This window comes from Danaus plexippus, chromosome Z (genome assembly GCF_018135715.1).
Source record: "Danaus plexippus chromosome Z, MEX_DaPlex, whole genome shotgun sequence".
NCBI classification, from domain to species: Eukaryota; Metazoa; Arthropoda; class Insecta; order Lepidoptera; family Nymphalidae; genus Danaus; species Danaus plexippus.
This window is the reverse complement of record NC_083559.1, coordinates 7,482,978-7,727,262: the sequence shown is the minus strand read 5'-3', so window position 1 is coordinate 7,727,262 and position 244,285 is coordinate 7,482,978. Positions and strand designations below refer to the sequence as shown.

The following is a 244,285-nucleotide window of genomic DNA, read 5'->3' as shown; positions in this document are numbered from 1 at the left end:
AGAGAAAAAAATAATTTAAACAAGTCGTAATTAGAAATGTTTACATTACTGTAAAACAAATATTTTCTCAATTTTTAATTTTTCTCAGAAGGTCGGGTTTAAGCATATTTATTTTTCTCTGAACTACAGGAAAATCTGAAATTACATCTTTGGAACGAGGTCGAGAGTTAACTTAAAAGTTAGAAACTTTCGGGGGGTGGTATAGAATTGTATCCTTTTAAAGACCTAATGAAATTTTAGTCAGATAGTCTCGAATGATTCCTCATCGACATGCATTGTGTTGTGATCTCGGATGTCTGAATTGAACGAAACCCTCGTGATAGGAGGCTACGGCTCGTTTGAATCGAACGCACGTCCGGGCCCGCCACCCCCGGGGTGTATAGTGGACTTTTCGCTCGGCTTAATATATATTTTTCATTCCCGATTTCGATGTAGGCTAGTGCGGCATCATAGCATCGTTGTGTCGTTCGTATTGACTGTAACGTTTGCTTGGTCTCTGGTTCTCTCAGAGCTCCAAAAGGATCTAAGTATGACCACTGCCATGACATTATCATATCAATCAAACTTGATTAATTCAACTCCCTATCTCAAATATCTGTTCGGCAATATTAATAGTAAACATTTATATATCAAGAAATATAGACATATTATTAGAAAAAAAGCTCAGGTTGGTTCTATATTACTCAATGCTTTACGTTATATTATTATTTATATTCGTTAACATCAGGAGACATACGTGACATGCAATTATTAAAAAATATTTTTGAAGGTCTAAATTTTTATCCTAACAAGTAACTCCATTAAAGCAAATGTCGCACTAAAGTAAGACTTATATGTATAGAAAAGTTTTAAAACAATACAGGCTGTACTGTAGTTACAGAGATTTGAGTGAACATAGATAAAGACAAACTTAGAAAAAATTGGTTCGATATCGATCGTAATTTTTTGATAAATATTTTCATTGTAGTAGTAGCAGTAGTAGTAGAAAAACGCTTTCTGATATGGCTAAACATTTTCTTAATACTACTGTAATGTGATGATGACAGCGTACGTATAAAATGATTATGACATGACATTATGACAGGTTCATTCACACATACGCTGGTTTAGCTAGGGTGACTCTTGCACATTAGGAAGATGTTGTCTAAGGTGAGTGTAAGTTAGTAACTGGAAGTTTATCTTATTCTGATATCTCTTATATTCTAAAATATAAAATTTCTCATATTAACAACCGAAATACAAGTTACAAACAAAATAAACTTTGCACTGTGACTTGAAAAAAATCAACTTAACTTTAATTTCGAGTTTTAAATTAAATCATATCTATAGACGGTTTTTATTCTATAACTGTGTCTTTATATAGAGGTAAAGAATTTAAATATTTTGTTGTCAAATATGTAACGTTTTATTCTCATAAAATTCCATATTAATATTCGCTAGTGACAATTTATAAGGTACCTATCTAATTGAAATTATGTGAATTAAATAAATAAATCTCATGGATATGTAAGTAGGAAGCTATTATACTTTTTCTGAACCCTACTAGAAACATACATGAAAGGCAAGAGTTACGTATGGAATACTTAAATCGATATCGCTAACTAGAACGTTTCAACGTCCAATACATAAGCAAATTTCCCAGAGTCCCTTTCCCAACCTGTTCCATTTCCTATGTCTGCATAATAGATAAGTTTATATACGCACATATGTAAATAAGCACTCCAAAGCGTGTAGTATAGGGACCAATATATAGTTTAAAGCTATACTTATACATTCGCTTGACAATACTAGCCTCCCCATACCAGGATATTTTACTTTCTCTGGACGAAGCCCCTTAGGCGCGAACACCACCCGCTAAGGAGGGCCCACCCGTCCCCACGCTAGCCTCCTCGGACCCACCTTACACATAGTATACACCATACAGAGAGAACTAATTCTGCCAACCTCTATAACCTCATATGTGTATATAGACTTATTTAAATACGCAATTTGGAACGTAGGTGCTCTTCTAAAACAAGGAGCACGTACAAGCTCAAATCAATTTAGCAAGGATTTTAGGTCGGATGATTTAACTAAACAGGCTTATAGTAGCTGTAAGAACTTCTACATTGTTTTAATTTATTTTATATGAATAAGCGTATGATGTTGCTTTATTTTTCAGTAAGCTCAACGTGTACGTAAGTAACATTACGTATACGTAACATTTATCTATAGGTATAAAAAATAAATTTTATAAAAGGTATGTAACGGTTTCTCGTGTTGAATTTTGAAGTTTTAAATTAAATTTGTAAAGATGTTCACACATATGAGAAAGCTGTTTGTTACACTACTAATAATATTCAACCACCACGCTGGAATCGATGGCTGAGATTTCCGTCGTTACCAAATTTTGACCAATCGCAATACTTTATTATTAATGAGTTATTCTTTAAGCACTTAAGTGCTACAGGTATTATAAGCCTTAATGTATATTGTGTCCACTAAGTAATTAGCACAAAATTTATAAGTTTTAAGAGTAATAATTTTGTTCCAAATAATATGTAACAAAATTGGAAGTAGGGATTAAATGACGTCACTATCTCTGTTAAAAATAAGCGAGTTTAGAAGTCCGTTAACAATTCTTTCCCTTGAATAAATCGAGTTAAATAATGAATTAAATGAAACACGAATGGGGAGAAGAAAGATTTAATAAATAGATATAACTTTAATCTAAAACATTATCAGAACTAGATCAAAGTAAATAATGTTAAAAGTTACAAATTGACTACACAGAACAATTTTCATAACATCATTATTTTGAAACGAACATATTAATAGGGTTACATCTCAATTTCACAACATTCTCACATTAAGATAACGCATTTTAATTTTTTAGAACTAGAGTGCTAATAATTAAGAAGATAGGTGTTTAGTATAATTTAAAATATCTGAAGAAGCAGAGCTTTTATAGCAAAATGACCTAAAATGGGAAATATTTAAGTTTTTAAGCAAGTTGATATGTATTACACAACATTCTAATACATAAGTAGGTGGTCGTTACTACTAACTTTATTAAGACAGATAAATTTAGTAGTGTAGCAAACTGTACCCGTTGTTCACCTTCGCGCGGTTGTTTTCTTATTTTGTAGATTTATAAGAGGATATCTCTGGTCACTGAAAAATTACAACTTCGTTCCATTAATGGAAGCATTGCATTCTGTTATCGGTCACATTTCGTAGCAACAATGTAACACATTCGTTTGTTTAAAATCAGGTACTTCAATTATTGTTAAATATTATATTATTTTATATTCATAGTAAAAGTGATGAGTACTGTTGTCGATATACAAAAAAAATACTGATCAAGCGCCGAAATGTTGCTACGGAGAAAGTTTAGAACAGTAAACAGTAGTCTGAATACATTACCAAAAATTACATATAGATATTTCTAAACTAATTACAATATATTGATAACTACAAAATTATTATAGTTTATCGAAATATTATTAGATGTGATAGAACATTTATGCACCATAGATAGATCTTCTTCTTCTTCGATAGATAGATAGATAAGGGAATTAATTAGATAAGTTTCGAGTAGTCACTGAAAATTGAGTAATGAACATAATAATAAAAATTAATTATGTAAACATGTCATATGTAAGATCCATATTTTTTTATTACAAAACGCATTTACGATTCCAAATAAAAAACGATATGACATAGGAAAAACATAAAATTAAGATGAACATAGTACCGATAAAATATAATATTAGCACCCAATTACAATTTCAGCTAAAATGAACTGCGGTGCACATGTTCGACATGCAAGCTGTTGACTTGCATTCTAAATATTTAAGACGATGTTAATAATATAAAGATTAAGCACAAAATTCGTTCAGTGGTTTCTTATTTTATTGGAAGACCGTAAATGAATTGGTATGTAATAAAAAAAAATCCCTAGTTTCATAGTCGTTCTCAAATGTATGTTTGCAATTTAAATATCATTAACATAAATACCAGTTCGAATAAAACCACGGTATATTATTTCTACGGATGCAACCAAAATTCTCTGACGGGGTTGTGCGACGTTGCCGCTTCGTGCGGCAACAGTGTATCGAATGCGCCGTGGTTGCCACCCCGAATGGCTAAACTGCACACAAACATTTGAAGTTCATAACAATAGAAGTTGGTAATTTTACGACAGAACTTTTAAACGGGTAAACAACAAAAGGAATTGTTTTAGAAGAGAATTATTTTATAGGTTTTTACAGTGAATACCAGTCAGTATTCAAAAGTACAATAGATTACGACTGTAAACGCGATTATATTTTGTTATTATAATTTAGCAAGAAATTTTAGAAAGCTTATTCAGAGAATTATCCCTTATATTCCACAATGTTTATTTAGCTTTGGAAAAATGAACAATTACGAAGATATAATTGCAACGTAGGTGTAAATATGTATCAAATATTAAAATACCAATGGCAAATGAAAAAAGGAGGATTTCAGAAGATTGAAATAACTAATATGCTAGCCTAACAATAACCATTACATTATCTGACTTTCAATATAACCGCCACGTTATTTATTTTACTTTTTAAATTCCATTACAGTTTCCTAGATGCGCATCAACAATACCTATCCTTTGAACTACAACAGTCTGTTCGTTTGTACTACTCGTATCGCCAGCTAATCTATTATAATTAAGCATAAAATCTAATATACAAACAACTCTCCTAAAACAACCTCCTAACGTAATCACAATCTACAAATACCAACCGATAAATGAAATTTATTATCGTCATTCTAAAAACCTTCTATATAAAATATATCGAATACTATATTTTCACAACTCTTAACGTCTTTATGTTTATTTGTTCACGTTATATGTCGGATCGCATTTCTGTCCGGATTCTTTAACATCTAGTTTGTGAAGATGCAAATGAATGATACATAATAAACTCTGAAACTACAAACCACATTTAAATTAATATCGAACAGTAGCAAAGACACTTAATAGACATTGTAATAAAGACAGTTACAACTATTATATGTTACTAGCAACGATAAAATAAATATATAATTGAATTTATCTATCTATATACCAATTTTATCCTTGCTTTTAAGTCAATCGACTACATCAAATGTCCTTGAAATGTTCATAAGGCTACAACTTTTATTGCTTTAAAGGGTAGACGGTATTGTATCAATAAATATAGTTAGAATATGGCAATCACACATTCCTTATAGGTGTATAAAATCAAAGAGGCTTTTTGTTTACATGTATGTATGTTTGTGAGATTGTTAATTATTTCTATGAAAATTCTATATCATTCGAAATATATTAATAAGGATATATATTATGTCAACTTGAAATACTAAACATTGTTCTCTGGACTCCATGGACAATTCATTGTATCTGTAACAATATGACTTAAACAAGTGCATTAGTTGTGATGTATCAATTAAAAAGTAAGATTTCGTATGGTTGCCTTATTGTACAGTTTTATGTGGAAGACCATAATATGCATAAATCACGAGCTAAAACCAAAAAGCTCAACTATAAATGAGACATCCTTTTTTTCACACAGTGACTTAACAATCATCGTTAATTGTATGTTATGATGAATCTCATTTATTGGTATTGTGATGAAAAATCAGTTTTGGGGATTACAAGCACTATGATTTTTAAGGCAAGAATCTAAATTACGTCTTCACAACAACGAACATTACAACACTATGTACAGGATCAAACATATGATATATTAGATAATTATAAGTTTGTAAACAAAAACATGGGTCCGAAAGACGTTCTTTATAGACGTTTTTAAAATATAATATATTAAATGACATTTGTCCGAAGAAAAGTTTAAAGCGTAGGTATGTGTAATGCGGCATTTAAAGGCAATTTTTGTATAATATGAAATAAAGCAAGGTTACTTTAATACTCGACTACAGATGATAATAAATAATACAGAAAACAAATTAATAATAGTCCACACACATCGCCCACATAAAAATTACAATTTAGGTAGTAGATATATCAATTCGACCTTATATATAAGCGTTAATTTAAAACACCAATAATTATTTCATAGATTCCATTAAATGTAATGCTTATATATCTTGGACTTCATATCGAATTAACAGTTATCCACGATAAAAAGATAAATTGCGAATAGTATTGCAGAGATTTTAATATAACCACCGACGATCAGAGACATTGAAAGTTGAAGCTTATAATAAAGTGATATATTATTAAAGAATATTATAAGATTGTTGTGCGGGGATATTGTGCCATTCACAATTCATAACAATTAATGATCACATATTAAATGACAAAATATACACAAAATCGCGCTAATCAAATGTTCGAGAGATACAGATAAATGTCAAATGAAAATATTATATTAAAGCGGCTCCTAAATGAGCGAAAAATAATAATACTGACGATTCAAAATGGTAAATTAAATTGTATGACTTAAATAAATGACTTCTCATTCTATAATAACGGAATAAGTTTTTGTTGTTATTATTATGTGAAGTTTTAAAAAGTAGGATAATGTATGTTTGCCCCGACGATAGATACGAATGTGATGCACCAAGAAGAAATATGATAAGCAATCGATTATAAACAAAGAGCGATAAGTCTCAATATGAATTGATTGACACTAAGTTTAAAAATAAAAAACAATCACGCAGTTGAAATAAATGGATAGATACAAATATATAGATTCAAGTAATTCAATGATCTGTGTACAAGAAGGTATCTTTATCATTTAAACGATAATCATAAAATTGAGACTGTATGGAAGCAGGTTATCTTGTATAATTAGATCCGGTTTTCAAAACTAGCGATTAAAACTAGTATTCGTAATATTGTCATGGAATTATCTAATCATCTAGCGTTTCGTTTTAGAATATGATTTATACGGATTTTTTTAATGTATATGTACTAAAATGTACTTTGTATAATAAAATTTCAATAAAACCTTACAATGGATATCATGTCAATAATATAAAAACTGGTGCAAACTCTTTATGTAACGTCTTTTAACGTGTCATCTAACTAATATAAAGCAATACAACAGACACACGATCGATGACAAGTATAACATAGCATCCGTTTATCATTAACGCAGAACTTTCATTATAAAGTTAAACCATGTTATCATAAGTCTATATAACGTGAAGATTAAAAGTAATTGCAACAAATAAACGGAGGTTACATTATTCTTTCGTTTCTTAAAATGTTGTTAATTTTATAATAATACCATTAATAATGTTCAAAAATAATACACATACAACATTATTTAATAGCAATACTAAAGCTGACTTAATAAATTTATATAAAAAAAAAAATTAAACTTAATTATAATACGTGATGAATTAATTGATATTAAATTACAATAAGCATACATTGTGATAAGTCATTATTGTTGCTGCCTTCGTAAAGATGTCAGTTGAAATAATTAAAATATGTTACTTATATTGTTTGTTTGCAAAATATAAACTTTGGTTGTCATTAATAAATCCATAACAGAGGTAATTCAAATCCAGTTTCGACTACAAAATTGTATTCGTATTGTTCCTCGAAGATCATATTTCTTTTTTTTTATTATATTTGATAGCGGAATTCACCGCAATCGTCTAATAAACTGAATCGAATTAAAACATTATTATGGTCCCCTTTAAAGAGTCCCCTTTGTTTGCAACAAATTTTCCGTGTCTTATAAATACTTCTAATAAAAATGGAAGGCATCGAACTTCGACAATTGTGATGTTATGAAAATCAATACGACACACGTGGTACATGACAAAATAAGCGATGACTCTAAAATTAAAACATTACATACATTCATGCATACACATTACATATTATAACAGATCATTGTAAACGAGTAATTTGTAGTGTATAATCGATATACCTTAAGGTTATATGGTACCTAACATTAAACATTATAATATACATAATAAAATTTAGAATTGTTTTGAAGACACAAAAATCATTGCGAACATTTGTCACATGATATTGAAGACAAGTCAGCTATACTCTAGCTATACGAGACATTTTTAATTATTATTATTATTATTTTTACTTACAGCCATTTCGTAAGATATTCTTATTTTATTGCCAATTATAATGTTCATTCACTACGGCTGTGATGTCATCTTGTGAGTTTCTGTTGTTATTATTCACATCATACTTATTATCTCGTAATATTTTTGGTTATTGCATACTTTATACGTAATTATTGTTGTCTTGGTGTTTGGGTACAAGGTTATAATTAATATACATATTTTTAAACACTTATGTGTTACAATAATACGAACAGCGATTTAGAGATAACGCAAAAGCCTCAAAGCCCCATGAAGTAAGCGATTTCTAAATTACACAACTATTCGGGTGGGTCGATATCCAAGTCCTTATTAAAATACAACACTATTTTATATTGAAAAGTAAAATGTTTACCAAGCTTAGTTTTAGGACCTATGCTTTTGCGCTAATTCCAAATCACAAAATTACAATTACATTAATAAACTAGGATATGAATAGGGAAGGCCGTATAGAACGCAATAAAAAGAAAACAGCCAAGCCCGGATGTGTGCTAACGGTAACAGCACTAGCTTGTACAAGCTTATAGGAGATAGTAAACGTTTTTGGCTGTTAATAACGGAGATATCACTGGGATTGTGGATCGCATTGCAATAGCCGTACAATCGAGGGGTCGCTTTTAGCGCCCTCTATGAACTCCTCCAGCGATAACTTCCCATCTTTATTTCTATCCATCTGGCGGAATATCTTGTCTGTTCTCTTTTCTGGAGTAGATTCATCTTCGGGCATTTTCATAACCGATCCAACCATTTTGTAAATAGCCTGGAAATGATCATATTACATATTAACATATTTTTCTGAAATATATAAGACAATAATTATTATTATCTGTAGTATACTTTAGTAATTGGTGCCTTGTAGGATTTCATAAATTTAAAAATTAATTATTTACACATTTGTCCTCTCACAGATTCAAAGTTCAATAATAGATTAGCCATGTTCGCCCAGAAGTGGAACAAGTAAAAAATGTTAATATTGCGTAGGAACATGTTTTCGAGTTAAATCTCATTTGCTCGATTCTGGTTGTTCAGACCAGGGTTATAAGAAACAGGTTTGACTGTCCTTACATAATACATGTTTTCCCAGTGTGAAAGCACAATTAGTATATAATAGTCATCTGAACTCACTGTCACGATTTCAAGCATCTCCTGTCTCGAGATATAACCGTTCCCATCCAGATCGTACATAGAGAAGGCCCACTTCAGCTTCTGTTCGAGTTTGCCACGAGAGGTGACGCTCAGAGCGCACAAAAACTCCCGGAAATCTATAGTCCCGTCACCATTAGCATCGAATGTGCGGAACACGTGCTCTGCAAACTAATTTCATACGATCTTTGTATAATCACAACGCTGGAAATATTTTTCCCTAATGTTATAGTAAAAACTGAACTGCTATACATTACAAACAGTGCTTAGACGGATACATTTTACTGAAACAACTGATTAGCAATTTCCCTGTGTCAGTTTGACACAAAATGATAAATTTTAAAGCGTTTGAAAAGTTTAAATTCAATAGCTTCTGACCTTTCTTTTCAGAAATATATATAAAAAGTACTTTCTAGAATTAGCAATTTAAATCTATATATAATAAACATAAAAATATAAATAATTTTTTAAGAGGATTACTTTTGAATATATATCATATATAAATGTTGTCATATAAAAGTGTTTAGGGATTTAATATAAAGAAATAAAAAAAGGAATTATTTTAAGTACATACCTTACTAGCGTCTCCATAGGGGAAGAAGTTTCCATATATTTTTTTGAACTCTTCAACTGACAGGTGACCGCTGGGACAATCCTTCAAGAAACCCTTATACCATTCTTGAATCTCTGCATCTGTAATGAGAATTAATATGAGATTTAAAGGCCTAGTAAATTAATTAATAAACATAAAATTAATGTAAAAGGATTAATAATTAAAATGGTATTAATAGATAAAAAAAAAAAAAACTCAAATGTTTATAGTAAAGTTACTATTCAAATTTATTATTGCATTGTTAATAATTTTATCTGACCTGAAAACTCAGTATTTTGCTTTAGATCTTCCAGAACCTCAGGTTTCAGTTTGCTGTTTTGTTTACCCATTTTTATAATTTTTGTGAGTTTTCTAATAGGGACGTCAAAACAATTAACACAGTTTTTTTATCCTCTAGTTAGACAATTCTTGGGCCCTAAAAAAAATACATAGATTTATTAATGTCAAGAAAATAAGTACTTGATTATACATATGTATGAATGCAGCTCCATAAATAATTTCAACTGCAAGTTGATATATAAAGACCAAATTGACTTACTTTTCCTTCACAATATACAAAGAAATATATATAAATATATAAATGAAAACTGGAAAACTGTTATTACTATCCTTTAAATATCATGTCAGCTAAGAAATAATATACTACAATAATATTCAAGAAATGAAAAATGTCAGTCAACAGGTGATTTAAAAAATAATAATAATGAGACAAATTAAGAACTATGTTATTTTTGTAATTTGTATATTATACATGAATAGGCAAAATGTGAATCATTAAAAATATGTATTCTTAGAAATACAACAGATCATGGGACATAGTGAGTGTCGTCTATTACAGGTGCCTATCTATTACTATGACGAAGATACTTTCACTTTCTAGAAACACCGCAAATCGATACCATTGTAAATTAGTGCTTCAGCACGGTAAATACATAAAAAACCTTACTCAGACTTGGAGATTCATCAGAAATAAGAATACTGAGCGAGTTAAGTTTTGTCAAGACATTTGTTTAAGCGAGTATCCTAAACTAAATAATAACAATACTCAAGTAACTGATAACTGAAAGACGATGAGCTGTGATGTTCCGCCAGCTGCTCTCTTTCAGTTTTTACAAATTTTTGTTACAATCGTAGCTGCCACCTAATAAATTCATATAAAATGTTGTAAAAAAGTGTAGAACGCACATAAAAATGCCAAAAATTCATTATAGAATTGACATTGACAACTTGTATGGTCGATTATACACAAATGATACAATAAAATATAATCCCATGTCAGTCATGATAAATGGTGGAAACGGACAAAGCCCAATTTTAATTATTAGGTGACAACGAGTCTTGTAAGATAATCTATTTATTACAACTAAAAATAATTCTACAACACATATGGTAACATTAATTTAAATAATTATATGCAATTAAATGCATCCATATTCTACGGCGTGTCGTAACAAGCACTGTAATATTGTAAGACGTGGTTATTATTTTAGAAAATATAAATGCACCTAAACTATAATATATAATAATTATCAATTATATTATGACACAACCTGCTACTTATATAACAGATCATAATAAATAAATGAAACAAGACAAAAATTTTACCCGAATATTATTAATATCAAATATAGTAAGTATCGTCGAATACATCATAGAAAGGAATGTCAAAATGTATGTAAATATTGTGCATTTAATTTTGTATTAATTTAAATTATACTTTATTCATAAAGCTTCTATATTAAATTATTGACACAGCTACGATCGCTACAATGATATAGTATATAGCAGTAATATAATGACATAATATACATAAGTAATAAGTACAAACCTTTTATAAATGAAATATAATTAAAAAAATAAGGTTCAAGTAAACAGAAAATAAAATTGTGCCATAAATTTACTTAGTCTAGAGATACGAAGACCACAGAGTTTTAAATTGACAGTAGGTTTATTATATGAAGTAATATATGGATTAAAAAAAAATATGTGAAATTACATCAACACTATACACATACTAGGAATATAGCTATTTCGTCAAATGTACCATTAAAAGTATCGATTGTCTAAATTTGAGAACAGTGCATTATAATAAATGGTTTTAAAGTGATCTAATTATAATTTAGAGAGGATGCCAAAGAGAATAGAAAAAAATATTCTGAACCGACTCAAGGCCCGGGTCGCGTTTCTCCCACCTTTTATGTTTCCATTTTAATATCTGAATCGTTTTTAATAACTGTTCATCAACGCGCCAAAGACTTATAAGCAATGCTTAGTTATGATACTGTTGTATTTATTTAAGATTGTTTAAGTTTTGTTCGAGATTACAAAATTGAAATCACATTTCATTTATCAATAATCTTTTATATCACCCCCTTAATACCCTTTGATTATTTAATAATTAAATGTCCGTCGAATGATTTGTTTATTATATTTTAATAAAAAGTGAATTGCGATATGTACATTACAACTAACAGGGTTTACAACTTATTATAATGAATGGAATGTTAATCGATAAGGGGTGGATTGATGTTTAGTTTTCAGTGCATTTTTACACCCCATACAACATATATTAAATATTTTTTTATTTATTATTGTTTTTTTTTATATAAAATTATGAAATATCTAATCAGATGAATTTTTAGCACCTAATTAAGTTTTGGTTTATTAATAAAATTGTATTCATACACAGGTTCAGATATTTATTATGTGTTATGCGACTTTATAAATTCAAATTACAATGTTATTTATGCTTATTTTTTTATTATTCACTATACACTGAAAACTAATAGTGTAGTTTTATTTTTATTTTCATTTAACCGCGACCCCCAGAACCGCATGGCCAACTTAATATATTATGTTGTATAACCAGCATAGTATAGTTAATTATTCTAACGTCTAGTAAATATACAATCTAAAAGATATGGGACTAGGAAACACTTGTGTATGGGTTCTCTTAGCTAAATTATGGAAGAAGATTTGTGCATAACTTTGGCAATAATCTTAATTAAATATGACCAAAAAAAAGAAAACAATTAATTTATGTGTATGCAGAAAAAGCTTACAGAAAGAAAGAAGTAGAAGTGGTTATCTACTTTACAGCGAACTAGAAGGCACAGAGTATTAGGGAAATACGAAGTAGAAAATACAAGGAGTACAGCATCATAAAGGATGTAAAATTGATTAAGCTCTAGTTTTTGGGGGTAAATGTTTGGAATGAAATAAAGGAAGCGTTATAACTAGTCGAGTTGAAGAGTAGAGTAGTAGAGCTCGATAGGAGGGTCCCAGTCTAAGTGATTGAGAAGAGTTAACACCGATTACATATAATATGTAAGATTTACAACACCGATATCGACATTAGAATGATAAATACTTATTTAAATTTAATAAAACTTACACGTATATCGACCTAACAAACAGAAACAATCAGATTGGAACGAGACGACGTTTCTGACTTGGAATGTACATCGTTTGCTCAATCGGAATATTCCATCAATCTGATTTATTCTGTTCGAACATAGCTATACTAAATTGTTGACTTAAATAAAGATTGACTTTTGTTATATTGTGCATACATTAAATAATCATAGGTTTTACATATAAATTGTCATGATATTACAACATATTTTGCCTATAAAGTGTATGGTACGGACAAAATTACGACATCGGACGACCGAACAGCGACATCGACAAAATAATACTGAAATAAACACGAATACAAGGTATAAAATAACTAATTATACGGATACAATGAACTTGTATAATTATAAACTCTGAATGGGCGTGACCGGCATATTGTAGATTATTCAGTTCGGACAATCTAATTTAGAAAAAGGAATGATTTTAAAAACGAAAATTGGGTTAAATGATAGCAAACCGACACATCACTTTATATCAGGCTCTTTCGAATGGAGACATAAGTATATTAGCAATATGTCAGTGCTAAAAATATTATTGTAGCACCGCTGTGTAAGTGATTGGTGAGGTACCAAATATATATGAGATATCGCAATAAATCGATATCGAAATTTAAATTCAAATCAATCCGTGAATTGGATTCACAGAATGTAATTTGGACGAGTATATCGAGGACGTAAGAGGAGTTAAAATAAACGGATGTGGCTTACATATGAAAAAACTGTAAGAGAGTTAAATAAAGAGATGTTATGGTAATGTCGCAGTTAGATCGCCGATATTGAAACGGAATTAGGTTTCAAATTAAATAAGGATAAAAAAATATGCGGCATTTAGTTAGCCAGAATCTATGACTCAAACAAATTATAATTTATTAAAAATGTCGCCGTAAGATCGTCAATAATTTCGTAGTAAGGGAAAGGAATGAAGGAGTGTGGCGTTTAGGGAGCCAACATCTTAGACAGCTCCTCATCCTGGAGGCAGCCTTTGAGGAACTCGTCCTGGGTCAATTGACCGTCGTTGTTCTCGTCCATCTTAGCGAAGATGTTTTTAGCGCGCTCCTCGGCCGAGTCCGCGGGCCTGTTGCTGGAGCAAGCGCCAAGCATGTCGTATATGGCCTAAAATTTTACATTTTGTAGATTTCCAGATTGAATTTAACAGTTTTTTTAAATAAAATATAAACAAAAAAGAAATTTAAAGTGTATGGTTGTAGTTTTGAAAAATTACTTAAAAAATTACTTGAAAAATTACTTTTTTCGTCTCACGGGGTCTTTTAGTAAATAACGACATGACTTGAACAGATAATTTGACTTGTTTATTAGTTCCTGAAGGGTTTGACATATGTAATCTAAGGTAAAAAAGGTATGTTTCGATTTGTAGGTCATGAAGATTAAATAATATTTAGATGATGTATAAATCCTGCTTTAGTATCCAGACTACAATAAATGCATTCATAAGGTAAGAACTGAAGTAGTGCCATCACAATAGAAACTGAAAGACCTTCACGTGTAAATAAAATATGACATTTGAATACTCACTTGGACTATTTTCGTCATCTCTTGAATATCTATCACCCCGTTCCCATCTACATCGTACATACGGAAGGCCCACTTCAGTTTTTCCTCCGGGGTCCCGCTAGAGGTGACATGGATGGCTTGCAGGAATTCCTACACAAAAACATCAAAATCCATACACGACCTCTTCCCTAGCACGCAAAACGAGGGAAGTTTTGTGTTGCACAAAATAATGTCTTAAAAATATACATACAAATTATACATTTCATCAATTAACCAAATCGCATTAAGCATAAAACTGTCATTTCTTAGGAATGAATAGAACAAAAAAGATTAATTTAAAAATTCGCCAGTACAAAATGGAACATAAACTATAGTTTGCTATGCTATGCTATGATTCGCCAGCATTCGCAGTGCTAAAATATTCACTAGGTTCATAAAATTACCTTAAAATCTATGTATCCATTCTTGTCCATATCGAATGTACGGAAAACGTGGTCGCAGAATTCAACCGCATTACCAGATGGGAAGAACATTTTGTACATGTCGACAAATTTAGCCGGCGTGAGCCTGCCGTTGGGACAATCTTGCTGCAAATAAAAAATATAACAATATGATCCAATATAAGAATGAAGCTCGAACTTTAAAAACTAATAACTTAACCTACACTTACCTTGAAACCCTTGTACCATTCTTTTATGGTGGTCTCATCGTACGATGTATGGGTTTTGAGGAAATCCATGTCCTCTTTGGTAAGTTTATCTTTGCTGACGAAACAACCCATGATGATCCCTGCAAAGATATATTTCTTGCATAAATAGTAATACAATTTTGTATAGTGCCTGTTGAGGCTGTAGTTTAACAAATCAAACATGTAAACTGCTACAACAAATAAATCCTGTCAAGATTTGTTTTCATCTTGTTCATAACAGACGTAACCGTTTCTATCATAAAAATAAATACGCAACTGTTTTTCTAAGCCTAGGAAACTTTTTCTTAATCTACATTTATAGAAAAATAAATAAATAAATGAATCAAAAAGATATGATAACAATATATTTTAGGATATATATAAATGTCTCGCTGGATTACTATGCATAAAGTGACAAAATATCTAAACGCAATCACGATTACTGAGGCCAGCCAAAACACGAAGGTAAGCTTAGGGCGTGGAAATGTCATGGCCACAACACCGATGAAGATAAAACAAGTACTGCCCTACGGCACTTTCATTCGGCGCTCGGGCTGCGGTACTGATACAAGTTCCAGATACAAGACTCAATAATGATCTATCTCAATATAGAAATAGAACATCTAAGAATGGTTTTCAGAACCTATTGATAGATATCAGAGACATGTTTTATAAAAATATATAGAATTAAAGCAATAGAAACCTATTAAAAGATATAAAACGTAACTTTACAAAGATAATATAAATATTGTATAATAAAAGAAAATCCTTATTTAACTTGACAACTTTCTATAAGAAGTTTGAATAAATACTTGTCCTTGATTTTTACTCTTTCAGCCTTAGTGCAAAATTTTTGATCATCCAATTATCCTTAAATTTATAAATTCTGGACATTATTCTATTAATATTATTCGATAGAATTATAAATTAAAATAGAGTTCTTTTAAGCTCGGTCTCTCTATCCAAAGATACGGTTCTTAATGAAATGCTTTTAGATTTTTTTTTATAGTTAACAACATGAAACAAAGTTCCCTTTATTGTTCTGACGTAAAATGTTTGCGAAATGCCCTAGAAAACAGAGAAAAAACTTCGAAACACGCCGGCGTCACAAATTGGATGGCGACAACACAAAAGACATACACTGGTCAACTAGTTTTAATAGTTACAGACACTAATAGAGCTAGAATCAGTTTCGCAATAAAAAAATAAGTTTTAATTTCTTATAAACTAAAATAATTGTCAAAAGTGAAATTACATACTAAAATCATTGATTTGAACCTTTTTGGGAATACCGTAATAAGAACAGTATGGCTAAGTCAACTAAACTAATTGGTTTTTCTAAACTGAAACCAATTCTTCCATGGGTACTGAAAGGAAGCAGTAACTTTTATACAGGTTGTAGAAACTGACGCAGTTATCTTTACAGTATATTATAAATGGTTTATGTAAAACTTTTAATGTATAATAATTATCTGTTCTCGTTGGAGGCTCATTTTCGTAACAAGTTTTTTCAATACCAAACTTTGAATACAAAATAGCACAACCCACATAAAAGCCACAATCATTATCGTGTTGAGATTTCTTTTATTATAAGGTGATGACAAAATTATATCTAAGACAAATTGGCTTCTTTTTATGGCGCATCTTTAAACATTATGCATTATAAATACAATCATTCATAATTATTGCACTAAAAACACGAGAAGTGTAATTAAAATTATTGTTTTAAAAATAATTTATAACTTGAAAACAAAAATTCTTCACTTTGCAAAATACTTGGCGCTTATCTTAATTTGATAAGTGCTCTGGGCCGTCAAAATAAAATTGGTTAAATCTACATCCGACAAGTCGTGATAAATGTAACGTTATATTATCAGTAAGTAAAATATAAAACGTTTTCATTATCTCGTGGTGAAGGTTGTTGTTTATGCTCCTATCTACATATGGATGTTTAACAAAAAACTTAAGATTTTTACTGCTGTTATGTTATGCCTACGAGGCAACAGATTTTCGTTGACAAGGCAACAAATTTTCGTCACAGATGTATCTCAGTACTAACGCTTCGACGTAAGTTAAACAGGGACGAAAGGCTGCTAACATACCTCCATTCAAACTTAGGATCACAGAAAACCATTATAAGTAACTACAAAGTTTCAAGGAAAGTCACGCATACACAATACTTTGCAGAAGCTTATATGTAAATAATAAGGCTTAATCTACTTTAAATTATATATTCAATATACTTACTTACATACTTTAAATTTTTACGGTTAAGAAATTACGAAGTTTAAAACAACAAATTCACAATTTATTTTCCAAATAAACATCGAATATTAATAAAAATGTATTTTCGGAAACTGGACATAACATTGAAGGCTATTGAATTGCAATCCGTGCAGTGCCGGTTGCGAATATCACTGCCCCCTCTGTTCCCGTGGGTGTCGTAGAAAGCGACTAAGGGATATATTACCAGGAAAATGAGCAGCAGCATCTTCCCGGAACAGGTCACCTATACTGCGCTCGCCAACCCGTCTGCCAAGCGTGGCGAATATTAGCAACTCCCCCTTCATGAGGACCAAATGCAACGAACGGCCCCGAGACCCGGCAGCCCCACTAGCCCGGACTACGGTAGCGGTCCCGGTAAGTGGTGTTCTCGCTAGCTAGGGGTGCGAAGAATCCCCGGCAGATGCCCGGCTACCAATTCAAACGACCACTGGCCCTGGCAACGCACGACATATGATCTTTGAGGAATAACGAGAAGATTGTGGAACTGGAGGTAGAATTGAGTAAATTACTGTGGGATATTTTGTGGTTGTCTAAAGTCCGTAGAGAGGGTCAGGATACGATAACCCTGAAATCTGGTAATCTGCTCTTCTACCGGGAGGGTGACCAACAATCAAAAGGTATCGAATTTCTCGTCCACAAGTAAGAGACTTGTTAACAACATCATAACCATCGACAGTGTCTCGAGCAGTGTTGCATACCTAACACTCAGAGTACCTAAGAGATACATTGAAGGTCGTTCAGGTATATGCGCCGACTACGTTCCACCCAGATGAGGAAGTGGAGCCTATGTATGAAGACATTAGTAGGGCCATACATACTAGCAAGACTCACTTCAATGTTGTTATGGGAGACTTCAATGCAAAGCTAGGCAAGAGAAGCGCTTACGAGTTGAAGGTGGGGGACTTCGGGCATGGGCAACGGAACCTTAGAGGACAGAGGCTGGCGGATTTTCTGGGTAAAGAAGGACTCTTTGTGATGAATTCTTTCTTCCAGAAGCTTTCTCATCGAAAATGGACTTGGATGAGCCCCGATGGATCCACGACAAATGAGATAGAATTCATTATGACCGATAAGAGACGAATATTCATTGATGCCTCAGTGATTCACAGGGTGAAAACCGGTAGTGATCACCGAATTGTGAGAGGCACGTTAAATATAAATGTTAAACTGGAACGGTCCCGTTTAATGAAGACCACGCTCCGACCTGCTCGCGCTCAGATCGAAAACCCCGAAAGCTTTCAACTCGAGCTTTCAAATCGCTTTGATTGCCTGGAAGATCAGGCATCGGTGAACCCAGCGCCATAACAGGTTCGTAGAAACCGCCCATACGGTTGGGTCTCAGTTCTTCAAGACTCACCGTACCACTAGAACACAGAGGCTCTCCGACTGCACCCTTAAACTTATGGCTGAACGACGCTTGCACAAATTGCAGTCTCCTGATGATGCTGAGTCACATGGCCAGCTTAATAGACGAATCTGGAAATACTTGCGACACGACATTCGTAACTTCCATACTGCTCGTATCAAAGCTACAATTGAGCGAAACAAAGGCTCCAAAGTGTTCGAAAGAGATATGTCTATTGGGCAAAATCAGGTGACAAAGTTGAAGCGGGATTATGGCAGCGTAGAGTCTACAAAAGCGGAAGTCTTGAGGGAAGTTGAGAACTTCTATGGACTCTACGATTCGGTCGCAAAGCCTGTTTCTAGTACGGCTACAGACCCGTGAGCCAAATTGACACTTTACCGAGGATATCCCGGACATCAGCCTGTTTGAAATTGAGATGGCCCTAAAACAGCTAAAGAACAACAAGAACAAGAACAGTAAGCCACAGGGTGAAGACGGAATTACTTCTGAACTTCTGAAAGCGGGTGGATCACCGGTACTTTAAGTCCTTCAGAAGCTCTTCAATTCTGTCTTGTTTGAAGGTACCACGCCTGAGGCATGGAACAAGAGTGTAGTTGTGTTGTTCTTCAAGAAAGGTGATAACACCCTATTGAAGAACTACAGACCCATCTCGCTCTTGAGCCACGTTTACAAGCTGTTTTCTAGAATCATTGTAAATCGTCTCGAACGCAGGTTTGATGACCTCCAGCCTCCCGAACAAGTACTAAGGCTATAGTACCGTAGACCATATACATACGCTGCGCCAGGTTATACAGAAGACCGAGGAGTATAACTTGCCGCTCTGTCTAGCGATTGTGGACTAGGAAAAAGCCTTTGATTCGGTCGAAACATAGGCGGTACTGGAGTCTCTCCAGCGATGCCATATTGACTATATAGAAACGCCACTATTTCGGTTCGACCTCGGAAACAGAGTTCGAGGGCGATTCCCTCAAAAAGAGGCGTAAGACAGGGAGAGGTCATATCTCTGAAACTGTTCACGGCCGCTTTGGAAGACGCCTTCAAGCTCCTGGAATAGGAAGGACTGGGCATTAATATTAATGGCGAATACATTACTCACCTTCGGTTTGCTGACGATATCGTAGTCATGGCAAAGTCAATGGAGGAACTCAGTACGATGCTCGAAGGCCTCAATCGAGTCTTCCAACGGATAGGTCTTAAAATGAGCATGGACAAGACGAATCTCATGTCTAATGTCCATGTTGCACCTACCCCTGTTATGGTTGAGAACTCGGTACTTGAAGTTGTTGACGCGTATGTATGTATACCTGGGACAGAGGGTCCAGTTAGGAAGGTCCAACTTCGAGACAGAGGTTAATCGCCGAATCCAGTTCGGATGGGCAGCGTTCAGGAAGCTCCGTAACGTCTCTTCGTCCAAAAGACCTCAGTGCCTTAAGACGAAGGTATTTAATCAGTGTGTGTTGCCAGTGATGTCGTACTGATCCGAAATGTGGTGCTTCACCAAAGGGCTTATGAAAAGACTCAGAGTCGCTCAAAGAGCTATGGAGAGAGCTATGATCGGAGTTTCTCTACGGGATCGAATCAGAAATGATGAGATACGTAGAAGAATGAAAGGAACCGACATAGCTAAACGGATTAGCTCTTTGAAGTGGCAGTGGGCAGGTCATATAGCCCGGAGAACAGATGGCCGTTGGGGGCGAAAAGTGCTCGAATGGAGACCACGGATCGGAAAGCGCAGCGTCGGACGTCCACCAACGAGATGGACGGACGACTTAGTCAAGGCCGCGGGTTCACGGTACATGCAGGCCGCTTCCGACCGAACTTGGAAGTCGATGAGGGAGGCCTATGTCCAGCAGTGGACCTCACATGGCTGAAGAGAGAGAGAGAGAGAGAGAATTTTATAATGAATAGGTGAAAGTTATTTAAATGTATTTTTTGTGGCGCCTTTGGTAGCAATAACAATTGACACAATAAAAATAGATACTGCAAATTTTTCACTTAAATTTTTCTTTTATATTAAATAAATGCAAGACGAATGCAAAAAAATGTTAAAAATAAGTACACGTTTAACCTTCATCTCGATAGATTTAAAAATAACTTTGTTAAAGCATGTAGTCGAAGATAGACCATAAGATGAAGCTTTTAAGGCTGTCATGCTTATATCTATCAAAGTATTAACAGATGTCAAGGGAAACGGCAACAGTTTCCAAGGCGAGATAATAACAAACAGGAAATTTTATTAGACCAGCATTTCTCGTTTTATGTCCTTACCCGCTTTACGGTAGAGTAGCTGATCGACTGCACTTTGGAATAATGTTAAAAAGAAATAAAATAGCGCCTTTTAAAATGTTCAGGTATTTTATCACTTTACATCATTTAATCAATTGAGAATTTTTAGTTTACATTTTCTCGATAAATATTTTTATGTACTATGTGATGTAATGATTGTTACAACAATCGAAGTTTCTTTTTCGAGGGAGGAATGCAAGAGAAACAATTCTATTTTATAATTCAACAAAACAATTGCGACATAATATTTAAAATTGAACCACGTACGAAACATTCATATGGCTGCCATTTTTTATTAGAGGTCGGTGATATTCATTCACTCCAGTCACGCGTGGCTCGGGTGGCTCTTGCTGGTGAATATCTTTTGTTATTTCATAAATTAGCAGCTTATTTGAGCTCCACCGCTTTTGAATAGACGTATACAACTATAAATATATATTGCTTATTGGATTTAAAATCATAAAAGTGAATTAGTATATATTCATTATGCCCTTATGTAGTATTTAATCTCAAAGATAATAAAATAATAAAGGCTTAAATTGAATCAATGAAATTGCTCATAATGATTTTCACTGTAACGTTTACAATATTTTTCACTGTAAAAGCAACTCAATATTTTGTTAAAAATGGAGCCGCTGCGGATTTAATTTTATATTCAACAACGTAGTGCTGTTGATATTTGCATTTTCTGAATAAGCACTAACGTATACTGTAAATGTTATTTGCAACTGTCTCATTTCATGTTTAATGTAATTTTAGCATCCAATTAATTAGGGAAGACAAACATCCTGTATAAAACGAAATTGTACATAAAGGTTGCCAACGTAAAATAGATGATATCCAATAAGGAGTTAAACGATTGTTCTAAATAGGATAGAATCAGCATTTCATTTGAAAAATTAGTTAATTTATGATTAGGCAATAAGTTTTGATAATCATGTAAGACTAAGAATTAGTAGACTTTACTAATTGTGAAAAAAAATCCCCAATAACCTAATATCTATATGGTCATGAAAGTATAGACGTATTTAAGAAAAAATAATATTTATTTCTATTTTTACATTTAAGTCACTATGAATTCAAAGGTAAAAAATATTTGTTTTTCTCGTTTCAATCAAAGTATTTCAAAATAGAGAATAAAACGAACATGGTTTTAAAACAACATCACTGAACTTATTATTATTACGTCAAACACGAAAAGTAATGAAATCAAAAATATTACAAGTAAAAAATTATTTAATTTTGAACAAAAATTACTGGCTAACAGAACTCAATAATGAAAACAACGATATCATTGTCGTAATTAAAAAAAGGCATTAAAAAATCTTCCCGTTAAACTATTGGATACAAGCAGCCTCTCGACATCATCATATAATGCGAGATCGTGCTTAATCTGTTTGATTGATTTTAAAACAACGATGTGGTAGACTTATACAAAATTGGACAAAGTCAATAATTTATTATATAACGAAAAACACCGTCAGATGAATATCGTTTACAATCAAACCACTTTTCGTATCTCGATGCGGTTATTTTCAGATGAACATATATTACACAGTTGATGATAAAATTCAGAATTACCGCCGCCTACGTAAGTAGAAATACACTTACACCTATAAAATCAGCACTTCAGAGCCTATTGGCAATTTGCCATTATTTGATGGTAGGTAATACCTATCGATAAAGTATCTGTAATAACAACGTCATGTTCTTAAGTATTGAGCAGACTACGGATATTTCTATTATAGATCAGATTGTAACACACGAACCTTATTAAATTTCGAAGTTTGACTCATACGATCATATATTAGAATAAAATAAATTCACGAAGTAGTTAACCGAATATTTACTTGTACTTGATGAATAATCAAGTACAAGTAAATATTCCGTCATAGAGTACCCACTGTTAAGTCTCACGTATAAACCTATATAATAGGTTGTCAAATATCTCCCTTCCGCCTTTTTGTCTATTGAATTTCGTGGCTATGTACAAAGCTCTACAGAGCTCGTATCTGGCAATACTATACATCGTCCCAAACAGTGACCAAGCCGGGATTGACGGCCAGGAAGGTTTTGCTGTGTGTTTGGGGAGATTGCAAGGGAATCATCCACTATAAGTTGCTCTCAAATGCACGCTTAATTCTATAATTTACTGCGAACTACTGGACCGCTTTAAGCAGGCTATCGACCAGAGGCGTCCAAAATTGGCCAATAGGAAGGATGTAGTATTCCACCAGGACAACGCCAGGCCACTCACTTCGTTAATGACTCGTCAGAAGATACGGGAGCTCGGATGGGAAGTTTTATTGCATTCACCGTATAGCCCGTACAGAGTGCCATGTGATTACCACCTGTTTCTGTCCATGGCGAACGCCCTTGGTGGCGTAATGTTGAACTCAAAAGAGGCTTGTGAAAAGTGCCTGTCCGAGTTCTCCGCAAATAAGGAGAGGGGCTTCTATGAGAGGGGTATTATGAAATTGCTGTCTAGATGGAAACAGATTATCGAACAAACCGGCGAATATTTGAATTAAATCCGAACACTGTAACACTTTTTATAAATCATTGAATAAAGAGCAAAAAAGCAGAAGGGAGATATTTGACAACCTAATATATATTGAAAATAAGTAATCTAAATTCACTTAATTTTATTGTAGCTCGGTTATGATAAAGACAAACTGCTGTTAGACATGGAGGTGGCAGTCGTATTAAAGGCATACATAGGCACATATAGTATATTCGACAAAATCTATTAAATGTGGAATATACAAAAACGCCAACTATGATTGGTACGTGATTTTTGATGTTAGACCACTATTTAAATACAAATAGTATAGATATTTTTCTTATCATACCTTAGCGATATTGGCCTCCGATACTAAAACTTTGAATACGACTCGAAAGGATTATCATATTTATTATTCTGGCTTATCAAAGTTTTCATTTTCTATACAATTTAAAACATAAAATAATAAAAATATTTCAATAAAAAGACCAATAAAGCACCCTTAAACGTGAAGGCGAACATCGAATAGCCGCTAAGATTACTCACGTTCCAAATATAAAATTCAATATTATATTGTAAATGCAAAATATTACGCAAGGTAATTACGATTCCTCACAAATCTAATAAATAGGTTATCTTATTAGATAGAACTAGAACTGAAATTAATTATGTATCCGGTGTACTATTTTATGCATAACAATTGTCTATGTATGCTTTTGTTTGAAATATTCATAATTAAACATTAGCGTTCCAACACGGAGTGCATTCAAGGAGACCTTCTAAGTGCTTATACACATACAGCAGCTTATTTATATTAATAATAGTTGATAAAATTGTCATAGATTATAAAATTATAAAATATTGCAAGTAAATTTTAAAAATGTTCAATTATAAATGTGTAATTTTTAGGATTGTAACGATGTATGTGTGGCAGTATTATGAATGGGTTTTCTTTATGAAATAAAAACTAAAATCTTGAGCGTCGTGACATTGCTTGTAATACACTTAAAAGTTAAATATAAGTGTAAAATCCTTAAAAAAAATAACTGTTTTGCATAAATTCATAAATTATAAGTCAAAAACATAACAGAAACTTTTGGAGAAGAAAGTTGACTTTTGGCATTCGAATATCCGTCGGATATGCAATCAAAAATGCTTCAATTAGAAAATCCAATACTAGGTTCTCGTATTCCGGAAACCTGTCCATTTTAGTTCTGAATCCACATTCGATTTATCTCTATTCTTAACATTTTGCTAACGTACATTTTAAGTTCGTGTTATTGGAAAATTCTCATTTTAATCATAGGATCTCATATTATATTTGCTAAGGAAATATCCGAAATCGAAATATATATTCATGATTTCAATTTTTTCTGGGAAATCAAAGGTCATATTACATGATCAGTCAGTAAGATTTTTTTGTTTACTAATTTCTATATCTTTTTTCCGTCCATAGACTTTTATTCGTTGCTTTTCAGTTTATTCAACAGCGCCGTTTAGTTTAAATTTGAAATTATTTTATTGAACAGAGCACGAATCTAACAAAGTTTTTTTTTTGATGGTAAATAATACTTTTATTGAATATTACTCGATACTAAAGAAATTTTTCTATATAAAAATTCAAGAATAGGCCAACTTTTATTAATGTATGTCACCCCAAAAAGAGCTTTTTCGAAAAGATTGTCATAGACTTGAAAAAAACCTACTAGACAGATTCATCATTTCTTTACATTTTATTTTGTAATTTACAGGTAAATAGTTTTCCACCAATGAATTGACAGAAATCATGAATCTTTTCCATGTAAGGCGTACACTAATGTTCAGTTGTGATCGTTTTAGTTGCGGTACAGCACAACCGAGGTTGTACATGTGTCCGACAAGTTGACGCCTTTGTCAAGTTAAATTCGTTAAAGCCTGCACACTCTGGCTACACGTCAAAGACAAATCGATTTATACGTTATCACACATCCATTGATGTGCATTGCTGATCACCTGACAGTTGAAAATTTTGTACGTCCAACGACGACGCAACTTCGACGATGACAAGTGAAATAATGAAAATAAAGATTTTTTTTCTCTTGCTCACCTCCCTACATTCCTAGATTATGAGATAAACATGGTTTTATTACACTGCCAAAAATTCAAATATTTTATAAACCATAACGGCAACAAATGTTCATACAATTATGTAAACCCAAAGTTAATTAGAAATGTAGATTGCTATACTGAGTAAAAATCTAAATGAATCTTACGATTCTAGTGCTCCACTTTTCTTTATTCCTACTACAGAACACGTTAGTAATTTACTTTGATAAATGATATATTATCATAAAATAACTATTACATACATTCAAATTAAGAATAAATTAATAGGAAATTCCGCCCCATCACGTTGCTCGCCATGGTAGAAGCAGTTTACCCCTAATTAAGTAATTTTGTTATAAGATAGTATAAAAATATCTTACCTATGTAGCGTAAAAAATAAATTGCCATAAAATGTCACTAAGGTCGTCTATTGTTATAAGAAAGGTTCTTAAGCATAGTACTCGTAATTAAAGCGTCTGCCATTTGTTTATGGGCGTGTTATAACATTGATAACTTTCAAACATAACAAAAGAAACACTACTTTACCCGTCACGTCATAGTCAATGAATATAAGACTGACATTAAATCACAAAATAAGATTGACAAAATAAGAAAATAAAGTGAAAAAAAGGTATTGTTTTACACTTTAACAATCACAAAAGATAAACAGACTCTTCAGAAAACCTTAAATCAGGGACCTAGAAAAATAAAAACTTATTTTAAGTGTTGTTAAGATTTCACGAATCATATTTGCCAGTTTCGTATTTATTATTTTGTATTTTAATAAAAATTAATTAATTAAATTTAAGGCTACTGGTTATGAAATAAAGCATAAAAATATGCTTAATAAATGGGGCTAAAATGAACAGGCGTCACAATTAATTACAGTCATCAAAATTCTGATTATTATAGTTCCATAATATATCCATATTTCTTAACACACATTTATGAATTTATGACGTATAAAGTAATTTATATTTGCCATATGTAAAAATATAATGAAAAGCTTTGGTGCAAATAAAACAAGCCAGTTAGATTAATGTTATTTAAATTTCGAATTATAAGTCCAAAATATCTTGATTCTTACTTAAGGTAATCTACGATAATCGCAATGTAAAAACAAATATATTAATATGTTGATTGGTTACAATGTTCATTCATGTAAAAATAAATTCAACTATATTAAAAATATTTTTATATACTCACATGTTATAAAATTCACATTTACTATTAAAGTGGAAACAGCATTTCATGAAAAACGTAAGTGGAGCGGTTCATATTTAGTTAACCGTGGGGTGATTACCGACGGTTGGCCAAGCTCAGCCTCAGGTAATGACACTTACTAAGTGAGACACTAATGCGACCGCGTTACATACTCTTCAGTTATCCAATTTAAGCCGTTCCTCTCACTAGATGTTAATTAAAAAATAGACATGGATAAATAAAAATCCGGTCAGTTCAAATTTATTTTAAGGTATTCATATTCAGCCAGAATATACTGAAACATATAACTATCCGATTTCAATGTGGTTAGAAGGAAGAGATTATGTAGTATGTAAATTTATATAATCCTGGCTTAAATTGAAACACACGCTTCAAGTCTTTGAGAGCTTACAATCTCTATATTTATTTATCGGCACACGAATGAAAGCTAGAAAACTCAATAAATAATAGAAATATGTGTCCGTGACAAAGGGAAATCACTTCATTCACAATTACCAATCGTGTCGTAGTTTCTCTGAATAGTATGAGATTTCAATATAGAGTTAAAAATATAAAAATGTTTTGTATTCATTTTAGTGAAACATCAAATAAAAGTTTATTTTCTAGTATCAAATAAAACGGAAAATGCTTTTAATACAATTGAAATATTGAGTCATGTTAATGTTATGGATTATTTATTAGGAATTAAGATCTTAAAAACAAATTTAATCGAATAATTATTCGATTGAATATTAAATCTTCTACTCTTATATTGAAATGCAGAGTTAAATATCAGCAGAAGCATTAAATCACTCGCAAGATCTAATGTAATTGAGATACATCGTAACAGCCTCCACCACCTCATGCGATACACGGTATACCGCAGGGTGACGTTTTCGTTATCTTATGAACAGCTACCTTATATCCTTATGTTATCCTACATATATACGAGAGGTAAATAAAGAAAAACTAGTGAACAAAAACAGAATAACTTTAAATGCGGGGAGATACTATTTAAACTTATAATAATTAATAACTTCTAACTACAACAGTTAACTAGGTCGTAGACACATAATATTATATAATATTTAATAACTCCTATGAATTTAAAGTTTTAGTCATTTAATATAAATACCAAAATGATATAGAGCAAAAATAAATCCCAGATAGAATGTTGGCACACTGATATCTATAGTTTTGCAATTCCATAGAATCAATCTGTCGTTTCGAAAATATTCTTAGTATGTCTGACCTACGACTAAAAAAAATGATAACTATAATGACGCAATTTAGTAAATATATTATTACAGAAGATAAAAGAAAAATTCTAATATATTATTCCCACAGAAAGTTTCGAAACCATTACAGTCATTCAAACGTGAATTGCACAAAATTCATTTTCGAAAAAAATATCACTTCTCTGACAAAACGAGGTATTGAAATCGCTGCATTGGGGCGGCTCTCAATCGATATTCATTCAAATACGAATCCAGTATAAGCTCTAAAGCCGCTCAGATTTTAGACTCATACGTAGCTACGATAAATATTTTTATCGCTAAACATTACTACTAAACCTATGTTATATTTGAAATAAAAAAGGAAATGTTTTTCCAATACAATATATGAGTCTATATATATTTATGTTATTTATGTCACACCCATTTTGCAATATAGTATTGACATTGACAAGACAATGTTAACAACAAACGGTTTAATATAATATGCTGCAACATGAAAATATAATTATTAGTTAATGTCACTAAATTAATTAATAACACAACAAACGTAATACAAATTATTTTTTCTTGGCCAATATTGCGGAAATTTTTTGATTATTCCGTTAACAAATTATTATATAATATATATACATAGTCTATTGCTATGTTAAGTAGGCTATAAGGATGTTAACAATAGGCTTTTATTATCTTGTTATTAACAAAAACTCGTGCCAAGTGAATAACAGTATTGTAACTTAGGAGTACCACGTCCAATAAAATTTTTTTTGAATCTTCCTTTGCACATACAAACCACAATTTAAAAAAAAAATATGTAGTTTAACCACTGATTATTTTTATAACAGTTTTGTTATTCTAGATAGGCAATTAAAATAAAAACCAGGCCGTTAAATGTCTAGCCACTGCCAAAGGAGCCACGTGTTTTATTACTTTGACGCACTAAATTGACGTCGACAGTCTCATAACAGAATAAGAAATGGTAATAATGTTATACATTTTGTCAATTGACTAAAAATTAAGATACAACAATCGTTAAAAAAACCATAATCAATATTAAGATTCAGGACTACATGTAAGACTTAAAAATACTAACGTCCTTAGTTTTATATGAAAGAGTTACGTTCATACGTTGTAACTACTCATATAAAATTTAGCTTATGCTTGATTGTCAATTAAAAAATTATTCAAATATGAACTTTTGGCAATGCACATAATATTAAGATCGAGAGAGGAAGAGACGATCAAATTCAAAGATATGCAATTAATTAACACAGGTCTGACAGCAGCTCTATGTACGGAATGAAGCAAGTATTGTGAATCTTCAGAATTTTTGTTATCTCAAGTATGAGGTACCAAAGACCACTACTTCTTATTAACATTTACAGGTCTTGAACTGGAAGAATGAAAAAGTCCAATCTAAACGTTTTATTTCACTTACATTTCCAAATTTCCAAATACAGAGTTCTTAACTTATTTTTAAAAACTTCAGTTAACTATTATTTAAAAATTAAAATTGGAAATTTTAATCCAGAAGAGAAAATAAGCAAATTTTTGTAAAATCAAGCTATAAGAATTATAACAATATGATTTAACAATAACGTAAACGGGTCTATCTCAAATTATATATAAATCACTGGTTTACCATAACGTACTAAATCAACTGGTAAAGTTTGGCAATTAAGTTAAAGACATTATTGTTTGACATGAGTTTGGTTTTTTAATAAGAAACTGCGATTATGTTAATGAACCTTTTAGACCAATTATTGCAATGTTTGGGACCCGGAGTTTCGTTTCTCACGAAAACTTATGCGTATTCTAAACAATTATTTCAAATAACTATTATTTCAAAATTAATATTCCCGAAAGTACCTTTCTAAAAAATAAAAAGAACCTCCTATCTAGTTTCAACCAATCTTGTTTAGATAAGTTTTTAGATTAGTTTTAACAAGACAGATTTTCTGTACGTGTAGAGGTAAATTAAAATATTTACCTCATATTTGACCCTACATCACAGCCTTTTCAATTAACCTTCTTTAAGTATCTACTTTTAATTGTGCAGATGGAATAACTAAATTTTTTGTTCTAATTCTTAAGGAAAACCCAGTCCGTATATAAGGAGGGCAAGTAAGAAATCAATAAGTATCAGGATTATTTTTGTAAGTTGATATTGCTTTTAAGGTACTAACACAATACTTGAAGGACATCCTACAAAATTTAACTTGACTTTTATTGATTTGTGCGAAAGCGCAAAAACATTCTAATTAAGAATTGAAATATTTAAAGTCATAAACGGCAATAATAAAATATTGTATCAGATATACTTATTCCGACTTTCCTTCTTAATATACGGTTTTTATGTTATATGTTCTACATAAGGATAAGTTATTAATGGAACAAGTTTTCAAGGGATAAAATTTAAAAATGGGACATGAAATGATTTTATAATCGAGTTTTTGTGCCATATTGTTGTAAGTCCTTAATGTTCTAAATAATTTATAAATCGCATGCTGTCTTTCAATTATATTTCGTATACATAATTCCCTAACTTATGAAATAATAAGATATCAAAAATAAATTGTATCTTTATCTTTATTTGGAGTTATTTTATTTATTTTGTAGATTCTTATAACGCATAATAACAACCTAAATTAAGTCAAATATATGTCATATTTTACTATAAGGTTTTAAAGCAACGAAATCCTATATTAAGAGAGTATTTAATAAACTAGTTGATGATTGTATTAAAAGCAGGAAAAGACTGATTTTGATTTCAGGGTTTTAAAACCTTTAAAGATTTTATGGAGCGTCATATAACAGACTACAACTAAATAATCAGTATAAAGGATCATGAATAACTAAATACAAGATAAAAAGACAGCATATAGGTACCAAGTACTGTTTTTAATATTCGTTTATTTAGTTAAGCATTAAACATGTTTAACTTTTTCACGTGATAATATAATGTAAGATGAGTAAGAAACATTCCTAGAGTTTTTTCTTTATATAACCAACAATAAGGCAGTGATAACTTTTCTTTATTTTTAAAGTCCGTATCCCTTTATTTCTCCATGAAAGACCTGTAGTTATATTTATTGATTTTATTCACGCCAGCAAAAGAAGCCTTATTGTGTAATGGAGCTAAATTTTATTTAGCCAACATTTTTGTTTTTATGGTAATAAATTTGTAATAAAGAAAGAGAACTTCGATGTGCTTTTGTATTCTCCACATCTTAAAAATACTACTACGTATTATTATGTACAACATCGATTTACATTTAATTTCCTTCCACTGTAGAAAAATTTTAATTCACCAGTCAAGTTGCGACAATAAATTAATTAGTATTTAGTCATGCGCAGTAACATAATATCTAAAACAACTGCAAATGCTTCCTAGTACCTTTGTAGTACAAATGTAAAAAAAACTAAATATAATAATATATATTTTTTTATTAAAACATCTCTCTATTTCCACAAATAACAATCTATTCAATTGCTTTTGGTTTATGACATCACAATCTAACTTTAGCTTTATAAACCAGATGGCTAGCGACCACTCGTTATTTAGGAAGAAACATATTAATGGAAAGCAACACCAAAACGGTAAAAGTATGACTCAAAAAATCTTTTCTATAACTCTGAATTCATTTCACATTTACTAAATTCGCAAATCGATTTTTTATATGTATCAATTAGCTTTTTTTTTTAACTTAAATCACTTACCTCCGTACAGTTGTTATGTATAAATTAGCTCGCTGCTTTCTTGTCTCACTCAGCTTAGCCTCCGGAACAACCGAAAAATTGCGTATGCTGCGTTATCAATTAGCTCAAACGAGCATGATCGCGTGAACAAATGGGGTATATATACGACGCGTAAACAGTGCAGCAAGGCCGGCGCCGACGGCGACCGCTAGGCGAATATCCCGAGACAACGTCGTGCTCGAGCGACCACACGAAACGCTCAGATCGATACTGGTGCTGCCGCGCTCTCTCTCGGTTGCTACAATAAACAGTCCCGGGCGCAGTTTTGTTTCATCCAAATTACGGCGTACAGTTTTACGAATACATATAATTAAAACGCATCGAATTGAATAGATCTATTATTAAATCTGATGTTACCTTAAATGTTTAAAAACCTTTTGTTACAAATTTGTAAGCAGTTGTACGGCGAAAGATAGGGCGATAGAGCATGCGCGAATCGTGATAGGTGCGCGGGGAGATGCGCGGTGGAGGCTTCGTGTGCTAGGAACAAAGCGAAGTTCCATCGCCACACCACCGGCGAACGTAGACTCCAGCCGTACCTTCCCCGCGATTTTACCAAAATCCAGAAAACACGCAGAACACGCAACATCATCGATCAACGACACGCATACAGACTGCTATGAAAGATTGTATATTTCCAAACAGTATTTCAAACGTAAATTCAATATCTCAGATATATTATAATGTTTTATATCGAAAACGGTAAAGAAAAGATTACTCGATTTACCTGATTTACCAAAGAAGTAAAAGTCGAATTGAAAGATTACATTTTTAAGCACTTTGAAGTTAATGAGCCCAAAGGTTTTTTTATTACATTTAACCAATATCACCAGATTCTATAAGTCTTAATATGCCCACATAGATATAATATATAGCTATATGATTTCAAAAAAAAAATTAATGTCCCCGGGGATTGTCCACTGCTTAAGCAGTATTGTGAGCTTTTTAAACAAGAATCAAATTGGAAATATCATAACGATAACGATTATAGGATATAACGAATCGTGTTATGGGTGACACAAGATTAAGTTAGTTATTCCAATATATAAAGCAGCGTCTTATCAAGTGGAGCATCCCATAACTAAAAATAATATGCATTTTTTTGGGAAGTATGTATAATATGAAAAACTAGATCGTGACCTCGACTTGCCACTCGGTCGAGAAAAGGTCGTAGAAAAGGGACAGCTTGACATTTTTAATGATTTTTATAATTATTTATATATTAGGTATCTGTCACCTTCGGTTTCAAGTGCGACCTGTTATATAATTTTTTTTATTACAGCACTTACAACAAATAATTGGTAAAGCAGATCTTTGACACCAAGTATATTATTAAAATTCTTCTTAACAAAATCTTTATATAAAACTACGTCATCTATTAAAGCTTGACTAAATTGGTACATTATCATTTCCTTTGAAACGCGTAATTTCATTCTTCTACAACACTTCATGAAAGGTATAGTTTAAAATTAATTCAAAAGCTATTAAATGAAGGTCCGTAGAAAAATCTTTGCTTTTATTACTTTCTTCTTTTTGTAATATAACTACATGCATGGAGCTTTATAAAATGGCATAAAAGAGTTTACTAAATGTTTACACAAAGTCTAGTTCCAAGTTGTTAAATTATAAATGGATGAATACATATATGTGAAGAATATATATTCAGAATTTGCAGTAGTCAGTAACAGCACAGAAACAAGTATGTATATAATTATACATATTTTTGACAGTATGGTTTATATTATAATACCATTAACATACAAGTAGGTAAATTTATTTGTTAGAACTAAATAAAAGCTGGGTTTTTCAATTTATTCGTCGCAAAAAAGATACCTTATGATTAAACAATTGCTTTTTGATTACGTAACATAAAAATTATAAAAGTCTAAAATTAAAAGTTTTTTATTAAATTAATCTAAAAGTTTATAAGCCAGATTTAGGTTAGAGGGAAGGGTAATATTTTAACTTCCGATATATGATAAATATTCCACTTTAACGCTTTTCCTAGTCTAGCGCTGTTAATGAGTGAGCAGCCACCAATTTCACAAGATATAGAAAAGAAATATATATAAGATTTAATTTGTATGGCGCGGAAGAAAACATCTAAGAGAAAATATTCTAACTCGTTTAACTTCTTAAATCATATCAGACAAATGGTTGTAGACATATCAAATTATCAAATCATATCAAATTATTAAAACATAGGAAATATTTTCTAATATTTATTTTTGCAATTGATTAATTACATATAATTTTATTTTAAAATTAACATCTGGTATAAATGTAGATGCGTTTATAACAGTCTTGATTATTATTATTATAAGAAGGAAATTAAACATTGGTACTAGGGAAGCCTTTTTGCTTTATAGTATTACATTGAATATGTATGCAAAATATACAATATTAAGGTGAAATTAATTAAGTTACGTAAATATATTCTTCTTTAACTTATCAAGTAAATGTATTTTATCTTTAAATTATCAAGTAAAAAGAAACGCAAATATATATAAATATAGGTGCCAGCAGAAAAGATTAATCTCTAAATAAAATCCTGTAAGGTTTGAAAACTTGATGAAAGACGTAAATATAACTTATTCAAGCTTCTTAAATACGCGCTTCGTTTGAAATTAAAGATCACTCTTTATTCTTTAAGTTAATTTCTATAATTTTATCTTGTCTTAAGAGAAACTATATATATAACAAAAAATATATCATAAATAACGTTGGCTTTCCTTATTCACTGTTTAATAATTTATAACTTTAATATGGTTTTAAACCAACGTTAATCGAGCTCTTTGAGTAGCCGATAAAACCATTCTTTGGATTTAGATTTCTCATATTTACCTTACTGATGCTTTATACTTTTGTTTCCAATATTGACATAACAAGACACGGATTTCATATTTATCGCACGCCATATTGTTTACAATAAAAATAAACTTGGTCGTATTTAGACAACATATGTAAAATAGAAAGATACTCTTATAAAATACACTACTATTATTATTGCACTAAAGATTTGGTTATATTTAAATACATATTTCCCATCGATTGTAGCCCGCTGTGGATTGGCGTGTAATAGCTATTTGTTATAATTGCATTTGGACCGATGAGTCAGAGAATCGGAAGTCATATTTGAAACGTTTATTTTCAAAAGCTGCTTCATAGACGCCAAGTAAATTATTAAAATTTACGGTTTTATACTTTGATTATAAAACAAATTTAATAAAGTAACAATTCGCGACTTTCAAAACACTAAACAACATACATATAAATCATAATTTATAACGAACACAGCTGTTTATTAATAAACTTTTAAATTAAACAAAAAAAAAATTGCAAGTTTAAAAAACTACATCTGGCTATGACTTGTACCTTTATACATACAAACTGTTTAACATTTATGTTTAGTATAAGTAGTCCGGTCAATCTAGACCTAAAAATGAGAGCGAAGGTACATAAATTGCCATCAAGCTGAAAATCAATAATATTGTTAAAAATATGACTAAAAATAAAATTTTAAAGTGTCCCGTCTTTTCCCTATATGGAAAAATTTTTATTCACAGTTAAAGGTTAAAAAATTTAGTATTCGCGATTTTCGACGAAATGGTAAGTTTTATCATAAAAATATCTCAAACAAAAATTGTTGATCATAAAATAATTTTATGATCAATCTTCGCAAATAATAGCTGCAGCTGCGTCTAGGACTCTGAATCGTTCTTCTATTTGATTCTTTTTTTTTTTGTTTCCAGGCTTGATTCAAAATATAATGATGATTATCTACTAAGCATATGAATGTTAATGCTCCCGATTTCTCAGTGATAATAAGTTTTTCACCATACTTTAGTTTCAGTCGTAGCTTAATCGTTCTATAATCTAATGTCGTAGTTTTGCAAACATTTGATAATTCATTCAAAGTTAACTGACAGTCATCGCTATTTTCAATGTAAATGAATATTTCTTCCATTGCCAGATTCGTAACTTCGTCTTTAGGACTACTAACTCTAGCTCCAGTGGAAGGTTTTCCGAAAGAAATATAGCAATCTCGATGATGATTTGCTTCAACAGCAACTAAATCATTTTTAAATTCGACTCAAGCAAGAACAGCTTTTGCTATAGCATCGTTACGAGTCTGAACTACTTCCAGAATTGAATCTTTAAACTGAAGTGTAGTTACTTAGCTAATCCATCGCCGAAAATGTGAGGATTTTCTTCTTTCGTACTCTTCTTTAAATTTCTGGCCACAAAATAAGCATAGTTATTTAAAACAAAAAGCTGATTAACTGACACGTGATCTAGTACGAAGAGGACTTACTGTGGATGTGCTGGCTTTTTGTTCTTCGCCTTGTCTTTTATTAGCTGCAGCAATAGAAGATTTCAAGTATAATATTTACGAATATTTTCATGTATCATCACCAATTTCAGATTTTTGAGAAAGTCCGAAAATTCATCTGGTTTTTCGATACTTACATTAATTTATGACTCCATACCACGTTCAACAGTCACAATTTTACTTTCACTTAAAAGTTTTGCACAAATAAAACAATAGTCAGACATTTTTGTTATACAAGTCAAAACAGCAAGAATATAGGTTAGTATAAACACTTGATTTTACTACAGTGTCGCTCCAGACTAACAGTATTTCATTTATTCTTATAGCAGGTATAAGACCCTAGCCACGCACACAATAGAACAAGAGACAGATGTCTGGAAATTACACTGGCGTATGAAGTAAGGGACTGGGTTTCAATTGAGCTGATATTCTAATAGTTATAACCTATATATATTTTAAGTAACGTAATTACAATCACCGAAAGAAAAATATTTCAACATATATAACAATTCTACATAAGAGATATATATACTTGGAGCACTCGTGCATATTATGACGATAACAACTTGAACAACTTTTTAATTACGTTACATCTCAAAAACGGTGGCTCGTAAAAAAAAAGTATTGATACATTTTTTGTAGGTTATTTTATGATCTCCAATTTTTGTCTCAGATATATATTATGATAAAACTTACCGTGTTGCTGAAAATCGTGAAAAATTCATGTTTTTTACCTTTAATCCTGAATAAAAAAAATCCACACAGGGGAAAGATGAGGAACTTTCAAATTTTATTTTTAATCATATTTTCTTACAACCTTACTGATTTTCGGCATGATGGGAATTTATGTAGCTTCGAATGTTTAAATTGACCGGACTATAGTCACATGGTCAGTCATAGCAAAATTCAAGGCAATATTAAGTACCTTCTGTTTTAAAGAACTGTCGGTCTCGTAACCCTTTTTAAATTCGTAATTTAATCTTAATTTTAAATAACTCCTGTAATAAACATTTTTTATAAAACAAAAGAGAATCATTTATTAAAATATCATTAGGAAATCATAAATCAAGAAGTACCATGATATAGTAATCTGCCTTTTATTTATACCCTATAAACCAATTTAGAAACAATATCTTTACAGTCTAGTAATATTTTAACAATTTCTTCATTACTTACGGGATGACAAAAGGTATTTTCATATACGGCACCTCACATACGTCAAGTTCTAGCATTACAAACCTCTGAAGACAAAGATTAATTAATTATTAACGATTATTACAAAACGGACCGCGTTGAATGTTTGCCATCAGTGCGGTGCTAAAACGATTTCCCGTAACTACTTCATTTAATAAAACTTTGCAATTAAAATAAAACAATGTTGGTTAATGGAAGCCTTTTTAAATGGTGCGTAAATATTGCACTATAACTAGTATCAATGCTTGTTTCTAGGAACAAATCAAAGCATTGTCATTATTACGTAATGATCATTATATTACTTTTTAGGAAGTATAATATATAAAATATTTAGAGCTATATATACTTTTCAAACTTTACTTATTTACTTTACTTTTTTTTTTAAATATTGTTATTTCGATTCTATAGTGTCTTAAGTCGTGGAAAACTGTGTTGAAGTTAGCTTACTTATCAAATACTTTTCACACAAAAACAACATTTTTTAAATAAACTTTTTAAATTCATTCGCCTTCCCTTATAAAAAAAATTAAAGATCTAACTTAAGAAATATTTACAAAGAAACTATAAGACCTTCATTGCAAAAAATTAAAAACATGGCTTGCAAAATAAAATGATGGACATTATAGATTATTAAACCATTCTTTTAAAATTGATACCTACTTTTTACATTGTTCTACTATTAGTATTAAGAAGCTAAAAGGAAACCGACTGCCATCTTGTCAATTTCATTAATGTTGGTAGGTAGAGCGTTCGAGATTCAGTTCTCTCTTGTAAAGTATTTATAGAGCTTGAAGAATAAAAGACCTTTACACGTGTGAATTGTAGTATTCATTTATAAGAGAAACATTGCACTTGTTATGAATAAAGATAAGTTGTTTATAACGAAAAAATATTTCACGTACAGTAAAATAATAATAAGAAAAATTCGTTAAATAACATAATAATCGTATATTGCGTCAACATTCGCTTGAATTACGCGATACTCTTTTGTGAGCACCATAAAATCCATATTACTACTTACTTCCAACAGAGATCCTAAATATATTAACATAAATTTATTTTCTTTTTAAATCATTTGTTAATTATTTTAAAGCGCGTTGTACAAATAGAGCTCATATATATTTTTTTAATATTTAATGAACGATAATTATTTTATGGGACTCATTTAACTGGCCAAGCAGTATAAATATACTGCCTGGCCAGTTGACGAATAAAAACATATGAATTACACAGGATATATAAGTTTCCTCACTAAGGAAATCTTAATATCACCACAGTACAATAACGTCCAAAAACGCAAACATAACACAAGCAATCCTTTCAATCCTTATGACAAAAGTTCAAAGTTGGAAACATTGAAATGTTCCACGTTTTAAAATAAACCAACGAGTCCAACATTATTTCCAGTCAAAAGGCACACAATCTATAACTCTATTGTGCATAACTACAAACCGAAACCTTAATTAAACTTCTGTTTGACTGAAGTAAACGTCAAACAGTACATAAAACGAATAAACGTTGTGAAACTATTCTGACTAAAGTCTAAACTGATTGAAATATTTCGTTAAAATGAATCACATACATTTACTAATATTTAGGTAAGTATTTTAATTTGATAAAAAATACATATAAAGCATCATCATTTTTTTATTTTGTGTGTAAATTTTAGTAGCAAATGTAAAAGTCAAAACAGTGTCACAAATTACAAAAACCTAGATCGTTTTAAGCATCCATATAGAAAAATCAAAACACGAACAAAGTTTCAAAACAAATATGTTTTTAGTGTAAAAATTAAATATAAAGTATTTTCCAATTCTATAAGAAAACTATCTCATGAGGATTGGAACTAACCTAACCTAACCTTTTATTTATTATTTATATAGGAAACCTTCATTGCAAAACGTAACAACAAATACATATCACATAAATGTCAATATGACAGTTATATCCCCAAAATTACCTACATTTCGAATATTACACAACTGAAATACCGCAACATCAAATACGCAGCACAAGAGGAATGTGCACCAATAAGATAATGAAATTATAGACATAATACTATGAGACGGTTTAGAGATTGACTAATAAAAATACTAATGTCATAAGGTCATGTCGCGTAAATAAACCATCATAAATACGGTAGGAAACCTCGACTCCTGGGAATTTTCATTTTTAAACTTATTTAATTACGCTTTTCCGAATTACACAGGTCAACTAGGTTCTTTTTTTTGTATATTATAATTTTGTAAAGTAACACAAGAGAATTTTTAAAAAAATAAAACATTAAAACTATTCTCAATCATAACCAAATAGTTCCACTAAAAATCGTAATTTGCCGAACTAGACTCCAGTTGTTATGATTTTTTAATTAGGCTAACTTTTAATGTCCTTGTACCAAGTTACTAAAGGTCTGTGGAATATGTCCTAATCTTCCAAATGTCTCTGTCAGTCATTATCTAATCATTCTCACCTCTTTAACTCATATCTTCTCTAAAACACTCCAAGCCTATTTTCTTTCGCCTCTCTCTACTTTTTCAGCCCCCAATCTCCATACTCATTACTAACACAAAATTGTATCTTCTCCTTTTATAACATGCCCGTAGAATAAATTTCGCTACCCTATTAGTTTTTATGATTATTGCCATTTTTGAGACACCGTCAAATTTACAGCACATACATACACGGCTTGTTTTTTATGTAACTGTAGAATTCTGAAACATGTTATCGTCTAAAAATTTATTTCTGTTTGGTTAAATTTCATGTAAAATAACAAAATAAAAAATAAAATGTTCTCCAAAAGTATCATCAGCAAAGAATCATGATCAACGTTTCACTTAGTTTTGCCTTATTTTCAAAAAAGTTAGCAGATTTGAGGTTTTGAAAAAACCTTTAAACAATTTTTTTAAAGACAATAATTTTAGTGTATAAATTTTTCTATTTTATTTGTTATATCCCAGACATCCGGGATTTTTCGATTTTTTTTTATGATTTATAAGTTCAGTACAGAAACTCAATTCTCCTGTCTATAATCTATAAATGAATACGGGTTCTATAAACAACTTAACTTTTATTACCTAGTAATGTATTTTAAGTGTGATTCCTCATCATGTTGTATGTAGTCCACAACCTGTGATATGAATCGTTAAAATGTTAGGGCTGAATAAATGATACAACTGATACCATCACGCAGATAACCCATTCAAAGTATTCATATTTTGTTAACATTAAACTACGACAAGTGTTCTACAAACATAACCGACTTATAAGAAAAATAGGGAATGGTATGATTTACTGATTTTATGCCTTTTTTAATGTCTAATGGAAAAAGAAGTTAATTTACAGAAGTCTGGACTATTAAAAAATTTATAAGCACTATTGACATATGTTACACATAAATAAATAATTTTATTCTGCCTCTTCCACACTTCATTTTTATGTGTATAAAAATATAGAATTTCAATAGAGCGCAATATGTGTGGAATTTTTTATAATGTAAATCATATATATATATATATATATAAGATTTATATAACGCATATTTTTTAATATTAAGTTTTTCGCGAATTACTATACTTTCTTTGAACATAGCTACGGCTTCATATTGCATTATTTTCAAAGCAATATTAATAAACTCAGCTAAGCTCAAAGACATTTTAATTAAAATGAAGAAGACGTGTCTGATTATTATTAAAGTTACTGTCATTCAAAAGAGCTGAGCACTTTTTGTCTTTTCATAGAATTTAATATAAATAAAATTGAACTTCATGTGTTAGAACTTTTCTTTTAGAAAGTCGACTGAAACATTGTGAAAAGGGATCTTTTCCAAATTCATAATATAAAAATAGCCATTACCGAACGAAGTGTAAGAAAAACTATATTGGTATATCCAGATAAATTTTATTGATTACGAAAGCCATTAAATTTATAAGACTCTGTCACAAACATTATTTTAGTCATAGGTTTCACAATTAAAATAGATTAAATATAAAGTAATTCAAGTATTTTTGTTTGGCGTCTAACTTTGCAATATAAAATTGGATATTCTTAGTGGCAAATAATAATAAAACGAGGCTGCAAGGAATCGAGTTTCGATAAAGGGTATAGAAAATCCAGCAAAAAAAACATTGAGAAAAAAGTTCTAAAATAAGTTATCTATCTAATGTTATTTTTACTAACATTATTTGCCATGCAACCTTTTAGTACACATATAATAATGTTTTTTTACATTTTTTTTTATTATTTGTTATAATAAGATAATTATTTAATTTTCTGTTATTATATTACAAATAATTATAAGGATAAACCTATCACCTACATTTAGTTACCAATTTTTGATAACGTTATAGGGAGACTATAAATTGCCACTTGCTACGATTCCGGCACCTATTTCGCCTCGACCACGTTTATACGTCATCTATTTAAGGTGGTTAAGGATAATACAATTTTGACCTGTCTAGTTAGTATAGTTAGGCTTAAACCGCTTTCGGACTTAATTTATAAAGCCGAGGTAAGAAGGAACAGTGTGAACTTCTTCGGACTTACTAAATTGACAGTGTAAGAAGCAGGCACGACATCTTTTCTTTTCTGTAAGATTTCCTGATCCTCTTTTCTATATAATTCTTAATTTTTAACAATCATATAAATAAAGGTTGTTTAAAATTCAGTCGAGATAATTCAAATCCAGATGTGTTATTGAATAGTTTCCCTGTTCATTAATTATTACTAATGCTTAAATTAAATACTAACAAAATAATGAACTTCGTTTAGAAAAAGACCCTGTTATACATTATTATAGACAATGTACTATTTAAAAATGGCTCAGCTAAATTAAAAAGCAGAGTATAAACTTTCAAAATATTGATTGGTTAAAAAGTTACAAATCGTAACGTACGAGTCAAATATCATACAAGTTAAGTTAATAGGTAAGTTTTCATACATTAAATAAATATCATATTTTATGTGGGCAAATTAAAAAAAAATTAAACTTAATTAAACCTTAGAGAAGTAAGTGAACAATTTGAATAAAGTAATTTTTTAATCAAATCATATTTGTAGTCGTTTGTAAACCATTAGATACACAAATTCACGCCTTGGTTATTTATATCAATTTGCACAAAGATACTAAATTGCAGACATTTAATAGAAACAGTTTCTATACAAACACGAACTCCATAATCAATAGTCCAGCAGACTTAAAGGCTTTGAAACCCGTAATACCCAACCCCTATACAAAGATGAAATGCAAAGGAAATTTCTATTTAATATTTGTACACATTAATAATTGAATCAGAACATTGCATAAATACATATATATATAATAGAACGTACAATAACGTTTCTTCTATTAACTAGTAGGCATTGACTTTTGACGGCTTTCTTAATCAGCTCATTAAAAAAGATAATTTAATCTTGGAAAGCATATAAATTTTAAACTCTAGTATGCTTTTTCAAATAATCATACTTTGTGGCGTAAAATGCTTTGTCTCCAAGAAGTTAGTCTGCCCTAGATCAAGCTAAATGTACATAGCCGTAATTTTTTAAATATATTATACAGCGGCCAGCTGTCAATTACTTGTCTTAATTTATACTAAATAAAATAGTAAAATACGACTTTGATCTCCAACATAAGTCTTTATTTTCTATAATCTTTTGTATTGACTTCGAAAAGTGTATAGTACCATAAATTAATTATTAAAACCAAAACTGGCCAATTTGTTTTTAATACTCGTATTTTTTTTTAAATACATCACACAATTTAAAGTTATTTCATAGGCTAAAATGGAAACATAATTTTTACTCACAATGCTGATAGTTGAAGCCGTCGAAAGAATTTCAACGTTTCATAAGTTTATATGATCATAGTCTAATGTAGACGTTTCAGTTTTTACCACAAATAACAATTTAGAATTTATCAAACATATTCAAAACATATTCTGGTAAATGCACAATAGCAAAATGTTTTAAACACAAATTCCATTGATATCATAAGCTCACTAATGGTTACTTTATTGTCAGTAATATTTTAACAGTGACGTGAATGGTAACTGTCATTCTATTGTATTATTTATAGAAAGAGATATGAAGACTATACAGTTAAGAAAATTAATATTACTCTGAAAGAGCGCGTGAATAGACGAAGATAAATAGATGATTGCACGTATTAACGACTTAACGGATGATGATTATATAATATTGTTACCTAAGTATAGGAAAACATATGAGTGTAATAATTTCTTTAGAAATAAATAGTTTGAATATCACAGCAAACAATTCAAATCAAAGAATATATTCTATCATTTTTTTAAAACGATTTAGTAAGAGTTAACTTTATAAAAAGTTTTTACAATTTTGATTTCAAAATCGAAAAACCACATTTAATGTGATTCTTACGTGTCGGAATATCTATCAATACCTTTTCCACAGAGTTCGTAATATATTCACGTTCCCGCGATGCGAGCCCTCACATTATCGTAGACATCCCTCGCCAATTATAGAAGCATATTGTCCCACCTCAGTCTCTAGACAATCATTAATATGAAGTAGGGGCCGTCAGTTATTGATTGTAAGGGAAAAATTGTGTTCGCTCCTCCCATATATATTATTATTTATATGTAAATAGAGTTGCGTTTTAAATATTATCTCACTTAAAGTCAAGTGCGGGTTGTGACGTAATAATCTTTCCACAATCTAAACATACACTCTCAAGCATTTGGTGTTCGTGTGTACCTGAAGATATCAACCTTTCTTTATAAGACAACTTCTCGAATACGCGGACTACGTACGTTAAGGAAAACGGTTTGTTCGTTCAATGGGCATATCTACTGTAACGGGACACCGGAATGCTATGAATGGTATAAGAATGGAAGTGGAGATGAAATATACAACAACTCCTGAATTTTATACGATAAGACAAACATACCAGAGACTACAAAACAAGATAACAGTTTCTAAATCGTTTTTTTTTTACTGCTTCTAAAATATTAAAATACGACAATATTGTCTGCAAAGATTTTTCAATGTTATTAAATATAGATGTCGGTTCAGTTACCGCATATGGCTGTCTCCATTTTAGAACTTTCTATTTTAATAGAATTGGTGTCCTAAAAATATTACTTTACAAAAATATATTGTTACTTATTTTCCTGCGCTAGAGATAATTACTATCCGCTAGAAAATAAGAGGAAACGAAAATAATCAAAACGTAAAACAGAAATGTTTACTGTATGAGTATCAATAAATGATATGAGAATTTAAAAAAACGAATTTAAAGCAATGCCCACTTAAGTTATAGTTTGTTTTTTAGAATGATCTTGAAATAAGGAAGTATTTTTGCTTACCATAATAAATGCAAACATTTATACAGAAACAAAAAAACAACGGAGAGAAAACATCAGGAGTTTCTAATATTATTACATTATGAAATCAATTTATCCTTATAATTAGAAGGGCGAGTAGCCAGCGACGTTACTTTATAACATTTTTATGGTAAAATTTTGTTAAAGTTTCTATTACAAAAATATTCAATACTATCTGCAAGGGACACTTCAACATAAATGACAGTACAAGCGTTTTATGTAAACCAAAGTTAAGATTATAGCAATTCTACCTACAAAAATAAATATCTATTTATTTATACTTTTATTTTGTTAGGTACCGTTTGTTTGATTAAACTTTTTTTTTTGGAAATGACGTCACCGGCGAATTTGCTTAAAATTAATAAGTATGGTTTTCATACATAATTGATATGTATTCAAATTATAAACAAATGTATAAGGCGAATTAACAGCTTAATTGTTTTTACATCGATTATAGGCTTTTTATTTTAGTTATAGATATAATTGTTGCATTAATTACATTGCTGCAGATGGAAAATTATACGGCGGGCACTATTTATATACGAATGCTTTAATAATATTGATAACTCTCATAAAACTTTAAATTTTCAAATCGTTTTGCAGATAGCGTCTTATTTTACACAGCTTTCTGTCATGTCTTAACAGTTGTAAAAGAAAAAATACGAACGATACTTTGTAAAACACTCAATGATTCAACAGCGCTTGAAATTTTTTCTACCAAAAGATTCACAATTCATTTTCATTACGTCACGGACACAGACAGTTAAGAAGTTAAATAAGGTAAAAACTAAAAGCATATACTATACTTTTTTTCTATTTTCTGGCAAAATTGTAAAAACGAAACGATAGAAGTGTATGTAAAGTCTGTGTGACTTTTTGTTACACTTCTTACAAATCGTGAATGATTTTGATATTTTGAGTTATTCACAAGCAAAAATAATCACATCTAGGTATAATTTGTCACCTATTTATATTGTTCAATAATAATTAATAAATAATAAGTCTTTTGTTAACGATATTTCGTCGTCGTTATTGATTGATAGGAAATATTGAAAAATTATAAGTTCGAATAGGATCACTATTTCAATTTCTTTTCCAACATTATAATAAATACGATTTTATGTTTCTATGCAAGTGCATAGAAACATAAAAGTTTATGTTAAGTTGAAGTAAAATTAATTTATATGCAAAGCCAAGCCAATACCAACTTAACATATTTGTTAAGACAAATGTAATTGTTTAATATAACACAGAAATCTATGAACAACTAACTTTGTGAATTCTTTTTATAATTTATAAAATAACAGTTAAAAGACACGCTTAGATTTCAAGAAGTAAAAATTATAAACTATTACACAAGTGTACATTTAATGAGATCTAAGACTTTCGGGACTATTCATTTAAATGAAACTAATTTTCTTTTAAATACGCGTAGTAATCCGAAAAATATTAGTTTCATTTAAGTGTACATTGACTAAAAAAAATGAACGATAAATAAAGTTCAGTTATGTCGTACAAATTAAGCTCCACTTGTATAAAGTTATAAGCTTATCAAGTCTGGAATTATCTGCATATATTTTATCTTTAAAAAATATAATGAATACATTTACTGTACAGTATCCCCATTCGAAATAAATAAGTTTTCTGTGAAAATATGATATGTGAAATAGTGAGACATTTTTATCAGAATTCCTTTTGGACAATATTAAAGATGACAAGTCGACAAACCTTGCAAAGCCGAGAATCAATATTCGAGGTAAAACATTGTGCAGAGGAGTCGTAAAAACCTTTTGTAATAACTTAAATATAAGTACTGAGTAGAATTGATGTGCTATTTTCACGTTTCCAAATTAAAACCAGGGACATAATTTAAAAAATATAAATATGCAATACAACTAAACATTTTATGATCTCTAAACTCTTAACTGTATTGTAGGAATAAATACGACGTATACCAGTTTCACTTCTTTTTTAGATAAATACTACCAATTTCAAGAAAAAAATTTAGAATAACAATATTTATAGAACGAAATCGCAGCCACAGTGGTGTAGTGGTTACAGCTTGTATTCATTTAATACTTTAAGCTCTGCATTTATATTATATTCACTGTACATTGAAAATTGTTCTTAAATTACTGATAATTTGCCACAAGGATGAACGATACTTAATAGTAATTTCTGTTTACAATTTCATTAACTTTAATCTATTAAAGAAGTTATAAACTACTACTAATGTTATAAGAGCAGGAATGTAAAGGGGTATAATATTTTAGCACTTTCACGGAAACAATATTTTATAGATTTTGATGAAAACTTACAGTCACTTAGCTTAGACATCAAAAAAAGACAAAGACAATAATTTCCCCCAAAATTTGTGCTTCATATTAGTTGTACTTTGCATAAAGTTGCGTAATAGAAACTGAAGATGTCGCTGCTTATTGGTTACTTGACATTTCTCTACTATTTCTCTAGCTAATTTTTCTCTACCTCAATTCCAAATCACACAGACGAGGTCGCGGGCAAAAGCTAGTAGCTATATGTATAAAGTCTCAGATAGTATGATAAATCGTCGACTCATATCATTGATCTTCACAAAAAAAATTGTGATGATTCATAAGTTGGAACTCTTTCAGACTATATAAAATGTTGAAATTGTCGTCACTCCGAAACATAGAAATAAATCCATATATACTGCTTGCCTATGAATATGCTATTTATAAATATGTATGTATGAATAAATGTACCTACATGCTGTTACTTATGTTAAAAGATGTGTCTTTTAGAAAATAGTATTTAAAAATTTACAGTTAACCTGCATATATTTATTAAATTGCTAGCCATGAAAAATGTCGTATTTCCATTGTATAGGAAAAATTTATGAAGAGACTAATAACATTTTTCACATAACTTTGTCATGTCTTACTAAATATTACGATAAAGTAAAATAAATATTTTCAAAAATATGCTGATCATATTATTTAAGTCATTTTAAACTGATTTGGAAACTTATATTTCAAATAAAATTAACTATTTTCCTGCCGAATATTTATACTTTTAATTTTTATGTTAAACAAAGAACAAGGACACATATTCTAACTTTTATCTAAAACGCAACATAGTGATATGTGACAATTACTGCAATAACGTAACATGTTGCCAAAATATTCCTATGCCAGACGTCACCATTCTAATCTGTTACCAAAAACTAATAAAATACATACATTCAGAATACTGCAAAAGCATTGTAGTCCAACTTGACATAATTATTTTGACGTTAATATATGAAATACTGGATATGAATATTTAGCAGGTATGCCAATGCAACAACAATAGACCTTTCTGTTGCTAGTACTGTATTGATTTTCACACGCTTAGAGCTTCAGTGATATTCTACACGACGAAAGTTTGTGAAACAGATGGTAAAATTTAGATTAAGGTTATTGGTTTAAGAACTATGAACAAGTAACCTATTGAATAAAGTGTTGAATAAAGCTGTCTTTATGGAAATATAACTGTGCATAACTCTTACAAAACCCTGTTATTTTCATATAATTTATAGCCTTGAAATAATGAAGAAAAATTAAGCATTATAACTTAATTTTTATAATACCAAATCTTCATTATAACGAGGTTCAGTAAAATAAGTCGATCTGGGGTCCTTTTTATCAGCTGTAATTTTATTTTTAAAAGTTTGTGTTTTTGATTAAGTTTTCAACTGAATCTTCAGCATTTTGCAGATACCAATTTGTATAATGCTTTTGTGCACTCTGATGATATGGTTATCAATTCAAAATGTTCCAGAATCGATTTAGATTTTATTGATTCAAAACAATATTGATCAAGTTTAATGAGATCTAAGACTTTTGCGAGTATTCATTTAAATAAAACTAATATTTTTCGGATCATACTACGCGTATTTTATCATTAACCGTCATTACGGTTGCTGCAAAGTAACCGAAACGTCGCGATTATGTAGTTTTTTTAAATAATAAAATACGCGTAGTATTATCCGAAACATATTAGTTTTATTTGAACAAGTTTGTTAATGTATATTCGCAATGGAATTTCGTGATAAGCTTTAATTTCTATTAAAGCTATGTAATTGTAAAATACGGTACTTGTGAGTTAGTTTTCATTTAGAGCTTGTAACACATTTTAATTATTGCTATGTATGTAGTATACATATACACTATAAATTTATTAATACATATTTCAATCCTTTAGTTTATTCGATAGTTTTAACGACAGTTTTCATATTTATGTCGGACATAAATGTGCAATATATCACAATTCTTTAACTTCGATTGTTATTATATGTTTACTAGCATCGATATTCAATAACCTACTTTCCCAAAGCTGATTTAGACATCAAAATATGAATTATTTGAATTGATAAAGTTGATATTGAATTTTTTTTTAAAGTTATTCGGAACGTTTACAAAGTGTTTTGTAAAGATTTGTCGAGAAAAAGAAACAATTCCAGAAACACTTTCGTTGTGTTCAATACAAAAATTAATTACAAGGGAGCTCTTCATGGATGTTTAGATTATATTTGTGTCAAAACTTACTATTCAAGTAAAGATACTTTTGTGTTAGTCTGATTGCCAACCACAAAAATTAATTCAGATAATTTTTCATACAGCAACTTTAATAACACTGACCAACGCGGTTTTAGTAAGTTAGGGCAGCAGGTCCAACCAAACCTCTCAGTCTATCGTATACGATATGTTTAAAAGAAAAATCATATTGAGAAGAGATAGTATTGAATAGATATTAAATCTCACATCATCTTACTTTTTAGTAATATACGTGCTGACTATTTTTTGCGATTTCTCAATTGAAAAACGATATCCGGGAAGAAATGGCCTCTATTAGCAGTGCAATGTGCAAGCGAGTCTCTTGGAATTGGAAGAACACGTTTGACTTCCGTTTACAGAACTATCATACACGCCTAAGATTTCATAAAAACCTAATTTCTTTACTTGTTCAATTACAATAATAACGTATTTGTTTAAATGGTTTACCAGTTTTTGGTGCATTTCTTTATAATCTTTTAAAACCCTTTAACTTTTTTACCCATCTATTACTATTCAGTATTCAACTGCCTTCAATTCATGACCGCTTAAGATAACTGAAACTGAAATTAACTAAAGATGAATTAAAATCTGTCTTAGTGATGTCTATCTAAAATCTATCTTTAGTAATGTCTAAATAAAAAGATAATCAACGGTGAATAGCATGCTTGCATGAATAAATATAGCGTCTAATTACATAACTAAAGAAAGGGTGACCTACGAACGCTTCTGTTTTGAGCCATTGCTTAAAAACATAAAAAAAATCTTATAATATATTTGTAATACTTTTAGTTTTGCAGATATGGTATCAAATCACACATATACTTACACAAATACACATTAACTTATTAATAAATTCGGTACAATTCATGCGAAACATAAATTTTTTGGTTTATACATATGAATAATGAAATTGGCATTTTGTCAAACTGTTTTCTTTGATCCTATGTTTCAGTTTCTGAATTCAATGAATTATTTGTTTTAAGACGACAAATTCTTTTTGACAATTCTCACTTAAAAAATTAAAAACTTTAAATAATATCATAATTTATTATTATAAAATTCGTAAGATTTTATTAGAATTATGTCTATTGAGAAGCTTCAATGGAGGGAAGAGCATTGTACGCTTTGGTTTCTAGGTTCTAGTGACGGTGAGGACGAACGGGTATTTTAATTAATTTACTGGTTATGGAAAAAAAATATTCGCCAGTCAGAACTGCTGGTCAAAATGTTGGAACACAAGACTTCTAACACAATCATGTCGCAAGCAAAAGTTAATTAAAAAAATTTACAATTACCTATATCATTAATCGACGTCGAACTAAAGTGCGCTGAAACGTATTCGATAAGCATTAAGTCCCTCCCGGCCTGGCTACAATAGAATAAAACCTTATCCATAAGGCAATCCAAACTATTTGCAAACATTTTATCAATTCTATTCACAATTTTTAAAATAATGGTTATATTACTACGTTTAAAATTACGAAAGTTAATATATAATAAAGTTTTATATTTTGTTTTGTTAAATAAATCAATTTAATAATAACATAATGCTTTAATTTCATAACAAAGGTCCATTTTTACATCAAACATTCTACTTATTACTTAAAGAAGTCCTTTTTAATTCAAAAGGGCAACAAAGAATTCTATGATATTTAAGAAATTTTTCTCTTATACCGTCACTTTACAAAAAAGTGTAGTTTATACAAAGTGAATGTTTGAAATGAGTCATGTTTTTAATAATATGGAATGGTTACATGATCATATTGTTCTGTTGAACATTATTAATTGTCTTTAATTAATTATGATTTTATTTTCAATGTATTTGTTGAATAATAACAATCTCATCTTTAAACCTTAACAGTTTTTAACAAGATAAATATAAAACCAACTATGCAGTACACCCAAAAGAGTAAATTTATGAATTATAATTTTACTGAAAACAAAGAATAAATTTGATATTTTTTTTTTTAAATACGTGTTCTTTAAATTTAAGAGAGATATATAAGATCTGATGAAAAAGGAGTTTTAAAAAGGTTAAAAAAAACGGTTACTTTAATTAACACAATTGTGTTCAGGAAAGTACAAAATATTAACAAATTAGAACGAAGCCTTTAAAATTGGGTAGGTAATATACAAACAATGCGGTTCAACTTTTTTATATAAAAAGAATAAATAAACGTGAGCAACTTTTTAATGTAAAGAATATTGTATTGTCAGTACAACCGAGCTATTTCATAATCATTTTCATAGTAGAGGTCATAAATATAATAAAATCTAGGTTTTTTTAAGTTAAAGGAAAAGAAACAAAATTGGTATTCGAAATGACGATAACAGTTTCAAATAAAGAATTGTTACAAACTGTTATGTTCATCAAAATCGTAAGAAAATTTTCAGACGCGTTATAAAAAAATAAATACTTTTGTTCGTATGTTTCGTAGCACAGAAGCGATGGCTTTCAGTCAATACTTCCTTAAGGTCAATTCGTGGTTTAAAAATCTGGAGAATCAATTAAATACAAAAAATTCTTGCATTCATGCCTTAATAAAGCGGCGCGAATAATTTAATTCAATCACACTTTGATGATCATAAAAAAATAAATGTATTATATAAAGTAGTGTACGTAAAAAAATATATTACCAGAGTTGTTTAATATACATATATATAAAATTTGTGTAACTGCATATACAAATTTTCAAATCATAAAAAATTTAAATGTATGCATTTATCGTCACATTATGTTTTATTCTTTGAATTTATTATTACACATTTACTGACAAAAAAAGCAAAGTATATTCAACGCTGTAGGGAATCACTAAACGTTGGAAAGATAAATATTATTTAACCAGTGTTGCGAAACGACAAAAAAGAACAGCAGTTACGTAAGAAAAAATTCTTGAATTTATAATTTCTCGGAAAGAGTTTCTAAATTATTTGTATCATTAACGTTTATTATACTTAGATTAATTAAATAAACTAAATAAGGAAAATAGCATTGGAAAAAGGACAGTACATAACAAAAACACAAGATACCTACGGCTAATAGCAACAAAAACAAAAAGTATTGAAACAAACAGGATAAAACGACAAAGTAGAAATGGGGACCCTCAAGTCTCAGATATTTTCTTAAACAAGAGAGATAATATATATACCGATATATAATGATCAAAATTCATTATTATTGTGAAATCGAAGCTTCCTAGACAACATAATAAAATATGTATTTAAAAAGAAACAACTCAAGAATAAAATAAGGTTAATGATAATTATTACGCATTATATATGTGATATACGGTGAACACAACAACAAAAGAATAGATTGTACATTTATAAGTTACAGTCATGATCAAACAAACAACACAAAACTTTCATATAGATAGTGTATGGTTTGTCAAGACTGGAGACTGTCGGAGCAAATAGAAATCACGCATCAATGCAGTACGTACACTCAACATTGACGTAAAAAGCATATTTTTTGGAAATTAATGGATCGTCGCAACATGTTTTGATGACTTACTTTTCTCTGAAACTGAGACTCTGAAAAACTATATAAATGAACTTAGCTCTTGATCCACAGAACAGGTTATGATTGGTATAGGTATAGGTTGTTACTAATAATCCCAAAAAAATATATATTGCAGCTTTAAAGAAGTATCTTTCTAAAGATTCAAGATCAAAGTTCTTCCAAATTCATTTTAAATTTTCCAACTACATACTTTATTTAACAATAGCTGCTAGAGCCCTCAAAAATTTTAATAGGTAGTGATTTACCATCGATTACGACATCTAGCGGAACGAAGATGTAGTTTAATGTCAAAAGTTGAAGTTCCAACATCAGAGATGGCGCTAGTGAACACTAATAGCCCGTCACCGACGCATGTGACATCACCGTAAAACAAAATGAACCGTCACTGTCTACATCTAGTGATCATTTACGTAATTAGACACTTGCAAACTAACAACCATACTTGTTACGACAGCGAATGGTATATTTAGCCGAAATATAACATTTTTTAACGTTGTTCGCTATTAAATTTAACAAGCACCAAAAGTTTCATTATTTATCATTGTGAACTCTTCTAAAGGTGATCTATCAAAAGTGATCGCGGATTAAAATCATATTTAATGTTTTGATAGTTAATTTTAATCCCCTCCTTCCTTTTGAATCTAAATTGATTTACAAAGCAGCAATGGCAAAATATTAAAAAATACATTGAGACATACTATCTTATGTAGAAAGAGTATTTAAATCATTACTATATTAACATAAAGGTTGATGATATGCCCAGGTTTAGTATTATTTATATAATAATAAAAAGGACACAGCTGCTGAATATCATCAATGTCACGACTTGTCCCACAGGTATTTTTATCGATTGTCGTATGTTTAAAATAGTTCCTTCGCCATGTGGTGACAATGTACAATTAAAAACATAAATAGAAACACTTGAAGCGGGATGAATTCAATCTGCCAAAAGTTGTCATTGTGAGAGTTTGAAAATGAATAGAAAAAACATAACATTTACCAATTAATATACTATTAAATATTTAACATTTGAAGTGGCTGTAACCGAGTGACTTAATAAAAGAAAACTTCAATGTATCTGATACTATAAAATAGGTCAACACAATTTAAGAGCACTGAAGTTTTCAATTTGAAAAAAATATTTCGTCTCGTTGACTCAAATACTACTTCATTAATTGCTTAGCTTTACAGTTCAAATTATAAATTAAAATAAGGTTTGATTTCTATCAATACATTCTAGAAACCCAACAACATTCAAAAGGTAAGCATAAAAAAAGAAACTATATCCGCGTCGTTTGTATATGCGAAAAGCACAAATATCGTAAACGTAGCATAAAAGACAAAAACAATAGGAAAACTTTTCACTAAGAAAATATAGCGAACAATTCAAAATGAAAACTAAAAATACAAAGTACTTCAACCCGGTATTTTCATTATTATATTGTTGAGCTTTTGAATTCATTACGATACTGAACCTGGATCTGAAGTTACACATAAAAATTGTTACAAATTTGACTATTCTAAGTAAATAACAAAGTTATATGAAAAATCTATTTTTTTTTAGGTTTTGTCGCGAACGATTAAAGTAAAAAGTTATTTGTGATTTAGAATTATTACGAAAAGAGAAAACACTTCATTTGTACGCAGCATGAGCATGTTTTAATTTATATTATAGTGGTGAGAAATTGGAAAGATACCATGACGTGGGTATTTTTGTTTGATAAGCATTACTACTTGTTGACACTACTATTATTAATTGGAAAAATATATTTTGGTTTGTTGCGTTGTTACGACTGAACCATTGCAACGATTTTAATAATATTTTCTTCGAATTTAGACGAGTACACGGGAGAACCACAATTTCAATTTTGGACACTAAGTCCTAGTAAATGTTTGTTATTATAATTTTAAAGTTCGATGTTAATTCCAGGTAACAATTTTATGGAAATCGATTTCAACTCCAGAATTATGACGGTGCGAAGATTATGTTATACATAATGACAAGAAAGTTTCGCTTACTTTACCACAGTATCGCCTAACCTCCATATTCGTTTAGTAAAAATGTTCTACCCTATCTTTGGCTAAACGAAACGATAATAAGTAGGTACCTCTGATAAATAATCGATTCACTCTGAACGTGGATATTGTTTTATATTACTATAAACACATGCCCATGTAGTTTAATAGCATTTGTAAATATAATTTTCAGTAGTCATTAAAATATTAAAGTAACTTTTTTGCAAATGTTTATAATTCTTTTTTTTTTAAGTTTTTCAATGTATTTTATAGTACATAACGAAACCTAGATTCCTATGATTTGAAAAGTAGGTATACATTTTAGACAAAAGCATTCTAAGAATTAGGTAAAAAATTGTTGAAAACATGAATAACTTTTTAACTAAGTGGTTAGCAAGCTCTGTATTCGAAATACTTTTGAAAAGATGTTTCTACCCTTCGTTATCAATTTTTTTTAATCACATCGGTAAATAACATATATTTGACACTTCGAAATAACATATACAAATCTATATATTCAACCTATAAACCAAGACCATAATCGTACGTACGACATACATTTTCGCTGAATTTAGTTTAAACTCTCGTGATTTCTAATAAGATGGTTTTTTTATTTAACTTTTGTAATAAAATATTATAAAAATAACCAACAAGATGAAGAAAAGTTATATTTATAAGTCATGTTTCTGCATATTATGTTTGGATAATTAGATGTATGAATTAGTTTTGATGATAATAAATGCTCTTAAATTATGATAATGGAAAACAATATCATCATTTGCACACTTTTATCGTACAGTATTTTATAGTAACTCCCACTGTTTTATCTTTGGATATAATCTTTCGATAGAGGTATAGCATTAACGGATCTAATTCCATCAGTATCATGTTTGTTTTAACAAAACAGTTAACTAAAAGGTAATAACGGAAGTTTACACAGGTATCGAATGCCAGTTAAACTTGGAAACATACATCTGTGTAGCTTTTTTTTTAAGTTGTTCGATGTATGTTTTTTCTTAACAACAACAACATTAACAGACATGACCTATGCCAGTAATATAAAACTTGAGTGTCATTAAAAAAATATAAACGTTCATATTGCGCTAAATTCAACCAATAATAAAACTTAGTATTTAAATAATGCAGAGACAATCAATTAATGCTTCTAAAATTGAGGCGATATTATTTGTATTTAGTATTTCAACGAAAAGTTTCCAAGCAAACACTCATATTTTTTAAGTTTGAACGACAGAACTGTAAAACAAACTCTGCGATACCGTTGGTAGTTGACTTTTAAATGCGATAAATACACTGGACTGCCTTTTATTTATTTCTTTTAAAGTGTCTTCTAAAGTTTTTTGAAATTCCTACCTTAGAAAAGTTGAATAAATTAACAAACGTCAAAGTACAATAGTTTGCACATTACTATAATACATTTTAGGCAACGCCGACATGACGAATGATAAATCAACGACGCAGACTTGAAACAATTTAGACTTGACATGATGATCGTTTATGATTAAATATTACTAAAATAAATTTTGACAATAATTAAAACAAAATGATTGCAGTTAAGAATGTTATGAAAATATTATACTAATCAGTAACCTTTCCTAGATAATAGGTATAAACACAAAGATATGGAGGAATAGAAAAATTAAGAAAGTCAGAAAAGAATTCATTCAAGTGTGCACGTCCTAATTACAATCAAACCGTAAATCTTCCTTTTGTATAACCTAACCAAATTTTACACAAACTATAATTATTTTACTTGTGTATGAAATACAAATATTATAACTCCTTTGGAAATCAAAACTTGAACAAAAAATATATAAATCATTGAAAAATTAAAGACTCTTAATTAAAAATGTTTTTATTATTCTACCCTACTATTACCGACTTTTAAAAGACGGTTCGACTACTTTGCAGTAACCGTGATGTAAGATGTGCCACGTGAAGAAAGTGTCTCACAGTGCGCCTTGTTATACTAACAACGATTTTTTATATACTTATAATTCAGGACTTTTTTTATAAAAGACTTAAGTCCATAAATTAAAACTATTAAATTGGAAGAACATATTTTATTAACTCTAATCTATTTAGAGGTAAATATAACATAAAGATAAATTAGTTCAAGCTAAGTCTACTTCTATATCGGAGGCAAAAAATATATAAAGCTTGGTAGACATACAATCATGACTCTAATAACAATATCTATGAAAACATCACTTATTTCTAACATGACACTCATATTTACCCATATACAATTGATTAGAATGTAATAAAAGTCTTTACTATGCACACCTCGTTCCTCATGCCAACTTGCGTAAGTGAACTTTACATTTGGCACATGAACGTGTCTGCGGCGTTACGTTTAAAAATATGCGTCGTCATAATCGAGTCACAGTAATTCAACGTCTCATTGAACTGGCTCTTATCCAGACAACACGCAACAGCATTATCTATCGTAAAATACAATTATAGGTAACGGACAACAGATAAGTTGGTCATAGTTATTATTACAACTGGTCCACTTTAGCATTCCGCACAAACGTCACACGACTACGAATAATCCACATGTTCGCAGTAAAGATATGATTCATTTTGCTGTCACAAAATTAATCTTAGGAACACTCGTAAAACTACTCGACGCGCAATGCGGCCTGCCTTAAAGATCCGTAGCTAAACGGTCCAAATTCAGATAGGTTATAAAATAACGAGCCTACCATTTATTATTGGCTTACATAAATGTGATTAAAATATCAGTTTTAATACCTTATTTCAACTACCACAATCTATAGCCAAACCCTTTTCTACTTCGCTTATACACACTGACATATGTAACAAAAGGTTTATTATTAATTTCTAAATGCCATAGGAATATAAAAACACCTATATTTAACCAAGAATAAAACATAATAACGTGATAATAATAACCTGCCACCTTTAGAAAAATATGTGTTGTATAATTAAAGCCTTGGAATAGCCAGAGTAGGTTAAGTTTCATTTACTCTTTTTCACTAAAGGAGACTTTTCTTCAGTAATCTGCATTTCACAAGCTAAATAAAAAAATTCCAAACAGGTCAGGATAAAAACTTATTATATAACATCTCATTTGCGTATGACTATTTTGGGTGAAATAAATTTCCAAGTTTTAAAAATGAAGTAATTTTTTTTCTTCTTCCTTTTAGAATGTTAAGTATATAGAAGCGATTAAAAATTTGTAAAAAGTTGTGCATTGAAATAGACGAAATTCTTCGAAACACTCGTTTTCAATTCAAATACTTTTTTTAATAAAAATCTATTCCACTGTCGTTCTTAGGATATGTAAACAAATATATAGTGAATAATTTGATAATTGTAATGGAGCTATAATTAATAGCTTCGGTTAAGTTGTTATTACGATCTTACGTGCGGATTCTAGTTTAACGGTTGCTTTGAGACTAGGATGTGGCTGTAATTACGACTCAATTAAAAATTATTATTAGAATTATAGACATGGCTAAACACAAAAATATATATGCAATTTATTAAACACCTACGGCAAACGATATATTACTCGTCTTTGACGTTTTCACGTGCTTAGTAATGTCCATAGTGAACATTTAATATCGTCTAATAATTATATTGTAGCTACGACAGTGAAACCAACGCTTTTAACAAACAAAAAAATCACCGCTTTTTGAGCTTAAAAAGATAATGGCTTTTTAATTTAATGGGAGTTCCGAGCATTTATGATGTTTCAAAAATAACAACGAATCACAATCTTAGGATTAAAAATAATTCAGAATTGAAACAGATGTTTAAAACAAAACTGATGTCATACACATTTATAAGCAACTATGTAAATAGAGAATAGATAAATAAAATAAAAGCTCTTTGTGACATGGTTCATTAATTTATTTTAGTAGAGTACATAACCGAACTTAGTAGTTGTGGATATCTTTAAAATGTTTTATGGAATAATTTATTATATGTACTAAGTAACCTACTTTTATACGATGGTAATTATAGAAAATATTTTTTTTATATATTGTGTTGTACTAAAGCACGAATGGGGTTACCTTTATCGCGGAAATTACAACAGAGGTTAAACGCGCTTTAATCACGCGAACAGCCACTGTTCGAGAAATAATTATCGCCAAACAATTACACACAGAAATAGTGTCACAATAGAAAAAATATAATTTTCTATAATTTAGAAGTAATTCTTAAGATATTTGCATTATAAAAAAAAAACTATATTGACATTTATTTGCATGTTTTTTGCAATATTTAGAAACAGTATATTCTTGGTTATGTAATATTTTCATGTATGTATGTATCTTCTGAAATAAAAAAATTAGTTTGGAAGCTTTTTTTATTACTTAATTTAAAGCATAGTTTATATATAAAAATTTGACTTTCGAAAAAAAAAAAAAAGTAATTTTTCTTACTTTTAATCATAAATATTGTCAATAATAAGATGATATTTTTTAAGTATCCTTATAATTTCTTGTAAAACCAAACCCTAATCTTTTTTTAAATATCCCTGCTTTGTTATATAATATGTGCAATCAAAGTTATAAAAACCTTTTTTGTTTTTTAAAAATACATTTTTCATACAATTGAAAATTATAAAATACTTTTCAAAATAGTTGCAAAAATATGAAATATTTGCCAAATTTAAATTGATGTTTTCATTGAGAAGTAAAGAATTTGATCTTTAAATACAAATACAAAATTTGTTAAGAGATAAAGGCATTCGTCTATATCATCATAGTACAAAAATTATTCCTCTATTGAATGTATATCTCTATCACAAAAATCTATAATGTGTCTAAAAAAATCTAGAATTTTAATTCATATCCATTATACAAATATTATATGTGTAATATATATTCAAAGGAAAATACATTAAATATGAGACAACTTTGCTAGCAAATAACAAGCTTAGCTTGTTGTGATTGTTGTAGATATGATCAATATAGCGAATAAAGTAAAATATTACAAAAATGGGACGAATTTTCAGTGAATATGCCTTTGAATATCAAAAAAACAGTGTTTCATTATTTTGTACAAGTTTGATTTTAGTCTTAGTAATAAGTTAGAAACTCACAATTCTTTATTCCTATGACTGTTTATATTCCTCAGGTAGAAAAAAATTATGCTATTTACACACCAATTGAACATGGTTTTGAGTTAATACAAATCTCTAATACGAATAAATGGGGTTATGTTTTCAAAATTCTTACTCATACTATGTATATTTCAACATACAAAGATGAAAACAAACACTTGCCATTCCTGTCATTTTAAATATGAATGTTATAATTCCAGACATTTGATTAAATTTAAAAATATATATTTAGTAATTTCATGTAAAACATGCAGTGGGAAATGAGGTATATAAAAAAAAATGTGATAAGTAGTGAGTTTATTTTCATTTTCTCTGCCTATCAAAAGGAGACAAAATAGGAGACATTAAGAATTATCTTTAGCAATATTCAATTTGATAAAGATTTTACTCACCTGGATCACGAACATCTTCATATGGCGATTATTAACTTCCGAGCCGGGTGACATGATGTAGGAAAAACAGTCTTTACACAGTACAATATACATAATAAATTAGGAAACTTACATTTAACAATAATTTAAATTTAACAACCTTCCAATAGAACAATATTTAGATACAAAAATAATACATAAATTACGATATAATAATTACAAACGTCTTGACAAAACGAGAGGAAACTTTAATAAAAACTGTTTATGTACCATCAAAAACATGTGAATATGCGAAATAAGAAAATAATACCGTTATTAGCAGTCGAACAAGATTATTTTGATTTGTGTAAAAATATTTTGTACTAGTTAACACCTACATTGCGCAAAAATCACATTTCCTATTTAAATTCCAATGTCACTGTAATACTTGAAAAAACCCTATACTAAGTCCATGTCTTTTATTTGAATTTCAGAGTTGTAAAATACAAAATTATCTAGCACTGCATTTTGTAGAAACCTACGCCATATTTGCAAAACACGGTACAATGTTGCTATTAGCAAATAATATTATTTATTAATTTTAAGTTTAAAAAACCTTATTTTAACATAACTATACTTAAAAATAATAACAAATTTAATTACGTGAATTAAACAAATTACAAAAAATGTTGTAATATAGCTATAATTTTGACAGTTTATGACGCTCTCAGATGTATAGAGTAGGCGTCACTTTTTTTTTAATATTTTATTGAATAAGATACTTTTGTACCTTTTTGTATTGTATTTCATTGTACGGACGAAGGCCATATTTAAAACGACCAACCAACCAAGATTTTAAGAAAATATAGATAGATACCTGCAATGACAATATATTTTAGAATTTTAAACAGCCAAATGTAGAAAAAAATTTTTTTTTGGAAAATCTCATGTAAATATAGTAATCTCATGTAAGTTATTGGGTTTTAAAATTTGTTTTATGTTTTATTTTGTAATGAATGACTATTGTTACCTGATTATTTTCGTATTCATAAAATAACTTTTGTCATCTTATCTGTAATAAAGAATAATATTAAAATATTTTAAAATATATTAAGACTATTTTCATTCTGAGAAAACATAATTTTAAGATAATATAAAAATAAATTTGAAATAAGAATGGGTTTCGTAATGAATATCTCGAAAAAAACATTTTCTTTAAATTTTAACCTTAATTAGAAATTGTGAATAAAATTTGAATGCGATACTTACATCTTTTTAGAAAGACATTATATTTTTCGAGAGCAACATAAGTTCCTCTATAGATCAATAGTTCGAGCCCTTAGTTATATCCTAATAACCTGAAGTTTATTTTAAATCTTTATATATTTTTTTATGTTTTAAAATGGCCATGTACTCGAAGAACAAGTAACTAGTTGTTGATTAAGGATACCTGGTCATATTAAAATTAAACTAATTATGCAATAAAGTCATGTTGAAATGTTTTAAATATAAAAAAACTCAAGATACTTCAATTACTAACTAAAAGCAAGAGTTTTTAAATTAAGAATAACTCGAAGCTCGATGAACGAATCCCACTTTCATGACTTCTATTAAATTCTTCAAACATTAAAAACTTTTTTTAAGAGAAATTTGTTGTACTCTATGTGGTTATCCCCTTAATCATCTTTGCCCTAAATCAATAACTGTCAATTAGATGTAAAATGAAAGAAACAATATGCTTATAAATATAAAGAAATTACGACTCCTAAAAATATTACGACTTTTGTCAATGTTGATAGCGGTCCAGTATATTGTTATCTTAGTAAGATTGGAAAGAACAGTAATTGTGTGTTTTTCGCAATTTCGAAATTTTAGAACATTATTTCTTACAATTTGCTTCTCTAAAAGCCGATATTTAACCACTCAAAGTCAAAAAAATAATAATATTTGTGACTTTGGGTAATACTTGCCGACTTTATTTGCTGAATTTTTAGTTTAGAGTGTTTTAATATATATTTTTTATTTTATTGACAATAAATTACTTGCTTTCCCCTTTTATAAAAATAATTAAAACCATAAACAAACAGCATTTTTTTAGCAGGTAAACGTAACATATTTTGATGTTGGCAGCACTGCATTACCTATCGATCAATACTTCAAGAAACCAGTTCAATGTAGCTCTACCTGTATTAAACTCTACTGTAAAGTTTTAAGTAAAGTTTTAAGTTTTCTTGTCATTATTAAAATTATTTATCGTCCCCTAGTTTTTGTTTTATTTTGCTTTGATTATCGCAATGGGTAAGTATAATAATGGCAGATTTACTGATATATAGCTACATTTCGTGAGGATAATATTGTTGTGATTTTTTTAGATAACTCAGCTAATGATCAAGAGGATTTGATTGCATTTCTTGAAGAAGCTGATCTTGAGCAGTATTATGGGTGTTTTAGGTAATTTTTTTATCACCGCGAAAATGGCATACAATTTTGATATATAGCGGTTTTGCGCATGCTCTTTAATATTGATTTTACTTAATACTTTGCGAATGTAATATGGAATGTTGTATTTTATATGGCTTTTTGTCTGTTATAAGTTAAAGAAAATACGATCTTGTTGATATTTATTTGCGTTCGCGAGATTCTCTATTCTTCACTTGGCAAATGTTTGTAACACCTTTTTTTTTTGGTTTCATTTATTTTTTTTCTACTTAAGAACAAAATCCTTAATTATGATGATATTTTTAAAAATAATACATTAAAAATTTTACATTTTATTTTGTACTAAAACTTTAAAGATAGAGTATGTATATTATGCAAAAAATATTCCATCATTTGTTTTCTTTTTATTGACATACATTTATATTAATATTGTGTTACAAAATAAAAAAAATGTTTGTTATAAATTGCACATCACACAAATTTTATTATTATGCTCTTAATAAGTTTTATTATTTTACTTACTCAATAAAAACTTACTCAAATTATTTTTCTTGATATCAATATTTTTTGTTATAAGTTTTATGAACAATACAAAACATTAATATTAAAAATAATATTATAATTATCTACTCCTATGATGTAACTTATGTATGATTTTTTCTAGGGATATTTTGAAAGTCACAAAATTATCACAGCTGAAGTTTGTGGCTGTTGAAGATTTAATTCAAATTGGACTTTCAAAGCCAGAACAACGAAGATACAAGAAATTGTATTCAAGATACTTCCCGAACACATATATAACTAAACTGAAGAGACTTATAAGCGGCCACAGAAAGGCAGATTTAGTAATATTAATAAAATTATACAGCAGTTTCATTAGCTTTAGCAAAATGTTGTCTGAGTAACAATTTTCTCTTCTTTTATAGATGAAACAGGAGCAAATAAATGTAACACTTGATGTACAAACATCAGACATGAATGTAAAAGTGCCTACAAAACACATTATTTCAATTGAGGACATTACAATTAATAAGGAACTTGGTATGGGACAGTTTGGAGTTGTGCAGCAAGGCACATGGAATACTGGAAATCAAAGAGTAAGGAATTTAAAATATATATAAAGGCTTATTTTATTATTATTATATTATTTTTACTTGTATATCAGCATTATTAGTATCTTTTTACATGAGGATCTACATTCTTCAGAAGTATTTTTCTGATTTTTAAAGACTGATGGGACATGTACAAAAATTCTCAACAAATAATGTAATTATTTTTGTTGATCAGCTGCAAGTGGCAATCAAATGCCTTGGAAATGAAAAGATGACATCAAACTCAACAGAGTTCCTCAAGGAAGCAGCGGTGATGCATAGTATTGAACATCCTAATATTGTACGCTTGTATGGAGTTGTATTGCATTTAGATTCTTTGATGTTGGTAAGTAAATTTTTACCTCAGTGGTTAAAAGTTTTTTTAAGGTTTATTTGTTCATCAGACTTATTTCAGAGAGTCAGGTTATTATTCACTATCATTGATGATTTTATCCAAATTTCTATTACTTAAATATTTTATAAATTTCATATCCAAAAACCTAATAACCTAATATCTAAAAGCAAAAAAATAATAAATTAGTAATAATTTTAACATTTGATACATAATTAAAAAACTATTGTCTGAGTATATTCATCTCAAATATAGATATAGTTTCGACATTATTTACTTTAAGCCACAACAATTTTGCAATGAATGATTGTGGCTTAGGAAAACGAGAATATCCTCAAAGAAATGTAGATTTATTCAACTTGATAAACTTTATTAATAAAATGAAAACCAATTTATTATACCAACATATTATGAAGTTAGTACGTTGGCAGGCCCTGTTATTAGAAATTCTAGGATTATCATTAGTAATTCTATTTACTGTTTTAGTTTTTCTTTTTTTTAACTAGCATTGATTTAAACACCCATCAATTAGTGTAGTTAGTGTAATTTGCTTCTATATAGTTCCAATTATTTTTTTTTGAAAATATGTCTTGCTAATCTGTGTTGAAATTTATTGTAAATTCAATTGAGGTTCCTTCTGTAAATACTTCTTGTAAAATTATTTTTTTTAGAGACAGAATACTGATTATCCTTTATAAAGATCACAAGAGAGACGATTATTCATAAATAAGACATTGACTTGATATATTTTGTGTAGGTGACTGAACTTGCACCATTGAGATCGCTTCTTGAGTGTTTGAGGGAGGTCACATTGCGTATTGACTTCTCTGTAGCTGTGCTTTGTGAGTTTGCGGAACAGATCTGTGATGGAATGACTTACTTAGAGAAGAAAAGACTGATACATAGGTAAGTAATACATATTCAATTCATTTATAAAACAACTAACAACAACTTATTCGAAAATGAAAATAATTAATAATAATTATAGTTAAAATGTGTTTGAAAACTTAAAGTTTTTGTAATATGGTTTTTGCCACCGACTTAGTACGACTTTCAAATAGACGGCCATTGAGATTGAGCCATTGTAATGGTGTTATGTTTAATTGGTGATTGTTGTAAGAGAGAAAACCCTTTTTACTTTTCTAAAACATTTGTTACAAAAAAATACTACATACTGGACGTCCACTCCTGAACACAAGCCTTTCGACTAAATATTGAGGCTCTTATTTCTCGTGGCACACATCCATCTACATTGGACAATCACAATCACCATCGTTCGACAATATAGAAGGGGTCGGCCCAGCTTTCGCCTGTATAGGGAAATAAAACACAAAAAGCATTCAGAATATCGACGAACGCGGTCCACCGACTTTTACTTTTATGTAAATATGTTTGAACCACGAGGGTGGCCCGCCAACTTTACACGTGGACCTCTGTAACAGAAGAGGATTATACTTACAAGCAGTCCACTACTATATACATTTTCTTTTTCAACGGAAACTCAAATGCCCTGTCCTCTTCACTATGCATACGATATGTATGCCGAGATCAGGGTTGACCAGAAACTTCTAACCCGAAGCGGGGTACGTCTGTACGTTATCACCGCCTCTACGAACTAAATAAGAAGCCTATTGGCTATTGGCTATATTGGTTCTCTGGCTGTTTGTGTGTTATGGTACATACTTCCGCTATAAGTGTTTTTATACATCTTTCGTAGCTTAAACACGGAAGGCGTTTGATCATAGTAAGCCAACTATAGATCTTGCATTCCAGAGGTATCCCAGCATTATTCCTGCAATTGCTCAAAAGACGTGTTCCTGAATTAATTATCTATTTTGACGCGCCCATACTTGCTCTCTTGCTTCATGGTAAAGTCCAATCCTCATGGAAAGTATCCACCGTTAACCCTACTCCCAAGAAGGGCGACATCACACACAAGTCACATTACAGATCTAAAAGGTTATTACAGATCTAAAAGATTATTACAGATCTCTGCCCTCAAAGGATGTGAACCGTGTAATCAAATGCGCAGATTCAGAGTCATCTAGAAGAGAATCGGCTTTTCATTGACTGAGAGTCTCGTTTTCGTCGTAGACGAAGTTTTAGTGATATTTTAGTGTACTTCACTAATCGACAGGCTTAAGACGTTGAGTCCAAAGGCGTAGTTATGACAGCAAGTTTAGCATCGCAAATGGTAAGACTTTCTACCAGCACATGCATAGCGTATTTCTCTCAAAAGTATTACTGGACAATTACGCAGTTGGCTAGCGAGCTTTATTTTTGGGAGCATAAAAGTGGAGTAGAGCAAAACAGTCGTTGTTGATATCTGTTCGGACACCAGGCGTATTTCCGCTGAAGTACCCTAAGCCTCAGTGTTCTCACGGAAGCGATTCATACTATTTATCAATGAAATGTATCAAACCAGTAACAATGTAAAAAAAATATTGATTTTTAAATCTTTGAACTTAAATTTGAACTCTAAAAGACATCCTGCAACTTCTCGCTGTAATTTTAATTACCATTCTGAAAATAGTGGCGACGTTTTTGAGTTTTTCGAATTTGAATATATTTTTTTATTTAATTCTCTGTATTGAATCCCAGATTGAATAAGTTTGGATAATTTTAAATATTATTTTGTTAGTAATTGTACTAGGGATAGTTATTATTTTATAGAAATAACTATTTCAAAGACAAAAAAAAAATCAAGGTAAAATATTCTTTAACAATTTAGTGATTTGCTTAATTTCTTCATTTTTTTTTTTTATAAATAGTTTATTAAAAGAATTTTGTTATCCGTATCCAATTAATCCAGTTTGTTTAAATATTATACGTTCGACGTTTTTCAAGATCCTTTTGATTTGGTTTTGAAGTCACCTGCCCTAGATGTACTTCACTTTATTGAGGGACCATGCTTAGTAGAAATTATTAACAAAGTGTAAATATTCTCCCCTAATATTAAACTATTTATCTCGAGACACATCCACAGTCTCCGGTTTGGGTTATTAAAACATTTATTAACTACCTTTCGTTCCATTTATAGTCTTATTTTATTTCTTTTAGGGATTTGGCAGCTCGGAACATCTTAGTATTCTGCAAGGATAGAGTGAAGATATCCGATTTTGGTCTGTCCCGAGCTCTGGGAGTTGGAAAAGACTACTACCAGACAAATTATAATGTGAATCTCAAATTGCCAGTAGCTTGGTAAGAAGAAACTCTTTTATATTAAACAGTAAACGCACTACCATCTTCTCCTGATCATAATCTTTTGTATATATCTTGATCTTCCCATAAGTATTGATATTAATTAAAAAAGAAAAGGACTTAAAAATTGTAGTTTCTCAAAAGCTACATAAAAAATATATGTTTTACTCGTTAATTAATTGCACAAACACAACAGTTTGAATGTTTTCCTCAAAGATAAAGCTATGGTCTATGATCATCGTAGGTTACTTTTAAGATTTGTAAATGAATTGATTTTTTTAGGTGCGCCCCGGAATGCATCCTCTACCTTAGATTCACTTCTGCAAGCGATGTTTGGGCATTCGCTGTGTGTCTGTGGGAGATGTTCACGTATGGATTCCAGCCGTGGGCTGCTTTCTCAGGACAACAGATCCTTGAGGCCATTGACGCTCCCAATTTTCAGGCACTTTTTAACTCACTCTCAAACTTAGTAGTAGCAATTACGTTATAAATTTTCTTAGCAAGAATATGATTTTAATTTTTTTCATTATATCCGCAATAATAGCCAAGAATGAATTAATCATTCGTTTTCATGAACGCTTGTCCAATTATCTTACAGGTTATACTATGACATAAATAATTTTAATTGTAATTTTAGCGTTTGGAGCGTCCCGATTGTTGCCCCGATTCTTATTATTCATTGATGTTGGAGTGCTGGTCGCATGATCCAAACGATCGACCAAAATTCAAAGACCTTGCCATCAAATTGCGTGGCATACGTCCTGAGGAGGTTAGTGATCTAGTTAAAACTGTTTATTTTACATCAAGTGTCACCAATACAATTGCTGGCAGTGTTACGTAAATTGTTTTTCAAAACACTTAAAGTTAAAAAAATTGCAACGGCCAGCAACTAGTTAAGATGGTCTGTAATATATCAGTTAAAGGATATTTTTAGGATATTCAAAAGTATTTTAAATTGGCATATTAGAAATTAATTTTATTGTAAATTAGTTACAATGCTATAATGCTTACAACAAGGATATCTAAAACTATATTTACTGTTTTAAAAATTACAATAATTTTGTTTGATTCTGTATAAATATATAATTCTTGACTTAAAATGAAATATCAAGTGTTTATATACATCTCTAAAACGGCTGTAAGGACTTTTGTGAGATATTAATTAAAAAATATTTAATAAAAAAGTGAAGATTATTTTTATGATTCGCAGTTCAACAATGCAAAGATTGTTTAAATTTTAAATATAACTAATAAAGTTTCGTTTTATATATATGTACTATATATTTAATATTTTAAGTGTTTTAATTCGAATTGACTTCACATAAAAAAGCTTTAGAAACGATTTTTCGGTGGGTGTCAAACACACGCTACTAATTGATAATATTTCTAAGATTCTAATTTTGACAATATTTATAAAACAATGGATATAAGCAATTTACAATGTTTTATAAATACCTGACTAAAAAGAAAAAAAATAAGAGAACGTTGGTTATATGTCACTAGGGTTTCTCCAAACTACGTAAAATAAAAATCTTACAATATTTTATATATATTCAGTATACACAAACATCTAAATAAGAAATAAGTTAGGTCAAAATTTTTAGTTAGGACGAATAAATTATCTTTTCTCAATAATATTATTATTATTATCTTCATACTATATTCATTGGTTAGTGAATAAAATTTTCTCTAAACCATGTTTGGCTGACTATACTTTTTTATACTCGACTACCCGTCATATTTGTTGTACTATGCTATAAATAACATTGGGTAAAATCAAATTTTTGTTCTTTATTTACATCAAATAAAGTTAAATAACTATAAGTTTTCTAAAACTAAGTAAGCAAAATTTTAATAGGTCCAGGCCATATCTACGTATAAGAAACATGAAGATGGCAGGCGAAGCAACTTTCTCGAATACAAGACGGGACAAAAGATCACCGTGATCGGGAAACAGTATGTATATCCGGGTTCAGGGAGCGTTATTCATATAGTTGTCTTCATTCAAACATCCCACCCCAACATTATCGTCATCCTTACAGAAATTATACTAAATCTGCTATGTGGTATGGAGTGCTGCCAGGCGGTGCGTGCGGACTTTTCGATCCAAATCAAACCAAACCTTATGTAAAGCCCGAGGTGAGATCGGTATTGAATTACATCAATTAAGTCGCATGCCGTACACTCATCAACGCTTTGTCATTTTTACCCTTGTATTTATTTTTTATTTGTTCAGTGTGGACTGTGTTTGTCCTTATCTTATGGTTTATGTGACGTAAGGATATTTGACATTATCCTAAAAATTTTAGTTTTTTTTGTGGTGATGATAAAAAAATGTTTGCAGCACAGTAATTATAAAGACGTAATTAAAAATAGGAATGGCAACATTTGTAATAGAAGAAATATAAATATTTTTTAAACATGTATATTTAACAAAAGGGAGCAAAACTCAATGTCGTTTTTAATAGTTTTTTTTTTCAAAACATCGTTAAATTTATATATTATAAAGCTACAGATTTCGATTCAAGCAGGTCTTTTGTCACAGAAAGATTTTCTTACTTTTTGCTCAATAGATTTTCTCATGTAAGCATACTAATCGGTGCATTGTATAGAATTGTAAACAAATGATATACTACATTGTATTATGTACATAAAGATACATTGCTTATTTTCTTTGTCTCTCAAGATATCTTCCATATTTTCTTGTGCCTCGATATATAATTAATAAATGTAATAAAGAAAAACTTGGTGACTATGATATGTTTAGAAAAAAAATTATCGATCTAAATTTTTAGTAATTTTTTAGAAGGATCTCTTTCTATTAGAATAATGTCTTGGACTACCAAGTAAAATACGATAATGTCAAATATCTAACATCCTGACTTTCGTTTATAACTCACCATGCGCTTTTTTATATATATAGTAAAAAACGCTTCCAACAAATTTCTCCTTAGCGAAGTTTGCCTGGCTCACTGTCTCATCCAACTCGCAATTCAACTCGTAACATTCGATCATCCCTATTGCGGTCGGATCTCAAAAGACACACATACTCCGGCAAACGTACCATACAGAGAAGCATGATATCAAGCCCACAGGGTGACGTTAAACACACCAGCCACTTTGGCCTTGACGGTGCATACTTTGGCGATATATCCTTCTTGGATTCCGCCGGCATTGTAAGTATGAACATGTACGGAATCTCTTTGCCTTTGGGATGTGGATTCTATATTTAGGTAAGTTTTAATTATATCGACTTTACAGTGCCAACATAAATATAATTTACAAAACCGTACATTGTAATTATATGACCATACCAAAAGACATTCTTCCATATTAATTATTTAGTTATCCTAAAATAATTTCGTTATTTATTTTATTTAAAATAAAACTTAGGTTTACGTTTGTAAAGTACTTTTAAATTATTCTATTGCTATTATTTTTATCAAGGAAATGTATTTTATTAATGAAATTGATGTTTTTTTTTTATTTTTTAAATAGAATAGGACATATATTATCCACAAGATAGGAAACAATGTAACTTACAAGTATGTATTAAAAAAAAAGGTTTGTTGTACATCGGTACAACAGGCCTTTTTCGATTTCGAGATATCGCCCTAGCTAGTATTATAGGTATTATGTATATTAAAAGTCTTGATGATAACTATTACTGAGATATAGTTTCCCCCTTACAGCCACCACGGCAGGTGGTGACTCCGTACAAACCATCGGAGGATCTGGAGCAGATGCCGCTCATAAATCCTCACTCGCCATCCCATTTCAGCGCCTTCCCGCTGCTTGATTCACCAAAACAGGATAATGATACAAACCGTGAGTTACAATACTATTTAAAATATATAGTCTGTTAAAAGTATTTGTTGTTTAGTCTGTCAGCACTAAGATTTCTTGCTTATTGAAATAAATAATGTAGGTATTAAATGTATTTGTATTTAAGAATTGAGGACGGAAAATCTTTGGTACCCAGAAGTACATATAAAAAATTATAACGGAATTCTTCTTGAGTATCGTGTAATAATGGTATTTATACCTACTTATTTGTCCTATGGAACCTTGTCTCAGCAGATCAGTACTTACAGCTTATTCAACAAAATCTTAATTGAAACATCCGTTGTCATTGATACCTGACTCATAAATTTCGCAGCTGACGGCAAATTCAAAGGAATGATAAGACCTCTCAAAACCATCAATGAGCCGACTACAAGTAAAAGTTTCATCTACAAGGTAAGGTCAAAGGTAAACTGTCATTTTGATATACAAGATAAGTAATACAGATATAATATAATTTAGATTCAAACCCAGTCAAATGTGTAAGAAAATATTCCTTTCTAATTTATCTAAATATATAAATATAAATTATTTATTGTACTTACATTATTTTATCATTACATATACTATAAAGATAAGTATAGATTTTATTATGTAATATATTTTTATGATTAGTGACTTTACAATACCTTATATTAATACGTTTCATTAAAAATAAAATCAGGAAACATTAAAAATAAAATCAGGAAAGCTTGAAATTATTTTAAAAATGTATCTGAATAACTAGTTCCAGAAAAATACATTAACTTAGCTAGTAATCAGTAATTTCGCCCATCTGTACTAAGTACAATATAATATAGGAATGTAATTTTTTAAAAAAGAATCGTGTGATTAGAGAATTAATATTTTAATGAGCTTAAACGCATATTACTTCCAGAAGGAACAGATTCTTTTCACAGTTGAACGACAAGTTCCTTTAAGATTTTTAGTCTATTCTATGACAATCAAATACTCCCAAAGAGGTGAATGTACATATGTATTTATCTCATTATGATGTTTGTAGGTGAAGAGTGCTACGTTGGGACGTTCGAACAAGAGCGATGAGGGTGATAACAACAACGAGGTCCACGAGTACCACGAGATATCCGACACCGATACGGTATCATATACACGCTATTAATACATTCCTACAGACCTCAGAGAAATCGATCCCAAGGAAGCGGAATCAGTCGAAATGAGGTCAAATTAAATCGAGACCGATGTTAGGGGTTTTATAACCTATACCTTATTTACAGAACATTATGAACCATGAAACGGATGATAATCTTTTTCAGTTAAACTTTTTTCCACAATTATTATTTACCAAAAAAATTTTAGTTATAAATATATCTAATTTTAATACTCGATAATTTAAAATGAATTTATTTGAATTGTTTTTTATAAACATTGTGCGTAACTAATCGAACCTATATCTCTAGGAGAGTATTGCTGCTGAAAACAAAGGTGAAGGCACTCCAGAGAGTCCTGGGATTGTTGTAGTAAGTAAAAATATACGATACATAGAAAAAATAAATGGATTTTTTAAATTTATATTTGGAAAGTAATTTATATATATATATATAATAAATAAATAAATGCTTGTGTATGTATGCGATTTAAAATTAAACATTGCCGTGTTTGTAATGTAGAAGAGCTATGCTGACTTCAGCAAGAGTCTTCTAGAAGAAATGGAGACTATCTTCCGCAGTCTAGAACACAAGCGGGGTGACGAAGTAAGTTAATGTTATAAGCATTTAAAGTAAAGAAAGGTGTAATGAAAAATGTTAGAAAGATATAATAAATTGTAATTTCAAATTTCATATAATATAAAACTTAACTATATTTTACAGTGTCCCGTTGAAGATATGCTTTACGGAATGAATACATCCTCATACAGATTTTATATTTAAAATATACTTCTCTCTAATATATTATATATATTATCGGAATGCAATTGGCTTTAATGGAAGTAATTCCTTTCAAAATTTCGTTTATTCAGGTCCCTTTAGCGGAGCGCGGGTAAGAATAGGCTTGTTGGTATTTGAGAGTAGCGTTTTTCCACTTTGCTAGATTTTTCATTGTAAATAATAGAAATTGAGAGAACGCGCTTTGTGACTGTGACAGAGTTTTCTCAATTTGAATTTTTACGCCTAGTTTTTGATAATGATTATTTGTAGTATTAACATTGGCTTGTTTTGTAGCCGATACTTGAAACAAGGATACGTATACGCGTACGTATTAAACTTTGTAACATTGACGTTGTTGTAAATGTTGTTTTATTGTTACTTTATTAAATAAATCACCCCATATTAATATCAAATATTATTACATTAGGTTTTCATCTTTATACTTCACTACATTTTTAATATAGACTTATCTTTATTAGATTTTTATTTAATTTTATGTTTCCAATGTCCGTGATTTTTATACTTTAAAATGCATGTTGTATATATAAATTAAGGTAGGTGGGAACGCTTTCTTCCAAGCTTTTGATTTTTTTTTTATATTTGTTGCTTTAAATTTATTGTTTAATATATTTTATCGATAAATTTCACTAGGCATTAAAATATTGTTATCAAGTACACGAGATTTGTTTTGTAGTATGGGTCAGGTGTTTTTTCGTGGCTGTAGTGTAATATTTTTTTTTTGATTTGACGTTAATTCTATAGTAAAAGTATGTTTTTTGTCTGTGTTGTATTATTTGTAACGTTTTATCATAATTAAATACACCAAAACTACAGTGTTTAACAACGATACACGATTCACTAACTTATCAGTGTTTTGCATGTACAATGTATGTACATATCTGTTTCATACATTAAAGACAGTATTAATATTCGGGTGTCATCGAGAAGCACGCTGGTAGATTTCATCATTTATATCATTATATTTGTATTATATTTTAAGAAATATTCCTTTTAAAATTTTCAGATCGTGAGAATCAAGGAAAGTGATGTTGAAGCAGCCTTGAGGTAATTTTAATTGCATTTACATAATTTAACTTCGGCAAGATATTTATAAGAAAAGTTAATGTTATTGAAAACGGTCGGCTATTTCTTTCTTACACTGGGCGTTATTTAAAAGGTGTGTAACTTTAAAATATATTTTTATTTGCGTAATTATATATTAAAATGACATCAAATCGTTATAGATATAAAAAAAATGTCTTGAAAAAGAATCAAAGCAAGCATTTTTTTTATATCTTTAATATTGTATATGATTAGAGACACACACAAGGACGATTGAGCAAAGTTCAATCTATACGTGGCTTGTATTATTTAGTTGTTGTGTTATATTGTCCTTACACCTTTTTTCCCAGGATCACGATCTTGATAAAAGTTGAGAGTAAGAGAATTCAGGCTTCATAAATCTGCTGGATCTTTTAATTAATAACTATATATTATTATTATTAATATATATAATTTTGTATTATTCACTTCGATTTGATTTTATGCCTATGTATAATTAATTGTTCATCCAGTTGATTACTATTTCGGTGACCTCACAAGTTTTGTTTAACGCTAAAAGTGTCATTGCGTCAAATGCAATATATATTATCAACCGTATTAAATGACACTGCATCCTTTATAGTAATATGTTTTAAACAGATATCATTTTGTGTAGGACGGTTAAATAACAAGATAAAATTAGCTGACGTTTATTGAAGCTGTGTTACAGAACGACTGTAAGAGATTTATATTTAAAGGATACGATTGATATGTAAATTTTGTTCTAGGCTCCATAATGTGAACCAGTTGGAGAAGAGGAAGGGTAACTCTGGTACAATGAAACCGATGTCGGCCCACGATGAAAAAACTCTCAATACGGCCGTGGCTATGGCCAATGAGATTACTACCAAGTTAATATTATATTACATTTGATATTCTTCGTATAAGTATTTATTATATCGCTATGTAGATGATTTATTTTAATTTTACATCTACTAAACCACTAACCTAGAATATAAGTATTATAAGTTTTATTTTTATAATATATTTAGTTAGTATATTTGTTCTGCTGAAACCGACAACAGGTCAAATGATTCTGTCCTGAGCATAATACATTTGTCGTCAGACATCAGACATCAAGAACTTAAAAGTAATGTAAATTATCGAAGGTTTAATCTTTGATGCGACAAGTGTGATGTGTCCTGGGAAAGTTATTTTGTCCTGACAAAGACGCTTTTTAAAAATGAAAAAGAAATATATAATTATTGTGTTTATCAATTAACATACATATATGTATAATATTTATAACATGTAAATTAACATACATTTAATTACACACACGCTATAAAATAATGTATTATAAAATAACTAAGGTCTAACCGCTTGAAACCGCTTATCAATGGACTGGAGATTGAACTAACAACTAACAGATTAGTAAGCAAATGAGTGTCAACGCTCGTAAACAAATAGCGAATAGAACTAGATAAATGTAGCTAAGTATACATGTAAGGGGAATGTCTCAGGTCCATGAACGATCTCGGCGGTGTGACCAAGCCATTGAACTCACCGAGCTCCAAATTCCACTTCAGGTTCCCGTTAGTGACATCGCTTAACACCCACAGCATCCATCACGAATCTCCCAAGGAAAATGGTGAGAATAAATCAGATACTAGGAGGATACTTTGATAACAACATAGTTTTTAATATCCATCGGGATATTGCCATGTGTATAAGGTACCAAACTTATTTTTATATATGATTATAGATAATACATACTCATTTTTACGTCAAGACGTGTTAGGGCAAGTTAAAAACGTATTTTTTTTATTATATGGGACACTTTTAAATTACGGGGGACCTCCGTTTTGTATTTTCTGTTGCAGGAGTCCAACACCGCAACTTCACGGAGCAAGCGAGAAGCGTTCCTGATATACAGGTAGGCTTAATTACATTTGTTTATTAAAAGGCGTTTGTTATATGTTATTTTTGATCTAAAACCCTTTGAATTCGCGATAATTGTTTGTCTTTTATAAATTTAGACTATCGAGTTTAATTTTATAGTATGTTGTTTATTAATCTATGGGAATAGTTTTATAGTATGTATGTGATAACTTGTCAGGCTTCCCTCACTGAGGAGAGTCGTCAGGCGTACGTGAGTTTGATCGAACAGCCTGTACCATCACGAGCTATGAGGGCCCAGTTGTCCCGCGAGATGCCAAGCACGTCCGGACTGCACTACACACCGCCGCCGCCGCCGCCTCCGCCGTCCATCACACCGCATGTCACGATGCCTAAAATTGAACATGAGCTTGGGTAAACTGAAACAAGGATCTAGGAATTGATATTTTATTATTATGCATATCAAAAACTTCTGAAAAGATTATTAGACAATCATTCTTTATCGGCTCTTTAAGTTCAATTAGAAATGACAGTGATTTAAGATACCTTCATGTTTTTATCAGATAACTACTTAGAATAAAAATATTTCTCTGCAAAAAGAAGAGCTAGTAAATATATTATAAATAGAATATTATTGCGTCTATGGTCCTAAGTTGTTACGTCTTATATGAGGAAGTGTATATCCTTTCTCTCTCTTAGCCATATTTCTGGGCACTGAGTACCGAACATATACTTATTAACATAGCAATATTTAAATGCAATACATATTATTGATTTTTTTAAATTATTGTACTTTGTTTGCTTTATACAATATGGGACAAAAATTGTTTCAGAAATTCTTCACAGGAGTCAGATTCAAGTGATGACGACGATGACAGCGAGGTGAGAAGTCTCTTCTCTTATATACATAGGCATATACAAGACAGAATGTTTATAGCATTTTCATCAAAACTGTGCTATGAGACAAAGCCGGGATGAAGGAAATCTTTTTAAAGGACTACTTCATTTGAGAAATACGGTCAAAAATTGTAAATTTGCATTGGACGTATAACACTAGACGTGCAATTTGGTAGGTTTTAATAATAAAATATTAATAATATTGCAGAGCGGAAACGTCATTCCACTACCGCCTCGGGGCACCAAGCCGAAATTAGTTGAAAAACCGCGCCACGTTCGTAAATATCCTCTGCGTCTACCAAACGAGCCACCCGCGAGCGTAGTGCCAGAGCGTCCAGCGGCTGCTATATATCAGAACACGATCACTTGCGCCATCCACGGAGTGCAGATTGTAGACGGGCCAGTACCGGGGCCGAGTGGTGTCGACGTGTATGATGGCCCAGAACATAAAGACACCAATCCGTTTAATTCCATGCAGGACAGCGCCTCGCCTTCAGTGAACCCATTCCAATGTTACATATCAGATAATGTCGACGACAACTCCGATGACGAGTATGAAGGCCCCGTTCAAGTCGATGGACCTGGGGTTATAGAAGTCTCTCTATCCAAAGGTGATTAGATTTTGTATGCATTGTAAGCACTATAAAATAAACACTCCACATTTATACTTTATTTTTTATAAATATTTGTGTTCAGTGATTATAATTATTATTCAGATCATGTATCAGTGGAGGATTTGCTAGAGTTTGCTGATCAAAAGCCGTCAGCTCAGCAGCGCGGCGTCGAGTCTGATGAAGTCAGGATTATGAACAAAGTCCTCAAACTTGAAGTGAGCATTGATAACATAAACCACTTCAATTAATAAACTTAGCCGAATTGCATCATATTTCGTAATTATTATATTGTATTATCAAAATATAATTACATATTATAACGATTCCAGAGTAGTCCCTCCTCTACCGCATAATACATATCAGTTCCTACATCCATATAGAAGTAACGTTCTTTGACATATATGTACTAAGCTTAAAGCCGTATTTTTAGGTTTCACCGGAAGAATGTCTTGAAGCTTTGGAGTTCAGCAACTGGAATGTCCACAACGCTATCAAAGTGTTGCGCGTCAAGATAGCATCCAAGAATGACAAAGTATCTCTGGAAGAATGCCAACGCGAACTGGATTCAAATGACGGAGATATACTTAAAGCAGCGAAACTCCTCCGCGATCACAAGATCAGCGAGTAATCATATATTTATTGGATGTACGTAGTGATAGTATCAAGTACTTATTGTCTAAGACGTCTTGCCCATTTAAACCTTTAATTATGATATCGTTAAAACAATATTCTTCAAAAATACCACTACTATGTCTTCTGTTTGGTGCCAATTATATGAATGCACCATTTTTAAAACTTTGTCAAGTAGTAGGGGTTTAGAACTAATTATATTATGTAAGGTTTAAATAAACTATTCGTCTTTACTGACGAAGCATTTATAAATGACTTATAAAGAACCTCTGAACATTTTTGCCATTGATAAGAAGTGAATGCACACATACGAAATTAATTGATATATCAACATTAGGTGATTTTTTTCGATTTCATTGATGTTATAAATCAACAAGTACTACACAAGTCTTTATGCCAGAAACGAAATTTTTACAAAATACAAAACATTGAAACATGGTTGTGCTGCGAGGATTCTGTTTCATTGCTATGTTTCGTCAATAAAAATGTATAGTGAAGTATTAATGTTCAAGTACTTAATTATTATAATTAGATGTATGTAGTTGTTAACGGTAATCGTTCTTCAAATCAATTTCATTATATAATCAATACATCCATTTACGAGAAATTAAATGACGATTGTAACCATTTAAATTATTCTAGTCTCATTCTACGTATTGGTAAGAGCTGATTAGTATTTACGTTATCGCTATTTTGTCAACGAGTATACGTATTTTTACCTACTATTCGGTTTCTCGATTACTCTGTCGACTTTTATTATTCTATTTGATGTCTTTTTTTTATTCTATGCATTTGTTACTTAACTTTTACTATTATTAATTTCTACTGTATTTCATGTTATTTTATACAATATACTTGTATTAATATTAAGTTGCGATATCTTATACTGATAGATATTGACGGTCTACGACTAACTCGTATATGAATTTACAAAATATTTTATAGTTTAGCAATTTATATATTCGAACATTTTATATTACTCTTAAAAAAATCTCTTAATTGCTTCGGCTCAAGCGGCCACCAGCTTCGTAGATTTTAGTCTGTTTCAATACAATTAAAATAGGAATAGGATGTAGATCCAGTGCTATTTTGTGATATTCTGTGAAACTCAGAAGGGATACTTGGGTTCTAGTAAATGTCGTTATAATTATATTTGCCTATATTTTGTTCACATATTAATTTGAACCGTTCACCTTTGATGCATTAAATTCATTCAATTAAAATCGTTAATGAAATTCCATGTCACTGTCGTCATAAAAAATAATATATCGAATTATTAAATTCTTACAGTTTGGATCTATAACAAACATGAATTATTGGTTTATTACTATTATTATTTCTTTGGTTTTCAAAGTTTCTTCTTGTTTATAAAGTTTTTGTAAAACTATTTATCAATAAGTTAATTCCTACTCACGTCATGGAGACGCATCACAAAGACGGCGTGGACCAATCGTAATCTTATTTGTAATTGTCTTGACAACACAATGTTTTTGCCAAAAATCTCGATGTTAAAAAATAAACTTTGATGAATTACTCAATAAATATTGGAAAAATTTTAGTTTTTCATTTACAGATTGAATGTATACCAATAAGCACATCAGCTGCCGTAGCAGCTTAATACAGCTGTTAATAATACTTTGGTTACAATGGGGATTATTTTTTTCTAAAGTTCTATTATAACATTTTCTAATGTCGCCTTTTCCTTCCCCTATTATATGAAATGATATTTAACTTAATGAAGTCAAATAAAGGAATATACTTATTTTACCTATCTTTGTCTTATTATAAGTAACATAAAGTTAAATATATATCCTTAATATTATTAAGTTAGATTAGTAATAAAATAAAAAAGGTATTATTTGAATTAGTAGGAAACTTGAGACATTATTTTGTCCTTCATACATTTCACTTTCGCTTTAATAAAAAGCGACAAAGAAAATCAAATAAATAGGTAATAGTTTATTTAAAAAGGACGTATTAACATCATAATAAGGTTACAAATATAAAGTCAGTATATATATTTATGTATTTTAATATATCTTCATTTTTCGTTAGACTTCAACAGCTAGCAAGTTCAATAAATGCGATATGGAATAATATTATATCTAAAGAATGTTTTCTATTAAAATTCCTTTTACTCAGTGTTAATACGTCGTCAGTTCGAGGCCTTTTCATTTGTTAATATAGGCCATGACCTACATACGCTGGTACTATACACAAAGAAAACGAATTGTGCAAGATTTTAACGATTCATTTGATAGTTATTCAAGAGATATTTCATTAACAAAGAAATCGCAACGAATTCTAACGACAAACTTTAGTTTTAGTTACATACTTATTATAATAATAATTAGTACGTAATAGGGTACTTGATGTGTATGAATGAGGAAGACAGTGAAATGATTAAATAGATAATATTTTTATTTTTTTTTCATAGATTTTTCTATAATCATTATTAAATAGATCCACTTATCACTTTAGAGCCTACATTAGTTAGAATGTCGATATGGGAACAAAGAAGTCCTTTGTGATACATTACTAGTAAAATAATAAAACAGATATTACGCATCTTCAATTGAGGACCTACAGATATTAATAATAAGTTCTCAAATATAAATGAATAATAAGTTTTATCATCAAGATAGCTAATAGCTGCAAGTTGGAAAATTTCATCAAATAAAATGATAATAAATGTTTTTAAAAAACACAACAACACTTATAAATTTATAGATGTAGCCCTGGGTTTAGTGGCATTCAAATTAATTCAATGGCTCTCGAGAACAGATATCTATTGATTTGATCCAGATAGATTGCGACGAGATCTTGAAAATCTAAAACCTTCTAAAATATACGATGACGAGGGATTATTTCTCATTAATAAAATTCGTTTCATTCAAATTGTGCAAGATAATATTCAATAGAATTATAATTGCGTTATACAAAGAAGTTATTAAAATACAACGTGTATTTTTATAACTACATTGTATCTTGACAACGTGTATTTAAACTTTTTAGATTTAATATAAACAAACTACGAGTGTAGTTAATTGGGTGGGAAGCCATAGAGCCTAACCATCTTGTCTATCTGACAACCCTGTATAGAAGAGGAGGAGAAGTAGGGGGCCATATTACATTGGAGCTTCCGTCGAATCGAGGTTAAGCTTTAATTTTGCTGTTGCTTATTTTCCATAGAGGTCGCCCCAATTTCGGAGAGGTGCGTATAGTTTTAGTGTAGCCCTTATTTTCCCGGCTACTCCGTTAAGTAGACGACACCATTATAAAGGGGTTCATTAGTTTCAATGCACTCCAAATTGAGAATTAAGTTAAATTTGGGATACATAACAATGATTCAATAAAATAATATATCTATCTACCAATAAATATTAAAATTTTGTAGTAGTTCTTTGCTGTAGCAATAGATGTAAATGAAAATATATGTAACGAATGTATTTTATTTAACTTAGAGTTCTATCAGAAATCATAGACATATTATGTTTTTTATTACGTTCGTATATTTCTTTTTTGATCTTTTCTAAACAAAGTAATATATTTCTCTTTCAAATATTGTCTATAGAAAAAGAATGTTAATTGCCAGTACAATCAACACTTAACAAACTTAACACACAAGATCAACTTAATTAAACGTGCATATAAAAACCAACTAGATTTGAGGGGCTTAAAGCGAAATTAGGTCGTACTACACTCGGTGTTCGAGGATAACATTATCTGTATAATTATAGTATTTATATCCTAAAGATGTGTGCGCATGCGCGAGTTTCGGCCTAGTTCTGGACGAGGCCGGCCTCTGTGTGTGAATAAAGCGTGTACGATAGTAGGTCCCTTTACATGTATGCGCTTGGCACGTAGGACGCGGCTCTCGACCTAGATAAGTTAAAACTGCTAACACAGACTGGCTCAATGATGAACAAGTTTTAGAATGCTGTTTTAGCTCTTAAGTTATCTACGAGTCCATTGAAATCTGTATTAATTCCTCTTCGGAGTCGAACATGCCAGGGCAAACATTTGTGTTTCAATTGCAAAAGATAGAAAAAAATATACCAAATCATTAGGCATAACTCATATGCAAATGATTGAGCTGTTATTTTTATTTAAATACATATCTTTACTTCCTAAAGATCTTACTGTGAATTGTTTTCCATCCTTGGTGTCTGTATTTCACATGTTGAATATCTACATAATTTTGTAGCAATGCGTAATAATTTTAGCAGGAAGTTAGCAGTTGAATTTAGTCAGTGGAAAATAGATTAATCTCTCACACAACTTAAATTGTAAACTAAAATTCTATCAAATGTCATTCACATCTTTACATACTATAAAACATTACATTTTTGATATCTTTTATTGGGGACTAAAGTAACGAACTCTATTTACATTTAATTATTTAAGTCAGTCAAATAGTAAAGCTCTGAAAACAAAGAAAAATAACATAAAATTGGAACGTGATTCCTCATGAGACACGCACTTAAGAAAATTGAATCTGTAAGGTTATACAAAACATTGATTTGATTCAGGGGGTTAAAATATTTTATAACCATTTATATTCTGTGTTTAAGAATTTATTTTAGTTGATAGAAATAACCTTTTTTTCATGTTGTTCTTGTTCTTGTTCTACTTTTGTCCTCTAATTAATATTGTGGTCTTACATTAAAAACAGCTTATTAATAGTAACTAAACACTATATCTATATATAATATGAGAGGGGCTGACCATAACAATGTGGTGATACGAGTAGATTAGTAATACAAATAATGCAATGTATCAAAGTTTCTTACATTTTTATTGCGTTTAGTCGTATAACAACTTCATTATAGAATGGAAAATTACATGCCTATTCTCCGTATGTCATTTTTTTTTCATCCAATATACCATTCCAAAATAGAAATTTCAAAAATAATGTAGTAGATAAGGGCTTAAGCATAATTAGTACATAATAAAATAATCATCACAAATCTAAGCAACTGAGTCGATATATTAACTCGTATATAAGGTGTATTAAAGGAGAGCAAGCAATTTACAATACATTTTTTCAATTACGCTTAAGGAAATGCAATTCTTTACAAATACGTATATCAGGTCATCTTCACATGTTTTTCGAGACATGGAATTTTAATGAATTTTTACAATAGATGTTTTTAAGTTTTGTGATTATATCTTTATGCTTTGTTTGGTCACAGACTGTATCCTCTACTAGTAGATTCAAGTAATATTGTCGTGTAAGCGACCGTGTACCTACATTATTTTACTAACACTAGAACCCTTCCTATACCTTTAGCAAATCCGAAAAACAATAGTTTACAAATAAAACTAGAGACAGTTTTTATTACCAATAAACCGCGTTCAGACACAACTTGTAACATCATAGAATAAATTATCTAGAACTCAAACTATAATATTCACAAAGGGAAATTAATATTTTTTTGCTAACAAGGTAAACTTATTTTAAAAATCCTAACAAAGATATTACATTTATAAATAAGCGTTGGCTTGATGTTAGCTTAATATTTTATTTGACCACGATGAAAGGTTGCTGTGCATTGGGATTTGGAAGTAGGGCACCTAGTATCGTAAGCCCCGCCTCTGCATGAGCCAAAGCCTCTGCGACCTATTTATTTCTTCTTTACGTAACCCAGCTCGGCCTTTACGCTAACGTTCGATATATGTATGACACCCTTTGTTCTGGGGCTTATTTTGTATCTGTTCTAGTGTTCTACATGATTTATATCCATGTAGAGTATTATTAAATAATGAATTAAACTTAACGTTTGTGTAAATTTACAATGCTATGAATGAAATTTTAAAATTTTGAATAATTGTTAAGTTGCTTGTTAAATATTACAAATTTTCGAAAGAAACATTCAAACGAAACTTTAAAAAATGAGAACGAGAGAAAGTGAAGTTATCTCGAGTTACAAATACGAATGTTCATACGATTAACACTTTCCCTTTCACGGATGATGAGAGTATTAGAATATGAATTTGGTATTGACCCAAACATAAGACATGCGATTACAAAAATAATGTCAGAAACATAAAATAATTGATTGTAAGAAAAAAATCACTATAGTCTATACTGGAACAGTATTCAATAGAAAAAGAAAAAAAATGTGTATGCAGAAACATAGTGACTTCGTATGATCTGTTTCCAGTATCATCCAAAGAGTTGTTGGAGAGGTATGTCGTTCCTCTTACCTAACTTCTATATTTCACAATAACAACATTTTACAATTGTCAGTGATTATATACATAGCAAATAATGTTGAAACGAAAAAGCTTATAAAAACAATTGCAATCATTGAGGTCTGTAGACATAATTTTGAATTCCTCTGATAAAGTTGACGATACATTTCATATTCAATACAAAATTTGATTAAAATTGAATTCAGAATCTGCTTATATATGATTCTATAATAAAAATTCAATTTTATTATAAGTTCACTTTGCTACGTCTTAATGAATACATTTATCATATTTAAATACTTTTGTACAAAGCTTTGTTATATAAAAGAAAATAAAAAGAGAGAGTAAGAAGTTTTTTGTTAATCAATGTGAGGTGGTTTGAGCCTAGCTGTGGTCAAGTTACTGCATCTCGAACATGGGCTCGCTTGACCGGGAAAGTACCACCCTCTCACAGAACATCGGCGTAAAGTAGTCTTTAATAGCTGTGTTTCGTCCGATGAGTGAGAGAGCCGGTTGCCCTTTCCCTTATCCCACCCTTTCCTGCCCTCTCCTTTTCCCTTCCTTTCCCACCTTTTCCTCCTCCTCTTCCTCAATCAAGGGTGGCAACACATCCGCAAATTTACGTTTCAGATGTCTATGGGCGACGGTACTATCATCAGATGGTGCTCGGTTGCCCCTTTTAGCATAAGAAAAATCAGACTCCTTTGCAATTTTATCTATAGATAATTTATTTTATTAAAGTTAATAATTTCTGTAATAGATTCAATAAGAGCTGGTATTTTTTAAATCACAAAAAGATTATACTTGTAAATATTTATTACAGTTACATTATAACAAAATTTACTTTACATAGATATTCTTATTAAAAGATCCTGTCTAATTACTTAGTAAATGTAATAATCCTTAGTAACTTCTTATTAGAGAATCAAACAAGTCCAACTGTTACGTTGGATTTATATTAAATATAGAAATTTGTGAGAGAGATTAAAAATACCTTTAAGACATTTTCGGAGAAAATTGTTCATATTTAACATGTGTCTGTCTAGTTTAATGGTGTGACCATAAAATTAATTGATTTAATTATTATATAGAAACTGATTTCAATTTGAAAGTACGATAAACGTTACAAGTTTGGTTTGTTTGTCAAAATAATCTGTTGCCAACTAGTTCCTGTATGATGTATAACAACAGCAAGATATATTATATTTACGAATAAAAATGATTTGTAGTTTCAATAATACTGTTTAAACGGTCATTATTTATCTCTTGAATGTTCAAGGATAAGTCAATTTTAGCGGCATCTCATAAAATTTATCTATAATTAATATTTAGTTTACAGAGTGTAGTAGAAATTTTGTTCAATTTAAATCCCTAAGTTCACAAGACTGACATTAATTTAACGATCCTGTCTCTACTCCGTTTAAGTTTAAACAAAGAAATGGAAAACAACACCACTTTAACTCCGCTCTCATTAAGTATTTCGGCAATCTAAAGGTTATGTGTGTAGTGTAACTTTTGAGACTAAGCATTTTATGAAACGAATTTGTAATGTGGTATTATGTTGATTGTTGTGTACGAGTAATATCACCGAGAGCACAAGTTATTCAATTTAAATACTACGTTGTTGTGTTTCGTAATTCGAAGCAGTATTTATTTGTAAGGTTATATAAACGTCTAACTGTAGATGATGAGATTGGTCGAGCGGATTGTTTAGTTAGTTTGAAACAGTGGCGTCATTTTATTTTCCGTAGCGGTGTTTTAATTCTATGCTGATCGTGCTGAATATTGGGCTTAGCTCGGATCGTGGAGGGGTGGGGAAGTGGTATGTCGGGGGGGGGAGGGTTAAGGCAAGCAAGAACTTCTTCCGCGCATACGTATAGACGTATAGAACACAATGCGGCAGCGTTCTGCGTCGACGTGGGAACGACGCCCGTGCGCCAGCGTACTAGCAGCCCGAACACACATAAATACATACAACATGGCAACCACTGCCATACCACCACCGACCGAAGACGGGGACGCCTGCGGAGGGACATCTTGGAGTGCCAGCAGGTGAGTGACGCAAAGCGTAAATTTAGGTGACATCTGTTATCACTGCGATATTCTCAGCTCTTTGCGACATTTATCGTATTAGCTTCTTATCACTCGTTAAAGAGGCATGACTTAAGAGGTAATACTTGGAAGTTAATTTAAAAATTCTAACTATATGGCAAGTGGTTTTTGTTCACCACTGAATCTAAATTTGATGCTTCCTCATAGTTTCTTCTAACTTTTTAAATTTGAATCTTTTAACTGGAGTAGTGTTTATAATGTCAAATTCCCTATCATTAATTTATATTTCTTGCTAATACTACCTATCCAAATTTCCTAACTTAAGTATAAATATCATCATTTAATCATTTACAAAAAATGAAAAATTCTAAACTGAGTGTCGATTATATTTTGCTGATATTCGATATTCGTTGGATTGTCCATTATGTTTTTTTGGGAATACATGTTTTACAAACCATTCAGGTTGTATTACATTAGTAGTGAAAGGGGTCAAAGAGAGAAAGGAGGAGGGGAGTTTGGAAGGAGGGGTTGTTGTACTTGATCTTAATGGAGTCTTAAGAAAAAAAATCATGCGGAGTAAGTTATAAAATACGACAATAACTATGTATGTAGGAAAACACTTAGTTTTTGTCATATAATGGAATTGGAGTATTCATACATAGCGGAGTGGTTTTCTTATGTTTAAAAAGAAGACTCTAGATTACAATAAATATCTTTGTTATAAATTATACCTTTCTATTAAGTATTAGAATCCTCTATATGGTAACAAAGCATAAATTTATTGTGTATTAAGTAAAAATAACTTTATAGTCCAAAAATCTATTATTTGGGGTTATAATGTCTATGTTATATGTAAAAGGAGTATCGTAACTAATAATAATTGCCTCACTACATTCTGTTTATTAATTATTTTTAAGTACGTAATATCTTTGTTCAATAAGATTAAACATCATTTGTTAAAATATACTATCTGTTACCTAACAACCTTCTCGAACTGTATTTATTACATATAGAAGACAGTAAATTAGATGTTCCGCCATAACGTCCAAGCGATAATAAAAAAGAAACATTCAACACGTTTTATCAACATAGTTTTATGTGTGTGTGTATACTTGATAGGTATTTCCGCAATAGCAGAGGTCGATTTCAGCAACGCCACAACTGTTTTAACTTGAACTCAGCTCTTCCCCCCCAACGCATACGTCGCCAATTAAAAGTACAAGAAAACTTAATTTCGTTGGGGCTTTGATATAACGGTCGCCGAATTTTACGCTTTGCCTACAAATTGCGTTAGCGCTTGCGCAGTGACGACGCCCTAGTTATTTCGGGTGCTGTCCCAGATACGAACGAGGTTACGTACGACGGTTTTCATCATAAACGGTTGGTTTTATTCGATGGGGCCGCGTCGGGCTGGACGGCCTTGTAGATTCGTTCGAGTTAGATAGCCGGTAGTTAGCGGGAACTAGGTACTTAGTCTTACTCGCTCATTTGATAACGTGACACCAGTTTGAATCATTCAACGTCCTTATTGTAATGTAACGGTATTTTCCTAAATTACGGTTGACACTCGCGTCAATACAGCACGTGTTTATCGTGGTAGTGCTTGGGAAATGAAACATACATACATTAACTCTTAGAGATTTCAGACCAAAACAGATTCCTTATCTAAGATATTTGGTTAATGAATTCATATTGAAAAAAATATTTCCGCATTGAAAGATTCTAGAATTCTATGAATAATTTGGAATACTTTAGTTTAATAAAGAATAATAATCGCGGTTCCCATAATTTAATCACATCACATGTAGACGAAGTGTACGAAGCGGTCGGCGAAGGGGAGGTGCCATTTGGCTCGAAGTAAGCCAAGGCCGGTGTAGAGGGGATAACGTTTACACGTGTGACCTACATAGAGACCGACAACTCACGACTCTACACGATAACGTCCGAGAGCCATTCGCTATTCTCTATTCTTTGATGAATGCGGAATGCTCGTGATATCAAAGCAGCTATTCCATTTACATCGAACGCGTTACGGCGATCACTACTCAGGACCTGATATATATTTTAATGTGAGTACGACGTCGCTCTTCAAGTGAATTTAGATCACGCACGTGTCACTGGGAGGGTCGCTGACCTGCATTTTCAGATTATCATAGAGTCATTTCACTCGTCATTTATACCGTCACGGAGATACGTCACACGAAGAGATCATCGTTTTAGGAACAATGGTTAGTTAGTCTTTGATTGTTTCGGATCTGCCGAGGAGTTCGTTAGGTGCGTCTTTTGGAGCTGGGTGCATCGATCGCGATTACATCACCACTTGCGTCCTTTCTCTGCGCGCGCAGGCCATACCTCCCCTCTACCCCACAGCCCCCTTCGTCCCCCCTCTACCAGAGCCCCCCACTGTCCCCACAGGCTCCCCTCCCTTCCCTCCCTTTAGCGCTCGTCACTACGCCATCGCACTCTATTACGCGCTGCCATTCGCTGTCCGGTCGTCGTCCTCTGTAGTCGCGCCTTCAATAGTTTAACGGAAGTTTTATTCAACTTGTCTGAAGTTATACTTTTCTATATTTGCCTTAAAAGAAAGTTTTCAAATAATCGGATAAAATATTTAGTGAATTTACATTTTGTTTTAATGTGTCGTTCTGAATTTAGAAATTTTTTATTTGATCATTTTGTGTTCGCTTGCGAATATCTTTTCAAAGATTGAACCTAAATTATAAAACTAGTTTACTTAACACTGTTCATAATATTTTGACAAATCGGTTTTACTGCGCATTTTATTTCGCAGTACTGGTTAATTAGTTACTTTTTCCTCTTGTATTGTCACGTGCCTCGTACTTTAACGTTGTTCAGTATTGGCGGGAAGGCGCTTTACTTTTTATTACTCTATTTTCAGCATTAATAAAATATACTCGAAGAACCGAAGATTTACATCGAAGTCTGAAGATTACAATGTCAGTCGTGTCGGTGGGAGAAATCGACTTGGCTTTTTATTTCTATCAGTCAGTCTTTTTCTCTCTCCTATATGTTTGGCATACAATCGTCTTATAAGAGTCTTTGTCTACGGCTAGCCCTCCAAGTAGTTATGTCTGCAGTGACGTCAGGGATTACGCAGACTGTTTATTATTTCGGCTGCGAGATCACTGAATTTTCTGCTTTAGACATTTCCGCAAGTTATTTTTGGATCACTTCTGATAAAAAAACTTTATTAATAACTTCGGTTTAGTCGTCATGTGTTATGTCGAAATAATCGTCTGTATTTTAACCGTCGACAATTGGGCAATCCGCAAGCGAGCGGATGTGTGCGGGCGCCCCTCCCCCGGGCCCCTTCACTCGCTTTGCCTAAATTTTCAACTCTTGCCTGGTTAAACTCGGTTTGAATTCAACAATAAAACTACAGCAGCAGTCTTTAATTTATTTATTTACTTATTACACCAGTCCTCATGTCTTCGAATATTTCTACGTTTAAAATTTTATTGTTAACTTAAAGCCAGTTGCGATTTACTTACTGATTTTTAACTCTTTTCTTTTTTTTGCATTCTGCGACTGACGTATGCTCTGCGAGTTGGAAGACTTGAGTTATTATTTCTTTATTTTGTAAAAACTTTGGGATGTTCACTAAAATATTTGTCAGGTGTCTAGATTCAAATGATGTATCCACCCTCTTCTCGTTCCCGCCCTCATCTTGCAGCGTCCAATAGTAGGACGGGTGCTAGAACCTCGGCGGCCTACATTTTGACACTAAATCATCCAATACAAAGAAATCATATGCGAATGCGTGTCTGAGTTTTAAACTGCGTATATCATGATTAAATAAGTCATAGGTTTTTTTTAACTTAGTCATTTCCGGATACTATAGTTTTGGGTTACGTTAAATTCCTTTAAAAAAAATTGAAAGTTTTCTAGGTATTTATTTAATAAAATAGAATTTTATTGCTCGAATCTAAATAATGTAGAGTTAATTTTTCGATTCCAATGAATCCCATACTGTTCTTGATGTAGTTAAATTAATTATCAGAAGTGCTTTTTAGAGTTAATTACTAATTTAATAGAGTTAATAACGTATTAGCGTCAATTCTATTACAACACATCGTATACCTGGATAGAACACATAATCCATTTAAAAAGTTGGCGGCAGACCATTGAACTCTCTTATTAATATTATTATATAAAGTATTTCTATATTAGGATTTGTTTATTTTCACATAATAACGATTTCTTTAGTAACAAAGTTTTCCTTCCTGATAAGTTCATTTTATAAAGTTTTCACTTAAGATTGATGTTCATGTAGCTATGACATCGGAAATAACCTGTCCTATATCCAAATCCATTCAAGGCTTAGCTACTTTATTTTTTGAACAAATCTATTTAGTTTCAAAGTAAAGAAAACATGATGTAAAACACGTAAATATTAGTATTATGTAAGAATGTTCGTATTGTAAAGGCAACTTACAGTTGAATGTTGAATGGTTTGGTTTTACATCATGATTCCGTTTAGTTGACATCATACATTTTATATAAGCTTGCCGAATTCTTCTTATACACTTCAACTTTTCAATAATACATACATACATACATACATACATAATGTATAGAAATAGAAGATTGTTAGAAAAATAATAAAAGTTATTATGCAATATAACTATTATTGACTTTTGAAAATTAATAAGGGATATATTTATTATAACAAATAGACTAACGTATATTTGGTTTACACAAGAAGAATAGTTTCCGTTATTTTACTGAAATAATTTTATGATGAAGTTATAAATTAAAAATTGTTTGAAGTCACAAGAACCACCGTCAATCGTTGTAATTCCCTCTTAGTAACTAATATTAAGGGTATATTCTCGGCATATCTACTTACTAGTTTCTAACGCTTTATTGACTGTACTAAACATATTTAAGTTTCTTTTTTTTTATATAATTTACAATTTAACATAAAAATGCTAAAAGATAACCGAATTATGAAATCGGTGAAATAACTGTTTTTTTTTTAAATAAAACAAATAACTGATAAATTAAATTCTCCTCAACGTTTCAAGCCGCCTGTGTCCACTAACAGTAAGTAGTATCATTTGTACCGGTTATTTAAATTCGCGCAGGTGGAGTTCCGATCTCACCTATACCACATGCCCTGTACACAGGAAGTATTATAAATAATAATAATAAAATGGGTTTATATCTTTAAATCAATTCAAATGAAAGTCAATTTAAATTTTAAATAAATCAAAATAAAAGTATAACATCCAATTGTTCCTTTTGGTTTAAATTGTAATTGAAAAGAGAATATCAATATTCAATACTGAATTTGTATATAATTAATTCTGTATCTTTGTGAGTATGATTTAATGAGTATCTGCTCTAAAACAGTTGAGACCGGCCAGGATCACGATGTCTATCAGATATGAGCCACAATTATTGTCTTTGCCGTAATAACGTCCATAATATCGGGCACATGAAAGTTAAAAATAGACAATAAAAGTGACGGTTAATAATTTATGTTGGTTTCCCTTTATGCTTCATACCGTAATTTACAATAAAAATGTATAACGTTTTTATTATTAAAATTATTGCCATATATTAATTAGGTATAGTAAGAGAAAATAATTATGTTTTTAATCTACTTTTGTTAAATAAAACTATTACTGACTAGAAATTGTATTAAAAATACATGAACATGATTAAATAGTTTTAATAGTGAATGACGAAAACACCGAGCAAGCAAATAATTATGCCAACAATTGTAATACAATAGGATTTTAATTTCTAAAGAATGTTCGTAAGGCTCTTTATTATTTCTCTTGCAATAGAAAGTTTTTGCAATTCAAAGATTTTTTCCAAAGACCACTAAATTATTTAAACAAGAAACTGTTTAGTACGACATCGATAGACGACGATGATCACATTCTCGTTTTAATAGTTGGTATTCAGTTTTATGTTAAAAAAAAAACAGTTCAAGTTTCCCTTTATCAAAAGTACTGAAAAATAAAATATATTGTGAGAACAAACTTATTTATTGTTTCTAATGTAATTAGCATTTAAAACCAAATAGCTCTTCTTCGAACTTTTTTAATCATTAATGTTAGTAAATTATTACACATAAATAAGGTTCTAATAACAGGTTAAAGTAGAAATAATAATTATAAAAAACGGCTGTGAAAGTTTTTTTATGACAGACCTCCTTATTCCAATGTCCTTATTTTGTATACGTATTAAATAGCGTGGCATAGGTACATGTGATAGCAAAAAAGGAGTGAAATAAAGTAAACAAAATAATCTGTGATTAGACCAATTTTATATTTATATTCTGTTTATATGAAAATGTACAGGAATATAACAGTCGTTTGTGACACTGTTAACTTCATTAAGATGTGACAATTATTTTTTGAAGACAAAATATCGAAAAATCAAACGATTATTTTGCTCTATAAACTGGATAAAAGTTTTATCTTTGTATAGTACATACATGTTTTCGTACAAGTTTACATACCTATACACGTCCCTACTTCTTAATAACTTGAAAAGTACATGACTTAATACAGATAGATAAATTTTGTCGCTTGCCTTTAAATAAGTGATGAGTTACACATTATGAGTCATGAAACAAGTTCTTGGTTTGAAAATAAGCTTTATAATTTTTTTGGTCAGTTACGAAAACTCAATACACAGTTATTATAATTGAGTCACTGTTGTAATATTAGGTTTAATTGGTTTTTGTTTTGCCTATCTTAAAAACCTGATGTAAACAGGACTTATATAATATATATACATTAAGGTTGAATTCATCTAGTACGGAATGTGAGTGAAGGACACTTGCACCTAGCATTACTAGACGTCTAAGAGCTCCGTGCAACTACATTTGATTGAACCATCCTCTTAAGTGAAAACATCCTGTAGCATGATATAACTATAAAGTGTTCGAGAACAATTCTCAAGTATTCTAACTTTATTTTGTTAACATATAAACAACGTGTATTGAAAAAGTTGTAGGATAATAATATAAGTAGGCATCCAAATGAAACAAATATTTTTCGGATTACTTCGCGTATTTTGTTTTTTAAAAACTACACACTCCCGACGTTACGAAGGTCTTAAATCTCATTATAACTAGGCATCATCGTGAAAAATATATATTTATATAATTTGATATACCAGTTATACCTAAATACATACATAAATGCATACATACAATAACCAAGCTACAAATCTGTATAACTGTATAATGTAAAACTGTATAATACCCAAACTATAAAGATAATGTACACCTAAATTTTTAGTTGAACAAAATTACTCAAATTAACAAGTTTATGTCTACAGAAAACAAAACAAATGTAGTATCGTTCAGCATCGTAACAGTAAAAGAATTATCGATGGAAGTATGATGAAACACCTTCAGTTTTACATTTCAGACGTAAGTAGTATATTATATTTAAAAATCTTGCATATTTTTATACGTGTTTTATAACTTGTTTATGTAATACATGCTTTATAAAACTTATATGCATATAGACCAAAAGAAAAGATCTTTTTTGCCTTTTAGTATATCTAGTAACATTATTGTTTTGATAATATTATAGTAGATTTTTATTTACATATTGATGCTAGCATTTAGTCGTTTGTTTTGGACTTATTGGTTGTTTGAGGTTAGCTATCCTTACAATCTGTACCGTCAGATCTAGAATCTGTGTCATTAACAACGTCACCGTGAGCTGCAGACTGCAACATTGTTAACAATTTCAAAGCGACACGAATGTCAAACGCTAAGGGGAACTTCAATTATCCTATTCAGACCCTGATGTATCTTTGTTATATTCAATGAAACTAGATTTGCTTCAAATAATCAGATGTTCTGAAAGCAACAGACTTCTCCCTGACGGAGTCGACGTTTACGTTTGCAATAACCAAAACGCTCTTCGTTGTCATACGTCTGTATCGGAAATGGGATTGTGATCAAAGGATGCAATCAAGAACCGACCTTTGGATGAATTCTGTGTGGTTTTGGTTTACTTAGAACTTGTTGCAAGATCTGCATTTTTTTTCTTCAGAATGCAATGAAATAAAGAGATTCCACTATTAAACACATTACGTCCAAATATACATTCTAATTGTGATTCCACTGTGAATCTCAAAATATGGAAATACAATACAAACTATTAATAAAAATGTTTACGATCAACTTTACTTATTTCTTTAGTTTCCTCGTTTTTTCATTCCGTGATTCAAATGACACAGAATAAGAAAAGTTGAAAAATTGAGAATACTCATCCAATTGTAAGCATTGGTTTAAAGTAAAAGTGGTTTAAGTAAAGAACTAAAGCTCGACATTTGCATATACGTGAAAAGCCTTTGTGACTAATGAAAAGCTCACCCGTCTCTAAATAACTCATGATATAAATATTTCTAATACGGTCTAGTGCGCGACACACTTACCTACACGTTTATGTATATATAGACAAGGTGTATGTATATTTTTAAAAATACACATCAAATAAAAAATCTTTTGTTTACAATATATATGAAATAAAATGTATGATAATTTATTTTGTAAGGCCTAATTTAATGCTACGAGTATTTTTATTAATTATTAGTCAAAACAATACATATTTCCATAAAACGTTCACCATTACATGAAGATTTGTTTACCAGAGATTTTGTTTTGATAATATCTAATTTAATTATTTTACAAATTAACATTTGGAGGTGAAAAGAGAAAAAATAATTGATTTATATAAAATAAGATATTTTATTTACAAATTAATAATCGAAATAAACTAACTGTTTTTTATTTAATTTATAGTGTTTCAAGAAGCAATTAATAAGTTTATTAATAACATTTCTTAATTTTAAAATGTATAAAGTTGTAAAACAAAAATTTACGTAAATTGTTTTATTCTATAGTACCATAATATTAAGGGTTCAAAAATTTCCTTTGAAATATAAGGTTTCTATAAATGTGGATAATGTCTTAAGTAGTATATTGGGCTTTTGCCAGTATATATTATTGCATGTATAAATTATTGATTGTTTGTGCAGAGGGGTTAACTTTTTTTGTTTATATAGATGATTCATTTGTTTTTAAAAAATACAAATTAAATCTGGTTTGAAACCATTAAGGTAGGTAGGAAAAACAAAAGATAATCTTCCGTCTTATAATTAGAACTTTTGTATAAAACTGTATTGTTAGTGTACTGATTAAAATTGTGAACTGAACGGTAGAACCATTGGTAGAAACTAGAAATTCTAATTAAAAATCTTTTCTTTTCGGCTTTGAAAAATAAACGGCTTTTAATATACCATTGAAATTATCGTTTTTGTTTGTTAGTAACTACATGAGTACCGTCGGTAAAACATGTTAGAGTTTATTTTAATTATGAAACAGATTTTATTCATTAAGCCTTTAACTTTTAACGAGCGCAGGTCATTCTTTCAATATATTACACGAATGATTTCAAAGATCAAAAGATGTAGGGACAGTCCTTGAATTTAGTATTGTATCCTAGACTTTAATATTTTATAATCAACAGAAATGTTCTTAAGGTCTTCGAATGTCCGAAATAATAATGGGTGTTTGGGAGTTGTGCTACTCTTTACAAACACCGCTTGACTATAAATGACTCCTGTATGTATAGGGTAATCATTTTGGATATTTATATTACATATAAATTAGATTGTTACATGTCACTCATGATATAAATGAATAAATCACAAAATCAATGTATTCCTGTTAATGTTTTAAACCAGATAGATACAAAAAACTAAGTTTGTACTTATTTTAATTAAATCTGTCTGCTAGTTTTTGTATGCAACAAGATCAAATAACCACACGTACATCCATCCACTTATTCAAACCTTTATTTGCATCAAATATAACAGGGCTTCGATATCTTTTCGTCGTAAGGTTTTTTCCTTTTGGTGTTGTCTATTAAATTGACATTTGATCAAAAATACTATAAAATATGATGATAAGATGTAGATACCTTTTAGATTTCAAACGACGAGTAAAGTCTAAAATAACTTTTTAATAACAAATTTTACTCTTTGAAAATATATTTTATTGAAAACAATCTACAAAATTCTGAAACGACTTAAATTACTATAGTTCGATTTTCAATCACGAATAATGTCAATTTTCTCAGTTAATGGAGTTTCTTACAACAATTTGTTACGTAGATCAATTAGAAAAATATACGGTCATTATTCATGGCTGGCTATATTCACATGGCTAGCATAGATATATTGATCTTCATTGATGCAACTATTGCGTAACTACCTATTGATGAAGAAAAAATATAAAATCCTACGAAGGGGGACTAGTTAATTAATATTTCCTATGTTTAACGGTCCATTCCACAAGGTCATTATATTGTGAAAGCTTTTATAAATTGAATTTAGATGAATCGTCTTTAAACAGTAACTCATTTAACTGTTTTATATAAATATTCAGCAAAGAGTTCCATTTTAATCTTTTATCATATTATTTTATAATAATGTATTCTAGATAAGTAAAGAATGTCCTTCACAAAACCGAATCTTAATTCAAAGATCAAAGATCTCTTATTTTGCGAGAACATTTGGTCACAACCATCAGTTAGGAACGGCGAAGGACCTCAAGAGGATTCTTAAAAAATCGCCTGTTTCCGCTATTTTTAGAAACCTGTTCAACAAGTCCAGCCCTGTCTGGAATAGCCGACTACCGAATAGCATTTGGAGGTGAAACGTGTCAGAGGGAGATGAAGTAATGACTTTTAAAAGAGGCGAAGAAGGATAGGTGATTGCTAAATTCTTGCATGTCAATATTCATTGTGGTCGGCATGCGGCGCCCCTCTAGCGAAATGCGTACAGTTATTAAAATTATTATTAAAACTATAAATTGTTATTATTACCAGGCATTATATATTGTGAATAAAAAAAAATCCATTACTTCAGATTAATACAAGCTTAAATATATAGAAATCTCGTTCAGTAAACCCTTGGGGTGAATGGCGAGTCTTACAAAGCTAATACAAGTTTGGAAAGGTGATTCGTTAACAAATAATTTCGTTTCGTATTTGAATAACATTATTTTAAACTTAATAATTTTGCATATAACAAATTTTTAGTTTCTAATATGTATATGATTTTCTTAAAGATGTGTTGTAAATTATTTAACAGCATGTAAAGTTATAGAATAAACTAAGGACCGACATTATTTAGTAATGCAATAAATGTAAAACGTTATGTCAAGGAAAACTAACCAGTTTTGTTAACGACTACAATTAAGTCGTTCACTAACCATAGGTTTCAAAACTTTTTTATTAAACGAACCATGTTTTAAATTAAATTAAATGTAGTTCTATAACAACAAATATATGTAAGAAGAAATCTAAGTATCCATTGCCAATTGTCTGCTCTAACTCAAGTTATTCGGCAACGCCAAAAAATTGTCCGTTCACCACGTCAACTTTCACCGTAGTCGCCCGTGAAAAAATGTACCGACCTTTCTAACGAGTTGGCCCGGAACTATTGTGTTGTAATCATTTGTGAGTTGATTTCTAATGACGCCGACATGGCAGAAAATTGTATCCAATATTAAGCAATGGCATAAGAAACACCGCATTAAAAATTAAAAATTTTGTTATCTTTTTAGCCAGTACAAAACTTACTTTTAATTTCACCTTAAGTACAGTATTTAGAGCAATACTATCAAATTATTGTTTTACCAAATATTTTAAAATAAATAAAATCTTAATCCCATATTCGTAAATATGATAAAATATTATTAAGAAAATTAAAACCTCCAACAGTAATAATAATAATAATAATAATAAAAATAGAAAAATATTATGCTCCATTGTTGCAATTAATATATAGACGAGCACATACTACATACAATCACATACTAATATTATTATAACCATTTTTTATCTGTGTGTTATAGCAAATGTTTATTAAATGAATATATCCAAAGACCTGTGACAAAAGAAGATTTCACAAACGAGACGTCACGAGAGTTTAAGACTTATTTATTTTACATTTAAACCTATAACATATTATTAAAATATATGTCAATATAAATCTCTGTCTACATAATAAACAATACAATATTATATAAATTACATATTCATATACAATACAATTAAACAAGAATTCTTTATTCACTCTTCAAGGAAATATTATTAGAAAAGATTTCCTTTACTGCTTACATTGGTAACAGGAAAATAATTTATCTGATCAATAGCTGTGTGTTGCTTGGCGACAAATAACGAACCTGGTTAAAAGAAGTAGATTATATTATAAGGTAATACTAATATAAAATAATATTTACATTAATCACGATATCTTTATACATGTATAAGTTTATAGAAAATTCATTTATACTGGAAATTATTGTTACAGAAAAAGGTACAGATAAATAAAACGATTATAATTTTTATAAAACTTTCATTGGAAGACTCCCTGTCGGTAGGTACTTACCTGTTAACAAAAATTTTTACAGAAACCTTATATAAATTCTGACTGGTGTATTTTGTTTGCCGCATAAACAAAGACACGCTCAGCTGTTGCTATGCCAATTTTTATGATAATTTCTTTCATACAGTATCCAAAATTGGTTATATAAGTTGCTAATAAAGTTAATTAATATAAGTTGCTAAAACAAATTTGTAGTATTTAAGAAGTAATGTATTATAACTTATTTTAATTTGGTTTCTAGAAAATATCATAATATTTTTGTGTGACCGCTTGTTATTCTAAAGTATTTTTTTAAAGTTAGTCTACGAAGGAAAAAGAGTAATCAAATATTCCTATAAAAAGATATTAAAAACGTTTCTGTGTGCTCCTCCTATCATTTTTTTTTAAACACAATTTAAAAATAGACGATAAGGTGATATTTAATTAGAAAACTATAACATTAACATTCCAATTCTTTGAGTCGTTTGTGAGCAAAATAGTGAAATAATTAAAGTACTCTAAAAAGAATTGAAATAAGCGGCATAATGTCTTAAACCATAAATACGCCAACCGTTTAAATGCGTAGCATATTGTAAAAACGTTAGATATTGCAAGAACTGGTCCAAGTGGTGGGCCACGCGACGGGCCGCGGAGCTGTGACGTTCGTGATTCTTTATCGCGCCAGCGGTCGCTTGGGCCGAAAATGTTCGGTGTCATCGTACTTGAGTGGCCTAGTTGCAGCGATATTTCGGTATAAGTGACCACGGCGCCCTCTCCTCCCGCCACGCTTGCCTGTTGTGTGTGTTCTAATCAAATAACAAAGAATGCTATTTAGCAAAAGTTGTTGAACGGCTTGATATGAATTTAGGTCTTCCATGTAAGAACATTATGGATTTATGACTTTTAAAATTACCCTTGGTTTTCATCTTCAGAAATTCTCAAATTAAAAACTTTTAAATTTCGAATCTAAGAAAAGAAATCTAAAATGTCACAGTCAGTGTTATATTTTTAATGTAGCATTACAGCAGCTTATATAAAATTTAACACCAGTCAAGATAGAAATATCTTTGAAATAAATTGATTGAAATAGTTTTATAATATATTGTTTCCAAAAATAATATCTACCGATTTGTTACATAGGTAAGCTTTTAAATATGATAATATATGCTTATTTAATTTTAATAATGGCAAGAGATCAGTGAACTTTAATTCATCTCTTAACTTTTTATTTATTCATCAAGTAAAAATGTCAAAGAGTACAGGAATTCAATCTGGAGTGATTAGTTTTAAAACGGTTTTAAACCCCTGCTTATTTAACGAAAATAAATTGTATAAGAATATTGTTGTTTTGTAATTAAATTTTGAAATGAATGTCAAGCGATATTTGTTCTTGGTTATAACATTTTTTAAAAACAACATTTGAAAGTGGTAGGTACTCTTTGTAGGTATGTGTGTAAAACAGCCGTATGTCACATATGAAAATTTAAGTAATAAATTTTTTAGCTTCCGTCTTAACATTCTAGTTAAAAAAAAATAGTTTATTAATGAAGTTCTTAACTATATTTATTTTTTTCTGTTCATTATGATTACAACCTTATTTATGAATTATTCATTTACAATTATGTAACATAAAACATCAAAGTTGGTTTTTAAATATCATCTTAATAGGCACCAAGGTCTTTAAACAAAATAAATTTTGATACAAACCTTAATCGAGCAAGTACCTGAAATTTTGACTTCTTAAACGGATCAGAAAAGGTTACTAAAAGAAACTTGTTAAAATGGTCACATCAACTCATAACTATATGGCTAAACTTTAATTAAGAAAAAAACAGTTATGATTAATTAATGAGTAATTTTCAACATTACAACTTCAGCAATATGATTGAAGTTGAGACCGCGAGATCGTAGCGTTAAAAATAAGATTTGTGTAATATTTAAAAACAACATTTTTAAAACGAAACAATCGCCCTCGAAACAATTTACAATTGATTTACCGTTTATAAAGTGATTATGTACTTGAAAATAGGATGAGGTACCTAGTCCTCACTTGCACTTAAATTGCTTTCATTGCTTTCAGCACAAGCTGCATGACTCGTATACTCAACCTCACTCTCACTCTTTTATGTTTTAATTAGAATATAATATTTTCATTACATAAATATAGATATAGTAAATATAAAATGTCGTGGTGGCCTGGAGGTTAAATGCCAGTCTCTCATACGCGAGGGTTCGAAACCTGGCAAGTACCAATGTGATCTTTTCGAGTCATATGTACTTTCTAAGAGTATTTAGACACCACTGACAGACGGTGAAGGAAAACATCGTGAGGAAACCTGGTCTTATAATTTCAAATTATAAGATTGAAATCGCCAACCCGTCTTGAACAAGCGGGTTGATTAATGCTCTAACCTTCTCCATGTGAGAAAAGGCCTTCGCTCAGCAGTGGACTCCGATAGGTTGATGATGATGATGATGATGAAATATAATTTTTTTTTGTTTGTTATTTAGTTAATGTTGGTCTTTTACAATGTTTATAATTTAGAAAAACAAAAGTTCCTATTTCTGACAGAATAATTCGCTAAGAGAAACATTGGTATTTTGATTTCAATTGTCCGAAATTGTTTAAACCTTTCTTCTAAACATAAAGTTTTATGAAATATTAATTTTATTATTGGCACAACTTTTTCCAAAGACGAAACTAAATATGAAGTTATACGGAGCGGAATATAAAATTATGCTTATATTATTTCAAATGACATAAGTTATTTTTAGTTCATCACCGTAAACATACATTTTGTTGTGATATTAAACATGATTTAAAAGACTCAATAACTCTAATCAACCAATAACAAGATTATATTTCAGAACATTTTGTATCTACTTTTTAAATCAACTCCAACTAAGCGAATTAAAAAAGACGGTAATAATAAATTTCCTAATTATAATTTTCAGGGGAACACGCGTTTGTCGCCGGCCATTTTGGCTATACTCCAGTTTTATATTTAAAACATCTGTAACAGAAATTTTATGAAGGTGTTGGGAAATGTTTTAGGTCTCAAAATAAAATATCATATAAAATTTTGTTGAATTAATTTTAAACCCATATAAAGCCAGATTTGAAAAAACAATAAATAGTGATAACATTCTTTATAATATAAGGAGGAGATTATCATAATTTTCAAGGAAAGTATTTATGTCTTTAAGAGTTTTCGATGTCACTTAAAACGCCATCGTTAACTAAACTATTCATATATAAATATTTCGAATAGAATTAAGATCACATTTAAAACAGACCCAAATCTATTCGACAATGACCGAGATGATCTCATACAAAGATATTTTATATCTCCATCAAATATTAACTTTCCAACATTTTGTCGGAACCGTTTATTTTGAGTCTTAAGAAAGTATTATAGACAAGATACGCTATAGAGTTCTCAATTTTTTCAATTACTTTGATTACTATTCCTTAAATTGCGAAGTTAAACATTTCAAACTTTTTATCAAATGTATATATATATATATATATATTTTGCCGCGGTTATCTAATCACTGTAACTTTTTAATGACAAATATTTTTTATTTTTGTCAAAAATTAAGAAGTCTAAATTGGTATCCGGTCACCACTGGGTGCATTTGGGTGCACCAGCCTAGGGTTGGAAGTAGCATTGCAATTGAAGTCAGACTTGCTCTTGATAGTGATTAAACGCTTTGTTCTTTTCAGAATATTATAATAAGTTTAATGGAACTTGGAATGGGCAGCTAAGTGATTCATCTCTAATTTCATCGAAAAAAGCTATCCTATAATATATTGCATTGGCTATGGGGAAATCGTTAAAATATTGGCGATAATGATTAAAATATTGTATCATTATAAAATCTAGAATTAGAATTCATAGGTAACGAAGTAAAATATTTAGGAATGAAGCCTATAATTTTAAATAGAAAGGAGAATAACTTAGAAGAAAGGAAATAAGTTTAAATTTGGTTTTTGAAAATTGTAATGGATTAATCTCAGGGGGCTATTAATAGGGGGCTAATATCACAGGTGAGAGGCAGTAAAAGAGTTAGCGTAAGCAGATACGGAGTCATTATAATGAGTAGTTTTCAATAAGAACGAAGAGAATGGTCATCGCGCCATCTCATATACAGTTACTGGATGGAAGAAGATAATGTAAAGGAGGCAGAGAAAGTGAGTCCATACCTCCTCATGGACGAGATCTTTGTGAATAACTGATGAAGGTATGGAATTAAAACATCAGAAACTTATTAAAATATTGACAACAACATTGGTTTTATTTCATTTTTATTTTGAAATAAAATAATATTTTAATATTTTAATATTATTTTATTTCAATGAATGCTAGTCTTAGATCTCATCATTTTTATTTTGTTTGAATAGTTTGTTACCTTTTTTATAATCATTTTATCCCAAAAATATTTTGACGAATCCATAAAATTCAGAAAAAGTTAGATTTTGTAAGAATTATATCTGCTTTGGGTGTATGGTCCCTCTAACGAAATTTCACGATTTTACTAAATATAAATTAATATATTTAAAGCTACATTATTTAATATATACATATATCATTAAGTTACCTTAAACAAAGGATATGTCCATTAAAAAAAAAAACAATTTTCTAAACTCCAAACTAAGGAGTGTTATAATTTATATCCACCTTTGTTGTTTAATAGTAAATTCCTCTTTGAATAAGAAAAATTTAATTTGAAAATGGGATAATTAAATATAAACAGTTAAAACTTAACACGGAAATCAAATGGTACTTTACTTATTAGCTATTCGACCCAGTTTCATTAAAGTACATACGAAATATAATACAAGATCATACTTCAGTGTTCTATTCATATGTCACAACGAAACAAAACCTTGACCAAGTTTTAACTTCCACACAAGTTAACTAGCCTTGAAGACCTCTAAGTATTTATCTTGTATTCATATTTAATTTTACTGCAAAATCCCTATTTTTTAGGTTATAGAGTTCAATATTCCTTGAAGCCTAGTTTACAAACGAACTGTGACCTTCAACAGTACTGAACGAGCCATGATGGTGGATTCGGTAGTTGTTACAATAATGATAAAATATTCTTAAAAACAATATCTGGTACAAATCTCTAAATTTCTATATAGTAAAGTAGCTGTTGCCCGCGGCTCCGCCCGCGTGTTGGTGTCGCTTTTCGCAAAACCATATATATATCAAACTTAAAATAAATCATACAGAAAAGAGATGATAACAAATGAGAGGCAACCACAACCAACAAACGACAATGAACTTTCGCATCGTAGTCGTTACACAACGGAGAATCTTAACACCGCGATCTAGGTTGATGACGTATTTTATCAACGCTATCTATCGAGCACAGTGTTCAACACTTCAACCGCGCCCGCGCGCACTGCGTTATTTGTTATTTTTGTTACCTCTCATAAGTTTTAATTTTAAGATTACCATATATTAAAACATATTTTTTAGTAACTAATATAACTAATTAACTATTAACTAATATATAATATATAAGTAATCAATATAGTTATAGTGTTTAAAAGTTTTGAAGCAGTGCTTGAACTAAATTTTCAATTGACCATAACTTCTTTTTCCCTTTACCGATTTTGACGAAACAAAGTTTTGACAATGCTCCTAATTATATGTAATCCAACTGTGAAAACTGCGTTCAAATCCGTTGAGTAGTTTTCAAGTTATAACGTACCAGACAGACAGACAAAAATTCCAAAAATAGTTTTTTTGGTTTCTATGACTCTTCTTTAATTGCCTCCTATTAGTTTTTTGGAAAAATATTTAATGTACAGACATTCGATTTTTTGCTGTCTTATAATATATCATGTATATTATGTATTATGTATAGATGTAAAGACTATGTAATGATTTCTTGAGATTGTTTACTTTTGCTGCTAGTGAAACTGATATAGTAAACTATGTAATGAGATCTTGAGATTGTTTACTTTTGCTCCTAGTGAAACTGATAAATTATATTTCTTAAAAGGTTTCCTAATAACTAGGTCCTCTCATTAATTGTTTATTTATAGTGTATTAGACAACTACAAACTGACTCCATATATATATATACTTTTTTTAGAGAATACACATAATTTGAAATCACTTATTATTGTACAAAAAACATAATATCATTTTTACTGGCTGTTAATTGTTCGCATAGCCGTATTGTTGCTATTGGCAGGCGTAGCTAGATGTGAAGCCTAACTAACACCAGGCATATTATTATTTGTTAGGTTCGAGGTTGTTGTGTCGTCATAGCTCAAGCGAAGTATGTATTGACCTTGTCGCTCGCCCACCAACAGTAAGCATGCTCGTAATTCTAGTTCGCCTCACGTGATCATTAGTAATTTTTTTATTATTTAAAAAATAACTTCCCAGTTTATAAGAGTTATAAGTATATCTTTACATATAGTGAATAAAACTAATTACTATTATATTCTATTACCATGCTTCATGAAGATAAGTGTCACATAATTTTCATTTTTATTTATAAAATTCTGTTTATTAATGTAAAAAAAAAATTTAAGTGATAATTTTTTTTATCACTACATTAAACTATTGGAAATTGAGTTCTTTTTCAATAAGAAAATTTTCCTTTTATTGTTTTGTTGCACGGAGGGGTGAGCGTTTAGATAAAGGTTACATAGTTAATCAAGACCTGAATTTGTCCACTGCAATGGAATAAAAAAAAATTAACCGTGTTATTATAAATAGAACATAATATATATGTATATGAGAATTATTATTAACTTTTATTTATCTACTTTATTGTTATAATTTTTGAAATATAAGTCTGTTATACATGAATATTTTTGTCTTTGTGATATTTTTGTTTTTATTAAAATATTTTTTATATACATAGTTAATAATATTAATATTATTACTTAATAACAAGACAGATGTAAGTTGCACTTCTTGGAATAATTGTTGAATAGGTTGATAGTATCTATATATAATTTTGTGTACCTATAGACAACACTCAGAGTTATCTTATCGATATAATATATTTTATCAAGTCTTGCAAAATAAAATCGATATACTTTTATAATATCAAATAAAGTTTGTAAGATGCGTCACAAATTAGATGGAATCTTATGGTCAGATCTTACTTATATTTGAACACTTATTATTTTTAACATATGTGAACGCTTTATATGACGAATATCGCTATCTTTTATTATATTGGCATATCTCCAATGTGGGTGTACAGTTTACCTATAATTAGCACAAAGGCACAACGATATCTGATTTACTAAATATGCGAATCGAATTCATAGAAATTTTGCACATTTTGAATGGTCGAAAGTTAGGTTTAACAACATATAAGGAAATTTTTAAGGCGCACTTGAATGGTTGAATAAGTAAATGTAAAGACCATTATGTTTAGTAAATTTAACTTACTTGAATAAAAAACATCATAACTTTTTAACCGAACTTATCTTTTTTTGATACATAACATTACTTGTATTTAGAAATAAAGGGTCTACCGAAAATTTTTAGTCATTTGTCAATTTGTTAGTAGTCGTAGACCGATTATTTTGAAATTGTATCTAGGCCAAGGGTATGTCAGCTTGTAAAACTATCATAACAGCACCTAAATATTTTGCAACTGGTAATATTTAAATTATATTTGTTGGTATAAAATGACATATAGCAGTTTAGTACCTATAAAATATTGAAAAATTAATATTGGTAACTATAAAACATTCAATTCATCACTAATAATATACCCTTGATCGTTAATCGTTAAATATTTTTTATAAAATAGTAATGTATATTGTTGACCAAGACTCAATATTTGGCTAAATTCCTGGTTTCCGACTACGTATATGTTGAATTCCGCAGAAAGCTGAGCTCATTCAAATAACAATAGTTATTCCATTCGTCTAAGGTCGCCATTCATTTGTAATAGTCGAGTTATGTGTAGTTAACTGGTTTAGTGCAGGTTAAACACTAAATTGGACATGATTGAAATGCTCCAGATTTCTGGGTGTATCTGCTAGGAACATTATTATTTAGTTACGTAACTACATGTTATATAATTTAATCAATAGAAACCTCTGATAATATGCGTGGTCATGGTTTTGGATCTAATAGTTTAACCGGAATTTAATCATACTAAATAGTTTTGAAAACTATTTGCTGTAATCAAATTCCTGTTTGAATTACCTAACGTACGATAATGTGGAGCGGTTTAGGAATTTATAACCTAAATTAAATATGGACACTCCTTCAGTCTTCTGTTTACTGGGTACTATACTATTCTGTACGAATACTTTTGGAATAGAATATCGATCTTACAACAAAATAATTTCTTAGAATCATCTACACTTTTGCTTAAATCATAGACGATATAATTAAAAAGTCTTAAATTCTTTGGTTCAATAGATAATGTCATTAAAGTTATTGGCTCTTAATGCTAATAACTACTCTATGTAAATAATTATAGAAACTATGATACTATCAGTTAAAACTCTGATATCTTTAAAATATATGATTCTCTATTTTCGCTGTACATTTATATCTACATACAATCCCACTTATTGCCAATTATTTTTATTTTTTAAAAGTGTTTTTATCTTCCTCTTTGATAAAACTGCAGCACAATTTGCCAGCATTGCCCAGTTAGATAAATAAAATTGTTATCGATTTTATATGTTACATGTCTTCAAAGTATTTTTTTCTACTAAATTAAAATATCATTACAAACAGGCAGAGTTAAACAAAAATACATGTATGTATAATAAAAGAAAAAACTTAAAAGAAAGAATATTTTCCAAAATTAGGTCTACAAAATAAATGAAATGCAAAAATATGAGTAAGAAACATATTTTCCAAGGTTTTTATGACTTTCATTCTTTTGAAAACATATACGTATCTAAGCAGAATGAATGTATGACAAGTCGTTGTAAAAATTCTAGAATAAAGATATAAAACGTAATTTTATTAAAATTTTCTGTTTGTTTAAGTATCAGTAGTACATATTGAATAAAATATATGTTATTATCATCATTATCATCACAAAATTTGGACATAGGTCCCTTGTCCCACGATTCCCAGTCTTGAGACTTCTGTACCAAGCGGACTCCTACTGCCCTTTCCAAGTCACCGGTCGGAGTTGCGGTTGCGTTTTTTAAGGATTTTTAGCACCGAATACCCTGTCGTTAACATGAACATTATGATTTCAAGCAACAGCTGTGCTGCCGGGGACTGGGAGCCTATTAATTGTCGTCTGCCTAATTTACAGGATTTACATTTATCACAATGTTTAACAGGCATTTGACTGATCACAGTTTTGCACCCAGTGAGGTTATGGTGCACGCGGAAACTTATTTTTTAAATATTACAGTGTTCTAGAATCTAGAAGACGCAGACAGGCAGATAGACATACAGATGGATAGTCGGTAACCTTGATGAACAACAGTCGAAAAATAGAACTTTATATTGATTTTTTAATTATTTTTATCGCCACTCATATCATGGATGTAAAAAAAAATTGCAAAAAGGGAGAATGTTCTTGCAATTGGATAGATTTTAATTAATTGAATTGTTAGCGAACGAAAAATCTTACAATCATTGGTTTTTCTCTTCAAACATCTCTGGGAGGATGATATAACTTAGATCAAATGTCTTTTTAAGTACCTATTTAGTAATTGTAATTTTTTTGGCGTTTCTTGGTTATATAAATATTACTAAAATAAAGAAAACATACAATTGTATTTTTAAAAAATTTCCTTTGAATTTGTAATCCGTCATTTTCATGTAGAAAATCATTTTTTTTTAATTTTCGCTTTAATATACTTATCGTAAAATATTTTGTGATGTTTAATGGAGTAGGGTAAGAAAGAGAACTGCATTACATATAGAGCCAAATGCAGTTTTGAACTTCGTCCATGGTACGGCGCTATTGATGGGTACAATGAAATTTCCTCTGATTTTAACAGAAAAAGACCTAACCATCCTTGTAGTATGCGTACAAAAATCAGCAAAATCAGCAAAGACAATAATTCTAAGAAAGTCTATTCAAAAGCAAAAGTTTAATCCTGGGAGACGAAGATAGCACCAAAAAACATTTTGCTATTTTAAAAGATAACTCAAAACTTGCAGCCTGTAAGAGAAGCAAACATAATTTTTAACTGTTAATTTAAAATGGTAAAAACAAAACCTTAGCGATAAGCAAAAGGGAGGTCACAGAAAAAAAATGTTTATATATGAATTTTTTTTACAATTAAGCTACTTTTCAACAAAAAAAAAAATTCGTATTTATGGTGAATTCTCCAATGAGGCTTCCAAATTGGTCATCAAAGTATATTGTGGGCGTATTCTGACTCAACATATGGTTCATTGGTATGGCAGACATGAAGTGACTGACCTATTTTTCTGTAAAAAAAGGACACAACATCGGCAACCTTTTAATAAGATTCTATTCTCGAGAAATTAGTTAAGCCCATTAACTCCGCTATGATCAATAACAAGAATAGTCCTAACAGCAAGATTCGGCGTACGGTCATATAGCTCACTCAACTCAACCTCGGTTAGACACGAATGTACCCGATGTCATCAGAACTGGCCGTTATCAAGTCCTGATCTCAATCCACTGATTTGTTTTTTGTGGTTAGTTTTAGAGAGTAAGGCCTAATCTAAACACTCTGATAATTTAAAGTCCCTGATATTTCAGCTTGTGGGGAAAAACGCGAATAAAATTTATATAGTTTTAACTAGCATACTGAAAAATTATCATTTATGGCAAGACTAAGTATGATATCTCAATGTGTTATTTGTGTGGAAGAAATTATACAGTATAATAGAAATATGGAAGACTAAATAATTTACAACTGCATTTATTTCATATGACAATGGGTTTGACTGATTATGTTGTTTTGTGAAGATACCAGCTTGCAATAATTTTTGTATAAAGCATTTTGTGAATGTCATTGCTTTGGGTTGGGTTGGGTTAGTTGGGGTGAGAAAGAAAACCGCGATTGCTGAAAGGGGTTTGTTTTGTTGAGGCAGAGAAAAGTGCGCAGGTCGACAAGAAGTAATATTTTAATATAGTTACTGTTTTGCAGTTGATATAATATCGTTGAAATTATTTACAGTGTAGTTAAAGGTAGACCTGACAGATTGTATAAAATTTAAAATATTTAAATTGTTAAAGAAGTCACAGTTTGACAAAATTTAAGAATAAATTCTTAAAGGCTATCAGGCTTCTGTATATCAAAAACCTTTTTTTATAGGGATAAAGTGATAATTTTGTACTGAAACAAAAAAAAGCTTGGCAAGCAGCAGTTGAACGGAAATGTCTCATGTCATTCTCACATTTTCAGTAAGTAGTTTGTACAGCTTGCTGTTGTTGGGACACTCTTCTCTTTACAGAGTTTTCCATTTATGATGAACAAAATTTGATTTAAACTCCTTAATAAATCGTGTGAGTGTTAAAACGGACAGCTTTTTAGAAAAAATAAGTATAAGAAATATCAAAGGACAACAAGAATTAGAAAGGTAGAAATCCTATCATCAAAATCAAGGACTTGAAATTTCAGATTGAAAATTTAGTATGGTATATATGCATACGCATATTCTAGGAGGGTCAGTGAAATAGAGCTTGTAAAATCTTATAAACACCCGAAACATTAGTGCAAATGTAATAAACGTTTACAAGCAAACTTATCATTAATTTCTTCCACGTTAAACCTGCCTCTATGTTTAAAACTACTCATATGATTAATCACTGAAGTTTCCGTGTCTAATATTTAATGCGGCAGCGATGAGTGAATTTTGTTAGGTTTGTAGCATACATAAATATTTGTATTTTTCATTTCATTTGTATTTTCATTTTACATAAATATTTGTATTTTTGCATTCAAGTTTATTGTTTTCTTATTATTAATATAAATCTATAGAGTTTTCTTTCCCTAATATGCAAAGCTTTAGAAGGATATATTGATATAATAATATCCTTCTAAAGAGAAAAATTATTTTTCATAAATAGAAAACCATAGATGCTAAACATTCTTCTCATTCATGTCATAAGCTTTGTTATTATTATAGGACCATGTAAAATGTTTCAAATTTATTGATTCAGCCCTGGAAAGACTCCTATTACAAACGTGTCAACTGAAAGTAGGTCATAATGATTTTGGGGATCAATACACAGCTTTCGTCCTTAGCATGAGTTGAATAAAAAAAACAAATTTGTCGTGTTTTCTCCTCCGTAGAAATATTCCTACCTAAACTCAAACACCACAAAAATTAAAATTTTTTAAAAGTATCAGTGGTATATATTTTTTAAAATAACCGAAAATGGAACCTCAAAACCTGTTAATAAAGGATGAGAAAAATAATGTTTTTCGAAATACTTACTTCTACATTTTATTATTATATAATTATTCAATGTGCCAACGTGCAAACTGTTGTTTAGAATAATTTTAATGAGCTAGTTTCGATCAAGGTGCTAAGGCACGAGGCGTGTTGCGTGATGACATCAGCTTATTACGTCACCCCGTAGATGTTAGCCATGTGGCTTGAACGTAATCACCTTCGATGAAAAAAACTATCATATGACATTTGTATAACATTTAATAGTTAAACGCTGGACGTTTGTGTTGGTGGTGTTTGTTTTGGTAATTAAATAATTTTTCAATAAAAAGAAATGTCGAATTTCGTATGAATTATTATTTAAAACGTAGAATTTCACTTACTTAAGTATATATTTAACTGTGCAATTCTCTTTATATCAATGAAGGTTATATTAGTTTCACAGTTAGGTAATTTCACTGTATGGTTTCTCAGCATGAATTATTCGTTATTATATGATTTTTTCTATATATTTTTTTCTTTCATATAGCCAACACTACGTAATTATTGTTATGTAAAATTGTAGGATATTTTTGAACATTGTAGGTTTGGTTTATTTTCCTAGTGATAAATATATTTCTATAAAATGTCATAACTTCTCCCAGGGGCAACATATAATTAATTTAGATTGAGCCAAATAATAAAGTCTTAAAACAATACAATAAACGTTTCTTAAATATTCGTCTCATGCCAGATACCGCGCGTGAAATATGGATCGATGACCCAATTCAAAGATGCCTCAATTTATTCTTAAAAATCAGTAATGCAGCCTTTATAATATTAAAGGTTGAGATTCTGAAAAAAAAATACTTATATTTCAAATAATATAAACAACAAAATAATTGAAGAAACACAATCCATTCCAGAATAAAATAAAATAAAAAAATTCACAAGTTCCATTATAATCTCAATCAAAAAACGGATTTTGAAAACGTTCATTAATATATGGTCAATTTTTAAATAATAACATAAAACTATAATTACAAATATTTAATAAACTATTCTGCTCATGGCAGATATGACCGGGATAAGACTTAGGTGCCAACGAATGTTAAATCATTACATTCAAAGCATCTTTCAGTGACGCTACTTATTTTATAATTATTAAACTAACATTATTATACTTATGTCACCAAATATGAAATGTGAGAAGATTTAAATCAGACATTTCATTTATTTTCAAACAGAGAAACAATATTTTGTATTCACAATAAAATTATCATCAAATAATTCAGAAAAATGGGACAGTTCCGAATTATTCTTGTGTTAACTATGCGATGTTAAATTTACTTGCAGTGCCTGTCAGTTTTTAACGGCTACAACGCCTATAATTAATAAACCATTTTGGGTTTCATCTACTTTGAATGATTTACGATTTAAGTCAAATAAGCTTAATGTAAGCATTAAACAAGCAGATCATTTTCCGACTGACAAAATAGAAATATTTATTAGTTTCACATATCTTTTTATCGAACCCTTGCTATTGAGAAAACAGTACGCTAGATATCATTCTAGAAACTTATTCTATACCGGATGAAGTCTTGTGCAATTAATACTGGTAATGATTAAAGCAACGAAATCATGAGATATAATGATCCCTAATATCCCTGACATATTAATGATCGCATCAATGACTAATTTATAATGATATTTGTATAAAATGTAATCAAAACTTTTCAGTAAAATTATACATTATAATTTAATAGTCATATGAAAAATTTCGTTTCGCAACTATATCTCTAGTCTTGCCATAAATATCGTATAACAAATAAAAATGATTTTAATACATTAATATAAAATCATTAAAGAAATATTTAGCGCTGATTCCAAGTGGTCTTTCTTGACTGTAACTTAACTAAGCTCGAGGAAAGATATCATAGCAGCACCCACTCGTTCTTTGTGAAAATTCGTAATTGCCAAATCTGTGGACTGTTTCCGTGACTCTAAATGGCCATGGTTTTTAGGCAAGCCTCATTCGCTAAAGTTGAACGTATAACATAATCTAGTTGATATGGATGTGGACGGGATAACCACCAGTCTTCAGTTATATTGGAATGGTAATAAGAAAACAATGAACACTCGTATGATAATGAGAGATTTCAAATCAAAAGCACTATTTTAGATATTTTACTTGTAACAGTAATTTGTTAGTATAGATATTCAAATACTTGGATTTATATGAGTTTAAATATCTAAGCTCACTACTATATTGTTATTTATATAGAGTATGACATTAATTTAAAAATGGACTAATTTTTAAAAAGTATGATGGGGATAACTAACTAAGAGATATAATAAGGGAACTGATCGATATTTTTTTTTCATATCTAACAGTTGTCAGTCTCCCGAATCTTGGGTGCTCAGTCGAAGTCACTGCAGAAGAGCGATTTGGTACTAGTGATTTTATTCGATGTCGTAGTGTTTTCAACAGTCTCCCTTTTCAGACCCTAATAGAGTGTATTTCCATCTAAAAAGCTTAAAATCTTTCTATTCTAGTTCTATCGTTAAGCCAGAAAACTTCTGAAAGATGTGGTTTTCCAGAGGCTTCAGTTTTGCGTCGGATGAAATGGGCTACGACTTACTCCTCAGGACACTCTGCTTCCCAAAAAGCATCATAGGATAGGAAGCAATTTGTTTAGACATTGAAAGACATAGGTGGTCGACAAGGTTATTAAAATATTGGGCTAATGGGGTTAAATTTTTGAAAGTGTTTCTTTTCCACGGACGTAGTAGAGATCAAACTTAGCGGACGTCTATGATTGCCTGCTGCGTGGCTACGCAGTTATAGCCTCAGATGTTATGTGACAGATATATTAAGTTTAAATTGTAAGATTTATTTAAATATTTTTTTTTTATTTTCGGTCGTCCGTTTGAAGTTAACGTAACTTATTATTTGATATTATAGTAAGCTTGTTCTGCCAATTACTTGGCACCAACCTGGAAATTTTCAAATAATTACTGAGTTCATCATTTTTAATCAACAGAATCCATAGTTTTGTGGGCATCTAATGTTTTTGTTTTATTTTTAGTTTCCTATTTCATCTTTCAGGTCTTTTTACTAACAAATGTTTGTAGTTTAATATTTTTCATACACTATTTTAACTTAAAACTTATCTTACCAGGCTCTATTTAAAATTTTATTTTTTATATTTAAACTTTTTATAAATTTTATTGAGACATGGATAATATTATTTACTTACCTAGTATGGGTAACCTAATATATATTTTTTTACATAAAAAGTACTTTTTCGCACCTAAACAATTATTAATCAGGGGCTTATGCAATTTTCAATAGTAGTAACGTCACTAGTCCATTTTCGAATGAATTTGCTTTGTGGAACTCATGCCGACAAAGTATGTAACGCACCTAAATTTGGTGTTGCTGGAAAGTCGGTCATCAAGGCGTTATCACCATGGTAACCACTCCTTAGCTAGCTAGCTAGCTATAGTTAGTATCGATCCCCTGTTGTCTCATGAATGCGGACAGCCTGACGCTACCTTCTAATCCACTGGGGATTTAGAAAACTTAAATGTAGAAGTTATATTTCTAGTTAAAGTAGGTATACAAATGACTTACTACCATATTTTCTATTGAATTTGTTTTGTAGTATTCGTTTAATTATTTACATTTTTTGACCCCATTTTCTCAGTTACTAACTATACCATCTCAAAGGTTATGTTCAGCTGGATTTTGTAAATATTTGAAACCTTCCCAAAACATCTTTAATATAAATGAGATATTTAATGAAATTAAATTCATATTATTTTGACTTTATGTTACCCATTTCCTAGTGCATATCTGGACTTGAGTATACAGGAACTTCTCAACGCTTGATAGGTTTAGTAAACGTAATTAAAAGATGCATCAACACAAGATTAGAGCTCCTACATTTGAAAATTAACCATACTAATAGCACCCCTGGGGGTAACCTACCGTACTTGGATACCTTGCTCTCTCTGGTATATAAATATATAATATTCTATGTTATATTTTATATAGACTATATATATATATATATATATAAATATATATTTACATAAAAATTGTATATAGGTATATACTATTACTTGTTTTTGTAAGAACAGATTTTTAACAAAAAATTCTTGCACGCGGTTGGGGACCAATTTATCTTTCAACAAGATTTAAAAAATATTTACCAGAAATTTTTCTTTCATGAAGCTACTTCTTTGAAACAAAACAATAAAATATATTTAGTAAATATCTCAAAATGCAGCTCACTGCTTAATGCATAAAACAAGTTTCAGTTGCTTTTTTTGCGAAAGACATTCCAATCATAAGCTGTAGGGTTCTTTTTTGTAAGGGTTTAACTTAAAAAAATAATAAAGTATTTCAAAAAGCATTCATAAGAAATATACGTATACTAGGCACCATCCCGGCCTCGCACGGGTTCTTTACAAAAAAAAATAAAATAGCCTATTTAGTTTTGAGAATTATTAAGCTTATATTATGGTATGGTATAACTTACTTTCAAATGGTATGCCCTATTTAAATGATTTAATAAGTTATTTACAGATACTGAAGTAGGTTTGAAAACGAAGTAATTTATTTTGATAAGGCTTAATACCGTATTTATGGAAACGCTTTAGAAATGCAAATTTTTAAAAGTCTCAAAATGGATATAATATGTTCTCCTTAAGGTATAGACATATGCCACCCTTGACTTTCTATAGATATATATAAGATACACAATTCCACCATATATTATTTTGTTATATCTAAAAGACTTTAGGCAGAGTTTTCGTCAAAAGCTCTCAGACGGCTCATGTTTTCCCGACATCTACAACAAATATCGTTAATGTACATACAAGTTCATACAAAAACTTAACGAATTATATACTAAAACCTTTCCCCAGAATCACGCTATCGAGTGGTGATAACTGTTTGATAATCGGTGCAGTAGTTTTTCCGTTTAACGCAAACAGACAGACAGACGCGGCGAGGGACTTTGTTTTATAATATGTATTGATGATTGACGATGATTAATTGATGATTACCGAATATCTCAATAATATGTTGAATACTTAAGTATTATTTTAGATGCGTTTCAAAAGTGATTTTTAATTATTATTAAATTGCCATTAAAATATTCTTAGAAAGTAAATACCCACATGACTGTAATTCGATGGTACTTGTCCGAGTAGGAAAGCCTCACTAACTGTTTTTGCCTGATTTATTTAATTGGTAAACTCCAAATACGGGTGACGCTAGATCGTCTTGATATTAATATATTAATCATCTATAATTGAATTAAATCATGTCCGTGTTATTTCCATTTTAAATTGTTGGAATCGCACCTTTCGTTTTGTGGTTCGGTGGTTCCGTTGTTTAAAAAATATTTTTATTAAAAATTGTCTACGTAACTGTTTACAAAATGTATTTACACATACATATATTAGTAGTTTATAAGTTTAAAAATTCGATCACTAAGTATAATTTTATAAATACCTAAGCAATTTCTTCAAATTCTCAAAAACACTCAAAATGGATGACTATGAAAAAAGGATTCCCCTAAGAAGAGTCATTTTATTTATAAATAATGTTTTCATAATACTTAATGTAGGTACATCATGAGCCACTGTCAGTTCCTCACGAGAATAATATAGTTTGTTATGCTATAAGTAACAAATGTTTATCTTTTTTTGTCTATATGTTACTCTTATATATGATACTCATAAAACGTTTCCCATAAATAAATAAATTATACTAACTTTTATTTAATAATAACTTATAGATTTTGGTCAGCTATAAAGATTGAGCAGTATCTTAGGTATTGTCCAATCTACTAATTTAATCAAAAACATATTTTTATAACACAAGCTTTTAATCGAAAAAGTTTATATATAAAAAAAAATATAACTTTCGACGTCATTAACTATTTCATAGTATATAGCCTGTCGCCAGATTCAAGTTGGTAGTTAGTTATATACTTAGTTTAAAAATGTTCATATTTAAAATCAATAACCTCATGCTATTTAATTTAATTGTTTTTCTACCCTGGGTAATCTCTCCGCAAGCCCTAGAGCTATTTTTAGTATGCCCTTCCATATGATTTTCATAATATAGAAGTGCGTGAAAAATAACTAGATCTGAGCCGGCCATCTTTGGTATGCACCCATGTTAGATAGAAATGATGTCAATAAAACTATCCAAACTGAATCAGTGTATAGAAAATTTCAGCTCAAACGATTGTAGACATCAACTTCTAAATTAACTTGTAAGATTTCACCCGAACAAGTAATATATATAGAAGATCCATTGCACGTTAAATGAAATATTATAAAATATTACTTTTCATAAACAAATGTTTCTTATCTATAATTTTCTTTTGTATCTAGTATTTATGAGTTAGAAAATTTAAACAAAATCATGGTATAGCGTAAAAAATATTCATATTATCAGTTAAGTAAACTTTGATTTTACTTTTTTAAATCTATAGCAATTTGAATTTTATTTATGATACTAGTAAAAAAAAAAAAAATTTATTGTACTCAGATATTAAAAAATATATATATTTTTTTTAATACTTGGAACCGAAACAGAAATTATCAAATTACAAAACTTTGTATTTGCGCCCTCTGTATTTTACTTTAAGAAGTTTTAGATATTCCTTACAATCTTGTAACTAGTTCTTTAAACTTTTTAAAAAGTACCATACTTCAAAGGTAGATGTCGCGTTTTGTGCTTTAGATTAATTGTTGTATTACTACTTACTAATTTCTTGCTTTCCATCTATTTTATTTCCCGTTTAAATGTTGTATTTGTATACCTATTATTATATATATTAATATTGCATATGTATTGTTAATACATATTAATAAAAACGGTCATCTCTTTCATTGCTTTTTAAACCCAGACGCAAAAAAGTATGCAAGTTTGACATCGACATTTCTGTTTTCTGCTGGTTCGTAGCTTTCAATATATATATGTAATTTAACTTAAAACGGGATAAACAAACAAAACTATAGAATGAAACCGTTTGTTTATTCTCAGTAACAATAAAAATATTTTTAACGACTACATAAGAAAGTTTGTCTTGAATGAGAAGAGAAAGAAATGAAAATATATAATTTCACTTAAAAGACGTGAAATTATTGAAATATGTGATACGATACTTTTATTAAATAGGTATATTTCCTAACAGCCTCGTTGTTATTCAAGATATATAGATATATTTTACAAAAATACTTATAAAGACGATGTTGTATAAAACACTGTGAATTATGTTATAACGTCATCAGTGAATGCATGAAGTAAAGTTTTTTCAATCCAGTGTTGATTTCCATTTCCTTGATTATCTTCCAAATTAGTTTTTAACAAACCAAATTTACTTTTTACAAGAGACCAAAAAGTGTATATTAGTCTTAAAATGTGTGAGTCCGTGTGTTTTAATTGAACTTCACAAGATGACACTCTTAATAAAACATCTAATACTGTTGTATATAGAATTGATTGCCTTGTAGCTGGTTTGCATATTGACAGATGGTCAAGAGGCAATTCATAGAATACACCACGACCTAAGTCAGCTGAAAATGATTCTACAAAATGAACAGGAACTTTGAAAGCTGTTACTAAAGTTGGTTGTGTTTCTGCAAAACTTATCGTTTCCCAGTTGAACAAATCTGCAAATTTTATAAACTCATTATGCATTTTAAGTAGAACTGGTGAATTTTCTTGTAATTGTTTAACATCTTGTGAGGGCCAAAGAATTGCTGCTGCAGCTCGAGGCATTGTTGCTAAGGCACTTCCCTTATGTGGAGTGCTGTAAAATAACACTGCTTTAGTTTTTTGACACAGATTTCCAAATCTGGGTTCACTCTTTTGTGCTGCATCTACCAATAATTTTTTTACTATAAGACCACCCATTGAATGAGCCAGCCAAACAATACTTTTTTTACCAACTTCAGCATCAATTAAAACAGAGCCAAGTTCTTCAGCTCTCGATTCAATATCCGCATTTTTTAGAGGGCACCCCTCTAGCCATTCAGAAAGTTTACTCCAGTAGTTGAAACCAAGAATTCTCAAACTATCACAATCTTGTGGTAGCCAATCTTTAGGCCAACAATGTGTATAATTACATTTATCTTCATCTTCCTGTATTAAAGCCAGACGTTTTTTATTTGATGTATATTGTTTGGTACTGCTAGGTTCCCTCTTTGCAGATATAGGAATATCATGTAAAACTACTTCTAAATTTGTCAGTAAAGCTTCATCATCCAATTCCTTCAAATCCTCTAGAACTTGTTGAAGTTCAGGATCAAAATATGTTTTGGAGAGGTTGTCCTTTTCACATGGATCACATTCAACATCAGAGACGGTTACTTCAATAATACCAACAGGTTCTGCACATTTTTTATCTCTTTGTCTCCAAGTAACAAATACACCTCCTCTCAAACCATGAACAAGCAATATATCACAATTATGATTACTTTTGGTACGATATAACGGATGGAGCAAATATAAACCTGGCTTATAATGGTATTCACCTGATAAATTTGCTAAACAAACAGCTGATGAACTTGCCAATCTAATATCACGTGACTTTATTAGTCGAGCAAGCTCTCCTATAAGACCATTCTCATAAAAATCTTTTAGTAGGCTAGGATACACACTAAGAACTGTCAGTAACTTGAGAACTGCAAAATCAATTTCAGAGTCATTCCTGTATCTCAACATTAATTCTGCCAATTTTGGAAAAATACCTAATTCTTTCAAAGCAGCAACAGAAGAGTTTTCATCAGAAGTACTATCATGAAATAAAAACAGATGATGATGTAATGCATCAAGACATAAAATACAAAGTTGTTTCTCATTAATATTATCAGGTTTTGCTGGAACACTATCCACTTCAATCATCTGATCTTGAATATTTAGAAAATATTTTGATAGAAAGTACTGAATACAACTATGTGGATTCAAAGCTTGAACATGACTTATCATGTCTCGCAATTTATATGATAGGAGTTCAGAAGTATTGGCTGCTTTTCGTATATGTATTGGAGGAGGTAAGAAGTATCGTAAGTCACATGCAAAAGTTCGCGCTAGTAAAACGGCAGTATTTTTATCAAGGGCTTGTGCTATTTTTAAACAATCCCAGATTTTATTATTTTTAAAAGCAGCTAATTGGTCTAAAGCAACATTTCTTTGTTCTTTGTTTCCATGGCGACAGAGCCATAATAGCCTCCAAGCCAATGAATGTTTTAAGGTCTTCCATATTCGAGAAAATCCCAACGCATTAAAACTTTTTTTATCTCTTTGTGTTTTCATTGCAGCCTCATACGAAGGATCATCAATATAAATATATTCTGCAGTGAACTTTTTCTCAACATCTAACACGTTTGTGTTTATTATATTTCCAATACGTTTGTTCGTTTCTTTTAAGTGATAAAAAATAATAAATACACCCCCACTCACAATAGAAGCTTTTTTTAAAACATTTAACATATATTTTAATCGATCTTGAAACATTATATAATGCTTTACTAGTGATTTAATTTCAAGTATAAAAAGAAGCTAGTATTATATAAAAAATTTAAAATAATTAAAAGGAAAACATTGCTTAAATACGAGAGCAGCTGTCACAATTCTGTATTCATTCTGACAGCCAAACTATTGGTACCATTTAAAAATATATTTTTCATAAAAATATAATTAAAAACATGTTATTTCTCCATTAACCAATCTTTTTCGAATTTACTCTATAGTCTATATCGCATATCCAAAATCGTATTATAATTCTAGCTTGAATGAAGTAAATAAATACGTTTAACGTTGACATTAGCAAAATATTTTTTAATTCAATTCGAATGAAGTTCCAGCTTAATTTTTAAAAATATGATTTTATTTTGTATATTTTTTTTAAAATTTCAATATTATTACCTTATTTTGTTATTAACACATTGTGTTTAAATGTACCTATTTTTTCTACCTAACGGTCTGTAACTTTGGTGAACACGCCATCTCTTAAATAAAAGGTGAACTATTATGTATATCGCTCTTACCAGAATTGCAAGTGAATACAGATGTCGTGTATGTCGACGTTTTAGATGTTTCTTTATAAATTATATTTAAAAACTATATGTCCAGAAACGTTAAATATAATACTACATCACTAAAATTATATGTGTACTATATATATATAAAACATCTTATTAAACGTTTTTTTTAATACAAAACAAATTTTAAACACGAAATTGTCATAGCATAAAAACAGCCGATTGTCCTTTATTTAGAAATTATACGGTAACAATAAATTTATATTATTAATCAAGGGCAGTCCAAAAATAGTTTCAGAAGCAGTTTATTTTGAACGAAGAGTTTTTGCTCTGATAGTAAGTTGTTAGAATTTCTTTAACAGAAAACACAAAAATAGTAAGCGTAACCGTGACCATCGAAATCTCATGAAGACTACTTGGCCATCAGTGTGGTCATCCATGTGGCTTTTCTGTACTTGGACTGGCTGGAAAAGGGTCATTGATGAATATTTTGATAACTAATTTCTTATAGTAAGTCAAACATTCACGTAGTTCGTCGGATGGATTTCTGAGTGCTTTTATAAAGACAAACCAAACGTCAACTTTTTACTCAGCTACTCCATCCATATAAAGCAGTTTGAGGATCAACATAGGACTTAATAGGACTATGTTATTATTGTACACATTTTTCTGACTTAGGCATAACTTCGGAATGTTTACTTGAGTACCAAAAGTCGAATAAAGTAGGTAGGTGATAAAATATCGAACTATTAAAATTGGCCAACTGGCTTACGGGTATGGTCTAAAATTAGTTTTCCGAAGAAGTAATTTACATTTCTGAAGTACGCCGACCCATTTAAAACAATGTCATTATTAGATTTTTTGAAATATATAGAAAATAAAACCAGTGTTTTCTAATGTTTTTTTCGGTTCGTCAATATTTGACGACTTGGATTTCAGATGTTGTTGTGACATATGTGTTTTGTGTTTAGTATAGTGCGTGAGGCGTAAGCTGAGCTTTGCATTTGTGTGAGTGTACACAGATCGTGTAGGTGTGATGTCAAATTTGTGCGTGCCACGTGCTTTTCTGGGATGGACCGATTTATACTGCTTTTACTCGACCCCGCACTTTCCGCACTTCACCCTTTGTACTGATAGTAGCGTGACGTTATTTAATACTTAATAATTAGTTTTTGTATTATATTTATTTCTGACATGTAAATTTAAATAACGACGTAAAAGAAATTTTGTATAATTTAAATTGTTATTTTAAAGACATTAACGACAAAAAATATAAAGTGAGGAAGAATTCGTATAATTTTTTAAATTCATATAGTATCATCACATAGTATTTACATCTAGCCCACTACAAGCTTTGCTTATTTTATTTAAAATCTAGAATACCTCTCCCACTTATGTTATGTATGTAATTAAAAAATAATAAAATTTAATTCTAAAAGTTTTTAGTCTGACTCTACTTTTACTTTCACTCACCCAAATGCAAAGCTCAGCTTAAACTTCGCGGACTATACGTAATTATTTGGGAATATAATTTAAATTAAACTTTTTGAAAGTAATTGATATAACTTCTATAGTACTTTTTTTTTAATAATTTAAGTAAATTCTATAGTTAGATAGTGAAAAGTCTGATGATTGAATACATTGATTAAATTCCATATATTATACTGATATGCTTAATAGAGAAAGACAACATTTCAGAAACAATAAACATTCTATATTTGTTTTGATCACCAAGTCAAATAGTGCATAAATTGGTTATTGATCACATAGAAGAAATTTATTCAATTTACAAAAATATTTTGTGATATTCAGTTCTTTCTTTCTTATGCAAAAGTTTGTTTTTATAAAGTTTTTTACAAGAGTGGGGGTTGTGTATGATGATAATTTTAATTAAAGATAATTCATTATTATTGATTGTTCACGCTCTGTTATTGTAGTAAAAATCCTTTTTGTAATTAAAAGTTATTTACTAATTTTAAGTGCGGTCAGCTTTTTGTTAAAGTGTATTTTTTTTAAACTATTATATTATTCTCTTCGTTGACACAAATTTAAAATATTGTTTTAAATAAATGTTTATTTAAAATTGCATAAAAAGAGACTGGTATATGTTAAAGTAAGTAGGTACTTACCAATAAAGGAGAGTTAGATATTACTGACCTCCTCAGGACTTGAGGCCATAATTTGGAAAATGTTTGATATTTAAAGAAAATAAAATTAATAATTGGTAGGTATTTTATTCAGGTACATGTAAATTATAACAAAAAAAAATGTTTACTTAAATAGGTAGTTACTATGTAAAATTACAAACAACATCAGAGAACTGGTATTGTCGCACTGGTCTGAAAATACCGCGCCTAGATTATTGTCCTACGGGATCTCTAATTTTTTATTTAGAGATACTGAAGTTTCTGGCGTTTCTGTTTTTATTTTACTTCTTCCCGTATAGTGCAGGCTTCATACTTTCTGGATTCCATGACTACTTTCTCTTTATTTGGCATAGATTCATTATTTAAAAACTAAAATAAAATAAAGTTAAATTCATCTAGGTGTTCCAAGGACACATCATATATAACTTTTTTTGTAGAAAGAATAAGTTATCGAAATGTTAAACTTCCAAAAAATTTTGAAAAGTTTATAGTTTTTACACTAATACTTACGGTAATATCCAACTCCCACATTTAGATTTAAAGCAAAAAAAAAACAACAAAATATGTAGTAAAAATTGTATGTAATCGTTTTTTTAAATAGTAAGAAACTATTATTGAAATAAACAATAAGTTTGTATGTAAAGGTTTTGTGAATTACGTGAAAAATAAATAATCTTACAATAATATTTTTGGATGAAGTAATTTATTAAAAGAAACAACTTATCGCTACAATACTATTTGGTACAATTTTATCTTATCGTAATTTAGTTAGTCTCATCATATTCTAGGTTGTTAGTGGAACGTTTAACCTATGTTCACAGATTTGGCTTATCATTGTATTCCATGTAGTTTTAATGTTTAAATGAAGTGATGAATAGATAATTTTATATGGTATTCAAAAGTTTAATCTAGTTAGATATATTTAAATAGTAGTAATCATTTCTAAAATATTTTTTCAAAGGCGACATTCTTAGTAATAGGATGTTATTAATTTTAAAATATAAAAAACTTACGGAATAATAAAGTTATATAATAAAATTCTATTTAAATTTCGAAACCCTATCGAGGAAATACAAATGATTAAATATAATGAATATTGTCTTTCAAAGTAACACCTTTCTAGGTTAAACTTTATGGGTTGTTATAAAACCTAAAAAAGAACTTAATTAGAAAATTATTTTGTATTTAAAAAATTAGGTACGAAAGTTTATTTATATTTATCGGTTTTGTTTTTTTTACGTATTATTTAAGATCATTACGTATCAAAATGGCGTTTTGTCGTACTTGCCACTTTGATCTCAAATTTGGCCTCTTTGGTTAGGAACTCCAATTTCAAATTTATACAGCTGTTTAATAATTTGTTTTTCAAAAACCAAAAGTTACTTGTCAAAACAAAAAAGTTACTTGTACCGTGAGCATTTGGTGGACTAGTACCGATGTTGTTCACTTCAGCTTTTTGTAATCTGATCAGACGATCGTGGCAGATTTGTATTGTCAGCAATTGCAAACCATGATTGAAAATCTAGCCGATAAACAATCGGGGCTGTTCAATCGCCGTAGCCCTCTAATACTTCAGGACAACGCTAGACCACACACTACACAACAGACAATTAGAAGTGCTTCAATTAGAATGTACATCCACCGTAATTCCACCGTACTTTTACCCGGACCTTGTTCAACAGATTACCATTTCTTTTGAAATTCGGATAAGTTCTTGCAAGGGAAAAAATTCAACTCCGATAAGGCAGTCCAAAAGTGCTTCAAAGGTTTTATTGAGACCCATCCGAATGGTTTTTTAGTAAAGGGATCAATGAACTTCCAATGAGATTGCAAAAGTATATAATAAACAGTTATGGTGCAGACTTCGATTAAATAAATACACGTATATTATATTTTGAAAAAATCAACTTTAGATTACTCCCTTACAAAAAACCAATTCCATATTTGATAGAATATATATATTCTTTATTTCTTCTTTGTCCAGTGTTGTAATTTCTTGAGGTCCATTCATTTCAACTGTAAAAATTATAAATTCTTATCAATAAATGATTTTTTAATTATTCAACAGCGAAGTTGTCTCAAGAGAATACTGATAATACTGCTTTCATTGTAAATACATATTCAGCTTCTTAAGCTACGTCGTGAAAACGGACATATATACTATCCATATTTCTATATTTATAACATTTAAGACATTCTAAATATATGTTATAATACTAACCATAAAAAATAAATCACATATTTACATAATGTGATTGTAATATGAATGTACTGGTGTCGATGTCGTTGGCGTCCCTGTAGAGGAGGTGATGGCTGTTGTTGGCGGCAATGCTGGCAACGGGGTGGGGGGCTTACGTTCGGGGGGTAGCGGCAATGATGAAGGCAGATGGTGACCGAAGCCACCTAAAGTGCTTATGGAAGAGCCCCCTAGAGATCCGCCAGAAAGCATCTGACCGTGCATACCACGCATTCCGGCAAACATTGACGCAGCACCTGCGGATAAAAAATATAGCTTTGAGTACATGGGTAATATTATTAAATCTTAATAATACAATTATTTTTTAATTATTCGCCAAGCAAACATAGAAACAGTTTTTTTAATTCCTAATTGCCATAAACTAACTTTGAGAAGTCGAAATAAAAAGAAAGGTATTTACGTATCTTAGTGTACATGTAGGTTCATTACATATAAACAAAAATACGGGTGCAAAAACATATACATAGAAACTTATAGAAGCTATAGAAGCATCCAGAGCTAGAAGGCATATAACAAGTTTTATCTTGAATAAGTAAATATAGTCTAGATACAAATGTTTAATGGCTAATGGTACCATATCCTTGTCTCGCATATTTCGGTTTACGAAATAGCTGTTAACGGGGGCTGGCGATCGACTGACAACGCGTTGAATTACGTTGTTCATAAAATATATACATTGAGAATTAATTTTGTTGATGCGGTGCTATAATTGCACGAAGTTCCCATATTTCAAGTCGCCTGCCGCACGTCTGTTGTCGCCCACGTGCGCCCCACGGCATCTAATCGCTTTAACTTAAACAAACTACCCAATTGGTTCGATTTGGAAATAAATTCTTACTGGGAGCTTAGACTATATTAGAATACACGTGTTTCAAGTAATATGCTTTCTGAGCGCTGAGAAATAATATCTATAGAATATATGAACTAATTTAAACTTTAGTTCGTCCAAAGTAACGAGTATTATAAAAATTTCTAAATGTTTCATCAGATACACGACAACATAATGGATCTAAGAGTTATTAACATTCCATGTTCATTCTCTAAAAGTTCGTCATCGCTTTTGAGATCGTATATTTACTAAAGGGATGAATGGTTACATTGCCCTTAATTGTGGTGTTGACAGAAGGTCGTTGAAACGGAGCTGTGGTACTTATAAAAAGATTAGTCACATTTTAAGTGGCGCTTTCAGGTATTTTTCATAAACAAATGATAAGTGAAGCGTAGGAATTCGCATAAATCGCAGAGCTTAATATGTGTTTTCAAAAAAATGTACAATAGCCAGAATTTGCAACTACGATAAATTAATTTCGCCAGCGAGTTATGTGAATCCTGAATGCCGGTATCTCGATGTTTATCGATCGCAGACAGATTGTTTTCTTTAATGTCGTTGTAGCAGTAAATGCAAGTTTTTATATTTCTGAAGACAACACCCACCTAATGAAATTTCTTATGAATTTAATATTAAAATTATAAAGAATTTAATTGTTAGAGCACAATATGCTCCATTCTAATGTGTAATTTGGCATTAAGGATTCACGAGGACGCAATATTCAGAGGTTCTTTAAAACGTCATTTGTATACATATACGACACTCGCGAATGCTAAATAGATTTAAATCGGTACCTGATATTCTTTAGTTTATTTTATAATATTTAATTCAGGACCCTGATGCAGTAATATCGTGCCGTCGAAAATCTGAAATTGCGCCTTCGTTCCACCCTAAATAGAGAAACAATCATTAAAATTTGTTTATAAATCATTATTATATTTAAATTATAGAAGAATACTTTATTAAACAACAATATTAATATACTTTATATGATTCGGTTTACAATAATATTAAAACATCCTTGTTAAATTTTCTATTATTATATTTCTTTTTAAAATGTTATTGTTAACAAATTATATAAATACTTTACCTAAGTTACTGAGGCAATTTTATGCAGTTACAAAAATTACTTTAATATACTCACAAACACGTCAAATTACAACTATGACAAAGGTAAAATTTAACTACATAACAAAGTTTACATCTGTTGTCAACATTAATCAGAAAATGCTCATAAACGGATCACTGAGAATAAACATTTTATCAAGGTTGTCGTTCTTAAAAAATATTTTTGAATTTTTTTTTTTAAAAAACTTGACGGCCGACTTTCAGGCAAGTCTCGAAATACCTATTACATTTATAAAGATCAAACGAGGAACAAACGTTCGGAGATGTAAACAAACGTCTGTAGTCGGAGGTACGGCCAGTCCGCCGCCCTTGCTCCCTCCGACAAATGCCATTATCGATGTGTAAACTGAAATACATCACCACTCCTGTCTACATTTATTACTTTTTTTGTTCCGAGAATCACTGGTTTGATAATGTTTAAAGCGCTATATATAATTTATAATACGAAAGAGAAAAATTCATTGACTTCTGATAGAGTTTTCTAACTGCACTGAATTTTAGATCCTGCCTTGATTTTAATTTACAAATTATGCTGTTAAGCAATAAGTAGGTTGTATAAGTCTATAAACGGGTATTTTAACAAAATTTTGCTATTTGAAAACTCTATTATTGACATTTATGTAAATTTCGTCAACTATAAATGCGATACTTTTCGACATTAAAACAATTGTCACTTTTATGTATTGTGAATGGTCTTTAATGTATAACTTGTACAATCTTAAATTATAGCTACCAACGTGTACGTACTTATTATTTTTGGGTTTAAATAAAATTTAAATCCATAAAAATAGAAAGAGTGGCAGCGGTTCCTCGGAACATTTTTGTATAATAAATACTATTTTATAAATACATTTTACAATCAAATACTGGTTTCATAACTACCTTTGATATTTAAGAAGTTCCAGGTACATGTTCAAATATTTTAATTAGTTATAAGCTATTTTAAAATACTATACACTTTGAAAACCTTACGTCCTTGCTTTGGATTGATAAGATTCATTGATCATCGATGCTGGAGCTGTTGCACAAATGCACATGTGACCACAGATTTTATGGCATCGTAAGGATGAGCTTCTGAGAAACGTCCAACGCACATGGTAGGTAATAAACGGTCTATTATTCGTTTTGATCCTCATTTTTTATTACTTATATAACCCGGCCCATTTACATATGTAAGAAGATTAGAAACTATGGTTAGTCTACCTATTATTTAACATATTTAAACTTTTAATAGTGTGGATGTGTTTACTTATAAAAATATTATTTCATATTTCAAGAGAACATAAATAAAAATGTATCATTTCAAATATTTGATGTTAATTTTAATAAAAAAATAATAACGACCTATTAATTTCTTTGCAAATATTCTTTGTGTCCTTTCATCGTGAAAAGTAACTTATTTTCGTTAAAATACTTTTGCTTCAGGATCAGGGAATCATAAAGTAAAGGTGTATTTTATACACAAAGCACTAAGAGGCTTTCTCTTTAATAGTTCAATTGTGACTTTATTTTTCACTTCAGATTTGGTATCACTGGGAAATTAAGAGTTTAGGAGCATGTTATAAACTTAACTTGTTTAAGCTAAATAATAAAAATTTATATAATTTATTTGGATTTTACTTAAAGTTTTAGAGTTAGTTCGAATTGACTTTAATAATACTGATATTAACAAATAATTAATCAATAGTTATAAAATAAATAATTATATTTGATAAATGTCTTTTTATTTATTGTTCACTGACCACTAGGAGAAATTTTAAATAAAGAAATAAAGTTTATTTGTGTATTACAAAACCACACAACAAATAAAATCTAAAAAATAATATTTTTGATATTACTTTTGTTAAATTGTCAACAAATTATTTTTCTATTAGAAAAATAATATATCAATAAAACATGGCAACTAGTCAAGTCAACTTTGCACGGCGCCGGGATTTTTAAAAATAGATTTTTTTAAAATATAATGCTTATTTTATTGGAGAACCAATCACGTTTTACAGACTACAATTAATATTAATACAATATTAAATTTTAGCACTTGCGCCACCCGGGAGGGTGTTCTTACAATATTTTGATCTTCAGATGACATAATTTGTTATCAGTTATTTCAAAATCAATACATAGGCGGAGTTTAAACCTCAACGCCAATAACGTATTATATAATACTAGGCACTAGCCCCGGCTTCGCACGTGCTCTTTACAAAAAATATAAAATAGCCTATTTAATTTTGAGAATTATTAAACTTATATTATGATAACTTTCACATGGTACGCCCGATTTAAATGATTTAAAAAGTAATTTACAGATAGTGATGTAGGCTTGAAAACGAAGTAATTTATTTTGATAAGACTTAATACCGTATTTATGTAAATGGCTTTCCCAATAAACGCTTTAGGAATGCTAATTTTTAAAGTTGCAAAATGGATATAGTAAGTTATCCTTAATGTAACATATGCCACCCTTGACTTTTCTATAGACCTATATAAGATACACAATTCCACCTTATATTATTTTGTTATATCTAAAAGACTTTAGACAGAGTTTTCGTCAAAAGCTCTCAGACGGCTCATGTTTTCCCGACATCTACAACAAATATCGTTAATGTACATACAAGTTCATACAAAAACATAACAAATTATATACTAAAACCGTTCTCGAGAATTACGCTACCGAGTGGTGATAACTGTTTGATAATTGATGATATAATATAGCCTTCCAGCCACTTTCACATTTTCTGTCACTTTTTCTGTGAACCCCTGGTATAACTGCATCTAAGTAGGTATCCTTTATGTTATTTATTAAGTTGACTCTAAAAAGTAGTTTTTAGGAAGCAATTTGTTTTAATTTGATTTTTTTAATATCCTTCCTTGTATGTTTATTATATAAACAATAAATAAAATAGTAAATTAACTAAATTTTGTTTTATACATAGCGTCCAGCTTCAAATGACTCATTGATTGAATAGAAGTTATTATTCTTTAAATTGCATCTGTACTTGTTATTGTTATCAGTTCTTGATTGTTAAATTCCGAGTTGCACTAACTGTCAATCATACTTAGTCTTTGCTTAGGTTGTTTGGGATATTACTTATAAATGTAGTAAGTACACTAAGTTAGTAAAGTTGTTTTTACTAGAAAAAATTTCAACTGTGGTAGCTAATAAATAAAAATTAGCCTTTTAATAAACCTTCTCCAGTGCTATTGGGCAAACTTTGTATTAAAGTTTTTTCTTACGTCACAAGAAAACTCTGAAAACTTGTTGCACCCGTACTGGGGCATCAAAAACTACTAGGGAGCATATCGATGGTAAATTAATATAGCATAGCAACAGTTTCACTTTCACGGGAGGCGTGAGCCGTCAAGACCTCTATACATATTAACAAGCACAACACATAACATGAAAGAGTTGCGATTATACTCAAAGGTGATGGAGCCTACGAAGTAGAGGGAACAGAGAAGGAAAAATATTATCGATTTTTCTTTAATTGACTAAAAGCATAGCCATGAAAAAATAAAATAACATTATTGTAAATGGATCCCATTTAGAGGTTAGGATAAATCACGAATCAATAGTTTTTATTATTTTAATTGGCTAGTCTTTTTATTACTATTTAAATTATGGATTTACATGGATTGTTTACTTTTAAAATTATTTTAGGATTTATAGTTGTTCAAATCTAAAATGTGCGTAATCATAACTTGCTTAAGCACCCCACCTGCCTGAGACTGTGGGGAAAGCGTATTTAACTCCAGCAGTCGATTGGTGAGTTATTTTTTTTTATTACTTTGTAAAATAATTTTAATTTTTCATTTTAAGTTATTTTACCTTGATTGTTAAAATTGCATTTTTATGTAACTAGATAATAATTCCAGCAATAAATTAATTGTTAATTGTAACTTTTATTTTTATTTAATCAATTATTTATTTTAGCAATATGGAGAAATCCAATACCAGTATTGATGGCCCTGAAGGAATCATCGGTACTGGTCTTTTTAAACAATTTAAATAGTACTCAAAATCCAACATATATAATATGTCCTATAGTAAATATACTAGAATTGTTTATTTCGTATTTTCTACATAAGAACAAAAGGTTCTTGTTTATTTGATAAGAAAAATTGTAAGATATATGATGTTTTTGTTGCCTTATATTTTTATAAAGTTATTAATAAAGAAATTCATTAACGATAATTTAAAGAAGGTAAATAACCTTGGGATCTACCAATGAAAACTATGGAGCTATGGAGCTTATTATTGATTTCTAGATTACTACTCTCACAATTTTTCAAGTTAATAAGGCTTTTGTAATACACGACAATAAATATTTGTACCTTATCGTATCGCGAGATTATTAAGAAAAATTTAAGAAAACATAAATGTTTGTTTTAACAAATTAAACCGATGCTAGAGTTCGAAAGTATATTATTATTTGACTCCAATAAAAGTTTCTTTACATGCAGGTAACGAGTAAACTGCAAGTGAAAAAGAAAGCAAGTAAAGAAAAGGGGCTGGGCCACAGCGGTTTAGTGCAGCCTCCTACTGTTTTTAACTTACTTCCTGCTGTTGTTGATTGCACTCGCATCTCTTTTAATTTATGGAGTCCTGGTAGGATTGTATACTAAATCGTGTGTTTTTTTTGAAAGTCATACTGAAAAATAATTAACTTAATTATGAAGTTCATTTTTATTAACTAATCTATCTTTCTCTCGTTTTTATATTATATTCTATAAATATTATTAACATTTAATTATTATTATTAATTTGCTCGTTATGAGGTGACATACATACAATATTATTAATTAATGGAGAAAGAAATATAGTTTTGTGTAGAATACTACAAAAAACATTGAAGAAAAATAATAATTCCAGCCATCAAATTAACATTTCCTTTTGTCTTTTATAATTTATAAGCGACGACACAAAAATAAAACAAAATTAAATTATATATTCTAAATAGTATTAAGAAATAATTAGTTTTTTTATTTCTAAAAAAAAACGGAGTTTATTTATTTTCTTCATTCTCTTAAAATTTCCAAAGGTGTGTTAAAATTTTTGACAAATAAAATATTATATGTCGGCGCAACGACATTTAACAAACCATTATAAAGGGTAGTTATTTCATATGTATAGTTGTTTCATATGTATTTCACTTTAGAGGGTAGATGTGACATAAACAATGTCAAGGCGTTAGTAATAACTTTAACAAAATTATTTTATAGATCGTCGTACGATTTGTATTGAAGGAAAGTAAATGACAATTCGTATCGTGATTTGTAATATGTAAAGATAAGTTATTTTGTGAGTTTTAGTAAAACACAAACTTAAACAGTAACCATTTTGTAATCAATGTTATTCAATTATGATTTCTTTAAATTTTAAATGGCAATATAAAGTTTAGTTGGTTTAATAATTGATTACGAAAACATTTTGTAATAATTACTGTTTATTTGAATTACTACGAATAATCTTTGTAAGTTATTATTTAAAATTAAGAGTAAATGTAATGACTCCACGAAAACCATTTATATTCGGAGACATCTGTGGCGAGGACACGGTGGTGTGAGAGCTATCCAGGAGAAATTACTAAGTGTTAGTTAAAGTTGAAAATAAAGTGGTGTGAGTAAGTGAGAGTGCTTTATTGGTGAAAATGGATAACCTGATAGGTGGAAATAGTGTTATGTGACGATAACATCGCTGACGTCACAGCTCCTAATAATCAACTTGGACATGGCTCTTCGACATCAGAAGCGGGATTACCCACTTCTACTCGTCCATCTGACAATACTGGAGGCTCTGTTGCAGGGGTAAATACCGGATTATTAATTTTTTAAATGCTAAAAGTGATAAAGCGTATGTCGATCGTATTCCTGGTCAACCAGAAGCCAAAATTAAAATTACTGATACCTGCCATCATATGACCGGGACATGAATGTTGGAATCAGAGAATGGTGTCAACATATTACAACTGCAATGGAAACCTATAACTTTACTGATTACGAAATCAGAATAAAGGTCCGGATTCTACTCAGAGGACGCACAAAGTTATGGGTTGACAATTGGTTAATATTTACAACAACGTGATCGGAATTGCGGGATGTTTTGATTACGACTTTTTCACATCGAACCAGAGACTGGATACTCGCGGGACATCGTTCGTTTTAAAGAACATAACTATGATAATACTAAGGATATTACGCAATTTTTGTCACAAGCGTGGGTTCTATGGCGACGTATAAGAAAGGCAGTGATTGTTGTATAGGGGATGAACGACTGCGAATCGAATTACTAAATGTTAGAGCGTCATCAGTACCCGAATTGATTTCTGTGGCATCGCCGATACGATACGTGAAACGGTCTCACCCTAATACATTGATTACATTACAAGGAACTATAAAACGAACAAATTTAGTACATTTGAAAGGTCTGAGACAATTTACAGTAGTCTCGCTATCAACATTAACAACAGTATGCGTTATAAATGATCTTCGAACAGAGATTCAGTTTCATATTGTACCTAGAAATATGTTCAGATGTTTTAATTGGAATGAATTTGATTGAAAACACGAACTTTAGTGTGATAATAAACTCACATGGTGCTATTTTTCTTCACCAACCTGCTATACGTCATGTGATGTCTAGGAGTGATAAATTTAATAATTTAAATTGCAACCTAAATGAACTGAAGAAGATCTATTAATTAGATTAATAATTTTGCTCAACAAATATGAAAATCACGTGTTAAACACGGAAGTACTACAAATACGTCAAAGATAACGATAGATATGTAGAACGTAGACCATATCGATTAAGTCCTGTGAGGAGGGAAACAGTTCGTTCAATTATTAAGGAATTACTTGAACATAAAATTATTCGAGAAAGAAACAGCACCAACAGAGCTGTGTACAGATGAAGACTGTGTAAGATGTAGCTGTAGTATATATGAATAAAAAGAAAAAAAAAAAAAAACTGCTGACGCGGAGAGCCGGTACCACTCTTATGAGCTCGAGACTCTGGCAGTAGTACGGACAACAAAACATTTTCGACACTATTTATACTGTCGAAAGTTTAAAATTGTAATGCTTTGAAAGCATCCAAACATAAAAAGGATTTACTTCCGTGAATTCATAGATGTAGAAACCCATCTAATGAAATATCTGTCAATATGATAAGCAAAGACATGAAATGGTTACAAATAGAACGAAGACTCGATGATTTACTTCGTCCTTTAATAAGATAGCATGAGCAGCGACCACGCAGCCGCAAACTATACACTAAGAGAAGGTGTCCTAAAGAAAATTTTAACAGATCCTGTGCTTGGCCAACATGAAGTCATTGTCGATCCTATCATCATTTCAGGGGAGTATAGTAAATTCATTTAAATGAAACTAATATTTTTCGGATGTACGCGTGCTTTAATTTTGTTAAAATTACAGGCTCCCGACGTTTCGGTTACTTTTCAGCAACCGTGATCATGGGCAGACGAGATTTAATAAATTCATTTCACATCGCATTACATCACCCAGGATGGGAGAGAACTCTTCAAAAAATAAAAGACATATGTTTTTGATAAAATGAGTACTTTAATCGGAAGATTTGTTGAAAATTTTATAATTTGCAGAACATCAAAAAAAACGTCAGGTAGCAACAAGTACGACTTCATCCAATCCAGAAACCCACGGCAGCATTTCAAGTAGTACATATGGACATTACCTGGAAATTAGGAACTAGGAGTAGTGAAGGATCAGTCTCGCAGCCTTGAAACGATTAGTACTTTGGGAGCAAGATACATTCAATCGCACCAGGAATAAGCCGAGCTAAAGGACAGCTTGAAAGTATCATGAGCACTTTAAAAAATGCCCTAACTATTATAAAAATTACACTACCGAAAACTGGCAGACTGCTCTTGAAGCATTGCAACTCTCGTTTAATTGCACGCCTCATAGAGTTACTGGAGTTGCACCTCTAACTCTTCTCACTCGTCGGCAGCATTGTGTGCCATCGGAACTATTAAGGTTAATTGATTTTGAGAATGAATTTATAAATTTTGATGTATTGGAGGAATATGTGCAACAGAAAATGTTGGCTTCGGCGAAATATGATAAACAGAGTTTTGAAAAAAAAGCAAGGGTAAGCTACGTTCATTTAAAAGAGGTGACGATGCACTAATCAAAACTAATCCTCGTCAACAAACTTCTTTGGATCTGAAAAATACTGAACCATACGAAATATACAAAATATTGGAACATGATCGTTACATGCTAAAACGTGTAACCGGTAGAGGCCGCCCGCGTAAGTTAGCTCATGATCAATTACGTCCAGCACCAAATCCAGCAGCAGCAGGAACCGTGTCGGCGGATCAGATTGATGATCCTCCACATTACGACAGTCCATTAAATGTTGAAGCTTCTAAAAATTTAGAAGTTGAATCCAATGAACGATCAATAAACTTGGTCCAACATTCATTGCTTAGTAAAGTATCAATTTATTGACAATTGTCTTTATCAAAAGATCTCTCAAGTTGAGGAACTTGACATGAGGTCAATAAAAAAAAAAAAAAAAATAATAATAATTTTAGAACCTGTACTAAAATATTACCTTTCTTCAAATCTTTTAGAGCCTCTGTGGACCACGGACAAAAGTCCTAGACCACAGCATCGACCTACCTCAATCCCTTAGAGCCCCTGTGGACCACGGCGTACAAGACCGCCCAGACCACAGCAACATCATAAAATCAATATCCTCTGTGGACCACGGATAAAAGTCCCAGACCACAGCATCGACCTACCTCAATCCCTTAGAGCCCCTGTGGACCACGGCGTACAAGACCGCCCAGACCACAGCAACATCATAAAATCAATATCCTCTGTGGACCACGGCGTACGAGACCGCCCAGACCACAGCATCGACCTACCTTAATCCCTTAGAGCCCCTGTGGACCACGGCGTACGAGACCGCCCAGACCACAGCAACATCATAAAATCAATATTCTCTGTGGACCACGGACAAAAGTCCCAGACCACAGCAACATCATAAAATCAATATCCTCTGTGGACCACGGCGTACGAGACCGCCCAGACCACAGCATCGACCTACCTCAATCCCTTAGAGCCCCTGTGGACCACGGCGTACGAGACCGCCCAGACCACAGCAACATCATAAAATCAATATCCTCTGTGGACCACGGACGAAAGTCCCAGACCACAGCATCGACCTACCTCAATCCCTTAGAGCCCCTGTGGACCACGGCGTACAAGACCGCCCAGACCACAGCAACAAACCCACTTCAATAAAAGTAAGCAAAGATGCGTGGAGCATTTTGCGTAAAAAAAAAAAAAAAAACACAAACACAGGTTCAGAGAATCCAAGTGATCTCTTTAATACAGCGTATGTTGATACGTTGATATATCACAACAAAGTAAAACTGGTGCAGGGCACGCACCAGGCCGCAGAATGGCCGTGTCGGCGCAACGACATTTAACAAACCATTATAAAGGGTAGTTATTTCATATGTATAGTTGTTTCATATGTATTTCACTTTAGAGGGTAGATGTGACATAAACAATGTCAAGGCGTTAGTAATAACTTTAACAAAATTATTTTATAGATCGTCGTACGATTTGTATTGAAGGAAAGTAAATGACAATTCGTATCGTGATTTGTAATATGTAAAGATAAGTTATTTTGTGAGTTTTAGTAAAACACAAACTTAAACAGTAACCATTTTGTAATCAATGTTATTCAATTATGATTTCTTTAAATTTTAAATGGCAATATAAAGTTTAGTTGGTTTAATAATTGATTACGAAAACATTTTGTAATAATTACTGTTTATTTGAATTACTACGAATAATCTTTGTAAGTTATTATTTAAAATTAAGAGTAAATGTAATGACTCCACGAAAACCATTTATATTCGGAGACATCTGTGGCGAGGACACGGTGGTGTGAGAGCTATCCAGGAGAAATTACTAAGTGTTAGTTAAAGTTGAAAATAAAGTGGTGTGAGTAAGTGAGAGTGCTTTATTGGTGAAAATGGATAACCTGATAGGTGGAAATAGTGTTATGTGACGATAACATCGCTGACGTCACAGCTCCTAATAATCAACTTGGACATGGCTCTTCGACATATATATATTATAAAATATATAATATTTGTTATATCGAAAATAAAAATGTTTTGATTATAACAAATATATATTTTTAATTAATTAAAAAAGATTGTCTTCTTATCCAACTACAATTTTTGCATTGCTCAGTACCAGGGGCTCATAAAAGCGCAGGAAGTCCCCTTGCATTTAATCGATAGTCCACGGGTTCACTTGCACTTATTTAGACTAGTAGGAACCGCTAAAAGTCGCTAAAATTAGTATAGACTAGTCAGCATTATATATAATTAAAGACTTTAGTTAGCTGTGAGAGAAGCGTAATTATTTTTGTTGTAATATGGATATCAAAAAAAAAACAGTTTTCTTTAGACCACAAGACTGGTAAAACTTCTTTTGCTCCATTTATATGTTTATATATGTATAATACAGACATGTATGTACATTTAAATTTTGTTCAAATATTTTAATTAATTATGGCTTATGATTGATAAATTATTTTATTTATTTATTTCTTTTTATTTTGTTATTTTCATAATATTAATCATCGGATACATCTGTAATTACTGTGGTTGATTGTAATATGTTTTTTCTAGAATAAGGGACTTGTTGGTTTTAAATCACTACATATATTATTTTTTGAACTTGATGAATGCAATTAAAAGAATAAACTTTTAAGAAAGAATATATAGAGTACCATATTTATAATAAAAAGCAATAAAAAACTCTTAAGAGTTCACAATAAACGAATTTGATAACCGCTTTGAAAATAGTTAACGGTTAATAACAAACATTAATGACAGTTCTTCTGAAACTATACAGTTGCAACAGATTTGAGGTTATGGACGTTTGTTTGCCAAGAAAAGATTTGTTTGTATGTTGTATTGGAAAATTATTTGTTACTTTTTAATTCTAAATTTATTTTGTTTATCCCATTTTATTATTTTAGACAACAAAAGATAGCCACAAGTAAAATGTCTTTTTATGTTGAATTAGTTATTTATTATTGCATAAAACTGGTAGGTGCATGGACGATGACTTGGCCATTGCTTTATTCAATTACGAGGACGAAGACATTTAAAATTGATATTATTACTATTTCCTTGAAGATTTTTTTTGTAGCTATTCTATAATTCTACATATAACCTAACTTTAGTTTAATAATAAAGTAGAAAATATTGATTGATTTATTGAGAAAATTTTACTGGTTTAAATGAGAGTATAACGAATTTTCCTAATTATTCTATTATATTTCAAAAATGTCTTTTATTTTTAAATTTTTGAAATTAATCATATTAAAGGTACTCTCCAAAAAAAGGAGTTACATCTCAAACTTCTGGGTCCTCTTAAAAGGAATTTCGGAGCCATTATTTCGTTAAATACATGAGAGTCTTCGCACCTGAGCTGAGCATTCTTTCCCTTTTACAAGGACAGCTTAATTTGATGATAAAACTATCACTGATGGCAAGCTGATGTCAAAGTGAAAGTATGTTGTTGGGCGTCGTTGATTTCAGAAATTCACATCCTTGTCCATTTTGGTCGTCTGGTACTGGTGTAACAAGTTTTTAGGCAAACTTAATTGTAAATAAAATAAAAGTAAAATTTAATTAAAATTTTAACAGGTATGCCGTTTCTGAATATATATTTTTTACTTTTTATACATTTTTTTTATACAAATTCATATTTATTATTTAAAAGTAAATATATAAATATTTCAGCGTCCTCTCAAAATAACACCAATATTAGTAAGCTGTTGATTAAATATAAATTTTGAGTACCCAAAAAAATAAGAGAAATATGTGAAAAAAAAACGTATCTGATTTCTATATATGTCTGTATAAGAAATATTAGATCTGGATTAAATGTTAAGTTGCTAAAATAGTTTATACCTATAATCCGAAGCACAAAATCTATACTTATTTTTGAAATTTTGTTTTTTATATAACGATTTATAAATAAAATATTAATTTCTTTCTGCTTACCAGTATTTACGTTTACATTTTCTGAATAATAAATCCTTCACGGTTGAATCATTGAATATAATTAAATGTAGTTAAAGTCACGTACATAAAATTAAACCGTTTTAAAATATATTTTTATAGTCAAGTGCAGATAGTCGATAGTAATCAATGTATTGCCGTCACAGCCGTCGAAACAACAGACGTCACAGGAGATGGAGTTGATTCGCCTGATCCGTCAGGAGATGGCGAGTTTCAACGCGCGCTTCTCGGTGCTTGAGGGGAGGATTTTACGTCCCCCCATAGCTGCAGACCAACGTAGCACATCGGCGACGATATATGCGGCCAAAGCCGCAGTGCCCCGTTCTGACCAAGTGACTGTTGCCACACAAAAGATGACTGCTCCAACTGCCGCCTCGCAAAAGGAAACTGCGGGGCCTAAATCGAATAGGCAGTTAAAAAAAGAGGCCAAACTGGCCAAAAAGGCAGGTGATACGGCTCCGCGTGTACAAACTGTTAGGTCAGGAACGCGCGAACCCTCCACTAGAGCTGAGGCGGAGTGGATAGTTGCGGGCGCCGCCAAAAAACGTAAAACGGCTCGCCAGAGGGCCAAAAAGCAGGCCCAGAAGGAAAAAGCGGCGGACAAGTGCCAGACCGCGAGGCTCAGTATACCCCGCTCTACAGCAGTGGTTCTCACTCTGAAGCCAGGGGCGGAGGAGAGGGGCCTCACATATGCCGGGATCCTGGCAAAAGCGAAAGCTGAGATTTCGCTTAGTGATCTCGGTATAACGGGTCTCCGGTGCAAAACAACTGCTACCGGCGGTCGCCTACTGGAGATATCGGGATCTTCTAGTGGTCCCAAAGCAGATGCCCTCGCTGATAGACTTAGGGTGTCTCTAGGCTCGGATGATGTAAGAGTGTCCAGGCCAACCAAGTGCGCAGATCTGCGCATTTCAGGCCTGGATGATTCTGTCACGCAAGAAGAGGTCACCGCTGCCGTCTCCAAGCTGGGAGGATGCCCGCCGGATCAAATAAAAACGGGCATGATACGCCGGGGTGTATCCGGTCTCGGGACAATTCTTGTCAGCTGTCCCGTAGCGGCGGCCAAAAAGATAAAAGAAAAACGGCTTCTAGTTGGATGGGTCTCAGCGCAGGTCGTGCTCCTAGCTCCAAAGCCATACCGGTGTTATCGCTGTTTAGAAGAAGGACATGCAGGGGCACGCTGTACCGCTGGGGTAGACCGCAGCCAAATGTGCTTCCGCTGCGGTCAGCCCGGTCATAAAGTTGGCACTTGCACTGCCACGCCGCACTGTGTCATCTGTGCGACATCTGGCAAACCAGCCGACCACCAGACTGGGTCAAAGGCCTGTGCCCGGCCCAAGAAGAACAATACTAGGAGTCAACCGGCTCATCCACCGGCTAGTATCTCGGATAGGACCAAGAAGGCAACCAGCTCCTCCCAACCGGTTCACCCGCCGGTTGCGGCAGTACATTCGCCGAGAGTCAGGGAGGAGACAACCGCCATGGACACACAATAATGGCCCTACGTCATCTCCTCCAAGCCAACATAAACCACTGTGCCAGGGCTCAGGATCTCTTGCTCCAGAGTATGGCGCAGTGGTCGATCGATGTGGCAGTTGTCGCTGAACCTTACATTGTGCCACCTAGGGATGACTGGGTGTGCGATACGAACTGTTCGGTGGCGCTGATTATGAGGTCTGCCGCCAACACCTCTCCTTTCGAGGCGGTCATCCGAGGACGGGGTTATGTCGCGGCAATGTGGGAAAAAGTTATGGTTGTGGGGGTGTACTTTGCCCCCAGCCATTCTCTCGCCGACATGGAGGATATCATCCTGGAGTTGGGCACGGTAATCAATCGCAGCCGTCCTTGTCCCGTGATTGTCCTAGGGGACTTCAATGCCAAATCTACGGCTTGGGGTTCCCCAGCTACGAATGCGCGGGGTGAGTTAGTGGAAGAGTGGGCAGTCGAGCAGGGCCTGCTTCTCTTGAACCGAGGCTCCGTGCAGACGTGCGTGCGACAGCGGGGTGGGTCTATAGTGGATCTTTCATTCGCTAGCCCCGATCTTGCGCGCACTGTCCACGACTGGCGCGTCCTAGAGGAGGTAGAGACGCTGTCCGATCATCGATATATTCGATTTAGCGTCTCCACCCAGACCTCGGTTGGGCCGGTTCAAGCGGCTCCGGTGGGCATTGGAGATGGTCCGCGTTGGGCGTTGAAGCGGCTGGACAGGGAGGCTCTTCTCGAGGCTTCTATCGTGAAGGCTTGGCTGGACTATCCAGACAGGCCAACCAACATCAACGAGGAGGCGGAGTGGTTCCGGGAGAGCATGTCGCATATCTGCGACGCTGGTATGCCCCGAGTTCGGCCTTTACCATCCAGGCGTCAAGTGTACTGGTGGTCGCAGTCGATTGCACAGTTGCGCATCGCTTGTACGCAGGTAAAACGTCGGTACGCGAGGTTCCGAAGAAGAAGACGCCGTGGTCCCTTTACAGCGACGGCAGAACAGGAAGAGGCGGAACTATACAACCGCTATAGAGAGGCGAAGAAAGCCCTTCAGCTAGCCATTGTCCAGGCAAAGACCCAGGCCAACAAAGTGCTGTTGGAGACTCTGGATCGAGAGCCGTGGGGACGCCCCTACCTCATGGTACGGGGCAAGTTGCGTCGATGGGCTCCCCCATTGTCCCGAAGTCTCCAACCACAGCTTCTGGAGGAGGTGATTTCTGCGTTGTTTCCGTCGAGACCACGACACACACCACCGGTTATGGTTTCACCTCACAATCTGCCCGACGCGGAAGATGGTATTGAGCATGACGTGCCCGAAGTGACCCGGGTAGAGTTGAGAGTGGCGGTGTCCCGCATCAGGAACACCGCCCCAGGACCCGACGGCATTCCAGGCCGTGCTTGGGTCCTAGTCATGAAGGCTCTCGGGCCCGTCTAGCGAGGCTCTTAACCGCATGTTTGGAGCGGGGCCAGTTTCCCAGCCGGTGGAAGACAGGAAAGCTGGTCCTACTTAAAAAGGAGGGGCGCCCCGCAGACTCACCATCTGCGTATAGGCCAATCGTGTTGCTGGATGAAGTGTGTAAGATCTTTGAGCGAATCATCGCCAGTCGCCTCGTCCAGCACATGACAAGGGTGGGACCGGATTTGGCGGACAACCAATATGGTTTTCGCCAGGGGCGCTCCACAGTGGATGCGATCATGCGCGTGAAGACCCTCGCGGAGGAGGCAGTCGCTCGAGGTGAGGTGGTCATGGCGGTGTCGCTCGACATCGCCAATGCTTTTAACACTTTGCCCTGGAACACCATACGAGAGGCACTGCGGTACCATGCGGTGCCGCGTTACCTACAACGCATTGTCGAGGCATATTTGTCAGAACGATCTGTGGTGTACCCGGGTCGAGAAGAATGGGGTCGGCGAGAGACGTCGTGCGGCGTTCCGCAGGGTTCGGTGTTGGGGCCGCTACTGTGGAATGTAGGGTACGACTGGGCTCTACGCGGTGCGCTTCTTCATGGTGTCGGCGTCATTTGTTATGCCGACGATACGCTAGTTACAGCGCGTGGAAAGTCGTACCGTCAAGCGGCCATACGTGCAACTGCTGGTGTCGCGCATGTCGTGGGAAGAATACGGCGGCTGGGCTTAGAGGTGGCATTGCACAAGTCTGAGGCCATCTGTTTCCATGGGCCAAGGATGAAGCCGCCTTCGAGGTCCAGCATCACAGTAGGCGGAGTCTCCATCGCTGTCGAGTCGACAATGAAGTACCTTGGACTAATCCTCGATAGTCGGTGGAACTTCGGGCCGCACTTTACACGGCTTGCCCCTAGGTTGTTGGTCACCGCTTCTGCACTCTCGCGCTTGCTGCCCAACCTGGGGGGGCCCGAATGCTCATGCCGGAGACTCTACATGGGGGTCTTACGGTCGATGGCTCTATACGCTGCGCCCGTGTGGGCAGAGGCCCTGACGGCCCGCAACGTCGCTGCCCTGCGAAGGCCGCAGCGCGTGATGGCTATTAGGGTCATAAGAGGGTACCGTACAACCTCCTTTGAGGCAGCGAGCCTCCTAGCCGGATCCCCCCCCTGGGACCTCGAAGCAAAGCTCCTCACGTCGCTCTATTGGTGGCGCGTAGAGGCGGTCGAGCGAGGCGAACGCCTGATGCCTCGACAGATTGAAGCACGGAGGGCGGAGCTCCGCCAGGTCCTAGTGGCAGAGTGGCAGACGCGCTTAGCGCAACCCACGGCCGGTCACGCCGCTGTAGCGGCGGTAAGGCCTGTTCTCGAGAGGTGGCTCAATAGGAGCCACGGCGCCCTCAGCTTCCGGCTGACGCAGGTATTCACCGGACACGGGTGTTTCGGGAAGTACCTTTGTCGTATAGGCCGGGAGCAGACGTCCCAGTGCCACCATTGTGGTGACGGCCGCAATGATACGGCGCTGCATACGTTGGCGGAGTGCCCAGCTTGGGCCGAGCAGCGCCGTGACTTGGTCGCGGCTATAGGTGATGCGGGAAATCTCTCGCTTCCGACTGTAGTGTCTGCTATGGTAGGGAGCGAGTCAGCGTGGTGTGCCGTCGCCACCTTTTGCGAGGCTGTGATGCTCGCAAAGGAGGCGGCGGAAAGAGAGAGAGAGGCTGCCTTCTCTCTCCCCTCCCGCAGCAGACGCATTGGGCGCCGAAGGGTGGCCGAATTCCGGCCACCGTAAAGCGCGGCCTGTGGACGACAGATTCGGGGCATCGTGTCGTCCGAACAGTTGCAGGCTTCGAGGCGGCGGCGTGTGTCCCGCGCGCGCCTCATAGTTGAGTCCTGTGGCCGGGTGACGGCCGCAGAGCGGCTGACGGGGCCCACCTGACCATCTGGTGGGTCAATACTTGTCGGGGGGGTGGCGACGAATGCTTTGGCGATACCCGCCCCTTTGACATACGGGTACATGAGGAACACGGGTTGGTTTTTAGTCAGTAAGAGTCTGACAGTCCCCTTCGCCCTTCCCCGAGGGCGACGGGGCTCCATGAGGATTTTCCAACCCGAAACCAAAAAAAAAAAAAAAAAAAATGTATACAGATAAATAACAAATGGGATTTTTTTATAAAATTATTTACTTTAATAAAACAAAAGAGGTTAAGTTAGATAAAAATTTAAACAAGTTTTAGACATTCCATAACGTTAGGTATAGTTATCGCTTTTATGTTTACAAAGCAATCTTAGCAAGTTCAGTTTCTTTTCAATTGTCTTTGAAAACTCCAGTTCGTATAGAGTTCACAGATTTATAAGTAGAATTTCATTCAGACCTCTCTCATGGTCCGAATATATGGACTTCTGGAGAACGGATATACATACTTTCATTTTAACAACCCATTAATAAGAGACATATCGCCAAGTTGTTGGCTACCATAATATTAGTAGGTTTTTGATCAGCGGCTCTTCCAAAATTATTGTAGGCGTGATACTTGCCATGCGCTATGTCTATTAAGCCCAACTCGACTCTGCCCAACTTGCTTACATCAAGAGTTGGGCAGATATGATTTCTGCCGTTCTTGGCGTTGCTACAATGTGCTACGGCGACGTGTCCGTGTCCAGCGAGCAGCGCTACGCGATATAAAGCGCGGTGCAGCGCTCCTTGTTGTTGTACTTTCGCCGCTTCATTTTTACGCGTTGTCAGAATCTTTGTTGCTAGACGGTAATCCTTAAGAGCTATAACAAGTTTGTAATTGAATAATAAATTGAATTCGGCAATCGTATCCACCTGTCACTCCACAGTCGTAGTGCTTCTTTTTGATCTTCAGCTGTTGTATTTTCTGTGCTAATCTCCCTCTTACCGTATTTAAGGATTGATATCATATGTTCAATAACAGCTAGCATTGTGTTTAATCTATCCATGACTTCTTTGGGTTTGCCTACGTATCTCGGCAGCTCAGCGATAAGAAAACGCAACGAAAACGGTACCAAGGACTAGGTTCGAATCTCGTATGCCTCTGGATAAAACTTTCAGGAAATATCCGGTTTAGTAAAATCTCCAAACAGTTCGGTTTCTTTCAGAAATGGTTCGTACAAATCGATGGGACAGCAAAACGTCTGTCAGCCACAGTTGTAGCGAATGATGACTTTGCTTCGTCGGTCTATGCATACGACCAGCGCCCTGACCCTCAGCACTATGTAATAAAGCGTTAAATTTGTCCGCAACCTTCAAGTACCCTGTCCTTAAAAGCTCTCGAAGCCCTTTATCATCCCTACTCAAGTGCTCTGTTCCGACTAAACCTCGGCAACTAGCTGAACTAATACCAAGATACTTCACAGCGATCTCTTCAAGTACGTGCCACTTCCTCTTTTAGAACTAATCCGGGCATAGTCAATGCTGCCCTTTCAAAAAGGGATAATCCTTCCGGTGACCTATTCCAGCTTCTGATTCCCCGAGAATTACCCATTCAATCATTTCTGAAGGAAATGTTCCTGTTTTGACAAAAAATTGTACATAAACTTTCATTACATTATATCTTCCCTATTGTTCTACAAGATTTTTTTAACCCTTTAGATGCCTTTAATTAATCGTCACCTTGTTCCTTCCAAACTATCATATACTCTTGAAATAAAGTTTCTTACAGTACATTTATACTGCAATTTTAGGTTGTACTATAAAACGAAAGATTTTTTTAACCAAATTTGTTTTCTTATACCTTACATTATTTATAAGCTCGGGCCATCTAAACGCATCCCATTACTATCTAACCAATGCTGGACTTTTTTTTTATATAAATTTTAATTAATATTCAAAATATTGAGTAACCATTCCCTATCTTCTGTTTCAAAGGTAGTGCCACCCACCTTTCTCTAGTTCGTATGCACAATCGCCTGTTGATTGTCAGATGCATTTATAACTGTTCCATGTTATGTGCTCCTGGTACAGTTGCATCTATTAGAGTTGAAAAAATATTTTTTTTATATTTGCAGAGTGATTTAATTAATTTCATTCATTGCACAAATTAACTAAAAAAGTAAAGGCAGTTCTATATTGTAGGATATTAAAATTAATGTATTAATTTTGGTTTTAGAACTCAAAAAATATAGAAGGAATAATTATAATAATTTCTACTGTTATACTAAACTTAGTTTTTGTTCGCAACTTCATCCCTGTGAACTTCAGGATTGCAAATGATGCAAATTGCAAATGCTGACCGGCAAACCCATTCCCTGACAGGTTTAACTGAATTTATTTAGAATTTTCATTGCTGATCTTGGACTATGCTGATGATATATGAAACAAATATTTTTCGAATGCTACATACATACATTGTTCTTAAAATTATTTGCATTTTGCAGAAAGCTGTGCTGAGTTAAAAATAATTTGGTCTTTATTTGCTAACAAAAATAGGAACGTATCAATTTTGATTGCAGGTTTGTAAATTTTTCACAAATTTTACTAATTTTGTATTTATTTATTTGTCCTAATATTTTTTTTAAATTTAATCTTTTCTGCATGTATCTTCAAACTAGGATGAAACTGTACTAGGAACTCATAAAATTAAGGAGTTTGTATCCATAATGAAAAATAATTGGAATTTCGATGTTTACTGAATGCAGCCAAAGTGCAACAAAAATGTTTACTCGTTTTTGTGAAGGCAATGATGGATAAATAAATAAGAAAGAATAAAGAAACTTATGAGCAAAAAACAATTCATTCCGTATAACCTAAATCTGCGTTGCAACGCTACCAGGAGTTCATAAAATCTAAAGAGTTAGTTGATTTATGATTGTATCGAAATTGTGCACAGACAAAGTTGTTGAAAAAGCAATATCGCAGACTTTTACTTCCAATTCAGAAAAATATTTTTAACATGGGGATACGCCTGTTTTTTTATATAATAACTGTGTACGAAATAAAGTTTTACATATTTTCTTGTCATACAATAAACTTTACTAATTTATATAAAATTTAATAAATACATAATTTAAATTGGTTGTTATCTTCTTAGGTTTATAAAGTTCTAATAGTAGAAATTTTGTAGTCTCAGTTATAGTCAATACTTGCGAAAGGAACTACAGTGGCCGGACTCAGGTAACTTTTACTCAGTCACTGACTTACTTTCCTTGTTGTTTGTTGGACACGACGTAGAGGTCGATGTTAATAAAATAGGTTGTCGCCAATCAGAGCTTTATTTTGACGTCACGCGTGGTCATGGAAAGTGTATAGTGCTTAGTCTCTTATTGATTTAAAACGAAATGTCTTCCTGGCCTTTCATGCTGCCTTGGTAACTGGTAAAACAGACTTTGTGATGTTTTTTAGTAAGTAAGTTTTTTTAATATATATATATATATATATATATATATATATATATATATATATATATACATATGGATCTGTTTTGACTTCGATTGGTGTGGATTTGAGGAGAATGTTGTTAATCCACAAAAAAAAAAAACAAATAATAAAAGTTTCTGCTGTCACCCACCTTGGGGATAGGATGGCCATTGGTTACTTTCCACGAAAAAGGATCTTTACTAGTAGCAATTAGTCTATGAAATCTTTTCAGGAATTTGAGTGGTTTGCTGAAAGAGCAATCGTTTTATCGTCATCGTCCACTACATAATTGATATGAAACGCTATGATGAAATGAAGAATGAATATAATAAATCTTAAAATTAAACAACCTCATTTATTCAAATAAATATCATTTATAATTTCGATTTAAGCCAATAATAAATAAGATGAATGTAACTTTTTATAACATATAAATTACTCAATAGCGTTTGTAAAAACTTTAAAACATAACAATTTTAGAAAAAAAAAATATCTTCTTGTCTTCTTCTTTCCGGTTATAAATAATTAACAGTTGTCCATAAAAATCAAAAATTAGCTGCTTGAAAATTTTAAATTGCATAATATTTACAATTTAAGAAAAAAAAAATCTTTATAAATATTATATAGAATTTTAATTAATTGAAAGTTTAATTGAATTTCAAAAGTAACAAACAACAAAGAAACGGCGGCATCAACAACTATCTATCTATCCACCTATAGAACCACTATGCATCTATACCAGGAACACATAACATTAAAGAGTTATGACTGTATTCATAGATTTTGTGCATGATGGTAGAAGGTTCACCCCAGGGCAGTAGCAAGTAAATAATGTTTCAGAGAAGGTACAAAATACCTGATTACCTCTTTTCCCGTTATTTATAGGTTTTATAGTAAGAAAGTAAATCTACCTGACTTTAAAAATCACAAGTCAAGTATGATATATATGATAAGTGTGATATTAACAAAATGCATTTGAGTTGCCGAGAACGTAATCGAGACAGTATCTAATATCTCTAATAATAAATTTTCGTTTGGAATTCTATCTTCTGTGCTTAAAACATTGTTGAATTATTTATTTATAAAAAAGTCCTGTTTGTTCAAACCCTCATAATTGAAGAAGGGCAGAAATGATTTTCATAGTTATATTTGTTTCAGTCTCGAATAGCAGACTAACTATCAAAAACATTGTAAAACTTATCAAAAACTAAAATCAAAGAAAAATATATTTTTTTAGAAAATAACCTGAGTTTTGTAACTGTAATTTTTAATAAATACTATTTTTAACTTAAACTATTCCTCAAATTAAATAAATAATTTTATTAAATATTTCGAATCTACAACATATAGCCGCTATATAGAGAACTGGAGTACTTACTTAAAAAATTTATAGTAAAATCATTAATAAAACACTACAGCTAAAGATAACTACATAAGTATAAGTAAAATAGGTTTCTAGTTTTTTTATATGCAGAAAATTTTATGTTTGAATCAGATTTTATATATTGACATGGTTATTTTATAACATCTCATACTCATGTGTTCCTAGTACACCAGATATAAATTTATCTTGCGTTCAATACATTCGAATTATGGGCGGGGGCGTGATAAAATTGTTTGGTTTGCTTTCTCTTTCAATAAGCAAACTGGATACGTTGACGTAGAAAACAAGTGACGTGAATTTGTGATGAAAATCAACATGATAATTTTTTATCCAAATTTATTCATAACAAATGTATATATATATATACATGTATATATATACATGTATATATATATATATATATATACATTTGTTTGATTGGCCGTCTCCTAGAAGAATTCATTTATGAAATTGTCAAATTTATTATGAGTGCACATCGTAGGGAGATCGAAGAAAGATTGTATAAAAAAAATAATAATTAATTTATGAACATTTTTATCCAATTACTTACTAGTTTATATTGAAATTTTAGTACGACTACATTTTTATAATTATAATTTAATTTAATACATAGTTTAAAATAGTATGTCTAATATGTCATTATTTAGGACTTGCAACAAAAACAGTAATTGAAAGCAATCCCATGAAGAAATTTACAATTGCTTTGATTGTAGTACAATGTACTTTTATATATAAATGTAAAACTGATATCTTCAAAGTTTATGATCTCCTAATAATAGGAATTCATAGTCTCAATTTCGCTCAATACTTTAGAATCTACAGCGCATGAGCAAATTCTACTTTTACTTTCACTCAGGATGACGTCGACAACGTGTATTAAATTTTAAATAAATAAATAAATTGTAGTGTATAGAAATCCTATGGAGACACGAAATGTAAGAAAGGTTCGTGGAACATTGCGGTAAATACTATACAGTAAATAACACCAACAAATCAAGTTAATATAAAATATTTTAAACAGACAAAAAAAATAAAACAAAATAAGGCATCTATTACATTTTGGAAGCATTTATGATTTACATGTAACTTTATTTTTATTATTAAGTATAAAAAACTACGTATGAGGATAACATTTTTTTTCATATAATATTTTAAAAGGAAAATATTTTTTCAATACTTTCTCATATTCCGACTGTACTTGTATCTTAAACAGTAAACTGTGACTTTGTAATTAATTTATTTGGTCTTCATATTCGAAATGCCTCATAGTTCATAAAATTTTATAAATATAGTAGATCAAAATTAATAATTCCAATATAAAGCTTTTAAGTTACCAGAACGTAACTTAAAACCCTTTAAATTTTGTATACCCTCTAAACATGGCAACATCGTAGCATAAATATATCAATCATATTTTATTAATAATATATGGAACATCGGACAGCTAACACAAAATACTTATTTTAAGTACAGCCAGTAATGGTTATGCTATAAAGACTGGTTAAAATTTAATAATTCTGTTGTCTATGTTTTTTATTTTATTTTTATAAAAATTTGAAATTGTATCTGAAAAATATAATAAATAAAATAATTAATAATTAATAATATATGTATGTATTACATAATCATCAGGTTGTTTCATTATTTAGTAAAATAAATTTTCAGCAATTAATTTTATTCATTAAAAATTTTCTACAATAATTCTTTCTAATTGTTTGATAAAAAGAGAAAAATTATCATTTTATAAATAAATAAATAAATTTTTTTTTTAAATAAATCATAACCCAATTTGGCGATGCGATACTACTAGGGGTACATGATATTAAAAGAGAATGATTGCACCCAACAGATGTTTGAGGATGGACGAAGGTTGGACCAAATCTTTGATATGCTACGTACGTGTTAGCCAAACTATAAATACAATTTTAATACTTTAAGTTATCTTATGTACAAATAGAGTTTTGGTTGTAGCAGTTGGGCATTGACTTTTCTTACGTCTATCAATGTAAAGCAATTATAAAAAAAATCTACACAAAACTGCATCTTTATGTTTTATGTAGATTTCTGTATAATTCATATAAAATCCCTGGTTAGTCAGTACGGTTACTCTTTAAAATATTTTATAAAAATGGGTGTGTGTAGTTTGCTGCGAGACGGAAGAGAAGCGAGCGTTTCTCTCTGTCTTGAAGATTATCAGTTACAGAAGTGACTGTATATAAAACCAGGAGAAGATAAGGAAAACAAAAAAATCACAATAAAAATTGTTTTTGTAATCTTATTAAAAACAAAAATGTAACAAGTTGATTTCATATTACATGTTGTCTCCAATTAATTCTATTATTGTAAGTGTAATTTTAATTAGTATTTGGAAAGAAAATTGATATTAATGTAAATTAGACCATTAAAGCAGACGAAAGCTTATAAAAGGTTTCTTTTATAGGTTTAAAGTGTTTGGCTAAATTAGTTTTGAAAATTATTACTCGTACATGAGATGATCGAAGTGCAACATTGATTTAACATTTCAGAACTTCTACTATGGTATGAGCTCCTAGTAAGTGTTCAAAACTTTATTAAACTGTTTTGAAAATGAAAATGAAAAAATGAAAATCGGTTTTAAATATTTATTGCAAAAAAAAATCTTTTCAGATTTAAACCAAAAAAATAATAATAATAAAAATAAAAAAAAATTAGACACATTTATTTAAAAGAGGCTTAAATAATTACATTTAAAACAAAACTAAAATATGTTTGTTATGAAATATTGACATACGTAAAATATAACTTGTTTAATGACTTGCTAAAGTTCCAATTAATCATATAATGTCTCCCTTCTACTGTTTATTATGGACATATGTACAGATATCCAGATTTTTTGTTACTGATTCACTGTTTGATTACTAAAGTTATCAATTTCTGAGGTCTAATTACAAATATGTCAAAAATATGTATGGTTTTTAAATTATTTTATTCTTATTTTTAATTTAATTAAATCCTTTTCTTTAAATATTTGTTCTAGGAAAGTCATTTATTATTTATTGATTTAGTATACTTTTCTTAATAAATAAAACAAGTGCGAGTGGGACTCGCCTTTGAAGGCTTCCGTAGCAGCAAGTAGATGACATAATATAAAATCACGTATAGGTTAGCTTAATTTTTTTTTTAATCAGTTCCATGTATGGAGTACCCCCCTTGAATTTTTAAATTTATTATTTTTTATTCAAAAATTCAAAATTCGAATAGCGGTTACCATTATACATCAACCTACAAAGTTTCAACTATGTAGGCCCAACAGTGTCGGAAATAAATGGCTGTGACATACGGACGGACGGACGGACAGACGGACAGACAGACATGATGAATCTATAAGGGTTCCCTTTTTTGCCATTTGGCTACGGAACCCTAAAAAATGCGGATACGCTCTTTATACAACAACAGAATATTATTTCCCAATTCATAGGGTTTTTGTAAATTTAAGTACTTTTTAGTTAAATTTAAAATCACTATAATACAAATAATTTCTTAATTTAAAAAAATCGAAAGAGAAAGTTTTTCTGGTAAATTTTATGATAATATTTATTATGTTTAGTAGGCCAACGTTTCATTTTACATTTTTAGAATTTGAGATTCTTATTCGATTAACACTACACCGGTCAAGATGTGACAAATTATAAAAAATCTAAAATATAAAAAATCCAAAAATATATAATAATCTGTTCTGTGGTGATTTTCACACCACGAACTAGCACAACTACGCCTCCCTTCCCTGCGTCGGGTCACAGTGCGGAAGGGAGGCGTCCTTGATTGAGCGACCCGAACGCGGCCAGAATCGCGAACCGTGAAGGCAGATGTCTAAATGCACATTTTTTGTTCTCGCTATAACGTTGCTTTTTTAGGTTATCGTATAATTAGGTTTCATCGCAAGGTTAGGTTAAATATTCGTATTAATTATAATGTCTGGTTCAAGTGAATTTGGTATCATACTTATTTATTTCTTTTAATTTATCCATTCCATTCCATTCCATTCCATTCCATTCCATTCCATTCCATTCCATTCCATTCCATTACATTCCATTCCATTCCATTCCATTCCATTCCATTCCATTCCATTCCATTCCATTCCATTCCATTCCATTCCATTCCATTTCCATTTCCATTTCCATAATGTTTTAGTAATTCCTTTTGTTATATCCCATTTTGAGTATGTTTATGTAAATTTGTTATGTAGGTACTAGTGTTCTTTCATAATTCATTACTAGTAGTTCGTAAGTCAGTACTTAGGTACATGACATTTAAAAGTTCGTTTGATATATAACATATATGTATATATATAATTCAAATTATAAGATTGAAATCGCCAACTCGTCTTGAGCAAGCGTGGTGATGAATGCTCTAACCTTCTACATGTGAGAAGAGGCCTTTGCTCAGAAGTGGGCTCCGATAGGCTGATGATGATGATGATGATATATAATTAATTAGTAGGCACCGATTGATATATTTTTTCTAATAGTGTTGTTGTTTTGTAATATTATTGTGTGTACTTAGTAATTGGATATTGTAGTAAGGTTGTTGAAGCATTTACGTCGGTAAATCGTCGGTTCACCGACTTCAAATTATAAATTAATTATTTAATATTATTTCCTAAATGAAAATACGCATTACTTTGTACGAAGTAAATTTATTTTATTCTTTTTAGTTCACTGTTTGAAGTCGGTTTTTTTTTGTTAAATATTATATAATTTCACGATTTTAAGCGATGGGTAGATCAGTAGTCTTCATCATGAGATATACTGCAGACCTTCATTATAATCCATACAGTCTCGAAGTACCTACCAATTTAAATGAATTAAGTCGAAACACAAGGTAAATACTGTAAACCGTTAAAGAGTTCTTATCAATACAAATTAATGAAACTGAAACACAAAGTATCTGCTATAAATCGTTGAAGAGTTCCCTCGACCGTCTCTTATCTCCATCCTCAGATCTACTCCAGATTTTCATAAAATATTAGTGCTTTAAAATACTAATTTTGAAAGTTCCCCTCTATTTCTCTGGTCTGCCATCATCAGACACTGGTTTCCTTATCACGGGACCATCTTTAAAATATCTACTTTCCAATAAAAAACAATCATCAAAATCGGTTCATAAGCGACGATGTTATCCGCGAACAAACATTAGAAAAAAGCATATACATGTACATATACGGTCGAATTGAGAAACTTCCTCCTTTTTGAAGTCGGTTAATAAAACAATAATACTTGTACAAAAAATACAATTTCAGTTATGACTTACAAATCAGACTGACTTCATATTTTCACTTTTAGGATTTTTCCACTAAATAATTTAATTTTTTAATATAGTAGGAAAACCGAACATTGTGATGCAGTTGTACCAGGAAATCATAACATTAAAGAAGAGGGAGTGCATTCAACGATCCTCAGGTGGTGTACAAACGGAGAAGAGTTCAGAAGTTCATTAAGAAAAAGAAATAAATAGAGAACATTTTCTCTTTTTCACATATTACATTGAAGCATATAGACAAAAAGTCAGCTGAAAGCCCCAGGTGGATATGCACAATGGGTAGGGGGAAAAAGTCCTTTCTTAGTACACTTTTCTTAATAAAGAAAAATGCAGAATCTAACGGTGTTATAACGAAATAATTTTATTTTTCATTTATAATAAATATACTCCCAGTACATAAACTACCTTTAAATTAAACTTAAAATTCTTTAAATTACCACAACAATATCTACAAATGTGAAGGAATTGATTATAAGACGTATTCGTTCGCAACAAGAATTTTTTCCTGAAAATAATATGACTAACTATTATTTATTCATCAGTAAATACTACTCTGTTCACAAACCATAAGTAAGATATTATGATTAGAATTTACCTTTGTAGGAATTTGAAAGTTTTTTTTTACGCGACAAAACTACATAAGTAGTTTGATTAATTGACGCGACTGCATTATATTTTTCATATTCTTTTTTATGTCAATCAGATAGATAGAAAGAACAATCTTGAAACTGAACACTGTGATGCAACTGTACCAGGAAATCATAACATTAAAGAATCTCTCGATTGCATTCATCGATCCACAGTCGGTTGTGCATACGGAATAGAGGGCGAAACCTTAGGAAGAAGAGGACATACATATGATCATTATCTCTTTCTAACTTACTAATTTGATGCACATTCAAACAGAAACAACAAAACATAACTTTTAAACAAAAAGTTGAGTGAGTTCAAGAAATCTACAAAACCTGCATCTAAATCTACAAAATTGAAGTCCTTATTTAAAGTCTTAAAAAATAATCAACAGAATGATTAATTGTTGAACAATATGTATTTATTAAAGAATATTATTTATTTTTGGATCTGAAAATTTCAATAAAAATATATACTTGTATGTGGATGCATAAACAATGTAAAATATATCGTTTATTTAAATTAAATTTGGTGAGAAATTTTTTGAATATTTAATGTGGAATATAGCGTGACTTATTTAGAAAAGAAGGTGATGACATTATTTTAAATTATTTTATTTCCATCAAAGCGTAATTTCAGCTGGGGACCAACTTACAGTTTATGAGGAACAAGATGATTTCATTCGTCCATAAATATTTAAAACATTCATGCATCTCATGAATATATAATAAAATAAATAGATAGTATATTATTTGTTATGTATCTTAAAGTTTGTTTTATAAATTGTACAATCCTCGTAGTCTTCAAAAGCAGTTTTTTGCATTTATCGTAGGATGTTTTATCACTTTTGCAACTCTTGTTAATGAAATATTTATATATTTAATCCGATATTTCCTATATCCTAATAAAATATTTATAAAATCCTATATTAGAGTTCGAAAGTGTTTTACTCTTATTTTAAATTAAAAATAGGGCGTTCCAGAGAACTTGGTGTGAAAATGTAGATAATAAAACAAATATATAGTGCTTCATCAATAATGAAGTGTGAAGTGAACGGTAATTCATTATATATCAAGTGATTTGCTTCTTGTCTTAGGTGAAGAAAGTGTATTTTATTTTAATAATTTAAAATTGTGCTTGAAGTATTTGCCTAAATGGATGAAATTCTTTGGATATTTGTCCTTAATGGATGGATAATTGATGCTGCCTTTTTTCGCAGACCCTTTGAAAAAGTACTGGAATAAGAAAATAAATATCTTTTTATACAAAGTAACATGAAAGCCGTACTTGTAATATTGCATCTTTTTCACAAAACAGCAACTATGTAGATTTACTCGTATATGCATTGCCTTTATACACCCAAAGAAATGGTCAAAAACTAAGCATGATATATGAAGGGATTTATTTATAAGGTTGAAGACAAAAAATATTTTTTATTTTACTTTGAAGAAACTATAAAGAACTTAATACGTGAGCTAATTATTTATCTTCTAGTCTTTGTTTTTTATGTTTCCCTGGCGTTGGTGCAAAAATTTTGGTGGTTGTCAAATTAATAAATTATATATTAATTAATATCATTAGTCATGTCATCGTCAAGTGAGTGAAATGGTTGCCTGGTACTGGTGGAACGAAATTTCCGAACTTCACAGATAGATATCTGCGGTTTTCATTATGAAAATAATATTTATTAAAAAGCAAAACTTTCACAATCAAGCAGCAGTCATAGCTTCTATATTCTAATAAAAAACTCAAGACAGACTCAGTTTTTAAGTCCCTAAATTTATTTATTCATTTTTCTGTGTACTGCTGCAATACAAATAATACGAAAAAACACTATAATTATATTTAATTCAAGAACATTGTTTTTTTATTTACTTTATTAACAATTATGTACTTTACAGATTCTAATAAGAATACTACGCTTAAGTGCCATGGACGAGTCGAATGTCCTACAGAGGTGAAAGTGCAAAAGTAAAATTTTTTAGCATATCTTTTGTGGATTGGCATATTGATTAATTATTTATTTTGTATTTTTCTAAAAAGCTGGTCAGTATTATTCATATGTTTATTATATTATATAGGTATTGTTTAGAAATATTTTAAAAGTTACCCTGAAGTTATTAAATATTTTTTTCAAGGATACAAAATAGATATACAAGTCATCATATTTATAATTGAAAACAAGTAGGAAGATTTATTATTTGTGATTTCGTCACTAGAATTTCATTAGAATTTCCCTAGTTCATATGCACCTGTGGATCCCAGCATACATACCTCTTGAATATTATGGGTTCCTGGTATGGACGCATCTTAATTGTGGGATATTTTTCTGAAGCGGTGAATGGGAAAGAACAATAAATAATGTGTTTGTATATTTTGTAAAATATATCTAGAGTACCAACTTATTTAAATATAAAATCGGTATGTGATTACTATAAGAGAATTGAATTTTATATACTTCTTTTTTCGTGTTTCACTCCTTCGTAGGCCTACGGTGATGGTAGTTGAATATAATCAATCCACATTCTTTCATGTTATGTGATGATTTACATTTATTTATATAAGGATTGACGTCACACACGGGCAGTGAAAGTGAACACGTTTCCCGTACGCTTATTGATTTACTCAAATTTGGTCCTTAGTACTTTATGATGCCCTGGTACTGGTGTAACAAGTTTTCAGGACTTCATTTACAGAGGAAGAAAGAAAGTAGTAGTAGTTGTTATTTATTACTTACCACCCGCTCTGACCGACAACGAGACTTTGTCATGACCGGACGGTAGGACTAAATTAACAGTTGAAACAACTTACGTATTTTTTAAAACAATATAATATAATAATATATATGAATATAATAAATAAATAATATTGTATTTATTGTATTAATATTGTAATACCCTGATTCATTTCATTATTGAATATACAAAAAATTACTTTATATATGAAATAAAAGGTTAATTACGCTGTAGGTACGTTACACATATATTGACATCTGGTATTTAAAAGAATAGTATTCTTATACCAATCTATAAACTATTCTAGTTCTGCTTTACGGAATCCTTATTAACAGCAACGCCATCTATCGAAGAAGCCTTAACCAGTCCAAAATAGAAACTTGTGTGGATGTTATATGCTCAAAATTTAGCTCGCAAACACGAAATGTTAACAAAACTTTATTTTTAATTAAAATAATTATACATGTAATATTACCATGATATAATATTAATTCCCTGAAATTAAATTGTAAAACAAATTATACCGTTAATAACAAGAAACTTTCAACAACAAACTTAAAAACATCTAATGGTGATTGAAAAAAGAAAAATAAGCTTTGACTCGTGAAGGATTTGAACCTCCGCCCTCCGATGGTCAAGTACATTCTGTATATCGGCGCTCTAACCTACTGAGCTAACGAGTCTTCACGTGGTAGAGTATATTAAGCGTTCAGAATCAACGAATGACGTCATCTCCAGAGCATAATTGTCGATGAATCACAGTCAGTTTTTATATTAAAATTATTATGATGGGTCTAACGTCACACGCGTCTAGTGAAAGTGAATCTGTTGGTATGCGATATTGATTTACCAACAATCTGGTCCTTAGTACTTTATGACGCCCTGGTACTTGTGCAATAAGTTTTCAGGACTTCTGAAACTACTTTTCGTAACTTTTAAACCAGCAGCAGAAAATGTATTAAAAAAATTAATAGAAATAATAATAATTATTATTATTAATTAATAATAATAATTATATAAATGCGCTCACAAGACCAAACCGGTACTGTAAACAAATACTGTAATTATCACAAAGGGACAAAGAACCAACCAACCTTATATTTATTATCTTCAATAATAAAATGATGAAAAAGTTTGGAGTTTAATTTGAAAATATATATACAGCCAGATTTTAGTGATATAAATAAAAAACATTTATTTCACACACCCTTGACCACAGTAAACAGACCCCGGTATGCACTTGACCAACTCTACTCCTAGTTCTTTATGATGCCTTGGTACTGCTGCAACATATCTTGAGGTTATCGTCCCATCGAGCGAAAACAAAAACAAAAACAACGACGAGACAACAAAACAAACACACCCACCCTAATCTGGTGGTGTTTTACCTCAGCTTTTTATTAACACTCTAAAATTACTTAAATTTTAATCACTTGGAGCAAACGATTTAAGGACATTATTATAAAGTAATGAAACAAACAACGCAAATCGTTTATTGATTGTTAGTTAGTTTATTAAATAGATAGATTATTCGATTTGTTTTACTGTCGTAAAAAGTAAAAAACACAATGCAAGCTTAGTTCTCGCACATATTTCTCACACACAGCAGAACTTCTTGAGAAAATTTATTCCTAAAATTATTTGTTAAAAATTTAACATATGGTCGGTCGTATAGAATTTGCTTTTTCTTTTCTTTTAACCGTCAATTTTCAGTTAATTTATACAATAAATAAATACAAATAAATAGATTCAGACGTATAGTGAAAATAATACACATATATATATATGATTAATAGTTAATATGTAATGTTAAAATTATATTTGTTAAAATTATATTATTATTTTTACTTATTTAATAAATTAAATAAATATAAGAAGAAATTTTATATTTAAGAAGCTCTTCAAAAAATACACATAATCTAAAACTAGCGATGCAACCCTACCAGGAAATCATAAAATAGATGGAGATGCTATTGAATCCGACAAGAAAGATGCACCAGATCTTTATTCTATGACAGGACTTTTTGATAAGGACGTTTTTAATATCCAATATTTATTCTTTCAAAAACGTTTACTGTAGGTACTTTTGTTCTAATTAATTTATATTTTAAAAAATAAATTAAATATATAAGAAGGAAAAATAATATTTTCCATTAGGATTATTCGTGTCATCTCGAAAAAAGGACTGATTTTTGATTTAATGCTCATAAAATTTAAGTTTAACTTTCTAAATTTATTTGATCACGTACGACTTAAATACCTGTTTACATAATATATGTTTCATTCTATATCCCTTTTCATCTTATTAGATCCCGTACCTACAGAGAAATGCTCTCTCAAAATCAATATATAGGCGGAGTCAAATGTTGATCCACCTTGAACCAGTACACTGTACCACATTTTGAAATTGTAAAGAATAGTTGATTATACCAAAAAATATATTTTTGTTATGTATAGCAGATAGTTAGAGAGTTGTTCTTATTGTTTATAGAGCGGATTTAAAGGATCTTTTTTTCTTGACAATCATGAATGCGTAGTATTGGTGCTACGCTATATGTAAGTTGCGCTTTAAGTACTAATAATATACGTAGACACATCTTATAAGCATACAAGGCAAAGGTCATGTAATAGAGAAATAGTTTTACTATTGTTGTTAAACAATTGACCTTATAAAAAAAAGTACTGGAAAAAAGTTCCCACTTCTCTTATATATCTTCTCCATATAAACTAAATAACAAACTTTCTTAATTAAATTATTTAAGTACGTTTGAAGTCCGTAAAAATATGAATTAATGAGATGTGTTTGATAAAAACAAAAAATAACTACGGTATATGGAGTAAATGGTATTTGCAATATGTACCAGGAAAGTATAAAGTGAATAACGTACCTTGTTGGAAATCGTATTAGAAGTTTCACTTCAAAAAGTTTATTTAGTTTTTTACTTAAACAGCTCACAATCTATGTAGACCGTCTACGTCTTACTACGACGTTGTACCAGAAAATTAAATGAATTTAATATGAATGAAATAAGGGTGATTTTTGCGAAGGGATTTTATTAAAATAATAAAACTAAATTGAATTGAATAGTAAACTGGAAAATTTTAACATTGAAAGCGTTTTATGTGAAGTTATTTTAGTCCTTGCGATATAAATATATTTTTCATTTAAATAAATAAAATATTCATAACTTTTCCGCTATATGTATTTCAGTTTATCAACAATAGCTGTTTCAGCTTCGGTCGTAATTTTCAAAACAAATTTTAAGTATATATGTAATGAATGTAGCTTTTGAGTTATAATATCTTGAAATAAATTATTGACATAAAAAGTCTCAAGCGTTTTTCTGTGGCTCACTTTTGAAATAGACAAAATATAGTAAAAAAACTAAATATAACTACTAACTTCCTTGAGAAATTAGTACAATTTATTTAATGCACGACGTCATTATCACAAATGTGCTTTTTTCATTAAATTTAAGATTATGAAAAACGTCACTTTAGCCTGTATTTTTTATAATTATAGAGTAGGTATAGTTAGTCAGTTACCTTATCTATTACTGGTTGCTGTAGTACCCGCTGCTATATGAAAACATAAAACATAACATAACATAAAATAAAGAAAACGTTAGTCTGTCTATAAAGAAAAATTTAAATAAATAAAGCGGCGAAACGTAACGTCAAACTCTGATGCAAGTGTACCAGGAACACATAAAATCTTAGAGCTATGAATGCACTAAACGATCCACAGGAAATTTAATTGGTGCGCATATGGAGTAGGAGGAGAAAGTCGGTTATTTATCGGAAACAGAATAAAAATTATATAATTTATTTTGATTTTAGTAATCTATTATTATTATTTTATTACCTTAAATCACTTAAACTTAATTAATCCACTTAATAAAGAAAAATCCACAATCTAACGCTCTCATAAAACGACAGAATTGTATTTCTCAGGTATTCTTTTATAGATAAAATGCCATTGAATTAAATTAAAAATCCCTAAAAATACAACACAAAGATTTTTTTAAAAAAGAATTTTATTCGGAACGGTAAGTTTTACTAGTAAAGACAATATTTATTAAGAATAGACCATGTGAATGTTTTTTTTATTGTTAGTATTTTAAGTTCTTATTCATCTATAGACATTATTTACTCTGATACAAACCAAAGGATATGATAAATATAAAAAACACTAGAATAACTTTTACAAAAAAGTATTTTCAGTTATCCAAAAACTAACTTAAACGCTAAATCTTTTATAGTTTCTTTATTATTATTATTCTATTATTCTAGAATTCTTTTTCTATTCTTGATTCCATATGAAGAAAACGAACGAAATAGATGGAACAAACACTGTGATGCAGCTGTACCAGGAAATCATAACATTAAAGAATAGTGATTGCGTTCATCTATCCACTTGTGGTTGTGCATACAGTGTAGAGGCGGAACTTCATATAAAAGCGAAGATATTTATTAATTATTTTTATCCCTTCCACATATTATTTGAAGCATATTTAAAACAATTTGACATATAAGCAACAAGTTCTGTCGAGTTGAAAACTGACTATACATAAATTCCTAAAATTGAAAGAATTAAAAGTAATATAAATATTTATACGTTGATACGCACCACAAATACCAAATCAAAGACTAAGACGTGTTGTTGTATTTTACAAGTGTAAAAATTAATAATTTTATAGGTATAGAATGATTAATTTTTATATTTAACACCTGTTGAAGGCCCTAGGATGACTGACTTGGTGTTCCTACGCATATATATTTTTTAAGCAGTATATTTGATTTTTTTCTTACCTTACTAAAACAAAGTAACTTCTGGAATTGTACAATTATTATTATTTATATCTAAACGAGACACACATCTTTATGTTACCGAAAAATATATAGAATAATTTAGAAAGTATCGCAATTTACTCACGTTTTATCACTGTCCTAGTGATCAAACAAAAAATTAAAAGAATAAATTCAAGGAGAAATGTCAAGCATGTCAAAGCGTACTTGATAGAAAATTTTAGTCGTTGTATGAAGGAGTGCCAAGAATGAAATAAAGTACATTTAGATAAACTATTTTTTTTAAATAACTCCCTTTTAATGTAAATTACTAAACAATAAATAAATATTTCATGGTACATGGTTTTTATCCATCAGTGTCAAAATGCAATACAATCAATTTTACATTTTTTGGGATAAAAAGAATTTATGCTTTTTCTAAAGTACCTCCCACTTCTGAAATCGAAAGTCTCTTTCTTATTTAAGAATAAGTAGTCGATTTAAACACAAATTAAATTAAATGAATCATCAGTTTATTTTCGAAATCTGAAACATAACCTCAAATTTGATGCCACTGTACCAGGAACGTATTAAATTGAAGAGCTGTGATTGCATTCAACGACCGTTGTTGTGCATGAGGGGTAGGGGGAGGAAGTCGGATACTTTCTCATAGTTAGAATAATATTTTATGAAATAATTATCCTATAATTTCTGCTCTTATTTAGTTCTTGGCTATTTATGTTGAAAATTAGTAGATACACTTCTCCTTATAAATAAAAATGCGGAATCTAACGCTCTTATACAACGACATACTTTTATTTCTCATGTATTACTTAATTTAATTTTTTATTAAGTACCTAAAATTCAAATTAGAATTAAGCTTAGAAACCGTAAATTTACCAAATAAAATGTCTACGAATATAAAGAATTAATTCATATAAGAATTTTTATTTGAAACTAGAAGTTTTTTTCCAGTAAATAAATGATACACATAAATTATCCAACTATCCTTAGTTGGACAACGTAAGTGAATGTTTTATAAAATACTAGTTTTTGCCCGCGACTTCTTCTGCGTTACTTTCAAAATTAGTAATAGTCTAGCTGGCCGGTCGAACTCTGTTTCTTCTAAAGGCAGTAAGTAAGTATAAGAAGATTTTGGATTTTATCAATTTTTTTTTGATCGTATAAAATGTATTCTGTGTCCTCTAGCTGGTTTTAAAACTATCCTTCCACCAATTTTCAGCCAAACCCATAAAGCCTATCTTGAGTTATAAATAGACTTCCTTTAATATATAATATAACATTTAGTATTCTAAGTTCTTATTTATCGATAAACACACTACACTGATCGCAAACAAAAAGATGTAAAAAAAACAAACGTATATAAAAAACACTAGAAGAACTTTTGCAGGAGTTTTATTTTCAGTTACAAGACCATCATAATCCACAAGCATATTTTGTAGATCCCTTAAACAGCATTATTTTTTGTAATTCTTGAACAAAGTTTTATTTTTATATCTAAGATTTTTTTCCTTCTGATTTAAAAAGTTGAAGAAAAATTAAATAAATTTTATAACATTGTGATGCAGATGTACCAGGAAATCATAACGTTAAAGAAGAGAGATTGCATTCAATTTCCACAGGTGGTTGTGCAAATGGAGTAGAGGGCGGAACTTTATTAAGAAGAGATAGAGATATATATTATGACAATCTCTTTCTCACATATTAATATGAGTAATACTTAGACAGTATTCAGTGGAAAAGTAACAAATTCAAACCTGTAAAAATATATCAAATTAAAAGTCCTTTAATATAATAATTACTTTCAAAGTAAGAGACTAAAAAGGCCATCAAATCAACGGAATGATTCATTGCTGTACGAACACATATCAAAATTTTTATTCGTGAACAGTTATTTTTTGATTCGCTAATTTAAAGAAAAAATATATAACTGTAAGTAATACATAAACAACGCCAAATATAAGTCAGTGCCCTTTATTTACCTTAAATTTGAAGAGTCCGTTTTCGAACATTTAGTTTTCACTATATCGTGACTTATTTCACGTTTACAGCTCTTGTTAATACAACATCTAAAATATAGTTATACTTTTCAGTTTGAAAGTGTTTGAACTCTTATTTTTATTAAACATAGGGTATTTAAGTTATAAATGTAGATTAATCTAAACGATGAAAACAACAATAAGGACCACCTACCAAATACCAAAATACCAATTTAAAATGGATTTTAAATAAATATAAATCCAGTGATTTACTTTTCTCTTTAGTCAAGAATGGTATCTTATTTTGCAAATTAAGCATTGTGTTTAAGTATTTATAACCTTTGAAAAATTACTGGAATAAAAAACTAAATACATCTTTGTACTAAATAACATGAAAGCCGTGCTCGTAATGTTGCACTATTATCTCAAAACAAAACTACATAGATATATGTGCACTCGCTTCATACACTCAAAGCAATGATCAAAAACGAAGCTTGATCTATAAATTAAGGGATTTATTTTTAAGTTTTAATGCAAATAATATTTTTTATTTTGCTTTGAAGGAACTGTTAAGAACTTATTTAAAATATTTTTGATAAAATACTTTTTTAAATACAACCATTTACAATTTAAAAAATGCCATTAATTAAGCTTCAGATGTCCCAATAAAGTGAAATTTCTCCAGTGAGCTATTTGTTTATCTATTCCTTGTTCTTTATGAAGTCCTGGTTATAATAGTAAATTTTGAGATTCGATATTTGGGGAATAACGCGACGTGTGTGTGGGTCGGTCGTCTCTCGGTTATGATACGTTTACTGATTTAACCTGCAGCGTCTTTTTTCCTTAATCTATCTTACATCCAATAACTAAAACAAGACGTAAAAATAGTTACTGCATTATTTTGAAAGAAAAACAACAAATAAAATATTAAAATCTAAGTAGCTTATTATTATTGACATTGGTTATTTACCAGTTCGACTAAATTAATTAGTAAGAAGTGTGTAAACAAAAACACATACCGTTCGTTAAACACTTTTTAAAATTTATCCTGAAAACAATAAATTAATAATGAATAATAATTATTTTGTTTCAGAATGGATGAAACTTTATAAGTTGAATAACCTCCTGCTAGCTTAGCTAACTTGTATAACCATAACCTAAATAGGCGATGCAACACTACCAGGAATACATAAAATTGAAAGAGGAGTGATTGCATCCAACAAATGTTTGTGCACTGACGAAGGCTAGACAAGATCTCTGCTCTATGATATCAGTTATGGATACGTCTAGTTTTCATAAACAATGTCTGTTAAATTAGAAAATATTTTTAATTACTTAAAACTAAAAAGCATAACACAATTTATTTTCTACCGAAACAAAAATTATTATTTATCTGTTTATTGAGGACAACTGTAGTTTCCATAAGATAAACTTAAATTTAAATATTGAATATTTTTTTATATTAACGACATCCAAACTCAAATATTTAGGTACCTACAAATTATAAAAAAATTTGCAAAAGCACCACATGCTATTTTTAATATCTCTTTTCATTTTTCGGGTCCCGTCCCATCCCGGTCCCGCACTTAACGATCCTCAGGTGTTTATTGCGCACGAGGAATAGGAGGAAGGAGTTTGTTTTTTTATCAGAAATAGAATACTATACTGTTCAAAAATCATAGGAAAAAAATACAAAATCATACATAAAATATTAGAATAACTTAAGTACTATTTTTATCATTTAAAACTACATACAAATCACAAGCATATTTCGAACTTTCCACTTAGACACGAAATCATTATATATTTTTATTGTCTTTTACAACGATTTTTTTTAACTTATTTGATTGAGATTTTTTTTCTACTGCTAATTTAAAATTTGAATTAATAAAAAAGAAAACAAACAAGCAAAATGAATGGAACAATTTCACCGAACATTGTGATGCAGCTGTATCAGGAAATCATAACGTTAAGGAAGAGATATTGCATTCAGCAATTCAAAGGTGCATACGGAGTAGAGGATAAAGCTTCATAAGAAAGAGGAGATGATATATATATATTATCATTATCTCTGTCTCACATATTAATTTGACAAAAATTCCTCAAAAAAGCAACAATTTTTTTTCACAAAAACATATATATCGTTAAACATATTTTAAAAGTTATCCTGAAAACAATAAATTTACTAATTATTATTTGTTTCAGAATGGATGAAACTTTAAAAGTTGAACAAGCTCCTGCTAGATAGATAGATAAGTTAGGAAGTAAGAAAGAAGTAAGTACTTGCATAACCATAACCTAAATAGGCGATGCAACACTACCAGGAATACATAAAATTGAAAGAGGAGTGATTGCATCCAACAAATGTTTGTGCACTGACGAAGGCTAGACAAGATCTCTGTTCTATGATATCAGTTATTGATACCTTTAAATTTCATAAAAAAATCATCATAAATTTAATACTGTTATATTAGAGGAAAGTAATATACAAACTGGGTATAATATAAACTTACCATATCCAAATTCAAATATAAAGTACCTACGAACTATGTGTATAAAAAATAGCTGAAGCGCCGCATGCTATATTTGAAATCTCTTTTCATCTTTCCGAGTCCTGTATCCAAGGTAAACTACTATTTCAAGATCAATTTTAAGCAATGCCGCACACGAAACTTACATTGTTGAATAAACTGACCTAAATTTTAGAGTGTCAACAGAGACGGAACCCCTCAGCATTCCATGGATTCACCGTGCAGGTGCCGGGTCCATCGCGTTGCAGAGAGAAAAGCTTCAACGGTGCCCGGGGCTTGCACCTCAGGTGTAGGTTTAACGGGCCCTATCTAACGCAAGTTAAACCCCATCTCCAATCATCAAGCTCCTCTCCGTACCTTACCAAATTAGAAACGAACCTACAAGGGCTGCCTTCGACGTACGTTCCAAGAATGGACTGATATTAGTTCTTGACAGGCCCAAGTCTTTTAGCGGGTTGTAGAGAGATTTAGCCGTTATATCTCTTGCTCCAACTTCTACGGCGTACAAATTTACAACAAACCTTCGTTCGTTACTGAGCTCGTAATACTTGGATGATGGGATGTTGGTTTCCCAAGGACCCGTGAGCTCTATTATAACAACGTGCTTTAAAATTCGCGAATATAAAAATATTTTCGGTTTGGGCGCTGTCGCACAAATATCCTGTATTTTTGTACAGGCAGTCGTATTATTTTGTTATTTGAAATATTTCTAAAAATTACATGCATGCAGTCAAATATCAAAAAATTATAAAGTTTCTCTTTGTTTTCCAGATATTTTGCGGTAGTGTGTAGATTGTCTAAAGGACAGTAGAACCATTCTTCACGTATATATTTATATAATCAAGCCTTCGTTTCAGTCACCTCTTCTTCTTTATGTTTTCCTCGTTCACCATTTAAAAGTTTTTGAATGTTGGAAAACTTTTGAAAGCAAAGTTTGTTTATGTTAAAAAGCATTTTTTCTGCTAACTGCTGCTTTACACGATTATAGTTTATTCAATGTAAAAATCATATAACGCGAAAATTCATAAAATATTTTTTAAGCATGGTATCCATCCTGTGTTTTGTTTGTTCGTCACCTCATTTTTCTTAATTTAGAGGAACTACTAGGCCAACACTGGAAACAGGACAAGTCTTAAAAAAAACACTACATACTTGTACTGTTAAAGAAGTACTGTTTTATCAATATTACAAATAAAATGGAATATATTTTAATGTAATAGTATAAGGTGCAAATTCAAGATATTTTTTCTTTGGAAGGAATGTATCAGCTCATTAATTACTGCAATAATAATATGTCTGAAACAAAACTGTGGTTTCTCTCAAATTTTAATTATTTTCCTAGAAAACGTCAATGCCATCTTTTACAGCATTAAATTAAGTTGATTATTAAATATAACATGAATTGAAGTGAATATACGCAAAACACTAATATTAAGAAATATCCTTACGAACTCAGCTAAAGAAAAGTTATTAAATGTTATACATTAAAAACAAATTTAGAAGTCAAAAAAAAAAAGTTTTGTTATATTTTAATATGTACAACGTTTATTTAATCAGAATCAAAATGCCACAATGTTGTGTAGTTAATAGTGATCAAGAAAAAACGTGAGGTCATAATTTTCCAAAGAATAAATTACGTTGACGGATAGATTAAAAAAAAATCAGGTACAATTACAATTAATAGTCGAAAAATATGTAAAAATTACATACTTCCGTAAAGATGATTACGTACTATCAATGGATTCGGTCCTGGAAAAACGTAGGTATTGCAGTGTTCTATGATTAAATTAAATCTCTTAATGATTGTGTTACTTGACATAACCTGAGCTTAAGGCACTACACATTTTTGTAGTTATTACGTATAAATTACTTTATATTTGGTATAGTGGTCAGAATATTAAGAAATGTATGTAAATTGAGTCTAATACCATCGTTTGTTCACTATATAAAACCATATTAATTCAATGTCTCAGCCAGCCTTATATTGCAGAAAAGTAAATTGCCAAGTAGATTTACATGGAATGAAGCAACCTATGTCTCATTACACCACAAAAGAAAAAAACGATAACTAAGTCGTTTCGATCCCGATACTAAAGCAAGAAAATATAGAGAAAATAAATAGAAAAAACACAAGAGAAATAGAGTTTTTTTAATAATTGCTTGCTCCCTAACTCTATTTATAAATATTTCTAATTGTACTGTTGCATTATTAAAAGACTCAAAAGAATTAAATGAAAAAGATACAGTGTGATGTTTTCGTTAGACATTTTCCAAGTTTGAAGATACAATTATTAATTTCTAGTTTGATACTATGGAATTGTCAAAGGTCGCTCTTAAAAAAACTTGAATATTAGAACATCGTTTCATTGTTGTGACCTTATTTATATTATTATTAGAAACATTAGGTTGACACTAAGTAAACATACTATATTATTGAAAGACATGTAATTATGTACTTTAGATATTCTTGTCGCAGTTGAGAGTCTAAAATACAAAAAGTCATGATGCCTCAAATGTCCTATAAAAGTGAAAGTGTACCAGTGCGCTAGTTTAGCTACAATCTACTCTATACTCCTTGTCCTTTATAATTCCCTGGTACAGGTGCAAAAATTTTTGAGGTTATTGATAATTTTGGGACGAGAAAAAAAAAGTCGTGTTAGTTAGTTAGTTGTCAATTTAATTTGTTTTTTATTCTATCGTCTATCCTATCACGACTATAACAACTTACTATCTCATTTTCAGCTGTATTTTTGTTGGCATATTTTGGAAATGGCTGGCATTCATTATTGATAATTTTTTAATATTGTATTTATAGTAGTATCATTTAGAAATATTGTAAAAGTTACCCTGAAATTAATTAAATATTTTTGTTAAATTCGTTTCAGAATGAATAAGGAAGGAAAGGAACAAAGGAAAAAAAAGTCGAATGAAATTATTATATTTTATTATTAAATTCGCTAGTAGAAAATAACGTTTAAACGGCAATGCAACACTACCAGGACAACATAAAATTGAAAGAGATATGATAGTACCCAAAAGGTTAGTGGACAGACGAAGTTTGGAACAGACTTTTTAATTAATAGACTATTAATTCCTTAGAAAATTGTGAAGATTTTAATCTCAATTAAATTATATTGGATTTAAACCCAATTATTAATTACTTCCGTGTAGTTGTAATTCAAATATTTTTTTTAGATTTTTCTGATCTTCAAAAAATTTTACTAACAAGCTAGATAAAATATAAGTTTAACTAATTCAGTTTTTCTAGCTACATATTAATTATAGAGCAATTACATTAATACTATACGATATGGTGAGCTACTTTTACAAACTACTGTTATCCATGGTAAACTACTGTTATAAATTCAATTTAAAAATCTTAAATTCAATTTAAAAGTTTTAAATAGAACCCATACCAAAAAACAGAATAAATTAAAAAGTATTTTTGTCTGCATCCATGAAATATGTTTTGTTATGTTGAATAGTAATATAAAATATATCATGGCAGACTAAAAATTAAATAGCATGCAAGTGTACTTTAAGTGGCTTTTAAAGCCGACGCACACAGAGAGCGGTCAGGATTTCAGAGTTACGAGTTCCGCGTTCATTAGTTTTTACCGAGTCTGTAACAACAACGCACACAGAGGGCAGTCTGACCGCGGCTTTCAAAGCAAAACGTCGCGTTCCAAGAGTTCTTTTCCCGCCAAACAGGGAACGCGACGTTCCGCTTTGATAGCCGCGGTTATACAATTATAAAAGTATCAGATTTTATGATGTTATACAATTCATTAAAACTATTAATCGACATTCGAAAATAAATATAGAATCGTTGTTCATCTTTAAGTAAATCCTGAAAAATATTACCGAATTCACCTTGTTCTTCTCGCGTTGTGTTAATTGGGTTCATCCAATACTTCCTTTTCTTTTTAGAAGCTGCTGAGCTCCACAACAACAATAATTATTGATCGGATGACGAAATTTTTAGAGACATGTTGCATGTGCAACAAAACAAGAACGCGAGAATTTTCACGCAGCATGTGTCCGTTGGAACTCTTTGGCGGTCAACAATCACTCTGAACGCAGAACTCTGACCGCTCGCTATGTGCGTGGGCTCTTAAAAACTAGAAATAAAATTTTAAATTTCGACATAATACAATATTTTCTGAAATATTGGAGAGTCAAATTTCTCAACAATATACGATATACATACGAGTACATGTAATTCTATCACTTATTTTAGAATTATGGCATTACTTCATCAAGTTCACCACAGATACTTATAAAACTTCATTTTTAAATATAAATTTTTATTTATCTTTAAAATTGACAAAATTTATGTGGATAAATAAATTAATGTTATTTTTGGTTTTCTTTTTAGTCCTATCCACCATTTCCTCGTTCATATGATCCTGTGGATCACTGAATGCATGCATACCTCTTAAACATTATGTGTTCCTGGTACGGATGCTTCTTAATTTTAGGCTATTTTTAAAGTTTAGCTAAGTTAGTTTAGTTTAGTTAAGTTTAGTTTGCTTTTGAAAGAACATAAGTAAAATATGATGATGATGATGAAGTAAAATAATTATTTTTATATATCTAGTTCGTACAAAAAAAAAAAACCACGCAAATTAGTTAATTTCATTTAATTTTGGTTTTGAAGTTAGTAAATAGATTTTTTTTATTTATTTATTACTTTTCGTTTCTAGATTAAGGATGTAAGTAGTTAGTAGTTTTGACTTCTTTTTTTAATTAAACTTTTTTTTAATATGCTTTTAGTCAATTAAAGAAGAAGTGATAACATGCAATTTCATCGTCCCTGTTTTCTCTACTTGTAAACTCTACCACGTGTGGAATGTAATCGCAAATTTTCCTGTTATGATTTAACTACTTGTAAAAGTTTTAACGTCATTTATGTCAAGTGAAAGTGAAATTGTTTTTCATGCGTTATTTATTTAAATTTGGTCCCTAGTTCTTTATGGCGCCCTGGTATTATTGCAACAACTTTTCCGAACTCCTCAAAAATTCCACTTGTTTTAATTTAATTTCATTTATTATCCTATCTACATTTTAGGCTTTTTTGATTCATTCAAATCATATTGCAATTTAAACGGATGGTCAAATAAAAATTAAGTAAAAATTTTCATTACCTTTTTTTGTTAGTTTTGTTCGTGCTACAACGATTTTCAGTAATTACTCACGATAAAGTGCCAGAAGTATAAAAGACCATAATAAATATGATGTAAAAAAGATCCGGACTTTTTCATTGAATAAATAAATGGAGAGTAAAAATTAAAAAATATATGTGCGATACACATAACCTAAAACAGGCGATGCAACCTTACCAGGAAAGCATAAATAGATAGAGATGCTATTGCATCCTACGTGTTTTTGTGCACACATGAAGGATGAACCAGATCTTAGATTTACAACAGGACTTTTGGGTAAGAACATTTTTTATATCATATATCTTTCAAAAATGTTTAATATCAGAGGTTTTATTCTAATTAATTTTCTTTAAAAAAAATCATATCAAGACGTAACAATAGGAAAAAGTTACATCCCTTTCCACCTTGCCAAACCCCGTATCTACCGGGAAATGCTTTTCAAAATCAATATATAGGCGGAGTCAAATGTGGTATCCACCCTGAACTAGTATCACACACTGTACTAGATTTTGGAATTGCTAGTAATAATTTGAATTTGCAAAATAGATTAGATTAGATTAGATAGATTAGATTAGATTATAGATTAGATTATGTCAAATATTTTTTTATGATGTATGTTGTATTACAAAAATATTAAGTTAGTTAAAAACTAAGTAACATCATAGCAGGTACCTGTTTTTTAGAGACATTTTGTCTCAGTGTGAGGATTATCTAAATGACCGATGATATTAACGCATAGTCTTTCAAGAAAATGTTCATATACCCACCATTTCAAATAACCTTTTCTAGTTCATGTTTTCCTCATTGACTGTTTCAAAATTTTAATATATTTAATGGTGTTTGCAATATGTATCAGAAAATTATAAAAGGAAAGGAACTGTCGTGTTATCGGCAACTTCTTAAAACTTATGTGATCCTAGTACACAAGGTTCGCATTCAATTGTTCAATTACGCACCAATGCGCATGAACTGAAGAAGAGTGGCGTGAATAAATAAGTAAGATGGAATTAACAATTCGTTTCGTGACTTATAAAATAATAATTGTGCTCTGAAAATATTTTCAGCTTATACCCGAGCTGCAGAAATTGTTTTATAAACTGAAAATTAAGTTATTATTAATTAAATGTCCATATTTCACTTCTTGACGTTGGAGTTTTTCTAGTCAATGAAAGTGTCCAAAGCACTCGCTACTGCATACCTTTCTAGTCCCTTATGATTTCCTAGTACGGATGCAACGGATTTTCAGAAATTTAATAAAAAATAAAAAAAAATTGTGAATGTAATTTTGCTTCCTAATTTTGAAAGCTTTCCATGTAACAACAACATATTCGAGTTATATAAATAAATTAGTTTGTCTCAAGTATTATTTGTGGTTCACTTTTGAATGAAAAAAAAAAATTAATAATAACTAAAATTAAAATATAAACTAAACTCGTCGACAAGTTAGTACAATTTATTTATGATATAAATCTGTTACTGTTGTAAGATTCAATTGTTAAGAAACTCGTTCCCCTACCCTGTATTTTCATAAAATTGAAGAAAATTTTACATTTTATATATTGAAAAGAGGTAAATTAAATTAATGATTAACTTTAACTTACAACATTACATTACTTAAATAAATTTACTTAAAAAAAAACGAAAAAGAAAAATAAAATTATCTGTCTTATTCAAAAAAATAAGTTTTTAATTAAAAATTTTTTTAAGTAAAAGAAATTGTGATTATTATTTATGTTTTTTTTTTTTACTTTAATTAAAAAGTATTTTTGAATATTTATTTTTCCTAACCTCAAACTATATTGCAACTCTACCAGGAAAACATCAAATTGAAGAGCTGTGAATGCACTCAACGATCCTCAGGTGGTTGGCGTACATACAGTGGGAGGAGGAAGTTGGTTTTTTATCAGAAACAGAATGAAATTTTAATGAAATAGATATATTTGTTAACTTCTGCTTTTATTTCGATTAACTAGTCCATTCTTATTGATTACCTTAATAGAGAAAAATACGGAAATTGACGCTTTTGTATAACGACATTATTTCTTATGTAATCTATATTCTCAATAAAAAGCCCTTAAATTAAACTTAGAATCTTAAGAAAAAAAATGTTTTTTTTATATCGTTAGTATTTTAAGTTCTTATTCATCTTAAACATTATGCTGATCAAACCAAAAGATACAAATAAAAATACCAGGAATAACTGATACTAAAAAGTATCTAAACTATACATGCCAAAACATAAAACTGATTGATGACAAGCATATTTCGTAATTTATACACAAAATTCCTGAATCTTCACTACTTTACTTTCTTTTGAAACATAACATGTCGAACCTGCACCTCTGATACACCTCTTACCAGGAAATCATAGCGTTGAAGGAGAGAGGTTGCATTCAACGATCCACAGGTGTTTGCGTATACGTAGTAGAGGGTGGAACTTTATTCAGAAGAGGAGACACGTATGTATTATCATTTTCTCTGTCTCACATATTAATTTGAAATATTCGTTTCAAAACAAAAAAATATGAAAAAGCGACAAGTTCAATCGAGTTCAAACTTAATCCAAATCTACAAAATTAAAGAATGAAAAGTCATATTATTATTTCATTATATTGAAAGCCTTTGAAGACAATAAATGAAATAGTTGTTGTTTGCAGTATAAGACAATAAATGAAATAGTTGTTGTTTAGACAATAAATGAAATAGTTGTTGTTTTTTATTCATGAACAATTTTTGGATTGATCATTAAATCGTCGCTCATAAAATCGAGAATCAATCACTTAACAATCTTACTGTGGGCTTTATAAGTTAAGTTATACAACAAACACTACACAATCTCTCACGAAAGTGAAACAAAATTATTTGCCAACAAATATTCATTATAAATAGTAAAAATGTATATTTTTTCCTAATCGATTTTTTTCTATAACATAAAAATATTAAGTTAATACAGTTTTCTTATTAAAATACCTACTACTGTCACTTTCTTCTTAAATTACAAATTTAATTCAATTAAATTTTAAACAAAAAAAAAATAGTTTTCATTAAACCTTTGAAACATTATAGAGCTTAAGTTTAAATTTGTTTTAGATATTAAATATACATAAAATGATGTCTTTGTACTATTTCGATTTTTCACAATTTTATTATCATTGCTGAAAAAGTTCAAATTGCAAGCAGCTCTTTAATATTAACAACTTCTGACTAATTAAAGAACAATAAATTCATCTTTATTTCAAAATTAACACCAGGCTCTCATAGCGCTAAAGAGGTTCTATGACATTGCATCGCTATCACGAAACAACTCACACATAAATAGATGATATACATTGATACACACACGTGTAAATCAATTCAAAGACTACATGTTGTTGAATTCTACTAGTATAAAAATTAATCTTTTTGTAGGTGTTGTCTGCATGGGCCCTTACGATGCCTGACTTGCTGTTCTCACAAATATTTTTTTAAGCAAATTGTTTAGTTTCGTTTTACCTTACTCAAACAAAGTAACTTTTAGTATTGTACTATTATTTGTTATATCTAAACGAGCCAAAGCCATCTTTATGTTACCGAATAAATTATAGAATTCGTTGAAGACTATCAAATTTCTAAGCCTCACAACTTGTAACCTACGACTGAATAATTATTCGCTTGAAGAAATAATGTTAGCACTTAACATTTTTTAAACAACAAAAAATCTTTTTTCGTTCCCAGGCCAGGTGATATCTCTGATAAAATAAGTATAACGTTTCTTACAAGATATCTTTTCATATAACACCATTTTCATAATATTTATGTAAGTTTATTTAAGAACAATACCAATAAATTTCTTTATAAAAAAATGTTTTATATTTCGAATCATCGATAGCTTACATTAAGTACTCAGCGTATCTGTATATTATTCTTTGTAATATTTTTCAGAAATGGGCGTGGTCTGACGAGAGAGAGAGAGAGCTGAAGCGATCCTATCATACCAACCTAGATGAGATACGGAAAAAATATGAAGTAAATTAATAAAATATTTATTTATAGAACTATACCTTTATTAAAAACAATAATATTGAATATCGATACATTATACTGTATGTAAAACATTCCAAAGTTTATATTTTCTCATATAAGTAGGACATATTTCTAACAACACGCTATTAGTTTTTGATCCATTGGGTTTACTTACAATTTGAATTTGCGTGAGAATTAATGGCAGCCCCTCAAACTCATGTCCTTCTGGTGAATATTTTGTAATTTTAAAATTAATTGATTTTCTTATGAGAAAGGGCTAATTCGTTTCTTTGAAGAGCTAAAAAAGATTGAACCTTGTTGACGTCAATCAATGATAGAGGATGGGACGGACTTTCTTTTGATATGTCTTCTCGTTTCTTCGAACTTAAAATAAACTAATTTGTCATTATTGAAAAAAAATCGTCAGTAACTTTCAAGCGAGCGTATAATTATTCTGTTTAGAACGTTATTTCAATTGCTTTGCGTTTTTAGTCATGCTTAATCAACCTAGCTATTGAAATAGAAATTTAAAAAGAGTGAAAATTTTCAAAATAAATAAAAACCATTTTTTAAATAACAGCCTACCAAGTAGTACAACAACAAACAAATTTATAAATTCTATATCTAGCGTATAGCTTTGTAGTAAAAATATCTAGAAAGGCAACACCACCAGGATTACATGCAATTAAAAGAGATGTGGCTGGATTCTATCAGTCATTGTCTATAGACAATGGCTGAACCAGATGTTATTTGGTGTTTCCAATTGGTAACAACTAGGTATGTAACTATCATAAAACAATATTTTCATTTGTTAGCCTTTATCTAAATCGTATAATAAGTACTTAATAGGTACTATATCGTTTAATAAATTCCGGAAATGCTGTAGATCAAACGAGGAAACAAAAAGTTTTGAGGGTTTGGTATCGCCTAGTATATTAGTATATTTAATTGTTATACAAAAAAATAGTGCATTTCCTTTACTATTGAATAAAGTCTTGTGACAAGCCCTCGTTATTTTTAAAATACTACAAATTTATGCAAATTTTAGTATGAGAACACAAGATGGCGTTACAGAATAATCTAAATAATGTTTAGCTAAACCGAAACCAGGCATCTTAGACATAAATATAAGCATTATCACTTACTACTTCAATGTTTTTTAATTATCTTGCACATATCGCCCATTCATATTATTTTTTTTAATTAAAGAAGGATCTATTTATATAATCTGTAAAAAGCCAATGTAATTGTTTATTTTAATTCAAAGTTAAGTACAACTTCTATTAACTAGTTCATTGTCGGCAACTTATTTTGTTACGTACAAGAATAAAAAGATCTAAAAAAACCAATTCCCTTGACACATACATATTTCCATTATTTTTTTGAAAAAATTACTTAATCTTCTAACCAAAAAATAATGATGCAACTCTTTCTGCTATATATATATATATATATAATCATCTTTGTTATTATATTTATTTTGAATACCTCTTTGTTGTTGGCTGCTTTATCAATAATTTTTTGCTAAGCAGCTGTAGATGAAGGTGTACCGCCATTAATTTAGTATTTTTTTCCTAATCTATAAGAAATTTAATCCCTTACAAAATTATGAAGTCTAATGAATTAATACACTGTGAGACAATTATTTTCTCGTCCCTCTTGTATAATTAGTGTTCAAAATTATTCGTGAATTATAATGAGTTTATTACGCCGCTGACATGTATATGTGATGTAAATGACTATGCGTGTTTTTAGGAAATAAATCGGCATTTAAATGTTACTTATATCAATCAAGCAATAACATTATACAAGCGTCATAATGAATTAGGCCTAAATAAAATATTTGTAGACAGACTTTATACTAATAACAGTTCAGTTATATGTATAAAGAAATTGACCAAAGATTAATGCAGTTCCACTATCTTCCTTCACAGTAGTTACTATGAGCCTTGAGGAATACAAAAGTAATCCATTTCAACAAAAACTCTGTGAATTAGGCTAAGTAAAATTGTTATCAAATTAAAAACACCTATATTTCTAGTACATAAAGTACTACTAGGTTCCCTTGTATTGTCGTTCAGAGCAACAAGCATGGAGGGGAAGAGAAGTCGAGGACGTATTTCCACGCGATGGGTTAATGCAGTTGGGGAGATTACACGAGAGAAGATACAGATCGTTATTCATTTGATTTAGAATCAAGCGGCCTGGAGGGCTGTGGTCATAAAAGCGACCCGCGATGATGACACAACGACGAAGTTTTTTTGTACCAAAATTTTAGGAAAATGGACTTTCTTTGACAAAAAACGACAATCAAACTGGCAAACAGTTAAGTCCTTTGAAAAAATCCTAACTTTTGTTTAAAACAAATTTATCAAAAAGTTATTCTAGTATAGATTATCTAGAAGGGGAGAAAAAGAAGTAAGAAAGGGAGTTTTTTTTACCATAGCTCCTTATTTACTTACTATTGTTTAATAATTCTAAGGAAGTTCGTGTAATTGAAATTTAAAGAAATCTTGTGTTAAATTTTTAAAATTTTAGTAATAATATTTTATCCAATATGTCAAATATTAAATGCTACGTATGTCAGTTTCAAAATTGATTAGGAACCCTTGTTATAATAATTATGTATATTTAGGATTCACTGAAGGCAAGTCTGACATCGAAGTCCTCAATGGGAAAAATTTAAAGTCACTCAAAGAGTGACTACAGATATTGAAATAACTGTTATAATATTTAACTTATTTTCTCGTCTATAGCAAGGTAAGGAAAGGTGGGTAAGGGTAGTAAGTTTTGTTTTAATAAGGTCCTAAGGCAAGATTCAATGCGCCAATTTTACATTTTATGTAATAAAAATAGGTAATTACGCTTTTGCTGTATGTACTACCACACAAAAATACATATATAAAGCAAAAAAAGTCTCTCATTTAAGTATTTAGTAGATAATTAACACAACTTAAATAAATCAGTTTATTTTAAAAAAGATGTTTTTTTTTCATTAAATAAAATGTAACCTCAAAGTATGATGCAGTAAAAAAGATTTAAAAAAAGATTTAAAAGTAAGTTTAAAAAAGATGTTTTTTTTTTCATTAAATAAAATGGTAGCCTCAAAGTATGATGCAGTACTGTACCAGGAACACATCAAATTGAAGATCTGTGAATGCACTCAACGATCCTCAGGTGTTTATTGCGCACAAGGAATAGGAGGAGGGAGTCTGTTTTTTTATCAGAAACAGAATACTACACTGTTCAAAAATCATAGGAAAAAAATACAAAATCATACATAAAATATTAGAATAACTTTAGTACTATTTTTATCATTTAAAACTAACTACATACAAATCAAATACAAATAAAAAACAAATCAAATAGTGCAAAAATTTTGGTGGTTGTCAAATTAATAAATTATATATTAATTAATATCATTAGTCATGTCATCGTCAAGTGAGTGAAATGGTTGCCTGGTACTGGTGGAACGAAATTTCCGAACTTCACAGATAGATATCTGCGGTTTTCATTATGAAAATAATATTTATTAAAAAGCAAAACTTTCACAATCAAGCAGCAGTCATAGCTTCTATATTCTAATAAAAAACTCAAGACAGACTCAGTTTTTAAGTCCCTAAATTTATTTATTCATTTTTCTGTGTACTGCTGCAATACAAATAATACGAAAAAACACTATAATTATATTTAATTCAAGAACATTGTTTTTTTATTTACTTTATTAACAATTATGTACTTTACAGATTCTAATAAGAATACTACGCTTAAGTGCCATGGACGAGTCGAATGTCCTACAGAGGTGAAAGTGCAAAAGTAAAATTTTTTAGCATATCTTTTGTGGATTGGCATATTGATTAATTATTTATTTTGTATTTTTCTAAAAAGCTGGTCAGTATTATTCATATGTTTATTATATTATATAGGTATTGTTTAGAAATATTTTAAAAGTTACCCTGAAGTTATTAAATATTTTTTTCAAGGATACAAAATAGATATACAAGTCATCATATTTATAATTGAAAACAAGTAGGAAGATTTATTATTTGTGATTTCGTCACTAGAATTTCATTAGAATTTCCCTAGTTCATATGCACCTGTGGATCCCAGCATACATACCTCTTGAATATTATGGGTTCCTGGTATGGACGCATCTTAATTGTGGGATATTTTTCTGAAGCGGTGAATGGGAAAGAACAATAAATAATGTGTTTGTATATTTTGTAAAATATATCTAGAGTACCAACTTATTTAAATATAAAATCGGTATGTGATTACTATAAGAGAATTGAATTTTATATACTTCTTTTTTCGTGTTTCACTCCTTCGTAGGCCTACGGTGATGGTAGTTGAATATAATCAATCCACATTCTTTCATGTTATGTGATGATTTACATTTATTTATATAAGGATTGACGTCACACACGGGCAGTGAAAGTGAACACGTTTCCCGTACGCTTATTGATTTACTCAAATTTGGTCCTTAGTACTTTATGATGCCCTGGTACTGGTGTAACAAGTTTTCAGGACTTCATTTACAGAGGAAGAAAGAAAGTAGTAGTAGTTGTTATTTATTACTTACCACCCGCTCTGACCGACAACGAGACTTTGTCATGACCGACGGTAGGACTAAATTAACAGTTGAAACAACTTACGTATTTTTTAAAACAATATAATATAATAATATATATGAATATAATAAATAAATAATATTGTATTTATTGTATTAATATTGTAATACCCTGATTCATTTCATTATTGAATATACAAAAAATTACTTTATATATGAAATAAAAGGTTAATTACGCTGTAGGTACGTTACACATATATTGACATCTGGTATTTAAAAGAATAGTATTCTTATACCAATCTATAAACTATTCTAGTTCTGCTTTACGGAATCCTTATTAACAGCAACGCCATCTATCGAAGAAGCCTTAACCAGTCCAAAATAGAAACTTGTGTGGATGTTATATGCTCAAAATTTAGCTCGCAAACACGAAATGTTAACAAAACTTTATTTTTGATTAAAATAATTATACATGTAATATTACCATGATATAATATTAATTCCCTGAAATTAAATTGTAAAACAAATTATACCGTTAATAACAAGAAACTTTCAACAACAAACTTAAAAAACATCTAATGGTGATTGAAAAAAGAAAAAATAAGCTTTGACTCGTGAAGGATTTGAACCTCCGCCCTCCGATGGTCAAGTACATTCTGTATATCGGCGCTCTAACCTACTGAGCTAACGAGTCTTCACGTGGTAGAGTATATTAAGCGTTCAGAATCAACGAATGACGTCATCTCCAGAGCATAATTGTCGATGAATCACAGTCAGTTTTTATATTAAAATTATTATGATGGGTCTAACGTCACACGCGTCTAGTGAAAGTGAATCTGTTGGTATGCGATATTGATTTACCAACAATCTGGTCCTTAGTACTTTATGACGCCCTGGTACTTGTGCAATAAGTTTTCAGGACTTCTGAAACTACTTTTCGTAACTTTTAAACCAGCAGCAGAAAATGTATTAAAAAAATTAATAGAAATAATAATAATTATTATTATTAATTAATAATAATAATTATATAAATGCGCTCACAAGACCAAACCGGTACTGTAAACAAATACTGTAATTATCACAAAGGGACAAAGAACCAACCAACCTTATATTTATTATCTTCAATAATAAAATGATGAAAAAGTTTGGAGTTTAATTTGAAAATATATATATATATACAGCCAGATTTTAGTGATATAAATAAAAAACATTTATTTCACACACCCTTGACCACAGTAAACAGACCCCGGTATGCACTTGACCAACTCTACTCCTAGTTCTTTATGATGCCTTGGTACTGCTGCAACATATCTTGAGGTTATCGTCCCATCGAGCGAAAACAAAAACAAAAACAACGACGAGACAACAAAACAAACACACCCACCTTAATCTGGTGGTGTTTTACCTCAGCTTTTTATTAACACTCTAAAATTACTTAAATTTTAATCACTTGGAGCAAACGATTTAAGGACATTATTATAAAGTAATGAAACAAACAACGCAAATCGTTTATTGATTGTTAGTTAGTTTATTAAATAGATAGATTATTCGATTTGTTTTACTGTCGTAAAAAGTAAAAAACACAATGCAAGCTTAGTTCTCGCACATATTTCTCACACACAGCAGAACTTCTTGAGAAAATTTATTCCTAAAATTATTTGTTAAAAATTTAACATATGGTCGGTCGTATAGAATTTGCTTTTTCTTTTCTTTTAACCGTCAATTTTCAGTTAATTTATACAATAAATAAATACAAATAAATAGATTCAGACGTATAGTGAAAATAATACACATATATATAATTAATAGTTAATATGTAATGTTAAAATTATATTTGTTAAAATTATATTATTATTTTTTATTTATTTTTAATATTTTTATTTAATTTTTAAGTTAAGTTGCTCTGTTAAAAAAATACACATAATCTAAAACTAGCGATGCAACCCTACCAGGAAATCATAAATTAGATGGAGATGCTATTGCATCCGACAAGAAAGATGCACCAGATCTTTATTCTATGACAGGACTTTTTGATAAGGACGTTTTTAATATCCAATATTTATTCTTTCGAAAACGTTTACTGTAGGTACTTTTGTTCTAATTAATTTATATTTTAAAAAATAAATTAAACATATAAGAAGGAAAACTAATATTTTCCATTAGGATTATTCGTGTCATCTCGAAAAAAGGACTGATTTTTGATTTAATGCTCATAAAATTTAAGTTTAACTTTCTAAATTTATTTGATCACGTACGACTTAAATACCTGTTTACATAATATATGTTTCATTCTATATCCCTTTTCATCTTATTAGATCCCGTACCTACAGAGAAATGCTCTCTCAAAATCAATATATAGGCGGAGTCAAATGTTGATCCACCTTGAACCAGTACACTGTACCACATTTTGAAATTGTAAAGAATAGTTGATTATACCAAAAAATATATTTTTGTTATGTATAGCAGATAGTTAGAGAGTTGTTCTTATTGTTTATAGAGCGGATTTAAAGGATCTTTTTTTCTTGACAATCATGAATGCGTAGTATTGCTGCTACGCTATATGTAAGTTGCGCTTTAAGTACTAATAATATACGTAGACACATCTTATAAGCATACAAGGCAAAGGTCATGTAATAGAGAAATAGTTTTACTATTGTTGTTAAACAATTGACCTTATAAAAAAAAATACTGGAAAAAAGTTCCCACTTCTCTTATATATCTTCTCCATATAAACTAAATAACAAACTTTCTTAATTAAATTATTTAAGTACTTTTGAAGTCCGTAAAAATATGAATTAATGAGATGTGTTTGATAAAAACAAAAAATAACTACGGTATATGGAGTAAATGGTATTTGCAATATGTACCAGGAAAGTATAAAGTGAATAAATGGGAAGACACTGACGTGTTAGCGGCAACTCATTAATACTCATTTGATCCTAGTACACAAGGTTCGCGTAGAGTGATGGAATAAAGAATTTTCAAATTAATTTAGTTTTATATTTTTAACAGACACAAGAACTTCTTAAAATTCAATGGATTCAGCGTGCGTGAAAACTTCACTTCATCAGCCTGTTTCAAAACAACTGTTTTTTCCTAAGAAAAAATATAATTTGAACACATCTGAAATATTTTGTTTTCTATACATATGAATTTAAAGTGACGTTTTTATAAGACGAGACGAAACCTCTCAGCATTCCATGGATTCACTGTACAGATGATGGTGCCGTGTCCATCGAGTTGCAGGGAAAGGAGCTTCAGCAGTGCCTAGGACTTGCGGCCCAGGTATAGGTTTAAGGGGCTCCTATTTAACGCGCGTCAAACGTTCACTTCCACCATCCAAGCTCCTCTCCCTACCTTTCCAAATTAGAAAAGAACCTACCTACCACGGCTGTCTTCGAAGTAATAAAGTTTTATAACTTGGTGATCATTTTGGTGACTAAAATTGTACTCTGAAAATATTTTCAGATTATAGTTATTTATACCAGATCCATGGTGCAGAAATTATTTATCAATGTCGGTCGTAGCAGTCCGTATTTCACTTATGTGACGTTGCGATTTCACAAACAAAAGTGAAAGTTTTTCAAAGCGCTTGCTACTGCATTTTTACCTTTCTAGTCTCTTATGATTTCCTGGTACGGATGCAACAGATTTCTAGTTTAGTTTAGTGTGTAAAATAACAAAATAGCACGGAAGAAGGAAACTTTAAACGTGGAAATAAAAACAGGAAGGAGTAGATATCAATTTTTAGTGAACTCATTGTTTCTTTAAGACAAACTTTATAAAAAAATTGCTCACAACTCACCATTGACCCACCTATACTCTGACTCCGTCTCTTTCTATTCTCCTTCCCCAGGATCGTTGACCGTTTAACGTACCTTGTTGGAAATCGTATTAGAAGTTTCACTTCAAAAAGTTTATTTAGTTTTTTACTTAAACAGCTCACAATCTATGTAGACCGTCTACGTCTTACTACGACGTTGTACCAGAAAATTAAATGAATTTAATATGAATGAAATAAGGGTGATTTTTGCGAAGGGATTTTATTAAAATAATAAAACTAAATTGAATTGAATAGTAAACTGGAAAATTTTAACATTGAAAGCGTTTTATGTGAAGTTATTTTAGTCCTTGCGATATAAATATATTTTTCATTTAAATAAATAAAATATTCATAACTTTTCCGCTATATGTATTTCAGTTTATCAACAATAGCTGTTTCAGCTTCGGTCGTAATTTTCAAAACAAATTTTAAGTATATATGTAATGAATGTAGCTTTTGAGTTATAATATCTTGAAATAAATTATTGACATAAAAAGTCTCAAGCGTTTTTCTGTGGCTCACTTTTGAAATAGACAAAATATAGTAAAAAAACTAAATATAACTACTAACTTCCTTGAGAAATTAGTACAATTTATTTAATGCACGACGTCATTATCACAAATGTGCTTTTTTCATTAAATTAAGATTATGAAAAACGTCACTTTAGCCTGTATTTTTATAATTATAGAGTAGGTATAGTTAGTCAGTTACCTTATCTATTACTGGTTGCTGTAGTACCCGCTGCTATATGAAAACATAAAACATAACATAACATAAAATAAAGAAAACGTTAGTCTGTCTATAAAGAAAAATTTAAATAAATAAAGCGGCGAAACGTAACGTCAAACTCTGATGCAAGTGTACCAGGAACACATAAAATCTTAGAGCTATGAATGCACTAAACGATCCACAGGAAATTTAATTGGTGCGCATATGGAGTAGGAGGAGAAAGTCGGTTATTTATCGGAAACAGAATAAAAATTATATAATTTATTTTGATTTTAGTAATCTATTATTATTATTTTATTACCTTAAATCACTTAAACTTAATTAATCCACTTAATAAAGAAAAATCCACAATCTAACGCTCTCATAAAACGACAGAATTGTATTTCTCAGGTATTCTTTTATAGATAAAATGCCATTGAATTAAATTAAAAATCCCTAAAAATACAACACAAAGATTTTTTTAAAAAAGAATTTTATTCGGAACGGTAAGTTTTACTAGTAAAGACAATATTTATTAAGAATAGACCATGTGAATGTTTTTTTTATTGTTAGTATTTTAAGTTCTTATTCATCTATAGACATTATTTACTCTGATACAAACCAAAGGATATGACAAATATAAAAAACACTAGAATAACTTTTACAAAAAAGTATTTTCAGTTATCCAAAAACTAAATTAAACGCTAAATCTTTTATAGTTTTATTATTATTATTCTATTATTCTAGAATTCTTTTTCTATTCTTGATTCCATATGAAGAAAACGAACGAAATAGATGGAACAAACACTGTGATGCAGCTGTACCAGGAAATCATAACATTAAAGAATAGTGATTGCGTTCATCTATCCACTTGTGGTTGTGCATACAGTGTAGAGGCGGAACTTCATATAAAAGCGAAGATATTTATTAATTATTTTTATCCCTTCCACATATTATTTGAAGCATATTTAAAACAATTTGACATATAAGCAACAAGTTCTGTCGAGTTGAAAACTGACTATACATAAATTCCTAAAATTGAAAGAATTAAAAGTAATATAAATATTTATACGTTGATACGCACCACAAATATCAAATCAAAGACTAAGACGTGTTGTTGTATTTTACGAGTGTAAAAATTAATAATTTTATAGGTATAGAATGATTAATTTTTATATTTAACACCTGTTGAAGGCCCTAGGATGACTGACTTGGTGTTCCTACGCATATATATTTTTTAAGCAGTATATTTGATTTTTTTCTTACCTTACTAAAACAAAGTAACTTCTGGAATTGTACAATTATTATTATTTATATCTAAACGAGACACACATCTTTATGTTACCGAAAGTTAAAAAGTTCGAGGAGACTGGCTCTACGAACATGAACAGAGGAAAACATCGAGGTAGTGCAAGAGTCAGTTCGTGAAAATTCTAATCAATCCATAGGTAAGCGTTTCTGTACATTAATTTTACCCAGAACGACCTTATAGCAGCACATTTTAAAGAAAAAATAATAAAATAATCCATATAAAATTCAGTTACTACAGGAATTAAGAGATCCCACGTTGCAAACATTAAAGGCCCTCACAATTCCCTAAAATCTAGTTTGGGCCGCTATGTCAGGAAATGGCATCTTAGACCCATGTTTTTGAGAACGAATATGGTAGTACGGTTACTTTACTGGTTTATAGCAATGATGGAGTATTTTTTTACCCCAGAGTTGCTTAAATTTCCAAGTTTCAATATCCGGACCTGGTCTCATCAAGATGGCGCAACTGCACATACTTCAAGCACAGCTATGCCCGTCGTTTGTCAACTTTTCCCCAACTAAGTGATAATCTCGAAGGGAAAACATTCCCTGGCCACCACATAACCCGGATTTGAGTCCAATGGACTTTTCTTATAATATTGCCTTAAACCTAAAGAATAGAAAACAAGAGCAATATATATAGAAAAATTAAAAGAATAAATTCAAGGAGAAATGTCAAGCATGTCAAAGCGTACTTGATAGAAAATTTTAGTCGTTGTATGAAGGAGTGCCAAGAATGAAATAAAGTACATTTAGATAAACTATTTTTTTTAAATAACTCCCTTTTAATGTAAATTACTAAACAATAAATAAATATTTCATGGTACATGGTTTTTACTATATATGTTTTTATCACATCAGTGTCATAATGCAATACAATCAATGTTACATTTTTTGGGATAAAAAGAATTTATGCTTTTTCTAAAGTACCTCCCACTTCTGAAAACGAAAGTCTCTTATTTAAGAATAAGGACCTTTAGCTGATTTAAATACAAATTAAATTAAATGAATCAGTTTATTTTCGAAATCTGAAACATAACCTCAAATTTGATGCCACTGTACCAGGAACGTATTAAATTGAAGAGCTGTGATTGCATTCAACGACCGTTGTTGTGCATGAGGGGTAGGGGGAGGAAGTCGGATACTTTCTCATAGTTAGAATAATATTTTATGAAATAATTATCCTATAATTTCTGCTCTTATTTAGTTCTTGGCGTTTTATGTTGAAAATTAGTAGATACACTTCTCCTTATAAATAAAAATGCGGAATCTAACGCTCTTATACAACGACATACTTTTATTTCTCATGTATTACTTAATTTATTTTTTTATTAAGTACCTAAGATTCAAATTAGAATTAAGCTTAGAAACCGTAAATTCACCAAATAAAATGTCTACGAATATAAAGAATTAATTCATATAAGAATTTTTATTTGAAACTAGAAGTTTTTTTCCAGTAAATAAATGATACACATAAATTATCCAACTATCCTTAGTTGGACAACGTAAGTGAATGTTTTATAAAATACTAGTTTTTGCCCGCGACTTCTTCTGCGTTACTTTCAAAATTAGTAATAGTCTAGCTGGCCGGTCGAACTCTGTTTCTTCTAAAGGCAGTAAGTAAGTATAAGAAGATTTTGGATTTTATCAATTTTTTTTTGATCGTATAAAATGTATTCTGTGTCCTCTAGCTGGTTTTAAAACTATCCTTCCACCAATTTTCAGCCAAACCCATAAAGCCTATCTTGAGTTATAAATAGACTTCCTTTAATATATAATATAACATTTAGTATTCTAAGTTCTTATTTATCGATAAACCACACTACACTGATCGCAAACAAAAAGATGTAACGTATATAAAAAACACTAGAAGAACTTTTGCAGGAGTTTTATTTTCAGTTAGATACAAGACCATCATCATCCACAAGCATATTTTGTAGATCCCTTAAACAGCATTATTTTTTGTAATTCTTGAACAAAGTTTTATTTTTATATCTAAGATTTTTTTCCTTCTGATTTAAAAAAAAGTTGAAGAAAAATTAAATAAATTTTATAACAGTGTGATGCAGATGTACCAGGAAATCATAACGTTAAAGAAGAGAGATTGCATTTAATTTCCACAGGTGGTTGTGCAAATGGAGTAGAGGGCGGAACTTTATTTAGAAGAGATAGAGATACATATTATGACAATCTCTTTCTCACATATTAATATGAGTAATACTTAGACAGTATTCAGTGAAAAAGTAACAAATTCAAACCTGTAAAAATATATCAAATTAAAAGTCCTTTAATATAATAATTACTTTCAAAGTAAGAGACTAAAAAGGCAATCAAATCAACGGAATGATTCATTGCTGTACGAACACATATCAAAATTTTTATTCGTGAACAGTTATTTTTTGATTCGCTAATTTAAAGAAAAAATATATAACTGTAAGTAATACATAAACAACGCCAAATATAAGTCAGTGCCCTTTATTTACCTTAAATTTGAAGAGTCCGTTTTCGAACATTTAGTTTTCACTATATCGTGACTTATTTCACGTTTACAGCTCTTGTTAATACAACATCTAAAATATAGTTATACTTTTCAGTTTGAAAGTGTTTGAACTCTTATTTTTATTAAACATAGGGTATTTAAGTTATAAATGTAGATTAATCTAAACGATGAAAACAACAATAAGGACCACCTACCAAATACCAAAATACCAATTTAAAATGGATTTTAAATAAATATAAATCCAGTGATTTACTTTTCTCTTTAGTCAAGAATGGTATCTTATTTTGCAAATTAAGCATTGTGTTTAAGTATTTATAACCTTTGAAAAATTACTGGAATAAAAAACTAAATACATCTTTGTACTAAATAACATGAAAGCCGTGCTCGTAATGTTGCACTATTATCTCAAAACAAAACTACATAGATATATGTGCACTCGCTTCATACACTCAAAGCAATGATCAAAAACGAAGCTTGATCTATAAATTAAGGGATTTATTTTTAAGTTTTAATGCAAATAATATTTTTTATTTTGCTTTGAAGGAACTGTTAAGAACTTATTTAAAATATTTTTGATAAAATACTTTTTTAAATACAACCATTTACAATTTAAAAAATGCCATTAATTAAGCTTCAGATGTCCCAATAAAGTGAAATTTCTCCAGTGAGCTATTTGTTTATCTATTCCTTGTTCTTTATGAAGTCCTGGTTATAATAGTAAATTTTGAGATTCGATATTTGGGGAATAACGCGACGTGTGTGTGGGTCGGTCGTCTCTCGGTTATGATACGTTTACTGATTTAACCTGCAGCGTCTTTTTTCCTTAATCTATCTTACATCCAATAACTAAAACAAGACGTAAAAATAGTTACTGCATTATTTTGAAAGAAAAACAACAAATAAAATATTAAAATCTAAGTAGCTTATTATTATTGACATTGGTTATTTACCAGTTCGACTAAATTAATTAGTAAGAAGTGTGTAAACAAAAACACATACCGTTCGTTAAACACTTTTTAAAATTTATCCTGAAAACAATAAATTAATAATGAATAATAATTATTTTGTTTCAGAATGGATGAAACTTTATAAGTTGAATAACCTCCTGCTAGCTTAGCTAACTTGTATAACCATAACCTAAATAGGCGATGCAACACTACCAGGAATACATAAAATTGAAAGAGGAGTGATTGCATCCAACAAATGTTTGTGCACTGACGAAGGCTAGACAAGATCTCTGCTCTATGATATCAGTTATGGGGATACGTCTAGTTTTCATAAACAATGTCTGTTAAATTAGAAAATATTTTTAATAACTTAAAAAAACAAGCTAATAACTTAAAAAACAAGCTAATAACTTAATAACTTAAAGAAACAAAAATTACTATTTATCTGTTGTAGTCTATATAAGATAAACTTTAATTTAAATATTGAATATTTTTTTATATTAACGACATCCAAACTCAAATATTTAGGTACCTACAAATTATAAAAAAATTTGCAGAAGCACCACATGCTATTCTTGATATCTCTTTTCATTTTTCGGATCCCGTATCTGAAGTAAACTACTATTTCAAGATCAAAATCAGGGTGGAGTCAAAGGTACCTACCCTGAAAAAGCACTGCTGCACACGAAACTTACATTGTTGTAAATACTGGTCTTGACTTTAGAGTGTTAACAAAAATATTTCTGTCTAAGCAGCCGTATTGGTTTTCGTTATTAGAAATATTTTTTTTAAATTACATCAATGCAGTTAAATATCATACTCTTATAACATTTCGTTTTGTTTTCCAGATATTTTAACGATAGTGTGTAGATTGTCTAAAGGACAATATAAGCATTCTTGACGTTTATATATTCATATAAACGTCAAGTATATATATGTATATTCTCAAACCTTCGTTTCAGTCACCTCTTCTACATTATGTTTTCCTCGTTCGCCATTTAAAAGTTTTTGAATTTTGAAAGCTTTTGAATTTATCAAAGTTTGTTTATATATATTTTTTTCTGCTAACCTTTCCTAGACATTTAATTCTATTTAAAAACCGTTTGATTAAACGGCTAAAAAACATTAAATATTTAATGAATTAAGCTTTACTATTATTAAGAACTTCGTTTCATTATTACTACCTGATTTATGTTATTATTATTAGTAACTTTAGGGCGATTCTATGACATCCAATTATATACTTTACAGATTCTTTTCGTTGTTACGATTTAAATATACGTACATAATAAATACGTTATGAAGGCTTATGTCGCTAGTATTGATCTACGATCTACTCTATTCCTTTTACTTTATGAGTGCCTAGTGTAGATGTAACTGATTTTGAGTTTATCGACATTTTAAAAAACAAAGCTATATACATACAAACTACTTACATCACTCAGCAGCATAATTTTTTTTTAACTAAGCAATCAATTTGGTCGCATAATGATTAATTTGGATTGGCTAATCTTTATTTAGGAAGTGGTTGTTTTAGGAAGTAGTGTTTTAATTATTACTTTGTATTAATTATTGTTTAATTTTTTTTTAATTTTTGAATAGAATAAATAAATAAATGAGTGAAAAACAAAACGGAAAAGTAAATATGGGTGAATTGGCGAACAAAGTAAAATCGGCGATACAACACTACCAAGACTACATAAAATTAATAGAGATAGGATAGCACCCAATAAGTTATTGTGGTCAGACGAAGTTCGGACCAGACTTAAAAGGCTATATGGAGACTTTAATAATAATTCCTTTGAAAATAGTTTACCTCGGTGAATGTTTTAATCTATATTAATTGTCAAACATTATAAGTAGGAACGTACCGTTTTTTTATGCCTCTTCACAAAATTTTGCTGACAAGCTAAATAAAATATAATATTAGGTTATTCTAATTTTTTTAGGTTACATATGAATTGTAGAGAAGGTTTCTTTAACATGGTATGATATGTTTATTATAGTTACACTATACTTTGTTTGTGGCCGTACCCATGGTATAATGCTATTTAAAAATGGAATCTTAAACAGTATCCACAACCCAAAATGAACTATATAAAATGTTTTTATGTTTTCAACACCGAATTATTATTTTGTTCGTGTTTGTTTGGATAGTACTACAATGTGTTATATTGGAAAAAAAAATAACTTAGCAGGTATGTGTAGTTTTAAAAACTAGATATAAAATTTTAAACTATGGATAAAACCTAAAATTTTCTGAAATATTTAATTGTCAAATATTTAATAGTAAAAGTTTATAAAAATGGATTGATAAAATGTTACTAATTCAGAGTAAATGGAGGTTTAATAAGACAAAAAAATCTTTTTTTAGATACAACCGTAGGATTTCCATCGAATACTAACGTTTTCCCCTGTCTTTTATACCTATTATTCCTGTAATTATTTGTTCGTAAGCACCTGTGGATCACTGAAAGTAGCCAAACTACCAAAATATTATGTGTCCCTAGCAAGGATAAATCTTAATTATGGAATATTTTTGTAAAGCACAAGAAGCTTTGAATTCAACAAAATTTCTGTTAAGTACTATGTAAATATAAATATACTATATATTTCTATAGTACAAAGATACGCAACTTATTTTAAATATGAAATAGGCATGTATAAAATACATATTTTTTCATCAGTCTTCTTTTAGTTATAGAGGAAGCAGTAGTTTATATTTCTTATTTCGTGCTCCCTCTATTAAGTAGGTTCTACCACCTGTGGGATAGTTAAAAGCATTCGTTGCTTTTGAATGTTACGTGTTGTAATAACTTTATAACATGTACTTGTATAGGGTCTAACGTCACACGCTTCTAGTGAAAGTGAATCTGTTGGTATGCGATATTGATTTACCAACAATCTGGTCCTTAGTACTTTATGACGCCCTGGTACTTGTACAATAAGTTTTCAGGACTTCTGAAACTACTTTTCGTAACTTTAAACCAGCAAGCAGCAGAAAATGTATTAAAAAAATTAATAGAAATAATAATAATAATTATTATTATTATTAATTAATAATAATTATTATAAATGCGCTCACAAGACCAAACCGATACTGTAAACATTAATACTGTAATTATCACAAAGGGACAAAGAACCAACCAACCTTATATTTATTATTTTCAATAATAAAATGATGAAAAAGTTTGGAGTTTAATTTGAAAATATATATACAGCCAGATTTTAGTGATATAAATAAAAAACATTTATTTCACACACCCTTGACCACAGTAAACAGACCCCGGTATGCACTTGACCAACTCTACTCCTAGTTCTTTATGATACCTTGGTACTGCTGCAACATATCTTGAGTTTATCGTCCCATCGAGCGAAAACAGAAAAAACAACGACGAGACAACAAAACAAACACACCCACCCTAATCTGGTGGCGTTTTACCTCAGTTTTTTAATAACACTCTAAAATTACTTAAATTTTAATCACATGGAACAAACGATTTAAGGACATATTTTATAAAGTAATGCAACCATAGACAAATCGTTTATTGTTTGTTATTTTATTAATGATACTTTTTTTATATAGAGATAAATAACAATAATTTGTTTTATTCTCATAAAAAGTAAAAAACAATGCAAGCTTAGTTTTCGCACATAGCAGAACTTCTTGTGAAACTTTAATCCTAAAATTATTTATAAAAAAATTTAACAGATGATGGTCGTATAAAATTATCATTTTTTTCTTTTTTATAGTGAAAATAATACATATATAATTAATTTGTAATATTAAAAGTATATGATAGAAATGGTGTAAAAGTTAAAAATAATATTTGAAAAAAAAATTTATTTGTTGTTTTTTATGGCTCTGTGCAAAATCTAAAACAGCGATGCAACCCTACCAGGAAAGCATAAAATAGATGGAGATGCTATTGCATCCAACAAGAAAGATGCACCAGAGATTTATTCTATGACAGGACTTTTGGATAAGGACGTTTTTAATATCCAATATTTATTCTTTAAAAAATGTTTACTGTAGGTACTTTTTTTCTAATTAATTTATATTTTAAAAAATAAATTAAATATATAAGTAGGAAAAAAAAAATATTCGTGTCATCTCGAAAAAAGGACTGATTTTTGATTTAATGCTCATAAAATTTAAGTGTAACTTTCCAAATTTATTTGATTACGTAAGACTTAAATACCTGTTTATATAATATATGTTTCATTCTATATCTCTTTTCATCTTATCAGATCCCATACCAACAGAGAAGTGCTCTCTCAAAATCAATATATAGGCGGAGTCAAATGTTGATCCACCTTGAACCCGTGTCACACACTGTACCACATTTTGAAATTGCAAAGAATAGTTGATTACCAAAAAATATATTTTTGTTATGTATAGCAGATAGTTAGAGAGTTGTTTTTTTGAGACCTTTTGTCTTCTGCGTGCAAATTATGTAAATAACCGACGATATAATTCATATTCTTTCAAGAAAATGTTCACATACATTTCAAATAACCTTTTCTAGTTCATGTTTTCCTCATTGACTGTTTCAAAGTTATATAATATAAAAACCAAATAAAATAATTTAATTAGTTTAATTATTATTTTAATTGGGTAAATTGTAATCAATATTATTGTTCAGACCTGAAATAATGTACGTATTTTTAATCCTAGGGATAAATACTTGAATAGCTTATAAATATTTAGGGAACACATATTTAATTTGAACCGAACGTTTAAAACTCCGGCAGCCACCCGAAGTGCATGATATTGAAGCGATGAGATTTGGTTTGTTCACTTTTGAGCGGGAAAGTAACCTAAATATATTTTTTTTTAAATTTTAACAAATCATTTTTAAATTGCAACATGTACCAGTAAATTATAAAATACGTAACACACTCTCCTGTTAGTGACAACTTCTTAATACTCATGTGATCCTAGTACACAAGATTCGCAATCATTTAAGCGTTCAATAAATAAATAAGTTAGTTAGTTCAATCAATAATTACGCCAATGCTCATAAGCCGGAATGTCTTCTTCAACGAACATGTATTTTATAAATTGAAAAATTTTTATGTCTTAAATTTGAAAAAGGTACTTTGAATTCACCCTAACAACGTTCTATGTGAATTTGTGTTGTTTTAGATCTACTAAGTTCTACTACTAAAACAAAGTTCGAAGCCCTTAAATTTTATTATTACATTCCTAAGTTAATTCCGAAAGGTCTCCTCCATTCTATACGACACTGGCAAAATATAACTTATGCACGTTTTTGAACGGATAAAGGGCACATTTAAAACAACGAACCAAATTTCTACGGCGCTCGCCTACCGTTTTATTTATTGTTCGTTTATTATTTATTAGTTCGTTATTATATATTTATTGCCTTTCTAAAACCCTTTTGATTTTCTGGTACATGTGCAGCGGACTTTCAATTCAGTTAAAAAAAACTCAGAAAAAAAGTTTATTTCGTTTTTTTTTTTTTTTTCTACTAATAATTAATTAAAATCTATTGGACCAATTTTCCATTTTACAAAATGCAGTATAAGGAAATAAAATTAATTTTATAGAACCACGAAGTATTAAGGGATGAACGATGTTTTCCTTCACTTCATTCATCATAGCAGTGCAAGAGAATTAATTATTAATTGTTAAGGATTAGGAATAGTGGGGCGCCATAAGGTTTTAAACTTGGAATCTAGCTAGCACTAGTGAATGAATCTTGACATAATAAATGTTGGAAAATTGTTTCTAACACTAAATAGAAAAAAATAAAAGGAAAATTGTGCGATATAATTTTTTTTTATTACAGCTTTAGGCTAGGCTAGGCTAGACTTAATACGTAGCTTTTGTTTTCATTCCGAAGGAAATTCGTTCAATTTTTGTTTATTTATAATTAATGATTATATTATTGTGCAATGTGTGTGAAGAAAGTTAATTAATTACTGAACATTACAGAGTCTTATAAACTGAAAATAGTTGACAAACTAACAAAAACTTACTATTTATGTAACTACATAGATAGTAAGTATTTGTTTTTGATTTATTATATTACATGCTTTTGAAAACATTTATGAATGAATCTGAATCGTATATTATACAATAAAACTATGTTAAAAGTTAGAATATGCAATAGTTAAATTTATAAATCATTAATTATGATAGAAAAGGTTAGTTTATTAAGTTTAGTTATTATTCGTTGTTACAGAGTCGTGTCAAAATGGGTGAAACATCAAGTATTGATAGGATAAGCAATGATTGCCTCATTGGTGATAAAATCGGATCTAGTTGAGAATTAGGCTTTGAGCAAGGACATATTATAAAGTCATTAGACTCATATCAACACTAAAAACTGCTTCTGCGAAAAGAGCCCATGGCCTCTTTCAAAATTGAAGTACTCGAGAATTAGTACGTGCATTCGGAATACAGGCCAAAAAAATATATCAATAAAGAATGTATTAATTTTTATTTAAAAAACAACAAACACCACATCAGTTTTCTAAAACAGAACCCCACATCACGCTGTCCACCTAAAAAAAATTCGAATGGCTACTTCAATTAATTTTGAATGGAAACGTAGGTGTTTTTAATGCGAAAAAGAAACGTAGAAATATATAGGAAAGCAGAAAGTCCAAATTGTCAAGACAACACAGTTACGTCAGTACTTCTGGTTTTAAGGAAAGTATTTTAGATTGATATGTGAAGACAACAGTCGATATTGTCAAAATATTCATAAAAGAATTGTAGGCATCTTAGATTTAATATCTCAGAAAGCTAAATAGCCAGCAGATTGGTACTTGCGTTTAAGAATTACCCTAAAACAGAGCCAGAGGGAGAAAAAAGTCATCCAGTGACAATACAGGTGATGCAACAATTTAGCAGATTTTCAAATATATCTTATCTATGCTAAAATGATGACTGTAAGTTTTCCCTGATAGAATTAAAAAGTATTATAACAGTTGACCATATTCCTGACAATAAAAATTAGTTTAATGAATCATTATGAGTATAATATTGTATGTATTCTAGTTTTCTAGTAAATTTTGATTAATATATATATATATATATATATATATCAGAGCGTCAGGATGGTGCCTCATGGCGGTCTTGGCTGTTCATATCCATCATGAGCGTTGTAACGATTGGAATTCAAAATAAAAGCACACTTGTACTGTTCAATATCATATTAATCGATTTCTTTACAACTGTATTTAAAATCACACTCAAATAATAAGATGAAAATGGATTATTAGCCAATAGGTTAGACCTGTGCACTTCGTTTGACGGCTGTCCATAGGATAATGGCCGTCCTCACTCTCAGTGACAATAGCTATCCTATTCGGAACTGGCCGCTCATGATTTTTATGAAACAAATCGACTGACTTATTTATAAGGATTATTATTATTAAACTAATTCAAAATCGACGCGCCGTCATATATATAAATGTTTTTAAATCTCGTAAGAAAAGTACCACCAGAAAGAAGGATGTGGTTGGAAATATGCTCCAAAATAATATTGGAAATGTAGCTTCAGAATCTTTATTAAGAAATATTTTTTGCACATGCAATACAGAATGTGGAGCATTTTGTGGGTGAAGGAAAAGTGGATTTAAACTACAGTTGCATTAATCTACATCAACAAATCGACGATTATATATATATATAATAGAAATAAGATTTAGTAAAGAAACTTTTTCTTCCTTCCGCCGCTCACTTTTCATTCAATAAATTGTAGTTTTTTTTTGTAATTTAACCCCCAACAATGATGCAACTGTACCAGGGACATATCAAACTGAAGAGCTATGATTGCACTTAACTATCCGAAGGTGGTTTGGTGTGCATATGGAGTAGGAGGAGAAAGTCGTTTCTTTTTCAGAAGCAAAATAAACATTAAATGAAATAAATATATATTTGTAAATTTCTGCCTTTATTTCTTTTTTAGTAATCCATTATTATATTTTATTAACTTTGTAAAGTTTTCCTAATAATAAAAATGGAAATCTAATTTTATTATTTATCTATCTAACAGAATTTTATTTTTCAGGTATAAATAAATTTAAATTTACTCATAATAAATAAAGTGCCTTTAAATTACAAAATCTCTACGATACAAAGAATTTTTGATTAATAAATTTTATTCGGAAGAGGGAAGGAAGGATTCATTACGCATCGATGGAAAACGTAAGTGAATTTATTTTTTTTTCATCTTTAGTATTTTAAGTTCTTATTCGTCGATTAACACTGCACTGGTACGAAATGAAAAGACTTGACAAATATCCAACACATAACTTTTAAAAAATACTATTTTCAGTTATTTGAGACCAAAACTACAAATCACATGCATATCTCGTAATTTCAACTTAGACACGACTACAGTATATATTTTTTCATATTCTTAACACAGTTTTATTAATTTATTCGACCCTACTATACTACTTACTTACTACCAATCAATTTAAAAAAGTTTTGTTGAATTTAGAAAAAAATCTGAACTATCTCACCGAACATTATGATGCAGTTTTACCAGGAAATCATAACATTGAAGAAGAGAGATTGCATTCAACTATCTACAGGTGGTTGTGCAAACTGAGTTGAGGGCGGAACTTCAACAAGAAAACGTGATAATTACACTATCTCTTTCTCACATATTAATTTGAAGCATTCCAGCAAGAGTTCGAATTATACCTAAATCTACAAAAAAAAGTCTTATAATATTTCATTACATGCAAAGCAAGAACCTAAAAATGCAATTATGGAATGATTAATGTACGTACATTCACATAAAAATTTTATTTGACGAAAGTTACTTTTGAAGTCGATAACTTAAAAAATTATATTAAATAATTTATTTATTTATATGAAATTTGAAGAGTCTGTTTATGAACGTTTAGTTTTGCATTATACCTATACCGTTATTTATTTAATCAATAAGGTGATGAAAATTATGTAAAATCATTTCCTTGACATCCAAGAGTAATTTCAGCTGGCAATCAACTTACAGTTTATAAGGAGCAAGACAATTTCAGTCAATTATAATTATGGAAAACGTAAGGAGTATATTTATTATAAATAAATAGATACAATTTTTTCTAATAAAAAACATAGGTAGGTATATACTAATTGAAAAAATGGTAATTAAAGTTTTTTATATATATAATATTTATTTTATATACAATAGGAACTGCCCAATGCTGTACAAAGTCAAGAAGAACCGGACCAGAGGTCACTCCATGTGGGGACGAACTTGTGTTTTTATATATTAAAAGGTGTCCCGCTATCAAGTGCTACTAACGTGTTCTCCTCTAGACCTACATTTTGTTTCTGATAATTAAACTTTATTCTACAAATAACTCCGAAATTGAACGTCGTTTACCATGTCAACCCTAAGTATCCCTATAATAAATATCCCTCTGGTTGATTTTATTAAGTAGCCCTTTAAATATAGTCTGTTGTATTTGTTACCGGCATATGCTTGCTTTACTTTCATTTAAGTCACCTAGGGTAATAAATTAGTTTTTCTTAGAAAACTCGAAACCAAGTTCCCTCTATAAACTCGCTGAATTGAAGAAACGTTGACGTTTTGACCAAAGTTGTCTTAATTTCAAGAAAAACACCGGGAACTCATAACGTCAAAGAGGTGTTGATGTTTAGTTACTTTCAAATATTATTCATACTATGGTGTTTTCCCGCCAGTGTTCACTATTTGTTTAATTTTCAAGTTGCTTTACTTAAAACAACACTAAAAAAACTTATTTGTACTAAATGTTAAAGTGAGCATATCTGGAAATTACTCTTTGAACTTTTTCAAGAATGGGAGTGGTCATTCGAAAGAGAGAGCTAAAGCGGTTCACACATTTGCAGTAATTTTAGACACTTCAGAACCGTATGGAAAACTAAATTAAACCGTATGGAAAATTAAATGTAAGAAAGAAGTATGTTTTATACTACGAGGACTACCAATTTAAGGGACTTTTGATATAGTTTATTATTTTCAAATTGAAAGGAACATGAATCTTGTACTGAAGCTTCTTTACTTTCATGTGTTCCTAATACACTAGTTTCGTATTTATGACGGCGTTCAATACACCATTGTGTTCTTTCTACGGCGCATGACAGATGAATCTTCGATTACTTTCCCCTTTAACACGTAGAATGACGTATTCAATACGTGACGTACAAAATTACTCGCATGTAGAGTGTAAGAAAGGAATTCATTCTTAGAAGTTTTCTTTACAACTACTTTTGATTTACCGTCTCCCGCATATCAAAAGCATATGCTGAAGTTAAGTTTTAGGAACAAAGAAGAGATAATAATTGTTATAAGAAAAATTTATCATACAAAAAAGTCTATTTCACTCTGGCAAGACTAATTTATGTTTTACTACACTTTGTTAGTTTTAAATCTAAAAATACATCTATAAATTTATAGCCGTGGTTGAAATTAACTCGCTACCTTAGATTTATGAAGTCCTAATAATAGGAATTTCGAAGTCTCTACTTTGTTCAATACCACAGAAGAAATCTACAGCGCATGTGCAAAGCTTGCTTTCACTTTTGTAGAATATTCTCATGTTATAAAGGTGTAAGTAGAGCCAAGGCTGAGAACGACGAGTCAATGGGAGTGCAAGGATCCTCCTTCTTTTTTTATAAATCCCACTATCACACAAAATCATGCCACCGACTAATCTATCGGGTTCTAGGTTCCTTATCCTGCTTTAAGGTGAATCAGTCTGACCAGTTGCGTTGAGATTTGGATCGAGAGCAAATACGCAAAGGTTTTGATGTGTAAATAAATGTGTAAGCGAACAGCTTGGTCAATTTAATTAGGCATCCAATTGATGGGCTGACCACCCAACTGTACAACTTTTTATATCTCCAAAGCACTGTTTCTCAATCGAGCTAGAAATCGCAATGAGGGTTCATAAGTATCTATAGTCTCCAGATCAAGCCACCACTGTTACAGAGAGTCTGGTTGTGTTGGTAGGTAATAATTTCAAGGCCTTATACAACATCCTCCTCTTCCATATTAACTATTAATAATTTGTTTCTTGTAACTTTTGTAATTTCACCCCCTTTGTGAACCTCTCCCACCATCCGGTTAAATGTGTACATTCATATCATTCGTCTAATCACAAACTTCACGGTGAAAATTGAAATCAGCTTGACTTGACATGAGACATTTCTTTGCATTTTATCTTTGGAGGGTGGCTTCTTTTGTACTGAAAATTTGCAGAGGCGGAAAAACGACATAACTGATGTGATGCTTTAGGCAATGGAATCCTTTTTTCGCTCGACTAAAGTATCCATTAGTAACAGAGAGTGCCTGTGATTCACCGTCGAATATGATCCTGCTAAAAAGAAGAAATTTTCGGTGCATCTTTTCTGGAAAAAAATTCAAAACCGCAATGATCAGGATGTTGTATACAAATTAAAACTCTTTTAATACACTGATATGTTCTATAAACGTCCGTTAAAGTATCGACTGGATTATCCATCGTGGTAGTCACACTCTGCTTAATCTTTTGGCAGAACTGTTATGCTCGCCAGCCAAAACAGTGCAGATGTACTTCTCATAGTCATCGTTACGTCCTCGGGATTTACTCGGGAGTTTGGACATTTTTTATTTTATTTATTATACCGAATATCATTTTTTTTAAATACGATGGGATTCATTATAAACAATATTAAACTATCTGATGTAAAATTCCAACTGAACATACAATTTAAGCTTGCGTGGAAATTGATCGCACTTCTACTTTACGGTATTCTGGAAAATCTTTTCGCTATGCAATAGATTGCCTTCTTAGTTGCTTTGTTGCTTTCTTTAGTAACATAAGGATGCACATTCCATAACTATTTAAAGAGTTTTTCCTATATTTATATATCAAAAAAGAATTGGAACAAACTTATATAATAATTTTTTGTTTAAAAAATGACTTTTTATTTTTAATTTAAGCAAAAAACTTATACGATACTGTCAGATACAAAGAATTAAAATTATCACTAAACAAAATTCAAATTGGAATAAAAATTCATACTTATTATAAAACGCTATTTAAATGATCAAAACTATAATACAACTATGTACATTAAATAGGAAAACAAAATAAGTTTCTTTTGTTTTTCTGCAGACGTTTCACTAGAGAAACGTGTCCCAAAACATACACGGACAGCATAATTTCAAAGAGTTGATATTATATTTGTCAGACATTGTAGTACAAGATCGTGACTGTGCGCTATAGGTACATGGGAAAGTTACTAACAAATTCGTAGTAAATATAATTGGTGCATGTAGAAACATGACACACATAGATAAACATTTATGTTGCAATATCGATTAGATATATCTGCATCTTCTGATTATAACGCGCCCCTAGTAAGGCTTCCAAAACTTTATTTATATATTTTTTTTAACTTTCACTTAACTTCTTCTGTTTTGCTTTATTTGTTCATCACCTTTGGTTACTTTACACAGACCTTCTTGTGCATTTCAGAGTTAAGTTTATCGATTGAGCAATATCTGTTGGAAATTAAAACTGGCACAATAAATACATCACTAATTTGATATAATAAATATATACGAATTTTGCAACTAACTACCTACCAGAAATTAGAAGTAGTAAGTTCATAATGAAAATGTGCAGTTTTTATACAAATGTTCTGAAACATATGTATATGAGTGCATGCTTTTAAACGTAGCGACTTTTAAAGTCATTAAATTATCTTAATGGATTTTAAATTTAGTATGGAGAGGATTATTATTTATAAAAATTTAATTGCAAAGTTATACAGACAAATAAAATAATTTCAACTCCTTAGACTTATTGGACAGGAATTGAAAGATAGAAAGTAGTATTTCTCTTCAATATAAATTTAAATTTATTTCTCTTCAATATAAAGTTAAAGGTTGTGTATGACGTGACGTAACAAGTGACGTTTTTATTTAAGTTATTTGTAAATACTGTAAAAAATCTTTATTATTTTTTCTCATCTTTTTGACATTTTGTTATACATATGTTGCCTATGTTTGGTGAATATAATAAAAAAATAGCCTCCCGTGCCATATATCAGTAAAGTATCAGCGATTATTTTCGTTGTATTTTTTATGTTATGACGTCCAAAGTTAAAATATTTTTTTAATAATTTATTTTCTATTGATTTATGAACAACTCTCCTCCATTACCTTCCTGTCTTACTGGTATGAGTACCACACATTTTTTAAATTTAAATTTTTTTGTTTACGTTTCTCACTTTTTACCTCAGATCTTTCTTTGTACCTCGTTTAAAATCTGGTCAAAATACTAAATAATAGTAAATGAAAAAAATAATAAATTAATAAATTAGACATACCCTTAACACACAATGAGATAATTATAATACATAGTTGCAAATATAGGAAGTGATAGAAGTATAAGCCATTTTTATATTTTGGGAAGTTGTAATAACTACTTAAATTTTGTTCATTTTTTGTCTATATTATATATATTGATTTTTATTATTTAGTTTTATTATTGTACTAACCATAGGAATGCAATAAAAGTGTGACTAATCACATTATTATTCTCCTTTTAACTTAACATATTTTTTCTTAATGAATTTCTCTCAAACTTGGTTCCCGAAGGCTGATTACTAAAGATTTTTAGGTTAAGTGTGAAAGCGGGTAGATAACTTATTGTAGGGTATTCAGTTTTTTTAAGCTTCGTTAAATTAAGTTTGTTACGTTTATTAAAAAATACTTTCTCTGTTTATTTAAAACTCTGAACGGATTTAATAAATTGATAAAAAAAATCGCCATAACATGAGAATGTTGTATACAGCAGATAAGAAAGAGAACATCAATCTATAATCTAATGCAGTCAAAATTGCAGTTTAACTAAATCGACGATGCAATGTTACCAGGAATACATGACATTTAAAGAGATATGCTAGAATCCAACAGGTGGCTGTGCACAGACTAAGTCTAGACCAGATCTTTTATCAGCGACATTAGTTATGGATACGGATGAATTTAAATTTTTATAAAATATTTTCCTTTAAGGTTCTTTTTTGTTCAACAACATAATTACATAGCAATTAATACATTTAGATGATTCAGTCTTCATTACTAAAGTATTTGCATATTAAATCCATTATAAAAATTATGTAATAAAATTTAAAGACATGCTTTTTTCGTGAATTACGCAAATACATTTACATCAAAAAATTATTACATTATTTTATATCTCTTTTTATGCTATCGAACCACGTATCCATAGAAATATAATAAAATAATCTATTGCCCAGAAAAATATTCAAAATCTACCACAGTAAAGTTCTGTCACACAACAAACTATATCATTAAAAATGCTAAAATATACTCTCTGAGGTTAAAGAAATAATTAAATGAAAGTATCCACAAATTTTATTTTTATCTTAGAGCAAATATTTAAAATTTATCATAACAATTAAGAACAAAATGCTACAACATTTTACGTTCATCAGTTCATTTGGATCTTACGTAACTTATTGTTATTAAAACAAAAAAAGTAGTGTCAATCACAAAGAAAGATGATTCAACTAGTAAAATATTTTTGGGAAGTGCTGTATTCATTTTAGATGATTTAATTAGTGTTCATAACAATTTTGTACCCATTTAAACATTTTTTTTATGTATAGAAGCTTAAATGAAATAAAAATAATTTAATTCTCTAAATTTTTGGTTACATTTTTGGAGTCTTTGGGAAGCCAATAAAAAAGTGACTAAGTTACAAAATATTTCGTTTGTTTGCTAATAATCTTAATATTTTAAAATTATTTTGTATATAATTATTAGTAGATGTTCCAAATAAATGTTTTTTTTATAATATAAAAAAAAAACATTATAAGATTTAAAAAAATATATCTACTAGAGGTAAGAACGTCGTAACATACCACACATGTAGGATGACCAGTTGAATATAATCTAATTTGTGCAATCTTGAACTAATGCTATTATAAAATGTCTAACGAATAAATTATAAACCAATACTTACCCTACTTGTATTTTCATGATGTAAAAAAGCCAGTAACTTACCTGAAAATTAAAAAATATATATAAGGCAGTATTCATAATAAAAATTAATAATAATACAAAAAGTTATTAAAGTTAAACAATAATTATAACATCAAAATTATATGTATAACATTTATTTACTTTAGAAAACAAAACAACTAAACAAGAAACTAGCTGGGTTTAAATTTTTCGTATATTAAAAAAAGATCTTATAGATGTGCTTTGGTAGAATTTTTCATTTTATACCCTTTTCTACATATGTTTTGAATAGTGTGCTAGATAAGTGTAAATAATGGTTCATGTTAAAACTATATATACATATAAAGGTTCATAGCTATTTTTATGTCTAGTAGTCTCTATTCACTTTTGCTGACATCAATATTAATTTCTTAAATAAAAAAAGTTGTAAAACTTTTTAAAGCCTACGTGGTGATTAAAGTCAAAATATTTAATTAATTTCAAACAAACAAATATTTTTCATTACAGATTCAACCTAGCAATAAAAAGTCTCTTTTGGAACAATTTAGACATTTTAATTTTACTATTTTTAACATATATTTTTACACGAAATATTTACTTTAAATATAATTTTCGAGCTACTCGAGAAAAGTTATAATCTTGATTTTCATTAAAATATTCATCTTGTATTCTCATTTGTTTGTAAAATCAATTCAAATTCAAAATCAGTTTCAGAACGTTTTCCTTTGAATATCTATAAGAATGAACGTCGTTCCTGACGAAAGCCTTCCCATATTTATGTATTACCCTAGTAGACATATTCTTAGAAAAATTTATAAATGCAGTTTTAATGACAAATAATATTATTCTTCATGGCGGTTGTGTAAGATAAGTTATCAGTATAAATAAGCTCTTACATGTCAAGCAGTTTTAGGCTGGAGCACTTTGTCTTTATCTACACGACTTTCAAAATCTTTAAAGTTTTTTTTTTTAAGGATCATCAAAGATTATCTTCTAACAAAAGTAAAACGTATATCAAGGTTGCTGTTCGGCTGCACAAGAGAAATTAGGACTCATCTCAATAAAAATCTCAAACAAGTTTGAATTTCTTAAAGTATTTTAGGGATAATAGTGCTATTGCACTTAAAGGTTTGATAATATTATCTGTTTCGACCAAAGGTCTTCAGAAGTCTTTATTCTGGTACACAACATTATAGGTTTCCTTGTAGCCAAAATGCGACAGCACCATTTTCATGTGATTTCATAAGTAAAATTTGTAAATAGAATATCACCTATATTTCAGATTAACGTAATCTGTAGTAGTAAGTTAGCAATTCCAATTTATTAATTGGTATATTAAAATCTCTTAACAATTTGGGATCAAATAAAAACTCAATGCAAATGAATCTTTTTTTCACTATTTGTCCATTTAAAGTTTTATAAAGTCTGAGACTTTATGTAAGATCGGCTTCTGATGTTGTCAGAATATAGCCGAGAATTTTTACTTTAGGTACATCGGCATATTTAAATTTGGAATAACTTTCCAAAAAAACACCTTAATTGTATGATACAAAAAAAAATTACGTCAGATATCGTTGCTTCATTTCATAACCAAATAGAGCCCAGAATGTTTTAATGGTTTGGTATACCGCCTCTTAAAAATTTTTCGCACCTTACTCTTTATATCAGTTCTTATGCCTGAGATTTTGCTTTTTTTTCTTCTTACCTTTACCCATAATGGCCCAAACAACTTTATATATATAAAGTACACTCGCTCACTCAACAAGAATCTTGGTGTAAGTAGTGTGTGTGTGTGTGTGTATGGTCTTCATTGAACGAACATACGCCGTTGTACGAATTGGCAACGCGTGAGGATGAAATAATACTAGGAGATCATAAATTGAAGGAATATAGAGTTTAAAAAGGAAGATTCACTTTCACTTTCCATGTGCGATTAATATATATATTTACATGTGGACTACTTACTAACTAGTGTTAATGTATTTGAAAATCATATTTCTAATTTCCATATTTTAATACTTTTTATAGCAAGCAGCCATTGCCAAAAATACAAACTTTATTTCACAGCTAAAAAATACTTTATTCATTAATTTATTAATTTCATTAAAACGTTGAAGCAATTAATCACATTAAATTAATCAATCACATAGGCAAAAAAATTAAAAACCTTTTTTTTCAAGATGCTCCTTTAGCAAAAAGGCCTGCAGTACATACCAGGAGTTCATATATATAAAACATTCAAGAAAAAAACCTACATTCAACTCTCAATTTGATATGATGTGTGTGATTCGACCGTTGAATAAAATAAGTAAAGTTCTGAAAAAAAGGTTAAAAAACATTATAATGAAGTAGAAATTTTGTGCTGAACTTAAAACAAATGACACTAGCAAAGCAACAAAATATTTCCTCCCAACTTGTACTTTGAAAACGGCATTGATTGCATTGAGTTAGATTCTTAGGTCTCCTATGGCCTCCTAGTACCCTATTGCTCCTTCTTTTCTTTATTATTTTTTTCTTTTTTTTGAAATTTTTAATTTTTTTTCTTTAATAATTATTAAGGTAACAATTTAATTTCTAATAAACAATTAATATAAGAAATTGTAGCGCAGCTTTTGTCGTGTTTAAGCCTAACCACCAGGCGGGTTTTGATTTATGTTTGTATTTTTCTGTCTGTCTGTAATCGTAGTTATCAAATAGATCGATCGATTGCAATGCGTTTTTTGGAAATTATAATAAATTGTCCTTGTGGTGGGACATGGGTGGTTCTTACTTATGGATTAGTTGGTTATCCAGTTCTTTTCAAAAATAATGGGTGGTGTTCTTGGAATTTTTACTCTGCTAGTTAATCTTTAAATTATTTTTATTATAGATAAAATAAAGACACGAATTGGGTGGGATGAGTATATTTAATATAATATAATAATAAATAGCGAAGAATTTAAAAAAGAATGCATTAACAATTTTTTTTAAATGTAAATTATATTTTACTTTTAGTTAAATCATAAAAATATAATAAAACAAATAAATACCAATTTTAGTTCCCACAAACAAACAAATTTAATTTTCTCCGCATCATTTTAATCTTTTTATTTATTTAACGGTGATTGAAATTCCGTTATACCAGTACTAGGAATGCATAGTTAAGAGAGAGTAAGGACTTAGTGGATTTACCATACGATACTTTCACTATCCATGGTTTCTATTAGGTTTCTTCCTTAAAATTATGGAAATCAAACATTTACTGTCGCAATAATTAACGAATTACACATGAGAATAAAAACACAAATACCCACTGGAACCCGTAGTACCTTACATTATTCTCTATTAAACTATAATTTATAAAAAAAAAATAGAATTACAGGCTAAATATTACAAATATATTTGGTAATTTATTTTGTTCACAACTGTGAAATTAGTTCAAGTTTTGCCTTGTCCATATAAAACAATAACAATAAAGTGTCAACATCATGTCATCACATATAACTTAAATTTTGAGGAAAATATAAAGATAAATAAACAAGGACAGACAATACTCGTAAAAGGTTGTTTAAACTATTATTTTTATTAATAAGCGTTAATAAACAAAACAGCAATATTTCTACAATTCTAATATTATCTTAAAATTAATTTATCAACCAGGAGCATCTATTTAATAGGTTTAATGTTGTATATAGACAAAAATAGTAACCATTCAGTCCCAATACATTTGCGCTTTTTTTATATTTTAATTAAGTTTATAAGGTATTTTACAATATCTGCACAATCTTGATGCATTTAGTACGAAATTCTCTTGTTTTTTCAAAGGTAGTGTTTCAATTTCTTGTAAAGGTGAAAAGTGTCCTTATTATATTATTATTATTACTGGGCTTATTTTATTAGACTAACTCGATACATCATGCCAACGTCTTTCTTTCAATAAAAGTGAAATTAGGCTTTGCACATGCGCTGTAGACTCTTCTTAGTATTGAACGAACTGGAGCCTTCGAAATTCCTTTTATTAGGACTTCATAAATCTGAGAAGGTAGCGAGTTAATTTCAAGCACGGCTTTAAATGTATAAGATAGGTTTTTAGGTTTAAAACTAGAAAAGTAAAGGAGTAAAACATAAATTAGTTTTACCAGAGTGAGATAGTCTTTTTTATAATAACTTTTTCTGGTAACAATTATTTCGATACTATCTCTTCTTTCTTCCTAAACCCTTCAACACATGCTATTGATATTCCAGAGACGGTAAATCAAAACTAGTTTAATAGTCCCAGTTTATATACATTTTAATATAACGGTTCTTAATAATGAAATAAGTTTTCAATAAAACAAAAAAAAAAACGCCTGAAAGTATTAAGGAAAATAATTTTGTACGTCACGTATTCAATACGTCATTCATTCTACGTGGTGGTGGTAAAAGGGAAAGTAATCGAATAGTCATGCGCCGTAGATGGAAAAACAAACACAATGGAATGTATTGAACGCCGACATAAATACGAAACTAGTGTACTAGGAACACATGAAAGTAAAGAAGCTTGAGTACAAGTAAGTTGCTGTCCGTTAAATAGATATACAGTACCTACCTGAAATGATACCATATATTTTAAATTATATCATATTTTGGGAAAATGTTTCCTTTTGGCGTGTTTTATCTTACATTTTTATGTTTATCATAACGTTAATTTGTTATCAAGATCCCGAATCCCCATCCCGAAATAATAACGTGCGAGTAGAATGCAGAGCGCATACTGAGCTTAAGGTTTTTCATTGCTTCTTATTGTTTTTCTTACGTAGACAGAGTCGCGGGTAACACTTAGTATTTAATATAAATAACTCCTAAAATATTGAATTGAATAAATATTAAAAATGACTGCTCTAATTAATGGTACAGAATATGATTAATATTATTTATACTAATATGTACTTAGTTATGTTAAAAACTTAACATCTGAGTAGCCGGACCATGGTAAACATTCTTAGATATTTGTAGACTATTACACTGCAGTTCCCTTACAGTTATGGATTCCATGTAATCTTGCATAAGCGTCTGAATACACAGACTGAAAAGTGAAAGTTAGATTGAAAGCTCAGTCGCTTCTATAATTTTATGTTCGCCTAGTACCATTGATACCATAATAGTTGCAAATAGTGAATACAAAAAAGAAAAATATGTTTTTCTTAATTTTTTTTTTATCGTTTCAACCATAAATAATAAATAGTATATAAATGTGATTATTAACTAGTGTTCCTTACGATGGCTTTAAATTATATATATATAAATATAATATTTATATATCGTAAGCAAATGGCCAGACTATTCGAATTTAAAGTAAACTTTGATATATTAAAAAAAAACATATTTTGTAAAAAGATCTAGACTTTCGTGAGTATTCATTTAAATAAAACTAATATTTTTCGGATTATACTACCCGTATTTTAAAAATCTAAATAATGCCGACGTTTCGGTTATTTTTCAGCAACCGTGATCATGAGCAGACGAGAGGTGAATGTCTGTCAGTTGTCATTTATCGTTTACTGCAATCGATTTCTTAATTTTCTGGCGTACCGCTCTGGATGCCGGCAAAATGCACTTACGGTGTCGCGAGGTCCTGCGGTGTGGTCACAGATATGGGATTTTATATTTTTAAGGAGGGGGTCCCAGGTGTAGAATAGATTCCAGCCATCTTCTCTATTGAAATTGGTATGTTTCTTAATTTCAATAGCCTCGCGGATTAACCTCGGTATGTACCTGTCTTCACGAGCGAGGATGTGTGGTTTATCAAACCGAATATAGTGACCTGGTTTGTCTATTGTGTGTTCAAAATGACTGTGTGATTCCGGAGTGGTGATAATATCTTTGAAAGAAATTTTGCCACTTTATAAGTTGGTGAGTTAATCTGGCTTACACTTGGCCGTAAGGGACATCGTTAGCGCATTCTGCTGGCATCCAGAATGGTATGCCAGAAAATTAAAAAATCGTTTGTGGTAAATGATAAAATAAATGCTGCTCTTCCTAATTGCGATATTTTTTAACTAACACAAACACTTAAAGTAAAAAAGTCTCCGACTATTTTGTAGATTTAATTTTATACGTAAAAGTTTTAAATTATTTTTTTTTTGTCAGTGTGTAAAATAAATAAATAAACAACTGGTAAGGATAGGAATAACAGGAATCCACGGTACTAGGAGTTCATAAATTCAAACAGTCCATAAATAAAATATAACTTCTATGCTCCAATTCCAATTCCATACCGGGATCTACACTAAAATTGAATAAATCTATATTTTAATCGAAGAATAAAAATATCATTTTTAACCAATAAGAGTTCCACACCGTTACGTAAATTGGAATATTGGCCGAGCATTCATTCACTATTATATTACATCGCTCCTTTATACCAATATATTTTAGATTTTAGATTTCTGTTAAATTTGCTCTCCAAATATAGCAAATACCTTATAAAAATCTTACAAAACGAACAGTTACCTATTATAATTACCTTTAAAGCCACGTGCCCTAAAAAATTAAAACTAACTATCTATGTCCTTCAGTAAAAGATATTTCTTGACGATACTATCAATTAAAAGAAAAACAACATACAGATATTGTAAATATTTCCAGTGACTTGAGAAGAGGCATAAGTTTAACCGACATGTTTAATTAATTTAAAAGGCAAGTTGTTTATGATATTTTTAATGTAGTATGATACTCTAAAGTAAGTCAAAATTATGATGAATCTGGATTCCTAAGTTAAATATATTTTTTATTTACCTGATAAATATCTGTAGAAGGTAAAAGTCAATACGTAGACAATAAAAATATGTAGTGGCTCTATCTCTTTCTGATTTAGTCCCACCCTCTACCCCCAACTACGATGCACAACCTGTGGATCGTTGAATGCAATTTTACCTCTTTAATGTTATGTGTTCCTGGTACAGTTGCATCATAATTTTAGATTGCTTCCATCATTTCCAATAATAATAATAAATTAATAATAATAATAATATAAAATAATATATATAAATAATACTTGATAATTTTTTTATTTAAAAAAATATGTTTCATTTTTCATTACATTTTTTTTTCTTATGGCACAATTTTAATATATTGCTTTTTCCTGATAAAAATTATAGGGGAGAGTAATTTTTATGAATTATTTTAGAACTTTACTTGAAAAAAAAATACCAAAAAACAATTTCGAATTAAAAACATACTTGTCGAAGATTTCAAAAAATACAAAAGAATTTTAAGTAGGAATATTTCTCATATTGTTTAATCCAGAAGTCACATAAACAAGGAGATCTGGATGTATCGTTGTTCTTAATACATGTGTGCACATAATATATATATATATATATATATATATATATATATATAATATGTCACAAGCAATTTATATAATATATCCGGTTTACAAACGGTTTCGGCATTTTATAAACATGAACCTAACATTACCTAATCTAACACGAGAGAAATGCCGCTTCAAATTATAAAATGAGCTACTAATATTATAAAATATTTTATAAAATGACGACAATGTACAATCTGCCTTCGGCAATTTGTAGGCGGACATACGAGTTTTATACAAAATGCGTGTGACATATATATACCTTCTCAGGTACCCCTCCTCTAGTACTTACGAGTACTCATATGTTGTACTCGTATGTTGTTGTAAAAAATCCAACTTCGATAAAATCTGCCGCCATCTTCGTCTAAATATTAAAGATCAAACACAAACCATAGAATTTTATTCGTATTTTAAACAATGCAATTATTAAATAAATCAAATTACGCAAGAGAAAGACTAAGAAATTATGTTTAATTAATATTAATTGACGTTAATTCATTATTTTTAGCCTACTTGTCAGGAATTCTGGCAACTCATAAAAAGCACCTGTACCTGTACCTGTACATGAATTCAAAATAAATATATACCTAAATATATTTAAATACCTGGAATGAATTCATGAATTCTAAAAAATATTTATCGTTTTATTAAATTGTACTACTACTTACTTGCTCTAAGATAAGTTGCATAAAAGTACATTTTTGTCTGTTTCTTTTTATATATTTTTTTGTCTTTTTATTTCTTTTTAGCTAGCTATACAACTACAGTTCATCGCATGCACCAGTACCAGGGAGCCATAGACGCTTAGAAAGCCCGTTTGGATGTAATCAATAGCGCACGAGTTCACTTTCGCTATCACAGGTCAAGTGTGACGTCAAGCCCTGTACTAGTTGTCAGCATTTATTCTTTTGCCTGACAGACTACATGCCGTAAAAGAAAATGTAATTTCCCCTCACAGCCATATTTATTTATAAAGTATGCTAATTATTATTATTAATTTTTGTCACTAAAATCCAAAGAATGTTATTTTATATAGACAAATCTGAAGAGTATAAAAAAAGAAATCTATTTTATAAATAAAAATAAAAAATATGTTTTTCTTTTTACACTTTTTTGCGGGTCCTTAATATATACCAATAGAATGCAGCTCTACCAAGAACACATAATAATATAGAAGATATGTGTGTATGATTCACTTTTGTACTACATACTTATAAAACATAAAAGAAGAGGGCATATGAGTAGGATCTGTGAAAACGATGGAAACATAATTTATTTGTCTTACAATATGTAATTTATCATTTGTTTTGGTTAATTATGAAACTTCAATAAATAAAAATCATAAAATGAATGTTAAATAAAATTGAAGAATATCTATGTATTTCCTTTAAAAAACAAAAAATTCGTAAAAAAGTCTAAAAATATAATACTTATTATGACGTAATAAATTTTCTTCCAGCTTTGTACGTTACTAATAACTCAAATATTTAAAATAAAAGAATAAAACATTTCTTGCATTCTTCAGTTAAAGAATATTCTTTTATAATATTCTTTTAACAAAGAAGAATAAAACTACTCTAAAAGTTAGAGCAATGTTTTCACTGGATTTTTTTCGGGCAACAATTATACAATTTTAAATACAGTGTCAAAGCTCTGTGTGCTTTAAATATAAGCTTAAAGATTAGTTTTATAACTCTGCATAATTACAATTTTAATATTAAAAAAATAATTATAAAACGACATGATGCTCAAAAGACTGTGTATTTCCCATGTTGTAGAAAAGTATCAGAATTCCTTTAGCAACTACAATAGTTACGGGTATAGTGCCTGAGTCATAAGCTGAGCTTTGCATTTATGTGAGTGAAATTAAAAGTAGATTATACACAACTTTAATCTCATGTTTAATGTATAGAGAGAATTTATTGAATTGGTTTTCGCAATTTTTTATTCTGCTTTCCTAATAGTACTTATTATATAAATATGTATCTGATATAATAAAAGGAAACTTAGACTGAGCTGCTTATACCATTTCATCAAAAATCGTAATAATTTAAGCTTGTTATTATTTTTATATCTCTATTTGAGGTCCTTCTAAAATACATACATACGTATTTGTTTATAAAGTTTTCGCAGCAGAAAAGAACCTTGAAAACCGAGTCATACAATATTCTTGTTTTTTTTTCTTGTTTTTATAAACAATGTGTCCCGGTAAGAGATACTTGTCCATATTTTCTTTTTACTTTTTGCATGTTTCATTATTTTATAATATATAATTTATGTATAACTTAACTTCGCAATTTTCTTACTTTTCAATGAAGAAAAAAAATCAAAAATAAAAGGAGAATGTACCCAATCTAACTAACCATAAGAAAATATTTGTAATCCTTTCTTTCTTTTTATTTTCAAATCCAGCTGCAACACGTGAACTACTGCGATGCAATGATACAAGGAGATCATAAACATAAAGGGTTGGAGAGTGCATCGAGATAACTTTCACTTTCACTTTCACTTTCACTTTTTTGAAAATCAATATAAAGGCGGAGACTAAAATAGTACAGCCTTCATTGTAAAACGCACACCAAGTGACATTATCGTATGTGAGCAAAAATATTTTAATATTGGCAAGATAACCTAAAATTTAAAAAATGTTTTAGTTTATGGTACAATGTTATTAAATTCGATAATTGTTACCGATCAATAACTAACTGTGAAATAAGGATACTTACTATAAAATAATTTTTTAATTATTATAATAGGTAATTGCACAATTTTTTCAAGCTAAAAATTTTCTAAAAATCACCGATCTGATAACTTTTCTTACATTAATTTCCTTCTTCGTATAACGTACACTTATGTTTCATACACCTACAAATGCATCTGTAGTGTAAGTATCAATATAACATCCAAACATCTCCTAGAACTTATGTTACTCTGGTATCATTTGTAAAATTAAAGTTTCACTTTGAAAAATTTCTTGAAGGAGAAGAATAGTTTTTAGTTTTACGTACTACGCAATAATAAATACAGTTTAGATTTCTATTTCATGTAAAAAACTATTTTACAAAAAATATATATATTTTTTCCATCTCTCTCTTTTAAAAATATGTCTTTTTTTCATCTCTCTCTCTCTCTATATGTATGTATTGTATGTATGTTTGTTTATTTAATCTATTTATTTTTATACCAGCAGCAAAAAAGCAAGTTTTTAACGTAACGAAACTTTGAACAAAGTTTTGAATTCGTACCAGGGACTCATAAATCACTAGGAGTTCCGTTGAACATTGACAGGAACTGAATAAACAACAAAGTCTGGTTTAAAACTTTTATTACTTTTTGTTATATTAATATTATTATATTAAAATGCACTTTAAAATACTCAATACTCAAATAAAAATTTTAGTTACATCACGCAGTTACATTCTTAAGTGAAAACTAGTTATTGTCAGGAGGCTGCTTGTGTAAATATCAGATCTAAATATTGTATTGCTTAACTGCTACTCCATTTGTATTCTGAATAGGTGTATTAAATTAATAGCAGTGAATTTAATCAAATTCATTTCTATGTTAAAAGTATGTCAACAATCTCTCCGATTACACTTAATAGTGAGAAAAACAGTGTTATTAGTACAGTTACTTCATGGCATTAATAAAATAAACCTTCTAAACCTTCTTTCCTTATAACGTATATAAGGAAAGAAGGTTTATTAATAAGTGTATGTATAACGGTACCGTCAATATCAAGTTAAATTTAAAAATACAACGCTAAGTAAATATGTCGTATTAAATTATTTTGTTTATTTTCTCTTTCTATAATAATATTACGAGCATTGAATAATATTAACACGTTACCTCGATTAATTTTTTATTTTTGTCTACAGAGATTATATATATAAAACAAAGTGTGCGATCTAATTCAACATAACCATAATTAAGGTCTGCGATTTTTACAATTTTCGATATAATATTAAGTTGCTAGTTCTGTAGGAAGCAAATAGTAGAACATCAAATTCAACGTGTTAATTATAAGATATATGGCGTAATAAAAAAGTAGACTGATTGTTTTTTGTGTTGTGAAACTAGAAAACACGAAAGAAGTTTTAAAATAGTTATATATCTCGCGAAAAATCGTTTTGCCATTTTGGGAATTACCTTTCACTACGATAAAAATAGACATGTTCAAATTTTAAAACAATATCGTTTATGTGTACCTATGTTGACTCTTGACAAATATTCATTATGCAATGAGAAACAGACTCAAATTTATTATACTTTATTTTATTTTCTATGTATAGAAAATAAACCATCACTGCATAAATACTAATATATCAATAAAAAATTAAAGAGCTTTTTAAATTATAATTTTAAAGAAAAGTCATATAACGAGTATAATGATATGTTTACAAGTGTTATACTAAAAGCTATATAATTCTTGATTAGCCTTGTTTTTTATATACATACACATGTACGCGTAATATGTATATATGTATATGAACGTGTAGATATATAGTCTATCACGCTGTTGTTAGCGAATGGGAGGTTGCACCAGGCGGCGGTCAACCTAAAGGCATGTGTATTTTGAACGGTCGTTTCTAAGATCAGTTAGGTGGCCCTTCATAAGTCTGAAGCCATGAGCTTTTACGGCCGTTGGAATGCGCCACCTCCAGGTGGGTCACGAATAACGGCAGGAGAGGTTACCATCAGCGTCGAGTTGACAATGAAGTACCTAGGTCTTGTCCACAATAGCGGGTCGAACTTCGCGGAACACTTCCGACGTTTGGCTTCTAAGTTGGTACGGACAGGTGCTGCACTCAAACGCCGCCTGCCTAACTTAGACGGGCATATGCCTCCTGCCGGTGGTTGTATCCGGGAATCGTGCGGTCCATAGCCCTTTACGAAGCCCCTGTGTGGGCGCCAAGATTGAGCCGGTAACCAGCTCGTGCGCTGACGGCAACCCAGAGGGTTATAACCATTCGGATGATCTGTGTGTATCGCAGGATCTCCGGGAAGGCAGCGAACCTCCTTGCCGTATCACCACCATGGGATCTAGAGGCGAAGGCGCTTGCACACGTCTTCAGTTTGACGCCTTAAGCCTGTCGCCAGGAACAAACTCCGCTGCCGCGCCAGATTAGAATGTGACGAGATGAGCTCCACCGCGGTCTCATGGCACAGTGAAAGGAACTATTGTCTCAGACGAAGGCCGGGCTCGCTACTATCGCAGCGGTAAGACCCTTCTTTGAGGAGTGGCTGGAGGGACGCCACGGTTTCCTCACCTTCCATCTGATGCAGGTGCTTACCGGACATGGAAGTTTCGGGAGGTACCTGTTTCGGATTCAGAGGGAGGAAACGCCCGGGTGCCGACATTGCAACGACTAACCGGAGGACATGGTGGAGCATACGGTGACGGAGTTACCAACTCGGGCTGATCACCGCCATGTTCTCAAGGTAGCCATCGGTGGCAGCGACCTCTCGCGCCCGGCCTTAGTTCAGGCCATGGTGCGGAGCGAGTGGCACTAGGAAAGCGTCTCCTCCTTCTGCAAAGCAGTCATGAGCTAGCTAGCTAAAGATGATGCGAAGCGCGTGAGGAAACAATCCTCCTCACGCCCCAGCTCTAGGCACTCTAGGCGTTGGGGATCGCAAGACGATTTCCAACCATTGTAAGCGCGGGTCTGCGGAAGGCTAGCAACGATAGATTGTGACCCGATCAGAACCAGACCCAAGTATACGGCGCATAGCGTATCGTATTGCGAAAATTTGCATTTTAAAATTGCAAATTCATTAGGAATAAGACGATATAAATTCATAAACTAGCAACATTTTAACAAGAAATGCTAGGACGATTTCGTAAAATTGTGTTTTCAATATAATTAAAAGTCAATCAATATATTGAGGTGACAAATCAAGAAAGCCTAAATCAATCGGTAGTATTGCTTTCTCTCACAGAAAATCTCCCTACAAGTCAAAAGATCCCGTATAATTACAATACGTATACATATATTCTATACTCAAACTGACTGATGAAAGAAAATAAATAAAGTAATGAATCCTATCAATCACCTAGAATTAATATTTAAACAATTTTTGTTAGGTTTTCTAATATACCATCTACAACCTCCATTGCTCCACCTAAATATATTTGTTTTCAATATAGTTCTTCGATACTATAAATATATAATAGATCGATCAAATGCTACAAAATAAAAAAGGGACGTTTACATTCATCAAATAAAAAAAATAAACGTGGTAAAGGTATGGTAACTGCGACGGTACCGTATTAGGAGTTCAGAAGGTGAGAAGAGGTGGATGTGGTGCACGCGCACTACAGTAGACCTCTTCTACGTACCAAAAAGAATTTTCTCTTCCAAGTTTTTATAAAAGTAAGTATTTATACAATATTTTGAACTTATTATATTATATGAAAATCAAATAAACTATACGAGTTGTATTTAAAAGTCTTAAAAAGTGCTGTCAGGATAACCAAAGGCTTCGAGAGTTCCTTCCGTGCGCAATGATGCTATATTTTGGGATTGGCCAATTGAAACTCCACCTCTATATTGATTTGGATATTACTTCTCACTCTGGCTCCAGAAGGATATTCGAGTGAAAAGGATATCGACATCTATTTTCTCGTTACTATGTACCCGCCCCTATTCAATGAAAGCAATAAATTTTGGTGATATAAAAATAATTCCTCAATTTTACATAAAATGTTATAAGAATGAACGAAATAGATCATAACTTTAATGACACAAGAACTATTATGATTTTTTGTAGTATAAAAAAAATCTATGCTTGCATGATAAAATGCAGTTCCTTGCACAATATGTCACATGTAGTTCCTTACATAATTTGTTAGGGATACAATTTGATTCAACAGCTGTCGATTGTCATTGTTTTTAATCAATGTAAGAAATATTCATTAAAAAGTCTTATCCATCCCTTGTCTCGTATTTGAATGTATTGCCACTCCCTATGCACAACCACCTGTTGACTGAATGCACTGAAATCTCTTTTGTGTTATGGATTCCTGGTAGCCCTCTACATGTATTGTGTACTACTTATCGTTTTAACAACAACACATTTGAAAATTAATTTAAAAAGTATCCACACACCACCACCGTTTTATTTTTGACCACTTTATCTTTTAGTTTGAATTATACAAAATTGGTTTGGTAGTCTATTTTATTGTTTGTATTACTCTGATACCACCAGTGACGTATAAACAAAGGTGAAAAAAGGTCGATTGATAAACACGACCTTATTTTTGACTACAACAGTGCCAAATTAGAATTTGTTTTATAATTCAGAGTACGTACTCGATATAAATACAGTCTTATTTTTTAAACAATTTTTTTTATATAAGGGAAAATAGATATAAAATAAACGAATCCAATTATACTGGTAAATCAATAGTTTGAAACCGGGTTGAAACAAAAATATGTATGTAGTAAGTAAATTCATACAACCCAAAATTTTAACGCAAGGAATTCATAACCTTGACTAATAATACAGAAATAATGATTTGTTTCATGAGCCTACATATTTTTTAAAATACACGTGATAGGTCATGATCTCTACTTACTATTACCCTAAATATGCCTTTAGTTTTTAAAGAAATAAAAATATCGATATTTGTAACTAAATAAGGGGTGCAATTTTTAAAATAACTAAAATATGTAGTATATAAAATTAATATAAAATTTCCTGGTTATTGACAGATATAACAACAGCTTCCTTTATCGAAAACTACATAAAATTTCTCAAAACGTTAAGCAATTATTTAAAAAGAAATGCATAAACGGTCACTGTTATTTTTCACACAGAAAGAAAGCGTGAAGAAATCCTTTATATCCTTTATATAATACACTCTCTGTTAACCTAATAAACTATAAAAAGAACAATAATCCAGTAAAGATTGTTCGGCAGTATCAAGTAGGTATAACGTAGGTAGGTATACTTGGTATATATTAAAGATATACAGGGTCGCTTGCATTAAATATGTAAGTTTGTAATAAGTTATACAGAAAATAAATTTATTTTTCCTTCGTCTTAAATGTATTATAAAAATAATCTATCAATTTTCAAGTTGAACTCACTCGACGAACGAAGACAAAATTCAATTTATAACAATTGAAAAAATAAAAAAAATGTTAATAAATTATTACGATATTATTGTTGTATAATAATTTAATTTAATGTTTAGCAAAAATGGGAGAGAGTTTTAGTCAAAACGCCATCTGCCAAACATCTCGGGTACTAGTTTTAGTTTCCATGATCCAAAATATCATATATTATCTGTTATATTTTACTACGAACACTTTTATTTACATATTTACATTCAAATTCAGATTACTACGTATCTGATCCCATTAACTATTCAAAACTTCATCTCTGTAATAAAATAAGAAATGATTGCATGAAAAATCTTATTCTGGAAATTTCTTTTCTCAAAACTCCGTCTGTATATTTCTTTAGTGTTAAAATAAACAGAAAGTCGTATTCCGTTACTTTTCAAAGTCATTCCCGAATCACTGCAAAATTAGTTGTTGAAGTTTGTACGAGAAAATACGTAGCGTTTGCATCAATACACTATAAATTATTAGTATGTTTCTCATTTAAATGTTACAGGTGGATATTAAAAATAAAATCTCAGTTTTTTTTCCGTAATCTCTAGGATTGCAAGTTTTAATAGTTTGATCCGGCACTGTTTAACATAGTTTACTCATACAACAAAAACTATTGTAAGTGTCTTTAAAGTTAAAATATTTAATCTTTACAACAAAAGTGTACACATCCCATTCATTTGACCCACTAAGTATTGTAAGTATACTTATTGTGGTTTTAGCAATATTCACCTGTATTGCATAATATAACCAGCCTATCTGACTTAAAAACAGGTAAATTTAATTGTTTTTTACTATAATATGGGAACCTTACCTAACTAGTGTTTCTTTTTATTCTCCGCTATATTTATTTATCTATTATAAAATTGAATCCATGCTATTTTATGCAGCTTATGTATGTATAATTTATTACTGAAAATATATAAACGGATTTTAATTAAGAAGCAATACGATGATAGTAGGTTAAAGTCATATAGTATCAATTGGAAACAAAAATAAATAAAATGAAGAAAGGCGGTCTTATCTTTATGAATCTAGGAACACAAGTATATACGAATGTTCAAACACTGCCGATAGGTCAACAACCTTTGCAGCTGATACTTACTTATTTACATAGTAATTAGATATTAATGAATGCCTGCGATAAAATAATTAAATACTGTTATTACCTAAAAATAAGAAGCTTTTAAATTAAAGAAAATATTCGTCTTACTTAACATTAAAATATTATATAACCACGATAACATTATAAAATTTACTATAATTATCTCTTTTATTTTATGGTCTATACAATGATTTCATTTGTCTAAAATCTAAATACTTATATATAGGCCAACTTTGTACTTGTAAAATATATATTACTTTAAAGAATTTACTTCCAAAAGATGACGCTCATACCATGAAACAAAATTCAGCTTTCAATGGCAGAATGTTACAAGAAAATCTCACACTCTTTCTATTTCAAACACTGTAACTTTGTTAAACTGTTCTACAACTGCTACAACTTTTTACTCTCATTCCATGGCCACTACTTTCCACTTACTTAAAGTAACTATTTTTGCTTATACATATTTTATTGCAGATAAATATTGTTTTGTATATTTATATTTATCTGACCTAAAATCTAAATAAGAACTTTACAGGACTCGTTAATTTTCCGTGTTTCATAATGCACTTCAATGAATCGCTTTCATGAATCGCTTCGTATTGATCTTTTACTGAGCTATCTCCTGTCTCACTCCGACTTTCAGGCAAGTTCCACAATTTCATCTCTGAACTTTACTGATAGCCTGGTGCTACAACCTAACTCAGGCTCATTTCGTGTTTTTAATTTAAACTTTATTTAATTTTTAAAACAAAACGACATACATAGGAAAATCAAATTAAATCCAATTAACCGAAAAAACGGAAACCTTTTTTTTATAAATATTATGAAATAAAAAATACAAGTAATATACATAAAAGTTAATTAAATGATGAAAGTCCTCTTCTATCTTATCTATCTATCTATCTAGAAAAAACTATATCCAAAGCATCGGTAACGTGCAAAATTCGTGCCCGTTACCAGGAATGCAGATTACTACAAGAGGTATATTTTTCTGTCGTATGCGTCGTACCCATTTAAATATCGCAGATGTCTTTTAGAACATTTGCCGTCAATATATTTATTAAATATTAAAAAAAGATCCGGAATCTAAATTGTAAAAGGGTAATAAAACTCTTATACGCATTTTCTTCATAACAAGTATACCCAATTACAGATATTAATGTGATATTATAATGTCCTAAATTCGAATTAAATTTACTTATTCTTGTCCACATAACTTTGTAGCTAAAGCAATAAAGTAAAAAAACAAAATAAATATTTATATTTATTATTTTCATTTAGTTATATATTTTTTATTAAACCTTTTGAGGAGCAACATTATATTAAAATCAAGAAAAGTCCTCAAAAGAGCAGTCTTGTGAGAGAAAAGCAAAAGTAAAATAAATTTTTACAGCACATTTAATTTGACATTGCTCTGTATTAGTCATTTAATTAAGTAAAAATATTTAAATTCATTTGAAGTATAAGATTTATGATTTACTGGGTCCTATACGTCAACGCTTATCTCAAGATGATCTTAAACGGGCCCAACACTCAACAAGCTACTGTTAATAGGTAGTGAACGGCAACGATAATTCAACTCGCATGCAAGCATTTGATGAAACACAGGGCTCGCTGTCAACACTTCACAAGGAGAAATCCATTATACTTCAGCCCGATAAAAGTACCTATCGTTACTTTTAAAAAGGTGTATAGGTATTGACGTGAAAATAATACTTATTAGTTTTTGTATATATATTTTTTTTAAATAAAATGCCTTCTCCTATAATAATGTAATTAATATTTTTATTATATATTTAATTCATAAATAATATCAGTGTTACAGACTTAGTTTGAACCGTTATAGTAATTTGACATTCTCGTGTTATTATTAATTTTTTATTTAAAAATATTTAAATAGCAATAATTGGCTTTTTCAAACCTCTTAAGTGTAATTTTCACACTTGTACGAGCTCGGTGATAAATATTTCTGGGCTTTTCCAAGCAAATTCATCAAGCTTGGGCTCATATCGCTTGACCCGATGTATACTTAAGCCATAGATAGTGACCAGGTTCTGATAGAGTCGGGTAGTAGTCATGAGGATGTTCAACAACTGCATAAATTAAAATTATAATGCTGTAGTCAGGATTTTATCTACACTTTTGGCATCTAAACTATATTTTTCAATATTTTTTTAAGTCATATGTGATTCATTTTATTTTAATAAAAATCAAAAAGCGTAACGATACTAAGCATCATGTTTTCTCTTGAAAATTCAAGTAAATTAAAACAGACATTAACATATTTGTAATCATAACATCATCATCTTATTTAAATTTATGATTAATAATATTAATATCACACATTTAATAAAAGAACAATTTAATACAAATAAATTCGCCTAAGCAAGAAAAACTATTAAAGAGTAAATAGTAAAAGAACACTTACCGTGATCATTGGCGACGGCATATTGATAGTTTGGTATGAGGTCCGGCAGATCATGTCTTGATGTTGGCGACGGCGGAGGTGGTCGATATGCTGACTCCACTGGTCCATACGCTAAAGGCCACTCACGATCACTCATACCACCGTAGGTACAATATTCTCCTCCATAGGTAAGTTGCTGGCTGGCACTCGAATGAGGATATGCACAGGCGCCATAATCGACAGATGTTGTAGTACTTGCGCTTGGACCACTACCGCTGGCCAACTCATAATTTGCAGGTTGTGTTGGAGGAAGTGCACCAGCCCCAGTGCCGCATAAATAACCGCCTCCTCCAAATTGTGGTTTCAGAGCCTGACATTTGCGTCTAAAGCCGCGAGGACGTCGCCTAAAAGAACCTTCCTCAAACATGAACTCCGATGAAGGATCGATTGTCCAGTAATGGCCTTTTCCTGGTCTCCCCAGACCCTTTGGAAGCTTGACAAAGCACTCATTAAGGCTAAGATTGTGCCGAACCGAATTCTTCCAGCCTTGATAAGAGCTACGAAAAAAAGGAAATTGCTGCTGTAGAAAGGCATAAATTTCGCTTAGCGTTAGACGCTTATTTGGTGAATGTCGTATAGCCATGACGATAAGGGCTATGTAGGAATATGGTGGCTTTTCTTGGCGGCGTGTGGCAGGCGCTCGGCGCGCCGCCTCTTCGGTGGTTTGCTCTTCGGTCTTCATACGTGCGCGTCGGTACGCGAGCCGGCGAACAGTGAATGTGCCGCCCACAAGACGTCAGAGATCGCCAACATGCGCCCGCGCCGCCCATTGCCGCGCCCCGCACTCCCTGTACTAAGCTGTCCACAATATCTTCTGACACCCACTCCCATCCAAATTACTTAACTTATAATTTAATAAGGCACGAATGTTTCTAATAGATTATCATTAAATTAATACATTATAAAAAATAAATTAACATATGTAGGTAAGTACTATGCAAAAAAAAGTCGGAAACATAATGTTTACAACTCTTAAATACTACGCCTCTCATGATGAAAAATCTTAAAAGAACTTATTCAATATGAAAGGATTTATCAGTGAAATGTTTCCTGACCCCATTTGATAAGCTTCTTGTTGTTTTGCTGGCTACCGCTGCCTGAATACCTCACAAATTTATACAAACACTAAACAGAGGAAAACCCGCTTAGACAATAATATTTATCTATAGCAAGGACGGTTGTCGAACGCGCGCTCTTGACCTAGCACAATTAAACCAAACATAGATCTATAAAACAGTAATACGACGTACACTAAATATTTACCATAAAGCGTTAACCAAAAGTTTTGCATTAAACTTTCCGGATTTATTTACCCATGCCCATGTAAACTACTAATAACAAGCGAAAATGTACTTTAAATTAAGAGCAGAAGACTGTTTTATTCGATTCGTATTTGAAATTAAGAACTCATCGTTCGAAACTCAAAGCAAACTCATCAAGGAAGCCATTGTTACGTGTCTGTTACAAAAAACGTTGCGCTACTTTATTACGATAAAGGAAAAACATAATTTAAAAACAATGCTCTGTCTATGGATGTACTTTATACGTGATGTTTTGAAGTTGATTAATATTGGTTATGCTTATGTCATCGATACACTTCATGATACGTTTTAGCTGAAACCTAAAGAGAGGTGTCAAATATTTTGTAATGAACTCTACTTTATTGTCTTATAATATAATTATGTAAATAAACTAGTAACTATTAAAACTATATATCAAATATTTAATGCTCATATAGCAATAAATAGTTCTTTTCCTTTTGGAGATATCTTAATTGGTTCTAAAAAAACAAACTTCTACTTATTTAAACATTTCGAATAAATTTCCAGGTTAAAAAATACCTAGAAGTACCTCAAAATTAAAATAAAATATTTGTCTTACTTCTTTAATTATTGTTAATATTTTGTTTCGTTTAATTACTAATATAAGTAAGTAATAAACGTACCACATGAATAAATATAAATCAACATATCCATGTTTAATAGTAATTTGTTATAATATCAATTAAAACAAAATATGTATTTGATATACATATATTTTTTAAGTTTGGAACATTTCACCGAGTCCTAACATCTCAAAAATCTATACGCAATCTCCGTCAAAAATACATAGATAGTAATATCGACTCGGTCTATAAATACTAGAGCAGTGGTGCCGACGCGCCGGGTTGCTGATCTGTGCTGTAAACAATCGCCTCAATTCTAGTAAACATCAGTTCTCTCACGCGCTGGTTGTAAATGTTGATAAATGTTATCTTTTATCAACCTGTCATTATGTACCGTTTTACCTTTACGCTTCCATTACGATTTTGCTTTTGTAATTCTTAAGTTTAAAACATATCTGTCATTTTGAACAATCTTATTATAATGGTACCTACAGCGTTTACAGAGTATAAAAAACACGTGCTGTGTTGACTCTGTTTAATTAATAGTAAAATCTAGAACAAAGTTAAGGTTTAAGACTGAGCCTCTCGCTCTAACAGGTTATTTATGAGACGTTCCCAGAAGAGAGGGCGATCTCAATGACGTGATAAAGGCTCCGCCCACAATATGGCGGTACATCGGCGCGGGCGCAGACCATTGCCTGATCTTGAACCCTCCATTCATCACCATTTACGAGCCAGCTCTGTTTGCTTTGAGGTTTTAACAATTTCGCCTTAAATTTTGGTATGCAATTAAACGTTTACAGTTTCATGTTAATTGATTACCGGTTGTAAGAACTGAAACAGGATTAATAAATTACAAACAAGCTTTGTGTCATACGATATTCGCCGCCGATAAGAACATCCTCGATATAATTATTATGAGACGAATAAAACCCGAGTAAATTATTGAATTACAAAAAGTTGTATCTTTTTAACATAAAGGCAGTGTAATTTTTATATATATGAAAGTTAAAAATTATCATAAGTTTCCCTACGACGCGTCAACTGCGAGACTTATTAGACGGTTTATGATTTTATTAAACTTAAAAGTTCTTTTCCTACGTTATTATAAAAAAAAAATTAATGTGTCAATGTATTCAGTTTCGAAATATATTTCTAACCTATTCGGTTGTTTTATTGGCTTGGCTGTCTATAGTCTATGATTAGTTCAAAGAATATGATACATACTATATATACGTATATGACGACCCGCCGATTTTGAATTAGTTTAATAATGAACCTTATAAGTAATTCAGTCGCTTTGTTTCATAAAAATTATGAGCGGCCAGTTCCGAATAGGATAGCTATTGTCACTGAGAGTGAGGACGGCCATTATCCTATGGACAGCCGTCAAACGAAGTGCACAGGTCTAACCTATTGGCTCATAATCCATTTTCATCTTATTATTTGAGTGTGATTTTAAATACAGTTGTTAAGAAATCGATTGATATGATATTGAACAGTACAAGTGTGTTTTTATTTTGAGTTCCAATCGTTACAATGCCCATGATGAATATGCATAGCCGAGACCGCCATGAGGCACCATCCTGACGCTCAGATATATATATATATATTTATATATATGTATATATATAATGTGATATTTAATAAAACAAAAAGACGATTTATACAATTGACACTTAACTCCTTAACCAATAAACCATAAAACAATGTGTTTATAAATATTTCGCGACTACAAACCGTCAAGTCATGTCCCTTTTGACTTTCTCATATAGATTTCAAAATTACAACTATATCCTAAGAGGTCGATATCAAAATATTTAATTTAGAAGAAAATTGTGCAACTAATCCTTTTTTTATATGACAATAGAAATTTATGAATTTCCTTAGTAACATATTTAATATATGATAACTTAAAATTTGTTTAATACAGGATAACTTTGACAAAGAGATGGTAACAAGCTATTAGCAAACAAGAGAAGTCCCAAACATTTATACAATTCAAACTCCGCTCGCTGTTATAATGTGCTGATCTACGTCAAGCAAGTCAATGTACGTCAAGCTTTCTTTTCAATAAAAGTACAAGTTATATAAATGTTTTTTCACCTTTTCATGTCAGTGAGAATCGTATATACCTAAACAGAGAAAAACCAAACGACTTGATATTTGTTGTAACGAATAGGTATATAAGACATAGTTTAAAAAAAAAATTACACACCATAAATTTATTGATTACCTTAATATATTTTTCCTTTATATTAACTGAATCATACTCGTATAGTAACGTTGTTGTAAAATATTTAAATATCTAAGCAGCTGGTTAAAGTTAAATATTATGAAGACAAAGAAAAAAGTTAGAAACACCCAATAAGATAAAAAAATATATTTGTGGGCCTACTCTAAAAGTAGAAAGAACATTATTCTTAGTTTTATTTACCATTTACACTATGCAGTATAAAATATATACATATTTTAATAATTCCGTAAATTAAATATTGTATGATTATGCTTTTTGTTAAAGATTATCAATTCATCTCTGTGGCATGTGTCTTAGTATAAAGAAATAGCAAATAATCACTTTTTTAATGAATAAGTGTTTATAATATAATATATCAATAAAAAGACTGATTAATGTTTAAATATTATTTACTACTAGTACTACTACATTTATCTACTAGTGCCACTCAATACCAACGACACAAGAGTATTAAGGTGACATAATATTAAAATGTGAATCAAACTGTAAACTATACATAAATACAAGTTTAGAGTTGTGCCTACGACTGGATCGATGCCCCGTCTACCAGCTGATGTGACGTCTACCCCTGTATCGATTTTGTACTTAGGAATATTGCTTAAGTAAGAAGAGTTTGAATAACATGTTCTCGCTCTAACGACCTTTACATTCTGTGCCCGCAAGTAAAGTTAGACATGTGATTCAAACTACATTTTAGCTGTATGGTACATATGTTTTTTTAATAAAATACGTGCAACAATATATTTTTAATTCCCTAAAACAATTTGTTTTAAAGATTGAAAAAGGAGGTAGTCGCTAAGTATTATTTCTAAAGTAGAAGCTGAACTGATAGCAAAAAGTTAATTTTATTTTGTACTTAGACTTTTTTAAAACATTACATTTTTTCAGTCAAAGTAATATGATATGTGAAAACATACGCCTTATTTATTACCACATTTATTATAAATAGCAAGCAGCAAACATCAGAAACACAAAAAATCGTTACAAATTCGCAAGATCGGCAATTTGTTGGGTGTTACGGCATTTGATATCGCTAAGCAGCAGAAATTCTGAAACTTCCAAATGATATAAATATATTATTATAGTTGCATAATTTTTGTTGAAGAACAAATTGATCAATGTAAAAAAAAAACAAAATTACCAGCAGTGTTCCCTCGTGCACATGTTATTTCGAACTGAGTTAATGAAACAAGGGTGGCATCCCCTTACCTGCGTCTAGATATCCGTAGTTTACGCATGCGCATAAGTTAGGTCTCTGAAAGAACCTGCATGTCATTTATGATGCCCTAGTATCTAGGTTTAAACTTTTGATGTGGAATCAAATTTTTTTAAACTTTTGAACGAACTTTTAAAATTAAACAAATTTTCTTATGAACTTTTTAAACGAAATAAAACTGAGTTACCTAAACTTGCTCGTACCCAAGAAAGTGTTTACAGTATTGACATAATTTGTTCTCAAAACAAATGTTCACGTGTTAAAAGCGTTCATCATTTGATCTCGAAAACCCAGCGCAGTAACGGCACAAAAGGCGTATGTATGCTGCGAGCAAGTGAAGCGAGACCGTAAATTACGTTTTATGACGACGAGGCCATGTGTATTACGTCCATCGACGGCGACCAGACCGGGTCGGAGAGGCGCAATTCGCGACCTGCTATGCACGAACTTTGCTTTGTGAGCAATTGTTTTAATATGAAACAGATTTCAGGAAGCAGTAAATAGATTTATTCCGATGATTCAATTCGCTTCAGGTACTATAATATAAACATTTCCCTCGAGGAAATTTATAATCTAGTAATTTCATTTCATCTAGAATTCATTTATTGCTAAATGTATTAGATTATATGTGATCAAAAAGATCGCCCCAATTACATACAATACTTACATAATAGTACTTTTTATGTTACATTCGTTTTTAAATTTTATTATAAATATTAATGTAAACGTCAAAATATTTTTGTAAGTTTAATGAAATGTGTATGGTCTTTGTGCAGTGAAGTTTTAAATTTAATATAAGATTTAGTTTAAGATAATATAAGTTAATATTAATAATAATGTTAAAAAAGATTATGATATACTTTTAATATATTTATATATATATCCATAACTTTGAGAAATTTGAATTTCAGACAACAGTAATTGATAGGACCAACATATGTTAAATGTCTCGGCACTTTTCCAACAAAAACATCACAAAAATTCTGTATTGTATCCATGGGAAAATAAAAAAATTATACGTGTATGATATCATATATATGTTTAAGTAGCGTAACTCGGGCGTTAATAGTTCTGGTTAATATCACATTCCTAAATAAAATCATGTCTTGATCTAGTGTTTTCTATAATATTTAAAGTAATTTGTTTTTAATTTTATTCTCAATATGTACCTACTTATTTTTGAAGTATGTAACAAACAATAAGGCAATTAAAATTGTAGTAGAATTAATTGTTACTAGAATTGTGATTGTAGTCTGAACTCAGTTTTAACTCAGATCCATTATCTTAGAGACGGCATACATTCGCATAGAACGAACCAATGAGGCAAATATAAACAACAGCCACGGACGGCGACTTAAAAGGCATTGCCAGCCAGCTGATACGTCAGAGCTTTTTGTAAATACGATACAAGATGATATAACTTAAAACGATATGTTTTATAGTGTAACTCGAATTGATATGGACGGAAATTTAGTTCACATTACAATACATACGAGACTCATTCGTTTTTTAACCATAAAATACTTTGAAGTTCGTGCAAAAATGTTTACTAAAACTATGTCTTTCTAAACGAAAATCACAATATCGTATACTATGCAAAATAAATTATTTGAAGTCATCATAAAATATGTTTTAAATAGTAATTCAAATGAAAAAAATATATTTTCCGTGTGGTAAACACTGCGTTAGCTTGAGATCAAAGAAACAAACGCAAAAATGTTCCCAAAATAGAGTCGGATTCATCGGTATTCATACATCAAACGTTTGCGCTCATTCCGATCTCGTACTATGTAGATACAAGATTTGATTGCTGTTTTAACATTTATCTATCAAAAAATAAGAAAAAGCATAATAGGTAATGTATTGTTGGCTTCGTTCACAGTGCAAATCGCAATTTTTTTACGTGAAAGCTTAATAAGCCTTTTGTTTGTGCAATGTAAATGTTTTTCTTCAAAATGTGTTTCAATGATAATATATATTATCATATTACCTGGTCTTTGGTTAATATGATACATTATATACTCTTGGCTTATTAAAAAAATGACCCGAATTTATTATTCTAAATTAAAAAATTCATATTATTTTTCAGACTACTATTTAGAAATAGTTATCATGACAGCTTTTTTGTCTACATAAAAAAAGGTCGCAGAACCAAATTTTTCTATTCGATTTTATACTTAACACATAATTTTTTGTGCCATTTTAGGATCCAACCCTTGCATCGCATAGGTAAATTAACCCTCGGACAGCGGATGTAAACACAAGTAAATCACGACCGCCACATGTGCTCTAACCGAGGTTAAAAAACTTACGGTGAAGAAAAAACGCTCATGTTTTACAACACGTCTGGTGAGATAACTACGGATCGGGTGCGAACTGCGTCGAAACAAACCAGTATCTCTGACACAATCAATCGTTTTTAACATAGAGTCTTTAAGCTAATCCTATTTAATGTAATATATTTTATACTTTCCTACTCATTTTTATTTTAACACTAATATAGAAGATAAAGATTATTTTATTTTCAAATTATTCATAAACCAAAATAAAGACAAAATGTATGTACAGTTGTTGATTATGAATTAAGAAAAGATTTAAAATATATTTTTCCTTAGTATCATATAGTTGATTGAAAATATGTCGTTAAATGTAACTTTCAAACATTGTCAACAATCATCGATGAGTAATATATAAAAAAGTCGTATAAGTGACACCATTTATAACTCTAGCAGAACTATTGATTAAAAATTAAAAAATCAAGGATACTACTAATAAAAAAAAGGATTGCAATATATAATATATTAGGTCCTTACATATAAAAGTCGTATTTTGTCGTACTGGCCACTTTCATCTCAAATATCTCCTCTTCGGTTAGTAATTACATTTTAAACTACTAGCTATTTAATCATGCATTTTTTTTCGAAAACCTTAATATTAATTGTTTTCCCGTCTTTAGTTTTTCTTTGCACCATTCAGTTTAACGAATGGAAGACTTTAAAAAATCATGTTATTTATGAGTACGAGTTCCGCCGAGGCACCAGTGCTGCAGTAACGGCTTAAAGTATTAATGATGTGTATGAAAGTGGTATCGCAAATAAAATACTGCGTTTGGGTAATAATGTGTCCTTCTGGAAATTTTGACCTGCAAAACAAAGCCGGTGGGGGCCTGGAGGTCAAGGTTGATAATGAAGAATTGAAAGGTATTGCGGAGGTGGATCCAACTCAAACCACGATCGAGTAAGCTACAGAGTGCAGTGTCATGGAGAAAACTGTTTTTACCCACTTGAAACAAATTGGAAAGGTGAAGTGAGATCTAAGACTTTCGCGAGTTTTATTCATTTAAATGAAACTAATATTTTTCGCATGTACTACGCGTGCTTTATTATTAATATTATTTTTGTTAAAACTACATACTCCCGACGTTTCGGTTACTTTTCAGCAACCGTGATCACGGGTAGACGAGAGGTGAATGTCTGTCAGTTAGTCATTTATCATCTACCGCAAACGATTTCTTAATTTTCTGGCGTACCGCTCTGGATGCCGGCAAAATGCGCTTACGGTGTCGCGAGGTCTTGCGGTGTGGTCACAGACATGGAATTTTATATTTTTAAGGAGGGGGTTCCAGGTGTAGGAAAAATTCCAGCCATCTTCTCTATTGAAATTGGTATGTTTTTAATTTCGAGTGTAAAGAAACCAAAATATATTTTTAGACTATTTTATTAATTGTCTACAGAATTTTATATTCATTTAATATGGACCAGTATATCAAAGTATTTCCCTTTTTTCCATAGATATTTCAAAGGTCAGTATAAAACAAAGGAGATATTTATTCTTCAGAATATAACCATCAACATTCCCTTTGTTTTTACTACGTCGCCATACGTGGCTCTAACAAAATATACAATCGACTAAAATGTAACCGCTGCACCCACACGTTTTCACTGTTTTGACTACTCATTAGTCATTTCTTTTGGGTCGGTACAAGTTGAAGCTATTAATGAGACATTACATTATGTGCGTCAGGAAAAATACATTTTATTGTAAATAACAAGTATTGGCACTTATGCTACTTATATTACTTGTGGATCTTTGAATATAGACCTACATAAATACTTACCACCAATTAGTAATGGAAATAAAACTGTATTTATCACATTCAATTAAAACTGTGAATATTGATATGGAGTGGTATATACGCACATTGTTTTGTTCATCAATCATACAAAAGAAGTACAAAGATTATTTGTATTGTTTTTGATACCTAGTATGAAAATGGTAAACGGAAAAAATCTTTCAACCATACAGTATATGCCTACATGAATAATATTTCCTTATTGTCAAAAAATATTATTATTTTCATAAGCAAAACGTTGTGATCTCTTGAAATAAGATTAACTGCTATAGAAGCTAGGTATAGATAATAAAACATGATAATATTTTTGAAAAGTAAAAATAAAGTAACTAAAAGTAATGTTCATGGTCCGTCAGTTTTTCCAAAAATCTTTACGACTAATAGAATTGAATTAAAACACATGTGACTAATGTAAATATTTTACTCAAATGATATTTTTCTTTCAAGCTCAATACACATAAAGCGCTAAAAGACCCTTAAAATTCATAATTTACTAGCAATGCACCCAGGTAAGAAAGTGACGGACAATATTCCACAGCGCAATTTAAAATGCAGTGTCGGAATGTGAGAGCAGGAAACACCTGAAATTCTTCAGGTGAAAACGAGAGAGAAAACCTTAGTGCACTTTCAATTACACTAACTCCTGCTGGGCGATGTTTGCCTGATATCAAAATGCACTGGCTGATACGCTTGCTCATTGTCTACCTTTTTAAATTCATCTTTTAATTTGTTTTGGACATGATTCATAACAATTTGATTGTAAAAAATGTTTTAATTGTTGTAGATATTCTACTTTTAAATAAATTTATATACCAAATGAGGAGAATTGATATTTTTATTTCTTTCCGCAATATACGAACAACTCTCCGAATAACACTTAATGGAAGCTACATTTTAGGATCATCAATATGGTCAATTTTGAATTTAGGTGCGAACTAACTTTTAAATAAACTTAAATATGTATCAGAGTATTTAGACAGGTATTTTTAAATAAGGTAATATAGACAGGTATTTTTAAATGGTTAGCAAACTATATGTTGAATATTGTAAGTTATTACTGTACTTCTTCGCTATACTTCATTATTTAGGCGTAATAAAAGATAAATTAAATAAGTTTCTCATAACGATGTGAATGCAATTTTCCTCTTCCACGCGACTATAATTCTTCATAACTTATGCGGCTCTAGTAGATAGAGCAACATACGTTGCACCGGCTTATTTGTTTTCGACATAACTTTGTAACAGCGCTTACGTTGTAAGCTCAATCCTGGGATGTTGTTACCTGAATACTCTAGCTTTCACACAAATACAGAGCTTACAATAAAATATAATTGTATCAAAACTTATGGAGCGACACATATGAATCCATTTCAAAACACTCCTACCTAATCGTAGTGAAGACAAAGAATCTTATGTTTCTGTTATAATTTTTGGGAGTTTTAGAGGCTCTATTGATTTCTGTAGACATTTCCGATGATACTTCTTGTCTTCGATAAAAATAAGTTATAAAAATGTTTTATTTTATTTTTAATTACATATTTATTGATTTGAAATATTCTACAATCTTTACATTCCTAGTTTTGAGTTCCCCGCCACTATGAGTTCCGATTGTCAAAATATGAAACGATACCTCGTCAGTTATGTTATGCTAGTACCTGAAGCGCGCATTTTATGCACCGAATCGTTAACAACTTCATTTAGAATCGAGAGCGCATGCGTTAATAATATCCCTGAAGTAAAGTGCAGTGCAGTGCAGTAAGTGCAGTCTAAACCACCATTCTTGCCCAGCTCTACATGCTATGCAGATGCATATACTTGTAGGTAAATTTTGTGCATAAGCTTACTGTGTTATAAAACATATATTTATATTGTTTTGAAGTAAGCTCAACAAGATTTAAGTAGCTTCTAACCACATTGCCCCTATTTGTTTGTCCCAAATTCTAGACTTCTATGAAAGGAACACAAAATGACTTTTATATAATTGTATTGTCCTCATATTTGTTGTCGTGTGAAGTTACAAAAATAGAATCTGTACTTCTTTTTGTCCTTTATTAAATAATACAGTATTATTAAATATAAACGCAAATATATAAAAAATAAGTTGAAAAGCAGACGTTTATTTGATATGTAAAAGAATGAAAGTAGTAGCAGATTAAAAGTCCATATATAGCAAAAAAACTTTGAGAATGCCGATTATTCATTAATAGAAAAGTGAATTTGAAGTTAAATTTTATGGATGCATTCTGAAACCATTTTGCAGCAGACAACTCCTCTTAAATTATTTTATGCTAGTACTAGAACGTATGACCAATGTAGCGGCCTTTATGATTCAAAGCGCTTGCGTGGAATACCTGAATCCAGTACTTATATGTAATTATGCGAAAACTTAAACTCCGCCTCTTTACCCCACCCCTATGAACTGATCGATAAAATGCACTGGTACAACTACAAACCTATGAACTCCTGGTACTGAATCTGTACATTTCGAAAGTTATGTTTTGACTTTTCATAACTTTTTGACATTGTTTTATTAAAAAAGCAATAAATAAAATCAAACAAAGCTTTTATTGAGAAATTTCAATAGGAAAACTTATTTACATCAAACAAACTTATCAGGTTCGACCTAAACCTACATATTTATTTATCTTAAACCAACATTTCAAAATCAGATGCCTTTATTAGAAAGGAAATATTTACTATTAGCTGCACCGGCTTCGGGAGGCATCGAAGCTAATTCTGCAGAATAGTAAATGGTTTCACCATCCTGAACTGGCTGCACTTTTGAAAAATTGAGAAAGTCCATTTGACCTTGTTGCTGCATAGCCTGAGCATATTGTTCCATGATCAATGCACTCGCTTCTCCAACATGAGAACGCATATGAAAGTTTAAATGGCTACTCTGTTTAAATCTCCTATTGCATATAGGACATCCAAAAGGCTGGATATTTGTATGTGTTCGCATGTGCTGACGTAAATGAACTGACTGCGAAAAGCATTTGCAACAAATGATACACTTAAATGGTTTTACCTTAGTGTGAGTTCGTAAATGTTGATCCAAACCAGCCTTTTGCGTAAATGCTTTCGAACAGAATTTACATACGAACGGACGTATTCCTGTATGCATACGCATGTGTTGTTGGAGACCACCAAGTTGTGTGAAGCGTTTGGAGCACAAACTACACTGGTGTGGTTTCATTTTTGCGTGCACTATGCGATTATGCTCATCGAAATCTGTACTATCTAAAAATGTAAATCCACATATACGACACGAGAAAGATGAAGTGTTCTGGGTGTTTAATTGCTCAGTTAGAGTGGTCGTTGGATAAAAGTCTCTGTCCAAACGTTTCTCGCAAACTTGACAGCGTAAAGCGGCTTTCCTTCGTTTGGTATGTTCTTCTCGGTAATGTAACGAATATTCGCAACAGTTAAAAAAAATCTGGCGACATTGTACACTGGGTCGCAAAGTCGAGGGAAGTGTGCACGTAAATGGTCCCCTAAACAATAAATAAATATTAATTATTTAATTAATTAGATTTAATCATCCTTATTTCATGATAAAATTTTGCACCTCAAGTCGACTGGTTTCTTTTCTGGCTTCGACTGAATTTTTCTGATCATGTTATCCAAACGAGATCTCTTTACACCTACACTTTCATTGCTTTCATATTTCACAATGAGGTAGCTGGTATCACACCTAAACGTGCGTTTTGAAATGCCATCCTCCTCTATAATCAAATCTTCTTCGTTTTTTTTTAAAGGGATGAATTTAAAACCACAGAGATCTTCATAAATCTACAGATGACAAAAACAGTCTTATGGAACTAGGTATTTCTTATTTGATTTTATAAAGAAAAAACAAAATGTTGAAACCAAATATTATACACCTAACAATATTATAACCTGCGTATATTTCAAATAATTATATACAATAACCTGTATAAAATACCTGGTCATTGGAATTGACTGAATAAGAAATATTATCATCATCAGAAAGGGAACCAATATCGTCATGTTGCAAATTCTTATGATTTTGAAGCGCGTTAGCATTATAAAATGTCTTCTTACAAATGCGACAAATAAAAACAGCTGATCCATCCTGTTCAGGTTTCTGAAATAAAAATCATTTTTATCAACAAACTACTAACCTACATACCTGTTATCCGTGGTAGAGATTAATTATTTTTTTATTTTTTTAAGTTTCTTTAAAATTCTTGTATGATAAACTAAATTTCAGCCATTGCACATGAATGAATGTGAATTACTTTTTTTACCTCTATAAAGCCTGAAATATAATCCTTATTTAAAACACCTTCCGAATTTGTAATTAAAACATTCTGGATATCTTCCATAGTAGTTGTAAGATGTACCCTACGGTATATTTAAAGAAAGTACAGAAAGAGGCGAATATTAAAGCTGTAAATCCATAATATAAATTATATTTAGCTATTTCAATCGAATAAAAATGACATAGATCTTAATAATTAGTATAAAAGTTTAATTGTAAACGACTCTTGTCATGCAATGCGTCGTTTGTCAGCCATTTTAAAGGATATTATTAATTTAAAAAATTAAAATACAGATGGAATAAAAAGTTATAATACTGTTGATTGCGAAATTTTGGTTATTTATAAAAAAAAACTTTCAAAAGTACTCATCTAATAAAGAAAAATATTATTATTTAAACTATATATATAAAAAATATATAAAATTCACATATTATTTTAATTTAAGCGACATCTATAATAAAATTAATTATAATTCTCAAGCATTAAACATGGCGCTATTTAAAATTTTTTAGACACTCTAAAATTATGATTTATCGCTATAATTTTTTAAACTCTTAAAAAACATCATTTAATAATGGATATATACTATTGCATATATATAATATTGCATATATAGATAAAAAAAAAATACATTACTTTTTACAACTCCACAGACTGTCACTGTCAGTTGCTTACATCTTAGTTTACCGTTTGGCGCTTGCCGCCTAGTCAAAATGTGGCAAAGTAATACTGTAAGTCGTACTTAAATTTTTTTAAGATAATTCAATGACGAAATTTAATCACGTTTGAGCAGACACGGCGTGTATGCGCTTTAAAAAGTTGAAATAACAATCGCTTTGGTTTAATACTGTATTGTATTTTACTTTGCCTGGATTTTTTCTTTTTAAAAGTATGTAAAGGAAAGAAATATATTTTTTTTATTAAAATGAGTTTTCATCTAGTAACCAAGAAGAGAGTCTTGGTAATATTCTTGATTTTTGTTTTTATTATTAGTTTAGTTTACTTGAATTTGAATTATATACAACAAAATTATGAAAATGCCCGGTGGTCTAGTGAAAGATGCTTCAATGAATTGACTTCAATTAAGTACCAACTTAACGGTAAGTTTGAAGAACTATTAAGAGCAATTTATATAATAAACATGTGACATGCTTTAAAATGTCACTATTTCTGTTTAAAGTTGTTACAGAATATAAGAACCGCATTGATAAGTTATTGACAGAAACACAGAAAAAGTACGAGACTGATAAGGAACACTTTCAAGACATAATAGAGAACTGTGTGGCAATGAAACAGCAATCAGTGTTATGTCAGGTGAATACTAGTTTTAATAGCATTGACCTTGACCAACCCCCTATTTAAAATGAGAAATCAGATATGAATTACACTTACAGCATGTTCTCATGTTCAACTATAGATTTACAGTTTCTTATGGTATATGAAATAACTGTTATTTCTTAATTTGTCTATTTCACTTGATGTTATGGAAATTGTATGAGTGGGTACATTAATACTGTTTCTTATCGTCTTAACTACAGAATTAGTGAAAACTTATCCTAAATAACAGAAATAAAACCTTTTTTTGCAATGTTTTATTATTAAAAATCTTAGATGATTTGTGAATTTTTTTTTATTTTTCGGTTTCAGAGCCAGTTTGAAGATCTTCAGAGTGAATGTAAAAAAACAAAAGAAGCCTATGACACATTAAAGAAAGAATCTGGCAATATAAAACCTGGAAGATAAAATTACCTCAGAATAAAATGATGTAATAAAAGACATATGTATCAATGGAAACACAAAGAATAGTGCTCAATCAAGGTGATAGTGGCTGTGAAATACAATTTAACTATTATGGAGGCGATATTGTTTTAAAAAACTTCTTTTTTTTTCAAATTTTGTTTTTTTGTTTTTATATCTGTAATTATAATGTATACATAAAGTAACTGAAAATGTGTAGAAAACTGTAGATTGGTGTAATTTACATATATAAAATATATTAATGTTTTGTGCTTTTGTGACTCTAACTGAAAAAAGTTTAAATGTTTAACATTTATAATCGTAAATCATTACCAGCAATGTCAGCCTCCTTTTATTTATAATTAGGCTAAATATGAGATGTATGTAATGAAACTGATAATTTTTATAATCTGTACAATTACTGATATCAATATTTATGGTATAATTGTTATACATACTAATACAAAGATCACGCAATTATAATGAATGTTGTAGTATTTAAGATAAATAATTCAATGACTTCATTTGTAATGAAAGAATGGTCTTTAACAGCAGCGCACATAATATATATTTTACTCTATTTACATTTTTATTATAAGAATATTGTTTGTAAGGTATAAGTAAATTTACAATATAGATACAATTGGGAGACACAATCTGTTACACTTTTAAAATTGTGAAGTCCTTAATAAATATTGTTTAGAATGCATAAAAATTACCAAGAGTTAGTGCGCATGGCACATAATTATGCATGAACAAAGTATGATGTTTTTCAAACTATACATATACGCACAATAGAATGGTTTGGATATGCTCTGAATGTTTGGGGTTGTAAACTTAGCTTATAACAGAATTAGGTGTGATATTTATCTTTTAGAGATAATGAATTGAGATTCAACTATGTGTAATCTTACTAATATGGGGATATACCTGGGGGTGACCAATTATTGGAATTCAAAAATGCAGTATTTTGGAGAAAAGCCATAATTAGTAAAGTAAAGCTGTTTATATAGAAAGTCCATATAATATATTAAGATAATATTATGTTGTTGTATGGTTTTAATCCTTAGTTGAGATTTCTTTTTATGCAACTTGTAATTCTTGCCTAACAACGTCATGTTTCAAATAATTATAATATTTGTCATAGATATTCTGTTTACTTCAGCCAATTTTGTGCAGGTAGTGAAAAAATTTTATACATCATCTGGTGTAACTCTCAGAACTGTAGGTTGTAATAACTGGTTCTGATATTTCTAGAAACTTTCCTTTTCTAGTGCAGTCTCACATTTTTCCTCATCTGTCATTGTTTGCAGTCGTGATTTGACCCATCCAAGCCGAAAATTTAATTTTCGTCATTTCCAACCCTCTCTCTGATAAATGTTATAAGTAATCATCGTCATTATATAGGTAATTTTATGGATTCCATATGTTTGTGTTTGTTACAGTATTCTTTGTAAGTCAACTTTTTCCATGAACATCCTCCAAATTAAATTGTTTAGTACTTCTTCTCTATATATCCTGAGATATAAGGTAGATCAGAAAATTAATTTTATATAAGGACTTTATTTTTTGAACAACATTTTGATTCATCAGCTGAAGTAAAGGTATGCAGTATGGTGGTTGGAAGATGTTCCGATACTGCAATAACTTGATATAAGTTTTCATTTATGTGGCTGGCCTGAATTATCAAGTAAGACAAAATCTATGGCTAAGTTGAATCTTTTTCATAAACCTCATGACTTCTGGGACAAAAGGGTCAAAGCGTGCCGGCTTATTGGATGTGTCTCTATATTGAAATGAACTATTAGTGAGATTATTCTGTATATATATTTTACATACTGAGAAATTTTAAGGAAAAAAGATAGTAATTAGATATATTGTATAAATATTTTTTTTTATTAAACATAGATGATTTTTTTGGATTTCATATTGATGATATACATTTATTGCTTATCAGTTTAAACAATATTCAATAAAGCTAAAGGTGGAGAAATATTTTATAATGAAACAGCAATTACGAATTACAAATTAGAATATTTATTATATGTCGTGTAATTTGTGGCTTATTATGTGAACAAATAATTTATCTTTGAAAATATTGTTAATAAACATTATCATCACAAAAGATAACATTTTATCCTATAACTACGAATTATTGTCTTAATCCTGCTAATAACATAAAAATGAAATAAAAACTTATATTATGTACTAACATATTATTACATTATTGTGTCAATAAAAATTTTCCATTGTGTTTATAATAGATTACTTTATTGCTACACAAATAAATTTTACTAATTAATGTAACTATTAATACGTAAATGAACAAGTTTGCTTAAATGACAATAATAACTTGTTATATAATGTTGAATTTAAGGCTCAAAATAGAGTGCTCACATACAACCCTCATTCACAAAAAGAGGATAAGACTTAAAAAAAAATATCAGATACACTCAAAATGTAATAAATAAAAAATTGATTAATATAATTTTTCAATGATTAATCACATTGACAAAGAAATGTTGATATTTTTAATAGTTTCTAAATGATAATATTATTAGTTAATAAAAAATAAATCCAACCACATTCTCTCAATATGACACTATATATTTTCTTAGTTTGATAGTTTAATTGAAATGATAAGAAATGTGTTTTTATATATTTATTTATGTGTAGGTTGCTATATTCTATGTTGTATTATACAATATTAAATTTTTTAAGATGTTAAAAATAAGTATTCTGGAGCAGTTTGTAATTTATTGAACTGGTTTTAATTAAATGTTGTATTTACAATTTATGTTTTTGTAGTCATCACATTAACTGGATACAACATATCTTGTAGTTATTTTTAACTGGTAAAAAATCAAAAACTTCTGAAGTAAACGGTAATGAAACTTACTTAAGAGATCTTAAAGTTACTCGCGGCACATCACCATATTTTAACGGCAAGTCTGTTTGTTAAATTATACTATATTTGGTAAAGTTGTGTATAACTCATCGCTTACACTTAACAGGCTTATTAAATAATTAAAAAAATGGTTTTTTCTAAGTCGACTTAACCATTTCGTTTCACCCCATTATATTTATCACTTTATTTCACCTACGTCGTAATGGCATAAAAATCGTCAATAAAATAATTATGTACACATTTAGTGATATAGGTGTTCAATTTCTTTTTAATAATGAGGGTTGATGACCCGTTTATAATCGTCAATTTTGTCATTTGGGAACGCTACCTATCGTTCTTTATTTACAACTCGAGGGTAAAATGACGGTCTACAGATTGGAGATGTCGCTACTTTCTATTAATCTTCTTAACGTATAGAAGTTTCATAACTTTCTTTGCTTTTTTTATGGCTCAATAGTTAAGAAGACGTTACCATGTCAATCGTTACCTCATCTTATTTATGCGTTATTTTTGTCTCCTAAAAAGAAAAGGAGCATATTGTTTGAAAATAGCGCCCCCTACATGTAGTGAACATTTGTACAACAATGACGTACCTGATAGTCTATGGTCTCAAAAACGTAATATGCGTGATAAAAAGTTCTTTATATACGGTACAGAGGGCGTTGTAAACACAACTGAAGATCTTAAATTCTGGAACAATATTTATTTAAACGTAAAATAATAATAAAAAAATAGAAAACAATTAAATTAAATATAGTTAAAGATAAGAGAAAAGTTCATATTCATAAGTAACTATAGGATTTTAAAACGAAATTAAATCTGTGATTAAATTTGATATATTACAAGGATTAAAAAATTAAGGGTTGGAAAAAAAAATAAACTAAAAGTGATTTTTCACACAACAAAAACTGTTTATTAATCGTAGGTATATATAAGTCAGTTACACAAATGTGAAGGTATACCTATATATCAATTCTAGAAATAATGGAGAAGTAGGTACACTACTTCCCCATTATTTCCTTCTATGAAAAAGATCGACAAACAAAATTTTACAGAAACT

The 244,285-nt window shown here is 30.5% G+C and overlaps 7 protein-coding genes, 2 long non-coding RNA genes and 1 pseudogene across 18 annotated transcripts; 3 read left to right on the top strand and 7 right to left on the bottom strand.

Moving 5' to 3' along the window:
* Positions 1–2,669: 2,669 nt before the first annotated feature.
* Positions 2,670–61,227, bottom strand: LOC116777553 (neurocalcin homolog). 2 transcript variants are annotated; one of them, XM_032671172.2, is made up of 5 exons: positions 60,994–61,227; positions 10,116–10,271; positions 9,818–9,936; positions 9,226–9,414; positions 2,670–8,860 (listed from the first exon to the last, which is right to left on the bottom strand). In XM_032671172.2, exons 2-5 carry the CDS (start codon positions 10,183–10,185, stop codon positions 8,666–8,668), a joined length of 573 nt encoding a protein of 190 aa, XP_032527063.1. In that variant the 5' UTR covers positions 10,186–10,271; positions 60,994–61,227; the 3' UTR covers positions 2,670–8,665. The 2 variants fall into 2 exon arrangements, with proteins under 2 accessions (XP_032527063.1, XP_032527062.1); XM_032671171.2 differs by having other exon boundaries at positions 61,061–61,226.
* LOC116777555 (neuronal calcium sensor 2) lies at positions 10,582–60,927 on the bottom strand. Of its 2 annotated transcripts, none has more exons than XM_032671174.2 (5): positions 60,705–60,927; positions 15,455–15,573; positions 15,228–15,371; positions 14,806–14,934; positions 10,582–14,385 (listed from the first exon to the last, which is right to left on the bottom strand). In XM_032671174.2, the coding sequence occupies exons 2-5, from the start codon at positions 15,563–15,565 to the stop codon at positions 14,209–14,211; spliced, it is 561 nt and encodes a 186-aa protein (XP_032527065.1). In that variant the 5' UTR covers positions 15,566–15,573; positions 60,705–60,927; the 3' UTR covers positions 10,582–14,208. The 2 variants fall into 2 exon arrangements, with proteins under 2 accessions (XP_032527065.1, XP_032527064.1); XM_032671173.2 differs by lacking the exon at positions 60,705–60,927 and adding an exon at positions 32,157–32,388.
* On the top strand, positions 54,124–56,638 carry LOC133320019 (uncharacterized). Its single transcript, XR_009753488.1, has 2 exons — positions 54,124–54,438; positions 55,108–56,638. It is a non-coding gene; the product is annotated as an uncharacterized LOC133320019 (long non-coding RNA).
* Positions 61,228–62,810: 1,583 nt separating the features above from the next.
* LOC116777101 (activated Cdc42 kinase-like) lies at positions 62,811–80,109 on the top strand. Of its 6 annotated transcripts, none has more exons than XM_061526091.1 (27): positions 62,811–62,960; positions 63,035–63,113; positions 63,766–63,937; positions 64,028–64,198; positions 64,389–64,538; positions 65,302–65,450; positions 67,605–67,745; positions 68,028–68,187; positions 68,383–68,514; positions 69,604–69,701; positions 69,788–69,884; positions 70,700–70,921; positions 71,438–71,573; positions 71,905–71,996; positions 72,592–72,687; positions 73,007–73,066; positions 73,217–73,300; positions 73,769–73,798; positions 74,499–74,539; positions 75,304–75,426; positions 76,039–76,166; positions 76,399–76,451; positions 76,635–76,828; positions 77,248–77,296; positions 77,520–77,922; positions 78,028–78,140; positions 78,356–80,109. In XM_061526091.1, the coding sequence occupies exons 1-27, from the start codon at positions 62,957–62,959 to the stop codon at positions 78,551–78,553; spliced, it is 3,375 nt and encodes a 1,124-aa protein (XP_061382075.1). In that variant the 5' UTR covers positions 62,811–62,956; the 3' UTR covers positions 78,554–80,109. The 6 variants fall into 6 exon arrangements, with proteins under 6 accessions (XP_061382075.1, XP_032526350.2, XP_032526353.2 ...); XM_032670459.2 differs by having other exon boundaries at positions 63,766–63,946; positions 71,905–71,984; XM_032670462.2 differs by having other exon boundaries at positions 63,766–63,946; positions 76,105–76,166.
* A 38,507-nt stretch (positions 80,110–118,616) lies between these two features.
* LOC116777896 (protein SERAC1) lies at positions 118,617–121,397 on the bottom strand. Its single transcript, XM_032671688.2, has one exon. It carries the CDS (start codon positions 121,117–121,119, stop codon positions 118,873–118,875), a length of 2,247 nt encoding a protein of 748 aa, XP_032527579.1. The 5' UTR covers positions 121,120–121,397; the 3' UTR covers positions 118,617–118,872.
* A 3,051-nt stretch (positions 121,398–124,448) lies between these two features.
* LOC116777583 (forkhead box protein F1-like) lies at positions 124,449–225,605 on the bottom strand. Of its 3 annotated transcripts, none has more exons than XM_032671213.2 (3): positions 224,766–225,605; positions 126,015–126,286; positions 124,449–125,809 (listed from the first exon to the last, which is right to left on the bottom strand). In XM_032671213.2, the coding sequence occupies exons 1-2, from the start codon at positions 225,484–225,486 to the stop codon at positions 126,036–126,038; spliced, it is 972 nt and encodes a 323-aa protein (XP_032527104.1). In that variant the 5' UTR covers positions 225,487–225,605; the 3' UTR covers positions 124,449–125,809; positions 126,015–126,035. The 3 variants fall into 3 exon arrangements, with proteins under 3 accessions (XP_032527104.1, XP_032527106.1, XP_032527105.1); XM_032671215.2 differs by lacking the exon at positions 124,449–125,809 and adding an exon at positions 127,674–127,769 and having other exon boundaries at positions 126,210–126,286; XM_032671214.2 differs by lacking the exons at positions 124,449–125,809; positions 126,015–126,286 and adding an exon at positions 224,166–224,430.
* Positions 145,213–146,499, bottom strand: LOC133319964 (trafficking protein particle complex subunit 12-like; annotated as a pseudogene).
* A 3,712-nt stretch (positions 225,606–229,317) lies between the features above and the next one.
* LOC133320001 (uncharacterized) lies at positions 229,318–230,202 on the bottom strand. Its single transcript, XR_009753478.1, has 2 exons — positions 230,088–230,202; positions 229,318–230,001 (listed from the first exon to the last, which is right to left on the bottom strand). It is a non-coding gene; the product is annotated as an uncharacterized LOC133320001 (long non-coding RNA).
* A 6,638-nt stretch (positions 230,203–236,840) lies between these two features.
* Positions 236,841–238,821, bottom strand: LOC116777612 (zinc finger protein 90-like). The gene is made up of 4 exons (XM_032671259.2): positions 238,566–238,821; positions 238,241–238,402; positions 237,863–238,086; positions 236,841–237,788 (listed from the first exon to the last, which is right to left on the bottom strand). The coding sequence occupies exons 1-4, from the start codon at positions 238,641–238,643 to the stop codon at positions 236,960–236,962; spliced, it is 1,293 nt and encodes a 430-aa protein (XP_032527150.1). The 5' UTR covers positions 238,644–238,821; the 3' UTR covers positions 236,841–236,959.
* Positions 238,822–239,263: 442 nt separating this feature from the next.
* LOC133319972 (uncharacterized) lies at positions 239,264–241,361 on the top strand. Its single transcript, XM_061526416.1, has 3 exons — positions 239,264–239,680; positions 239,761–239,894; positions 240,228–241,361. The coding sequence occupies exons 1-3, from the start codon at positions 239,506–239,508 to the stop codon at positions 240,321–240,323; spliced, it is 405 nt and encodes a 134-aa protein (XP_061382400.1). The 5' UTR covers positions 239,264–239,505; the 3' UTR covers positions 240,324–241,361.
* Positions 241,362–244,285: the final 2,924 nt, after the last annotated feature.

Coding starts and splice junctions, on each gene's coding strand:
- LOC116777553 (XM_032671172.2), bottom strand. CDS start 10,185: ATGGGTAAACAAAACAGCAAACTGAAACCTGAGGTTCTGGAAGATCTA. Junction 9,415..9,817: donor CCTATGGAGACGCTAGTAAG/GTATGTACTTAA, acceptor GTATGAAATTAG/TTTGCAGAGCACGTGTTCCG. Junction 8,861..9,225: donor AGATGCTTGAAATCGTGACA/GTGAGTTCAGAT, acceptor GATCATTTCCAG/GCTATTTACAAAATGGTTGG.
- LOC116777555 (XM_032671174.2), bottom strand. CDS start 15,565: ATGGGTTGTTTCGTCAGCAAAGATAAACTTACCAAAGAGGACATGGAT. Junction 15,372..15,454: donor AATGGTACAAGGGTTTCAAG/GTAAGTGTAGGT, acceptor TTTTATTTGCAG/CAAGATTGTCCCAACGGCAG. Junction 14,386..14,805: donor AGATGACGAAAATAGTCCAA/GTGAGTATTCAA, acceptor GTAAAATTTTAG/GCCATATACGACATGCTTGG.
- LOC116777101 (XM_032670458.2), top strand. Junction 70,922..71,437: donor TCTTGGATTCCGCCGGCATT/GTAAGTATGAAC, acceptor TCCCCCTTACAG/CCACCACGGCAGGTGGTGAC. Junction 75,427..76,038: donor GCCAATGAGATTACTACCAA/GTTAATATTATA, acceptor GGAATGTCTCAG/GTCCATGAACGATCTCGGCG.
- LOC116777896 (XM_032671688.2), bottom strand. CDS start 121,119: ATGTTTCAAGATCGATTAAAATATATGTTAAATGTTTTAAAAAAAGCT.
- LOC116777583 (XM_032671213.2), bottom strand. CDS start 225,486: ATGAAGACCGAAGAGCAAACCACCGAAGAGGCGGCGCGCCGAGCGCCT. Junction 126,287..224,765: donor TGCCGTCGCCAATGATCACG/GTAAGTGTTCTT, acceptor TTTTATCCGCAG/GTGCTGCGTCAATGTTTGCC.
- LOC116777612 (XM_032671259.2), bottom strand. CDS start 238,643: ATGGAAGATATCCAGAATGTTTTAATTACAAATTCGGAAGGTGTTTTA. Junction 238,087..238,240: donor CAGTCAATTCCAATGACCAG/GTATTTTATACA, acceptor TGTCATCTGTAG/ATTTATGAAGATCTCTGTGG. Junction 237,789..237,862: donor AAGAAACCAGTCGACTTGAG/GTGCAAAATTTT, acceptor TTTATTGTTTAG/GGGACCATTTACGTGCACAC.
- LOC133319972 (XM_061526416.1), top strand. CDS start 239,506: ATGAGTTTTCATCTAGTAACCAAGAAGAGAGTCTTGGTAATATTCTTG. Junction 239,681..239,760: donor AATTAAGTACCAACTTAACG/GTAAGTTTGAAG, acceptor TTCTGTTTAAAG/TTGTTACAGAATATAAGAAC. Junction 239,895..240,227: donor AGCAATCAGTGTTATGTCAG/GTGAATACTAGT, acceptor TTTCGGTTTCAG/AGCCAGTTTGAAGATCTTCA.